General features: G+C 43.3%; 1 protein-coding gene across 1 annotated transcript; it reads right to left on the minus strand.

The window, feature by feature from the left end:
* Nucleotides 1–16486: 16486 nt before the first annotated feature.
* LOC126249354 (uncharacterized) lies at nt 16487–124366 on the minus strand. Its single transcript, XM_049951007.1, has 6 exons — nt 124319–124366; nt 106849–107014; nt 53440–53595; nt 40831–40960; nt 36089–36181; nt 16487–16675 (listed from the first exon to the last, which is right to left on the minus strand). The coding sequence occupies exons 1-5, from the start codon at nt 124364–124366 to the stop codon at nt 36097–36099; spliced, it is 585 nt and encodes a 194-aa protein (XP_049806964.1). The 3' UTR covers nt 16487–16675; nt 36089–36096.
* Between the last annotated feature and the right edge of the window lie 85038 nt (nt 124367–209404).

The following is a 209404-nucleotide window of genomic DNA, read 5'->3' on the forward strand; positions in this document are numbered from 1 at the left end:
AGCTTCTTGAGTAATCCCGCAGTGAACATTACCTAGAGATGACACTTGTAGTTTTCGAAGTAAAGGCATATGTTTAAGGATAACAAACTGTAGTCGAAGTTAAACCAGATGATACTGAAGGAATTAGGTTATGACATGCGACAGCGAGAGTGGTAGCCATTGTTTGCTATGTGGGAAGCAAGAAACCTGAGGCCTTCAGTAGTAAAATGTATGTAAAATTCAATAACAACAAATCCTTTTTGATGTGGTAAGCATGCTAATATCATATATATCTGACGCTCAGGAAACCTTATCTGAAAGTATATGACAGGCTTCCTGCTATTATGTTATGTCGCTTGCTTTCAGTAGACATATAGATAACCAATGGTACATCTTTCTCGTCATCCGAATCACATAAATGGGAATAACAGTCAGAGAATTATTACTAAATTGTAGGTGCATGGCCACACCACATATCTAAAATTTGGAGAGCATACTCTCTCTCGATAGATTGGATGTCTGGATCCTATCATGAAATATTCAGGCTACGAAAACACGTTCTTCTTGCTATCAGCGTGGCCCGGACTGCAATGTTGTAGGCATCCTTTGGCAACCCTGTTGGCATAACAATGATTTGCAGCTGTGGGACTGATTTATCCTGCTAAATTCGCCAGACATTTTCTTGTCATCTGTATGAAATAGTGTGAATATTCCCTCTGATGATATCTTATTGAGTTAGTATTATTTTGTGAGTACAAGGTCATTTCATGCAGAATCTATCCCTTGTCTCATCCTTCACATTGTGAGTTATCAGTTATCTAGTGCAGCCGCGGTTATGGCAATGAGTGAGTTTATGCAGGAATTCCTTCGCATCATAGTTGTAAAGTAGTGACTTTATAAAACGGTAGTTGCCTCCGAAAGCAGTTCCAGGTCTGCTGCAAAAGATGTGTCTTATCAATTCCTTTCGGTAAGTTTTAAATCAGGTGCTACCTGTCACATGTAAGTGTGTCCTAGCAAACTGGCAGGAGTTGCCATGATCGTAGACCTCACTAATCTTAAGTCACATCAAAATTACTGATAAAATTACTCAACAGATGAGAGGTGGCATGAGCCCCCTCTCATATTTCTATCTTACGATTCTCCTCTCTAATTGCATGCGGTGGAAAGTTGCTATTCCTTCACACGCGGACTTCCCACGCAGCGTCTCTCGTCACCCGGGTGGTCTGGTGACAGGCGGGCTCCGCTGATTTTGAAAGGGTGTGAGGGAGTCGAGTGAATGCTTTCCAGACGCCAACATTGTCAAAAGACACGCCCGGAGGGGCCTGAAGTATCGGCTGGGCTAGAGGTTCCGTTACTTCGCAGAAACTTAGCGAAAACACTTTCTGGCGGGCTACCAGCGAGGCGTGGGAATGACTTGTGTACCCAGGCAGTTGTGGAGGGAAAATTCCCGCGCTTTCTGCAAAATAGTAACTGTGATTGGCTTGCTCAGGGCATAGCTCCATGACGTAGCAAAATCAGTGCAGAAATTGACGCCAAGAATCTCCATTGGTGGAATGGTAGTGCTCCGGCAATGGAGTGGAATTTTCCGCCGGTTTTCGAGTTGCTGATTGGAACGTTTAACCACGGCCACTGTCGTGGGGGCGGGAATGTTCAGTGTTCGGCATGTACGGGTGCTCTAGGGAGTCGGCTCTCGGTTTTCGGTCGAGGACGTCGAAGCAACCAGCCATCGCCTCCGGTACGCCAGATCGTGTTCTGGCAGTTAAGAAGACAGTTTGGTAATGTATGTCCGCAGCACCGGCAGATAGGGATTTTCCTAGGTGAAAATCAGAGCTCAGCAGAGCGCGCCTGTTCGTCTTTTTCTAATTTTGTTCTGTCTTGGGTAGCAGCAATTAATGTGGGGTTAGCTATGTGTTTTCTCTTAAGATTTGAGTTGCAAGGAATTGGCTCCACATACCACTTTGTCATAATCCTCACAATCTAGTTTAGGCACAACTTCACCTTCACAGCGTTTGTTTGAGTATCCAATTTGAGCCAATTTGATGTATTATAAATGTTTCATGTGTTTTTGTTTATTATTTTGTGTTTAGTCTTAATAAATCATATTGTTATTTTGGACAGAACTTTCATTCTGTTAATCGGTAGAGCAACCCATCATTTCTCACTACGTTAATGAAACCTTCCTTTATTTAACTTATTTATCAAATTAAATTATTGCAGGTGCCAAACTCTTTTCTACTCCACTTGCAGGGTTGATTACAGTCAATTTGCGTATATTTTTTAATCCATGTGCAACAGCAAAAGTCGGAGTTAGAATAGGGGGGCTTAGAGCATCATTTACATATGTAGATTCTAGAAGAATTTAGTGTTAAATACACTGCTAGCCCCGGCACCTCGCACAGATTCGAAGCAGCTATGAGGGTCACGAATTTTACTTTGTTCATCAACTCGGTCTGAAATAAGAGGGCAAAAATTACAGGGACAATGACCAAGTTTGTTAGTATGCATTATCTGTCGTAGATCTGGAGGTTGACAACGTACGAAAATGCACAACTGCACGTTTGCGAACTTGTGTTTTATTTTTGCATCAATATTGTTGTGAACCCACCATCTGGTATCAACGCTTTACATTAGCAACCATTTTATGTAATCATTTTGATAGTACAGCTGATAATATAGATTAGTAGGACACAAGACAGAACGTAGATAATGTCCGTTTGACGTCAACAGTGTGTAACAAAAAATGGTTCAAATGGCTCTGAGCACTATGCGACTTAACTTCGGAGGTCATTAGTCGCCTAGAACTTAGAACTAATTAAACCTAACTAACCTAAGGACATCACACACATCCATGCCCGAGGCAGGATTCGAACCCGCGACCGTAGCGGTCGCTCGGCTCCAGACTGTAGCGCCCAGAACCGCACGGCCACTACGGCCGGCAGTGAATAACATTTTACTTTTTTGAATAGGACAATCATTTGAGGTTTAGTTAAAATAAGCTTACGCTGCAAGAGAATTCGCTTGTATTTTTCAATCTGTGGTCTGTTGTCGGTTTGAAGGCCTTCAATTACATCGGCAACTTAGTGCAGCTCCACCAAGGGCTGTCTAGAGTGGGGTGGAGATAGCAATGTGAAATTGGCGAGCTGCCGAAGATGATCTTCATATTATCAGCGCGATTGAGACTTCGTACATTCTTGACGACGTTTAGCACCTTTACGGACAGTCACTCAATTTCAGAATTCATCTTGAGTAATCCTCCTAAATTGTCATAATATTGTCTTTTTATATTGATGAGTCATCTGGTTAGTCATCATGTTCAAGTGCCATCTACAACGCAAATTTAATATTACGATCCTAAGAACTAACCTGCAATATGTTTTGTATTTCATAATCAGAACTATCTACATTAACCGTCATCAGAACAATGTCAGGGAGCAGAATGCAGCAGTACCTTGGTAACTACTTGGGGACCTGCTTGAGTTGTGTTCTAAGAAAAGGGTAGTCGCTGGTTCACATTATATTACACTATCGAGAAGTACCGAAATTTCCTTTTTCTCTGCGAACATCCAGAACTAAATTCAGTAACAAAGTGCTAAGAAGATATTTGCATTGTGCCAGCTCAACGATCAGCCTATTTTTATAGATTTTTATTTTCACAGCTATTCTCGTTCTCCATTGCAATAAACTTCATTCATTACTTGCTGGTTCTTGTTACGATTATTATTGTCATTCTCTCACTCGCAAGAGTTTTCACATCCCTAGTTGGTATCAATGCACATGAAGAGTGGCTACGAAAGAAGGGAATAATGAATGTTACGTCATGCAGAATACACTCATTTACTTTGGCACCTCGTGATCAACGCTTCAGGAGAAATGAGATACATGAAGATGTCAATAGGAGGACAGATACGCTGGCACAACTCTGCAACTACTCCTGTTGATTTAACAGTGTTACCAGATAAACTGGTGCTGCGGAATCAAAAATGTAGTACAGACCATGCCACAGTAACAGGGAGCTGCTAATTTCGGACCATGACCGTGAATTACTCTTGGGTCAGCTGCTGGTTAGAGTGTTGCATCTGTAAATGGAAGGATTTGTTTGATGTCTTGTGCTGATGCTGCCGGAATACATTATGCCAGTGGATAAAAAACCGTTTAGTTTCGAGACCTAAACCTCGAGGTGGTCTGCTTAATGAATTCCAAGCAAATACACAAAAAACAACTCAGGGAGGGTTCGAACAACTACTTTCATGCAGAGACAGGCATTTGGAATTTGTTCATCGTTTAGGGGCCAAACAAGAGGATAACATCACGGGAACAATGATCAGGCTACGTAGTATATAATAGAGCATACACATTTCAAGGAGGACACATGTTAAGACACAGACTTCCTCGTTATCCATATGTGCGGCATATCTTTCGTGTTAACGAAAGTAATATCCCACTTTACTTCTTCTTAAATCTCAAATGAAATGAATGCCATGTGGAGTAGAATATTTCTTGACTGCGTCTCTTCTTGCTACCATCCCTACTAAAATATTTATTAAGACTCGTGGTAATCATGACATTCTATATGTATGCTGCAAAAGATTGCACGTGGACACATTCGACATCGAGGTGCAAGGTATTCGATATCTTACATTATATTCAATTAAAATAAGCTTTCGATGTATTTTTACTTCGTTTGTATTTTGAGATGACTATGAACGTAATGGAAAATTATCTCACTTGCTTTATGCTGAATGAGAAACACCGAATCATCCGTTTTGCTTTCCCTGCGTTGTAATGATATAATGTCGGCGTCAACAGCCTTCTTCCACGCCGGAAGCTGAAACTTAATTCATTCTGCATTAATGACAATTGAATGCCTCCAATGTATACATAGCCCACAAGGCGAAGTCAGAAACTATCAGGGAAGAACGCCGCATAAAAACCAAACGTGCGCGCGCGTCTATCCTCTGAAGAACCGTATCGGAGAATCACGGCAAGCATTTCGCTAAAGAGCTGTCTCGTAAGAGAGCTGAGAATTGGCAGCGTCGTAGCAAATATTTGTCAACACTGTGAGAGTGCATTTACTTCCGGCTGTAAGCCGGCATTATGTCGCTAAATTCACTTGGAATTCGTTTTTCACATCGAAGACTCATACGATATAATCCACTGTAAGATGAGACTCTTAGAAACTATATTTAATTTCTGGACTCCCAGAACGGCATTCTTCACATAAGTAACACCTATTTGTGTGTTTAATGTTGCGTTTTGAGGCTCAGGCAATATCGCAAAGACTATAGTCCGCTTGTTGCTGCTAATGTGTCATTAGTTCAGTGATTCCCTCATGCGTTGCGATGCTATCCAGGAGCTTTGCCGCATGCGACGTCCAGAGGAGGACACTCTGCAAGAAATCTGCCGCAAAATGGTTACTGGTTTGTTATCGGTGTGATAGAAAGTGAAATAGATTGAATCTGCATTACCATTACGTTCATGTCTTCAGCATTCAGTTGGAAGAGGCTTTAAAAATTTATTGCGCTAGCTAGTTTCGATCCACAGACATTGTAGACAGAAACAACGCACGGTACCGCTATACCACGGGTCAAAACAGTGTATGGGTTCTCTTATATGGGACAGGAGTTCCTCCAGGAAGTGCCGCAGTATACAGTGTTGCCAGATTGTGCAGATTGCCGGACTTAGAGAATTAGCGAGTTGGCCAGTTTATTTATCCCACGTCGCGATCGGCGCGGACTTAGCCTCTGCAGCGGCCGGCCGCCGGTCGAGTTTTATGTCAAAGAGTGTACATGTATCACATTATAACAACCGAAGTAAAATGTTCAAACGTACCTACGATCTGTATTTTAATTTAAAAAACCTACCTGTTACCAACTGTTCGTCTGAAATTGTGAGCCATATGTTTGTGACTATCATAGCGTCATCTATCACAAAGCGAAAAAAGTGATCCAACTAAAACATTCATATTTACTTACATACTACACGAATATGTAATCAAAAATGGGGATTCCTATTTTTAAAAAACGCAGTTGATATCCGTTTGACCTATGGCAACGCCATCTAGCGAGCGAACCATAGCGCCATCTGGTTTCCCCGTATAAGATAGACAAGTTTCGTTCTTTGTAGTTTTCTCGTTTGACGCTTATTTCGTGAGATATTTCGCCCAGTCTCGATAAATGGACCACACTGTATAGAGGGTGTTACAAAAAGGTACGGCCAAACTTTCAGGAAACATTCCTCACACACAAATAAAGAAAAGATGTTATGTGGACATGTGTCTGGAATCGCTTAATTTCCATGTTAGAGCTCATTTTAGTTTCGTCAGTACGTACTGTACTTCCTCGATTCTCCGCCAGTTGGCCCAATTGAAGGAAGGTAATTTTGACTTCGGTGCTCGTGTTGACATGCGACTCATTGCTCTGCAGTACTAGCAGCAAGCACATCAGTACGTAGCATCAACAGGTTAGTCTTCATCAAACGTGGTTTTGCAGTCAGTGCAATGTTTACAAATGCGGAGTTGGCAGATGCCCATTTGATGTATGGATTAGCACAGGGCAATAGCCGTGGCGCGGTACGTTTGTATCGAGACAGGTTTCCAGAACGAAGGTGTCCCGACAGGAAGACGTTCGAAGCAATTGATCGGCGTCTTTGGGAGCACGGAACATTCCAGCCTATGACTCACGACTGGGAAAGACCTAGAACGACGAGGACACCTGCAATGGGCGAGGCAATTCTTCGTGCAGTTGACGATAACCCTAATGTCAGCGTCAGAGAAGTTGCTGCTGTACGAGGTAACGTTGACCACGTCACTGTATGGAGAGTGCTACGGGAGAACCAGTTGTTTCCGTACCATGTACAGCGTGTGCAGGCACTATCAGCGGCTGATTGGTCTCCACGGGTACACTTCTGCGAATGGTTCATCCAACAATGTGTCAATCCTCATTTCAGTGCAAATGTTCTCTTTGCGGATGAGGCTTCATTCCAACGTGTGTGGGCTGACGAGATTCAGCACGCAATTGTGCAGTCACGTCATCAACACAGATTTTCTGTGAACGTTTAGGCAGGTATTGTTGGTGATGTCTTGATTGGGTCCCATGTTCTTCCACCTACGCTCAATGGAGCACGTTATCATGATTTCATACGGGATACTCTACCTGTGCTGCTAGAACATGTGCCTTTACAAGTACGACGCAACATGTGGTTCATGCACGATGGAACTCCTGCACATTTTAGTCGAAGTGTTCGTACGCTTCTCAACAACAGATTCGGTGACCGATGGATTGGTAGAGGCAGACCAATTCCCTGGCCTCCACGCTCCCCTGACCTCAACCCTCTTGACTTTCATTTATGGGGGCATTTGAAAGCTCTTGTCTATGCACCCTGGTACCAAATGTAGAGACTCTTCGCGCTCGTATTGTGGACGGCTGTGATACAATACGCCATTCTCCAGGGCTGCATCAGCACATCAGGGATTCCATGCGACGGAGGGTGGATGCATGTATCCTCGCTAACGGAGGACAAGTGGAAGTCGCCTGGTGCAAGTTCGGGGCTGTAGGGCGGATGAGGGAAAATTTTCCATTTGGATGAATTAAGGCGTTCTTTAGTGCGGTTTGCCGTGTGAGATCGGGCACTGTCGTGCAAAAACAAAATTTTGGACGTCAGCTTTCCTTGGCGTTTGTTTTGAACTGCTCTTCCAAGGCTGTGCAAAGTTTGACAGTACCAGGCAGCATTTATGGTTGCTCCACGTTCGAGAAAATCAGTAAGAAGCACACCTTGCCTATCCCAAAACACTGTCGCCAACGGCTTCCTTGCTGACAAGGTTTGCAAACATTTTTTTGGTTTTTGGAGGGACCTTGTCTGCCCCCACTCCATGGACTGTAATTTTGTCTATCAATTGACGTATTTCACCCACGTCTCGTTACCGGTTACAATTCGATCAAGTAATGAATCACCATGTTTGTGGTAGGTCTCCAGAAATGTCAACATTGCCCCCATTTGCTGTTCTTTATGGCGTTCTGTAAGCATTTTGGGCACCCATCGTGCACAAAATTCGAGGTAGCCTAGCTTTTGAGTGACAATTTCAAACAACAAAGTCCGTGAAACTTGTGGAAAAGAAAGCGAAAGCTCCGTTATTGTGAAGCGACGGTTTTTACGAACCGTTTCATCAACTTTAGCGACAAGATCGTCGGTCACAATGCTCGGGCGTCCACTCTTCTCTTCATCATGAACGTTGGTTTGGCCATTTTAAACCGAATGCACCATTTCCGGATGGAACATTCACTCATTACTTTGTTTCCGTACACTTCGCACAGTTCACGATCAATTTCTTTAGGTTTTAGGTTTTTTTCCAACAAAAACCGTATCACAGACCGCACCTCACAACTGGCGGGATTTTCGATTGCAGCGCACATTTCAAATTCGAATATCGAAAAAACCAAACGCGCAGAGACGTTCCCGCTGTCACGGATGGATGCCGGCTGAGCTGCCGAGCACGCAATACCAAAATATACGCGATCGGCGCGCGCCTAGCGGCGTCAGACGGAAACGTTCCCTACTTTTTGAATAGCCCTCGTATTTACAGGCACACACTCAACATTTATATGTGTACACTAATGCTTAACAAAGACAACAGTTATCTGAGTGAATGGAAGACTTCATAGAATAAACGTGAACATCTGCCACATTACTTACTGCAAACTATGGTATCTGAATGTAGAGCAAATGGAAATTGGCTCAAATGGCTCTGAGCACTATGGGACTCAACTGCTGAGGTCATTAGTCCCCTAGAACTTAGAACTAGTTAAACCTAACTAACCTAAGGACATCACAAACATCCATGCCCGAGGCAGGATTCGAACCTGCGACCGTAGCGGTCTTGCGGTTCCAGACTGCAGCGCCTTTAACCGCACGGCCACTTCGGCCGGCGCATGGAAATTCATCAAGGAGAAAAGTAGTATGTCATGTTTTCTAAATTCGGTTATGAACTTTAATGTTTTTACAGTTTTCTGTCATATATCTGTTAACAGCTTACTGAATACACTTGGATCAAAGTATACAACTTCATTAAAAATAAGTAGTTTGTCAATGTATTATCAGAAGTACTAGGCGTTTGCAGGGTGTTGGGAAAGTCACTATAAAGAATTTTCTTATGGCTCATTTGCAGGCCCAACATGAGACTGGGTCCAGACAGCTGCGAAGAGACCAGATATGAATCAAGGGGTCCATTTGATGCAGCTATTAATTTTTTAAGAGTGGATGTAGGAAAGGTGAGTTTAATGAATAGTAGTTTCAGTTTATAGTGCACAGCTTTTGTTTTAGAAAGTAGTGAGAAAGTTTTAACTCCAGCCACTGGATTATGGAGTGCGGTTTTCCTTCTTGAGTGAGTCATTCCACCTTTCATATTATTGAGCTCGCAGCTGTAGCATGGAACAAAGGAAGGCGATGAAAGTAGCTTTTTTGTGCAGTGTCTGTTTCTTTTACTGTCTTCGCCGACATACAGAACTATTGTCCGTTTTGCAACTAGGGGTATCCTCACTGTTGGAGTAATCAACTTCACTGTCTCAATGTTCTCGCATAATCAACAATGACTGAGCGCAGTTCTTTTGAGGCATTTTTTTGTTTCATAGAACAGCACGTACGATACAGTATTAACGTTCTTTGCCTTAACGATCACTTTCACAGTGTTTGTCTTCTTCTTTCAGTTGCCTCTCTTTTACTTTCTGTTGTTCTAAGTTCTTTGTTAGTGATACATTATGTATAATTTAGTTCATTCGGTAATGGATGATTCTAAGGGATAAAGTAGTAACTCTTAGAGCGAAGAAGAAACACATTAAGAGGAACTCTCACTGCCGGAACGTCCGTCCACGGGCACGTAACAAGATAACAAGTATACAGGGTGTCCCAGCTATCTTGTCCACCCAAAATATCTCTGGAACAATAACAGCTATTGGAAAACGACTTTCACCGGTATCAATGTAGGGCTGGGGCCCATGAATGTACATTTTTGGAAACATTCTAAAACGAAAGCATATGTGTTTTTTAACACAAACTTATGTTTTCTTAAATGGACCTCCTATATTTTTTCTTCAGCAATCCATAGCATGACAAAGCACATACACAATGGCGTTGATTGCATCGCAATATTCCCATTACATCCCGAGATATTGAGGCGCGAAGTTGACGCTTGAAACACCCGACATGCGCTGCTAGCGCACGTCCTGAGGCTCAGGCGTGAACCCCATGCTGCCCGTAATCGCGATGTGATTGACATGTGTAATCTCACCTCCATACTTATCAAGAGGTCCGAAACGAATAATACGGTCATCGCGATTACGGGCAGCATGGGGTTCACGCCTGAGCCTCAGGACGTGCGCTAGCAGCGCATTTCGGGTGTTTCAAGCGTCAACTTCGCGTCTTAATAACTCGGGATGTAATGGGAATATTGCGATGCAATCAACGCCATTGTGTATGTGCTTTGTCATGCTATGGATTGCTGAAGAAAAAATATAGGAGGTCCATTTAAAAAAACATAAGTTTGTGTTAAAAAACACATATGCTTTCGTTTTAGAATGTTTCCAAAAATGTACATTCATGGGCCCCAGCCCTACATTGATACCGGTGAAAGTCGTTTTCCAATAGCTGTTATTGTTCCAGAGATATTTTGGGTGGACAAGATAGCTGGGACACCCTGTATATCAAAGCGCGTCCACATCAGCCATGCCTCGCTAAGGGAAGATACTCGGTGCTGTGCGGCGCATCTGGAGAGGGCGTCAAACCGCTCCGCTCTGCGCAATAACGCACAAGTTCCACTAAATGTCCGTACATCAGAGGAAATGTTTCGTTCGTGTGCACCCTGTTTGTGCGGCTTTTCTCGTTTACCATTTTTACTGACGCGCGCGCGCGCACACTGCAACATCGCTGCGCACCTGCGAACACTTAGCCCCATTCTGCGCAGTTCTGCCTTGATCTGTGCCGTTCTGTGCTGCTCTGTACAGCGCGTTTGTGTTTGATCAGGAATGAGGCAGAGTATTCATTCATAGGTGCGAAGCAATGTTCCAGTGTACGCACGCGCGCCTCAGTAAAAATGGGAAAAGAGGAAGCTGTCCAGACAGAGCATGCACAAACGAACCAAGGAAAGACTACTTACTTGTTGTTGGGTTAGGGTTGGGGTTGTTTGGGGAAGGAGACCAAACAGCGAGGTCATAGGTCTCATCGGATTAGGGAAGAATGGGGAAGGAAGTCGGCCGTGCCCTTTCAAAGGAACCATCCCGGCATTTGCCTGGAGCAATTTAGGGAAATCACGGAAAACCTAAATCAGGATGGCCGGACGCGGGATTGAACCATCGTCCTCCCGAATGCGAGTCCAGTGTCTAACCAGGCGCTCGGTGACTACTTACTGACCCACATCATTATAGGTAGGTTTCATTTTCCACAAAAGTTTATGTATTACCCACACAGTTGTTTTGAAAAAAATGGCTCTGAGCACTATGGGACTCAACTGCTGTGGTCATCAGTCCCCTAGAACTTAGAACTACTTAAACCTAACTAACCTAAGGACATCACACACATCCATGCCCGAGGCAGGATTCGAACCTGCGACCGTAGCAGGTTGTTTTGAAGGAACACATATCTTGGATATGGGGCTCTTCTGGTGTCAGCTACAGCAAACCTGTAAAACGTACCAACAGTACGCGGAACTCGTTCATTGTTGCGCAGAATGACGCAGAGCGGCGTGGTTTGACATCAACACCGGGCGCACCGCAGTGTGCGGAATGTCTTACCTGGGTGTTGCGTGATGAAGTGCGGTGCGGCCGCTGTCCACGCGGCTTACGAAATGGCAACAAAATTATGAGTTTTTCTTATTATACAAAATGTTTGAAAATAAAATATGTGAGAAAATGTGATCCATTAAGTTAATGAAGTGATGTATTAACAAAAAAATAAATTAAGGTAACAAAATACAGGGTAATTTTTTCCACCGTGTACATACTATATGGATTCATCGGTGAGAGGATACAGAACGAGAAAGGTCTCATGAATTTATGTCCGGAAATGCATGGGTTCCATAGTAGTGGCCATGTATTCAGTCATACATTGTTACAGAGACTGCGTTCTAATACCATGCAGCCACAGTTACTGTGTGTGTTGAAAATGGTTTCCATGTGTCTCAACGCATGCGTGTGCGCGCCGTAGCATGTTCTGTCTCACATGTTCACATCAGCCAGATTTCACCCGAACAGTGTCAAAGGCAGCATGAATACGCTGCTCCAGTATCTTCACATCTGGAAGGGGCTCTGTATACACGCCGACCGGAGTGGCCGAGCGGTTCTAGGCGCTACAAAATGGCTCTGAGCACTATGGGACTTAACATCTATGGTCATCAGTCCCCTCTAGGCGCTACAGTCTGGAGCCGCGCGACCGCTACGGTCGCAGGTTCGAATCCTGCCTCGGGCATGGATGTGTGTTATGTCCTTGGGTTAGTTAGGTTTAAGTAGTTCTAAGTTCTAGGGGACTGATGACCTCAGCAGTTAAGTCCCATAGTGCTCAGAGCCATTTGAACTATTTCTTTTCTGCATACACGATACTTTTGAAATGGCCCCATAATCAGAAACCGTACTGGTTGAGATCTGATAAACGAGCAGGCCATGCAGTGGACACCCTCGTCCGATCTATCGACGAGGGAAGGTGGGACAGAAATGCGTCCGGACTTCCAGCAGGGGAGGCAAAGTCACCCGCAAGAACCGCCGACAGTTCCGGCCTGTTAGGCGACATGGAAGGAAGACTGGTCCCAAAATACGGTCGCCAATAATCCCAAAAAAATTGTTCAAATGGCTCTGAGCACTATGGGACTTAACATCTATGGTCATCAGTCCCCTAGAACTTAGAACTACTTAAACCTAACTAACCTAAGGACACCACACAACACCCAGTCATCACGAGGCAGAGAAAATCCCTGACCGCTCCGGGAATCGAACCCGGGAACCCGGGCGTGGGAAGCGACAATAATCCCAGCCCACACATTCCGGCTGCTAACGATTTTCTGTAACCATACCGTGCGGGGTCTGCATACTTTCCCAAAGATGACTATCATGAAAGTTGAAGATACCACGCTGCGTAAATGTGTCCTCATCTGTGGATAGGATCGATCACACAGATCCCAGAATCGTGGTTGCCTGATGAAAAAAAAAAGGGGGTTGGACAAAACTGCTCCCAATGTGGAAAATCCGTCGCTAGTAAGACCTGCACACGTTTAAGTGACAACGGAAGTGACAATTGTTATGGAGAATGTGCCACACGGTCATCTGGCATATTTTGTACCGACGGACCAACTGCCTGGTATTGAACGGCGGTCGCCTTCCAGTGTGTTACATTTTTCTCCAAGTCTGGTGTCCGAACATTTCGGGCACGTCCTTCATGATTTCCTGCTTCCTGAAACAAACCTGTCTCAGGCAAACGGCGAAACACTGTTGCAAACATTGAATGCTGTGGTTGTTGGCGGGAACAAGTCTCCTGATACAACCTTGCTGCCTGCCACCCATTGCCATTTCCCTTTCCATAAGTAAACACCATGTCGGCAAGCCCTCGATTCGAATACGGAACCATTGTGTACGACGCTGTATCACATCCACTGCAAGGTGAGTCAGCTGGAGAATCGAATCGTACACATTACCAATTAATGTGGCAGAAGAGGGCGCTAGGGCATGACGTATGAGGAACAGTACCACCCTCTAGGAGGAAATCATGCATACCTTAACTGTGGCTGCATGGTACAGCACGTATTAGACAGAAGTCTCTGTACAAAGTATGATTGAATAAATGGTCGCTAGCATGGAATTTCCGGATATAAGTTCATTAGATCTTTTTTGTTCCGTATCCTCTCATCAATCAATCCCTAGAGTTTGTACACGGTGGAAAAAATCACCCTGTATATCTTTATTGTCATACCAAAAGCGTCGAAGAGTATTTCATGCCATTTTATATATGTTGGAAAGCGGTGTAGCTTGCATGAAGAAGCTAAGTGGGTTATTTTAATTTATTGCCTTTGTTTAATAACAAAGGACATTTCTGATCGTATCATATATTCGCATTCGAAACAAGATCCAGTGGATCTCAAGCTGCTGAAGGCTTACATAGTGGTTATTCATATATTTCAAGGGTGGCATACCCAAAGGGAAGTAGCAACTACGATGTTACATAGTGAACAATTCGTCAGAAGTCAAAGGAACACTGTAATACATTACCAGTTTCATTTTACGTACATAATCATTTAAGATGCTTGTTTGTTAAATTTAAAGATACATCAAGCGAATTCAAATAGAAGCCCCTGCAGTAGTGTATACAGGGTGAAAAGTATTTAAACCGACAAACTCTGGGAGGTTGTAGGGGACATCAAAACAAATATTTTTCCCTAATGTCATTTTTTCCTATGAGGAGTTTTAAAACCAGTAGAGGAAGATTTCTCTGGCCGCAAATTAATTAAACCAACAAACACTTTTCCATTTTTTATGACCAGGGGACAACAACTAGGTAGCAGATACGGCCCAATTAAACAGTCTCCAAAACACAGACCCACACATTAACGAAGAACCGCACTTGATGAGCGCTAATAACTGTGGCATGTGGGTTATCCTCTCTCCAAACACGCGAATCCTGCCTGTTGAAGACTCCATCACGCCCGAACGTTGCTTCAACGGTAAACAACACAGAGGATGGAAATGTAGGATGCATTTCACACTGTTCCAGGTAACACTGCGAAAACTGTGCTCTGGATGGATAATCAACTGGTTCCAGGTTGTGGACACGCTCTCGAAGGACTGTTCTTACATTCGTCTGATTCGTCCCCATGTTACGTGCAATTGCACGAGTGCTGATTAAAGGATCCCGCTCCACATGCTGCAAGACAGCTTCCTCAAATTGCAGCGTCGTTACCGTGCGACGGCATCCCTGTCCAAATAATCTGCTAAATGACCAGGTCTCACGCAGACGTTGGTACACAGCATCAAAGGTCGTATGATGCGGGATACGGCGATTAGGATATTGTTGTTGATAAATCCGCTGTGCAGCTCGTCCATTGTGGTGCGCTATGTAGTACGCACCAACCATATCAGTGTACTCACTCCAGGTGTATCGTTCCATTATTACACAGAGACAATGCACTACTACACTGGTGGACAGCAGTTGCCTACAACTGAAGATCGTAATACGGCCTCTATCAACTGAAGATCGTAATACGGCCTCCAACGGTTTAAATAATCCTCGTAGGAAAAAAATGACATTAGGGAAAAATATTTGTTTTGATGTTCCCTACAACCTTCCAGACTTTGTCGGTTTAAATACTTTTCACCCTGTATACCCACGTTTCCACCAGGTATCTTGGTATATCATTAAATGTACAAGCATAGGAAATGATGATGAACTGACGTTTTCCTGCGAATACTAAACGGCTGTTTCTTGCAGTTATTGATCAAACAAACGAAACATCGGTACCCAAACGGCAATAAAAATGTCATTGAAACGTCATTGTGAAATTTTTGCCTATCAATTAAGCTTTGCACCTAATATGCAAATGTACCTCGACCTCTCCGTACCCTCATACGTTGTGTTTAAACCAAAAGAAATGTGGAAACACTAGTGCTATCTTAACAGAATCTGACAGTGTTGCAAATACAAATAACGCTATACTCTGATTGAAGTAATGATAGATAATTCCCCTCGAAACAATAAAATAATAAAGGGTACAACCACTGGTCGTTTATAACTTTCACCAAGCGGAGATTTGGTTTGCTGTGTTTTAATCACTTAGTTAAAACTCCGCATTTGCACTCAGATGATGAATAACTGGAGGACGTACAACATCGCAACTTCTATTTTGGGAAGTATGACTCTGTAAGCACTGATAGTGCTAACATATACCGTTTCAAACAAATGTTTAGCATTCTGCCAAATAAACAGGCATTTATGACACTTGTGGATCTGGTCATGGTCTGTTCCATTTCATTGCTAGTTCATTGATTTGAGATAATGTAGTATTTAGATTCATTAATCTTCACACATCGACTGCACACTAAAAAGAGTATTCAGATAAATGGTCTTGATGGATGGTAAAACACACGTATCTTCATAGCTGAAAATAAGTATTATTCGATTGTCGATATCCGAACTACGGTACTTACCTTGCAAGAATACTTGTCCCTTGTCTGTATCAGTTACTGAAGCTGAAAGATTGTTAAGTTCATTGGGAAGAATAAAGAGTGTTCTATGATCCATACTGACGCAAAATAGATTATTTTACTAAGTGGTGATTGCTACGGACTCTACTTTAATGAATGGTGTAATTCACAAATTTGCCAACAAAAATGCAGAGGTTCGTTATTATTTTTTCTATTATATCAAATAGTTATAATTTTTAATGTTTCCATTATAATATAAAACACTGAAATATACATTTTTAAAATGCTTTAACATACAAATTAACCATCATATTCTTTAAAATATTTGTTAGAAAACACCATTACATGTTTAAAATAGTTTTTAATAAACCATATATGCGGCTACATATACCACTACGGAAAGACTACTGACCCACATCATTATAGGTAGGTATCATTTTCTACAAAAGTTTATGTATTACCCACAAAGTTGTTTTGAAGGAACACATATCTTGGATATGGGAGCTCTTCTGGTGTCAGCTACAGCAAACCTGTAAAACAGAGCAGTAACATCTCTTGAGTTTTGTTTTTCTCGGTTGGGAGCAACATACAGAAATTTAAATATTCAGGAATCTATAAGGAATACACAGTTTGTAGAAGCTGCAAGACATGAATGACTAATAACACTTGGTGTTTTATTTAGTTGCAGTGCATTTACAGACTGCTCTATTTAGCTTATCGTATTGTTTTAAAAATGAAGTAAATAGTTTTTACCACCATTAAATAACTATAACAGCTCACAAGTTTTCTGCATTGAGAAATAATGCAAAACTGTGATAAATTTCACACCATTTATACCACAAATTCCAGTTCCATGTAGAACTGCTAAATGCGTATCATACTAATTACAGTAGGATGACACATATGCTAGTTACACTATTGAAAAACGCCTATATTTTTGTGATGTTCAATGTTATGTTGTATAAGAAGTTCCTTTTAGACTTTGAAACAATCATGAAACCGCTGTCTCTAATTTAAATAATGGTAGCGTCTATTACATCACAGTTAAATGCTGAGCACCATCATCTATCAATCTGAATTTCATTTTAATGTTATCATAAAGCGATACTTTTGTGTTAATTCAATTAATGAACAAGCATAGAACTTATTTTTTATGGCATACGCTAATACTTTTCAAATATGACTATAAAATTTTTCCAGAGCACGTCCTATTTTAATTTACAGATCACTACGTTTACAGTCTGTTGCAGTAATTTGATTAGAAGTCTGAATGCCCTAAACTGAAGTTTTTTGTGATTGACATTGATAACTTCTAATTAACAGTTTGGTACCTTTATGTTGCTTAGTACTCATGTTGCATACGTGTTAAATCCAACTTTTGTTTTTTTTCTAGCGCAGGTAATTACCTAAACGTACTGTCCCTGTTTGTAGCGCTCACTTCACACCATGTGATTTCTGTGCATCACTTCTTTTTGCTTCTGCAAGCACCCAGTACGTTTCAGAATCTGACTGAAGAAAGCTGTTGATCGCAGTGACAGCATGACTTCGTAAAATAAAGGCAACTTCTGCGTATTTTTAGTAGTTTTGAACTAGAATGCGTGTATAATATGTCTTAATATGGTAATATACCCTACGCTGTAGAATAAATGATTGTTTACTTCCTCTCAACAATACTGCGATACATTTTTTACGATGTAACCGTGAGTCTACATTCGGTAACGACGTACGCTTTCACATTCATAGCCGGCCGCGGTGGTCTCGCGGTTCTAGGCGCACAGTCTGGAACCGTGCGACTGCTACGGTCGCAGGTTCGAATCCTGCCTCGGGCATGGATGTTTGTGATGTCCTTAGGTTAGTTAGGTTTAAGTAGTTCTAAGTTCTAGGGGACTAATGACCACAGCAGTTGAGTCCCATAGTGCTCAGAGCCATTTGAACCATTTTTCACATTCATAAGAGTGAATACAGGAGGAAAAAGACAGTGACGAAGAAGAAAAGGAAAGTAGTGACAAACTTGATACATTTCCAATTATTAACGCCCCAGAACACTAAAGCCTGAGCCATCACCAACAGCAAAAATGTTCCATGCCACGCATCTAACTGAGCTGATGAATAAAACCCATAAACGCTGTTTACGATGTGGGTTGCTTTGGTGAAAGGGTTTCGCATTTGTGCAGTGCGCTAATTGTGAAATATACCTTTTTCGTCCGCAGCTCGTGGTCGTGCGGTAGCGTTCTCGCTTCCCGCGCCCGGGTTCCCGGGTTCGATTCCCGGCGGGGCCAGGGATTTTCTCTGCCTCGTGATGACTGGGTGTTGTGTGATGTCCTTAGGTTAGTTAGGTTTAAGTAGTTCTAAGTTCTAGGGGACTGATGACCATAGATGTTAAGTCCCATAGTGCTCAGAGTCATTTGAACCATACCTTTGTGTCGCAGAAAAAAGTAACTAATTTCTGCAAATCAATAAAAAACAGCAGAATGGGTTACATGCGTATGGACTTCAAAAAGTTAAGTTACGCTTGTCGTCCCACGCTGAGATCACTGCGCAACAAGAGTGGCGCATTATCGGAAGATAGTACCTGCTATTACGGGTGTCCTGCAGACAGTCTGCTGCGGTACGGATGACAAGTGCTTGACAGTGTGAAAGAACTGGTGCGGCATCTGGAAATGTAGTCTGTTATGGAAGAACTCGGGGAAAGCACGATTCTTGAGGGCAAAACGTGCAACTTGCACATACACTTATCAGCTAGAATATTACGACAATCTACCTAATAGCCGGTATGTCCAGCTTTGGCTCGGATAACAGCGGCGGCGCGCCGTGGCATGGAAGCAGTGAGGCCTTCGTAGGTCGCTGTAAGGAGTTGGCACCATATCTGCACACACAAGTCACCTAATTCCCGTAAATTCCGGGGAGGGGGCGTTGAGCTCTGACGCCACGTTCAATCACATCCCAGATGTGTTCAATCGAGTACAGATCTGGCGAGTTGGGAGGCCAGCACATCAATCGGAACTCGCCACTGCGTTCCTCGAACCAATCCATCACGCTCCTGGCCTTGTGATATGACACATTGTCTTGAGAAATGCCACTGCCGTCGGGATACATTATCGTCACGAAGGAGCGTATGTGGTCTGCAACCAGTGTACGATACTCCTTGGCTGTCGTGGTGACTAGCACGAGCTCCACTGGACCTGTGGATACCCACACGAATGTTCCACAGAGAACCGTGGAGCCGCCGCTAGCTTGACTCCGTTCCGCAATACAGGTTTCAAGGAGCTGTACCCCTGGAAGATGACGGATTCACGCCTTCCCATCGACATGCTGAAGTTGCCGATGTCGTGGTGTTAACATTGGCGCATGCATGGTCGACGGCCGCGGACGCTCGTCGTCAGGAGTGTTTCGTGAAATGTGTGATCAGAGACACGTGTACTCTGTCCAGCATTAAAGTCTGATGTTAGTTCTGCCACACTTCGCCACCTGTCCTGTTTCCTCAGTCTGCCCAGCCTACGACGTCCGACATCTGTAATGAGGGGTGGCCGCCCAGCCCCACGACGTCCGGACGTGGTTTCACCTTGGTTTCTCCACGAGTTGAAGACCACAGCACTCCTCGAACACCCGACAAGTCCTGCAGTTTCCTAAATGCTCGTGCCGAGCCTCCGGGAAATCACAATATGCTCTCGGTCAGACTCAGATACATCGCGCGCCTTTCACATTTACACACGGACATCACGCTCATTAATACTACATACGCCGTGCGTGTGTCTGACTACCAGTCTTTCCTCGCCATGTGACGTTCCTATCGCCTGGATGGATTTATATCGATAGCAGGTCGGTGGTCATAATTTTCTGACTGATCAGTGCAGATTCACAGTGAAATTCTGGAGGTATATGGACCACATGCAATGTCGCGTCCAGCGGTAGTGAAATGGTGTCAACAATTTGACCAGTGCCGCACAGACGTGGGTGATGTTGATGAGAAATTCTATGTCCTGCACATGCGGTTTCCATCTTTTCGGCAAGCTGGATGAACGTCTCGGGTAGAAAGAGACTGTCCAGTGATGAGGATGCTCACACACCAGTTCTCAAATGGATCCGTGACTACGCAGTGGATTTCTATCGTCGAAGAATTGAACTATTGGTACAACATTCCGTCTGTTGTGTGCAGACACTTGGTGACCATGTTGAAAACTATAGTCGTGAATCTGTGTCACTTTGTAACATAGTGCAACATTCGATAAAAATTACCTGTCCCGCTAGAATAACGTGCAATCTGCTTTTTGAACTATCCTCGCATATAAAATTTTCTGATTGTTACAGTCTTTTTATAGATGAGACTGCCTATTACTGTAAGGTACACACAACACAGTAAAATCAAACCGACTGTTTATTTAGACAGACCTTTCAAACCTAAATGGAGAGGTTTCTATCCGTCTAGGTCTAGGGATACTTGAAATATAGTCCAGTATTTGTAGAATAAAAATCGAGTATACATTAAGAAAGAGTGTTAAGTACCATATAACGCGCAAGAAAATCTTTTACAGCGGTTTTAGTGCTTTAATGACAATGAACGCCAAACACAAAACTCTAAATAACATGCCGGACTTCCAGCTGCATCAAGTGGTTATACATCCATGAGATTTCGGCCAACTGCTTCTCAGCCATTGTTAAGTGGTAACTGACTGCTTTGTGGTTGCAGGCCTCGTCTTTACATGGCCATGGTACCGGCTGTGACGTCAGCGCTGCCCAGGCCATCGTCATATTAAAGAATTTTTATTTATTTATTTCGTCTCAGCTGTGCTCGCCTTCGCGATGACCCAGTTCCACATTGTACTCTCCTGGAAACCGGCGTGATGGTGTTATTAGATAGCCTGATCTCCGTAGCTGCAATATTAACCCGTACCAGAAACCCTAGCCTTCGTGACGATAGAGGTCTCACGATATGCAATGTCCATTTTCCAATATGTGTTCGGCTGTCGCCGTTTTCTCTGCGTAGCACAGGCGCAGACACCTCTCACGTTCAGTTCGGCGTTGTTCTATGGTGCTTTTGGTCTGCCCTGTCCGCACTCGTAAGGAATTTTATAAATGCCGAGAGCTGCAGCTACGTCATCTTTCCCAATCCACATGAGTTGGTGTATTTTATCTGGAGGCCTGAAAAGCAACATGCGTGTCTGTTTCTTCAGCAGATGCCTAATCCACCGCCACAGAATACAGTATGGGAAAAATGGAAGCCTTTTACCCTCCTCCAAGGCGTTGTTCTGCTCCGGAAAACTCCTGAAATTCCCAAGCCGATTTGTTTTCACAGCTATATGGACGATGCTTTGGTCGTCTGGCCGTATGGACGTGAAAAACTTGGGGGAGTTCATTGAACACCTCAGCAGCATGCACGAACTCATGAAGATCACGATGGAGGTTTAAAAAGACGGTACCGTGCCCTTCCTTGATTTTTTCGTCCACCGAAAACCCTACGGGCGCATCAGCCACAATGTATACAGAAAATCAAATCATACGGTCCAGAATCTGCACGGTTTCAGCCACCACCACGCTACTCAGAAGCGCACTGTTCAATGAGCCATGGTTCATCGAGAGGGATCCGATCTGTCTCCGAAATTTTGCCACAAGACCTGAACCAACTGCAAAAGGTTTTCAGTGAAAATAACTACAACAACAAACGCATATCACCCGCAGTTTTAGGAGGTAACCTCAAGATATACAAAATATATGAGACAAGCCAAATACCCTCAGACTACAAGAAAAATTCAGTAATTCCGGTTCCAAAGAAGGCAGGCGCTGACAGCTGTGGATATCAGTGTAATAAGTCATGGTTGGCCGGCCGAAGTGGCCGTGCGGTTAAAGGCGCTGCAGTCTGGAACCGCAAGACCGCTACGGTCGCAGGTTCGAATCCTGCCTCGGGCATGGATGTTTGTGATGTCCTTAGGTTAGTTAGGTTTAACTAGTTCTAAGTTCTAGGGGACTAATGACCTCAGCAGTTGAGTCCCATAGTGCTCAGAGCCATTTGAACCATTTTTTTTAAAGTCATGGTTGCAAAATGCTGAAACCAGTTACTTAAAGAAGAGTAGGAAAACTGGTAGAAGTCATCCTCGGCGAACAACAGTTTGGGTTCCAGAGAAACGTAGGAACATTAAAGGCAGTGCTGACCGCATCCACTTATCTTAGGCGATAGGTTAAAGAAAGGCAAACCTACGTTTATAGCATTAGCAGATTTAGAATAAACTTTCGACAATGTTGACTGAAATGTACTCTTTGAAATTCTGTAGATAGCAAGGACAAAATGCAGGAATGAAAAAGTTATTTAGAACTTCTACAGAAAACATGCTGCAGTTGTAAGAGTTGAAAATAGTTAAATAGGCAACCATGATAGGAGATACTACACACCGGAAGCAGCTACTAGGGTAGCAGAGTACGTGTGGCGTGCACACGGGGGTTTTTTAGGTTAGAGGGACCCCCCCTTGGGCGAAACGATAAAATACCTGACGGCTTACCAGAGAGAACATCAGCATCGTTGATAAAGAACGTCCGTCCTCAGAGACCAAAAACAGGAAAAGTTAACGTAATATTGGTAAACTGCAGGAGTATCCAGGGCAAGGTTCCTGAATCAGTATCGCTTATTGAAGGAAATAGTGCGCATATAGTATTAGGAACGGAAAGTTGGTTAAAACCGGAAGTGAACAGTAACGAAATCCTAGACACAGAATGGAATATATACCGCAAGGATAGGATAAACGCCAATGGTGGAGGAGTATTTATAGCAGTAAAGAATTCAATAATATCCAGTGAAGTTATTAGCGAATGCGAATGTGAAATAATCTGGGTTAAGTTAAGTATCAAAGGTGGGTCAGATATGATAGTCGGATGCTTCTATAGACCACCTGCATCAGCAACCGTAGTAGTTGAGCGCCTCAGAGAGAACCTGCAGAACGTCGTGAAGAAGTTTCGTGATCATACTATTGTAATAGGGGGAGACTTCAATCTACCAGGTATAGAATGGGATAGTCACACAATCAGAACTGGAGCCAGGGACAGAGACTCTTGTGACATTATCCTGACTGCCTTGTCCGAGAATTACTTCGAGCAGATAGTTAGAGAACGAACTCGTGAAGCTAACGTTTTAGACCTCATAGCAACAAATAGACCGGAACTTTTCGACTCCGTGAATGTAGAAGAGGGTATCAGTGATCATAAGTCAGTGGTTGCATCAATGACTACAAGTGTAATAAGAAATGCCAAGAAAGGAAGGAAAATATATTTGCTTAACAAGAGTGATAGGGCACAAATCGCAGAATATCTGAGTGACCACCATCAAACGTTCATTTCTGAGGAAGAGGATGTGGAACAAAAATGGAAAAAATTCAGAAACATCGTCCAGTACGCCTTAGATAAGTTCGTACCGACTAAGGTCCAAAGCGAGGGGAAAGATCCACCGTGGTATAACAATCATGTACGAAAGGTACTACGGAAACAAAGAAAGCTTCATCATAGGTTTAAGAGTAGTCGAATCATAGCTGATAAGGAAAAGCTGAACGAAGCGAAAAAGAGCGTAAAGAGAGCAATGAGAGAAGCATTCAACGAATTCGAACATAAAACATTGGCAAACAATCTAAACAAGAACCCTAAAAAGTTTTGGTCATATGTAAAATCGGTAAGCGGATCTAAATCCCCTATTCAGTCACTCGTTGACCACGATGGCACCGAAACAGAGGACGACCGAAGAAAGGCAGAAATACTGAATTCAGTGTTCCGAAACTGTTTCACTGCGGAAAATCGTAACACGGTCCCTGACTTCAGCCGTCGCACGGACGCCAAAATGGAAAATATTGAAATAAACGATATCGGAATTGAAAAACAACTGCTATCACTTAGTAGCGGAAAAGCATCCGGACCAGACGAGATACCCGTAAGATTCTACAGTGATTATGCTAAAGAACTTGCCCCCTTTCTATCAGCAATTTATCGTAGATCTCTGGAAGAACGTAAAGTACCTAGCGACTGGAAGAAAGCGCAGGTCGTTCCCATTTTCAAGAAGGGTCATAAATCAGATGCGAATAATTATAGGCCTATTTCGCTTACGTCAATCTGTTGTAGAATAATGGAACATGTTTTATGTTCTCGTATTATGACGTTCTTAGATAATACAAATCTCCTTCATCATAACCAACATGGATTCCGCAAACAGAGATCATGAGAAACTCAGCTCGCCCTATTTGTCCAAGAAATTCACAGTGCCGTAGACACTGGCGAGCAGATTGATGCCGTATTCCTGGACTTCAGGAAGGCGTTTGATACGGTTCCGCACTTACGTTTAGTGAAAAAAATACGAGCTTACGGAATATCGGACCAGGTTTGTGATTGGATTCAGGATTTCCTAGAAGAAAGAACACAACATGTCATTCTTAACGGTTCAAAATCTGCAGATGTAGAGGTAATTTCGGGAGTACCGCAAGGAAGCGTGATAGGACCTTTATTGTTTACAATATACATAAATGACTTAGTTGACAACATCGGTAGCTCCGTGAGGCTATTTGCAGATGACACGGTTGTCTACAAGAAAGTAGCAACATCAGAAGACTCGTACGTATTCCAGGAAGACCTGCAGAGGATTAATGAATGGTGCGACAGCTGGCAGCTTTCCCTAAACGTAGATAAATGTAATATAATGCGCATACATAGGGGCAGAAATCCATTCCAGTACGATTATGCCATAGGTGGTAAATCATTGGAAGCGGTAACGACCGTAAAATACTTAGGAGTTACTATCCGGAGCGATCTGAAGTGGAATGATCACATAAAACAAATAGTGGGAAAAGCAGGCGCCAGGTTGAGATTCTAGGAAGAATTCTAAGAAAATGTGACTCATCGACGAAAGAAGTAGCTTACAAAACGCTTGTTCGTCCGATTCTTGAGTATTGCTCATCAGTATGGGACCCTTACCAGGTTGGATTAATAGAAGAGATAGACATGATCCAGCGAAAAGCAGCGCGATTCGTCATGGGGACATTTAGTCAGCGCGAGAGCGTTACGGAGATGCTGAACAAGCTCCAGTGGCGGACACTTCAAGAAAGGCGTTACGCAATACGGAGAGGTTTATTATCGAAATTACGAGAGAGCACATTCCGGGAAGAGATGGGCAACATATTACTACCGCCCACATATATCTCGCGTAATGATCACAACGAAAAGATCCGAGAAATTAGAGCAAATACGGAGACTTACAAGCAGTCGTTCTTCCCACGCACAATTCGTGAATGGAACAGGGAAGGGGGGATCAGATAATGGTACAATAAGTACCCTCCGCCACACACCGTAAGGTGGCTCGCGGAGTATAGATGTAGATGTAGATGTAGACAACGTTGTAGCTTCTTCCCAACGTTATTAAAGCTGTAAATCGAGTAAGTAGTAAAGGAAACCAAACAGAAATTTGGAAAATGGATTAAGTTCAAGGAGAAGAAACAAAAGGTTTGAAGTTTGCTGATGACATTGTTTTCTCTCAGACATAGAAAAGAACTACGAAGAGCAGCTGCACAGAATGGGTCGTTTCTTGAAGACGGATTATAAGATGAACATCAACAAGAGTAAAACAAGGATAATGAACAGTAGACGCACTAAATCAGATGATGCTGAGGGCATTAGATTAGGAGATGAGACACTAAAATTAGTAGATGAGTTCAGCTGTTTACGCAAAATAACTGGTAATGGCAGAAGCAGACAGGATATGAAATGCAGACTGACAACAGAAAGAAAGCATTTCCGATAAATAGGAGTTTGTCTACATTTAATATAATTTTTTTTTCCCTAGAGGTATTTGTCTGGAGTGTAGCCTTGTACTGAAGTGAAACTTGGACGATGAGCAGTTCAGGCAAGAGGCGAATAAAAACTTTTGAATTGTACAGCAAAAGAATGTTGAAGATTTGATGAGTAGTTCGAATAGTTGATGGTGAGGTACTTAATCGAATAGGAAAAAAAAAAGAAATGTACGCCACAACTTGAGTAAAAGCAGGGCTCGATTGATAGGACACACCCTGAGGCATCTAGGCGTTGTCAGTTCGGTAATGAAGGGAAGTATAGTGGGTTTAGATAGTAAAGAGGTTCAACCGGGTGTAGGTTCCAGTGATTAAGCATTGACGAGGAGGTTTGCACAGTGTAGACTAGCGTGAAGTGCCACATCAGACCAAGGACGTGGCCGAAGGAGGTTTCCAGGAGATCCGGACTCCTCCCCTCCTCCCCCCCCCCTCCCCCCTGCTCCCTCCCACTCCAGTCACCTACATGAAATTACACACTACTGTACAGTTGCGCTGTTTGACCATTAAAACACGCAACCTTAACAAGAAAATGCACTGGCGAAACAAGAAACCAAATAAATTAAGTCAATAAAAACGTCCCACACACTGCCCCGTAATACACATAAAAATAAAGAATAACAAATTTTCCCCCCAATCTTAAGAGGAAGGAAATGCCTAACGATAAACCCTTCATTCGATAGCTGTCCTCAGCATGAAGAAGTGGAAGTAACACACTACTCATTTTCCATGTAGTGAAATTGAAACATATTTTGATTTTCAACCATACGACGAAAAAGAGATATGCACTACTGGTAGTAAACGTCGCCATCGATAGATTTGGACTATCGATATATCAATGGCACTGTCGGCCGTGGCCCATCCTTTCTTTAATCAAGCAACTGCTGTACATTGTTGGCCTTCCTTAAGCTGATTTGTTATTTTGTGAATCGGTTCAGTTCTTAGTTGCAGTTGAATTTAATGTAAGTATTGCCGTTTGTTGTTTTCGTGCTGTGTGTTGTTATGATAGTTTCTAATTCAAAAATGGTTCAAATGGCTCTGAGCTCTGTGGGACTTAACTTCTGAGGTCATCAGTCCCCTAGAACTTAGAACTACTTAAACCTAATTAACCCAAGGACATCAACACACATCCATGCCCGAGGCAGGATTCGAACCTGCGACCGTAGCGGTCGCGCGGTTCCAGACTGTAGCCCCTGGAACCGCTCGGCCACCTCGGCCGGCTAGTTTCTAATTATGTGTAAGTTTATGTATGGTAAGTTAAAAATATGTACGAACTACTATAATAGCCTAATTGCCTATGTACAGCAGTTTACGGTTAGCAATGGAGTCGTTGTTTGGAGAGTGGTAGAACTTTATGGTTGGAATATTTCACTGCTTCACAAGGCAGCGGAGCGGTAAACATCATTACAAATACCATTAAATTAAATTCACTGCATAAAAATACATCTGGATTTGCCTGTGTCGCCCAAAATCTCCTTGATTAACAGAAATATCGCCCAAACGGTGACTGTTACATTTGAGAAGCATCATTTCAAATTGTATTATGTTCGTATACCATAATTTAACAGGAAGCTAAAAAACATTCTTTTCCCAGCCAAATGTAATACTTCAAAATACTCGACTGCAGGACGTAAGTATTCAGATTATGTTCCAGAATCAGTCATGATCGAAATCACTTCCCACTGGATGAAGGGATCATTTTAGTTTTTAAATTGCACTTAATACGTTTTGAATTTTGAATCAATTCACTAAACAAAATACCTTTTGATTGAATCATGTTTTCACACAATATGATTTCAAATGCTCATTTCAATTTTTATTGATTTTATTGTTGTACACATCATATCACATAAGAAAATAAGGTTATTAACATGTTGTTGACGGCAGATCGATGTGTTACAATATTGCATTCAGTCCTTCTTCCACGTGCTAACAGTCACACTCATCACTTACATGAGTCGGCCTACCAGTTTCAGCTGATTTTGCATCGATGTTTAGTGTCGAAACATGAAATTGCAAACTATAAACCTCTTTCTAGTTGTCTCCAAATCTTGTTTCCAACAGTTTGTCGACATCCAGTTCTTAGAGTCAGGTAATTCGGTTGAAACTCGACTGCGCCTTTCTGCTAAATACTTTCCAGTTCTTCGTCATACAACTGAGTCTACAATTTTGTTACACTTTGTTCCGTACTATGTGAACTTTACTTTTTGCCTTCGCCAGGTAGAATACCGGGATGCTTCCACACTTGAATTTGTCTTGTTTGTGATTACAAGGCGGCTCAAAATTACTTAACGTGTATCTGAGATGAAGAACCTAAAACGAAATACCACTCTTCACGCGCTAACTACAGATAGTAAAGCTCAATCAAAGTATAAAAAAAAATGCCTTTATGCAATATTTCTGTCACGAATATCACATCAGTGCTCCGACATTACAAATGTCACTCAGAACGATCATTCGTAAAATACATCAGGCGTTATTACTTACTAAGCTTCTCTTTTACGCTGTCTTTTAGTTTTTGCAGCTCTAATTCTGATTCTACTTCATTTATATCACTCTTCCACGGGTAAATATCCCACCAAGATTATCGAAAGTGCACAGTCATGAAATCAACACCACACAGTGAGCTGTAAGACGAAAATAGCAGAAACAGCAAGCAAAAGAGCGGGCTAGTAACGCATGCTGGGAAACTTGCCCTGAACATAATAGGTTCTGAGCAGTCGGTTGCGATGTACATACTACGATTTGATCCGATTCATGTTTTTCACCACCAAATTACTATTGGAAAAAATATGACATAAACGATGTGAATCAACGGCCTTAAACAGCATATCACAGTTGAGGTGAAAACGCATCGAACTGTATTCTGAACTCGGCTGCATTTAATACGTTTTAAAACGATGCTCCCCATTTCTTTAAAATAATTGCTCAAGATTCTATTATTTGTGGCCCAAGTGGCAGAAAAGCCCCCTATCTGGTCACTCAGGTGCTACTCAATCATAAAAACCAGTCTGGATACGGAACGATGGGGAGAGGATTGTGGAGAGCGGAAGGGATATGTAATGACAACAGATTCCACTGTTCGTTCGTTCTTTCGTTTCTAAAAGGAGTTTTCAGCTGCTGCTACAATTCGTCCGAGGGACTGCGCCCTGCCTACCCCTCCCTCCCACTCCTTTGGCCAAAATCCTTCTACGCTCTTGTAATAGTATAATAACTGAAACTAGTAATTCCGTGCACAATTAAATCTTAAAATATGTTTGCATTCATGGACTATCAAATAACCAAACATGCAAAATTATAGGAAAATCTTGCAATATAAGAATTCCATCTTTGATGCATTATTTTGAAACAATGTGCACCGACCAGTTTTCTCCTAATTCTTCACCGATTGTGGTATCTCTGCGCATTGAAGCATTGAGTTAGCAGGCGCTGAATTTGGAGGTGGGGCGTTTCGAATCCATCCGCTGGCAATCTTGAAAATGGTTTTCTGCGGTTTCCCATTTTGAGTTACGCAAAGGACACGGTTGGTACCGTACTATAGGCCACAGATAATCCCTTCCGAATTCCTTTCTTTCCTGAAAGATTTCAGGTCCCTTAAAGATGCTTATATGAAAAGAGCTGCATCGAAGGCGAGCCAAACATCTCTTCCAAGGATGTACTGATGTATCATGTCTTCATTTTTTTCTGCAATAACGCTTCTCTACTGTGAAATGTCTTATTTGTAACATACTTGGAACAGCGAGTTTAACCATGACGACTCTAAAATATTTGCAATTAAGAGTTATGCAAACGACTAGGTATGTTGTACATCGTAGAGGGCTTTATCAACATCAAGGTTGTATAGCTTTATTACCATGGATAATACAATGTGATTTATGAGGTCACATACATTATAAGTCTAGCTGAAATCAAAGTGTGATCATTGTTAAGACCACGAAACTGTAGCGCATAGTATTTGTGTACTCCGTTTTGTTTAATACGTTAATTTGTTTGCTGTAGTTTCAGGTTGACTGTTGATAAATAATTTTTAAAAATAGTTTCTAATAACATAAGGAAATTGAAGATCAAATGAAAGATACTTTAATAAAATTTGAGACTGACTTGAGAAACCTGTGATGCTTTGATGTGCTGATGGAATTCTGACTTGGTTTCAGATAAGTCATAAATTTAAATACAAGATTGTTGTAGGACACAGATGACGATTGTCAAATGAGATTTTAGCCTGGTTAACCTCCTGAGCTATTCAGCCCAACTTTAAGATTTCTTTGCTGTGTGATAGTGAACATTATATTAGAAGACTGAATCTCTTTTTGAGCAAAGAGACAATACATTAAATAAGAATGCTAATTTGTTTGGCAGTAGAATGAAGTTATCATATTGCCAAATAAATAAATATTTAATTGAGCATTAGGGTATGTGTGTGTTATACTTTTTTAAGAAAACCTTTTCTTGCTTAGTTTTGTAGATCAAATACTATCTGTATGGAGGCGTCCCGAAAGTAAGCTATGTACATAAAATTAAAAAATAAATAAATCTGTTTTCAGAAAAATATAGGTCCTCTTCAAAAAATTGGACTTCCCCTTTGGCAAAATTCTGGCTACGTCCTTGATCAAATGAGACTTCGGACTGAAGACCGCAATAACAACATCGTCAACAAGTACACGTCTGAGAAGGAGACTAAAATGCTTGCGTTTTTGCCATTTGTGGTCCGAGCACCATCCGGTAACATGGGTATGTAAGGAGAAGGGCAAGAATTGTTGGATGTCTTCCTGAGGGATATCGTACCAAATTCTGTCCAACTGATGAGTTGGATCAAAATCCTGAACTGGTTGGATGGCTCTGTCCATAATGCTCCAAACATTCCGGCGACGTTGCTGGCCAAAGTAGATTTTGGGAAGCACGAAGACAAGGAGTAGCAACTCTCGCAGTGTGCTGGCTGCCATTATCTTGCTGCGATGTAGCCAGGATGGATTGCCGTGAAGGGAATCAAAACGGGACGTAGAATATCGTCGACGTACCGCTATACTGTAAACGTGCCGCTGATGTCAAGCAACGGGGTTCTACTATGAATTGAAATGGAACCCTAGACCATCACTCTTAGTTGTCTGGACGTATGGGAGATGACACTCAGCTTAGTATCCCATCAATGTCTGGGAAGTCTCCAGACACGTCTTCGCTAATCATGGGGACTTAGTTCGAAGCGAGATCCATGACTGAAGACAATTCTACTCCAGTAAATGAGATTCCAGTCCTAAGACGTGTCTGGACAGGCGCCGGACAGCAGTCGGGAACCAACTTGACTGTCGCCCATTATACAGCCTGACAACTGTGACTGATGGTCTGGAACCACATTTCATTTCATATATTATACATACAGCTGCAAATAGAGCATAAAAGTACATTGATATGTTTTTTGTAAGATATATATAAACTGTTGTATAATGATTAGGTATTTATGAAATTTGCCAGTCGTTTGTTGCTGATAATTAGCGTTACATTATTTCCAAAATTGCTAGGAATGAGGCGAAAATCCGCATCTGGCCTTCAGATTTAGATGTTTTGCGGCTTAATTAAGTCGCTTAGACATTTTTAAAAGGCCACAGATGACATCCAAGCCTAACATTCTGCCAACCGAGTTTGTGCTCACTAATTAAATTATCGTCAATGCGATGCTAAAACAAAATCTTCTTTAAGTATTTCTGAATTGCTAATAAAATTCTAATAATATTTTATGCAGTCTCACATTTTGTTAGTATACATAAGTACATACTAAGAAGAGTTCAGTTTGTTTCAAAGAAACAGACAGTACATAAGAAAGCGTTTTTGAAAACTGATAACAATATAGAACCAGATAAGCAACCAAAGTGTTATAAGATAAATGTAACATATTTGGTACTGTCTATAGCCATTATCCAAATAAAGAATTGTAAAACTCATATATGTATTCAAATTTAATCTGTTATTCTAACGAATTCGCAGAGTATTCAAAATCACACACCAAATGTGCAGTCACACTGTACAGAACAATAAATTAATGCGATGTGTACCTGACTGAGTAAAATAAATGGATGACCAATAAACTAAACTAAACATTTAATGGCTGTAGCTTCATCAACCAAGGTGAAATAATTATTAAGACACAACAGAAGTATTTGCCAGGAGTGCAAATTGTATCAAGCGAATTTTGAGAGAGCTCTCTGTTTTTCTCTCCAGTCTTGTCTGTTTACGTTAATTTCTATTGGTCTCAGCATTCATGGGATATTTACTTCTGTAAATTGCATTTACAATCAGCTGTCAATAATCTGCTAGATTCTATTTGTGACTGAAAAGTTCTACATAAGAATAACACGTGCCCTAGAACAGCTACTACTTTGAAAGCCGCTGTAATTCTGATTGATTAATGTTTATGTCAGGACACAGAATTGTTACAAAATAACAGTTCTATACAATGTGTATGAATAGTGGCCTGTTTGCAGTGAGCATAGTTACTTACAACCGCACAACTGGGTAATGAAATAGTGACATCCATGGGCTTCAGCTGAGGCTCTGTGAGTATTTATACTAAAATTTAAAACTTTTATCAGAGGTTTTCATCAAGCTAAATATATTTCACAAGATTGTACTGACTTTGTGTATTCAACTAGTTCTTTAAACAAGTGACATTGTATTTTCTCTACAAAAACTGTTATTTTTTACCAACATTATTATCACTAGTGTGAAATGCTACAACCCAGAGTTTTAAAAACTCCAGAAGAAATACGATCCTGAAAAAACATAAGAAAGAGAAGTGCCACCACAAAGAGAACAAATGTAAATGTTTAGTAGGAAACAGAATTAGCAAGTGTGGAAGCAGTGCAACGTTTGTGAGAACTGTGCCAAACCAAGATAAATAAATGGACTCAGGTTTGATATGTAGCAACTGAGCATTGTTCCCTATGGAACAACAGCTTCCAACTAGAGACCAATAAAGAGTACCATTTAAACCATTTCAGACCCTCTAGTTACAATTGTGTACCTTAACGTCTACTGTGTTTTAGCTGAAACAAAAGTATTTTTTTCTTAGTGGAAACCCGAGGTACGCATTTGTGAATGTTCAACCTCTTCATCATGCACAAGTGCTGCCAACTGTTGGGCATCACTATGAAAATATGGGCAAGTCAGTATAGCACCGTGCAGCAGCTCGTGACCACCAGAATACATGGATGTGGTTCGTTCTTTATATTTCACTGTTTAATTGAATATTATTGTTATTATTTTTCATGGTAATTATTGCATTATAATTTTACTATTTAATACAATAGAGAATATTTCGTAATTAGTTATTTCAGCCCATAAAATGAAGCCAAGTGTACAAAGAATGTTTTAAAACTGGGTACATATTTTTGTATAAATCTTCCATCTAAAACAATTATCACCTTAGAGCATTGCCACATAATGAAAACTTTTCATTCCTCCAGAAAAAATTCCAGTCTGAAAGGACTAATAATGTGAACTAAACTGGCTTTCTGATCTTTATTTTTCTTTGTCCATCCAATCATCTGTTTGGCATGCAACATTATTCTTTCAGCTTTTCATTGATCACGCCTTGTTTCCATGTCTTCAGTAACTTTTGAAAAAATTCAGTGTCAGATAATTAAACCTGATAGGAGAAAAATCCATGATTTTAGCAAAGTGTTCTATTATTTAAATGTATTTAATTATGTACCTGAAGCCTACTATGTTTTATTTTCGATACTTTTAGTATCTTTAGAGAATTTCCATGTACAGCAAATATAGTTACTCACTAAACACTGTTCTGAATCATTTTATTATAGTAAAGTTGTGAGTGAAAGAGAAGAAAGTCATTATGCAAGTAGTTTGAACTAACAAATAAAAGTTGCAAGATTTAGCAGTTGATTAATGACTCTGAAGGTATTAAAGAACAAATAGTAAATAATGTTAAGAAGCGAAGAGTATAGTGTTTTGCTGTCTTTGTGTAACTTAGTGCTGTTTGCATCTCAAGTGAAATCAACTTCTGATAATTTATGTAGTCAAAACTAAACATCAAAAATAAATACTCAATGGGTAGATGCTTGTCCAGATGCAAGAAAATCAGACAAAATTCCAATAATACTTATTTTTAATTTCCAGATCAGTTGTTATGGTTGTCATTCCATTTAAATTAAAATCTCATCAACTTTCTGCTGCATGTCATGTAGACTTTCATGGCTAGTATTTATATCCTTCGTGAAATATGTTTTAGGTGCATCAGGAAAGTCTCAGGCTATCAAGTCCAGATTTCAAACTTAACAAACCAAACAGTAATAGCATCTGGAACTGTCTCCCAAACAAGAAGATAAAACGTGCATTAGACTGTATCTTAATGCCCATAAAACCAGTGTCACCAAGGCTACAGTACACTTTATTTGTGTAATGTTAACGCCAACAAGAACAGTTAACAAGCTAAAATAGTCCTCGATTTGTGCATATCTTGATTATTTGTGAGATGTACGAGTCCTCTGCGTGTTTTTATCTTGATCAGTTTTACGTGGTATTAATTCAGATTGGTATGTCTGTGTCTGCACCTCAACTTTCATATGCAGTTTAAATAATATTTTGATTTCTGCTTACAAAACTAGAATTACTTCAGTCATACTCACATTCTGGTATCTACTCATTATGACTCATGTGATATCTAACAGTATCTGCATATGACTTGGTCTGTGGTTGCTGCTGCTCATAAAGTAATATTTATAAAAATTAATTTCTGTTCCTAAATCCATGCTAATTTAAAGTTCTTCCACCTTCTTGATAAACTAGTTTGACTTCTGCTTCTATTTGAGGTATTTACCCTTTAGATATTAATGGACAACTTCTTTTAATAGCGTGAAAATAATGTCTGCCACACATTCACATCACTGCTCCTACATTGCTTGTAGATCTTCCATTGCAATGAGCCGCGTGGAGTAGCCGCGCGGTCTATGGACAACTTCTTTTAATAGCGTGAAAATAATGTCTGCCATACATTCACACCACTGCTCCTACATTGTTTGTAGATCTTCCATTGCAATGAGCCGCGTGGAGTAGCCGCACGGTCTATGGACAACTTCTTTTAATAGCGTGAAAATAATGTCTGCCATACATTCACACCACTGCTCCTACATTGCTTGTAGATCTTCCATTGCAATGAGCCGCGTGGAGTAGCCGCGCGGTCTAAGGCATCTTGCCACAGTCCAGACGGCTCCCCCGTCGGAGTTTCGAGTCCTCCCTCGGACCTGGGTGTGTGTGTTGTGCTTAGCGTAAGTTAGATTAAGTTAGGTTAAGCAGTGTGTAGGCTTAGGAGCCGATGACCTCAGCACTATGGTCCCCTAAGAATTCACATACATTTGAACATTGCCATGAATCTCTGTGTGCCAGTGGAATTAGTTGAATTGCAGTTTTTTAAAATTTCCGACACGATTAAAGTACCTTACCATACACTTTAATGCTACACTTACATATTTCCTTGTATCTATGTGTACATATTGCGTAACGGGTATAAGTGCAAATATTTTTATATGTGGTACATTAATATGTACGCATATCAGTGTGTTGGTTGCTTTTTTTTGTGTGTCGAACAGTGCTCCCATAAACACGTCACAGACTTTATGACCCGGTGTTTTTCGCACAGCTGTAACTGCACCACAAAATGGACTATGCCTGTCAGTACAAGCTAACGGTTTAAACCCATTCTACAACACCTGAGCTGCTACCCGCGGGAAAATAAGCATTAAGAGTTTGCTCTTTCCACATCTATCTGGAGATACTAACCAACCTAAAAACATTTGACTTGTAATAACTATAATTATTACTCTGCAAATAATGTAAATATTGGTGTAATATCATTCAGCTATACTGTACTCAGTCATCAATAGAAGTATCTGCACCTACGTCTTGTGACCACTAAACTTGTTTACCAATTCGTTTATAGGAGAGATACAGTTTGAACCCAAATCTTCTACAGAAATATACTGTTGAATTTTCATTTATTAATTTACAATAACCTCACAGAATATATTAAATTATGATTTATGTGAAGTGCACTATGTTAATGTGTCTTCATCAAAGACAAATTTCCTAGAAACATGTATCTTTATTGCTTAAATTTACTTTTATACTTACTTGTAAAGTTAGATGTGACTGAACCACATAGCATCCCAGTTGGCGGTGAGCTGAGGTGTTGGTACCCTCTGCCCACCAAAGCCAGCAGAAGTCCTGTAAAAAGACACCCTATATTTTTTAATTTTTTTTTCTGAGGCCCACTTTACACACTGTAATAATATTCATATTTGTATTATGATGCCAGAAGACAAAACACCAGAAATATATAATAACTAATTAGACACTGAAGAAAACTCCTAACATTAAACGGAAGTCACTGGAGTGGGAAGACAAATATTGGTTCATGAGGCATTCATAACAAATTTCATATTACCCAGTCAGTGATAACTTGTTTGATGGTGTACAGTTGATTTCAGGCTTGCAACAAACATCAAAATCAGTTACAGACAAAAATTATAATTTACTCCTAGTAAAGAAATTCGTACAAATAGTTCAAAGACAAACCACTGTTTCTGCATAGCTGCGAAGAATACCATAAAATGAGGTGAATGGAAATGATGGGGTGAATAACAGCAAACTTCGAAGGAAATTCTAAAAGTTAAATTTTCAACATACTGCTGTGATTTTGCTCTTGAACTGTTTGTCCTTATGCTCTCCACTATATTTAATAAATGATTATTAAATACATTTGCTATCTGTGACTCATCTTTTGTAGGCCTTCCATTCAGTCCAATAGTGCTTTTGTGTTGTTCTGTGGCTGGTTGTCCTGTCTCTCGCTTTACTACATTGCATATTGCCGTAAGTCTGTTGCCGGAAGTACTGATTACTTACATTATATGTATGTTCTTTGATTTTCAATAACCTTTCTTAGTTATTTTGAGTATTTTTTGTATTGTGCAACTACTGAAGGATCCCTACCTATTCTTGCCAAAAGGTACTTCTACCTTTTCCTTTCACAAGATACTTTAATCCGCCTAGTGATCCATGGTTTTTTACCTAGCTGTTTAGTGTTCTTTCTGACTAGCTTATGCGGCAAGCTATTTTAAAATAATGATATGAATTTATCATAGAATAGGTTAAATTGTATGATAGCATAAGATTCATTATAAATTACATTCCATGTCCTCTCCTGGAAACTATTCTTAAAGACATTTGTCCTGGAGTCAGTAATTATTCTAACTGACGTCCACTGAGAAGTATTCATACCTTATGGCGCTATGTTATCCATAGTAACTGTGCATCATTATCAGAGAGACCATTTGTTACTGGGTAGACAGTTATTTTGTTACTATGAGTTTCATCAAAGAAAACATTATCAGTTAGGGTCTCACTGTCTTTATCCTCCTGTGTTGGAAAGTTAATTACTGAGACCAAACTGTAGGATCCAAATAAGGCTTCCATGTCATTCTCCTATCAGGATCCTTTAGCAAATCTACATTGAAATCACTACAGACTATTAATTGCTTGCTACTGTTTGAGAGATACCACAACAAAGATTCCAGATTCCCAGTGGGGATCTATATACAGTTAAAATTAAAAATCAGCTATTTTCAAGCATTAATTCACAAGCACATATCTATGTGAAAATCAATACAAATATTATTGATCTTGTATTCTGTCTTAATGTATAACTCCTCGTTTTCCTATGTTATTTCTGCGTGAGTGAGCTGCACTACTGTAATCGTTTATATGTGTGTGTACTCAGACAAGTCCAGAATGATGAAGAGCCAAGTGGCAGACCATCTCTCTGTGAAGAACCAGGATCGCAAGAGAAATGGAGGCCCTGGTGTTCCAGGACCGGCGTATCACAGTTACGGCAATGCCGCAAAAAGTGGAAATCAGTGACGGAAGAGTTTTCAGCGTTTTCCTCGACATTTTGAACATGACATAGATCACCCACCGCTGGCTACTGTGACTGCTGACACCTATTCAGGATGGCCTGCCTATATGACTTCTTTAGCCGCCTAATCACTACGGACGAGTGCTGAGTGTGCTATCATGATTTCGAAACGAAGGAGCAAAGCAAGCAGTGGGAACATGCGAATTCGCCACTGTCGAAAATGGGGCAGACGCAGCTATCGGAGGGCAAGGTGCTGCAACGACTGCCATGGCGTGATACTAAGAGATTTTGCTAGTAAGGTGCAAACCTCACAGGAACTTACCACAGAAATCTCCCGACGAGATTAGGGGGGGCTGTCAAGACTAAGCCTTGTGGGTAGCTGTCCAAGGGTGTGTTTTTGCTCCACGATAAATGTCCCAGCTTGTTCTGCACAGTCGCTCATGCTGCTTCTTTGGGTTATTAAATTTTGCCAAATTGTCTGTCTATTCTTTCACCGCTGGGGAAAATGTGCCGCTCTGAAGGCTAAATATGTAGAGAAGGACTTACACCACCACGATGTTACAGCATTGCAGCTCAGTTTTTATCATTGTAATAATTAAACTTGCTTACTCACTGCGCTCAGTTGTATTCTGGGACCTTCAGCCGACACCACTTGTTGTACAAAATATGCAGATCGGATCCAATTTCCACGTCGACACAGGGGCAGTTATAAGCGTCCCTCTACGTGATTGCTCTGGGTCGCTGAAGGTTGGATCATGCCTGTAAGTGTCAGGTACTCGAGCGAAATGTTTCACTGTCCTGCTTTCTTTCAGGGTGCTTTACAGTATCTGGATGTACTGGAATATTTCGGTCTCCTCAGCTGAGTTCGCTAACGCAAGCCTGTATACTTGCACCAGACTCAGCGGTTGCTGGTTTGGATCGCGGCGGTGGAACAAATTTTCACCGTCAGTATTTGGCCGACAATTGGAGAATAGGTAGTCTGCATCTACATCTATGTTCGGCAAGCCACCTTACGATGGATGAGTGGTGGTGGTGGAGTGTACTTTTGGTATCACTACATTCCTCCCCTTCCCTCCCCCCCACCCCCCAGTCCCTGTTCTACTCTCGAATAGGACGTTGGTAGTTCCAAACCACCACACCCGCTATTGGTAGTGATCCGTCCGTGGGATGGGAACATTAGCCATTCAGTCCACCCGGTGCTATTCGAGAGGAGTAAGCTATGTGCTGGCCGTGAATTTCAGCCTCCCCCTTCTTTCGCCATCATACAACAATAGCACGTGACCTCACTAAAAACGGATACCTATTACAGTCACCATACTTAAAAGATAAATTTGAGACACAATTGTCACACACTGGGAAGAAATGGACCATTGAGCGCGGAGGAGAATAATCCTATCCGATTAGGCAACTGAACGTACCTCTCGGGGTCTCCCAGCTACATGATACATTCTTTCACTAAGCAGTCCTATACTGGCGTGTTTTAGTGTAATCTGTGAAGTCTCACCATAAAAGCAAAGCTGTATGGCTTGATTGGCCGGGAAATCGTGAGAGACAGGTTCAGCTGCCTGATTGGAAAGGCATTTCGTATCCCTCGCACACAATGGAACCTTTCCGAAGTGTGAGATCTGTGTGTTAAGTGTATCTGTTACGTGAAAATGACTGTAATGGTGTGTGTGTAGTATGGTCTCATGTTCGCATTGTATGATAATGAGAGGAGAGAGAGGGTGAAACCTGGTACCAGCATGTAGCCTACTCCTGTCAGGTAGCACCAAGGGGGCTTCGAGCTTATCGGACAGATCACCATCAACAGGGCATATGAACTCACTGCCTGAAGCAATGCAGATAGGTTTAGAGTTTAATACAGGTCTCTTGCTCAACGTCTGGTGATCAGAAATTTTATACCATCACCCGTCCTCCCCATTCAGGAAAAGTAACAGGAAATTTGCCAACAGTGCATGACGTGCCTGTGCAGTTACCCATCTAAGTACCGGCGCAGCATAACTTCGGTGACCTGACGGGAACCGGTATATTCAGTGAAGCAAGGTCGTTGACAAGTGTGACCATCAGACAATATTTATTCAAAGATCTCGAAAAACATTAACTTATAGGCACGACTAAGTGCGCTTCATTTGTCTCCCCGTACTTTGTTGAGCCCAGTTTAACAATATTATAGGTAGTTTTCTGATTATTCTAGAATCAGTCTTGAAACAATGGATGCATTTTGTTTTTTATTTGTTCTCGATTCTGATGCGTTATTTGAACAGATAACAAAAGGAACCAATTACAAACAGAAATCAGCTTTGGAAGCGTAGAAACAATTTCCCGTATCATTGTCCCCAGTGTCTTTGTTCAAATGTATTCCCAGATAACACATACTATTCCGCTGTAAAAAATTATGGTGTAAGAATGCATAGTCTAACGGCGATATAAAAGCATTAAGATTTTGTCGAGCTTATCAAGTGGTTAAGTATTCACGAGCTTTCGGCCCTTGTCAGGTAGTGACTGAGCGGACATGTAACCACTTGACGCAGCTGTGCCTTCGAATAAACTTATAGAACACTTCCTCATTACTCGCATTTCTCACTTTTTGCTCGCTTTTGGTCGCCGTTACTGTTCCTATTTTTTTCACATGTAACAATTTTTGCATTAGCCACTCTCTGTTTAACAACACAAACAGCACCCGACTGGTTCTTTGGGAACTGATTTACTCTGTTACCTTAACAAAGATCTTTCCATTTGTTTCCAGTCGTTACATATGGAAATACAGTAATGAGTAATTGTGTCATAAACACTACCCTTATGTGCGTTTAGTAAACTACTTAGTGACGTAGTGTGATATTCACAATTAAGTTACCGATTTTTCAAACACTGTAACTGCATTTGCACACCATATTCGGGTTTGGGTTTTGTGATATATGTACTTCTTCAGTTATTTATGCTGTCGACAGTGAGCTATACTTACGTCTGCTGCTGGCTGTTGTTGATGTTTCCATCTTCAATATTTTTCAAATTGTGCACGGAATATCTGTTGTAGAAACCCCAGATACTCTTCATCAGCTTATCACTGTATTTAGTGGGCAAGTCCTCCATAACTGAAAAATGAAATTAAAATGGCACACTATAATGCATAAGAACTCAAAAGCACAGCATTTTGTTTAGTGACGTGCACTTAATATTACTTGACTGTTTCGTTTTTGGTATTAAGACAACCAAGCTATACTCCTCAGCGTGCATACATACTGGTTCAAATTAGTTGACTTTTGACGTTTAAGGTCCCAGGCATGAATCGACTGTTAAGTTCTGGGAGCCTATACTTCTCATTTCCTTCCCCTCTCGCTCCCCCTCCCCCCCCACCCCCACCCTTCCACCACAAATGTAATACGCCCATTTCTAAGGTACCACAGTTGCCTAGTGTTTAATAACAATAATAAAATACATAAAATGTTAAGATAATAATGTGGTTACATTAATGCTTACGGCATTATTTTAGCATAACTTAGAAGATTAATAATTTACACAATACAAAACCGGAGTGTGCACTAAGAATTATCTGTATTTCACTATGCACTAGGGTTGTGAACACAGGTGTCCAGACTGCGGCAATGCAAGGTGTGCATGAGAGGATGCTATATGGGAATGCAGACTTTCTCAGCGAATTTCATTGCTGAGATCTTCTCGGTTTACCAGCCGAGCCGTGACACCGTGTTTTCACAACATTTGGAAGAGTTTCCGTTGAAGCGTTGCGACAACACACTGCATGAATCGACTGATAATCCAAGAAAAGGATGATGCTGTTTCTTTCAGTTGTTCCTGCCAACGGTCTGGAAATTCAGTGTTTCTGTTATTTCCTTCCTTAGTGCAGAGCCTTCCTCTCTCTTGCCTCACTCAAATTTCTAGCAATTTCTGGTTACATCTGTGGCCTCAAGAACCATGTCATACTTGTTGGCAGCAAGTATGACCAGCCTGTGAATGGCCACCTGTACCTGCATGTACACTGAGGCGCCAAAAGTCATGGGATACATCCTAATATTATGACGGATCTCTTTTTCCCCGTCATAATTCAGCGACTCGGTGAAGTATGGATTCAACAAGAAGACCCATGCAGAAATATTGATCCATGTTGCTTCTTTAGCCGTTCATAACTGCGAAAGAGTTTCCAGTCTACGATGTTGTGCACGAACTGACTATGTTCCGTAAATGCTCGTTGGGATTCATGTCGGAAGATATGGGGGGCCAAATAATTCACTCGAACTGTTCAGAATGTTTCTCAAACCAGTCGCGTATAATTGTGGCCTGGCGACACGACACCTTTGTTTGGGAACATGACGTTCATGATGGCTGCAAATGGTCTCCAAGTAGACGAACATAACCATTTAGAGTAAATGATCGGTTCATTTGGACCAGAGGACCCAGTACATTCCATATAAACACAGTCCAAACCATATGGAGCCACGACCAGCTTGCACAGTGCCTTGTTCACAACTTGGACCCTTGGCTTTTTGAGGTTCAAAAATGGTCCAAATGGCTCTGAGCACTATGGGACTTAACTTCTGAGGTCACCAGTCTCCTAGAACTTGGAACTAGTTAAACCTAACTAACCTAAGGACATCACACACATCCATGCCCGAAGCAGGATTCGAACCTGCGACCGTAGCAGTCGCGCGGTTCCAGGCTGTTGCGCCTAGAACCGCTCGGCCACTCCGGCCGGCGGCTTTTTGAGGTCTCCACCACACTCGAACACTACCATCAACTCTTACCAACTGAAATTGAGACTCCTATGACCAGGCCACGGTTTTACAAACATCTAGGGTCCAATCGATATGGCCACGAGCCGAGGAGAGGCGCTGCAGTCAGTGTCGTGCTGTTACAAAATGCATTCGCGTCGGTCGTCTGCTACCATAGCCCATTAACGCCGTATTTCTGCCCACTGTCGTAACGGATACGTTCGTCGAACGTCCCACATTGTTTTCTGCCGTTATTTCATCCAGTGTTGCTTGTCTGTTAGCACTGACAACTCTGTAAACGCCGCTGTTCTCGGTCGTTAAGTGAAGGCCGTCGGGCACTGCGTTGTCCATGGTGAGAGTTAATGTCTGAAATGTGGTACTCTCGTCACACCCTTGACACTGTGGATTACAGAATATTGAATTCCCTAACAATTTTCGAAATGGAATGTCTCATGCCTCCAGTTCCAACTGCCATTCCGCTTTCAAAGTCCGTTAATTCCCGTCGTGCGGCCATAATCACGCCAGAAACCTATTCAAATGACTCACGTGAGTACAAATGATCGCCTCGCCAATGCACTGCCCTTTTTATACCTTCTGTACGCAAAGCTACCGCCATCAGTATATGTGGAATTCTCTATTCCATGACTTTTCCCACCTATGTGTAATGCTCTCTGCAGCCGGTCAGTCTGCAGCTCTCAAGGAAACAAGTGAAAAGTGTGCTGTGTTAAACACAGCTTGTAATTTTCTAGAATCTCTTGCCACTCTTAAAATGTTTTCGTATTAGTTTATTTTCCGAAAATCATCTATCGTCCTACTCGTCAATTCGTTTTCTCTTACTGAGGCGTGCAGGATTGTAAAGTTGTATAAGGCACGACCTTTCTTTTAGAAAGTAATACTGACAGGACGAAAATGACCAACTCTCCAGATCGGATGGCCTCTAATGAAGCTTCATTTTCACAGACTGTCGATGCTGTAAGACGAAAATTAAGTGATGTAGTGTATACAACTACAAACGTGTCCCATAAAAGGAAGAGTGATGTCTGAAAAAAGTTCGATTCGATAATCTACACTTCAGACGAAGTACATACAAATTTCCTCGAATGCAAACAAAATGGTTGTGTTCTCATTTATTCCACCTCCACCGTGAGAAAACATACGTGCTCCGTCGAACGAAAGCTGGGCATAGAACAACGCCACTGTTATGCCACTGCGGTTATTTGTGTATTCCTTTGGTCAGGACAACTTGTGGTTTTGAACGAACAGTGAGTCGTGTAGCTTATCATTCATTTCTACGTCTTTATAGATCACTGCTGCAAATTTATTTTAATAATGAATCAGCCTTTAGAGAATACTCTTTATCACAACGTCTTGCTTTCTTGGACTGTTGTCACAGAAACTGTGTGTATATCTCTGAACATAGATAAAATTTTAAAATAAATCTACAGCAGACTTTGAAATTTTTTTTAAATATGACATCGCCGGAGGGCACCTTCGGCGAGTCATAGCGCCAACGGCCCAGGAGAAAGCCGACCAGATCCCATGCGGCGAGCGCCCGAGATGCGGACAATGGAGACATTCTGCAACCGCACAGGGGATAGCCGGGCAGATGCCCTCGTCTCGCTTAAGAATGGACATCTTGCAAAGAGCTTGGCGGACAATGAGCAGCGTGTCGAAAACTGATACACCCCTATAGCTATGGGGACGGAGCGTCAAGAATGCGCACTTGGAGACATGTGAATCCTTCTGTCCTGACAGCAGCCGTTTTATCTGCCTCAAAAAGCAAGAATGTTTGGCAATTCCAGGACTCCTGCAGACACAAAAGCACCAAGAATCCGCACAGATAGGCATGTGAGACTAAAGTACTACGTAAGAAATCGTCCTGCTCAGAAATATGTTTTCTGGACATTAAGGACGTCCCTTATAAATCACGAACACCAGCAGATTCTGGGACGAAGCACAAACATGATACTGTCCAAGCCTCACACACAGAGAGCCGTTGCAAAGAAGTGTTATGTGGCTGTTTTCACAACAGCTTAGGAATACAGAAGAACATTGAAACAATGGGCGACCAACGCTGTTGACGTCCTTCACCGTAAAATCGCGAGAAAGACTCCAATTCTCGAGTCACATACCAGCCCACGCAAGATAGGTATTTCTGCCCTTCACGGAGCGGCCTGGTCATGAAACGGCGATCAGTCATTGGATGGCATTGAGAATGTAGTCCGCCAATGGCAGTGTTGAGAGGGGATATACACTCCTGGAAATTGAAATAAGAACACCGTGAATTCATTGTCCCAGGAAGGGGAAACTTTATTGACACATTCCTGGGGTCAGATACATCACATGATCACACTGACAGAACCACAGGCACATAGACACAGGCAACAGAGCATGCACAATGTCGGCACTAGTACAGTGTACATCCACCTTTCGCAGCAATGCAGGCTGCTATTCTCCCATGGAGACGATCGTAGAGATGCTGGATGTAGTCCTGTGGAACGGCTTGCCATGCCATTTCCACCTGGCGCCTCAGTTGGACCAGCGTTCGTGCTGGACGTGCAGACCGCGTGAGACGACGCTTCATCCAGTCCCAAACATGCTCAATGGGGGACAGATCCGGAGATCTTGCTGGCCAGGGTAGTTGACTTACACCTTCTAGAGCACGTTGGGTGGCACGGGATACATGCGGACGTGCATTGTCCTGTTGGAACAGCAAGTTCCCGTGCCGGTCTAGGAATGGTAGAACGATGGGTTCGATGACGGTTTGGATGTACCGTGCACTATTCAGTGTCCCCTCGACGATCACCAGTGGTGTACGGCCAGAGTAGGAGATCGCTCCCCACACCATGATGCCGGGTGTTGGCCCTGTGTGCCTCGGTCGTATGCAGTCCTGATTGTGGCGCTCACCTGCACGGCGCCAAACACGCATAAGACTATCATTGGCACCAAGGCAGAAGCGACTCTCATCGCTGAAGACGACACGTCTCCATTCGTCCCTCCATTCACGCCTGTCGCGACACCACTGGAGGCGGGCTGCACGATGTTGGGGCGTGAGCGGAAGACGGCCTAACGGTGTGCGGGACCGTAGCCCAGCTTCATGGAGACGGTTGCGAATGGTCCTCGCCGATACCCCAGGAGCAACAGTGACCCTAATTTGCTGGGAAGTGGCGGTGCGGTCCCCTACGGCACTGCGTAGGATCCTACGGTCTTGGCGTGCATCCTTGCGTCGCTGCGGTCCGGTCCCAGGTCGACGGGCACGTGCACCTTCCGCCGACCACTGGCGACAACATCGATGTACTGTGGAGACCTCACGCCCCACGTGTTGAGCAATTCGGCGGTACGTCCCCCCGGCCTCCCGCATGCCCACTATACGCCCTCGCTCAAAGTCCGTCAACTGCACATACGGTTCACGTCCACGCTGTCGCGGCATGCTACCAGTGTTAAAGACTGCGATGGAGCTCCGTATGCCACGGCAAACTGGCTGACACTGACGGCGGCGGTGCACAAATGCTGCGCAGCTAGCGCCATTCGACGGCCAACACCGCGGTTCCTGGTGTGTCCGCTGTGCCGTGCGTGTGATCATTGCTTGTACAGCCCTCTCGCAGTGTCCGGAGCAAGTATGGTGGGTCTGACACACCGGTGTCAATGTGTTCTTTTTTCCATTTCCAGGAGTGTATTTCGCGGAGTCCTTGACCAGAAGATGGATGAGGAGTGAAGAGGGGAGTCGGTGGGACAGCGCGGAAGCAAGAGGGCAGGGGGCTCTTCCAACCATCGCCAACATCCGCCTTCCGACACCGTGATAATGCTGCTTTAGCCACGCAACCCTCACCGAGCAGACAACGCGGAGACCATACCTGAGCCTCGCCGCAAAGCTGCAGGTCTCACAGCTCCGCGGCGACCTGCCATACCGACGCCGACAGCACTACGCGACGAATGATTACGAATAATGGTGAGATGGTTCATTCCCCCCTCCCCTCTCCCTTAATAACTGATTCGTGTCCACGCCCAGTCAAATCGATCCTGAGATGTGTAATTTTTTGTTTTGTTTTGTGTGCAAAAGTTACTGAAATAAATGCAGCCATTTCATATTTTATTTCTGTAAAAAGTCTGTTCCATTCGTTTAGCAATCCCCTAATCTCTTTGATTTCGTCCAGTTACTGATGTCACTTAATTTTGGCTCCCGATGTGGGACAGTTTCATTAGTCATCTACATGTCATTCTGGCTGAGAGGAGAATTTTCAATTCACGAAATTTCTGACGCCGAACGTGGGGCGATCTCATTAGTAATTTGCGTACTATGCGATGTCACAAACAATTTCCCGATTCACTATATTTTTTGCGCCCAGCGTGGAGCAATCTCATTAGTCATCTACATGACATTTCATATCAGAGAGCAGAGAAGAATTCTCTATTCATTACATTTTTGGCACCCACGTGGGACGATTTCATCGGTAATTTGCATGCTGCGTTACATCACAATTAGTCGATTCACTACAATACATACATACAAACATATATACATGCACACACATACACACACACACACACACACACACACACACACACACACACACACACACACACTTGAACAATATTCACTGCCAATCAGTCAGTCATACTGGTATTACGCTCAGTGGTTGTGTAATGGGTCCTAGGTTACACTTGCGTACTGGTGTATTCGCTCTTCGTTCTATGCTGGTACAGTCCACTAGTACCCGACGACAGACTCAAGTGCCGAGCTTTCAGTCAAATGGGCAGCGGCGGACATTCGCGAGTCCAGTCTCCGAGCATACGAAGGAGATAAGTTCGGAGATGAAGTCTAGTACCGGCTGGAGAGTATAATGCGAGTATACGAAGCTCATTCGTGACCTCTACTGTCTGCAGGCAGGAGCCACAGCCCTCCTCCCTCCGCAGAGATAGGAATCACTTTCAAGTCTGTAGCTTCTTATTCGACTTACCCCGTTCATCTACATCTACATCTACATGGTTACTCTGCAATTCACACTTAGGTGCCTGGCAGAGGGTTCATCGAACCATTTTCATACTACTTCTCTACCATTCCACTCTCGAATGGCGCGTGTTTAAAGGGAACACCTAAATCTTTCCGTTCGAGCTCTGATTTCTCTTATTTTATTATGATGATCATTTCTCCCTACGTATGTGGGTGTCAACAAAATATTTTCGCATTCGGAAGAGAAAGTTGGTGATTGAAATTTCGTAAATACATCTCGCCGCAAAGAAAACCGCCTTTGTTTCAGTGACTGCCACCCCAACTCGCGTATCATATCAGTGACACTCTCACCCCTATTGCGCGATAACACGAAACGGGCTGCCCTTCTTTGCACTTTTTCGATGTCCTCCGTCAATCCTACCCGGTAAGGATCCCATACCGCGCAGCAGAGAACGGACAAGTGTAATGTAGTCTGTCTCTTTAGTGGGTTTGTCGCATCTTCTTTTCTACGTGTTCTGCCAACAAAGCGCAGTCTTTGTTTCGCCTTCCCCACAATATTATCTATGTGCTCTCTCCAATTTAAGTTGCTCGTAATTGTAAACCCCAGGTACTTAGTCGAACTGACAGCCCGTAGATTTGTGCAATTTATCGTATACCCAAAATTTATCGGATTTCTTTTAGTACCCATGTGGATGACCTTGCACTTTTCTTTGTTTAGTGCCAATTGCCACTTTTCGCACGATACAGATATTCTCTGTAGATCATTTTGTAGCTGGAATCGAAGGTCTGATGATTTTACTAGATAGTAAATTATAGCTTCATCATCAAACAATCTAAGCGGACTGCTCAGATTATCACCTAGACCATTTATGTAAATCAGGAACAGCAGAGGGCCTATGACACTACCTTGCGGAATGCCAGATATCACTTCTGTTCCACTCGATGATTTACCGTCTATCACCACGAACTGTGACGTCTCTGAGAGGAAATCACGAATCCAGTCACACAACTGAGACGATATTCCATATGCAAGCAATTTGATTAATAGTCGCTTGTGAGGAACGGTATCAAAAGCCTTCTGGAAATCTATGAATATGGAATCGATCTGAGATCCCTTGTCGACAGCACTCATTACTTCATGGGAATAAAGAGCTAGCTGTGGTGCACAAGAACGATATTTTCTGAATCCGTGTTGGTTATGTATCAATAAGTCATTTTCTTCAAGGTGATTCATAATGTTCGAGTACAGTATATGCACCAAAATCCTTCTGCAAACTGAGGTCAGTGATACGGGTCTGTAATTCAATGGGTTACTCCTATTTCCTTTCTTGAATATTGGTGTTACCTGTGCTACTTTCCAGTCTTTAGGAACAGACCTTTCGTCAAGTGAGCGGTTGTATATCATTGCTAAGAAGGGCGCTATTGTGTCTGCATACTCTGAAAGGAACCTGATTGGTATACCATCTGGACCGGAAGACTTGCCTTTCTTAAGTGATTTGAGTTGTTTTGCAACACCTAACATATCTATTTTTATGTCACTCATGCTAACAGCTGTTGTGGTTTCGAATTCTGGAATATTTACTTCATATTCTTTCGTGAATGAATTAGGAAAACTGTATTTAGTAACCCCTCTTTAGTGGCACCATCATCGGTAACATTTCCATCGCTATCGCTCAGTGACGGTATTGACTGTTTTTTGCCACTGGTGTACTTTACATACGACAAGAATCTCTTTGGGTTTTCTGCCTTATTTTGAGACAATGTTTTATTGTGGAAACTATTAAAAGCATCTCGCACTGATGTCCGCACTAAATTTCGAGATTCCACAAAACTTAGCCAGTCTTGTGGATGTTAGGTTCTTCAGAATTTGGCATGGTTTTTTCGTTGCTTCTCCAACACTGTTCTGACGTGTTTTGTGTACCATGGTGGATCAGTCGCGTCTCTTATTAACTTATGCTGTATGAATCTATCTATTGCTGTCGATACTGTATCTTTGAATTTGAGCCATATCTGTTCTACACTTACATAATTAGCTTGGAAGGAATGGAGACTCTCTCTTAGGAAGGCATCAAGCAAATTTTTATCTGCTGTTTTAAATAGATATATTTTGCTTTTATTGTTAGTGGTTTTGGTTGATATGGTTTTGAGCCTCGCTACAATGACCTTGTGTTCACTAATCCCTGCATCCGTCATGACGCTCTCTGTTAGATCAGAATTATTTGTGGCTAACAGGTCAAGCGTGTTTTCGCAGCCATTTACAATTCGTGTGGGCTCATGAACTAATTGTTCTAAGCAATCCTCAGAGAAAGCATTTAGTACAATTTCGGAAACTTTTCTGTCTACCACCGGCTTTGAACATGTATTTGCGCCAACAAATCGAGGGTAGATTGAAGTCTCCACCAATTGTAACTGTATGAGTGGGGTACTTATTTGTAATGAGATTCAAGTTTTCTTTGAACCGTTCAGCTATTATATCATCTGAGTCGGGGGGTCGGTGGAAGGAGCCAATTATTATTTTGGTACGGCTGTTGAGTATAACCTCTACCCATAGCAATTCGCAGGAACTATCTATTTCAGCTTCACGACAAGATAAACCACTACCAACAGACACAAACACACCACCACCTACTTTATTTAATCTGTTCTTTCTGAACACGGTTTGCGCCTCTGTAAAAATTTCGGCCGACCCCCTCTAAGGGGTCGGCATTGTTGTACGGGTTTTGGCGATGTTAGTGACCGCTGGGAGCCGGATCTCGTATCTACCATATGTTAAAATGTGGAAACGTTTTCTAAATGTTCGCGTTGCGTGTATCTGAGGAGGGGATGTCGTTACCAGATCGGTATTTATTAGATCATTCAAAAATAAACTAGTCGGAGGCTGTAAAATGAATGTCGCTGAAGGGATGGTAATGCCATTGCCTGCGGAAGAAGATTTGATCCCCATAAGACCGCCGAGGCAACAAACTCGTCCCTAGAGAGTCACAGACGCACACCCACGTGACAAGAGAGCGAGCACGTGCAACGGTCGGAGAGCAGGGAACGGAAATTCACAGAAGAATTTCGCAAATTGTCCTTTTGAACTGCGATCCTCGATCCGGCCTCTGGGTCAGTGGCTGTCACCGTAACTCGTCCATCTGCTGGACAATGTTATCGGAAATGCGTTGTGTCGTTCCACATCGTGCGTCATCGGCCAACGACATCCGTCCTTTCTCGAATCGCTCGTGACACTGACATGAAGTGCCCCTTGGTTATTTACGCCGCTTTTTGACGAATTTCCGCCTCCCGCACTCCTTCCTCTGTCAACAAACAGACTACACGCCTTTACTCTTCTTTTAAAACTTTCGTTGCTCTATGCAGTGGATAGTCGGTGCGTACACGTGCGCGCTGTGTCGTCACGTGGGTGTGCGCATGTGTCCCTCTACCGGCAAGTTTGGGGTTCCAGCGCTCTTATAGGGGTGACACCTTCTTCCGTAGACAATGGCATTACGATTCCTTTGGGGGTTTTCATTTTACAGCCAACGGCTAGTTTCTTTTTGAATGATCTTAATACCTTGCTGGATGTGGAAAACGTGCTAAAACCACATCAAGGCTTGTCGGGTGTAGGAAACCTTTGCTCTTGGGGGCCTAGAGGCGCCAATCTCAACTTGGCGCCCCAAATAGGCGCTTGTGTTGCTTGGGCCTTACACTAGTCATGCTTGCTTGCAACAGTATATGTTAAAACACGAAATACTTACAGAGCCACATTTCCCAAAACCGAGGTTGCTGTATTATTGTACATTCTTTCCTTATTTGTCATTGACCTCTGAGATGTTTATTGAATTTTAAGCAAGCAAAAACTTTCCTTATGTTAAAGCTCTTAACAATTATTGACCGCACGACGAGACCGCATTACGAAATCTTGTTATACCTACCTCACGATGGATTTAAAAAAAACTGACACTGCTAATGGTAAAATGAGAACAAACTCTTTATATAATACTTGTGGCCGATTGGTGCTCGTATTCGAGTTACAATCCTTGTAAGTCTACTACAGATATATTTCTGAAAAATGTCTGTTTCCGAAAAGACAGACTTTGTTTATGTACAAAAGTCATGAAAAATCTAGATTATTGCTTGAAAGGGTAGTTTTTCCGTGTTCTGGTGTTGTTTTTTTATTAAAGCCGTATAGATCGATTTGCATATTTCTTTATTAATAACTTAGTTTCGGCTACTGCCATTATCGTATCTGGAATTAAGACTAAAGCACCATAAGATTGACTACAAAAGATGAAAAACTTCAAAGTTAAAAAGTTTTAAAAAATCACTCACCAAAACAGAGAACTTGTAAAAAATGCTCAGTGTCAGTTTTTCGAGCCGAATTAGAAGATAATTTATTGCTAAGACTTAGGTTTTATTGTAACTGGCACTGAACGTTGTCTTACAAGTTCTAGGTTTTAAGTTGACAAGTTTTAAGTTTAAAAAGATTAAGTTTTCAATTTTCCATCTTTTTTAGGCTGATAAAACAAACACCTCTCATTCTTACGTTCCTTTAAACTTAATTACAAATCTTATAATGGCATTAGAAGAAATGACGTTATACATAAAGAACTATTTAATAGATCTAGACTCCTTTATTCACGAAGTATCCAGAATGACTTTATTTACTTTGTTATAAGTCCTGATGTCGGCTGTCGTATCTGCTTTTGGGACAATACAAGTGGAGGCACTATTAGTCATACTAGGCGTCTGTCCAGTAGATATTATTGTTAGGTACAAAGGTTCTCTTTACAGGCTTCGTAAAGGGAATATTCCCAAGGTGAGAGGAAGTACTGTTCAGGAACGGTAACCAAACTAGAGGTAGAATTATGGAAGGGGCGTGAGTGGCAAAATGGTCGAGGCAGTATCACGACAGATTGCAGAGCATACATATGGCATGTTTCCAAAGATAAAGGAGAGGATGCTTAAAAGCTGCGAAAATTCATCTAGGGGTATGCTTCATTGCCTGGCACACCGTGGACCACACCTTGAATATTTACAAAAGACATACATTATTAGAGACTTGCTGTTGATCGAAGTGGCAAATAAGGTATCCGGGAGCAAACTTAGAAAATATTTAGTAAACAAAGGTACTGTAAGAGGAACCTGATGGTAAATAATGGCGTTGAAGTGAGTACTGTGAAAGCAGTGAATATCACCGACCCTGGAATTAACACCTACAAAGAGGACGACCAGAAGCAATAGAAACGTGGCGAACAGCGTTAGTGCTATGACGTAACAAGCATAATGAATGAGAACTTTTAGATGTTTTATGTGGGTCTACCAGCAAGTGCTTGATACAGGGAGAGGAGAGGGACGTTAAGTCTCACTCGTTAGCTCCAATGTGGCTCCGTCTCAGGGCTGACGCGTACTGGGTTTAGGATTATTCGCGGACGGTATGGGTTCCCTAGATAACCGGTTCTAGAGATTTAGCATATTTTCCCCACCAATCGGCGACTCGCGCCCATTCACGTGAGTAATTTTAGCACAGATCACAGATATAGAATTCCGCAACAGGGGCTTCCTGGAGCATAAAACTTTCTTAACCATGAGTTGTATTAGGACCTGCCAGTAAACCATCTGCTGTAATGATAGTGTAGATGATCAACAAATGTAAGACTATAGTTGAAGAGTTTTGAGTGCTTTCTACTTTTTGTTTTAAATTTAATTGTACCAGTTATTGTAAACGCTTAACTTACATCACAAATGTGGAGGCGAATGTTGAATCACTGTTGTATACGACTTCCTGTAGTTACGTGTAAATATGACCCGCATTAGATTCTGGGTAGTGAGTGTCAAGATCGTAACTAGTAATAAGTAAATGTACTTTGTGTTTTTATGATGAAAACTTAGTAAATAAGAAATGCAAGAGGAGACTCACACTTGTTTCCCAGGCGCGGGAAGCCACCGCGGCCGGCGCTGCCTGTCCCAGCTGCCTCTGGATCTTCTCGGCTTTGTGCATCTTGGCGCTGCATATTGGAGCGCACTTTGTACACGGCGTGCATGCTTGGCGGGAATGCCGACATCTTGCGGCACCCTGCAACAAGGCAACTGCTGCGTCACACACTTCTCCTCTCCCGCGATGTACAATTGGCAGAATGCTAGAAACGTGTGTAATGGCACACACTAGGGAGATTTTATGTCAAATCATACATATCATGTCAACCCGTGGTCAGGAATTTCTTTGAAAAAAATATATTAAACATCTATATTATAAGTGTTAAGAACTAAAGTATTTTCGCTTTTTCTTCATTTTTGTAAATAGTACGGCCCTTTGAAAGATGTATAGTTTGTAAATAACTCTAAAAACAGTAGAGAAAAAAATAACTAATAAACCAAAAGTACTGGAGACCTGGCAGACGTTTTTCGTTAAAGGCTTGGCTCTGAGCACTATGGGACTCAACATCTGTGTTCATAAGTCCCCTAGAACTTGGAACTACTTAAACCTAACCAACCTAAGGACATCACACACATCCATGCCCGAGGCAGGATTCGAACCTGCGACCGTAGCAGTCGCGCGGCTCCTGACTGAGCGCCTAGAACCGCTAGACCACCGCGGCCGGCTTTTCGTTAGAGCTCCGTCTTAGTGTGTTGAAATTTAGTTGACACCCGCATCCGTATGGGCTTCCTTTAACTTACAAATTTAAGACGAAGATACGAAATATAAGTTAATTTATTCACTTAAATTTTTTTTTTTTTTCTGATTTGGAAAGTCATAGGAGGCTATCTTTTCTGTCATATTACCAGATACTGCAGATGCAATTATAAACAGTATCTTCTCTGTTACAGTTATCTCTATTATTTAAATATTTATTACTAAAAATTCAAAAAATTGCATTTTTGTGAGTGTTTACGAACTATTTACTCGAAAACCCCCAATCCGAAAACTTCTGAGAATTAAACAAAATACTGTTTGGTTAGTATGTTAGTAGTCTTTGTAAACAGAGTGGGCAATATTTTTCTGTGTAAAATGTTATAAATTTTTCAACATTCTGCATATTTCGCATGACTGAGTTTCTAGTGTAAAATATGCATGCGGGCAACACTATTTCCAGCGCTCTTCTGATTATAACAAACGAGTGAGTACTTGTACATAAACCATTTTGCATCGACTTTTGTGTTTAGTTTGAACTTTTTTTGAGATACAATGTCAGTGAGGAAATACAGTAGTGAAAGAGTGAGGCGTGTGGACTATGAAAAAAGACACAAGGAGGTGGTGTTTAAGAAAAGTGAAAAACACTTCACAGTTGTTGGAAATCTGTCAGAGGTATTGCAGAAACATCTTGGTCCTCAAGTAACGGTATTAGTATCACATCCATTGTATAGAAATTGGTACACTGACTACAAGAAGAAATTTAGTGACAACCCAGCTGAACGGTCACCATTACCCGAGTTTGAAACTGAAGAAGACAGTGCAGATGTTTATATTCCTAGGTGTGAAGTTGTTGATGTATTTAATGCTAGCATTTCTACTGCGGCCCCTACTATATCCTGCCTTAAACGTCCAGGGAAGGTAAGAAGTACAAGAAGAAAATAGTATGTAAAAAGAAAAGTGGAAGAAATTGAAACAAATCTTACACAAACAACATCTTCAAAATTTTGTGAAGTGTGTAATGTATATGCACTTGGTGCAGAACCTGAAGATAGTGATATGTGCACGAAATGTGGTGTGTGGTTTCAAAACCTCTATACTGCTGTCTCAGCAGTCACATATACTGAGGAGATACACTTACTGACACTAATACCTTGTAGCTACCCTAAGCAGCAGATACAGAAATACACTCCTGGAAATTGAAATAAGAACACCGTGAATTCATTGTCCCAGGAAGGGGAAACTTTATTGACACATTCCTGGGGTCATATACATCACATGATCACACTGACAGAACCACAGGCACATAGACACAGGCAACAGAGCATGCACAATGTCGGTACTAGTACAGTGTATATCCACCTTTCGCAGCAATGCAGGCTGCTATTCTCCCATGGAGACGATCGTAGAGATGCTGGATGTAGTCCTGTGGAACGGCTTGCCATGCCATTTCCACCTGGCGCCTCAGTTGGACCAGCGTTCGTGCTGGACGTGCAGACCGCGTGAGACGACGCTTCATCCAGTCCCAAACATGCTCAATGGGGGACAGATCCGGAGATCTTGCTGGCCAGGGTAGTTGACTTACACCTTCTAGAGCACGTTGGGTGGCACGGGATACATGCGGACGTGCATTGTCCTGTTGGAACAGCAAGTTCCCTTGCCGGTCTAGGAATGGTAGAACGATGGGTTCGATGACGGTTTGGATGTACCGTGCACTATTCAGTGTCCCCTCGACGATCACCAGTGGTGTACGGCCAGAGTAGGAGATCGCTCCCCACACCATGATGCCGGGTGTTGGCCCTGTGTGCCTCGGTCGTATGCAGTCCTGATTGTGGCGCTCACCTGCACGGCGCCAAACACGCATACGACCATCATTGGCACCAAGGCAGAAGCGACTCTCATCGCTGAAGACGACACGTCTCCATTCGTCCCTCCATTCACGCCTGTCGCGACACCACTGGAGGCGGGCTGCACGATGTTGGAGCGTGAGCGGAAGACGGCCTAACGGTGTGCGGGACCGTAGCCCAGCTTCATGGAGACGGTTGCGAATGGTCCTCGCCGATACCCCAGGAGCAACAGTGTCCCTAATTTGCTGGGAAGTGGCGGTGCGGTCCCATACGGCACTGCGTAGGATCCTACGGTCTTGGCGTGCATCCGTGCGTCGCTGCGGTCCGGTCCCAGGTCGACGGGCACGTGCACCTTCAGCCGACCACTGGCGACAACATCGATGTACTGTGGAGACCTCACGCCCCACGTGTTGAGCAATTCGGCGGTACGTCCACCCGGCCTCCCGCATGCCCACTATACGCCCTCGCTCAAAGTCCGTCAACTGCACATACGGTTCACGTCCACGCTGTCGCGGCATGCTACCAGTGTTAAAGACTGCGATGGAGCTCCGTATGCCACGGCAAACTGGCTGACACTGACGGCGGCGGTGCACAAATGCTGCGCAGCTAGCGCCATTCGACGGCCAACACCGCGGTTCCTGGTGTGTCCGCTGTGCCGTGCGTGTGATCATTGCTTGTACAGCGCTCTCGCAGTGTCCGGAGCAAGTATGGTGGGTCTGACACACCGGTGTCAATGTGTTCTTTTTTCCATTTCCAGGAGTGTACATACCCACTTCCTCACATTATTTAATTTCAAAGGCTCGTAAAATAAAAAATGAAAAAGGTATTTGGCCACTCCCAGATTCTTACTGAGGGCATACGTTGCAAGATGATACGCTTACTGCTACTCTGGAATATTACCTTAGTGATGAAAAAGATTGCAGCAGGCTGATGTCATCTCTGTTAGTGAAAATGGTGAAAAAGTTAAAAAGGTAAAAAGATACAACACAAGGTCAATAAGAGAAGCATATCTCCCAATGAAAAAGGAGAATGCGTATTTAAAAATTGGTCGCACAAAATTCTAGTCCTTACGACCAAAATGGGTAAAATGCCCGTCAGTGAAACAAGTATGCACATGTATTTACAGCAATAATTTGAAACTTGTATGTTTCACCATAAGCAGTGTCACAGGAAAGAAGTATACGAAATGGACCTGAAGCTTTTGTGTGCATCTCAAGAGCCGCAAGATAAATGTTGGTTGCAGGAGTGTGCAATGTGTCCTGATGTTGAAGTGATGACTGTTGAGGAATTACACTTTCAGGATACTGACAATGACGTAACCTATGAACTGTGGAAGAGAGAAGAGTTGATGAAGAAGACAGTAGAGCCAACAGTAGAGCCAGAGAAGTTTGTTACAGAGGTTAGGCATTGGATCATGAAAGAAATAGCTTACAATCATATCTAGATGATTCAGAGACAGGCCATAGCAGAAGTAATATGAGCCACACCCCAGAATACTGACACATTAGTTCTTCATTTCGACTTTGCTTAGAGCTGGTCTGTTGCTTTGCAGAACGAAATTCAATGTTACCACTAGCACTCGTCAAAGGTATCAATATTCACATGTGTTGCTTACGTCCTTGGAGCATCACACTGTTTCGCTATTGTCAGTGGTGATCTCATTCATGACAGTGCACATGCGTGCCACGATGTCAGCATGATAATTGATGACATAGCATCCAGAGGCCATGCATTTCCTAAACATGTGTATATGACTGTTGGTATAGCATCTCATTTTAAAAACCGCTTTCAGATTTATGAGCCTGGTCAACCCTATGGTACAGGAATTAAGACAAAAAAGGATATCTTCAGCAACAGGTCGTGGAAAATATGCATGCGATGGGGTAGGTCTCTGTAAACATCTTGCAACAAGATTTAATATCCAGCATGAAGCTATTGATGCTACAGGAGAGGCTACTGGATTTGTACCCACCATATCAACATTCGTAACAAACATGAAACTCTTAATTATAAATGAAAGTACATTAAGGGAATTCCGTTTAAAAAAGGGAGAACAGTGGTCTGCTATGAAGTCAGCAGTAGGAATTCAATCTACTCACTGCTGGGCTGCATTTTGGTGTGGCACATACATTGCAAGAACGGTTCTCCACGAAATACAGCTTGTTACTGTGTGTGAAATACAGAGACGACAGTTTACATTAGAAGACTTTGTGGTGAACCACTTCAATTCTTGCGCGTATGACAATCAATGGTGGGTGGGACAGATAATAAATGTCTCTCAAGAGGTGCAAGATACAACCATCTCCTTTATGACACCTCATAGTCCTGCTAACGCTTTCAAATGGCCATTATCAAAAGATCAGTGTGCAGTTACCATTTTCAAAGCACTGCCCTTGTTGGATCATCCTCGTCCATGTGCAAATTCAGCTCGGCTAAGTTCAGCTAGAAGCAGATGAAAAAGACGAATGAAATCTTTTCAACAGTTCAGTGTGTACAGAGTTGATTGTTACGTTGTAGGCACTTTTAATTCATGGAAAGTCATGAAGAAGTAAAATCATGACAGAAGACGATAATGATTTGTGAATAATATCATAAAAGGAAAGATGGATGTAAATATTCTGTATCTCATTTTTGTTATAAAAGATTTCGAACAAAGTTATAAATTGTTTTTCGATTCATTTATAATGTTGTAAAATAATTATTTTGTTTGAGAAATATCAGTTTTGCATGACATTTACTTAAAATTAGCAATCAATTTTAATATTTAAGTGACCATGATTTTTTGACTTTGATAAAGAAGTATTGGCCACTCTAATTGTACATTCTCTACGTACAGTGATCAACGAACGTACCACGAAATTTGTAAAACATTTAGGATGGGGGTTTTGGAGAAAATAATTTCTAAATAACCAAAAATTTCAGATTCTTTCATCTTTATGTACAAACATTTTGACAGTTTAAGAATTTCATGCATTAATGTCATAGCTGACAATTATCTGTCCTTCCACTTTATCATTTCTCAAGACAGTTAACGTCCTATGGCTATTTGTACTTTTAAACCATAATTTTTAAATTCGAAAAAAGTTACAAATTTTCATATTTCATTTTTCCAAACAAACAAACAAAAAAATGAAAAAAGGTCAGACGTGTGTATGTATTAATCATGTCTCGTAGCATTGTGAACAAAGTATTTATTGATAATAAATTCCGATCTCTATCACTTTTGGTTTATTTATTACAATTTTTTCAATTTTCCCGTTCGTTACAACATTTCCGCAAATACTCTCATGTGGGCACCATGTGAAACTTCAACATATATATTTTTAAGCAGATGTCATATTTCCTTATATATGTGTCGTACAATAGTATAATTTAGCTGGTATATTCAGCGGTATATGTGCGTCCTGTTATTAAAATGTCTCCCAAGTACAGGTAGTGGTAAAAAAGTAATAAATTAAAAGATCATGATTCATGCGGCAGCTTTAACTGAATGAACAGCGAAAATGTAGTAAACGATTAACTTTTTTCCTTTCGTCGTTTTTTGGGGGTTTCAGCGGAAAAAATTTCGTAAGGTTTTATATTACTTGAAAAGTTTGTTGCAAGTCTCTGAGTACTTTCATTCTCAAAGACTCAATAAATAGAAAACGGGTATTCGTGTGTCGTGAGCTGCACTGCTTTTTCACCCCTAACCCTCTGACAACAGGTGGTTCTTACCCCCACAGTGGTTCATTCCAGACAGCAAGTGATATGCGTACCAAGTTTGGTTGAAATCGGCCAAGTGGTTTAGCAATAGATGTCAAATATACATACGTGCATCCATTTTTATTATATGCATAGATCAATTATGTTACTAATAGTTATTGTTCATTTCTGTAAGAAGTTTATCGTAAAATAGTATTTGTTCATAGCAAACCGCTTTCAGATTCCTGTTACGTTTCGTAATAAGAAAATCCGCAGCGATCCAAGGCTATATTTAAAAGAAATTATTCTATATATACTGTCTGATAATAAAAGTAAAACAGTCAGGAAACGTAGTCAGATGTTAATGTGATTTCATACGCATCATTTGCGGATATGTAAAAGTGTTAGCAGTGACAGACCACACACCTACAAGGAACTGCACAACGGCGGTATTCAGATCGGATCCCACTTGCAGAAATTACACTGGCTGTCAAAAAAAGTGAAGAGCCCACTAGGGGGGACGAAACTAAGTTAAACTTTCTAGGTTAAGCAGGTATGTCATGTTATGTCTACGCCCTGTAAGTATAAAGTCACTATACTAAGTGCTACTATATTCAGATGTTTCTTACTATTGTTCCGCCCTTGACTCTACCTCACGACCCCAAGTGCCTTTTCCAAGTATGAAATTCGAGGAATGACACAGAGCAGATTTCCTGGTGTGGTTTTAGACGTTGCGGGTCCCGTGTTGAGTGTCAGCAAGGCCGGCCGCTGGTGGCCGAGCGGTTCTGGCGCTACAGTCTGGAACCGCGCGACCGCTACGGTCGCAGGTTCGAATCCTGCCTCGGGCATGGATGTGTGTGTTGTCCTTAGGTTAGTTAGGTTTAAGTAGTTCTAAGTTCTATGGGACTTATGACCTCAGCAGTTGAGTCCCATAGTGCTCAGAGCCATTTGAACCAGCTAGTGTCAGCAAGACGTAACTCTCTGGGTTACACCTGATATAACAAATGCCCTTTTATGTGCATTACTGCCCAGACTGTAAATTGAGTGATTCATGCTAATTAGGCTAGGAAGTTCAAGTTTCAGCTGCCGCTACTTTTTGTGCTGTCAAGTGTACCTAGCAGATGAATTCAAGATGATTAACATCACCGTTGGTATAAAACAGTATAAGAAAGCTACATAAGAAACAGCACCTAGAGCATGACAGGTAGAAATCGAAGCATAAGTACACACGTAGGCAGATGTTCATTTAAATGCACTCAGCTGCTGGCCGGTGTGGCCGAGCGGTTCTAGGCGCTTCAGTCTGGAACCGCGTGACTGCTACGGCCGCAGGTTCGAATCCTGCCTCGGGCATGGATGTGTGTGATGTCCTTAGGTTAGTTAGGTTTAAGTAGTTCTAAGTTCTAGGGGACTGATGACCTCAGATGTTGAGTCCCATAGTGCCGAGAGCCATTTGAACCATCATTTTGCACTCAGCTACCAGACGGGCAGAGCGTGGAGCCGTCAATAACTAGTGTAGAGAAATACTATCGCAGGACGTAACTCAAAATTCCTCGAAATTAAGAGTACACTTTAAGGGTGTCAGTGGCACAAATATCATTCTCCAGACACTTCTTAGCGAGATAGAAACGGAAACAGAAAATAGAACAATAAGAGCCGGAATGCAAAATTAAGTGTCGACTGTTTCTTCAGAAGAGAAAAATCAAGGAATATTGTCATCACCGAATATCCGTACCGTACCAAGTTGAATGACATAATAACACGTACTAGTGGTGTTGAAAAGGATCTCAAATCGTTGAAATTCAATAAGGACCCTACGCCCGATAGAGTTTCTGTTAAGTTTTATACGCAACTTGGTAGTGAATTAGTTGCACTCTTGCCCACACATTAGCGAAGATCTTTTGAGCAATGAAGTGTTCTCAGTGAATGGAAGAGAGGAAATGGCACACCCATCAATAAAAAAGGCAGTATAACCAAGCCACACAACTACATCACTAACAACTATTTGTCGGAAAATACTTGAGCATATTCTGAGTTCAAACGTAATGACCTAGGAAGAATAAAATAGTGTTCTCCCTTGAAATCAGCGTGGTTTCCGAACCATCGATCCCCTTGGGATCTCTGTCCAGGTAGTCGAGTGGATCGAAAATTGCTTGACTGGCAGGAAAGAGCACGATACCGTGGAAAGATAGTCATCTACAGACACTGGAATGATATCTGGTGTGCTCCAGTGGAACGTACTAGTACCGTTACTGTGTTATTCATTAATAACTACGGCAAGCTGTATCCATTTGAACCTGCTTACTGTATTCATGCCTTGTTCTCCCTCTACAAATCCACCCCACCCCTCGTCTCTTTCTTGCATCCTATCACCGCATCCCGTCTTTTAGTCAAGTTGTACCATAAATTTTTTTTCTTCCCCAATTAGAGTCAGTACATCCTTCTTAGTTACTCAATCTACCCATGTAATCTTCTACTGCGCCAACACGTTTTAAAAGCTTCTATTGTCCTACTGCTTATCTTCCACACTTCACTTCCCTACAAGACTATACTCCTCACAACTACCTTCAGAACAGAGTTTCTAGCGCTTACATTTATGTTAGATGTTAGCAGATTCCTCTTTTTTCAGAAATGTTTTTCTTGCTATAGGCTGTCAGCGTTTTACATTCTCCCTGCTTTGGCCAACATCAGTTATTTTGCTGCCTAAATAATAAAACTCGTATGACACTTTTCGTGTCTTATTTTCTAATCTAGTTTCTTCAGCATCGTCTGATTTAATGCTTCTACATTCGACCACTCTCATTTTACTTTTGCTGATGTTCAGCTTAGAAAGTCTTTCTAAGACACTGTCCATTTCGTCCGACTGCTCTGCGAAGTGCCCTCTGTGACAGAACGCTGTCAGTGACAACCCGTAAACTTTTTACATCTTCTCCCTGAACTTCAATACTCTCACCAAATTTCTCCTAGGTTTCTTTACTGCTTGCTCAATAAGCAGATTAAATAACATGGAGGGAAGTTACAACCCTCTCTTATCTCTTTCACAATTATTGCATCCCTTTCATATCCTTCAACTCTAATAGCTGCAGTGTGTGTTTCTGTATAAGTAGTAAATAAGTTTTTGAACTCTGTATTTTATCTCTACTATCTTAGACTTTCAAAGAGTGTACCGCAGTCAATGTTCTCGTAAGCTTTCTCTGAATCCACAAATGCTGTAAACGTAGGATTGTCTCTCTTTAGTCTCTCATCTAAGATAAGTCGTAGGGTCAATATAGTCTCGGGTGTTAGTACACTTCTTCGGTGGTCTCACTGGTGTTCCCCGTGGTCGGCTCCTACTTTCTATCTATGAGGAAAGTCTGTCCGGGAAAAGTTATAGTAATAACAATTTAGCGCCGGCCGCGGTGGTCTAGCGGTTCTGGCGCTGCAGTTCGGAACCGCGGGACTGCTACGGTCGCAGGTTCGAATCCTGCCTCGGGCATGGGTGTGTGTGATGTCCTTAGGTTAGTTAGGTTTAAGTAGTTCTAAGTTCTAGGGGACTTATGACCTAAGATGTTGAGTCCCATAGTGCTCAGAGCCATTTTTTTTAACAATTTAGCTCTCGCGAGAATGTTATCTTGAGGCAAACATTTTCCAATAGCTTTTAATGTACAAAACTACAATACTTCGTACCTCACGAATCATAAATAGTGTGGCATTGTTTGACTACAAGATTAGTGAGTCACAACTAGGGTCAATAATGTCATACAATTATTGTGCAGAGATAGGAATTGGAACGACTACATATGCTCAGTAGTATGTAAAGCAAATGACAGGCTTCAATTCTATGGTAGGACACAGGTAAACTGCAGTCTGTCTACAAATAGAGATTGCAAACGAAAGAACTGTACCACCCTTACTTGAATATCGGTTGCGTCTATGGAATCCATATCACGTCGAAGAAGCAGGGCCCATCGAGAGTTTTAAAGAAAATAAAAAGAAGTGAATAGTCACAGGCTTCTTTACTGTAGACAGAGTGTAAGAAAAATGTTGAAAAATGTTAAGTGGCGGACACTCAAAGAAAAACACCGTACGTCTCACACGTACTTGCTTATAAAGTTTTAAACACTGTTTTTCAGGGCGGAAACTACGAATATTCAGCAGCCCTCTGGATATCTAACAAAGACTCCGTTTCCTTGGAAGAACACTTGGAAGATGCAGCATACTGTATCTACTAAACAGATTGCCTACACTGTGCTTGTCAGACATCTACAACACTATTTCTGTGCTGTAAGGGGATTCTTACGAGATACAACTGACAGTGGACATCGAAAAAGTTCAAAGAAGAGCAGCGCGTTTGTATTATAGCAAAACAGAGGACAGAGTGTTACGCATATAATACACGATTGGATTGACAAGGATTAAAACAAAGGTGTTTTTATTTACACTGAGATCTTTGTACGAAATATCAATCTAAAACTTTCTCAAACGAATGCTCAAAATTTTGTTGACTCCCACCTACAAAGAGTGAAACGACCATCGTAATGAGAAATAAGAGCTCACACGGAAAGATATAGGTATTCCTTATTCCCGCGTGCTATTCTAGAGTGGTAGGTTAGAGAAGTGGTCTGATTGGTTGGTTGGTTGATTTGGGGGAGGGGACCAAACAGCGAGGTCATCGGTCCCATTGGATTAAGGAAGAATGGGGAAGGAAGTCGGCGTGCCCCTTCAAAGGAACCATCGCGGCATTTGCCTGAAGCGATTTACGGAAATCACGGAAAACCTGAATCTGGATGACCGGACGTGGGTTTGAACCGTCGTCCTTCCGAACGCTAGTCCAGCGTGCTAACCACTGCACCACCTCGCTCGGTGGAAGTGGTGTGAAAGGAGTTCGATGAGCCCTCCGCCAAGCACTTAAATTTGAATTGCAATGTGATAATACAGATGTAGATGTAGAGGGAGTGCAGATTATATTCAGCAACTAACAGGTTGCTGAGAGGCATAACGGCAGTCATTCTCCAAAAACTTCATGCGTATATGGAACGGGGAGAAACAATATAATTATGCTATGATAAAAAGTTCTCGTCTCGTACTTCGTAGTAAAGCGCTCAGAGCAAATGTAAATATAGATGAACCACTGCGTTTTATCGCTTGGGTTATTCTGTGGGAGTCTTTTTTTGAATTTTAATCAAAGTTGTCCTCTCTATTTTCAGACAAGATATCTGCAGAAGCTGTGTCAAAACAAGGGCAGATCAAGTGTGCTGCACTTTTGCCTCGATGATGAAATAGTGCCAGCACACGCGCTGCTGTCTGTGTGTGAGATAACAGAACAGTATCTGTGACGCTCCAAGTCAGGGTTTGGTACTGTCAGAGGCCACCGACGGGTCATGGCGAGACTAGAATAGAGGCACAGAACTGCACATTGTGTCCTAGCAAAACTGTCTGCCTTGGGAAGTATAAAGAAAAATGCAAAATACAGTGAATATTTAGGGGTTACGAGTGAGGTTGTCCTGAGGAAATGTTGCCTCTAGAAGAAAATCTGTAATCTAAAATGGCTAACAGTGAACTGCTACGTCGTTTTTAAGTACGATCCGCAAATTTTTAGAAAAATATCAATACCCGTTACCTCTTCTTGAAACTGCCATACATAAAGTATAGCAGTTTCAAGGTTTAGTTCTTCCTCTTTCCACTTTTATTTGCTTTTGTACTTTCACAGCTTCTCTTTGCTAACATAATTACATATTAAACCACTTCCGTGCAGGGCTCTTAATAGCCAAAACGATTTACAGACTGATGCAGCTCACTGGTCTTACAGTGACTGCAAGCAGTAGCTTTTGGTCATGAAGAAGGAAAAGTTCTGAGGGAAAGATTAACACTTTTCGTCATAAAGTGGATAACAACTTATACATCGCCATACACGTGCAAAAATTATACGCACAGGTTGACAGATCCACATTTGGTAATACTTGTCTGCGGGACCATTAATGAAGTTACATATCCCCAAGGGGTAGTGTCAAAAGGCGGTCTTTAACGATGTAATTTGTTCAATATTTTAGTTATGGTACATTTTTAAACCTGCTTTCTACTACTAAACAAAACTCTCCTTGATGATGCCATGGAAAAGGGTAATGATGCTTTACATCTGTTTCTTATGTCTGTCTATCTTTCAACCAAAGACATGCCAAAAGTATTGCAGGAGTCAGAGAGAATAAAAGCGTTTTATATAGTATCGGAAGTAGAAGGAGAAATATATTACCTGACAAAAAAGTATAGCACCCAGTAGGGGAGGAGGAAACGAAATGAAACTTCAGAAAGAACTTGGCAGTATGAGCCCACTTAAAGGTATGACTTTGCATCGCCTCTGGCCTGGCTGCACGCACTAATTCGATTATGAAGGGTGTCATAAATTCATTGTATCCTCTCCTGAGGCAAGAAGACACACAACTTTTGTACCTGGTCCCTAAAATCCTTGATATTGGCAATGGGACAGAGTTGATGCCCGTGTTGGTCCCACACCTTTTCTATCGGGGACAGATCTGGGGGTTTTACTGCACACGGGAGTACTTAAAAATCAAATACACATTTCATAGAGAAACATACCACGTATGGAAGACCAGTGTCCTGTTGAAAAATGGCACCCATGAGGATGTAGAATGTCCATGATGGACTGTTGTGCCGTCAAAATCGCCTCAACACAATCAGCCATGACCTGAGGTAATATCCCATAGCTCCTCACACCATGACACCAGGAGTAACACCGCTGTGCCTCTCCAAAAGCACCTGGATGAATGGGACCTCTCCAGAGCGCCACCGTACTCGCCAGCTACAGTCATCTCGGGCAGTGCAGAACTGCGATTCATTGCTGAACACATTGCGACGCCATTCATCACCAATTCTTGCTTTCCAGTCATGCCATCACTACAAACGCAGCCATTTGTATTGTTGCGATAATGGTAGTCTATGTGTGGGAGATAATTCCTTAGCATGGCTGCTGCTAGTCTCTGACCACTGGTGCAGGATGACGCAGAATGTTGCTGCGAGTTCATTACTTGTGCAGATGTGAAACGGTTCCCGTGCTGTCCATCATCGGGCCACTGCCACATCCAAATTACCTACAAACCTGCATATTACACTATTAGATCAACCGCCCAAAGGGAAACCCACAATGAGTGGTTGCTGATAACACCATCTCAAATGAGTACATGGCATCTCAATGTCCTTTTACATCTACATCTATACTCTGCAAACCATTGTGAAAGGCATGGCAAAGGATATGTCCCACTGTACCAATTATTAGGATTTTTTCCTTCCATTCACGTACAGGGCGCAGGGAATCTGACTGTTTAAATGTCTCCCATTGTACCAGTTGTTAGGGTTTTTCCCAATCCATTCATGTAGAAAGCATGGGAAGAATGACTGTTTAAGTGTCTCCATGCATGCTGTAATCAATCTAATCTTATCCTCCCGATCCCTATGGGAGCAATAATTATGATAAATAGAGGGTTGTAGTGCATTCGTAGAGACATCATTTAGAGCATGTTCTTGAAAATTTAGAATAAGGCTTTCTCGGGATAGCTTACATCTATCTCAAAGAGTCTGCTAGTTCGGTTTCAACAGAATCTCTGTAAGACTCTCATGGATCAAACAGACCGGTGACCATTCCTGCTGCCCTTCTCTGTATACATTCAATATCCCCTGTTAGTACTATTTCCCCAGCATTCTACAAATAAACCGAAGTCTACCACCTGCTTTACCCACGACTGAGCCCATATGATCATTTCATTTCATATCCCTACAAAGTGTTACACACAGTTATATGTATTAGTTGACAGATACCAATTGCGACTTATTGATATTATAGTAATAGGATACTACGTCTTTTCGTTTTGTGAAGTGCACAGTTTTATATTTATGAACACTAAAAGCAAGTTGCCAATTTTTCCACGACTTTGAAATCTTATCAAGAGCAAACAGAATATTTATGTAGCTTCATTTCAGACAGTACTTCATTATAGATGACTGCATCATCTGCAAAACGTCTGAGTTTACTATTAATACAGTCCGTAGGGGTCATTAATATACAACATGGACAGCAAGGGTCCCACACATTTTCGTAGGGTATACCCGAAATAACATCTATCGTTGACTCCCCATCCAAATAACTTGCTGTGTCCATCCTACCAAAAAAACCTCAATGCAGTCACAAATTTCTCTTGATACGCCATACGGCCTTACTTTTGATAGTAAGCATACATTAGCTACTGAGTCAAATGCTTTTCGGATATCAAGAAATACTGCATCTACCTGACTGCCTCGATCCAAAGCTTTCAGTACGTCATGTGATAAAAGTGCTAGTTTCACACCATCGATGTTTTTGGAATCCGTGGGAGCTGTGGTTACGCAACATCTGACACTGTGCATGCCGCTTATATACCCAACCAGGCACAAAGAACACTAATGCACTCTGGTGGCTATTATATCTGTCGCAGAGAATTGCAACTGTAATCATGTACATACTCGTTGATGGTGTGTATGTGTGTGTGTGCGAAGTTACACTGATATACGACCATGTCTTCTGTGTTTTTTTTTTTTAGTTTTTATCTCAGGCAGTTTACTATGTCGATCAATGATAGATACCATACTGAAATGCGGCCTCCAAATGTGCATGCTTTTTTCATTAATTTTGATACTGGATTAATATTTTAGAGAATTTATTAGGTGGTTGCATTAAGAATATCTATTAAAACGATATTGAACCACAGTGACTGATAGTATAGTGCCTTACGTAATTTCCCTTCTTTAACGTGGTGAACGACCCTTTGGTTTTTGAACGCTTTTGCTTGCATGGGAAGACACAGTGCTGGAGCTGAGATGGGACGAGCAGAAATGTTACGGAGAAACGGCACTTTGCGCGGCGACCAGGAGGCCCAGGCACTGAGTTTTTGAAGCTAGACAGCCGACGTGTCCCAGCGGGGTGCTAAGCCATTGTCCAGTTTACAATGCCATGCTACCTAGCAGGATTCCAGGGGGCGGAGAGGTGCCATGAGCTGTGAGTGAAGGTGGTTTTCTCATGTTTTGAGGTCGGCTTTGAAGATAGCAGCCAGCTGTTTTCGAAAACACGACGTTGGTTAGCCTCGCGAGCAGTATCTCCTAAATTCTGAGGCCCTCTGGTGTGAAGCAACCACATTGGTGGGAAGACATACGGTTGGTTTGCTAAACTCTGAAGTCATGAGCACAGAGCTGGGGTGGGCGTTTTTTAGCAGTGAGACAGCCTTAGCAGTGAGGCAGCCTTTTTTTGACGAGTTTGGCGTCTGAAAGTGATAGGCTGTCCTGGTGGGACTTTGCATTAGGGAGAAAAACCTTGCTATTGGGCCGCAATGTTTTCCAACTTTGCTATTGGCAACAGACACTGTTCGGCGGCCGGCCGGAGTGGCCCAGCGGTTCTAGGCGCTACAGTCTGGAGCCGCGCGACCGCTACAGTCGCAGGTTCGAATCCTGCCTCGGACATGGATGTGTGTGATGTCCTTAGGTTAGTTAGGCTTATGTAGTTCTAAGTTCTAGGGGACTGATGATCACAGAAGTTAAGTCCCATAGTGCTCAGAGCCATTTGAACCGTTTTGAACTGTTCGGCGGAAAAACAACACAGGAGCGCAAAGAAAAGGAAAAGTCTAGAGATTTGCTTTGTGACCCCAGTCGAGCGCCGTCCAATTTTGAGATACATTCCAGGCACATGATATTTATTATGCAAATCTCCACTTTAGGATCTACTCCCAGGGACTAGTATGGCGTTATCCACCTCAAATTGCACATATGTAAATTCATAGGTTAGGTTTTAGAGAAGTCGTCTGCCCACATTAGTTTTCTGGGTTGGTAGATAAAACGACGAATATGGGACTTTGCAATATTAGTCAGACACATCATCGCTCTCTGAGGAGTCCTCTATTTACAGATCACACAACACTGGATTTTGCAATAGTCCTTCTGCATCTGCCACATAAACGTCGGTATCCTTTTGTACTGATATGCGTTGCACCACATTCAAGATCAAATACTTCTTTTTAAGGTGTGCAGTATTTCTTTGAATTCTTAAATTACTTTTAAAACTGCTTTCACTGAAATGTAATTGGGAGACAAAACACAGTTTGTTTTAATCATATACCTTCAATATATTGCTGATTTTCTTTAGTGCGTATGGGCTCTCTCAAGTTGCTTACTTTTCCTCCCACAGCTTCTCCAGCAATGTGTGAATCTAAAATCTGTTTAGTCGGAAGCTTTCCACGAATACTTCATCACGAACGTCCGTAGGCAACACTTATCCGCCGTGTATTCTTGGATTTTGCGTGTGCTTGATTTTCCACAAAGACCTATCACCACTTTTATACACACTATAGAACGAAACAACATCTCTGGGTTCCGAATCACACTCAGAATCTAAATGTAACTACATCGAGAGATTTGCTTTGCATATTGCAAGGCGCACTGCGCTACTGAATACTGCCCACTGAAACTGGACAGCGTAAGATTCGTTGCGCTGCCGTGCCCCTCCTGCTCTTCTGCTAGGTTCTGTGTGCACCAAGTATTTCGGCTCCCACACTGGTGACTTGGCTGCGCATGATACCACCTCTACACCAGAACGAATGAAAGCGAACACAGGCGAATATGCATTCGTATGTATTTCCCCAGTTTTTGTTATCATTCGCTTGTATCTGTGAACAAGCGTTCACACTTGAGGGAGCCGAAGAGAACAAGAAATAACGAACGTAGCGTATGAACACTACGTAGTTGTGTTTTGGTACTAATAATCGGCATACTCAATAGAACTCTACATAGTCAGAGTGAGGATGAAAATCTTTGGTATTCAGAGAGGATTATTTTGCACTGTTAGCGCAATGTTTTCGATGAAGTAAGCAAAGTAGAGTAAGAAAAGATGACTTTAAGTGTCTCACTTTGTACGTAAACGTGAAGTGAGTGGAAGTAGGGGACTTAACACTCATATGCAGCTCCAGCTTTCTTTAACATTATTCCCAAACACTGAACATACATCGGTTGATGCTCTTTTTGTGCTTTTGTAGAGTTGAGGAGGGTTAGCATTTACACTCTGGTTATTAGCAACCGTAGACATTTGTGTTATTGAGTGTTTCGCATTTTAGAAAGTGCTGTGTATCAGATAGTTTCTGATGTCTGAAGTGATACATGTGAAGGACTTTGAGAATATATAGAGGCACGTGTAAGGAAGATAATGTCTATAAAATATGACTAATGAAACATTAAATATGCATACGATGTGTAACATACGCTGCTTGATAAAATTTGCTGTATCGTCTGTTAGAGGCCAGATGGCGTGACCCTGAGTAAACCACTTTTATTTATCTTCAGAAATCTGTAACATAACAATGGTATAGCAGCCATGTAATGTTGCACGGTTGCTTGTGACTGTTTCGTTATGAAGAAAGCTTTATAGGACATGCATTTTAGGGTAAGCTTATGCTAACCCACTGAGCCTGCCGGTGCATTTAACCTGCACCATTGCTACTCGTATTGCTGCTCACTAGAATTCTAGTCAGTCGACGATATCAAGCTGATTTATTGAAGAAAAGACATTTTAAATGTTTAACACCAAAGCTGCTGTTTATTTGCTAGTTTTACGGAGAACAAAACCTGTTGTGACTAGATGTGTCGAATGTGGATAACAAAGGTATCAGCGATAAAATGGTTCATGTGGTAATTAGTTACGTATTTGATTTTGGATGTTGTTGGTGGGGACACTTCTATTTATGTTACCATACTTAAATGTACCTCATATCTACGTTAAAAGATATCAACGTTGTAGTTGCATCTTACAGTATTATGTTAATATATGTACATAATATTTATTTTGGTTAATTGTTATACCTCCGTTATCCATCAACTTGTGATCCACGTGGGAACGATATTTTATATGTGATAGAAAATGTGTTCTTATTGGGTTACAATGTGTGTCACGCTGACATATTTATTGTAGGTGTTATCGTAATTTTGTCATGCTAATGCAAATAATTTTATTATAAAGTCTTATATAATTTCTGATATATTCAATTTATTTGAAGCTTGTATTAATATCAGTGAGTACATTCATTGCGACACGTGCTGTCCCGCAACATCACACACGGGAGCAGAGTGTGCAGCCCACCCCGGGCCTCCAGATTTCGAGGGCCTCGAGATTTGGAGCCCCTCACAGGACCATACGTATCCAAAGTACAAACATAGGTATCTATATACCTATCATCAGACCGTGGCAGCTGTCAATGGGAGTTTCAAGAATTCTCAGAATTTTTGTAAAACGTTGCATGAAACTTAGAAACTGTAGAATGATAACCAGATGTCTACTAGACGTAAATAGTCAACATGAAACGTTTCCTGTCACCAATGCCATCAACAGAGGTGTGGTATAAGTATAGTTAAACATACCCACAAACACAGATCAGCCACAACATTATGAACCCCTACCTAATAGCTAGTATGTCCAACTTTGGCATGGATAAAAGCGCAACGCATCGTGACACGAAAGCAATGAGGCCATGGAAGGTCGCTGGAGGGATCTGTCACCACATCTGCACACAAAAGTCACCTAATTCCCATAAATTCCGTACAGGGGGGTTATGAGCTCTGACGCCATGTTCAATCACATCCCAGATGTGTTCGATCGGGTTCAGATCTGACGAGATGGGGAGGGGAGGCAGCACATCAATAGGAACTCGCCACTGTGTTCCTCGAACCTCTCCGTCACACTTCCAGCCTTGTGACATGGCGCATTATCTTGTTGAAAAATGCCACTGCCATCGGGAAACATGATCGTCATTAAGAAGTGAACGAGGTCTGTAACCAGTGTACGATACTCCTTGACCGTCAAGGTGCCTAGCGCGAGCTCCACTGGACCGTATTGCTCCTTTGAACGCTGAAAATGATTCGCCACTGTGGGAAATGTTGTTACACTGTGCTCTGGACTCCGTGTGAAGGCGTGCGTATCCCTGTATTTCCTGGGTAAGTCGGTTCGTTCCTCAGAGTGAAACATGTATACAAGACGTTCGTAAACTCCCGTTGCAAACTGCCACCAGCTTGTCTCAGTCCTGCAGTAGAGGTGTCAAGGAACTGTTCCTCCGGAAGACGACGGATTTGCGTCCTCCCATCGGCGTGACGAATCAGGTGTGGGGATTCATCAGACCATAAAGCGATCTGTCAATGTCGATGGTAACGTACCCATTTTAGTCGTTGTTGACAATCTCGTGGTGTTAACATTGGCACATGCATGGGTCGTCGGCTGTGGAGGCCCATCGTTAGCAGTGCTCGGTGCACTGTGTGTTCAGACACACTAGTACTTTACCCAGCATTAAAGTATGATGTTAGTTTCACCTCAGTTCGCCACCTGCCCTGTTTTACTAGTCTGCCCAACCTACGAGTCCCACATATGTAATGAGGGGTGGCCGCCCAACCCCAAGATGTCTGGATGTAGTTTCACCTTCGTTTCGCCAAGTGTTGAAGACAATCAACACAGCATTTCTCGAACGTCAGACATGTCGTACAGTTTACGAAATTCTCGTGCCGAGTCTCTGGACCCCCATAATATGCCCTCGGTCAAACTCAGATAGATCACTCACCTTCCCCATTCGACACATTGACAGCACGCTCACTGATACTACACGCATTGTGCGTGTGTCTGACTAGCAGTTATTCCTTGCCAGGTGACGCTGCTATCGCCAGGACGGGTTTATATCAATATTAGGTGGGTGGTCATAATCTTCTGGAAGATCAGTGTAAGTGCAATGAAGAGCTTACCAGCGATTTATTAATTTTTTAACTAGAGCATTAAGACTACGTTTTAAAAATCATTTTTTCAAAGGTTAAAAATAATAATTATAAAGATTATGTTATGAATAAGAAAATGGGACTAAATTAACTAGAGTAGAGTCATCTAGATTTAAGTAACTGTTTTTACCAACGCTACATCGAGATCAACACTAGCCAGACTTTATACGCCGAAACTAAATGTAGAAGAACGTTTTGTAACTTTTTTCTGTTGAACACACCCAATATCGCTTAAATTTTTGTTTAGTTATAGTCATTGTCTTAAAATGGTGCATCCAGCTCGCACTATGATGACTCTGACGCGGAACATAAATGATAGATTCGAATTACGTTATGATTTAACTCGTGAAAGGAACAACATACTTGTTAAATAATAGTAAAGGGGACAGTCAATTTGAAACTTATTGTCGTAAAATTACGTTATAACTTGCAACTTGTTAAGAGACCAAGTGACGGTAGTAGCCCCTGAGGAATTTCCCTTCGACTTGCTTCTGAAACTCTCCGGGAATACCCGTCAGAAAGGGGAAACACAAACAGTCCTCTCGTGCATGCACTCTAAAATACCTTGATATTGGTGTTACCTTCTTTTCATTTCATTCATTTCACGCTTCTTTAGAAAGAACAGATACCATCTTCATATCTATGGCTTACCGGCCATTTCACCATCTTCTTCTGTGCGGATGCACAAACAGTGCCCGAACTCTCACGGGAATCGGCAAACAGCCGCGAGTAATGAGTACAATGGACAGGGGCACTAAGAATATACTGCGGGACAATAAGTTGGGAAAGTGGGTCTCACGGGAGGTGTGCCAGAGATAAATCTCTGGAGTCGCACTATCCTATGTTTACTCGATGGCTCAGATGAATAGAGCGTGTATCAGGTAAGCAAGAGATCCCGGTTTCGAGTCACAGTCGGGGCACACATTTTCAACTGTACCTGTTGAGTTATATCAAGCCAGTATGCAGTTAGGGGTATTCATTTCATTGTAATATACTCATTCTTCTCATCTTCTACATGGAGATGGGAGTTATTTGCAGAAAAACAAGAAAAAGGTTGTAACTATTGCGTGATTCTCCATTACAATTTAGCTAAAGTCATAAAATAAACGTACAAACAACTGTGAGCACATTGGAAGATATACAAGATTCATCCAAGGGAGACTTCGATACTATATATGCAGTATTTGTGATTTTACCTTTTTGGCATACATGAACTTTTAGCACACGATACCTGAGGAAATGAATTTAGCCCAGCAATATATTCTTAATTATCTACAGTCTCCAAAAATGACTTCGGATATAGGAATTGTCAAATTAAAAACCCTGAATGAAAAAAATGGCTCTGAGCACTATGGGACTCAACTGCTGAGGTCATTAGTCCCATAGAACTTAGAACTAGTTAAACCGAACTAACCTAAGGACATCACAAACATCCATGCCCGAGGCAGGACTCGAACCTGCGACCGTAGCGGTCTTGCGGTTCCAGATTGCAGCGCCTTTAACCGCACGGCCACTTCGGCCGGCAAACCCTGAATGAGTTTTTAGTGACGGAACTAACTACAATTATAGACAACGCTATTACTTTTGGCATTAAAAAATGCAGTGGTACGGATATTAACATAGACCGACGAAGAAGAAGGAAGGCAAGTAAAACAATGCAGGGTGAACGAGCTCATTACGCTGGATTATCGATTCAAATGGCTCTGAGCACTATGGGACTTAACTTCTGAGGTCGTCAGTCCCCTATAATTTAGAACTACTTAAACCTAACTAACTTAAGGACGTCACACACATCCATGCCCGAGGCAGGATTCGAACCTGCGACCGTAGCGGTCGCGCGGTTCCAGACTGTGGTGTCTAGAACCGCTCGGCCACTCCGGCCGGCGATTATCGATTCACCAAATAGTTCGTCGGTCAGTGTTTGAATGCATAGTTCGATTTATACAGGAACTGTGACAACGATACATGGCTAAGAAAGAAATCACCAAAATTTTCAAAACTGTAGAAACAAAATTTATGCTTGAAGCTTCCGATAACGCTCTGGATGTAGCGCTGAAGGATCTGACAGAAATTTACGATGAGTTTCTATTCTTACATAAATAATTTGAGTCAATATTTTGTCACCATGACATAATAAACTGATGATTTTGTAATATTCACACCAGTCAAAACCTGCCTTTTTGGAATTTGACTTATTACATACTTCTTGAAGTAGCTCATATGAGATTAAGGGCCAGTGAAATAAAACGAGTCATATGCAGAAAAAGTAAGTGAACATTTTGTTATTTCAAAAGTAATAGCCATAACTGTTAATACATTTATCCCACTGTGAGACAAGGCGTTCAGCGCCTTTGTAAAAATGTTTCAGTTGCCTACGGAGCCATGATTGTACCCAGGCTTGCACCTCTTCGTCCGAAGCAAATGAACGGGCGAATCGCATGGGGAGAGATCGGGATTGTGTGGATGATGCATAAGTGCATCTTCCCAGCACAATATTCGCAGGGCACCATAGACAACGTGTGGACGGAGCGTCATGGGAGGCTGATAAGAAAAGGAGGGTGGTATACAAATTGGCTCTGAGCACTATAGGACTTAACATCTGAGGTCATCAACCCCCTAGACTCAGAACTACTTAAACCTAACTAACGTAAGGACGTCACACACATCCATGTCCGAGGCAGGATTCGAACCTGCGACCGTAGCATCAGCGCGGTTCAGGACTGAAGCGCCTAGAACCGCTCGGCCACACCGGCCAGCGGTGGTATACAATGATGTGCTGATATTCACGTAGAACACTCTCATAATACATGTTCTTTTACGTTGCAGTGTACATTGCCACGTGATACACAGCGCTATCACCAGGTTTTACGCCAGATGCCGCCCAGTTGCGACCTGCCACCACATAGATGGCACTCAAACTGGAACCATTTTCTGCTTCCGCCACGAAAATTCAGAGAGCCAGACACATTTAGTGCTAGTTCCGTCAGCCGCCACTGGGAGCGCTGATAGAGGATCCACTATAGTGGTCATACACTCCTGGAAATTGAAATAAGAACACCGTGAATTCATTGTCCCAGGAAGGGGAAACTTTATTGACACATTCCTGGGGTCAGATACATCACATGATCACACTGACAGAACCACAGGCACATAGACACAGGCAACAGAGCATGCACAATGTCGGCACTAGTACAGTGTATATCCACCTTTCGCAGCAATGCAGGCTGCTATTCTCCCATGGAGACGATCGTAGAGATGCTGGATGTAGTCCTGTGGAACGGCTTGCCATGCCATTTCCACCTGGCGCCTCAGTTGGACCAGCGTTCGTGCTGGACGTGCAGACCGCGTGAGACGACGCTTCATCCAGTCCCAAACAAGCTCAATGGGGGACAGATCCGGAGATCTTGCTGGCCAGGGTAGTTGACTTACACCTTCTAGAGCACGTTGGGTGGCACGGGATACATGCGGACGTGCATTGTCCTGTTGGAACAGCAAGTTCCCTTGCCGGTCTAGGAATGGTAGAACGATGGGTTCGATGACGGTTTGGATGTACCGTGCACTATTCAGTGTCCCCTCGACGATCACCAGTGGTGTACGGCCAGTGTAGGAGATCGCTCCCCACACCATGATGCCGGGTGTTGGCCCTGTGTGCCTCGGTCGTATGCAGTCCTGATTGTGGCGCTCACCTGCACGGCGCCAAACACGCATACGACCATCATTGGTACCAAGGCAGAAGCGACTCTCATCGCTGAAGACGACACGTCTCCATTCGTCCCTCCATTCACGCCTGTCGCGACACCACTGGAGGCGGGCTGCACGATGTTGGGGCGTGAGCGGAAGACGGCCTAACGGTGTGCGGGACCGTAGCCCAGCTTCATGGAGACGGTTGCGAATGGTCCTCGCCGATACCCCAGGGGCAACAGTGTCCCTAATTTGCTGGGAAGTGGCGGTGCGGTCCCCTACGGCACTGCGTAGGATCCTACGGTCTTGGCGTGCATCCGTGCGTCGCTGCGGTCCGGTCCCAGGTCGACGGGCACGTGCACCTTCCGCCGACCACTGGCGACAACATCGATGTACTGTGGAGACCTCACGCCCCACGTGTTGAGCAATTCGGCGGTACGTCCACCCGGCCTCCCGCATGCCCACTATACGCCCTCGCTCAAAGTCCGTCAACTGCACATACGGTTCACGTCCACGCTGTCGCGGCATGCTACCAGTGTTAAAGACTGCGATGGAGCTCCGTATGCCACGGCAAACTGGCTGACACTGACGGCGGCGGTGCACAAATGCTGCGCAGCTAGCGCCATTCGACGGCCAACACCGCGGTTCCTGGTGTGTCCGCTGTGCCGTGCGTGTGATCATTGCTTGTACAGCCCTCTCGCAGTGTCCGGAGCAAGTATGGTGGGTCTGACACACCGGTGTCAATGTGTTCTTTTTTCCATTTCCAGGAGTGTAGATGCAACATTATTCCGGCGGCTGTAGATACATGTGAGCGCGCCACCGTGCTAGACCTGTTCCTGTAGTTCCATTGTTGCGGATCCAGAAGCGGTTCATCAATTCTTCCGTGCTACAGTTCCAGCCGATGCTGAGGATGCTTTGACGCTGTAATAGCCAGTCGCTATTTACAAGTGATTGTCTGACAGTTAAACACCGTGTGTCTGGTGAAATTCAGACTTCAAAGTCTGAACTTAATAACTGTCACAGGCAGCAAATCAAACATAACTCTGTAGATTAGATAGCTTTCTATACGTTAGGTTACTTAAAGGATAGGCTTCAAACTCCAATGCCACGCACCTATCAAGACTACAAATTGAAAATTATATTATTAACATTTTAATACATTTTTATTTCAGGTTTCATATTGTGTGGCCAATATTAATTGCTTCGGAGATTATGCGCAGTCATCACATACATTGTAAAGTGAGGAAGCCAGCTACCTTGTAGAGCAACTAACGTTCTGTGTCATGAATTGGCTTTGTGCCATCTTTTATGTTGAGCGCAATAGTTGCTTTAGTGAATACAAAAATATGCAGCACCAATACGGATTTCGAACAAAAGAAACATGTAATCAAGTCATGCATCTCGAGCAACGAAAGAAAATCACCTTGCCTTGCACAGTCAAATCGCTCGAATCGAGGTCGGACAACGACTTAGAATATCATCGCACGCAGCCTATGCGATAAAACAGCGCTAGTTACATCTTACAGCAAAAATTATAGCTAATAATAAAATAAATTAAACTTTGTGCAATTTAAATGCGTCTATCCTCCAAGAATCATTAAACAAAGTACAAACATTATGAAAGAGAACGTAACCAACAGTAATAATAACCGAAGAGGACTATTCAGTCATTTAACAGATGAACCAAAAGATGAAACAGTGACAGAATTAAAGAACAAAGGCTGGGACACAACCAACTAAACACACTGTACGACGATAATTCCTGATATTTCTCTCAGGGCAAACTCCGGATCAGTTTGTACCAATTCAAGAAGGAAACAAAGGAAAACATAGGAATAAGTAGATATATCACTTCGATATGATGTAAATGAAACGAGCAAAAGCAGCACAGCGGAAGATAAGCTGAAGCACCAAAGGGCATTAGAGGACTCTCCATGTGCACCCCTTTCTCCCCCCCCCCCTTCCTCCGGTGGAGGAAACAGAAAGCTGAAAAGAGAAAGGAAAAAGGTTTATCAGCATCAGAACATCTGACGATGGAACATGGCCGCTTCCGAAAATATTGTGCACGCTGGACACAGACATCCGGCTGTACACCTGAGAATTATTCGCCCTATTCGGTAATTCCGAGGAACTGCAAGTGACAATCAATATTAGGATATTATACATAGCATAATTATCATTGGAACAGAGATGATGCCGAGTTTTAAAAAAATGGAAACTTACAGTGCTTTAAAAGAGAGCTGTTACAGAATACTTGCATGCAAATCGTTCTAAAATAAAAAGTAGTGCGTACTATAGGAACACACTACAATCTTATAGAAAATTCTAACACACATATTTGAAAAATAAATAACAAACAATAAAATTTAAGTTTCTTTTCATGAATATTCATAACTCAGATACAAATTTTCTCTGAGCGGTTCTAGGCGCTATAGCCTGGATCCGCGCGATCTCTACGGTCGCAGGTTCGAATCCTGCCTCGGGCATGGATGTGTGTGTTGTCCTTAGGTTAGTTAGGTTTAAGTAGTTCTAAGTTCTAGGGGCCTCATGACCGCAGCAGTTAAGTCCCATAGTGCTCAGAGCCATTTGAACCATTTTCTCTGAGCGCTTTAGTGCGTCCTCCAGACAGTCACTAGTAACACACGTTCTGAAAGAATGGGCCGATGTCGCTTTTGTTATAATATTAAAAATTTAATTGATGTATTTCAACCTATGTGCTGCCTCGTTACTGGTTCAAAAAAATGGCTCTGAGCACTATGGGACTCAACTGCTGAGGTCATTAGTCCCCTAGAACTTAGAACTAGTTAAACCTAACTAACCTAAGGACATCACAAACATCCATGCCCGAGGCAGGATTCGAACCTGCGACCGTAGCGGTCTTGCGGTTCCAGACTGCAGCGCCTTTAACCGCACGGCCACTTCGGCCGGCCGCCTCGTTACTGCCACATATGCTTTACCTCAAAGCTGTGTTACTTCTCCTATCTCTGTTGTATCATTGTTATGACATGCTGGTCTGGTTTTCGCATTTCATTAACATAAACACTCTTCCTTAGCATTAGTCAATTCGGAAAAAAAATCAGTTCTAGTTGAAAAAGTTGCCATGTATAACAGGCAGTCTAATTCGGTATATTATCGACAAACAAATCTTTATTTTCCGTACAATCTTTGAATGAATTCATGCCACTGACATCTTTCTCAACGGTTCTTAAATTTTATTTACACATTGTTAGTTGCATTAATATAGTCTTCTATTACAGTAGGGAAATCTGAAAATACTAGACATTGTCAGTATCACTAGCACGTCGTTAACCGTTTTCTGAAATTTATGATTAATATGGAGTGGAACACAAAATCCTCGTCATTTCTGTCGACAGAGGGACTTGGCACATATCCACTGTCAGACAGGCTACATATCGAGGATTCTTTTTTCTCACTGTTATGTCAATATAATTCTTTATAATCATTTGCACGCACAGCTTTGTCATTGCTATTTAATTCTGTGTCATTACCGTCTTATATCCCATCGACTACTGAATTTTTCATATCCACTGTAGTACCACAGGAAAACATTTGGCATAACTCGCACTTTCCTCATATGACACCTGAACGCCGTGGATCAAGACATACCAAATAAGATTAACTTGGGGGATTGAATGTGAACGAAGAAAGCTGCACAAAACCTCACAGGTTTGTTGACTCACGGAAGAGCATCACAGAAATGCTAAAAACATGAATTGCCGGAGGTATATTAAACAGAATGAACTCAATGCCAACCAGCAAGGATTCCGGAAACGTCGATCATGTGAAACTCAACTCACACTTTTCTCACCTAACATACTGAATGCTTTGGATCAAGGCAGTCAGGTAGATGCAGTATTTCTTGATTTACGAAAAGCATTTGGCTTATGCTTTTTGTCAAAAATACGATCATATGGAGTATCAAGTGAAATCTGTGACTGGATTGAGGACTTTTGGGTAGGAAGGATGCAGCATGTTATCTTCGATGAAGAGTCATCACCAGTAGTAGAAGTAACTTCACATGTGCTCTAGGGAAGTGTGTTGGTACCCTTGCTGTTCATCTGGTATATTAATGACCTTACAGACAATATCAATAGTAACCTCAGACTTTTTGCAGATGATGCGGATATCTATAATGAGGTACTATGTGAAAGAAGCTGCATAAATAATCTGTCAGATCTTGATAAGATTTCAAAGTGGTGCAAAGATTGGTAACGCACTTCATAAAACAAAAAAAAAACGTAATATCCTTTGACAGTAATATCACTGAGTCACTGTTGGAATCGGCAAACTCATAGAAATACCTGGGTGTAGCAGTTTGTATGGATATGAAATGGAACGACCACATAGGCTCAGCCGTGGGTAAAGCGCGTGGTGGAATACCGCGGAAGTGCAATAAAAAAAAGTTCAAATGTGTGTGAAATCTTATGGGACTTAACTGCTAAGGTCATCAGTCCCTAAGTTTACACACTACTTAACCTAAATCATCCTAAGGACAAACACACTCACCCCTGCCCGAGGAAGGACTCGAACCTCCGCCGGGACCAGCCGCGCAGTCCAGGGTTGGGTTTGGTCGTTGCGGACGACACACGACATCCGTTAAAGTTAGTTTGTTGATCATTCCACTCAGTTTTTTATTACAGAGGCCAACCGGCTCTCTGACCGAACACGCTGAGCTACCATGCTAGACTAATTACAGCACGCACTGGGGCATGTAAGCAGCAGTTTTTCAGATTATGTACATAGACGCAGACCTAAAGATATCTGACAGTCAATGCTTTTCATTTCAGTGACATTGCTTTACTTCTGTTGTTGTCACTAACTGACTTTTCCGTACTAAGAAATCGATGAAAATATGGATCACAGATCTAAAGCAAATTGCTAAATAAATTCGGTCGAAAATTTCGTTTCATTTCACTTAATCTCACTTACTTTCACCCCAATAAACGGTTAAGTCATTACAAAGTCGTCGCGACTGGTGCTACGTTGTCGCGTTGAATCAAAAGCCGCTGCTACAAATATTGGCACTAACTGAACACAAAGAATGACAGACAACAACTGCCACTAAAATGTAGGCACATACATGTAAACTTTCTGCAATGCAGTAATTCTCTCATGGAGTGACTTTTGTGAATGATCTTGACATCCGCTCCAAAACGACATGCTGAGACCACAATAAAACGTCTAAAACAGTATTTATCGCTAATAAGATATTTTACACATACAAATTCTCCAATAATACATGTTGAGGAGAACGGATTTAAATGTTGAAACAGGACAAAATTGGAATGAAATTGACTAGTGGACTGGAAACCAAAATATCGAAACTTATTAGGGGCGATCAAAATGTTTCCGGTTTGGTGCGGTACTGCAGCGTATAAGCAACGTAGAACGACTCCACTGCGGGTATATACGCACCGACATATAGGCAAGGGATTAGTGTGGCATTCGTGTCTTTCGGACGTGCGTGTTGAAAATGCGGAAACGTGAACCAGAGGACCAACGGGCTGTTAGTCTTTTTTTGGCTGACGAAGAACAAACATCGCTAGACATCCATCGGAGAATCAAGAATGCCGGCCGCAGCGGCCGTGCGGTTCTAGGCGCTACAGTCTGGAGCCGAGCGACCGCTACGGTCGCAGGTTCGAATCCTGCCTCGGGCATGGATGTGTGTGATGTCCTTAGGTTAGTTAGGTTTAATTAGTTCTAAGTTCTAGGCGACTGATGACCTCAGAAGTTAAGTCGCATAGTGCTCAGAGCCATTTGAATCAAGAATGTGCATAGGGCAGCATGTCTATTGAAAACCACCGTTGTGGAATGCTGCGTCAAGATCACGAAACTGCCCGCCCCAGGTAGCTGAGTGGCCAGCGCGACAGAATGTCAATCCTAAGGGCCCGGGTTCGATTCCCGGCTGGGTCGGAGATTTTCTCCTCTCAGGGACTGGGTGTTGTGTTGTCCTAATCATCATTATTTCATCTCCATCGACGCGCAAGTCGCCGAAGTGGCGTCAAATCGAAAGACTTGCACCCGGCGAATGGTCTACCCGATGGGAGGCCCTAGTCACACGACATTTACATCACGAAAATTTCTGGACTCGACCTATTCCCATGCTATTATTACGCCTTCAGTCCCTTAAAACAGACTTGAAGGGTGAAGGGTAGACAATTACTGTCGGTCAAGGATGAGCAGCTAGCAGTTACGGACTTCTTCAGGTAGAAGATTCAAAATGGTTCAAATCGCTCTAAGCACTATGGGACTTAACTTCTGAGGTCATCAGTCCCCTAGAATTTAGAACTACTTAAACCTAACTAACCTAAGGACATCACACACATCCATGCCCGAGGTAGGATTCGAACCTGCGACCGGAGCGGTCGCGCAGTTCCAGACTGTAGCGCCTAGAACCGCTCGGCCACCTCGGCCGGCAGGCAGAAGGACACCGTGTTTTATCAAACAGGTATCTTTAACCTGGTGCGTCGGTGGTATAACTGCATTAATGCTCACGGCGATTTTGTCTGCTTGGTATACCAATTCTGGATTGTACGGCCTTCGAACGGAATGTTTTTGATCGCCCCTCATATTTATGTGCTTGCTTTCACAACGCAACAGGTATCCCAGAAGTCTTTCCCTGATTATAAACATTCATAAGGCATAAAATACGACACGTAACCAAATACTTTTTATCTTGAATTGCATGTGACATATTCAAGTTTTTGTGTACCTCCATGCTGACTGTTACTTCGTTTAGTATAGGGCCCAGTGACTTAAGAATAGCGGAATCGGACACCATTTGCAGACAGCATGTACTCAGACCAGGACAAAGCCCATTGCGTCATCTGGTATCATGAGACAGAGTCACCAAAAACAGTTCAAGTTCAGGACATTCGGACCTAATTTTCCAACAAGATGGTGAACCACAACATTGAGGGTTAGATTTTCGTGCCTGTTTGGATACAACATTTTCAGGAAGATGGATCAGCCGTTGTGGACCAAGCAACTGGCCTCTGTGATCACCGGACGCAACACTACTGGATATCTTACTTTGCAGTTATGTCTAGTACCGGGTTTACCAAATACTAGTGAACGACATAACAGCATTACGGCGAAGCATTACTGACGTCATGACATTCATCCTTCACGAAATTTTGACAAACACATGGGTGGAATTGGAATATGCTTGGATATCCTTCGGGCAACGAAAGGAGCTCACGTCGAAATTTATTAATTTTGTGTGTGTGTGTGTGTGTATACAACAACATGAATATGTTATCTGCACTTCAAAATAAAAGATGTGTGTCCGTGTATCATATTTTATGCTTTATGCATGTTTGTAATCAGGGGAAAATTTCTGGGATACCATATGTTTGTAATAATGTCTACAGTTACGGTGATGAATATTTAAGGGAAGCATAAGTTGAGATGGGAAAGAGACAGGGTTGAAACTTATCCTCTATGTTATCAATCGGTGCATTCGGCACGCAGTTAAGGAACCCAAGGAGGAATTTGGATAGTGAATTAGAGCTTAGGGATAAAAGACCAGTTGAACAAAATGGATACTGTTGTGAAAAGGGGTTAAAACATAAACAAAAGTCAAACAAGAGTAATAGTGTGTAATCGAATTAAGTCATATGCTGCTGAAAGAATTAGATCAGAAATGTGACACTACATGTAGTGGAAGAGACTTGGAATTTAGGCATCAAAATAACTCATGACTGCCGAAAGAAACAGAAAAACAAAAGGAGGATTGAAACAGCAAGAAAGGCGTTTCTAAGAAAAGGAATTTGTCAACGTCGAACATAAACTTAAGTGTTAGGGAGTATTTTCTGATTGTATGGGTCACGAGTGTAGCCTTGTACGGGAGTGAGATGTTGATGACAAACGCTTTAGACAAGAAGAGAAGCTTTTGAAATGTGGTGATACAGAAGAACACTGAAAATTTGGTGGATACATCATACAACTAATGAAGAGGGACTGAATCGAATCGGGGAGAAAATAAATTACTGGCCAGGGATTGAAGCATTAATGGGATCGTCAATTTAGAAATGGAGGGAAGTGTGGAGAGGGGAGGGGGGGGGGCGGGGGGGCGGAGGAAGTGAAATTGCAGAGATACACAAAGTTTTGACTATAGTAAGCAGATTAAAATGGATGTAAGATGTAGTAAAGAGACTTGCACACGATGCACAAGCATGGAGAGCTGCATGAAATCAGCATTCGGACCGAGGGCCGCAACACGACAACTAGGAGCTATTGAAGTTAAAATTTGTTGCATACAATAGTACGTTACATGCACGTCATAAAAGGCAAAAATCGTACTAAATAAATTAATCCAGAGTAAAACACTTGCACTATACGCCGATCAGCAAAAACATTATATGGCCCTGCTTAATAGCGTGTTTCTCGACATTTGCAACGCAAAACTGTGGCGATTCTGCGTGGCTTGGATTCGACAAGTCTTTGCTAGGTTTCTGGAGGTAAGTGGCTCAGGATGTCTACGCCCAAGTAAGCAGTTCCTATAAATTACGGGTCGGTGGTTTTCTGGCATGGAACTGGTTTCCCGATAGCGTCATAAAAGTGTTCCATTGGGTTCAAATCAGGCAAATCTGATGGACAAGACATTAACGTGAGTTCCCTATCATGCTCTCCCCAAACCTCAGTAGTAAGAAGAGTAATCCTGTTGAAATACGCCATCGTCACTGGAGAAGACATCGAGCATGAAGTGATGCAGATGGCGCGCAATGCTCTTCATGTAGTCCCCATATGCCATGGTGCCTTCGATTATTACCACAGGTTCCACTGATACTCTGATGTCGTTTGATCAACATGGAACCAAGTAGGGGTCGTCTCTTGCAGCACGTAGGAGTCGTCTATTGCAGCGCTCCGTGTACAAAATATGCACTGAATGATACGCTCCGAAACACTTATACCTCCACCAGCATTGTATTTTGTCCTCAAATCTGCCACAGATCACCGCCTATCCTGCTTTACAGAGAAGGCAGCCCTCCATCCTTTACGTCCTGTGAAGAGGCTCGGACGTCCAGCAGATAGTCACCTACTCGTTATTTCACCGTCCTTCAATAACTTTCCACAGATGCTCACGACAGTAGCACACCAAAAGCTGACCAGCTCGTTCGAAGACACCGGGCCAAATTAATCTTCGCTCTGTCAAATGGTTCAAATGGCTCTGAGCCCTATGGGACTTAACATCTGAGGTCATCAGTCCCCTAGAACTTAGAACTACTTAAACCTAACTAACCTAAGAATATCACACACATCCATGCCCGAGGCAGGATTCGAACCTGCGACCGTAGCGGTCACGCGGTTCCGGACTGAAGCGCCTAGAAGCGCTCGGCCACACCTGCCGGCAATCTTCGCTCTGTCACAGTAGTTTATGTACGTAAGTGTATTTCGCCATTTTTGGCACGTATTGTCGCTATAATGGTTCTCCATTCTTTCTTCTCCACTTAAATTCTTTCCTTACCGAGTCACGTGCTCGCTACACCACCAGGTGGCGTTTAGTCTCACAGTGGACAGTGATCATAGAGTGATCTTGCAGTTGAAATGTGTGAGTACGTCCTTTGAGTACTCGTTGCAAATCCACATGGGTTTTTCTCACGAAGTTAACGTCTATATGGAACACAGTGTTTGAAAGATCGTAACAGCGTCTTATTAACGGAGAAAACTCATTTCCTTTCTTAGGTTCATTCAGGTTTACGGCATCTGAGCTACATTTTAAGCAGAATTAATGTGACCACACAATTAAGGTTTCCATGACCGGTTGTTTTGGATGCTGTTGGATCCTCTGAACCGTATGGTGGTGATCCGTGGAACTTACTCGTTCCTGACGGTTCATCATGCGCTGCATTGGACACCTTCAGAGGTGCTACTAGTTCCTCTGAGCGTTACCGACTGTAGGGTCAAACGTCGAAGACTGATGTAAATACTGTGACAAGGCGGTCTAGTAGAAGTTTATACGTGAGCAATAAAGATAATCCTTGCCGAAGATACAACTTAACTATAGAATTATTATCTTTCAAAGATAAAATTTACCTATCAAATCTGTAGTGCTACTGTCCACGTTACTTGACGTCTTCTTTTCTAAAATTAGGCTCATGTTTATGAATTTCGATGACTTTTATATAAAACCGTTGATAATAAATAGTTCGTTGTAGTAGATAAAATGTTGGTTTTGTAAAATTTCACTTCATGTTTTCCTGACTTAAGTGCTTTTTCTGCTACAGCCGATTTTTCTACTTTCCCTAATTGGCAAACACTTTTTTGTTCCTTCGAACGTGAATTCACACTTTTCTTAACAGTTCCAATGACTTTATTACACAAATATGCAATCTCGTACGCTCCAGAAGCAGGAATGCAATAAGCATCTCGGATCAAATTTGATCTTTGCACTTTTACCTTGAAATTCTCCCCCTCGCTTCCTCATCCCATACCCTCCACTCACATCCCCCCTTCCCCTCTCTTCTTTCCCATCGAATCCTCTCCTCCACCTCTGGCCTCCTCCCTAACCCCATTCCTAATCCCTGCCCCTTCCACACAATGTAGACATTATGCAGCTCCCAACATCACTGGATGGGAATGATGTCATGATCCCCCTATCCTTGATACAGAATGGCCTCTTACTGGCTTATTTCCAAGAAATAATATAGAAAAAGGGGGCAGGGGTTTGTCTTAAGAAGGAGTTGGGAATTGTGGTTGGAGAACCTGATATGGCAGTTAAATGTTGAGCTGTGATTGTGAGAGCTAAATATGTGTAACACAACTGCCTTAGAAGCTATCTGATTGGTCTGTTTCCAAGAAATGGGTGGGGCTTAGGAAAGAATGGGGGAGGGGGAGAGGGCTGGAAGGGAATGGAGAGTGGGAGGGGGGAGGAAGGAAAGGAGGAAGTCGTGGCTTAGGAAGGGGATGCAGCTCAGGAGAAGGGAAGGGAATGATGACATCATGCCTTTGCCCCTGAATGTAGCCAGCCCATAGGTCAAAGGAGAAATTGTATTCTAAGAGTACATCGCTCTTCTACTCCGTCACACCATCAGAAGAGGGCATTTATCTCACACAGATATGAGGATTGGATATATTTTTTTCTGTTAGTCTAAAAACCGGTTTCACGTTATGTTTTCGTAGAATGTTGTCAATCTGATCAAAAACTGTGTTTTTTCGTCTTTGTTTTTTCTTCCTCTTTCTTCAGTCTATAGTTATTTAGCCACAAAATTTTATTTACCTCTTTGTCAGAATAGCCATTTTCCTGGAAATCCTGCTTATATGTTTTAATTGAATGTGTAGGTCCTTAACGATGGAAAATTTCCAAAAGTCAAGTAAGTTTCGTAGAGAAACCAACAATTTAGAGTTCGGAGGCCACTGTCTGAACGCAGATTCTTACGAGTAACAATGCGCTACACCACTTAGTAGAGTTGTTTTAAGACCTAATGGAGTATAAACTTCATCAGAAATAGCGAAAGAGGTGGTGAAATGGTGCAGTGGTATTCTGGAGGGCAGAGTTTCATCCTACCATCCAGGTTTAAGTTTTCTGCAATTTGTTTTAATCGCATAAGCGAATGCCAGGATGGCCCTTTGAAAGGACAGGATCGATTTTCCTCTCGACCCTTCCCCAATCCTAGCTTATGCTCCGTCTCTAATGACCTAGTCGTGGACGGGACATTAACTCTTATTTCCTTCTTTCATAAAATTCTGAAAATTCGTAAAAGTGGATTATCCGTTCAGTGTAAAAAATAGGTTGCTGTTGGTTATCGCTTAAGCAGTTACAGCCGGAATATCCAATTGACATCTTCAGAGAACTTATTAAAAGAATCAGCTTTGATTATCGCCGACGTTGATTTATTATCGTGAACCCATGGCACTGGTGTTATCGGAATGAGGTCATAATAGCCGCCTAGTTTGATACTGTGCTGTTTACAGGCACATGTTACGACCTGTGCTCCAACAATCATGGTTTATTCATCATTCGAAATCGCAGTTTCGTCACCCTAGCTGTTGCACACATGGATAGTTCACAGCCACTTCTTAGCTGTAAAAAATAATTAATGAAGGCAGATCAGCTTCTAATATTACAACACACGTATTTCGAGGCCTCTGTGCGGTTACTCTTCTGACGGAAGAAACCAATTTCTGCGATGTCATTTATCTTCCTCTTTCGGTGTCGTCTTTTACCTTCATTAACAGCGCTAGAATTTTACATAAGTACAGTACCTGCAACCCTTACTATGTTTGATTAATAAAAGAGACAGCTAAGATAAAATGAAAAACCGCGCAATTTGCCACGGCATTATTTACAACCGCGAGAGCGTTACGGAAATACTCAACGAACTTCCATGGCAGACGCTGCAAGAGCGGTGTTGTGCATCACAGAGGAGTTTACGGGTAAACTTCCTAGTGCGTACGTTTCAGGAAGAATCAGGCAACATATTACTTTCTCGCAAATACGTCTCGCGAAATAACCACGACAAGCAAATCAGAAAAGTTAGAGCTCATACAGAGGTTTATCGACAGTCGTTCTCCCAATGCAAAATTCAAGTGAGGAGCAGGAAAGGAGAGTAATTACAATCGTACCAGAAGTACACTCCACCATGCAACGTAAAATGGCTCTGAGCACTATGGGACTTAACATCCATGGTCATCAGTCACCTAGAACTTAGAACTACTTAAACCTAACTAACCTAAGGACAGCACACTACACCCAGCCATCACGAGGCAGAGAAAATCCCTGACCCCGCCTGGAATCGAACCCGGGAACCCGGGCGTGGGAAGCGAGAACGCTACCGCACGACCACGAGATGCGGGCACCATGCAACGTAGGACGGCTTATTGAGTATAGATGCAGATGCAGATGTCGAAGCACTGCGCTATCTCGAAGGTGAGTGATTTGAATTCGTCAAAGCACTGTCCCTATACATCGAACGAGATTTACTTACCACCTCGGATTCCGTTGTACAATATATGGGATTTCGTCTGACACTTCAGTCTCTCAACCTATCACCATAGCAGCTGTTTAAGTATCACTGCCAGTTTCGTAATCGTTTGTTCTGTGCGACAGTTTGTTGCATGAACGTTATTTGTTACAAACAAAAACAAAAATTAAATATATGTCTGTTGGGTCTGCTCTCGAATAATCTGTTGCGTATCTCACAATATTTCGTTGTGGCAATTGCTCGACATCTTCAGAAGGTGGCTATTTCTTAACGCTGACAAGTAGCAGTGTGACAAAAGCAAAAATGATTGAACCCTAACAATTTCAGTGTCCACTGTCGCCAAATCTTACAATTTCTTCTTAGCATCATGTTCATTCTCTACTGCAATAACGAATGCTGTCATCTTCACTATAAGAGTTATCCCAACTCTCTCTGTCACTGAGACTACTTATTTTCACTCCATTATCTTCTATGATATCATATTCTGGAGCAACTCAGTGCTCTCACCAAAAATATTTGAAGCCCAAAAAGGGGAGGTCTGGCAGATCTGCGGCGTCAGTTCCTGAACGTCTTCAGGTGTTTCAAAATTATGACTGTACCATCCCTTTGCATATCCTCCATCATGGGATTTGGACACCCTCAAAAATATACGTTTTTCATATTAGATGCATTGTGCTGCCACCTACTGCCAGGTACTCCATATCAGCGACCTCAGCAGCAATTAGACATCGAGACAGAGCAGAATGGGACGCTTCGCGGAATTCACGGACTTCGAACGTTGTCAGGTGATTGGGTGTCACTTATGTCATACGTCTATACGCGAGATTTCCACACTCCTAAACATCCCTAGGTCCAAGCTGTCATCAAGGCTAAGGGTGGGCCAACACTGTATTGAATTCTAGCATTACCGATGGAGAGCGCCACGAACTTGTAAGTCATTTTCAGCTAGGTGTCCGGACACTTTTGATCACATGGTGTACCCACAGGAGACTGTAACATTCGTTCAGTGAACACAACTCGGAGAAAAGGTTTGCACTTGGACAACACTTCCTTAAGCATTGTACGCTGTTGTGCACTATTCAAAAGGTTTCCTCTTTAATAGGTTTCCAGCAGAACTTAAAAAACTGAATGATAAACCACAAGTATTCAAACCCAAGTAAAAAAGTTTTTCTTGCCGCACAGTTCTTTTATTCTGTACAAGAATTTCTCTCAGTAGTTGAGGAACTTTCTCGCTGCAGTGTCTCTCTCACACAAAGATTCTCATATTGTATGAATTAGTTCTTTTTTTAATTTTCTTATCAGCATCCCGTAAATTGTGTAGGTTAGGTTAGGTTAGTGTTGTTTAACGTCCCGTCGACAACGAGGTCATTAGAGACGGAGTGCAAGCTCGGGTTAGGGAAGGATGGGGAAGGAAATCGGCCGTGCCCTTTCAAAGGAACCATCCCGGCATTCGCCTGAAACGATTTAGGGAAATCGCGGAAAACCTAAACCAGGATGGCTGGAGACGGGATTGAACCGTCGTCCTCCCGAATGCGAGTCCAGTGTGCTAACCACTGCGCCACCTCGCTCCGTATAAATTGTGTACTGCCTCGTTCCATACCCAAGTAGCTTTGGCTCCACGGAATCATAAATAAAAATGAAGACACGCTCAAGTCGGAGGCAGCTGATTTTAATCTAAATGGTGTGATGGGCTTCCTGAGTCAACATTTGTCTTCAAGAGCTGATGACGCACTGTTCATTATACGTGTTCGTCGAAGCCCCAAGCAAGTTCCTATTTAACGATTCAAATCTCTTGCTTGTTTCAGGGAAAGTTGGGCTTTGGCGACTTCAATGCTTCTTTGGGGATGCCGACTGTGTGTAGGTATGGTTACAAATTTAAATTTCCCTTATCTCTATGATGGCAAAAATTTAAACGAAGCGAGATACCTTAGCTACTCTGTTTTCACAAATCTGTTCCATAACTAATCAATAGCCAGAGAAGTATGAAAAATGACGAAATGGAATACAAGAGAAGGTGCCTTAGACATAGGACATAGGAATTAAGTGATCTGATATAAGGCTGATTGATTTTGCAAGTGACTGAATTTTTATCAATGGTGTATACAGTGCGAACGATTTAGTTCGCAGCCGTAGCTCGTGGGAACGGGTGGCATACCACTAGAACAAGAAGAGTTCTTTCTGGGAAATATCAGTTGGCTGTTGTGGGGCCAACCTCTCTGCCCCTAACCATACTGTTCGACACAAGAAACGTCTGTTAATGGCAGGGTGGAAGAACTAAGCCAAAGACTCGAGCTAATGGGTACCTGCCCATGGAAGAAGTAACTTCCTCCACGATCAGAAACATGTGGCAGCCAAACAAATGAATTCCGATTGCAAGCCTCGAAGAAGAAGACCAAGGGCAGGAGAACACTTTGCGGAAGAGTCAGTCAGGCGGGCATCCTGGGTTCGGTTCTAGGGAGAGGTAAGGGGAAAAATTTATTAATTACAGTCAAGAGCGGCGAACACTAAAACTGGAGCTTAAATTTCACGAATCATTCAAATTATGAGGAACCGAAATTACGAGGGCGTCTTAAAAAGTAATGCCATCGATTTTTTTATGTAACAACTCTTAAGGCTTTTTAAATAAAACGAATGATATTAACATTGTAAATCTCTGTTAATCATGGCCGTATATTTGTATCTGCATCTACAAGATTACTCTGCAATTCACAATTAAGTACCTGACAGAGGGTTCAACGAACCACCTTTAAGCTATTTCTCTATCGTTCCAATCTCGAGCGGCGCTCGGGAAAAACCAGTATTAAAATATTTCTGTGGGAGCTCTGATTTCTCTTATTTTCTCATGATGACCATTTATCCCCATGTAAGTGGGCGTCAACAGAATATTTTCACAAACAGAGGAGAAAATAGGTGATTGAAGTTTCACGAGAAGATCCTGCCGGAGCTAAAAATTTGTTTAATGATTGCCACCCCAGCTCACACATCATGTCCGTAGCACTCTCACCCCCTATTTCATGATAATACAAAACTAGCTGTCTTCCTTTGAACTTTTTCGATGTCCTCCGTCAGTCTCATCTGACACTGCTCCCACACCGCACAGCAACACTCCAAAACAGGGCGGACAAGGAACAAGATCAGGAACAGCAGATTGGCTGTAAGACTTCCTTGGGGAACGCCAGATATCACTTCTGTTTTCTCGATGACTTTTCGTCAGTTACTACAAACTATGACCTTTTTGACAGGAACCTATGAATGCAGGTACACAACAGATGCGATATTCCATAGGCACGCAATTAATTATAAGACGCTTGTGAGAAACAAAGTCAAAAGCCTCCTGGAAATCTAAAAATATGGAATCAATGTGACATTCCCTGTCGATATCACTCATTACTTCGTCAGAACAAAGAGCAAGTTGTGTTTAGCAGACTGCCATTGCAGCCGAGCAGTTCTAGGCGCTTCAGTCTGGAACCGCGCGACCGCTACGGTCGCGGGTTCGAATACTGCCTTGGGCATGGATGTGTGTGATGTCCTTATAACTACTTAAGTTATAAGTTCTAGGGGACTGATGACCTCAGATGTTAAGTCCCATAGTGCTCAGAGCCATTTGAACCACTTGCGTTTAACAAGAGCGGTATCTTCTGAATCCGTGCTGACCATTTGTCAATAAACCGTTTCCTTCTAGATAATTCATGATGTCCAAACGCAATATGTGTTCCAAACTCCTACCGCAGATCAACGTTAGTACTTCAGTGGATTACTCCTATTCCCTTTCTTGGTTATTGGCATGACTTGTGGAACTTTCCAGTCTTTCGCTGTGGATCTTTCGACGAGAGAGTGATTGTTTATGATTTCTGAGTATGGAGCTATTGTATCAAATGCTCTGAAAGAAACCTGACTGGTAGTCAAGCAGCACCAGAAGACTTATATTTATTAAGTGATTTTAACAGCTTCGCTACACCGAGGGTATTTACTGCTAAGTTATTCGTGTTAGCAGTTGTTCTACATTCTAATTCTGGAATATTTACTTCGTCTTCCGGAAAACTGCGTTTAGTAACTCTGCTCTAGTTTCACTGTCATCACTGACATCACCATTGTTACTGCACAGTGAAGGTACTAAAAAAAATGGTTCAAATGGCTCTGAGCAATATGCGACTTAACTTCTGAGGTCATCAGTCACCTAGAACTTAGAACTAATTAAACCTAACTAACCTAAGGACATCACACACATCCATGCCCGAGGCAGTATTCGAACCTGCGACCGTAGCGGTCGCTCGGTTCCAGACAGTAGCGCCTAGAGCTGCACGGCCACTCCGGCCGGCAGTGAAGGTACTGACTGCGTCTTGCCAGTGGTGTACTTTACATATGATCAGAATCTCTTTGGGTTTTCTGCCAGATTTAGAGACAGAGTTTCGCTGTGGAAATTATTAAAAACAGTTAGGATTGAAGTTCGCTCTAAATTTCGAGCTTCTGTAAAACTTCGCCAATATTGGGGATTTTGCATTCTTTTAAATTTGGCATGCGTTTTGCGTTGCTTCTGCAACAATGTTCAGACCCGTGTTACAGCCCTCTGCTACCAGAGGGCTCGGAATTGTGGAATGTAACACGGCGATGTGTAAGATAACTGTATGTCGGTGCGTGAGAGACCCGCGGAAAACTGAAAGCACGAATTGGAAGAATTCGTCCACACATCGAGCTCCCTCTCCTTCAGCACGACAATGCCAGGCCACACGAGAGAGCTGCGACATCTGCAACAATACGACGCCTTGAGTTCACTGTCATCGATCATCCTCCAAACAGCCCTGACTTGGCACCATCTGATTTTCATCTGTTTCCAAAACTTAAAGATCACCTTCGAGGAGTTCGCTTTGATAGTGATGAAGCGGTGCAAGTAGAGGTGAGGTATCTCTGTCAACAAAGTCAAACTTTTACAGTGGCGGTATCAACAAATTGATGTATGGTTGGGAGAAATGTGTTCGTCGCCAGGATGTCTGTGTTGAGAAATAAATATGTAGACATGAAGGATAAAGATGTAGAATGTTAATAACTTTTTTTAAAAAAAGCCTTAAGAGTTTTCAGATAAAAAATTCGGAGGCATTACTTTTCAGTATGCCCTGGTAGAATAGGGTGCTTAACATTTGCAGACGACTTGGATATTCTATGCCAGGCCCTCTGAACAGCGGAAAAACAAACAGAAATTACTAAAGAAACGGTGGAAAGAGTAGGTCTCCTGCACCTTTGTTGTTGATGCTTTGCTGGCTCGAGAACATCCCAAGACGCTCTTTGACTTCATGAAGCGACTGTTAGGGGGTCTGACTGTAGCAACTAGGGACTCAGAGTCAGAGATGAGATACAATTCTGTAATCCTAATCACGTATCTATTGTTGTGTGTCCAACCTGCGGCAGAAAGTTCATTTCCGTCACATGTATCGAAGTTTGTGTCGCAATATCGACACGTGGTGGAGCATGTTACACAAACAGGATGGCCAAAATAAAACTGACCGTCAAATATTTTCTGGTATTCCGTGACAACGTAATCTAAGAAGCAAAAAGAAAATTAGAAAGTTTTCAAAAACGAATAAGGAAAATGGAAAACTTTGTTCAAGTGGTAGATAGTCTGCAGAAAACTCACACTAAATCGTAATTTAGAATTAAAAGATATTTGTGTTACAGGGGAACTTTTATGCTCTTGTCCACAATACTGAAGGCAAAATACTTGTGCGAAACAGAGAAAGTGAAAGAGAAAGAGAGAGAGAGAGAGAGAGGGGGGGGATAGGGCACAGACCATTCTGCACTGTAATCTATTCATAAGGTTTATAATGCTCCATGTATGCATTTATACATGACTAGGATGCAGCCATGTATTGTGTAATCACTTTGTATAGTTCTTCTATAACTTACATGTTTGATATTAATAGAATCTTCCGTCGGTTCTTGGTAGAACAACATTATAATAATAAATTAAAAGCAAACTGGTGCTTTTCATTTATTATTACATGTTTGATGTTGAACAGCAACAGGAAGTGGGTTTAATGAACAGTTGATTAACTGACTAGTTAAATAACTTGCTGTTGTACTGAAACGCACTACGTACTTTCATCTTGACACAGATGTATGTATGTTCTCCTTACTGCTGTAGTCACTCTTTTCTTCCTTCTTCCTGAAACGTTTCTGCATATTCAGGTCGTTCTTAGGGCCTCTTCCAAGATTCTGTTTTCCCCCACAGTTTATCGTTTAACGTCTCCTCCCATTTCAGTCCTCTACGGTCAATATCGTCCTTCACCTGGTCTCTTCATCTTTACGTGGTCTTCCAGTTGGTCTTCGTCCAGGTTCTGTCCATTCTAGGGTTCTTCTCGGAAGTGTTTTTAGTCCCATTCTTTTAATGTGACCAAACAATTTAATTCTATTACTCTGCATTGTTTCTTTTAGCGGCTTGATCTGAAGGGTGTTTTGTATTACTTCATTCCTTATCCAGTCTCCTCTCGTCTTACCGAGGATCCCCCACAGAAAGTGCATCTCTGTTGCTCATGTTCCGCTCAGATCTTTCTTTGTCAAAGTCCAACATTCTGATCCATACGACAAAATTGTCAGATAATATGACTTGTACATCATGATCTTTGCTTTGGCACTTATTTCCAATTTCTAATTATGTTCGTAACACAGAAATTAAATTTCGAACAATTTTCTATTCTCTCCGAAATTTCATTCTTGATGTTTCCTTTATTCCTACATAATTGAAAGCATCTACTTTTAAAATAATTTTTCTCTTTTATATTACATCCTTAATTTTTTCTAATTTTCCCTGCTTATTTTCATTACTCTTTGTCAAGTGTTAAGTTGTTCTTCCAATTTCAGCTCATTTTCTTCACAAAGCATCACATCATCTGCGTATGCTACGATTTTCATATCGTCTGCTGTTGAACCTTGGTGAAGGTTTATTATGATGTTGTTCATGGCTATATTAAAAAGCTCTAGTAAAGCACACTTCCTTCCCGCACCCCTCTGTCTGTTATAACTCATTCTTATTTTTTGCCGTGTACAATAATACAATTCTGCCATTTTCTGTACATGTCTCTAATTCTCAGTTGCGTTCCTTTTGACTCTTCCAGTCTATTCATACCTTGCCATATTCGACCTTACACTGATCAGCCAGAGCATTATAATCACCAACTTTATACGAACATAAACCCGTCCAGGATATAGCAGCGTCACCTTGCGAGGAATGACTGCAGTCAGACAAACTCACGGTCCATACAGTATCAGTGAGCGTGCTGTCCATGTGTAGAATGGGGAAGGTGCGCGATCTGTCTGATTTGACCGACGGCAGAATGTGGTGGACCGGAGGCTCGGCACGAGCATTTCGGAAACTACACGACTTGACGGACGTTCGAGGAGTGCTGTTGCGAGTGTCTTCAACACGCGAAGAAACCAAGGTGAAAACACGCCCAGACGTCAAGGGGTTGGGCGTTCACCCCTTATTACAGATGTCAGACATCGTAGGCTGGGCAGTCTGTTAAAACAGCACAGGCAGTGAACTGTTCCCCGCCAGGGTGACCGAGCGGTTCTAGGCGCTACAGTCTGGAACCGCGCGACCGCTACGGTCGCAGGCTCGAATCCTGCCTGGGGCATGGATGTGTGTAATGTCCTTAGGTTAGTTAGGTTTAAGTAGTTCTAAGTTCTAGGGACTGATGACCTCAGTTGCTAAGTCCCATAGTGCTCAGAGCCATTTGAACCATTTGGAACACTCCCCGAACACTCCCACAAGATGGGCCTCCGCAGCCGACAACCCGTGCATGTGACAATGTTAAATCTACGGTATCGACAACTAGGACTAAATGGGCATGTGACCATCGTCACTGGACGTTGACGCAGCGGCAGAGCGTTGCATTGTCTGACGAATCCCGATATCTTCTTCATCATACCGACGGAAGGGCGCTAATCCGTCGTCTTCCAGGGGAACAACTCCTTGACACCTGTACCGTGGGACGGAGACAAGCTGGTGGCGGCTCCATTATGCTCTGGAGAACATTCACTTAGGCATCCACGGGTTCAGTGGAACTCGTACAAAGCACCGTGAGGGCCAAGGAGTGTCGTACACTGGTTGCAGACCATGACGATCATGTTTCCCGACGGCAGTGACATTTTTCAGCAAGATAATGCGCCATGTCACAAGGCCAGGAGTGTGATGCAGTGGTTCGCCTAGAACCACTTGGCCATACTGGCCGGCTCACCGGCAGGTAACATAGGTCGATGAAAGTTGGACCATACATAAAAAGACCTGCTAAACTATAGTACCTATGGCTACTGAAAGAAAAACGCAATAACACGAACAGATATGACAATTTTAGCTGAACAAAATAATTTCAGTGGTGTCACTGCGATTTATAATGGTCTCTGGAATATTACAAAACACGTGAAATAGTTCTTAACAACGTCACGTCCATGCCCGAGGCAGGATTCGAACATGCGACCGTAGCGGTCACGTGGTTCCAGACTGAAGCGCCTAGAACCGCTCGGCCACACTGGACGGCCAACGTGCTCTCATGCTGACCACAAGCTTGGTTGGGATTTCTTGTTGTAAGGCGTTCCATTACTCCACCAGTGCGGTTGACAACTGTTGGATGGTCTTGCTGCGTGAGGACATTCTGGAATACGTCTGTACAACGCATCCTTCGCGTGATAGATGGGATTTAAGTCGGGGCAACTGGCATGACATTCCATACGCCGAATATCCTCCCGTTTCAAGGGCTCCTCCACCTGCCCTTTTCGATGTTGTTGCGCATTATCATCCATAAAAATTAAGTCAGTGAAATACACTCATTGAAAGACACATTTGGTGTCACAGCAACATTGACCAACGAGCGTAGTATATTCAAAGATTTTAAGGTCAGTACACCAATGCAAATTGTGCCTCCTCACACGATAACACCTGCACCTCCAAACTAATCCTGTTTGACAATGTTCCAGGGTGCATTACGTATTGCCACCTCTCGCCAGATGAGAGTATGAGCAGAATCACTGATCACAGAATCCGATCTCATCCGATAAGATCACGCAACCCCAATCTTATGGTGTTGGTACTATCGCAAGCGGTGCCTCCGATCTGTAGGTGCCAACGGAACACAACGTACTGATCGTGGGGCAAAGAGACCACTACCATACCGTCACTGTGCCACTGTGAAGCGTGAGATTGCATTCCTTGCAGTGCTGTTAAATGTGGTTGCAATTATAACCACTGTTTGTCGTGGGTCCTTTCTTGCCCGTTGCACAATGTAACTGTCATCTGCTGTTGCAGTTGACCATGGTCGACCACATCCGCTCCTTTCGGCGGCAGAGCCCGTGATTCAGAACGGTCTCGATGCACATGAAACAATGCTGTGAGCAATACCAAACTCCCCGGCTACACTCGTTACGCTTCATCCTTCCTCCAGTTTCCCGATGATTCTTCTCCCTGTGAAGTCATCCAAATGTTGTCTCCGGATCATGTTGTAATGAAGAACACCAACACAGTGCACCGTAACTGCTCGCTGATTGCCGCACACTGTTTGTTCTGTCCCTAACTGCCTCGTGTTACTGGGCCAACCATACTTGCCGCCTTGCCGCTATAGTTATGCTGATCTCATGCCATGTGATGTCCAAATTCCTGTGCATGACTGGGAGACTTTTGGATTCTCCGTCACTTTCATTCATTTTCCTAATGTAGTTAATGTGTCATGTTACTTTATCCAGCTCGTTGTTTAGTTTTGCAGAGTAGTGTATCTAGGTTCTCATCACGTAGACCAGAACACAGACGTCTCGTTTTCAGGATGGTACGGATTTCTATAGCCCGTAAAAGAGTGTAAAAGAGATATTTACAAAATCGTTGTCACGAAATCGTGGTGGGTATGTGTAGGGTATGCTGCAATTAACAATGAGAGCGGATATGGGTGAAGCAGCCTATGGGATAGTACTACGGGCAGTCAAAATAAACGAGACAGATAGAAAAAGGCATGTAAACTCTTTATTATTTCTAAAGTAATCGCTATAACTGTTAACACATTTATAGCTCTGTGAGATAAGACGATCAATGCCTTAATGGGAAAACGTTTGTGGCTTCTTACGGAACCATGATTGTATCCCGGAGTGCACCTCTGTTTCAGAAGGAACTCGACGGCGACAAATGTCTTTCGTCAGGGCTCCAAAAATATGGAAATTCCAGGGGGCCGTCCGCTGTGGCCGAGCGGTTCTAGGCGCTTCAGTCTGGAACCGCGTGACTGCTACGGTCGCAGGATCGAATCTTGCCTCGGGCATGGATGTGTATGATGTCCTTAGGTTAGTTAGGTTTAAGTAGTTCTAAGTTCTAGGGGACTGAGACCTCATTTGTTAAGTCCCATAGTGCTCAGAGCCATTTGAACCATTTGAAATTCCATGGGGAGAGGTCGGGACCGTATGGAGGATGTGTGAGGATGTGTAAAACTTCTGCGGCGTACTCGAAACAATCTTGACCATAAGTGGACGTTGTCTTGCAACAGAATGATGCCGTCTGTCAACATTCCAATGCGTTTGGACTTGAAGGCGCGGTTTGATTTGTGCAAAATGTCCATGAATCGCGAGTTAATTGTGGCGCTGGGTTTCAGAAAGTGAATGAGCAGCGGGCCCTTGTCCCGCAGTTGGAGTGCCTGTTGTTTCAGCTTCGCTACAGAAGTTCCGCTAGGAGGGCCTTACTCATCCTCCATTCAGTCCCGATCCCTCCCCAACAATTTTCATACTTTTGGAGCCCTGAAGAAAGACATTTCTAGCTGCCGATTGCTTCGGACGAAGAGATGCGGGCTTGGGTACAACGATGTTTCCGTAGGCAACCGCAAACATTTTTTCATGACAGCACTGACATCTTGCGCCACAGTAGGATAAATGTGCTAAGAAAACAGTTTACTTATTGCTTGTCCTTCTGTCTTGTCTTCATTTGACTGCCCCTTATAGAAGCAAGAAGGTTACATGAAACGTGGGTGCACAAACGAACCGTATGTGAAATAACTGTAGATACGAAGTTAGGAGTTCGCCTCCTTAGCTGAATGGTCTAGGTGTATGACTGCCCTGCGGAGGCCCCACATTCAGTTCCTCGGTACTGCCATGGATATTTCCTTGGTCGTGTCCACTCAGCCTCATGATGCCAACTGAGGAGGTTACTTGAATGATAAATAACGACTCTAATGTCTAGAACGCTGACAACAGCGCCGAGAGTGGTACGGTATCCTCACTTTCCTTCATATGGCAACCAAATGATGCTATTGGTTGAAGATTACACGACCGTTGGACGGTCCCGATTTGCGTCAGAGCGGCGGAGCTTCCCATGCGGTTACGAACTGTCACTGGCTTCAGTATCAAATATCATCATAGTTAGTATAAATGTACTTGAAATATAAACTTTTCGATTAAGTCCCCATCTCATTGAACTCAAAGTTCACTCATGTCCCATAGATGAGGAACGCGGTAAATTTACGATTGTGCACCAGCAAAGTTTGCTGTTGGTGTAAGACGACGTCTAAGGCACCTCTATTTAATCAAATGAAACTATATAGTTCTAGAGACATTCTCAGGTCTCAAACATCTGTGATGTGTATATGAAGACTGAAGAGACGAATGTAAATCTATACTAGCTCACAACTACATGGACTACCCTTGCACGCCTCCCTCCTCAATCCGAATTCCCATTCACACATCAGACCACTTGGTATTCCCCCAAACTAGCGTTTCAGAGGGGGAATACCAATTGGTATGTGCAACCCATTGTGCCTGGCTGACGTAGTGGCTACCACATCTGCCTGCTGCGCAGGAGACGCCTTTTCGGATACTAGCCTTTGTCCAAATTTTCATTCGTCGCTTCAGTCTACATACATACGAACCAATGTTGCCTTTGGTGGAGAGGTCCACGGTCCGTCCCCACGGTTCCAACATCACCTGACCTCAATCATCTGACTTTTCTGTCTGGGATCATCTCATAAGAGAGAGGTACGGTACTCTCGTTCATACAGTTGAATTATTGGAAGAGCGTATAAATCCCTCAAGGCGACAGCAGCGTCACTTGGCAACGACTGACTGCTAGTCAGACAAACGCACAGTGCATGTAGTATCAGTGAGGGTGCTGTCCGTTTGTACAAAGGGGAAGGCGCGCGATCTGTCTGAGTTCGGCCGAGGGCAGATTGTGATGGCGCGGAGGTTCGATACGAGCATTTCGGAAACTACACGACTTGTCAGGTTTATAAGGAGTGCTGTGGTGAGTGTCTTCAACACGTGGCGAAACCAAGGGGAAACCAAGTCCAGACGTCGTGGGGTTGGGCGGCAAACCTTCATTCCAGATGTCGGACGTCGTAGATTAGGCATGCTGTTAAAAGAGGACAGGTGGCGATCTGTGGCGGAACTAACCTCAGACTATAATGCTGAACAGAGTACAAGTTTGTCACTCCTAACTATGGGCCTCCACAGTCGAAGAAACATGAATGCGCCAATGTTTAACATCACGGCAACGGCAACTACGGCTGAAATGGGCACGTGACCATCGGCACTGGACGCTGGCGCAGTGGCAGAGAGTTGGATGGAATCATTAATCCCGACACGTTCTTCATCAAGCCGATGGAGGGCGCGCATCCGTCGTCTTCCAGAGAACGGCTCCTTGACTCCTGTACTGTGGGACGGAGACAAGCTGGTGGCGGCTCCATTATGCTCTGGAGGACACTCGCGTGAGCATCTATGGGTCCAGTGGAGCTCGTACAAGGGCCAAGGTGTATTGTAGATTGGTTGCAAACCACGCACACCCCTTCATGATTCATGACGATCATGTTTCTCAACAAGGTAATGCGTCATGTCAGAAGGCCAAGAGTGTGGTTCGAATAACACAGTGGCAAATTACAATTGATGTGCTGGCCCGACAACTCGCCAGATCTGAACCAGATCGAGCACATGTGAGATGTGGTTGAATGTGGTGTCGGAGCTCATCGACCTTCCCCCTCCCCGTAATTTACTCGAATTAGGTGACTTGTGTGTGCAAATGTGGTGCTACCGCACTCCAGCGACCTAACAAGATCTGATTGCTTCCATGCTACGACTCGTTGCCGCTGTTAGCCTTGCCGAAGGTGGACATTCCGGCTACTAGGTAGGTGGTCATAATGTTCTGGCTAATCAGTGTACAAGACGATCCGGCGGTGTTTGAAAGAGTTCGTACCTCACTGCATAGGCGAGTGCAGTATTCAGTCAGAATGCGAGGACGACACGAGGAACACTTCCTTCAACAGATACGAGTAACATGTAACATGCTAAAGCTCTATTGGATGGTGGCAAAACGAAAAGTTTATATTTGAAATACGATTGTATAAGGGTCTGTCAAAAAGTCGTCGTTTGAGGGCGTTGCTGCAGTGCATATGCAACATAGCGAGACTCTGATGAGGGTGCATAAGAACTAAAATTTAGGCAAGGGATTAGTGTGACATTCGTGACTTTCCGAAGTGCGTGCGGTAAATGTGGCAACGTGAACTATGGAGGCGTTATTACCAAATGCGTCCAAACGGGACCAACTGGCTGTTATTTTTTTGTTGGCTGGCGTGGGGCAAACACTGGTAGACATTCATAGGAGAATGAAGAATGTATATGAGGCAGTGTGTGTGTCGAAAACTACCCCTGTGAAATTGTCCGCCAAGTTCGTTACTGGTCGCGATTCGACGCAAGACGCTAGTCGATCTCGAAGGCCAGCTTTACATGAAGACTCAAATGGGAGGCGCTCGAGCACCGACCCTATAGATCTGATTTCTCCCCATGCGAACAACACACCTGCGGTCCCTTAAAAAGGCCTTGGAGAGTCGAGGATTCCTGTCGAAAGAAAATGCGCAGCTGGCAGTTACTGACTTCTTCACTCAGCAGGACACAATGTTTTACCAAACGGCTATCATCAACTTGGTGCGTCGGTGGAAGGATTGCCTCAATGGTCAAGATGAATTTGCCTGATTGGCATACAGATTCAAACGGAAACGTTTTGATCACCCCTTATCCTAACTAGGACAATATTTCATTTTCAACTCAGTGACGGCTCGTAACCACATATTCGCAATTATCTCGCAAACGGCAGTTTGTGGACCCTTGTGTATATGACTGCTTCTGCTTCTATATCGTATGTTTTTATTTATGTCATTTTCCGCTATTAATAATGACACTAAACTATCTTTATGGGCTATTGGTTTTCGACACTGCTTCCATCGTACGTTTCGAATGGGGATAGTGAGAATGAGATAAGAGATAAGGGGGCATTCGAGGGTATCAGGGGCACGCACTTTTTCTTTTTTTTTTTTTTTTTTTTTTGCTCCATTACTTATGAAATACGACAGTAGCGAAGATTGTAATACGTGTCTTGTGGTATTGTGGCATGAGACGTACAATGGCTTCCAGAATATATATGATGATTGATGATGCGAAAACGCACTAAAACACTGTCGCTCGATATTTCATTTTATAGTGTTGACCCTACGACCTTTCTTCGAGGATAGACTGAAGACGGGCAAAACTACGTTTACAGAATTGCTATATTCAGAGTAAGTATTTCCCAATGTTGGCCTGAATACACTCTTTGAAATTCTGAAGACAGCGGGCACAAAAAACAGGGAGAAAAAGATTATCTGCAATTTGTACAAAAACTAGACTGCAGTGATGAGAGTCGAAGAACATACAGTATAAGGGAAGCAGTAGTTAAGAAGGGAAAGGGGCAAGTTTTGTAGGTTATCTCCTATGTTACTCAATCTGTACACTGAGTAAGCAGTAAAGGAAATCCAGGAGAAATTTGGGAAGAGAATTAATGTTCGAGAAGAATAAATAGAAACTTTGCGGATGGCGATACCATTGCAATTTTGTCAAAGATGACCAAGGACTTGGAAAGAGTAATTTAACGGAATTTTTAGTGTCTCGAAAAGAGGTTATAAGATACACATCATCAAAAGAGAAATAAGGATAATGGAATGTTGTCGAATTGGCGAAGCTGAGGGAATTAGCGTAGGAAATGAGACACTGAAAATAGGCAACAAAATAACTGACTATGGCTGGAACAGAGAGCCGGCCGCGGTGGCCGAGCGGTTCTAGGCGCCACAGTCTGGAGCCGCGCGACCGCTACGGTTGCAGGTTCGAATCCTGCCTCGAGCATGGATGTGTGTGATGTCCTTAGGTTAGTTAGGTTTAAGTAGTTCTAAGTTCTAGGGGACTTGAAATGGTTCAAATGGCTCAGAGCACTATGGGACTTAACTTCTAAGGTCATCAGTCCCCTAGAACATAGAACTACTTAAACCTAACTAACCTAAAGACATCATATACATCCATGCCCGAGGCAGGATTCGAACCTGCGACCGTAGCGGTCGCGCGGTTCAAGACAGAAGCGCCTAGAACCTCTCGGCCACAACGGCCGGCAGGGACTGTTGACCTCAGAAGTTAAGTCCCATACTGCTCAGAGCCATTTGAACCATTTTTGCTGGAAGAGAGAGGATATAAAGTGTAGACTGGAAATAGAGAGAAAATTGTTTCTGAAGAAGAGAAATTTACTAATACTCAACAAAAATTTAATTGCTCGGAAGCCTTTTGTAAAAGTAATAGTTTGGAGTGTAACATTCTACGGAAGTGAAACATGGACGACAAACAATCCAGACAAGAAGAGAATAGAGGTGTCCGAAGTATAGTCCTACAGAAAAATACTAAAGAGAAATGGATAGGTCGGATTAATAATGAAGAGGTACCGAATAGAAATAGAGACAAAAGAAATAAACGGCACAGTTTGACTATAAGACGGAAACGGTTGATAGGATACACACTGAGCCGGCCGGGGTGGGCGAGCGGTTCTAGGCGCTTCAGTCTGGAACCGCGCGACCGCTACGCTCGCAGGTTCGAATCCTGCCTCGGGCATGGATGTGTGATGTCCTTAGGTTAGTTAGGTTTAAGTAGTTCTAAGTTCTAGAGGACTGATGACCTCAGATGTTAAGTCCCATGGTGCACAGAGCCATTTGAACCATTTTTTATACATACTGAGCCATCAAGGAATGGCCAATTTGGTGATGGAGAAATGAGAGAGGGAGACGGGAAGCTTGACTGCAGTCAGCAGGTGCAAATAGGTGCAGGTTGCAGTGATCAGTTGCCACGATAGAATAGAACCGCAATAAACCGGTATTCGTACTGAAGACCACAACAACGAGAACGTTACATTCAGAAAATATTTCACAGAAATTACTTTCCATTTCGAATGATGCGCTATCGTGTCCCTGAAAGTATACGAGTAGCTCGATTGAAGAAAAACGCGGTAACGTTAAGAGACAAGATACGAGATTGCAGTGCCTGTGTTCTCAAGAAAAACGATGCATTGTTCCTTCTTAAGTTCTTCTTAACAACACACACACTGCAGTCTCATATTTACCAGCCGATACCAGGCGCTCGACTCTCAATAAATATGTCCTTCCTGGACTGTAATATACGTTAACGTATGAGTGCAGGTTGTGACACATGAATGATTACGTTTGAAAGTTTGGGTCTTGCCGCGATTCGTACACGGAAATCCGAAGGGTTAAGGCGGAAAACCGGGCTCGAGTCCTGCCAGGCACAAATTTTCACGCACCATTCCGTTATGCAGCGGTCGTTCGTGTTCGCAATTGCGAATATATTTCCTGTTTATAGAAACGCCGAAATGTCGTCGGGGCTGACGTGAACAACCGCCGGCCGCGTGTCATTCACATACTCACCGGCGCAAAAGTCGAAAATCAGCAAATGGACGGGGTCGACGTGGGCTATGGCGGTGCGAGGGATCATACAGCAGCTGCTGAGGCGGCGGGAGCGGCGGTCTTCCGTAGCGGCGGCGGTGGAGCCTGCGGACAGACTGGAGCGGCGGCGGCCGTGGGCCGTGGCGCTCTTATAGCCGCGCCGCGTCACCAAGGCAGATAAACCGCCACGCAGATAGCCCCCCCTCAGCGCAACGCCCCGACTCCGCAGCCAACGTTCTCCTCAACGGCGTCACACAGACCGGATTAAAGGTACGATTATTTTCACTTCTCTTGTGTCCGCAGTATTTTCGAGAAGAGAACATTTCCCGCCTGCACTGGTATTGAGAAAGCATATGACACCCTCAAAAAAGAATATAATAATTCTAGTTCCAAAGAAAGCAGGTGTTGAGAGATGTGAAAGTTACCGAACTATCAGTTTAATAAGTCACAGCTGCAAAATACTAACGCGAATTCTTTACAGACGAATGGAAAAACTGGTAGAAGCCGACCTTGGGGAAGATCAGTTTGGATTCCGTAGGGATGTTGGAACACATGAGGCTATACTGACCCTACGACTTATCTTAGAAAATAGATTAAGGAAAGGCAAACTTACGTATTTAGCATTTGTAGACTTAGAGAAAGCTTTTGACAATCTTGACTGGAATACTCTCTTTCAAATTCTAAAGGTGTCAGGGGTAAAATACAGGGAGCGAAAGGCTATTTACAATTTGTACAGAAACCAGATGGCATTTATAAGAGTCGAGGGGCATGAAAGGGAAGCAGCGGTTGGGAAGGGAGTGAGACAGGGTTATAGCGTCTCCCCGATGTTATTCAATCTGTATAATGAGAAAGCAGTAAAGGAAACAAAAGAAAAATTCGGAATAGGTATTAAAATCCATGGAGAAGAAATAAAAACTTTGAGGTTCGCCGATGACATTGTAGTTCTGTCAGAGACAGCAAAGGACTTGGAAGAGCAGTTGAACGGAATGGACAGTGTCTTGAAAGGAGGATGTAAGATGAACGTCAACAAAAGCAAAACGAAGATAATGGAACGTAGTCGAATTAAGTCGGGTGATGCTGAGGGAATTAGATTAGGAAATGAGACACTTTAAGTAGTAAAGGATTTTTGCTATTTGGGGAGCAAAATAACTGATGATGGTCGAAGTAGAGAGGATATAAAATGTAGACTGGCAATGGCAAGGAAAGCGTTTCTGAAGAAGAGAAATTTGTTAACATCGAGTATAGATTTAAGTGTCAGGAAGTCGTTTCTGAAAGTATTTGAATGGAGTGTAGCCATGTATGGAAGTGAAACATGGACGATAAATAGTTTGGACAAGAAGAGAATAGAAGCTTTCTAAATGTGGTGCTACAGAAGAATGCTGAAGATTAGATGGGTAGATCACATAACTAATGAGGAGGTATTGAATATAATTGGGGAGAAGAGGAGTTTGTGGCACAACTTGACTAGAAGAAGGGATCGGTTGGTAGGACATGTTCTGAGGCATCAAGGGATCACAAATTTAGCACTAGAGGGCAGCGTGGAGAGTAAAAATCGTAGAGGGAGACCAAGAGATGAATACACTAAGCAGATTCAGAAGGATGTAGGTTGCAGTAAGTACTGGGATATGAAGAAGCTTGCACAGGATAGAGTAGCATGGAGAGCTGCATCAAACCGGTCTCAGGACTGAAGACCACAACAACAACAACAACACAACATGACACAGTACCACTAAAGCTATTGTTCGAGGTGCTGTGGTCAGGGAAATGCCAAAACATTATGTAAGAAGTATCGTAAACCTCTATAAGTCGGCGGAATGTGTCATTAAAGTAGGGAAAGAAATTTATTAAGAGACCTTCAGAATAACTAAAGGACTGAAGCAAGGATGCTGTCTGTCTTCCACACTCTTCAAGATGTATGTGCAGGAGGAACTGAATCTGTGGTGTAGAAAGTTCATGGGCATGGGGTTTGAAGTAGGGAACCAGAGAAAGTACACACTTTTCTATGCTGATGATAAGGCTGTTGCAGCAAACGACGAAGAGGATACATCTTAGATGCTCAGGAAGTTATTGGAAGAGTAGAAAAAGTGGAGTTTGAAAATTAATTTTTAGGAGACGGAATATCTATGTCGCTGAGAAGAGGGAACTTAACTGGACATTGACGAACATCTGATTAAAGTGTGTAAAGAGTTGAAGTACGTGGGTAGTATGCTATCACGTGATGGAAGACGTGACAGACATATCCAATAACGAATCAGGCAGGGAAGGGCAGTTATCCAAAAATTAAACCCTGTTCTTCAGAAAGGCGTTTAAAGGTCAAAATTCGTTTCTACAAATCCAGCATGGAACCAGTAACAACCCATGGGAGTGAATGCTAGGAACTCACAGAAAGAAAGAAAGAAAGGTACTAAGAGCTTTAGAAATGGGCCACTTGAGAAGAGCCCGTAGAATTTCCCGCCTTGACCACGTAAGAAATGAGAAAATAAGAGAAAGGACACAGGCTCATAGTATTACGGATAAGATAGAAGAAAGATAGATAGGATCATTTGGGCATATCAAAAGAGTCGATGAAGACAGATGGCCCAGGACAGTAATTTCATGGCTACCTCCTGGAAGAGAAAGAAGAGAAAGACCTCAGAAAGTGTAGCTAAGTGGAATCCAAGAGGCGAGGGAGAGAAGAGAAATAAAAGAGGATGAGGGAGAATGGCGAGGTCGAGGCATTCGGCAACAGAGATGCGGGATGCGGCAACAGCTATAGGACACCCGCAACAAGGAAGCAAGGAAGGGAAATAGAAAACGTTCTAAGTACCATTGTTTCACAAAACTCATTTTCATTGCTACTGAACGGTAATCTGTTTCACGTCCTTAGAGCTGACAGAGGTTCCTAAGCATGTAGGAAATCTTTCAAACGTCCGTTAATAGTCTGTGTGCTACGTTGTGCTACCCTCTGGAGCTCCATAATTTAAAAGATATGAGAAGTCGTTTTTGTTGAAGACAGTTCTAATAATTAAAAACAGAATGCCTTTATTTCTGTACTTGTATTACTAAAAATTCAGGGTCTTTCACATATTGCGCAATTTTTAAATTTGGTGGCAAAATTTTGTTTCCAAGTTTACAGCATTGTATTTATTACTTTTAATATCGATTGTCATTCCGATTACTTGATTAAACGTTGTTTGTGTATTTCAGAATCTCAGTTGCCATGGAACGGTTCACAAAGTAGGAACGTGTCATCTTTCTGAAAACCCATTACAGAACCGGCGGGGTCTTCGTACGTAATAATGATCCTACAGCACAACAGTTCTGCTGTTGATAAAGAAATTCGAGGAAACCGGGTTAGTTGCGACGATGAAATCGCCTGGGGGAAACCGTACGGTTCGTATGGAACAAAGCGCCGGCCGCGGTGGCCGTGCGGTTCTGGCGCTGCAGTCCGAAACCGCGGGACTGCTACGGTCGCAGGTTCGAATCCTGCCTCGGGCATGGGTGTGTGTGATGTCCTTAGGTTAGTTAGGTTTAAGTAGTTCTAAGTTCTAGGGGACTTATGACCTAAGATGTTGAGTCCCATAGTGCTCAGAGCCATTTGAACCATTTTTTTGGAACAAAGCACTGCATTGGTTCAGATGGCTCTGAGCACTATGGGACTTAACTGCTGAGGTCATCAGTCCCCTAGACTTAGAACTACTTAAACGTAACTAAGCTAAAGACGTCACACACATCCATGTCCGAGGCAGGATTCGAACCTGCGACCGTAGTGGTCGCGCGGTTCCAGACTGTAGCGCCTAGAACCGCTCGGCCACCCCGGCCGTCACACTGCATTGGTGCGGGGTAGTGTGGCTGCGAGCCCTCAAATGTCGCTGCAACGTCGTTCTCAGCAACTGGGGATTTCGACAGCCTCTATGCAACGAATTTCGAAGAAGAATCTTCATCTGAACCCATACAAGATTCAATTGGCGCAATATCTTAAACACGCTGGTCAGCTGAAACGGAGAAATTTCGCCAGATGTAATCCCACAAAACAAAAAGAGGACAATAATTCTGGAAGAAGAATAATCTCAAGCGGGACACATTTTCGTCTGTGTGGGTTCTGTAACCGAATATTGCCGTATTTGGGGTCAAGAAAACCCTAGGGTGGTCCAAGAGAGCCACATGCATCCACTGCGAACCACAGTTTGGTGGTGTTTATGGGCAGGTGGTGTGATCGGCCCTTTCTTTTTTAAGATTTTGACGAAAATGCAGTAACAGTTAACGGTGAGCGTAATCGTGAAATGGTCAAAAACAATTTCTGGCCTGTTCTGGATGAAATGGATACAGGCAATATGTGGCGGCCCAGATTTTGTGACTTAAAGCCAAGTGACTTCTTTTTCTGGGTGTTGTGAAGTCCAAGATCTACGTGAACAAACCACAAACTTTTCTCCAACTAAAGGAAGAAATTCAACATTTCATCAGGGACATCAACAGAGAAGTTGGTGAAAGAGTCATCACGAACGTCATATACCGAATAACAGCCTGCCGAGAGACTGGAGGTGGATATATGCCTGATATAATTTTCCACACTTAATTGGGAGTGTATGTAGATTTGGATGCATTTTTGACATAATTATTTCATTTTTAACAATTGTATATCTGAAAGATCCTATGAAACCTAATGCCTTATTATTTATGGCACTTGGAATAAAAACTTTGTTCCTACCATGTTCTCGAAAACTTAAATTTTTCAGACCGAGCCTGTGTACAAAATACATGTTGATTTTTGCATAGAAGAATCCAGCAATTATCCTCTGTTAATAAAGCTAATTATATACCGGCTTCGAACCGACAGGTTCATCTTCAGACGATTGTTCACTTTTATTTTACATTTTGTTCTTTTTCACGTTATTTGTTGAAAAAACAACAGCCAACAACCAATGTAAGCAGCGACAAATGTAATATACATGTGACCAGCTGCCTAGCTATCGACCTGTTCATCCAAAACCGGTAACCGTGCTATGTGTGTAAATAAACAGCATGAACATTAGCTGGTTGCTGTTTTCTTCTTTGCAAGAATAGACGTATAAAAGCTTTCGTAATGGCTCTTGGAATCAGTTGCTTTAATGGTGTGGCCCTGAGAACGCTCTTAATAAGGTATTTATTTTCCACTTTATTTGTCTCATTATTTATTGCGGTGATGAGATGAGCAGCATAATTTTGCGGTATCAGAACAGTTTCTCAATTTTTTTGATACAGAAAAGAATTATGTACAAACAGAGATACATTATTTAGTCCATTCTCTTAACTTATGTCAGATTTAGCTCTTAAGACGTTTTCCATTTTTCATTTGTGTATATTCCACACGATCGTGATTATACCATTTTCAAGTGATAGCTGTAGCAAAATAAAATGCTTAAAGACCGTTTCAAATTTAAGAATACATTCTGTTCCTAAGGTATTTCATAAAAATTTATTTTTTTTAAGTTCAGCTTTCGCAACCTCACGCTGAAGTGTTCAATGCTTCGTGACTTTTAAGATAACACTGTCCTCATGTCAACAGTTTTTATATTCCAAGTGAGTAATAAGACAGTTTTTAATTTTATTTTTATTTCAGTTCCTCACGAAGGGGCAGACTGGCAGCGATAAAACGGCTAATTAGTCATAGGTTACACAACTTGGAATGATGTTTTAAAACACATAAAAGCAGATAGCAATAAATGATTGTTTTAAAAATACATTGGTGAACAATATTAGTGATTTTACATCAATCAGATAACAATAAATGTAGGAGCACACACTAGTTGCCAAAGTTGTTTCGCGTACGCTGCAGAAGTTGCGCTCGGAAGCCCTTATACATCCTTCATACAGTCCCGTTCTCTCCCCGCCCGAAGTCCATGTTTTTGGTGCACTGAAAAAAGACATACGTGTCCGTTGATTTGCTTCGAACGAAGAGATGCACACCTGAGTACAATCATGGTTCGTAGGCAACCGCAAACATAAATGGGATACGTGTACTAATAGTTATGGCGATTACTTTTGAAATCATAAATAGTTTACTTTCTCCATCTACCTCGTTTTCACTTGATTGGTCCTTATTCAGTTAAAATATAATCACTGATGATAATATAAATGATGCTATATTGATGCTGGTGATGCATGAAAATGATCATGGTCATAACGGAGGTATAATGATGGCTATAACAATGGGGTGCTGTGGAACAAAACGACAGAGTGGGAGTTGGTTGAAATTCCAGTGCTAGGGATGGATAAGGCAGCAAGGCACGTGGAAGGTAGAATATGGATGTAGTGGCGCACCAGGATATGTGGATTGGTGACTAATGGGTTGAATAATGGGTACCGGTACTAGGTTTTACGATTAATGTATTGTATCCAAAGGTGACCAATGAAGAGAAAAAGGTATGCAGATGAGTTGGGGTAGTTTGCATGTTTGGGAAGTTAGGTGTATGTGGATGGCGAGGAGGTGTGGGATTCCACGCAGGATTTCAAAGGACTTGTAGAATTTACGGGAGGCAGAGATTTAAGCAACGTTGGCGCATGTGAGGAGAGGGTGTATGAGACATTTATGGGTGAAGATAATGATATAAGGATGTAGATCCCAGGTGCAGCCTGTTACTAGTTTTAGACTGGTTTAATCGGTTCCGGGCTTTGCATTGGATGATAAGGAAATGTGCATCCTGTTAGTTTTCCGTCGAGCGGTGGTGCAAATACTTTACTGTGTTAGACATAGGGATCTGTTGATTGTAGATTAAGAGATGGGAATCTGGTAGATGGGAACGTAAAGTGGTGTGACCAAAGATGGTGGCTTGGATTTTTTGTGGATTTACTTGAAGTTTCCACGTATTACACAACCCGATAAAGAGATTCAAGTGGCGTTTGAGGCAGACATGGGAGAGTTGATGGGTGTGGTGAGTGACTAGGTAGGTAGAGTCGTCAGAATATTGTAGCATACTAGGGTTGGTGGTTTGGGGATGTTTGCAGTGTACAGGATATAAATGAGGTGAAATACGATAGAGTCTTTTTGTAGGCTGCAGATACCTCGACTTGCAGCATAGGGTGGTTGGGTTTCGGATTTCGCAGAATAGGTCAGGAGTCCACTAGACGAAAGAGCCGGCTACACGGGTAGCACGGGCTGTGTCGCCTGAACTGCGCAATTTTTTAGCTTAGAGGGTCCCGAGGAAACGCAAAAGGGTTTCAGTCTCAAAGGCTACAGGTCGATCTCAGGAAGAAAGTATATCCACAAACATCGGTATAGCAGTTGTAAATTGTCGTAGGTGTGTTGAGAAAGTACCAGAGCTGCAAGCGCTAATAGAAAGCATTGATGCTCAAATCGTTATAGGTACTGAACACTGGCTGCAACCGGAGATAAGTTCTGCCGAAATTTTTGCGAAGGACCTAACAGTGTTCAGAAAGGATAGGCTAAACACAATTGGTGGTGGTGTGTTTGTTACCATTAGAAATAGTTTATCTTATAGCGAAATTGAAGTTGATAGTTCCTGTGAGTTATTCGGGATTGAGGTCATTCTTGGCAACAGGAATAAAATAATAACTGGATCCTTTCCGACCTTCCAACTCAGAGGATACAATTTGCTGAAAGGTTCAAAGAAAACTTGAGTCAATATTCAAACACGTACCATTACAGCTGGTGGTGACTTCAATTTACACTCGACATTTTGGCGAAAATACACGTTTAAATCCTGAGGTACGCATAAAACATCATCCGAAATTATGCTAAACGCATTCTCTGAAAAAATTTTCTAGCAGTTACATTCATGAGACCACTCGAATAGTAAAAGGTTGTGAAAACACTCTTGACCTCTTAGCAGCAAATAATCCAGAGCTAATAACGGACGTCGAAATGGGTACAGGGATTAGTGAACCCAGGGTAGTAGTAGCGAGAATGAATATTGTAAATCCCAAATTTTCCAAAAAGAAACGAAAAATATAACTATTCAAAAAAGAAGATAAAAATTTACTCGACGCCTTCCTGAAAGAAAATATCTACTCCTTCCAAATTAACAACGTACCAGTAAGTGTAGGCCAGATGTGGTTTGAATTCAATGAAATAGAATAGGCAATTGAGAGATTTGTACCAAATAAATTAATAAACCATGGAGCTGATCCCCCTTGGTACACAAAACGGGTCAGAACACTGTTGTAGAAACAACGAAAAAAGTATGCCAAATTTAAAGGAAGGCAAAATATCCAAGATTGGCTATCGTTTACAGAAGCTCGAAATTTAGCGCGGACTTCAATGCGATATGCTGACAATAATTTTCAAAACGAAACTTTGACTCGAAACTTGGTAGAAAATTCAAAGAGATTATGGTCATATGCAAAGTTTGCTAGCGGAAAGACTCAATCAGTGCTTTCTCTGAGCGATGGCAATGGAGATACTATCGAAGACAGTGCTGCCAAAACAGAGTTACTAAATACAGCCTTCCGTATTTCCCTCCCCAAATAAGATGGAGTAAATATTCCAGATTTCGGATCACGAACAACTGTCATTATGAGTAACTTAGAAGTAGATATCCTCAGAGTAGTGAAGCAACTTAGCCGGCCACTGTGGCCGAGTAGTTCTAGGCACTTCAGTTCGGAACCGCGCTGCTGCTACGGTCGCAGGTTCGAATCCGGCCGCGGGCGTGGATGTGTGTGATGTCCTTAGGTTAGTTAGGTTTAAGTAGTTCTAAGTGTAGGGGACTGATGACCACACATGTTAAGTCCCATAGCGCCATTTGAACCATTTTAGCAAAGCAACTTAAATCACTTAATAAAAGCAAGTCTCTCGTTCCAGACCCTATACCAATTAGGCTCCTTTCAAATAGTGGCTCAAATGGCTCTGAACACTATGGGACTTAACTTCTGAGGTCATCAGTCCCCTAGGCTTAGAATTATTTACGCCTAACTAACCTAAGGACATCACACACATTCATGCCCGATTCGAACCTGCGACCATAGCGGTCGCGCGGTCCCAGACTGAAGCGCCTAGAACCGCTCGGACACTCCGGCCGGCAAAACTGGAGATACTGACAGGTTTCAGATAGATTATATAATGGTAAGACAGAGATTTAGGAACCAGGTTTTAAATTATAAGACATTTACAATGGCGGATGTGGACACTGACCACAATCTATTGGGTATGAAATGTAGATTAAAACTGAAGAAACTGCAAAAAGGTGGCAATTTAAGGAGATGGGACCTGGATAAACTGACTAAACCCAGGGAGAGCATAAGGGAACAATTCACAAGAATGGGGGAAAGAAATACAGTAGAAGAAGAATGGGTAGCTTTGAGGGATGAAGTAGTGAAGGCAGCAGAGGGTCAAATAGGTAAAAAGACGAGGGCTAGTAGAAATCCTTGGGTAACAGAAGAAATATTGAATTTAATTGATAAAAGGAGAAAATATAAAAATGCAGTAAATGAAGCAGGCAAAAAGGAATACAAACGTCTCAAAAATGACATCGACAGGAAGTGCAAAATGGCTAAGCAGGGATGGCTAGAGGACAAATGTAAGGATGTAGATGCTTATCTCACTAGGGGTAAGATAGATACTGCATACAGGAAAATTAAAGAGACCTTTGGAGAAAAGAGAACCACTTGTATGAATATCAAGAGCTCAGATGGAAACCCAATTCTAAGCAAAGAAGGGAAAGCAGATTGGTGGAAGGAGTATACAAAGAGTCTATACAAGGACGATGTACTTGTGGGCAATATTATGGAAATGGAAGAGGATGTAGATGAAGATGAAATGGGAGATATGATATTGCGCGAAGAGTTTGACAGAGCACTGAAAGAACTGAGACGAAACAAGGCCCCCGGAGTAGACAACATTCCATTAGAACTACTGACAGCCTTGGGAGAGCCAGTCGTGACAAATCTCTACCATCTGGTGAGCAAAATGTATGAGACAGGCGAAACAGCCTCAGACTTCAAGAAGAGTATAATAATTTCAATCCCAAAGAAAGCAGGTGTTGACAGATGTGAAAATTACCGAACTATCAGTTTAATAAGTCACGGCTGCAAAATACTAATGCGAATTCTTTACAGACGAATGGAAAAACTGGTAGAAGCGGACCTCGGGGCAGATCAGTTTGGATTCCGTAGGAATGTTGGAACACGTGAGGCTATACTGACCCTACGACTTATCTTAGAAAATAGATTAAGGAAAGGCAAACCTACGTTTCTAGCATTTGTAGACTTGGAGAAAGCTTTTTACAATGTTGACTGGAATACTCTCTTTCAAATTCTGAAGGTGGCAGAAGTAAAATACAGGGAGCGAAAGGCTATTTACAATTTGTACAGAAACCAGATGGCAGGTATAAGAGTCGAGGGACATGAAAGAGAAGCAGTGGTTGGGAAGGGAGTGAGACAGGGGTGTAGCCTCTCCCCGATGTTATTCAGTCTGAATATTGAGCAAGCAGTAAACGAAACAAAAGAAAAATTCGGAATAGGTATTAAAATCCATGAAGAAGAAATAAAACTTTGAGGTTCGCCGATGACATTGTAATTCTGTCAGACACAGCAAAGGACTTGGAAGAGCAGTTGAACGGAATGGACAGTGTCTTGAAAGGAGGATATAAGATGAACATCAACAAAAGCAAAACGAGGATAATGGAATGTAGTCGAGTTAACACGGGTGATGCTGAGGGAATCAGATTAGGAAATGAGACACTTAAAGTAGTAAAGGAGTTTTGCTATTTGGGGAGCAAAATAACTGATGATGGTCGAAGTAGAGATGATATAAAACGTAGACTGGCAATGGCAAGGAAAGCGTTTCTGAAGAAGAGGAATTTGTTAACATCGAGTATAGATTTAAGTGTCAGGAAGTCGTTTCTGAAAGTATTTGTATAGAGTGTAGCCATGTATGGAAGTGAAACATGGACGATAAATAGTTTGGGCAAGAAGAGAATAGAAGCTTTTGAAATGTGGTGCTACAGAAGAACGTTGAAGATTAGATGGGTAGATCACATAACTAATGAGGATGTATTGAATAGGATTGGGGAGAAGAGGACTTTGTGGCACAACTTGACTAGAAGAAGGGATCGGTTGGTAAGACATGTTCTGAGGCATCAAGGGATCACCAATTTAGTATTGTAAGGCAGCGTGGAGAGTAAAAATCGCAGAGGGAGACCAAGAGATGAATACACTAAGCAGATTCAGAAGGATGTAGGCTGCAGTACGTACTGGGAAATGAAGCAGCTTGCACAGGATACAGTAGCATGGAGAGCTGCATCAAACCAGTCTCAGGACTGAAGACCACAACAACAACCTAAGAAGCGGCATATAGTGAAATTATGTGCTTATTGAACATCGTCTCAGTTATGTTACTGGATTCGTGATTTGCTGTCACAGAGGTCACAGTTCGTAGTAACTGACGGAAAGTCATCGAGTAAAACAGAAGTGATTTCTTGCATTCACCAAGGTAGTGTTATAGGACCTCTGCTGTTCCTTATCTATACACACTATTTAGGAGACAATCTGAGCAACCGCCTTGTTTGCAGATGACTCTGTGTTTTATCGTCTATTAAAGTCATCAGAATATCAAAAGAAAATTGCAAAATGAGTTAGACAAGATATCAGTTTGATGCGAAAATCAGTTCAAATTCAAATGCCTCTGAGCACTATGGGACTCAACATCTGAGGTCATCTGTCCCATAGAACTTAGAACTACTTAAACCTAACTAACCTAAGGACATCACACATATCCATGCCCGAAGCAGGATTCGAACCTGCGACCGTAGTGGTCGCGCGGTTCCAGACTGATGTACCTAGAACCGCTCCGGCACAGCGGCCGGAGCGAAAACTGGCAGTTGACCCTAAATAATGAAATGTGTGAGGTCATCCACATGAGTGCTAAAAGGAATCCGTTAGACTTCGTTTACACAATAAATCAATCAAATCTAAAGGCCGTCAAGTCAACTAAATACCTAGGAATTACAGTTAAGAACAACTTAAATTGGAAAGAACACATAGAAAATGTTGTGGGGAAGGCGAACCAAAGACTGCGTTTTATTGGCAGAACACTTAGCAGATGTAACAGATCTACTGAAGAGACTGCCTGCACTACGCTTGTCCGTCCTCGTCTGGAGTACTGGTGCGCGGTGCGGGATCCTTACCGAATAGGATTAACGGAGTACATCGAGAAAGTTTAAAGAAGAGCAGCACGTTTGGTATTATCGAGAAAAAGTCAAGATAGTGTCACTGTCGTGATACGGGATGTGGGCGTTTTTCGTTGCGGCGGAATCTTCTCACGATATTTCAATCACCAGCTCTCTCCTCCGAAAACGAAAGCGTTTTGTTGACGTCCACCTACACAGGGAGAAACGATCATCATAATAAAATAAGGGAAATCAGAGCTCGCGCGGAAAGATGTAGGTGTTCGTTTTTTCCGCGCACTGTTCGATATTAAAATAATACAGTATTATTGTGAAGCTGGTTCGATGAATCCTCTCCCAGGACTTAAGTGAGATTTGCAGAGTATCCCTGTAGATATAGATGTAGATTTAGATTTACAGAGGGTGATTCAGAATTCCTATTACAGGGTTCTGAGGGCTATAGAGCGGACATACTAAATAAGTTTCAAGATCTGACCACTTTCAATCTCCCGCTTCAGTGTACGCTCACAAGTTGAGAAGATGGCACCGTCGTCAGTCCCTGTTGTAATTATGACATCACGTAACACCTTCTTCGGACTACAACGGCTGTGAGAAACTTGTGAGTCCGAAACTGCGAGGGATGGCTGAGGTGTTCCACGGACGTGCTGCACTCTCGACTATGATGAGGACGTCCTTTGTCACGCAGAAGAGAATCCGAGGGCGGGTAGTCGAAACATTGCCCATGCTGTGTGCTCCAACAGCACACATTTCAGAGCTCATGGTCCCCGCTGGTCCCCGCTGAAAGCGATTCGCTGCTCAAATTGATTTTACATCCAAACGGAACATTTCCGGATATGGGTTCGCTATCAAAATTTCATGTATTAAGTCCCCTCTACAACCTCTAGATGCCTGTAATGGGTATTTTGAATCACCCTGTACAAAATAATATAGCACTTCTCTAAAACGAGAATATTACATCACGTGTTATCACGGTCCACGCGGCTCACCCCGTCGGAGGTTCGAGTCCTCCCTCGGGCATGGGTGTGTGTGTTGTCCATAGTCCATAGCGTAAGTTAGTTTAAGTTAGATTAAGTAGTGTGTGAGCTTAGGGATCGATGACCTAAGCAGTTTGGTCCCATAAGATCTTACCACAAATTTACAAAAAAATATTACGTCAAACCGGCTGTCTAAGCAAGAATTTACTCAACATCTTGTAAACCCATTATTTACTGTAATAATTGCTATCGAATCCATGTCATCTGTACACATAATTTCCGCTGTGCGTCCATCAAGTTTGACCAACATTCTCGTTTTAGTGAAATACGAAGTTCTATACAAATTGTAGTATCATTGCCACAGATACTACTACAATGCCGCGCCAACACAAGGTTGGCAGCCCGTCGTCTGCTGAGCACAGCGCACTCTAGCGGGCTGTGCAGCTCGACGAAACTGGAGTGTGCCTCGTTCTCTTCTTACAAGGGAACCTCCCCATCGCACCCCCCTCAGATTCAGTTATAAGTTGGCACAGTGGATAGGTCTTGAAAAACTGAACACAGATCAATCGAGAAAACAGGAATAAGTTGTGTGGAACTATGAAAAAATAAGCAAAATATGCAAACTGAGTAGTCCATGTGCAAGATATGCAACATCAGGGAGAGTGTGCGCTCAGGAGCGCTGCGGTCCCGTGGTTAGCGTGAGCGGCTGAGAAACGAGAGGTCCTTGGTTCAAGTCTTCCCTCGAGTGAAAAGTTTACTTTCTTTATTTTCGTAAAGTTATGGTCTGTCCGTTCGTTCATTGACGTCTCTGTTCACTATAATAAGTTTAGTGCCTGTGTTTTGGGACCGCACCGCAAAACCGTGCGATTAGTAGACGAAAGGACGTGCCTCTCCAACGGGAACCGAAAACATTTGATCCCTAGGTCATAGGTCGACCGATTCCTCCACAGAAAAACACGTCTGATATGTTCTATACGACACTGGTGACGGCATGTGCGTCACATGACAGGAATATATTGTCCACCCACCTAACTTGCACACTTGGCGAATGGGTAAAAAGATTCTTCTACCTTGCCCGATTTAGGTTTCCCAAAAAGTGATGAAAACATAAGAGTTTGTCATATAAACTGAATATAAAAAATTAAACTTTTCACTCGAGGGAAGACTTGAACCAAGGACCTCTCCTTACGCAGCTGCTCACGCTAACCACGGGACCACGGCGCTCGGGAGCTTATACTATCCTTGATGTTGCCTATCTTGCGCATGGTCTACTCAGTTTGTATATTTTGCTTATTTTTTTCATAGTTCCACACAACTTCTTCCTGTTTTCTCGATTGATCTGTGTTCAGTTTTTCAAGGCCTATCCACTGTGCCAACTTATAACTAAATCTGAAGGGGAGTGCGATGGGGAGGTTCCCTTGTTAGCTAGATTTCAACATAGGCAGACGCACTTCCATAATCGGCCCTCAGCCAGTTCTGTAATGTTTGCATTGATTGTCTGAGGCGGGCGCATCAGGCTTAGTTCCTGAGAATATGTTGTATTAGTTCATGGTATTCCATGTTACGAGATTGTCAGTTCATAGCCGCAGCTGCACTCCTACAAACTACTGAAGATAAGTAATTTCATTGTACTATGTGTTTCTTGAATAATAATCCTTCTCTCTAACAGTGTGCCGTACCGCATATTATTGCAACCTGGACTCCTTCAGCTCCTATCAACTCGACCTCCTACTTATTTGCATTTAGTAACGAGCTGAAAACACCCACGCGTTTTGTGCCTCTAAACAGTGAGACACAATACAAATGATGAAGACTGTTGTGTTATTACACACACGGGATATATAAACATGATGTACGTGAGGACAGGGTCCTCTTAAGGACTTACCAAGAACGATGTGCAGTATAAACGCACTAGTGATGCAGCAAGAGCTAGAATTGGTTTAAAAAACAAGTTTATATTTATGAAGTGTTGTGAGAACAAAATGTACTCTTAAAGCTTAACTGGTCTTCACGTAGTTTATGTTGTTGCAGCTATCACCTGAAAATGGCACAACAGGCTGAAATCGTAATCGTCCTGAATAAAAATATTTAATAAGAGTCCGTCGGGAAACAGCATCCTTTCTGAAACAGCTGTAAATGTTATTTCGGGAAGAGTACAAGAGAGTGTGTTCAGCGTTTATGACCGCTGTGCGAAGGACCCAGAATCAGTTCCCGATATTGTCAGAGATTTTTCCTTGGTGGGAGGACTAGGACGCTGTGTATTCAGCCGTGTGATACCAATTGAGGAGAAAAGCTTCTCTCATAGAATCAATACTGTTTCAGAACAAAACTCTCGTGCGAAGCAGCCAGCTTCATTCAGACACACATTGCATACAACAGATGCAGATGAACAAGAGTACTGCGTCTTCAAAGATTTCCCCAAGGCGTTCCACACCGTAAAACATCGTCGATTACTGTGGGGGGGATTAAAGGGACCAGACTGCTACGGTCATCGGTCGTCGATTACTGACCAAGATACGATCATACGGAGAATCTTCGCAAACACGTGACTGGCTTCAGTAATATTTAACTAATAGAAGCCATCAAGTTGTATTGGACAGCGAATTTCAACACAAACGAAATTAACGGAGGGTGTGCTACACGAAAGAGTAATGGGATCTCTAATGTTTTCAATATACATAAAAGATTTATGAGACTGGGTCAGCAACACGTAAGACTGTTAGCTGACGATGCAGTTGTGTACAAGGAAGTATCGTAGTTGGACGATCGTAAGGAATTACAGAAAGGTTTGGACAAAATTTCGCCTTGGTTTAATGAATGGCAGCTCTTCTCGTATGTGGATAAATGTAAGATAAGGCCTATAAGAAAGAGAAGGAACGGTATAGTATCTGATTACAAGATTAGTGGTGAACATCACATGGGACAAATATTTAGTAGTGACGCGAAGAAATGATGTGAAATGGGACGATATAGTTTAATGAGTGTTATGGAAGCCGAATGGCAGACTTAGATTTTCTGGAAGGGTTCTGGCAAAGTGCTGTGCATCTGCAAAGATAATCACGTACAAGACTCCAGTGTCACCAATTCTACAATATGTTCCAGTGATTAGAGTAGCGTGGAAGGCTTAAACCAGAAGTGTGGGTTTGAGGGAAGGTTTAGGAGGGGGTTGTTCAACGATCATTCTTTATGTTTTCTTGAATAACTTGAAAACCTCAGCTTCTGTCGAAAATATGTACCGGTACAAAATAGCATTAAGTTTCCTACAGAGAAAGGTCTTGACTTTTTCCCTCTAGAACTGATAATTTCCGTGTTGCATGGGATGGAAAAACTACGGTACAATGAAAATAGTGCTTTAATGGTATACAGTTTATGTTTATTGTCAAATGAAGTTGGTTAAGAACAAATACTAAATATGTGTACCATATCTTAGTGCAATAGAACTGCATCACGGAATAAATTGTGTTCTGGAAGTGTAACAGGGTGGAAAAGGATGGAGGGGGGAATGGAGGTTAGCGGCATGAAAGAAGGCAGGTCGCCAGGTTGTGGTCATGCACTTCACTTCTTTATAGGTTTGTAAACTTACGAGACAGCAGGCGATTTCCCGTTCTCTCTACCGCAATACGTCACAAAAAGCAACTACGTGGTGTTTCACAAATTTAAACCGACACTTCCGCAGCTCGCCTTATGATTCATTGGTGGCGCAGTCTGCAGACATAACCAGGGCGTTTATTTTCCACAAACTGCGTTAACACACCAGAGAATACGGATGTTAGTTATTAACAATACTAGGGCAAGAATGGTCATGGACGGAATCTAACTAAATCTCTGCACCCTGTTCTACACTGCTAGAGGCAAACTGATTTTTAGTTGCGACTTAGCCTGCGCAAGGGCTTCGAGCGCTGAAATCATGGAAAATGAGTTCAGGAAATCGACCTTACGTTTCAACTTTTGTGTCGGACGCTCTGGCGGCCCTTCAGTCCAGAACCGCGCTGCTGCTACGGTCCTAGGTTCGAATCCTGCCTCGGGCATGGTTGTGTGTGATGTCCTTAGGTTAGTTAGGTTTAAGTAGTTCTACGTCTAGGGGTCTGATGACCTCTTATGTTAAGTCCCATAGTGCTTAGAGACGTTTGAACCAGTTTCAACTTTTGTCTGAAATATACACGACCGAAAGCCTTAGATGTGGAACGTTTCCTGTCTGACGAGGCGAAGATCCCGCCATAGGAGCTTCTGGGCATCCACCTCTCGATTCTCAGTTTACGTTAAAATGATCAATGACGTTGCATGCTTATGCGTTTTAAATACATGCTACCAAACAGGGACTCCTACTTCGGCGCTGTTCATGATCATAAGACAGAACGCTTGGCCCACTTCCGCACATACCCTGTTCTTAACGGGGTGCGTCAGGTCACAACTGATCTGCGTAACCATGTTCCGACTTACGGTATAGCAGTGCCGGTGTTATACTGATGACGATGTACTGCGGCGACCACAGCCGTTACTAAACACATCAGATGGGTTCGCAATTGCGAATAATGACTACCTTCAGCTGTAGAACGAAATGACGCCAATGAAAATTTCTGCCGGACTGGGACTCGAACCCGGATTTCCCGCTTATCGCGAGCGGTCGCCTTACCATTTGACTATTCGTGCACGACTCACTGCCAGACCCGAACTTCCATATGTTCAAATGGTTCAAATGGCTCTGAGCACTATGGGACTTAACGTCTATGATCATCAGTCCCCTAGAACTTAGAACTACTTAAACCTAACTAACCTAAGGACATCACAAACATCCATGCCCGAGGCAGGATTCGAACCTGCGACCGTAGCAGTCACGCGGTTCCAGACTGAAGAGCCTAGAACCGCACGGCCACACCGGCCGGCAACTTCCATATGTCGTCAACCCTACTCCTACCTTTTCTGATCTGTAAGGGAATACACATAGTGGTTGTGCAAAGGCAGATCTTAGACGTATGGTTGACGACAGATGGAAGTTTGGGTCTGGCTGTGAGTCGCTGACGGATAGCCAAATGGTAAGGCGACCGCTCGCGATAAGCGGGAAATCCGGGTTCGAGTCCTGGTCCGACACAAATTTTCATCGTCGTCATTCCGTTCTACAGCTGATGGTAGTCATTATTCGCAACTGCGAATTCATCTGATATGTTCTGTCTTATCTGACCGTCAGCGGATGTCGAGCCCTAATCATGTACGACGGACAGCCGCGTACTAGTTGTGGTTGCGGAAAAGAGGACCACATCAGATCTGAATGTCTGCAGCCATTGATAACGCCGTTACCAACTGTAGGAGTGGTACTTCCCTCGTCGTATACGATACTTTCGGTCACATTTGCGACGGAGCTCAAGTCGCCGCGGCCGCCCGGCTGTTCTCGGTTCAAATGGCTCCGATCACTATGGGACTTAACATCTATGCTCATCAGTCCCCTATAACTCAGAACTACTTAAACCTAACTAACCTAAGGACATCACACAACACCCAGTCATCACGAGGCAGAGAAAATCCCTGACCCCGCCGGGAATCGAACCCGGTAACCAGGGCGCGGGAAGCGAGAACGCTACCGCACGACCACGAGCTGCGGACGCTGTTCTCGGAATTACGTGAACAGTTTGATGGATAGTGTTCCGATCCTCCCTGAACCGGTTATGGATGAGGTGACTGACGATGTGACTTTAGCCATATCCTCAGTTCCAGTGGTTGCTCCAGCTGCGTCTGTGGCCGACGCTGATGTCGAGCGTGACTCCTGGGTCAACTCTCTAGTTGTCCCGACGGCGACCTTTATGCCTGACCTGCGCTGACCTGCGCGACTCCCTCCCGTCTTCTGACACGGAAGGACCAGTGCGAAAATAACGATCCCCTGAATGACGCAAAAGGAGGCGTACGACGTCGGAACGGAACTCTCCTCCCTGTCGAGGTGATACACTAGCTATTGAGCGAATCAACGTTTCAGTGTCTGAGACCCGGGACGACGGCGTCGTCAGTGCGTCTCTGAACCGGCGGGCCACAGTGGCTCTCACATTGACGGACGGAATGACCCTCTCTACCGAAGAAAGAACGAAGTCAGCCTATCTGGCGGTGTCGGAATGCATTGAAAATATTGATACCACGGCGACGGAGTCACCGCTGGTTTGGGGGGAGGATCTTGGAGAAACAGCAGGTCCCGTATAGGAGTCTCCGCCATTCACAAGGAGGCTACTTGCTGAAGTCGACTTCTGCGCCGGGCAAGGGGCAAACAAATGATATAGGCTTTGGAACCAGACATTGCCCTGTTACAGGAGGTGCATTTATCAGCGCTACCACGGATAGCGGGATACGACTTCTATGCCTCTTATGGCGATCACCTTAGGCGTGGAGTGGCGGTGTATGTTCGCAAAGGCATCCTGATTAACGACGTCATGTATCTCCTGTTTGCCAGTGGTATAGCTTTTAAGATTCACTCCACGGGTCACTAATGTTGTGAGGTGGCTATAATTTCGCACCTTACAAGCACTCATCTACATACTTTGCCGTAACCTACAACCACAATTAGGTATCATTTGATAGGTTGTACATCGTATATATGAATATTTAAAGAAGACTGACATCGTCACGTACGCCTTGTAAGTAATTGTTAACCCTTTTGCGCGAAAGGTGACGCAGTGTCATTATTATCAAAATGCCATAATGAATGATTGCATATACCAGTACAGGTTGGAACGCCAGTGGAGATGAAACGGCAGATGAAACTCAAGCCTTGGGTAGAAGGCCCATACAGGTGTGTTGGTCCTGCTTAAACACAGGAAGTAACAAGACGGACGTTGGGGCACCTGAGCGCTGGAGAACAATAGAGTCGCAACCGGCCGGTCTTGTAGCTGGATCGGAAGGAAACCGGGAAGTCTGCAAATCTTGGACACAGCTGAAAGGAACAAGGTAGCGTCACCTCGGAAATCACGCAAGCTGGGTTATTTCCAAGGATTTTTACTCAGAAGCATACCATTGTATTCCGTAGTTTCGTGAAGATGATTTGCCTTCTGCAGTTACGAGGGAGGGGAGCCGAGTCTTGCTGGGAAGCCAGTGGTGAAGAGGAAGAAGTAATCCGTTTTGAGCGCCTGTGTGTGATGGTCGCTCAGTATCAGCTTTGTTGGAACAGGCGGACTTGCTGTCTTTGCTCTCAGGAGAGTTACAGTAAGACCGGTTAGGCACTGTACTGTTGCGAACTTACACGATTCTGGACTTCGTCTCTGGGCTGGAAGTCGTCGTTGAGTACGCAGCGTTCAGTGATTGAGAGCACTTCATCTGCCTATACTTACGTTGAGACGTTATTTGAACTCTGTTCTTGTGGCTGGGAGTTCGCGTTTCTCGTCTGTAGAACACAGAGAGGGGAAGACAGTATTAGAGTATATTAGTCAGAGGACCGCCTTCTGCCGTCCTAGTGTTTGAAAGAGTTTTATGTTGTGGCTGGAGTTTTTCCATCGTCGCAGACGTGTACGAGAACCATCACTCCGACGAACCGGACGCAGTACATACGGTGATATTGCTAATTGCTTCGGCTTATTAGGGCTATAAAGCTAAACAGCTGTGATCACGCTAGTTTATTTCCGCTGAGGTTCCACACCACCATAGGTCATCTTTGAAAGTAGTATCTTCTAGTGTTTGGTACGTAGATGATGTCAGTCATTTCGCGTTATTTAGATTGCGTGGCCATAAAAAGGGCAGAGTTGGGAAATTGATCAGAAATTTTAGCTAGAAAATATAGACATTTGTAATAAAGGGTTATTTTATAATCTACAATAAATGTATAACAAGAAACAACGTTTATAATTTAGTAGTATTAGTTGCCTTACTAATTCATTTAAGTTGAGGTCATAATTTATTTGTGAAAGAGCATTAAGAGATCCTAAGATCTGCTTCAGGGGGTAGTCAGATAGGTCCAATTCATCATTTTAGCGTACAATATTTTTCCGTTGCGCACATGCATTTTACACGCACCTGGAGTAGCATCTTGGATATGGCTTACCCTACCAGGATTCTACTTAGAGTCTTCTAATAGTAGTCATAAAGTGGTTTGAAACATAGGAAATTTTCAAAAACAATTATTTCCATTTAATTTTTAGGTGTTATTGATAGTGATCACCAGCTTGCGTGTATAGTTTGCAGTGATAAAGTCACGCGATAACATTAAAAATAATATCCGTTTATTTTAATGTATTTCTTTTCAGAGGCGTTGCGCTTTAGGCCGCTGGCCGCAATTTATTGATATTTATGTTACGTCGTGTGTCATTGTATTTTGCTTGTATTGTAACGACACTGCTCGTTCACGACATTGCAATTAGTTTAACCTCTTTGTTGTAGATATTTTATGTTACATGCCCGTTACATAATAAATGTGGGTAGTGTAGATTGTGTACCTTTAAGGGAGAACTGTTATCAGGGATCAGTCCATGTTAACTAGGCTGAAAGCGCGCTTAGTAGCACAACAGAGCACTAGTTGTAACAATATAGAAATGGCAGATACACGGTGTAGTCAAGAAAGCCTATGGGATGAGAAAGGGATAGCTATGTTAGAAACACAAGGCACTGGTGAGTAGAATAACGATCCAAGGGAATTTTGTGAGGATGATAGACACAGTCAAGCATATGGTGGGCAATCTGATAGCGAAGATGAGGGACAGAGACACACTGAGGCAATCATTAAGATGCGGGACTATAATGTAGGGAGTCCAAGTGATCGCAGAACAACTAAGAGTTGTGGTAGATCGCCGTCAATGACATCGTCACTACGCAGCACACCAGGGGCGCGTGATGATGACTTTCTTGAATACCAAGAAATGGACAGGGAAAGGGGGAGAAAATCACCTAAGAGTAGAGGAAGAGAAAGTCACAATAGGAGAGAAGATTTAGATAACACAGGTGTGTTGGACATCCTTGCATACCTAAAAGCAATGGGTAGTGATACGGGAAGTAAAATTCAGAAGGTCAGCTCAGAAATGGGAAATTAAATTCAAAACGTTAGTGCTGAAATGGAAAATAAAATTCAAAACATAAGTGTCGAGATTCAGTCGATAAAACATGAAACGAGGGAAGTGAAAGATGAGGTAGTGACACTCCGAACAAAACTAGAACGAGAGGTTGCGGAGGTCAGAAGAACTGCGAATGAGGCGCGATTACTAGCGACGGGCGCAAAGTGGATTGCTCTTGAAACATTAGAGAAGACAGAAAACACGACAAGGGTAGGTAGAGGTGCATTAACGAAGTTGCAGAGGCGCGTGAAACAAGTAGAAATTGCCAAATAAGGCATTGGCTGCGGAGCTCTCCCAATTTAAACAGAACATAGAAAGCGAAATTAAACAATTATCTCAGGAAGTCAGGTCGCAACCAAGGCAAAAATCACCTCTCAGAAAAGAAGTAGTAGGCGATTTGAAAACAACAGAAACCGAAAGAGCCAGTTCAAACTCTACACGCTTATTTCCAAGCTCAGACGATATTAGATTGTGCTCGAATGTAAGAGTTGCCCGTCAACTAGACTGAAACCATATCTGCAAAGCAACGAAATATCGCTAGACATATGGCCCCCGCGTCTATACAGGGCACGACTGGGTCGCAAATTGTGAATACGGAGAACAGCAATGAGATATGTCATATGCATAACTGTTACCCGATAATGCGCACCATGGGACAGTTTTCCAGTGATGAAAACGTGACAGGGAGTAGAAGAGAGGACGCCCAAAGTCACGGTAGACAGGAAACGTTAGCGCTAAGTGAGAATGTGGTAGGCCAAGCGGGAAGAAATTCTAATGAAATCTTCGATTTTAAGCATTCCCAATAACTTTTATTGGACTGTTTGATTTATCATTACCTTCTCACTGGCCTCTGATGTAAAAAATGGAATTCGTCTGTTCACATATCGAGGGAACATCGGCCGAATGCATGCGGAACATTGCAAAGACGTGCACGTCATACAAAGAGTTTCGTGACTCATTTTTAAACAGATACTGGTCCAAGGAGATACAGGACAGGATCAAACAGGAAATAATGATGAGCAGAGATTTGGAGAGTTCAGGATTCCACATTCCGGTGAAGTATTTCGAAAACTTGACCAAGAAAAATCAATATTTGTACGACCCATGCACACCGACTGAGATCATAAGATTGTGTTACATGAAGTTACCAGTTTCCTACCAGCGAACGCTCGTCGGCCGATTTGGAAGTGATGTAGAGGGATTCAAGGGTATCCTAAGAGAGTTGGAGTTCGCTTTCAACGAGCATCAGGCGCGAGAAAAACGTAGGCAGAAGGATGTGCAAAGTGAAAGAAGGGAGAACAACAGAGAGAATAATAGAGGCCATAATTGGCAAAACAAAGTAAATCGGCCGCCTCACCAAAACATGGACCATAGATATCGTAGTGGGACCAATGTACAGTGGAACAACTATGGCAGAGAATATAGGCAACAAAATGAACACAGATGGGAGCCACAAAGTAATGGCGCATCATGGGGCGACAATAGAGAAACGTGTCAACGGTCTGACCAAGGATGGGGTTGAATGAATAACAACAGGAATCGGGAACAGTCAACTGAAATTAGACTACAAAACGATGGGAGAGTACGGCAAAATGACACAGAATAAGTAGGAAGAATTAAAGTGAGCTCGTATGGCGAAAGTAAAGTGTATTGTATACAATTAGCAATTAAGTTAAATTATTACACTGAAAGGATATGTAGATTTATCAATATTTTCTGTGCTATTATCATGTTAAAAGAGGAGTCCGGAACCGCGCGGCTGCTATGGTCGCCGGTTCGAATCCTGCCTCGGGCATGGATGTGTGTGATGTCCTTAGGTTAGTTGGGTTTAAGTAGTTCTAAGTTCTAGGGGACTGATGACCACAGATGTTAAGTCCCATAGTGCTCAGAGCCATTTGAACCATTTTTTTTGTTAAAAGAGGTAGATAAATGGGCAGGATGTCGAGGGTGAGAAAATTATGGTATGTTTGTGTAGACTATAACTATGTGCACAGCAAGCTGAGCTTACAATTTTAGAAGGTGTTTAGAGTTTAAGATATCCTATCTGTCCATGATGGAATAAAGTAAAAATGAGAAACGTGTGGTACTGCAAAATGTTGTAAAGTTGTGTGAATAGGTAAGTTTGTTAACCAATTGACATGCAACGTATTAGCAGAGAACGTCAGAATTTTGAAAAAGAAATTTTTGAACTACTTCATGAAATGAGTGTCTATTTTACATGTTTAGCAATGGGATCACAAATGAGTGACTCGCTAGTAGGGGTTTGCGGCGACATGCAGCTGTGTCGTCCAAGTGTGATTGATCTCCATTCAGAGAAACGAGAGTTCAATAGGTGGCCTGCTCCACGTGGCTACGCGAGAGCGCACCGTTATTGGTATATGGAAATGTTGTATTTATGCTGGTCAGACAGGCGGAATAATTGTGTATATGGTCGCCAGTTCTGCGGAATACCGTACGAGCGCACCGAAATATTGTTTGAGTGTTATAGCGACATGAAATGGAAGTGTAATAAGGGGATATAGAAACATAAAATTTAATAAAGGAAAATAAGAATGCTGCACATTCATAGCACATGACATAGTGGGTAATACATATGGGCATGGCAGTCGTGTTGATGAGCAGTGATTTTATATAATGTACTTAAAACGTTTACTTTTCCAGGTACCACTATTGAAAATAAAATATAACTTTATTAACATGAGAAGAAGAGAACACAAGATAAAGGTAATAGTAGCAGCTCCAGAAAAAGGGGACAGTGACAGAGAAAGTATTAATGAGTAAAACCATGAGAAAAAGTATGTGAAGTATGATTAAAGAAAGAATCAGTAATTTTGTACTAAACTTGCTATGTAGTTTATGATTATCCACAGGAAGCATGCCAAACCACGAAATCAAGAAGAGGCCCACCTAACCATTCATTTGTGTATGTTTGTGCAGATGTGCACTTTATTGTTCACAGATATTCACGAAGACATCCATTACGAAACCAAGAGCCATGAGATCGGACGATCTTGGGATACCCAATGACAGTAGTACTTTGAACAGGGTGGTAGCTAGACTAGTATAAACATCCTACTGGCCAGTAGTTTAACAGTAGTTTAAGAAAGAGTTTAACAAGTAGTATTTGCAACTATTGACATTGATAGGGATCTCGTGAGGATTATAATGCTATTGTTGTATGGACAACTAATGAAAAGAGTATACAGGTGCCGACAGATATTTAATAATTAAAAACGACAAAGGTTTAGAAATGTTCTTTTATAATTAACATTAACTTATATATGAGATTTTGATCAAAATAACAATAGTAAATAAGTGAGTATCTTGGCTGATTGTATAAATAGAACAATAATAAATGTAAAAATAAATAACCTCACTAGTGACAACATCTTAAAGTTTTATATTTCGTAGTGGAGAAATGTCAATGATTTTGTGTTATGTATTGTATAGTGTTTGTGTAAATTGGGAACTAATTGTGGATAACAGTGGGCACAGGATACACGAAAAAATTCTTGCGAGGCACACTGGAAGCAACAACGTGATGTGCAGATGGAACGGACTGGAAGCAAGGGACGCCATCGGCTATGTCGCGGACGTGGGCAAACAGCTGGCCTATTCCTGCGGCTACCAGCAAGTCCTCGGGCAGCAGACAATGGAGGAGCAGGTAACAGGCGGCAGCCGAAGCAGCCCTGCTGGGTCCACAGAGCATAGAAGGGGCAAGATGGGTTAAACACTAATGACTTGTCTCCACTGTTGTACTACACGATGGAGACGATATAAACCAATTGCACACATAATACTGTCGGTTAAGCCCACAGCGCAACTGCTAATAACTGTACAGAACTGAGAACTGTATCTGCATTTCTTCTGTGGTCCTCTGCCAGACAGAGGCTGATAAACATCATAATCTGTAGCAGTCAGTCACCTGGCACTGATTTCTGAGGAATCTGAGTCACACACAATGACTCAAGTTCCATTTATAGAGTCAACAAACAGATGACCTACCTGTCCACAGTTACCAATATCCTTATCCAAAACACAATATTTATATCAAGAGAAAGAAGCGACATGAAGAACAGAAGAGTAGGAACACAAACGCAGTAAAAAGAAGAAACACAAATAATGGAAGAATGGATTCAATTACACTTCTCTTAGCCAATGCAAAAGAATTTTAGGTGACATATAAAGATCATACCTGACTGTACCTACCTCATACTGTGTGCAAATTCGATGAAAACGTGGCTGTTTCAAAACATACACCCACTTACCTTGCTGTATATTCTGAGGATACTTCCACATCATCAACTCTGCGAGAGACTGGTAACCTGACGGGATCAACTATGGGCTGAGGGTCCAAACACTTACTTGCAAGCCACCATGACCGATCTCAAACAATCATCACTTCCTAAATTTCACAAAAAAAAAAAAAAAAAAAAAAAAAAAAAAACCTGTAGCTTCCATCCCCACACACAAATGAGGATGAAAGTGTTGTGAAATCTGAATCAGTGTGTGACTCTTGATAAAAAAAGGTGCATAAGTTAGTGAACATTAAACAGTTACACCCACAAACTAACAATTTCCGATATTTATCAGTTTGTAAACGTCTTGTACTTATTTTTCAGGGTAGTCTTAAGAAAATATTTGTGTATTTATGCATGTAAAATTATTGTACATCATTCTCTTGGATAATGATGCCATGTCCTTCACTGTTTTATATATTTGTGTATTTCCAGTATTTTATTTGTGTATGTATTTATGTAAAATTTTTGTTTGTCGTTTTCTTTGTTAGTGATGCTGTGGGTTTTGATGTTTTTATGCCTTACATTTTATACACTGTGAAAAAGAACATTAGTTAAAATTTATGTATTTATATAGATATGGTGTCTGTTGTTTCGGACATGTCCAAAAGGACAGACACCACTGATGACCTGCAGCCATCTAGAACGAAATTGGAATTATATTAATACCTTCAGCTGTTGACGGGCGTTGATATATATCAATGGGGACAGATGAAAATGTGTCCCCGACTGGGTCTCGAACCCGGGATCTCCTGCTTACATGGCAGAGGCTCTAGCTATCTGCGCCACCGAGGGCACGGAGGATAATGCGGCTGCAGGGACTATGACTCCCGTGAGACCCACATTCTCCCCTTGTATGTCCACACACTACATTGGCAGTGTCCCACCGCAACACACTCATTACTCGTGGAAGACATACTTACCAAATCCCGTAAGAGTTCGGGGAATATGTCTACATCCGCACAGAAGAAGAAGGTCATGGCCAGTATTTCCAGAACTATATACTTATTGGATATGGTGTCTGTTCTTTCGGACATGTTCGAACATTATTGCCGAGTCTACCATGCCGATGATGGGCCGTCCTGGACTTCGATCCCATAGTGTGAATGTTCCACGCGCCCTCACAATTGAGGAGGGCGTTACGTTATTGAAACCTTTCACCTCCGAGGTGGTCACTACGGCTATATTCAGGGATGCGCTGTGCAAATAGCCCACAACGGCTATCTTCAGGGGTGCATCGCCCGATGCCCTACTGAATATTATTGTAAGTTTTGTGGTCTCATGTCTGCACGATGGAAGTATATATATAATAAACTGATAACTTCTGCAGCTGCGATTCCGCAAGCTTTTGTAGAGGGTGTTATTGTTCTCGTTTATAAACCGACACCTGGAATTACTTCCGCCCGTTACCACCCTCTCACCTTATTAAATACTGATTACAAGATTTTTGCGCGGTTATTGTTGGCGCGCTGCAGACTTCTATTACTGTGTGTCCTCTCCACCGAGCAAGCTACGCTGGGTGGCATAGTTAACGTCCAGACAGCCACCAGAGACTGCCGTGACGTGACTGCGCTGGCAGCGGCGTGCATACTTCGTGCGACGATCGTAGCTATAGTTTTTGACAGCGCGTTTGACATGGTGCGCCGTATTTCTATATTCTGTCTTAGAACGGATGGGCTTTCCTGACCGGTTCATCAGCGTCCTCCGGTGGCTCTTTAGCAGTGCGTTCACTGATCCAGGTCAATGGGCGTGTGGCGACTTCGATACCGATCCAACGATCGCTCCGGCAAAGCTGCCTCTATTCATGTACCTTTACGCATTGGCGCTGGAGCTGCTGATACACCTGCTGACGCCGCAGTTGTCCGGAATATCCTTATGCTGTTACACCTTTCGATGTCGCTCATACTCAGATGACCTCCTGCTGCTGGTTCGCTCTCGGGAGAAGGTCGCACAGGTCCTCAACACCACTACGGCTCATGACAGGGCAGTTGGAGGTGGTGACGGAAATGGAAATGAGCGTTTGGCGTCATTGGCCGGGAGGTCCCTCGCGGGTAGGTCCGGCCGCCTTGGTGCGGGTCTTATTACATTCGCCGCCACATTGGGCGACCTACGCCCCGGATGGGGATGAAATGATGATGAAGACAGCACAACACTCAGTCCCTGAGCGGAGAAAATCCCCTACCCAGCCGAGCATCGAACTTGGGCCCGTAGGACGGCAATCCGTCACACTGACCACTCAGGTATCGGGGCGGATGGACGTGATGATGAATGTGCGCAAATCCATAGCGCTATCTCTTGGTCGCCGGCTTCCCCCTGAAGATCTGGTGCCACTACCCTGCTTCCAACGTATCCGCTATTTGGGATAACCTTTACGTCGTCAGCATGTCGTACAGTGGCGGTCAACCATCGTTAAGTTCTGAGAATTACCCGTATGATTATCAGTCACAAATCCCTACACCCCGTCGATCCTTTGCAGTGTGTTGCCTACCTGAATGCCTAGGTGGCATCTAGAATGGTTCATATTGCGCAGTTTCTACCGATGCCAATTACGATAGGACGTTGCATTCAAGCGGCATTAGGATATTTTCCGACGGCTGGGTTCGTCTTCGAAGTACGCTGTGATACACTTACTCGCCCCCCACGTGTAGGAGGGCCTGGTATTACGAATGTGCGCTATCGTGCGCCAGCACTTTACATGGCCACAATGCGTTCATTCTTCGCTCCGAACGCGTCTGCCGCGCACAAAAGGTTTCTGTGTCCTGAGTAGTATCGTAGAACGCAAGACCCCATAGTTGCGGTGGGCTTTGATTTGGCGGCACATTCATCTAAGTTTCTTTCTGACGCATATCAGATCGACTTGGTATTATGCGACCTGTGGGAGTGTCCAACCAAGCAGCGGCTCCATCCCGTAGGAGTGGCGGACTCTCCCCTCCGAGCAGTTTTTCGTAGTGTCGACGATGACCATCACCGATTCAAGTGTGTAGCCGTTGCGGATGGCTAGTTTCATCTGCTACTTATGTTTCAAATGTAGCGGATCCCATTTGCAACAGTAGCCTGCAGTTCCACTCCCAACCAACAAAATGTTACCAACACTGCTACCCTGGCAACTGTCACAAATCAGCAGTCTCCCAATTTCCACAAACGTACAGAAAGTGGACCATGGGTTGTTTTTATGGACATCACCCCGTCCCTGCCCCCTTTATCCTTCCTTATTGCGTGCATTCCACATTTGTCAGCCTGACATAGGCCTGTTATGCAAAATATTGTTCTAGTTTCAGCACACTGTTTGCTTCAAAAAAATTGTTTCGTCAGGGTGGGGGGCGTCTCGATGGGTAGTGACGTTACTGTATTGGTAAAACGTTCGCTGCCGCATAAACAATATCCGCTCAGTGTAAGAAAAAACCATATCCAGTTACTTGCTGTGCGGAGATATAATCTGCTCGCAGATCCTTTACAATTGTCTCGGTGTATGAGGCTCCCCACCATAGTGACGTGGAAGACGACTCGAGACAGTCAGTAGGCCATCTTCGGCTTCCCTTGGCAGACAAAAACGGCAGGGTTTTGATGAATGTTATTGAAGGAAACAAGTTAATAACTTAGTGATTGTCGACAACTGAGCTCCTAACTAGTATATTCACCTTCTGCTAATAGATGTAACACATTGTACCCCCTGTTTAAGTGAACTTTCTAATTGGTACGTTATTTTCCATGGGATCCGATGACTTCCCAATAGAGTGACACATTAATATAAACGTAGATACTACACAAATATGTTACGCTAATAGCAAGTGGAAAATTGCGGAAGCCAATTGGAACAAACGTAATGACACAGTTCGAAAGACATTCGAAAACATGTCACGTGACTCACGGGAAGAAGACGCCTAACAAGCATTAACAAACGCTATGGAATTCGTAGTGGAGGTTAGAATTCCTAAGAAAAAAAAGAGTTTACTGTTATGGAGCAACATTCTCCTCTTTGGTGGATCCCGAATGCTCTCAAGAAGTTGCAAACGCCGACTTCCTTTGAAAACCTGCTATCAGAAATCCATGTTGTTTAATTTCTTGAAAGTGCAAAGTCAATGCTCGAGTTAACAAATTCCTGAAAAAATAAAGGGCACTTGGATTAAATTTTGCCTGTCACGTAATAAAGCAACAACTATGACAAGCTTTTGGTAGAAAACAAAGGCTTTTAGAAATAGCCGACTGCCTTCCCCTCCTCCTCCTACTATCACTGCCTGGTTAGAGGAATTTATCGATATGCTCGCTCCTTTCACGGTTTCTTTTCTAAGCCATCCGTCTTCTGTTGAAGATGACCGTCATTATAGACTACCTCGTCCTTTCTCTCAAGAAGAACTGACGAACCTTTAAAGTCTTAGTGTCAACTGTCCTGGTACTAAGACAAAGGAATTAAAGACATTAGTCGCCAGCGCGCACTGACTTATATTAATGGCGCAAGTTGAAAATTTGAGCCAAATCTGGATTCTAACCCGGGTCTCTTGCTTACTAGGCAGATGCGCTGACCACTGCGCCATCCGGACACAGTCGTCACCACAACCGCACAGTCTACCCTAGCGCATCTCCCGTCAGACTCAAATTCTCTACTTACTAGTATACCACACCCTACCGATGTAGTGTACCTGCTCATTAGTCTCATTACTCGAGTCATCTCGTCGGTTCCCATAAGAGTTCGAGCTTGGTGTGCATGTTTCCTAGTACTGATTTTATTCATTACTCTACGCTTGTGAAACTGCCCACAGAAGCGAAAGATTTGCTCTTATACATTTTTAATCGCTATTGGATACAACAGGACCTCATGGACGACGCAAGTTATAATTCCGGTTCTGAAAAATGGGAAAGATCCAAATACACCCTCTAAATATCGATCCGTAGCGTTACTGTCATGTGTTGCAAAAAAACTAAAGAGGTATGGTAAAAAGGAGACTGCAATGGTGGCTTGAAAACTGTAATTTGATGCCTCGGAGTCAATACGGATTCAGAAAAGGCAAAGGGAATATGATCAATTTGTACTCGCTTGCTATGGATATCACGTCAGCCTTTCAAACGAAACAAACGGCCATAACCCATTTTCTTGACGTTAAGGGAACTTACGATCACGTGCATGTGCTGATTCTCTTAGAAAACTGTGGTAGAATTCGGAATTCCTTCAAGGCTAATATATTGTATCAGTATCCTGCTGGATCAAAGAACAACTTAGGTCAGATTCAATGGTATGCTCGGACATTTTCTTGTCCTCCAGGACCTACCACAGGGTACAATTTTAAGCCCACTCTTGTATAGTCTGTATACTCCTAGTTTAGAACGCACGAGCCTATTAAAATATTGCAGCACGCAGATGATGTACACTGAAGAGACAAAAATCTGGTACACCTGCCTAATATCGTTTAGGACCCCGTGAGCACGCAGAAGTGCCACAGCACGACTTGGCATGGACTCGGCTAATGTCTGAAGTAGTGTGGAGAGAACTGAAATCATGAACCCTGCAGGGCTGTCCATAAATCCGTAAGAGTACGAGGGGGTGGAGATCTCTTCTGAGCAGCACGTTGTAAGGCATCCCAGGTATGCTCAATAATGCTCATGTCTCGGGAGTTTGGTGGCCAGCGGAAGTGTTTAATCTCAAAAGAGTGTTCCTGGAGCCACTCTGTAGCAATTAAGGACGTGTGGAGTGTCGCATTGTCCTTCTGGAATTGTCCAAGTCCATCAGAATGCACAATAGACATGAGTGGATGCAGGTGATCAAACAGGATGCTTACGTACGTGTCAGATGTCAGAGCCGTATCTATACGTATCATGGGTCCCATATCACTCAAACTGCACACGCACCACACCATTACAGAGCCTCTACCAGCTTGAACAGTCCCCTGCTGACATGCAGAGTCCAATCATGAGGTTGCCTCATAGCCATAGACATCTATACGCTCGACACAATTTGAAACGAGACTCGTCCGATTAGGCAACATGTTTCCAATCATCTACAGTTCAATGTCGATGTTGACGTGCCCAGGTGAGGCGTAAAGCTTTGTATCGTGCAGTCATCAAGGGTACACGAGTGTTTCTTCGGCTCCGAAAGCCCATATCGATGAGGTTTCGTTGAATGGTTCGCACGCTGACTCTTGTTATTGGCCCAGTACTGAAATCTGCGACAATTTGCGTAAGGGTTGCACTTCTGTCACTTTGAACGATTGTCTTCAGTCGTCGTTAGTCCCGTTCTTGCAGGATCTTTTATCGGCCGCAGCTACGTCGGAGAGTTGATGTTTTACCGGATTCCTGATATTCACGGTACACTCGTGAAATGGTCGTATGGGAAAATCCCCATTTCATCGCTACCTCGGACGTGCTGTGTCCCATCGCTCGTTCAGACTCACTTAAATCTTGATAACCTGCCATTGTAGTAGCAGTAACCGATCTAACAACTGCGCCAGACACATGTTTCTCATATAGGCGTTGCCGATCGCAGCGCCGTAGTAGGCCTATTTACATATTTCTGTATTTGAATTCACATGCCTATACCAGTTTCTTTGGCGCTTCAGTGTACGTGTTTATTCGATTGCTGAGGCGTACATTCAAGCCAAAACAGCATTACTCAACACCATAGCAAACGTCGATTAATGGCTGTCTACTAACGAGCTGGAGGTTTCTGCTGAGAAATCAGTGGTCGTCCCTTTTTACAAATCGAAAGCTGTTTACAATGGAAGTCATGCCACGAGTGTACAGTACACTTTCCAGGTCAAATATCATGCTCGATTCGTAGGAATGGTATTTGATTCTCGGCTCAGCTGAGCACCGCATATTCGAATTACTAAGTGTGGAGAGTGTTTAAATGTAAATCTCTTACTCGTGGGGTGCACATCAGAGTACCATACTCACCATGTAGCGAGGCATTATTCGATCTCGACTAGATTATGGCTGTCCACTGTAACACAGTGCACTTAAGTTTACCTAATTTTATACCTCCAAATTAGATAATCCTCAATACAGAGCTCTTCGTACCTGTCTTGGACCCATGCGTTCGACGCGCATATTGCCCTTTAAGTGGAGACAGGGGATGACTTTTAGCATTAGACGAAAAATGTTGTCAGATAAATTTTACGTTCAAGGCGTGACCTACATTGCCAGTTCTGTCTATACAAGTCGAGACTGCATTTGCCGATTGTGGACTGCCTCCTACAGAAAAAGTAAACTTCCGGCCGTCTGTAGCAGCTGTGACATTCGGTCTCCTATCACACGTTGATGTTAGTTATTATTTGAATATAGTATCTATACAGTCAGCTGCCAGATTCCAGTCTATAACCAACTCAGTGTTGAAGTCAACTGTTGTGTTAGTAGTCTCGCTGCAGCTTACCGGCCTGATTATTTTTATATTTATTGTAAGAATACATAGCGTTCCACGAGAACGTATTTATTAGTCTTCTATTAGTCCATGTCCTTCTTCCCCTCTTTCTGTCCATCTCCTCCTTCCCCCTCTCCCTTTCCATATCGTGCCCCATCCCTCACCCTTTGTCCATCCCCATCTCCTCGTCCATCTCCATCTCCTTGTCCATCTCCTACCCTCTCTCCCCTTGTCCATCTTCTCCACTCACTCCCCTTGTCCATGTCCACCACCTTCCACTGTCTGCCCATCTCATCCTGCCCCTCTCTCTGTCGATATTTTCCCCCCTCGCTCCAGCTCCTCCACCCCGTCCATATGTCTATTTCCTCCTCCACATGTCCGTACCAATCTTCTCCCTCTCCTTCTCTGACTGTCTATCTCCTCCTGCCCCCCCCCTCTCTCTCTCCATATTATCACCCCTACCGCAATAAAAGATTACTGTTCTTATCACATAGTGTTCCTTTCCAGATAGTAAGTAATATGTGTACCAAGTTCGGTTGATCGATCCAGGGGTTTAGGAGGCGCTTTTTACCCGCGGCTTTGCCCGCATACGCAATTGACAAACACACATATGTAACGCATTTCGGTTGTTTACTCATATTTCACCTGTTTATCTAGTGAATTTCGTCCTGCAGTTTCCTTTTTACGAACCTCAATGTTTATGACATCACACTCCTGGACTATTTCTCGTAAAATGATACAATTTTTCAGGTACATTCAGTAGTATATTCATATACTGTCTGCGATATTTGTTGCAAATAGAGATATAGTAAAGAAGTAATAAATTAAAACGTCATTCATGATGCGGCAGTTCTTCACGCATCTCTGTGGTTATGTCATGTCTCCTGAACTAGGTGCCGTACAATCGTACATTTTGCAGGTAGATTCAGTAGTATATTTGAATATTGTCTGCAAATTGTGTTGCGAATAGGGTTAGTAGTAAAGAAATAATGCCTTAAAACGTCAAGCCCGATGCGGCAGTTCTACTGTATGAACAGTAAAAATACTTCTTTCCTTTCATCATTTGTGGGGAGACAAAGTCTCTTAAAAGTATGTAATTATGTTGTTAAGTTTGTTGCAGGTAAATAAGTGCCTCCGTCTCAACTACTGGATTTATATATTCTGGGCATTTGTGCATCGTGAGTTAAGACACTTTTTCAAAAAAATGGTTCAAATGGCTCTGAGCACTATGGGACTCAACTTCTGAGGTCATTAGTCCCCTAGAACTTAGAACTAGTTAAACCTAACTAACCTAAGGACATCACAAACATCCATGCCCGAGGCAGGATTCGAACCTGCGACCGTAGCGGTCCTGCGGTTCCAGACTGCAGCGCCTTTAACCGCACGGCCACTTCGGCCGGCCAGACACTTTTTCACCCCAATCCTTTGAGAGGGAGGTGGTTCTTACCTGCAAAGTCTTTCTTTGCAGATAGCAAGTCATATGTCTACCAATTATGGTTGAAATCGATCGTGTGGTTTAGTAGGAGATGTGGAACATACGTCCACTTTTATTCTATTTATGCTTACCGATGGATCCAAAATTTCATAAGATGAGTATCCTGGATGTGCCTTTCCATTCCCTCAGTTTCAAGTCCCTAAAGTCCTCAAACTGCTTGAAAGCAATACTGATTTCACGGCGGAGATAGTGACAGTTTTGGAAGAACTCAAGTTTGTATCTTTAATTCCATTCTCAGCCGGCCGCAGTGGCCGAGCGGTTCTAGGCGCTTCAGTCTGGAACCGCGCGACCGCTACGGTCGCAGGTTCGAATCTTGCCTCGGACATGGATGTGTGTGATGTCCTTAGGTTAGTTAGGTTTAAGCAGTTCTAAGTTCTAGGGGACTGATGACCTCCGATGCTAAGTCCCATAGTGCTCAGAGCCATTATATTTAACCAGGCCATTCTCAAAAGATATTAATCGTTTGTGACTCCCAGAACAAAGCTGCGGGTGAAAAGCACCTACATCTACATCTACATCTACATTTATACTCCGCAAGCCACCCAACGGTGTGTGGCGGAGGGCACTTTACGTGCCACTGTCATTACCTCCCTTTCCTGTTCCAGTCGCGTATGGTTCGCGGGAAGAACGACTGTCTGAAAGCCTCCATGCGCGCTCTAATCTCTCTAATTTTACATTCGTGATCTCCTCGGGAGGTATAAGTAGGGGGAAGCAATATATTCGATACCTCATCCAGAAACGCACCCTCTCGAAACCTGGCGAGCAAGCTACACCGCGATGCAGAGCGCCTCTCTTGCAGAGTCTGCCACTTGAGTGTATTAAACATCTCCGTAACGCCATCACGGTTACCAAATAACCCTGTGACGAAACGCGCCGCTCTTCTTTGGATCTTCTCTATATCCTCCGTCAACCCGATCTGGTACGGATCCCACACTGATGAGCAATACTCAAGTATAGGTCGAACGAGTGTTTTGTAAGCCACCTCCTTTGTTGATGGACTACATTTTCTAAGCACTCTCCCAATCAATCTCAACCTGGTACCCGCCTTACCAACAATTAATTTTATATGATCATTCCACTTCAAATCGTTCCGCACGCATACTCCCAGATATTTTACAGAAGTAACTGCTACCAGTGTTTGTTCCGCTATCATATAATCATACAATAAAGGATCCTTCTTTCTATGTATTCGCAATACATTACATTTGTCTATGTTAAGGGACAGTTGCCACTCCCTGCACCAAGTGCCTATCCGCTGCAGATCTTCCTGCATTTCGCTACAATTTTCTAATGCTGCAACTTCTCTGTATACTACAGCATCATCCGCGAAAAGCCGCATGGAACTTCCGACACTATCTACTAGGTCATTTATATATATTGTGAAAAGCAATGGTCCCATAACACTCCCCTGTGGCACGCCAGAGGTTACTTTAACGTCTGTAGACGTCTCTCCATTGATAACAACATGCTGTGTTCTGTTTGCTAAAAACTCTTCAATCCAGCCACACAGCTGGTCTGATATTCCGTAGGCTCTCACTTCGTTTATCAGGCGACAGTGCGGAACTGTATCGAACGCCTTCCGGAAGTCAAGAAAAATAGCATCTACCTGGGAGCCTGTATCTAATATTTTCTGGTTCTCATGAACAAATAACGCGAGTTGGGTCTCACACGATCGCTGTTTCCGGAATCCATGTTGATTCCTACATAGTAGATTCTGGGTTTCCAAAAACGACATGATACTCGAGCAAAAAACATGTTCTAAAATTCTACAACAGATCGACGTCAGAGATATAGGTCTATAGTTTTGCGCATCTGCTCGACGACCCTTCTTGAAGACTGGGACTACCTGTGCTCTTTTCCAATCATTTGGAACCCTCCGTTCCTCTAGAGACTTGCGGTACACGGCTGTTAGAAGGGGGGCAAGTTCTTTCGCGTACTCTGCGTAGAATCGAATTGGTATCCCGTCAGGTCCAGTGGACTTTCCTCTGTTGAGTGATTCCAGTTGCTTTTCTATTCCTTGGACACTTATTTCGACGTCAGCCAATTTTTCGTTTGTGCGAGGATTTAGAGAAGGAACTGCAGTGCTGTCTTCCTCTGTGAAACAGCTTTGGAAAAAGATGTTTAGTATTTCAGCTTTACGCGTGTCATCCTCTGTTTCAATGCCATCATCATCCCGGAGTGTCTGGATATGCTGTTTCGAGCCACTTACTGATTTAACGTAAGACCAGAACTTCCTAGGATTTTCTGTCAAGTCGGTACATAGAATTTTACTTTCGAATTCACTGAACGCTTCACGCATAGCCCTCCTTACGCTAACTTTGACATCGTTTAGCTTCTGTTTGTCTGAGAGGTTTTGGCTGTGTTTAAACTTGGAGTGAAGCTCTCTTTGCTTTCGCAGTAGTTTTCTAACTTTGTTGTTGTACCACGGTGGGTTTTTCCCGTCCCTCACAGTTTTACTCGGCACATACCTGTCTAAAACGCATTTTACGATTGCCTTGAACTTTTTCCATAAACACTCGACATTGTCAGTGTCGGAACAGAAATTTTCGTTTTGATCTGTTAGGTAGTCTGAAATCTGCCTTCTATTACTCTTGCTAAACAGATAAACCTTCCTCCCTTTTTTTGTATTCCTATTAACTTCCATATTCAGGGATGCTGAAATGGCCTTATGATCACTGATTCCCTGTTCTGCACATACAGAGTCGAAAAGTTCGGGTCTGTTTGTTATCAGTAGGTCCAAGATGTTATCTCCACAAGTCGGTTCTCTGTTTAATTGCTCGAGGTAATTTTCGGATAGTGCACTCAGTATAATGTTACTCGATGCTCTGTCCCTACCACCCGTCCTAAACATCTGAGTGTCCCAGTCTATATCTGGTAAATTGAAATCTCCACCTAAGACTATAACATGCTGAGAAAATTTATGTGAAATGTATTCCAAATTTTCTCTCAGTTGTTCTGCCACTAATGCTGCTGACTCGGGAGGTCGGTAAAAGGAGCCAATTATGAACCTAGATCGGTTGTTGAGTGTAACCTCCACCCATAATAATTCACAGGAACTATCCACTTCTACTTCACTACAGGATAAACTACTACTAACAGCGACGAACACCCCACCACCGGTTGCATACAATCTATCCTTTCTAAACACCGTCTGTACCTTTGTAAAAATTTCGGCAGAATTTATCTCTGGCTTCAGCCAGCTTTCTGTACCTATAACGATTTCAGCTTCGGTGCTTTCTATCAGCGCTTGAAGTTCCGGTACTTTACCAACGCAGCTTCGACAGTTGACAATTACAATACCGATTGCTGCTTGGTCCCCGCATGTCCTGACTTTGCCCCGGACCCATTGAGGCTGTTGCCCTTTCTGTACTTGCCCAAGGCCATCTAACCTAAAAAACCGCCCAGCCCACGCCACACAACCCCTGCTACCCGTGTAGCCGCTTGTTGCGTGTAGTGGACTCCTGACCTATCCAGCGGAACCCGAAACCCCACCCCACCACCCTATGGCGCAAGTCGAGGAATCTGCAGCCCACATGGTCGCAGAACCGTCTTAGCCTCTGATTCAGACCCTCCACTCGGCTCTGTACCAAAGGTCCGCAGTCAGTCCTGTCGACGATGCTGCAGATGGTGAGCTCTGCTTTCATCCCGGTAGCGAGACTGGCAGTCTTCACCAAATCAGATAGCCGCCAGAAGCCCCTGGATCGATTTCAGCCAAACGTGGTATATATATTACTTACTATCTGGAAGGAAATACTACGGGAGTAAATACTCCTATCGGGGTGGGGCTGATACTGTGAAGAGAGAGGAGGAGGGGAGGAGAAGATAGACAGAGAAAAAGGAAAGGGTGAAATGGACAGACAAAGGGGGAAGAAGATGTAGACAGGGAGAGGTGGAGGAGGAGATAGAGAGTAGGGGTTGGAGGAGATGGACAGGGAGTGAGGGTTGGAGAATGTGGATAGAGATGGGTGTGGAGGAGATTTACAGAGAGATGGGGAGGAGGAGATCGACTTAAAGGATGTGAGTGGGAGATACAGAGAGGAGGAGGAGATCGTCTTAGAGGAAAAGAATGAGGTGGACAGAAGCGGAAGGAGTAGATGGACTCAAGAGGGAGAGGAGCAGATTGCATGAAATAGGGGGAGGAGCAGTTATAGGGAAGGAGCAGATGGACAGAGAGAGGGACAGGAGGAGATGGACAGAGAGAGATGAAGTAATGGCTGAAGTGATGGGGAAGGAGGAGATTGTAATGAACACATACCTGGACAACGCCGGGTACTCAGGTAGTACGTAATATATCTGGAACTATGGTTAGTGATACAGTCAAACACACGGACTTACGCAAATTAAAATCTGTTTAACTTGAATGTTAGGGGGACTCTGTCAATTTCGTAACAGAAAAGAAAACGTTCGGACACATGCGTTCAATCAAACATTGAAATTAATGGCTTGCCTGTGCAGTGGAGGATATTGTTCTTGTGGTATTATTTTATAAAAGTGTTGTAAATTCCTGAAGTGTACAAACAAATTGTTGAGTGTGGAGCTACACTGTACGTCTATCAGTCGAAGCTGGAAGTAATGCGATACATCAGCAGCCGAAAGTGAGACTGGTCTGACAAATAAATCGAAATCAGTCTTCAATCATGCTAAGTCTCGGAATCTCTTTGAGGACTAGTTATGACATGTTCCACTCATAAACTTCAGGCTGATTTTTCCATTGGAGTATCTTTTGTTCGATATTTTCAGTTGTGGCTACTACACCTGTTATCAAATATTACCCTCCTTGCAGTAAGAGACTTAATGAATTCAGTTAATTGGTCATGTTACTACTCTCCTTATCGGTAACGCAATTTTGTCCATAATTGTCGTATGCAGTTCACAAGACGCAGTGCTTGCTCGAGTGGATGAGGAGCCTGCAATCAGCACTCAATCAGTTGCACCTGACATGAATATTCCGCAGAGTAATGTGTAGTGAGTATTACGAGAAATTGAGCTACACCCTTACCATCCACAGGAAGTGTATGCTTTGACACCTGCTGACTTCAGACCTCGGGGCATGTTCACCCGATGGTTCTTGCAGCTCCTTAGAGTCGTCCTCTAGCATGTGCTTTCGACGGATGATGCCTGTTTCACCAGAGACGGAATGCTAAATAGTCGCTACAGTCAAATTTGGGTCAGTGAGAATCCCCAAGCTACAGCTGTGAAAAGACAGCAGCACAGATTACCCGTCAACGTGCGGGCAGGCAGAATCAATGATTAGAGACTAGGCCCGTTTTATCTTCCTCCCCGCTTAAATGCACCAGTGTACACCGTGCTGATCAGAGACATACTGCCCAGATTCCTGGATCATATCCCACTCGTAATTCGTCAACGGATGTAGTTCCATCATGATGGAGTACCACCCCACATTGGATTCAGAGTTCGTGAACAAACGAATCAGACATTCCCTGAAAAATACGAGTAGACAGGCAGCATGAGATCCTGTTTCGTGGCCAGTACTTTCACCTGATCTCGTCACGCTCGATTTGTTCTTGTGGGGCCATGTGGAAAGTCTTGTGTATTATAAGCCTGTCGAGAATTAAGAGGATCTCCTGACAATACTTCTCGCTTCTTGCGTCATGTTCAAACGACACCGGATATATTAGACAAGGTACGACAGAATTTTGTGCACAGAGACCATGATTGTACTGACGCTGCGTGACGCCAGTCTGAACAGCTGCTGTAAATGTCGCAGCTTGTGTAACTTATGCAAGTGAACGGGACTCATTATTACTGTACCGTCGACTTACAATTTTCGGCCTCGTTTACTAGTCCATCAAAAGGATTATTTATCTGAGGGTATCTTGGTGTATTCAGAGGGAATTCAGTACGTAATGATCAGGCTTCAGAAGTTCGGGTCCTTGGTTTGAGCCTGCGATAGGGTAAGGCGAGAGTTGAGTAGATTTTGGCTTATAAATTTCAACTCGATCGTTTCCATACCACGGTCCGTTACCTCAAATTGATACTACACTCTCCTCCATCATCACCGACAGTTTATAACATCATTACGGAGTCGCCCTGTATATAAACTGACGGAGAAAGAATCGCAACACGAAGGAGAAGTTGTGGGACTTAAATGAAAGTTGGTAGGCCTCTTCCTACATCTGAAAGACAATGTCTGTTCGTATTTCGCGCCAGACCCATAAGACTGGCGCTAGTAGCGCCACTATGAGAATACAAATCAGGTATGGTTTAAATACACGCTGTAACGGTCATGAGCGATAGTTACTTTTGATATCGGACGTAGTGAGTTGATGTTGTCGGAAAAAGACGCCATTATCAACACCTCACAGAGCTTGAACGAGGTCGTGTAATGGTGCTACGTGAAGCTGGATGTTAATCCTGCGATCCTGCAGAAAGACTTCGCAAGAACATAGCCACCGTACATGATTACTGGCAACGGTGGTCACGAGAATGTACGGTCGCAAGAAGACAGTGTTTCAGACGGTCACGTAGCACTGCTAAGAGGGAAGATCATCATGATCGGCGTATGACTCTGGCGCAGTTTATTCGGTAGTTGGCACCACAGTGACACAACGAATCATTACAAACCAGTTATTTCATTGACAGCTCCGAGTCGGACGCCCTGTAGCGTGCTTTTCACTGGCCCCAAACCATCGCCATTTGTGACTTCAGTGGTGTAAAATGGTTCAAATGGCTCTGAGTACTATGGGACTTAACTTCTGAGGTCATCAGCCCCCTAGAACTTAGAACTACTTAAACCTAACTAACCTAAGGACATCACACACATCCATGCCCGAGGCAGGATTCGAACCTGAAACCGTAGCAGTCGCTCGGTTCCGGAATGAAGCGCCTAGAACCGCTCGCCTACCGCGGCCGGCTCAGTGGTGTCAAACGAGAGCTCATTGGAGGGCAGGGTGGAGGTCTGTTGTGTTTTCTGATGAAAGCTGGTTCAGCCACGGTGTCGGTGATGGCTGTGTGTTGGTTAGGAGGAGGTCAGTTGAATGCCTGCATCCAACCTGTTTGCGAGCTAAAGTAACTGGACCTACACCTGGAGTTGTGGCCGGGGGTGTGACTTCGTATGACAGCAGGAGCACTCTTGTTGTTATCCCATGCACCCCGACTCCAAATTTGTACGTCAGTCCGTTGGCTGTGCTGCCATTCATGAACATCATTCCACTGGGGGTTTTCCAGCAGGATAACCCTCGCCCACATACCGCCGTTTCAACCCAACATGCTCTACAGAGTGTCGACATGCTGCCCTCGCATGCTCGATCACCGTATGTGTCCAATCGAGCACATATGGGACGTCATCGAACGACAACTCCAGAGTCATCCACTAACAGCATTGACCGCCCCACTGTTGACCGGTTATGTTCAACAGGCATGGAACTCGATTCCACAAACTGACATCCGGTGCCTGTACGACAAAATGAATGCACGTTTGCATGCTTGCATTCAACATCCTGGATGTTACACCGATTATCAGTGTACCAGCATTTCAGATTTAGAATGGCTTATCTCGTGCATACATTAACCTGTTATCTTGCAATGTTAATCACTTAAATACGAGGGCAGTTCAATAAGTAATGCAACACATTTTTTTTCTCGGCCAATTTTGGTTGAAAAAACCGGAAATTTCTTGTGGAATATTTTCAAACATTCCCGCTTCGTCTTGTGTAGTTTCATTGAGTTCCGACAGGTGGCAGCGCTGTACGGAGCTGTTAAAATGGCGTCTGTAACGGATGTGCGTTGCAAACAATGGGCAGTGATCGAGTTTCTTTTGGCGGAAAACCAGGGCATCTCAGATATTCATAGGCGCTTGCAGAATGTCTACGGTGATCTGGCAGTGGACAAAAGCACGGTGAGTCGTTGGGCAAAGCGTGTGTCATCATCGCCGCAAGGTCAAGCAAGACTGTCTGATCTCCCGCGTGCGGGCCGGCCGTGCACAGCTGTGACTCCTGCAATGGCGGAGCGTGCGAACACACTCGTTCGAGATGATCGACGGATCACCATCAAACAACTCAGTGCTCAACTTGAAATCTCTGTTGGTAGTGCTGTCACAATTGTTCACCAGTTGGGATATTCAAAGGTTTGTTCCCGCTGGGTCCCTCGTTGTCTAACCGAACACTATAAAGAGCAAAGGAGAACCATCTGTGCGGAATTGCTTGCTCGTCATGTGGCTGAGGGTGACAATTTCTTGTCAAAGATTGTTACAGGCGATGAAACATGGGTTCATCACTTCGAACCTGAAACAAAACGGCAATCAATGGAGTGGCGCCACACCCACTCCCCTACCAAGAAAAAGTTTAAAGCCATACCCTCAGCCGGTAAAGTCATGGTTACAGTCTTCTGGGACGCTAAAGGGGCTATTCTGTTCGATGTCCTTCCCCATGGTCAAACGATCAACTCTGAAGTGTTTTGTGCTACTCTTCAGAAATTGAAGAAACGACTTCAGCGTGTTCGTAGGCACAAAAATCTGAACGAACTTCTCCTTCTTCATGACAACGCAAGACCTCACACAAGTCTTCGCACCCGAGAGGAGCTCACAAAACTTCAGTGGACTGTTCTTCCTCATGCACCCTACAGCCCCGATCTCGCACCGTCGGATTTCCATATGTTTGGCCCAATGAAGGACGCAATCCGTGGGAGGCACTACGCGGATGATGAAGAAGTTATTGATGCAGTACGACGTTGGCTCCGACATCGACCAGTGGAATGGTACCGTGCAGGCATACAGGCCCTCATTTCAAGGTGGCGTAAGGCCGTAGCATTGAATGGAGATTACGTTGAAAAATAGTGTTGTGTAGCTAAAAGATTGGGGAATAACCTGGTGTATTTCAATGCTGAATAAAACAACCCCTGTTTCAGAAAAAAAATGTGTTGCATTACTTATTGAACTGCCCTCGTATGTTACCTAGACAAATGTCTCCCCAAAATTTCATTACTCTACCATAATTATTTTTTGGTGTTTAGATTTTTTCCGTCAGTGTAATTTACTATCTCTATACCAGACAAGTCGCCCAGCTATACAAACAGGTTGGTCATAAATAAACTTTCGCTATAGTAATAATGTTCAGGCTGTACGCTGCAGGATTTGCGTTGTTAGTATTGGTAGTGTCATGACTTGCCGTTATGCACCGGCACTGGTTCGGCGACGTAGGACTGAAACACAAGCATCAGTCTGTATTACACACTGCAACTGCAGTCAGTCAACATGGATCTGGTCAAGCTGTTTTATCGCTACAACACCATTAGTGATGCTGCTCTTCGTGAGTATCGACGCATTAAAGGAATACGCAGAGGTCCTCTTTCCGCACCAAGGTTGAAAACGATGTTCAGAAGTTCGAATTAACTGGCGATTCGAGAACTGCTCCTGGGAGAGGCCGACGGCCAATTGCGCCACAACTTTTTGAAAAAGTTACTGTTACCGTAGCTGAGAATGATGGACGCAGTGTGATAACTGCAAGCAGTGCACAAGCTGTTAGCCAACATCCCACCTGAGATGTTTCGAGCAGCAGTAGAGCAATCTCTAATGCCGTTCCAGGCTGTCGTGGATGCAGATTGTCGTCAGATTGAGCAAAGTTTGTAGCCTGGACTGTAAACATCTTACGCAGTTAACAAATGTTACCCTCTCACGTGAAAATTAAGTCTTTCTTCCAATATTTATACGTTATTTTCCTCCCTAATGTCCGTACCAATGTTTCCAAAAAGTGTCATTGTGCTACGATCATTCATTTCTCATGGGGGCCCTCTCCAGTAGCAAAAGTTAAGTTACAACCACACTGTACTTACTACTATCCGAGTGAAGCAGGGAAAGCTTGCTACTTAATACAAAAGGCTAGTTTTGGTTACTGACCGCCAGTTCTAGCATATTCTTAGAACTTTTCTTCGCAAGCACGACGCTAATGTTCACGAAGAGGATAAGACAAAGGAGCCTATCTCAGTTAATATGAAATAGTCATTTCATAATACCTTACAGAGGCGCACGTATTTATAATGGTAAATGGAGGCGATGTGATGCTGTTTCGATTGTTCACCCCGTCCGTTCAGCCTGTTTCCACATAATGCCTCACACGTTGCTTTCCAGTATTCCAGTACAACAACTGATAACGTGCTGTGGAACCTTTTATGTCACTCTATGCGTTTTGCTCACAAATAACTATCATCTGTGTTGATGCCATATTTCCAGATTTCCAGAAAGCTTCTAACACCGCTCCTCGTAAGCAGTTTCTTAAAAAAGTTACGGGTCTATGAAATACTGTCTCAGCTGTGGATTGGTGGTTTCCTGCCAGAAAGATCAGATACTAGTAACTGACGGGAAGTCATGCAGTGAAATCTAAGTTATATCTGGGGTTCCCAACGGAAGTGTTGAAATCCTCTGCTGTTCTTAATCTACATAAACGATTTAGAGGACAATCTGAGCAGCAACCTTAGATTGTTTGCAGATGATGCTACCGTTTACCGTCAGGAGAAGATCAAAATGTGTTACAGAATGATTTAGACAAGTTATTTGCAAGGCGCGAAAAGTGGAAATCATCCCTAAACAGTGAGAAGTATGAGGTCCTCATAGAAACTTAATTTACAGTTTCGGTCAACTTGAATTGGAAAAATCACAAATATCAATTTATGGGGAAGGTGAACCAAAGACTGTTTTACTGGCAGAACACTTAGAACACGCAACAAATCAACTAAAGAGACCTCATATATACCGTGGTGACAATTCATGGGATACCTCATAAAATGGTGACGGACGTCCTTCTTCCAGGAACCAAGAGAGGTGGCCCAGCGGTTAACACTCTTGAGTCGCATCCTGGAGAACGACGGTTCAAACCCACGTACGGCCATCCTGGTTTAGGTGTTCCGCGATTTCCCTAACTCACTTCAGGCAAATGCCGAGACGCTTTCTTTGAAAGGGACGTTAAACACTAATCTGATACTCCTTTTTCCCAGGGCAGTGCAGCAGTTCGACGTAGCATGGACTCAACAAGTCGTTAGAAGTCCCCTGCAGAAACATTGAGCCATGCTGCGTCTATAGACGTCATAATTGCGGATGTGTTGCCGTTGCAGGATTTTGTGCACGAATTGACCACTCGATTATGACCCGTAAACGTTCAGTGGGATTCATTTCGGGCGATCTGGGTGATCAAGTCATTCGTTCGTAGTGTCCAGAATGTTCTCCAAACCAATCGCGAACAGTTGTGGCCCTGTGACATTGCACATAGTCATTCACAAAAATTCCATCGTTGTTTGCTACAAATGGTCTCCATGTAGCCGAACATAATAATTTGCTAGCAATGATCTGTTTAGTTGGACCAGGGGATCCAGTCCATTCCATGCAAACACAGCCCACACTATTATGGAGCCACCACCAGCATGCACAGTACCTGGTTGACAACTTGGGTCCATGGCTTCGTGGGGCCTGCGCCAAACTAAAACCCTACCATCAGTTCTTATTGACTGAAATCAGGTCTCAAATGACCAGGCCACGGTTTTCCAGTCGTCTGGGTTCAAACTGATATCGTCACGAGCTCAGGAGGGGCGCTACAGGCGATGTCGTACTATTAGCAAAGGCACTCGCATCGGTCCTTTAGTGCCATAGTCCAATAACGCCATATTTTGCCATAATGTCCTAACGGATACTTTCGCCATACGTCCCACGTTGATTTCTGCGGCTATTTCATGCAGTGTTGGTTGTCTGTAGCACTGACAACTTTACGCCAACGCCGCTGCTCTCGGTCGCTAAGTGAAGGCCGTTGGCTAATTCGTTGTGCGTGGTGAGAGGTAATACTGAAATTTCGTATTCTTGGCACACTCTTGACGCAGCTGATCTCGGAATATTGGATTCCCTGACCATTTCCGAAATGCGCATAGCTCCAACTACCATTTCGCGTTCAAAGTTTGTCGATCCCAGACGTGAGACCAAAATCAGGTCGGAAACCTTTTGACATGGATCACCTGACTACAGGTGACAGCTCCGTCAATGCACTGCCCTTTTATACCTTGTGTTCGCGATTCTACCGCCATCTGTATGTGTGCATATCGCTGTCTCATGACTTTGTCACGTCAGTGTGCTACGCTTGTCCGTGTTGCGTTCGGGTGTTGTTGCGCGATATTGGATCCATACCGTATAGGACTGACGGAGGACATCGAAAAAATTCAAACAGTTCGTTTCGCATTGTCACAAATTAGGGGAGAGAGTGTCACGGGTGTGGTAAATGAACTGGGTGGCAATCGTTAAAACAAAGGAGTTTTTATTAGCGGCTAAATCTTCTCACGAAATTTCAATTACCTACTTTCTCCTCCGAATGCGACATTTTATTGAGCCCTAGCTACATGGGGAGAAATGGCTATCCTGATAAAATAAGAGAATCAAAACTTGCACGAAAAGATTTAGTTGGTCATTTTTCCAACGTTCTATTCTAGAGTGGAACAGTAGAGAAATAATCTGAAAGTGGTTCTGTGAGATCTGTCAGACATTGAAGTGTGAAACGCAGAGTAATTTTGTAGATGTAGACGTAGCACTGCTTAATCGAACCTTGCCATTGTTAATATGTGCTATTTTCACGCTAGCCTCCTTCCGACCGGGTGGTTCTTGGTTTTGGCCAGGAAGGCCATGTCCGTTCGGAATGTCTCCGACGCAGTCTGGTGCAGACCCCTATTGGAGACGTCGCTCTCCCTACAGCCTCCATTCCGTTACCTCTATCGCACACGTCTGCGGAAGGGCTGCCTGCTGCGCCCACTCTGAATCGGCTGGCACGTGTGTCGACTTCTTCAACGACGCGATAGACGGTTTGCCAGTCTCTCCTACACCGTCGCCGGCGGAAGTAGCGGCGGACGATGGCCTTCAGCAGCAACAAGACATCTGTCCTGACCCTATGCTCGTTCATCATGGAGCTGTACCGACTTCCGCTTTTCTGCCGTCTGGCCACATGTCGGGCGACAGCCGTCCGCCATCCGACATGGAACAGTACGTTAGGAAGCAATGGTCGCCAAGGAAACGGAAGAGAGAGCGTCGTAGCCCTTCTGATGACTGCCTTCATCGCATGTGTGCACGGGATGATGAGTTTCAAACTAAACGTACTATGTCCTCCAACGCCCTGGTACCGGACGATGCAACATCTCTCCTCGCCAACATCTCCATTCAGCATCCACTTTCGGACACCAACCTTCCCGTGCCTGTGTCTGATGAAGTTGCCACCCTTTCTGTGTCTGACGCTCGCTACCTGCGGGCACACCTCTGAAATTGTTACACAGAACCGAGGTGACACGTCTTCCTCCTGAGTGGATTACGTCGATTCTGTGGATGGACATTCTGATGGTGTACAGGGCGATGGAACACCCTTGGTGGGGTCGACTCCCCTTTGTGATGTGCCGTTCCATGGTGGCCTAACGGGGAGCTCCACGTGCTTCCTCCGTGTTTACATCGCCTCCCAACCCCACCTCCCCCGCCCCCCGCCCACCACACGGCGATGGCAGCTTTTCAAAGTTATCACATAGCCATGGTCAATGTCAATACCATTTGCGTGCGCCATAAACTGGCACTACTCCATGAAATGCTACACGCTGTGGACGTTGACGTTGCCCTCCTTCAGGAGATGCACGTTGTAGCTTTTTGTTCTCACTATAGCTTTACGGCACACGTCCCCCACGCTTCCCCTACTGGAAGTGGGATGGTGATCCTCTTACGTGACGAACGTCTCGTTGATGCAGTTGCCTATCCCCCAGATTCCTGAAGTATGACTTTCACTTTTGGTGGCGTAAGAATCATCAACATCTATGTGCCATCTGGTTCAGGTCGTTACCGCAAATGCTTCACTTTCTTCTCAGACAATCACGCCCCTCTTCATGGATTGGCGGGATGCATTGGTCGCGGGAGGCGACTTCAGCTCCACCCAGGCGTCCAAAAACCAACTGCCACGTCACTCTTCATGTGCAACACTAGCGGCAATTGTCCAGAGCCTCAAACCGATGGAGGCTTGGTAGCATATTTATGGTGATCGTCCAGGGTTTACCGCGCTATTGTCGATGGGATGCACGCTGATGAAGTCTGGCCCTTTGCGTTCTCTGACCATGCCACCTACACCTGAGCTGTCAATCTCTGCTGCCAAAAAGTGTGGCACAACCGGTGACCATGGACACAACACGGTCCATCTTACTTCATATGTGTGCCAGCTGCTCATTGAGACCACGGGGACACGACGCTGTGGTACATGTCAGTCTGCCCTGCCATGTTGGGTCTTCTGTGGCAAGCGTGCCCCATGAAGCGCCTTGATTGGTTGTGGAATGGAGCATGCGGCGGACTCGGTTTTCGGCCCTTGAGGAAGAATGGGCTGCCAATCATCCACAGACGTTCAAACAGTTCACTGAAAGTGTCCCCAGCAGAGCTGAAGTCATATAAAGGCGAAGGGTGGTCAAACCCTGTATGAGTGTCCGCTAATAGGTGTTCGTGTACTTTTAATCAGATAGTGTATATAAGCGTATCAGAGACAAACAGAAATCATTCTAGAATGATACTGGCGACAAATAGGGAAATACACTGACATAACAGATTTTCAAGCAGAGAAGAACGTTATGGTCTGGTGCCTTGGAATGAATATCTCGGAAAAGACGAATTTGGTCACTGTTTGCGTGCTAATGTGTGTCAATGGAAATATGGTGAAACCACGAGTAGGTAACAACGTATTGGACGTCCACACCTAATCACCAAACGTAGAGGTCGGACGCTTGCCCACTCTTTGACGATCAGTGACAGATCTCAAGACAGTGAACAGTATTGGTGCAGGCGCAACTGTTTCGCATCACCCTATTCAGTGAACATTGTTGGAAGTGAGGTTTTGCAGTAGATGACCTCTATTAGGTCTCATGTTGTCACAACAACATCGTCAGTTACGATTGTAGTGGACACATGATTATCGCGAATGGACCTTGGATCGATGGAAACGAGTCTCCTGGTCGGAGGAATCACGTTTTTGTTTCATTAGTTCGCAAGTTGTCCGAATACGCCATTATCCAGGTGAGCGACTGTTCTAAATACATGGGTTGGGCAAAAATATGGAAACATCGCGAGAAATGGATGCTTGAACATAAATGTAGATGATAGTCAATCCTGCAGGTGGCATTGTTGCATATAACCACGAACGTAAGTTGTGCAATGCCGACAATACGTTGGAAGTGTCAGTCGTGGTCAGAACAATCTTTTGTTAAGTTGTGAGAGGATTACGTCAGATCTAAGTGAATCATACATACATACAATGGTGAGTCAAATGAAAACTTTAAATATTTTTTAAAAAATATTATTTATTGTGCAGACGTGGTACAAAGCTGTATCACTTTTCAACACAATCTCCCCCACGCTCAACGCAAGTCCTCCAGCGTTTATAAAGTGCATAAATTCCTTTAGAAAAAAATTCCTTTGGTAGTCCGTGCAACCACTCATGAACCACGTGGCGTACCTCTTCTTCAGAACGGAACTTACTTTATCCGGATGCGTCTTTGAGTGGTCCAAACATATGGAAATCACCTCAGGCAAGGTCTGGTGAGTATGGTGGATGAGGAAGTGGTTGGTGGAAGTGAACCCAGGTTTCATCCCCAGTAACGATTCTTGCAACGAATCCATCACCTTCTCACTAAAAGTGCCGAAGAAGATCTTCACAAGCATCAACAGGTCGTTCTCTCTTTTCAGGAGTCAGCTGCCATGGCATCCATCTTGCAGACACTTAGTGGTGTGCTGACCCATGACTAATGTGTAAACATGCCGCAATGTCATTCAGTGTCACTTAGTGGTTTTCCTTCGCTATGGCTTCAACTGCTCCAATGTTCTGTGGAGTCACAACTCGTTGTGCCTGACCTGGACGGGGAGCATCTTCCACTGAAGTCACACCATTTTCGAACTTCCTACTCCATTCGTAGACTTGCTGCTGTGACAAACATGCCTCACCGCACTGAACCTTCATTAGTCGATGAATTTCAATATGTTTCACATCTTCACTACGCAAAAACCAAATAACAGAACGTTTTTCTTCCCTGGTGCAAGTCGCAAGTGGGGCGGCCATCTTTATACTGATACTGCGACGGTATGTGTGCATCTGCACTATGCTGCCACCTACAGGCCATTCCTGCACGCTGTTTGTAGCACGCTTACCAACATACAGGATAACGGCGCGAAATTTCGATTTGGTATTACAAATTTAAGGTTCTTATTTGACTCACCCTCGTACATACATACATTAATCCTTGTTCCATAGATCATGAATACGACATTTCGTAATGATGTGGAACGTGTCAATTTAACGTAAGTTTTATTTATTTATTTATTTATTTATTTATTTATTTATTTACAATTACTACTTCATATCTAAGAATCCATCTGTTGAGTAGAAGAAGTTGTCATTCAGAAATTCTTTTAATTTGCTTTTAAATGTTGGTTGGCTATCTGTCAGACTTTTAATACTATTTGGCAAACGACCAAAGATTTTTGTGGCAGCATAATTCACCGTCCGAATGTCGGCAAATTGTTGGCGTTGGTATGGTGGGTGCGTCCATACCTAGGGTAGCAGAAGTGTTTAGTGCTTCAAAAGGCAACGTATAAAAGATTCATACCGCATACGGGGAACGCAGATGTAAGTGTAGAATGATCGTAACTGACAGCCATTGAACAGGACTGTGACGAAAAGTAAGAGACCAACGGCTACAAAGGTCACTGCAGACACTCGTGAACCCGGTCAGCGCTGAAGGAAGGGAGCTCCATAAGCAGATAATTGCAGGCTGAGCTGGAATTCCAAAACCACTCACCACTGACGAAAGCGCCCGTAACAGGGAAGCACGGTACCAAAGTCATAAAACCTAGACTATGAACCATGGAGGAAAGTTATTTGGTCGAGTGAGCCTTTTTTCCCACTGTTTCCCACTTGTGGCCGAGTTTACGTCCCAGATGTGAAACATGACGCTATTTCGGTGATGATGTGGGCGGCCATATCGTGATATTTCATGGACCCTATGTTTACTGTGCAAGGTTGCATCGCTGTTAAGGACTACGTGACCATTTTCGCTGATCAAGTCCATCTCATGGCACAATGTTTGTTCCCCAGTGGTGATGCTCTGTTCCAAGACGACAGTATCCCTGTTCACTTCGCTCGCATCGTCCAGGACTGATTTTGTGAGCACTAGGATGAATTGTCGCTTCTTCCCTGACTATCAGTCATAAGATCTCAATATTATTGAGCGTTTGTGGTCTAAAGTGGATAAAAAGGGCGCATGATCACTATCCACCTCCTTCATAGTTTCCACTGTTTCGGAGGAAGACTGAGATAAAATTCCCTTGAAAACCATACAGGACCTGTATTTTTGTACGTTCCAATACGGCTGGAAGCTGTTTTGAATGCCAACGGTTTTCCTACAGCATACTAAGCATGGTATATAGTATGTTTTATGTATTGTGTGTTTCCATATTTTTTCTAACCCCTGTATACACTGCGTTAAGGATACAGCCCAGTGGGTGTAATATTATAGTACACTACTGGCCATTAAAATTGCTACACCACACGTGCTACTGACGCGAAATTTAACCGACAAGAAGAAGATGCCGTGATATGCAAATGATTAGCTTTACAGAGCATTCACACAAGATTGACGCCAGTGGCGACACCTACAACATGCTGACATGAGGAAAGTTTCCAACCGATTTCTCATACACAAACAGCAGTTGACCGGCGTTGCCTGGTGAAACGTTGTTGTGATGCGTCGTGTAAGGAGGAGAAATGCGTACCATCACGTTTCCGGCTTTGATAAAGGGCGGATTGTAGCCTATAGCGATTGCGGTTTATCGTAACGCAACATTGCTGCTCGCGTTGGTCGAGATACAATGACTGTTAGCAGAATATGGAATTGGTGGGTTCAGGAGTATAATACGGAACGCAGTGCTGGATCCCAACGGCCTGGTATCACTAGCAGATCGAGATGACCGGCATCTTATCCGCATGGCTGTAACGGATCGTGCAGCCACGTCTCGATCCCTGAGTCAACAGATGGGGACATTTGCAACACAACAACCATCTGCACGAACAGTTCGACGACGTTTGCAGCAGCATGGACTATCAGCTCGGAGACCATGGCTGCGGTTACCCTTGACGCTGCATCACAAAAAATAGTTCAAATGGCTCTGAGCACTATGGGACTTAACTGCTGAGGTCATCAGTCCCCTAGAACTTAGAACTACTTAAACCTAACTAACCTAAGGACATCACACACATCCATGCTCGAGGCAGGATACGAACCTGCGACCGTAGTGGTCGCACGGTTCCAGACTGAAGCGCCTAGAACCGCTCGGTCACACTGACCGGCTGCTCCATCACAGACAGGACCGCCTGCGATGGTGTACTCAGTGACAAACCTGGGTGCACGAATGGCAAAACGTCATTTTTTCGGATAAATCCAGGTTCTGTTTACAGCATCATGATGGTCGCATCCGTGTTTGGCGACATCGTGGTGAACGCACATTGGAAGCGTGTATTCGTCATCGCCATACTGGCGTATCACCGGACGTGATGGTATGGGGTGCCATTGGTTACACGTCTCGGTCACCTCTTGTTCGCATTGACGGCACTTTGAAAAGTGGACGTTACATTTCAGATGTGTTACGACCCGTGGCTCTACCCTTCATTCGATCCCTGCGAAACCCTACATTTCAGCAGGATAATGCACGACCGCATGTTGCAGGTCCTGTACGGGCCTCTCTGGATACAGAAAATATTCGACTGCTGCCCTGGCCAGCACATTCTCCAGCTCTCTCACCAACTGAAAACTTCTGGTCAATGGTGGCCGAGCAACTGGCTCTTCACAATACCCCAGTCACTACTCTTGATGAACCGTGGTATCACGTTGAAGCTGCATGGGCAGCTGTACCTGTACACGCCATCCAAGCTCTGGTTGACTCAATGCCCAGGCGTATGAAGGCCGTTATTACGGCCAGAGGTGGTTGTTCTCAGTACTGATTTCGCAGGATCTATGCACCCACATGGCGTGAAAATGTAATCACATGTCAGTTATAGTATAATACAGTGTGATTCAAAAAGAATACCACAACTTTAGGAATTTAAAACTCTGCAACGACAAAAGGCAGAGCTAAGCACTATCTGTCGGCGAATTAAGGGAGCTATAAAGTTTCATTTAGTTGTACATTTGTTCGCTTGAGTCGCTGTTGTCTAGGCGTCAGCGTCAGTTCATGCTAAGATGGCGACCGCTCAAAAGAAAGCTTTTTGTGTTATTGAGTACGGCAGACGTGAATCGACGACAGTTGTTCAGCGTGCATTTCGAACGAAGTATGGTGTTAAACCTCCTGATAGGTGGTGTATTAAACGTTGGTATAAACAGTTTACAGAGAATGGGTGTTTGTGCAAAGGGAAAAGTTCTGGACGGCCGAGAACGAGTGATGAAAATGTAGCACGCATCCAGCAAGCATTTGTTCGCAGCCCAGGAAAATCGACTCGCAGAGCTAGCAGAGAGCTGCAAATTCCACAATCAACTGTATGGAGAGTCCTACGAAAAAGGTTAGTTATCAAACCTTATCGTCTGAAATTGGTTCAAGGCAGGCAGCCCGTGACAGAGCACTTCATCACTGGCCTCCAAGAAGCCCTGATCTTACCCCCTGCGATTTTTTCTTATGGGGGTATGTTAAGGATATGGTGTTTCGGCCACCTCTCCCAGCCACCATTGATGATTTGAAACGAGAAATAACAGCAGCTATCCAAACTGTTACGCCTGATATGCTACAGAGAGTGTGGAACGAGTTGGAGTATCGGGTTGATATTGCTCGAGTGTCTGGAGGAGGCCATATTGAACATCTCTGAACTTGTTTTTGAGTGAAAAAAAACCTTTTTAAATACTCTTTGTAATGATGTATAACAGAAGGTTATATTATGTTTCTTTCATTAAATACACATTTTTAAAGTTATGGTATTCTTTTTGAATCACCCTGTATATTTGTCCAATGAATACCTGTTTATCATCTGCATTTTTTCTTGGTGTAGCAATTTTAATGGCCAGTTGTGTATGTGGGACATTCACCTGGACTTCCGTAGAACCTTTGGTAGTAACCGAAGGCACAGTGACGGTTGTGGACTAGGTGATCATTATTTTCGGACCATCTGCACCCCTTCATGCGTAAATGTCTTCCACGACGGCGATGGCATCTTCCAGCAGGATATCTGTCCATGTCGCAATACCAGAAACGTTCTGCAGTAGTTTGAGCGGCATCATAATGAGCTCACATTTATGTCTCGATCACCACATTCGCCTTTTGTGAACCTGATTCAACACATCTGGGACGTAATCTATCGCCATCTCTCCAGCAAAACCACCGGCCTGTAATTGATGGGATTGGGTGACACGTGCGTAGACATCTTGTGCCACATATCTGCTTAAACCTATCAAGTCGAATCCACGCCACACAGAATCGCTGCAAAATTGCGTTCCAGTTGTGGACTAACGAGCTATTAGTAGGCAGTCACGAAATAGTACATCTACATCTACATCTATACTCCGCGAGCCACCTTACGGTGTGTGGCGGAGGGTACTTATTGTACCACTATCTGATCCCCCCTTCCCTGTTCCATTCACGAATTGTGCGTGGGAAGAACGACTGCTTGTAAGTCTCCGTATTTGCTCTAATTTCTCGGATCTTTTCGTTGTGATCATTACGCGAGATATATGTGGGCGGTAGTAATATGTTGCCCATCTCTTCCCGGAATGTGCTCTCTCGTAATTTCGATAATAAACCTCTCCGTATTGCGTAACGCCTTTCTTGAAGTGTCCGCCACTGGAGCTTGTTCAGCATCTCCGTAACGCTCTCGCGCTGACTAAATGTCCCCATGACGAATCGCGCTGCTTTTCGCTGGATCATGTCTATCTCTTCTATTAATCCAACCTGGTAAGGGTCCCATACTGATGAGCAATACTCAAGAATCGGACGAACAAGCGTTTTGTAAGCTACTTCTTTCGTCGATGAGTCACATTTTCTTAGAATTCTTCCTATGAATCTCAACCTGGCGCCTGCTTTTCCCACTATTTGTTTTATGTGATCATTCCACTTCAGATCGCTCCGGATAGTAACTCCTAAGTATTTTACGGTCGTTACCGCTTCCAATGATTTACCACCTATGGCATAATCGTACTGGAATGGATTTCTGCCCCTATGTATGCGCATTATATTACATTTATCTACGTTTAGGGAAAGCTGCCAGCTGTCGCACCATTCATTAATCCTCTGCAGGTCTTCCTGGAGTACGTACGAGTCTTCTGATGTTGCTACTTTCTTGTAGACAACCGTGTCATCTGCAAATAGCCTCACGGAGCTACCGATGTTGTCAACTAAGTCATTTATGTATATTGTAAACAATAAAGGTCCTATCACGCTTCCTTGCGGTACTCCCGAAATTACCTCTACATCTGCAGATTTTGAACCGTTAAGAATGACATGTTGTGTTCTTTCTTCTAGGAAATCCTGAATCCAATCACAAACCTGGTCCGATATTCCGTAAGCTCGTATTTTTTTTCACTAAACGTAAGTGCGGAACCGTATCAAATGCCTTCCTGAAGTCCAGGAATACGGCATCAATCTGCTCGCCAGTGTCTACGGCACTGTGAATTTCTTGGACAAATAGGGCGAGCTGAGTTTCACATGATCTCTGTTTGCGGAATCCATGTTGGTTATGATGACGGAGATTTGTATTATCTAAGAACGTCATAATACGAGCTCATCATAGCATATGCACGTGTTTTCATGTCACAGTATATCTGCAGTTGCAACTAGTGTCAAGTTACTTAATTCCGTTTTAGATTCTCGACTGTAGAGATATGCTGTAAGTTTTAATTCAGAACGCTGGCGATTCTGTAGTTGGGAGCGTTTCTGCGCTGCGGCGAGGTGTGCATTCTACTGACGCTGGCCTCTCGCTGTAGGGTCAGCCGCGGAGGTCTCGCGGTTATCGAAGCGCTTACGAAACGGTTGCCAGCCGCTCGCTGAAACCAAAGCGCGGCTTCCTGGAATGCCTTTTGTCACGTACTCGCTCCATTCCACTATCTGCAGCTACATAACACATTGCATGACACTGTGCGATGGCCACAAATGACCATTAAAAGGCGCGCTATTGAGATGTTCCATTACTATTTTTTTTAATCTGCCATTTGCGATTGTGAAAACAATGGTAACTCAGGCAGTGTTGTTCATTAGTTTATTTACAGTAAACGTCTAAAGTAACAAAGTTGTGAAAAAATAGAAATTGCATGTAAAGGTTTTTGTTTGATTAACTAAACGAAACACTTTTATGCCTTGGTCCATAGAATTTTGGTATTTTTGTACGACCTGGGTTTCGGGTTGTACACCCATTTTCTAGCACCCTTCTGATTCCAAAGATGGCAACCAAGCGAAGATAAATCTATTAGTTCTCAGTTTAAACTGTCATAGTTACCTCTCTTGACTATTTTAACACAGTTAAATTTGAATTTTAAATTTATGACATTCGTTAGGACAGCATTCACATATGAATAAACCTTCGCCATGTGCACAGGAGCAGGGTAGCCGCGCGGTCTGAGGCGTCTAGTCACGGTCCGCGCGGCTCCCTCCGTCGGAGGTTCGAGTCCTCCTTCGGGCATGGATGTGTGTGTGTGTTGCCCTTAGTGTAAGTTAGTTTAAGTTAGATTAAGTAGTGTGTAGACTTAGGGACCGATGTCCTCCGCAGATTGGTCCCATAATATCTTACCACAAATTTGCAATTTGTGCACAGGAACTGGCATTTGTGTGTTTACCTGTTTATGAGTGGAGACACAAAGATTCTTCTCCTACGTGTAAGTTATAATATTACCTAAAAGGGGTGAATGATTAAACTGAGTCTGCTAATTCAGTAGTAAACGCGGGGATACACACATCTGTAATTTAATTTCTATTATTTCTCACTGAGTGAGCCTTGTACCCTTCACCCTCTCCCTCTATGTGTAGCACTTTCGCCTTGTGGTTTTGGTTTAAGCAACGTTAGGCAAAGGATGAATCTGACTTCTTTAATCACGAGCTCTATAGTGTTCTGTCAGCCTAGTACAGACTGATCTCCTAATCTGTCCTGTACAGTAGGTCTGACACTCTTGGCAGATGATCCTGTAAACCCCGCTTTTCACTACGGTCAGTTGTGTATCCTTTGAACTGAAGAAACATCTGCCTGACGTCTGTGGGACATAGAAAAACACAGAGCAAACCTATCCCTTTAAAATTTTGCTCCTATTAGATATTTACCTGTGAAAGGTAAACTATATCATTTCTTTTTGAACGAGCTGACTCAGTTCAATTATTCCCACCTTTTAGTTAACGTCACAACTTCTGAATAGAAGAAGAACCTTTGTGCCTTCATTCATGAATAGATAATCACACAAATTCCCATTCTTGTGCACATAGCTCTACTCCAGTGTACGTCTATTCATATAGTTATTGACAGTGTTGTCCTAAGGTTGTACAGTAAGAATGTAACTGTGTCAAAATAGTCAACAGAGATAACTTTTATGGCTAAAGTCGAGAATTAATATATTGTTGTTGTTGTTGTGGTCTTCAGTCCTGAGACTGGTTTGATGCAGCTCTCCATGCTACTCTATCCTGTGCAAGCTTCTTCATCTCCCAGTACCTACTGCAACCTACATCCTTCTGAATCTGCTTAGTGTATTCATCTCTTGGTCTCCCTCTACGATTTTTACCCTCCACGCTGCCCTCCAATGCTAAATTTGTGATCCCTTGATGCCTCAAAACATGTCCTACCAACCGATCCCTTCTTCTAGTCAAGTTGTGCCACAAACTTCTCTTCTCCCCAATCCTATTCAATACCTCCTCATTAGTTACGTGATCTACCCATCTTATCTTCAGCATTCTTCTGTAGCACCACATTTCGAAAGCTTCTATTCTCTTCTTGTCCAAACTAGTTATCGTCCATGTCTCACTTCCATACATGGCTACACTCCATACAAATGCTTTCAGAAACGACTTCCTGACACCTAAATCTATACTCGATGTTAACAAATTTCTCTTCTTGAGAAACGCTTTCCTTGCCATTGCCAGTCTACATTTTATATCCTCTCTACTTCGACCATCATCGGTTATTTTACTCCCTAAATAGCAAAACTCCTTTACTACTTTAAGTGTCTCATTTCCTAATCTAATTCCCTCAGCATCACCCGACTTAATTCGACCACATTCCATTATCCTTGTTTTGCTTTTGTTGATGTTCATCTTATATCCTCCTTTCAAGACACTGTCCATTCCGTTCAACTGCTCTTCCAAGTCCTTTGCTGTCTCTGACAGAATTACAATGTCATCGGCGAACCTCAAAGTTTTTACTTCTTCTCCATGAATTTTAATACCTACTCCGAATTTTTCTTTTGTTTCCTTTACTGCTTGCTCAATATACAGATTGAATAACATCGGGGAGAGGCTACAACCCTGTCTCACTCCTTTCCCAACCACTGCTTCCCTTTCATGCCCCTCGACTCTTATAACTGCCATCTGGTTTCTGTACAAATTGTAAATAGCCTTTCGCTCCCTGTATTTTACCCCTGCCACCTTCAGAATTTGAAAGAGAGTATTCCAGTCAACATTGTCAAAAGCTTTCTCTAAGTCTACAAATGCTAGAAACGTAGGTTTGCCTTTTCTTAATCTTTCTTCCAAGATAAGTCGTAAGGTCAGTATTGCCTCACGTGTTCCAACATTTCTACGGAATCCAAACTGATCTTCCCCGAGGTCCGCTTCTACCAGTTTTTCCATTCGTCTGTAAAGAATTCGCGTTAGTATTTTGCAGCTGTGACTTATTAAACTGATAGTTCGGTAATTTTCACATCTGTCAACACCTGCTTTCTTTGGGATTGGAATTATTATATTCTTCTTGAAGTCTGAGGGTATTTCGCCTGTCTCATGCATCGTGCTCACCAGATGGTAGAGTTTTGTCATGACTGGCTCTCCCGAGGCTATCAGTAGTTCTAATGGAATGTTGTCTACTCCCGGGGCCTTGTTTCGACTCAGGTCTTTCAGTGCTCTGTCAAACTCTTCACGCAGTATCTTATCTCCCATTTCGTCTTCATCTACATCTTCTTCCATTTCCATAATATTGTCCTCAAGTACATCGCCCTTGTATAAACCCTCTATATACTCCTTCCACCTTTCTGCCTTCCCTTCTTTGCTTAGAACTGGGTTGCCATCTGAGCTCTTGATATTCATACAAGTGGTTCTCTTCTCTCCAAAGGTCTCTTTAATTTTCCTGTAGGCAGTATCTATCTTACCCCTAGTGAGACAAGCCTCTACATCCTTACATTTGTCCTCTAGCCATCCCTGCTTAGCCATTTTACACTTCCTGTCGATTTCATTTTTGAGACGTTTGTATTCCTTTTTGCCTGCTTCATTTACTGCATTTTTATATTTTCTCCTTTCATCAATTAAATTCAATATTTCTTCTGTTACCCAAGGATTTCTATTAGCCCTCGTCTTTTTACCTACTTGATCATCTGCTGCCTTCACCACTTCATCCCTCAGAGCTACCCATTCTTCTTCTACTGTATTTCTTTCCCCCATTCCTGTCAATTGTTCCCTTATGCTCTCCCTGAAACTCTCTACAACCTCTGGTTCTTTCAGTTTATCCAGGTCCCATCTCCTTAAATTCCCACCTTTTAGCAGTTTCTTCAGTTTCAATCTGCAGTTCATAACCAATAGATTGTGGTCAGAATCCACATCTGCCCCAGGAAATGTCTTACAATTTAAAACCTGGTTCCTAAATCTCTGTCTTACCATTATATAATCTATCTGAAACCTGTCAGTATCTCCAGGCTTCTTCCATGTATACAGCCTCCTTTCATGATTCTTGAACCAAGTGTTAGCTATGATTAAGCTATGCTCTGTGCAAAATTCTACAAGGCGGCTTCCTCTTTCATTCCTTCCCCCCAATCCATATTCACCTACTATGTTTCCTTCTCTCCCTTTTCCTACTGATGAATTCCAGTCACCCATGACTATTAAATTTTCGTCTCCCTTCACTACCTGAATAATTTCTTTTATCTCGTCATACATTTCATCAATTTCTTCATCATCTGCAGAGCTAGTTGGCATATAAACTTGTACTACTGTAGTAGGCATGGGCTTTGTGTCTATCTTGGCCACGATAATGCGTTCACTATGCTGTTTGTAGTAGCTAACCCGCACTCCTATTTTTTTATTCATTATTAAACCTACTCCTGCATTACCCCTATTTGATTTTGTATTTATAACCCTGTAATCACCAGACCAAAAGTCTTGTTCCTCCTGCCACCGAACTTCACTAATTCCCACTATATCTAACTTTAACCTATCCATTTCCCTTTTCAAATTTTCTAACCTACCTGCCCGATTAAGTGATCTGACATTCCACGCTCCGATCCGTAGAACGCCAGTTTTCTTTCTCCTGATAACGACGTCCTCTTGAGTAGTCCCCGCCCGGAGATCCGAATGGGGGACTATTTTACCTCCGGAATATTTTACCCAAGAGGACGCCATCATCATTTAATCATACAGTAGAGCTGCATGTCCTCGGGAAAAATTACGGCTGTAGTTTCCCCTTGCTTTCAGCCGTTCGCAGTACCAGCACAGCAAGGCCGTTTTGGTTAATGTTACAAGGCCAGATCAGTCAATCATCCAGACTGTTGCCCCTGCAACTACTGAAAAGGCTGCTGCCCCTCTTCAGGAACCACATGTTTGTCTGGCCTCTCAACAGATACCCCTCCGTTGTGGTTGCACCTACGGTACGGCCATCTGTATCGCTGAGGCACGCAAGCCTCCCCACCAACGGCAAGGTCCATGGTTCATGGGGGGATTAATATATTAAGAAGCTGATATGTGCTTGTCTTTTCTTGGTTGCCATCTTTCGAATCAGTTGTTTACTAGGCCTATAAAAATGATAAAGCACTATGAAAGCAGGTAAAAATGTTTCGTCTAGTTAATACAATTTAAAATGTTTCATCAAGAACCCACAGTTGTAACAATTAAAATGCTTCCTTTCGATGCTCCAGTGTGATTTTCGTGAAAGCCTAAAGGCCTAACTTAACACGACCTCGAATATCTCGGTTCAGCTTATTGTAATCAATCATATTCAGAAAGGGTCGTATGTAATTGGCTTGCAGAATTTAATCATGATCGTTCTTCCGTCAGCGATGAACTTGGCGGAGGTCTAAAAAAACCTGTTGTTCAAAAAAGAAAAAAAATCGGCTGCATGACCAACAAGTTCAGCGTGTCACGTAAGTGGCCGTGGTAATCAGGCGGGAAGAGCACTAGTCTCCGGTTCCGGAGGTTTCGGGCTAAGTCCTGGATAGAAGTGGGGATTTTTCCTCGTTCTAGTTCATCCAGAACGGCCCCAGACCCACTCTGCCTGCTTTCAGAAAATGTACCAGTAGGGTTGCCATCGTCTCGATGTATCGGGACCGTCACTGTTATGGACCTTCTTCTAATGGTTCTAATGGCTCTGAGCACTATGGGACTCAACTGCTGAGGTCATAAGTCCCCTAGAACTTAGAACTACTTAAACCTAACTAACCTAAGGACAACACACACATCCATGCCCGAGGCAGGATTCGAACCTGCGACCGTAGCGGTCGCGCGGTTCCAGACTGTAGCGCCAGAACCGCTCGGCCACCAGCGGCCGGCCATGGACCTTCTTGTCCCGACATCCCGACAAGACCCAGTTTTGTCCTAATTTCGCAATACACTGTTACGAGCTTGGCTCAAGTACTGAAGTAACGCCATCTTTCAACACAACATGTAAACGAAGCCTCAATTAGTTTTATTCACCGTCAACAAGTTTATGTTGATAAGGTCGTCTCACAGACACAATTGCAAATTGCGTATCCTGTATCGACGATGCGAGCACCTTCTAGATCTAGCGCCATCATTCGAGAAAATATCTGACGTCTTTAGTAGTACGGGGCTAGAACTATTTAAGCAGCGCCACGCGGAAAAATCGGGCAGTTCCCATTTGAATAGCGATCTGATAAGACGATTCTTTCTAAGCGTGATACGAACAACGAGTGGAAATTAATAATGTCTGAAGCATTTGCTGCAGGTATATAGGGAGTGAAGTCTACAGTGACGTGTACTTCGATGACAAAAGTGTTATTGTCGACTGTTTACTGTCTAATAAACTTACTATAGCTTGCGAAAATGCCTAAGGATGGAAAGAGAAAGTGTCACCTTTCGGATGATTATACAACAGAGTGATCTTTTGTCAAGAAAGGACGTACAGATTAGGAAACGTTGTTGAGATTTGTAGCAGTTTAATCTCAGTAACTCACGGAGGTGAGACTGATGTGAGGTATCACACTTCTACGAAGAATCATACAGATAGATTCGCGGTAGCATCAATATCAAAGAATGTAGATTGGCGGTAGCATCGTTATCAAAGACTATTTCTACATTCCTGATTAAAGAAGATATCCACGATGAATTGCTCGTTGCTGCTGCAGAACTAACAATAGCTTATAAAATTGTCAAGCATCATAAATCCTTTAGTTCTCTTGACTGTTCGGTAAAACTGAATACCGCAATGTATCCTGTAAATACGAGACTGGAATAGAAGGGAGAACCGATAGAGGTACTCAAAGTACCCTCCGCCACACACCGACAGGTGGTTCAAATGGTTCAAATGGCTCTGAGCACTATAGGACTCAACTGCTGAGGTCATAAGTCCCCTAGAACTTAGAACTACGTAAACCTAACTAACCTAAGGACAACACACACATCCATGCCCGAGGCAGGATTAGTACCTGCGACCGTAGCGGTCGCGCGGTTCCAGACTGTAGCGCCAGAACCGCTCGGCCACCAGCGGCCGGCCCGACAGGTGGCTTGCGGAGTATGGATGTAGATGTAGATGTAGACTCCAAAGTCACCGCAAAGCAGTATACAGCCAGTACCAGAGCTACAGCCATTACTAAATATACTCTTGCACAACACTCCGTGCCCGAATGCACTAAACATTTACAAGAAGTTTCATTTTACACCATAGGCACCAGCGCATCGAACTAAAAGGTCGAAAAGATGTTTCCTTTAATTATTCAATACTTTACTGAAACTGACTGAATCCATAGGAAGCTGTTGAAGTTTGATTCGCTGAACAACGAAACATCGGAGAGAATTGCAAAGTTCTATCTCCAAACTTTAAGACAACTGCAAATTCCATTAGATAAATTGATTGCTTTTTGTAGAGACAATACCAGTACCAACTTCGGAAGGCTTGATCGACGCTGCCAGCAGAATGTGTTTCAACAAATTAAAGAACAACTAGGAAACAATGTAGAAGGAACTGGATGCTCTTACCATATTCTCCACAATACTGTATGAAGCGCTGCTGCATTCTTAACTGTCGACATTGAAATAATCATTATGAAAATATTTATTTTTCAATATACACGGCAAGGACAGAGAAGCTGAAGGAGTTCTGCTTATATTTTGATGTCAATTATCGGAATCTTCTGATAGAATTCTTAAGTTTTGGATTCCATTAAAACAATGTTCGGAAGCCGAAGACAGACCACCTAAAATAATTTCAGATTTTTTCGATGGTTCGATCAGTGAAATTCTCTTCGTTTTCCTGCAATCAAACTTGGGGCTCTGTTTGAAAAAAATTTAAAAAGCGTGGGGAAGTATAAAGTCTCGATAACTGAAATAAGAAATATATTAATCGACATTCAAAGATGTGTGAATAAAGGAAAACTGCCAATTTTATTGGCATGCAGACCAAGATGAATTTGAACAAATTAAAGAACGAGAAACCTAATCAAGCAATAATTAATTTGACTTCGATATCTGAGGGGGAAATAGTGGCTTTCCATACCACAGCATTTGATTACTCAGAGAAAACTGCAATTTCTTTTAATGAATGTCAAGTATTTGATTGGATGACACTATCTGAAACCGAAGATTGGGTGATGATTGAAAACACTGTTATATACCTAACAACTGCGTGAAGATTTCAGGCGACAATTGTTTTCAGGAATATATGTATCCGAACAACTTTTTAGAAACCAAGCGTGACTCGGAAGAACGGAACTCTGTGGAAGAAAGGTGGATTTACTTTCTTAAGTGAGACGAAAATCCTGAACACAAATGCAGACTGCTGAAATTATGCGAGTATTTGTTTTCTATTCCCGAACACAACGCCACTGTGGAAAGAGATTTGCTCTGATGTAGCCCCAGCGAACTGTTGAAAGAAATCGACTGCTGCCATGGAGTGTGGAATCAATCTTACAGAGACACTTTAACTACAACCTGACATGCATGGAGTTTTATAAATACGTAAAATGGAAAAAAGACTTGCTGAAAAAGGTGAAATAGTCCGAGAAATGTGGTGTACCAACTACTTCTGCCACAGTAAGTTCCATGTAATTGTGTCCTAAATAAAAATTAATTTTTACTTCGTTTCCACACCCCCATTCAGAGTGTCCCGACCAGGTCCCAGTTCGATATGGTATCCTTAAGTACCAGGGATCCCTCACGGGGGTAAAAGGCGGTCGTGGCGAGGAACCGGCCGCCTCCCCCTTCCAATGCCACGTCGAACAGAAAGAATGAGCTTTATTTGCAGTTAGGGCGATAGTCCGGTCACGGGGTTGCGCCACATGGTTTATGTTTACTTACCGACATGTATAGGCATATCAAAGAGTACTGTGCATTGGGGTAAGCATGAGCATTTTTCCCTTAACGAGATCTATTCCCGACGGATACTGCACTCTTTGACTGACGTTCAGAAACAGATTCGTGTCGATTGAATGCGCAGAAACTTCGACCTACTAAATGCAAAACCCATGTAAAACATCGAAACAGAAGACGAAAATTAGATGTATTCGTACGAGCCAGAAACCAGGCATCAGTTAACTGTTAGGGTATTCCGTATACCGGAACCAACAAAAGGCTTTCGTTCGCGGGCTACTCAGAGAAAATTGCCTCGTGTTTCTTTGGTTACGCTACTCTTGACTTGAAGGATTCAAGAACATTCAGTAGAAAATAGATACTTTTGCCAGAAGTCATCGATGGCCTCAGGAAAGACAACGGAAGCCTCGTACCACTCCGCATCTATACAGTGTCAGCTGTAACACAACACTTCAACAAATGACTATATCACGGAGAAAGCCGTTGAAATTTTCACAGCATATAATCATTTGAATTATCGCCAAAAGACTTCTTTTGTCCCCTTATGTCAGACAAAAAAAAAATTCCATCGCCTCAGGAAGTTTTTCAATAGCTCCAAGACCATGATTTTGAAGTATTGTCATTATAGTCGAAGTCATGTTTGCGGAACGGATTCTAACGCATGCAAAAGTGTGTAAATTTTAAAAACAAACGTATGGCAATGCAGGATTTTTTGTCGAATTTCATTCATGAAATCTTCTCGTAGTATCAGCCGAATAGCGTTATCGTGTTGTCGCAACGTTTCGAAGACTTTCCTACTCGTGATCTTCATGCGAAGTCTGATTCTTAAAAAACAGTAGTGAAGGTTACTTAAGAGCGGTTTTCTGTCGTACACGAATCACGCACTGAGCGAGGGAAGGTGGTTGCCTGTTGTTCCCTTTATTTTCTGAGATCATTCAACAAACTTTTCAGACACACATCGTAAGGTGGTGGCAGCAGAACTGTTGCATGATCTTCGTCTAATACGGATTCTCTAAACGTCGCCAATCAGGTTTAATTCATTTGTATGAATGCATTCAACATCGTATTTCTTTCTAACATTAATGTTTAAGTTCCCTGAGCACTTCGGTTACGCTTTAGTGTGGTTACGAACCTGACAACACGTATTTGAAATCTTTTTACGATTTCTGTCCTATTCACTTGATAACAACTCCAAACTCTGCAACAATACTCTTGCATTGGTAGAGAACTAGCGTCTTGTACCCTATTTTCTTTACGACTGCACTGCAGGTTCGCAGAACCCTACCAATAAATCTGAGTCTTCCTCTCACCTTACCTATTTCAGATTTAACGTGTCCTTCTCATTCGTATACAGAAGCTTCTTACTACTAGATCATAATATTTAAGCGATGTGACGTTGTTTACATTTTTCACCATTAACCTTGTAATCTTATACTGTTGAGTTATTTCAGTCTGTTATTAGCATTGTCTTGCTTTTATCCACATTTGAAGAGAGCTATCATTCATTACACCAAATGAAAAAAAAAAACTTTCTCAAGTCTTTCTGCATTTACTTATGATGCTCCGACAATGATACTTTCCTGTACATAAAAGCCTCATCAGCCAACAATTTTGTAGCGTTGCTGATGTTATCAGATAAATCGTTTATGTATACTGAAAACGCAAACCGAATGAGGTGGCGCATTGGACTCGCATTCGGGAGGACGAGGGTCAAACACGCACTTGGCCATCCAGATTTTGGCTTTCCGTGATTTCCCTAAATCGCTTCTGGCAAAAACCGGGATGGTTCCTTTGAAAGGGCACCGCCGATTTCCTTTCCCATCCTTCCCTAATCCGATCTTGTTGCGCTCCGTCTCTAATGACCTCATTGCCGACGGGACGTTAAACACTAATCTCCTCCTCGTCCTTGAAAACACAAGGCGTGCTATTACGCTTTCGTGGGGCACGTAGAATGGTTTTTACGCTTCTGTTGAACATTCGCCGTGCAGTGCACCATACAGACTTCTGTCAGTTAATAAAATAATTGAACCCATCGCATACCTACGGAGACACTTCGTATGACCTTTTCTTGGTTAATAGTGAACGGTATAGTTCAGTGTCAATAGCCATTTGGAATCTAGGAAGACGGAAAGTACCTGTTCACCTACCGGGTGATCAAAAAGTCACTATAAATTTGAAAACTGAATAAATCACGGAATAATGTAGATAGATAGGTACAAACTGACACACATGCTTGGAATGACGTGGGGTTTTATTAGAACCAAAAAAATACAAAAGTTCAAAAAATTTCCGACAGATGGCGCTTCATCTGATGAGAATAGCAATAATTAGCATAACAAAGTAAGACAAAGCAAAGATGATGTTCTTTACAAGAAATGCTCAAAATGTCCACCATCATTCCTCAACAATAGCTGTAGTCGAGGAATAATGTTGTGAAAAGCACTGTAAAGCAGGTCCGGAGTTATGGTGAGGCTTTGGCGTCGGATGTTGTCTTTCAGCACCCCTAGATATGTCGGTCGATCACGATACACTTGCGACTTCAGGTAACCCCAAAGCCAATAATAAGACGGACTGAGGTCTCGGTACCTGGGAGGCCAAGCATGACGAAAGTGGCGGCTGAGCACACGATCTTTCATGTGTCTAGCAAGTTTTTTTTTGTTCTAATAAAGCCCCATGTCATTCAAAGCATGTGTGTCAATTTTTACCTCTCTATCTACATTATTCCGTGGTTTATTAAGTTTTCAAATTTATACTGACTTTTTGATCACCCGGTAAATCTACTGCTTGCAAGATATCGTGTGTGAATAAAGCAGCCTGCGCATCAGAGTGGCGGTTTCCCAGAAACAGAGTTGGTTCTTCGTCAGGGTTTCCCTATCGGCCACAACTGACTTCTGGCACACCGTAAACCCTTCACATCTGCGCTTGCCATCCGAGAACAATAATGGACCCCGTGCAACATCCTGTGTCATCCCACATTATAGGTCAGAGACTAGCAGCAGCCGGACTGTGGAATTACCACCCCAACACAGTCGATTGTGTTTGGAGTGGTGCCGTAGCTGGGAAGCATGAACTGCTGATCAATTGCGTCGCATTGTGTTCAGCGATGAATCGTGGTTCTGAACTACCCAATATCAGTACGGTGGCATTTCGCTACTGGCCTCACTCTTCCAACGTTTTGGAGAGGCGCAGCGGTGTTACTCCTAGCGTCATAGTGTGGGGAGTAGTTATGACTGAGGATTCAAATGGTTCAAATGGCTCTGAGCACTATGGGACTTAACATCTATGGTCATCAGTCCCCTATAACTTAGAACTACTTAAACCTATCTAACCTAAGGACATCACACAACACCCAGCCATCACGAGGCAGAGAAAATCCCTGACCCCGCCGGGAATCGAACCCGGGAACCCGGGCGTGGGAAGCGAGAACGCTACCGCACGACCACGAGATGCGGGCTATGACTGAGGGAACTCTTATGGCTCAACAGTATGTCACAAACATCCAGCGTCCATAAGTGTTACAGCAAATGCGACAGTATCGTGGTGCCATTTTGCAACAGCACAATGCTCGTCCACACAAGGCACTTGTCTTCACGAACTGTCTGCTTGATGCTGATATACTGCTGTGGTGAGTAATATCCCTGGTCTGTCCCCGATAGAGCGCGTGTGGGACCAGCTCGGACGTCAACCCCACCCCAATGTCGGTATCCAGAATATCAAGAACCAGTTACTACAGTTGCAGGGCAGCTTACCTCAGCAGAGGATGGAATGGTTTTATGACATAGTTCCCCACAGAATCAGTCCGTGCATCCATGTCAGAAAGGGTGCAACGTTGTACTGATAAGTGGTTGCATACCACCAAGACCTTTGTAAATCTGACACGATTTTGTAATCATTGAAATAACATAAAATACCCTCTCAACCCGTGAAGTTTTATTTCGTTTCCTTCTCCCCTTCAGGGTGCTTCACTTTGCAGTGAATATTCGTTCTTTAACCCATTTTGTAAACAGGAGCGACCTGCGCGCTTCTCCAGTCACGCGGGTCTATTCGCTGTGCAAGATATTCTCGATAAATGTGATCTAGCAAAGGAGCCAATTCTGCCGCGTATTCAATGGAAAATCTAACAGGAATTCTGTCAAGGTCTGATGCCTTGTTCGGTTTCAGTAGTCTGAACTGCCTTTCAATACCTGGAGTGATTATATTAATATATCTCATTTATGAATCCGTCTCGCAGTTAAACATTGATATGGTAGTAGCCTCACACACGAATGTATTTTTAAATGGTGAATTTTATTATTTTTGATTTATATCTGTTGTATTCAGTTTCAACACCTGACTGATCCGGGAGAGACTGAATGGAAGGTTTGGATTTATTCATTGACCTCTTATATGCCCAGGACTTCCCAGAATTTTCTGGTAGATCTTTCGTCAGGCTCTAACTGTGGAAAATATTGATTACATGGATATCCGTTCTTATATATGGATGAATTGTCATTATATTATCTCTGTCAGTTACCCTGCATTCTCCTTTGTAGCGATAGTATAGCAATCGGCTTTCGCAAAATTCTCCTAATAATACGAAACCACATTTAGGTTTGTTAGAGTTAGTACTAACCACAGTTGTTCTGAATTTGTTTGATTTGAACTAAGTGTTCTCAGCTCGTCTTTTAACTGGGTTATTAGTGACTGTCTATCAGTTCTGCCAGACACAAATACTCTCTTAGGTTTCTTGATAACCTTAACGCCTTTGGAGACCAAAGTTCCTATAACACCAGTATATTTGCTAATCCCTCTCTCACTGGTGACACGCTAGAAAACATCGTGCATATGTCCTGTTCAACAAACTGTGTAGCAAAAGAGCTCCACATAACTAAACACGTTTTCAGCTTGAAACACAGGAAGCGTGATACATAAGTATGCTTGAAATCCCCTTTATGATAGTCAAATATGCTAACATACGTAAACATTTTTTTTTTCTTCTGTTAATAAAGAGACTCGAAATTTTAATCCCCGCTCACATTCAGTTACTGATCAGAATCAGTACGATAATCTGACCTTCAGCTTTATAAGTCATTTGGGAATTCTTGATGCCTATAAGAAAGAGAGGACGCTAATTATAAGAGAAAATTTGTGCAAAGATCGCAGAATTCACACACATATGCTGAAGGAGAAGGTGAAGTTTTATTGGACTCTAGAAGGCGAAGAAGCCTTTTGTGTGAATAATTGATTTGACGACCACTGGTTCATTTCTTGCTTTCCCAGATGATCAGAAACAATTCATATTATCATTTGATGCGTGTAATCATGCCTTGCGGTCATACAGAGTCAGGAAATCTGTGAAGCAGAGTGCCTGATAGCTTATGCTTCTAGGCAGCTACATAAGGTGGAGAAAATTTACACTGCTAGTGAAAAATAGGTGCTCGACGTGATCTATGTAATTACTTTTTTCCATTGTACTTGTACAGTCAATGTTTCAAAGTCATAACAGATCATGAAGCACTGATATAGCCCTTAAGGATCCATCCAGCCACTTGACTCCTTGGGCTTTACAATCTTGTGGTTCGATTTTGAAATCATTCATATTCCAGGAAGATTCGTGGTAATGCAAACGCGTTGAGTCGCAAGATACATTCTGTGGAAAATATTGATATATCTGCAGACGAGTGGCGAAAGGCTCAGAACACTGACAGAGATCCTCAACAATTCGCAATGCGTTCTTAACTCAGTGCTGCCAACGTAGTAGTGTACAAACGAGGTGTGGTGAGTTTACACGATGAAGGGTTGAGGCTAGCTCATGATTCCACATTGGCAGGACACGGAATCCAACGAGCTACAGAACATCGTGTTACGGAAGGTTATTGATGGAAGACGCAGAAGCAGGATATGGTACACTACATCAAAAACAGTGTGCTGTGTGCACAAAGGGCCGAGCTTAGTCGTAAACAGATTCCACTGCAAATGCTAGCTGAGACCAGGATACGATTCCAAATGATCTGCATGAAAATTCTTGGTCCCATTGCACAGACACCGGCGGGGAATCAGTATATTTTGACTATAATTGACGACTTTTACGGATATCTATCCATGTTTGCTGTGCCAAATCAGTGGGCAGAAACACTAGCTCAGGCAGTGGTTAACCACTGGTTATTAAAGTTTGAGATGCTAGAAACCATAACAACAGATCAGGGCACTAGCTTTATGTCCGAACTCATGAAGCAATTGTGCCGACTTTTGCGAATCAGTGCTGTGCGTCTGCAAACCAATTGGTGGGAGGAGGGGAGGGAAGGGGGGCAGAGAGGATGCACCAAACATTCGGAAAAATAAGAAACTATTATGAAAATAGTCACCATAGTGACTGGGATGCTTTACTACCATAATTAATGACAGTCGATAATTCAAAGGTACTGTCGGTGACAGAATTCTCGAGACCCCTCGCCTATTCGTTACGCTCAACTGCAAAGCTTTGCTCTCCGGTTCAGAGCATAATGGGCTGGGAGACTCAACGCTATCAATACTGTCACTTACATGTTTACCTAGGGTATGTTTCACGAAACAAAAGCTGAGAGGAAAACACTTATCTTAGAGACTCACAGTCAGTAGTCGTAATACGCGCGCTTTTTACTGCGACATGAATTAGGTTCCGCAAATGGATTTTAAAAGCTGCACTGCATTTTTTCCCCAAAATGTTTTAAGCTATTCACGACCGACACATTCTTTTATCCATTCCTTTTATCATAGCTTCAGAGAACGAATGCAGCAATAAGAAGTGAGACGTCACAGTTTGCGGCACGTTATTCGGATTCAAATGGTTCAAATGGCTCTGAGCACTATCTGACTTAACATCTGAGATCATCAGTCCCCTAGAACTTAGAACTACTTAAACCTGACTAACTTAAGGACATCACACACATCCATTTCCGAGGCAGGATCCGAACCTACGACCGTAGCAGTCGCTCGTTTCCAGACTGAAGTGCCTAGAACCGCTCGGCCACCGCGGCAGGTTTATTCAGGAATATCTTACACATTAGAATGGAAAAGATGCTTACATAACATGGTGCACACGTAATACGGATGACAGGAAGCAAATTATCGACAGTAGCTAGTAGTTAAAGTAACCTTGATCACAAAAGATCTAGTCGACAGTCGGTCAGTGGGTGCTTCACCGGCACACTTGCTGGACCCACGCTGACAATACTTATTTGTTGGCGGCTCAAAAAAAATGGATACCGTTCTACACCCTTAGTTCCACTATAAAAATTCTAGAAGGAAAACACTTATCTTAGTATATGCTATCAATACTGTCTCTACAAGTAAAAATTAAGAGGTTTCTTAAGTAATTTGTAATTATATCATTAAAGTTTATGGTCCCCAGAAAGCGGTCGTTCGGAGGCTTCACAGCTCTGCAGATAACTGTAGACAAGAAATGTTCCCTCTGCCATCCGCTCCGGCACCTATATAAATACAGCCCGAGAGGCAGTAGTAAGGTTCACTTCGTACTCAGCTACTGTAAGATCCACGTCTGTCAAACGTCGAATCGCGCTCTGCCTCGGATGACGTCAGAGCCGGACTGTGTCAAAGAGCGTATTTTGCGGTAAAAACGGATAGTGAACTCGCGAGGACTGTACACCGTCCTGGATAGCGTAGAATTCGCCAGAGTAACCGTTAGTGTGCAGTCCGTGTGAAATACAATTCCGCTTGGCAAGTGGTGATTTTATTTCCACTTTTATGGTGAGCATTAATTTTGAACATTTATTACAAACTTCCATTGAGTAATTTTTGTCAGGGCGAAAGTACCGTAGAGGTCGCCTCCGAACTGCTAAACGTGCTGTTAGAATAGAAAGATTTGCTTTCAATTGAAAATGTTGTATGGGAGAAAGTTTATGCAATATAATTTTGATTGGAACTTTAAACTTTTATTTAAAATCAAAGCCCTGATCCCGCAAAGAAATAGGAGGATAGAAACTTTTCTTTCAGTGGGCTGGACCAGAACGTGGCCGTGCAGACTGGAAACTAAGGTCGCTTTCTGGCTGACCACTAAATTAGTTGTTGCCGGCCGAAGTGGCCGTGCGGTTCTAGGCGCTGCAGTCTGGAACCGCGAGACCGCTACGGTCGCAGGTTCGAATCCTGCCTCGGGCATGGATGTGTGTGATGTCCTTAGGTTAGTTAGGTTTAACTAGTTCTAAGTTCTAGGGGACTAATGACCTCAGAAGTTGAGTCCCATAGTGCTCAGAGCCATTTTGAACTAAATTAGTTGCCAGGCTCGCGTGAGAAAAACGGCGAACAAACAAATGATTAACTTTTACCCGCCGCCCCACAACTTGTCACCATCATATCGATTGACAAAGCTGGCAGACGGAAACCGTGAACGGTCACAAGGCCTGTCGAATATCGTGATGCAGTGTGGCCACTAGCGATGCGTAACAACGAATAACTGTCGTTAGCGTGGCTCCAGATGCGTGCCCGTGTTGCTCCCACTAAATGTCTTTCGACCCAATCTGGTGTAATCAAGGCTACTTTAAGTGATCCATAATTTCTTCCCGTCTTCTAAAACACGGGATAGCGTGTTATGTAAGTACCTTTTCCATTTTAATGTGTCAGGGAAGACAGAATAATGTTGCTCGAAGTGTAGCATCTTAATTGATATTGCTGTCTTCATTCACTGAAACTACGACAAAAGGGATGGATAAAAGAATGTGTCATTCGTGAATAGCTTAGTGTATAACACCGTGGGGAAACGTGCATAGCAGTTTGAAAAGCCCTTAGCGATGTCCACTACGGAAAATATGCCTGAATTGTTTTTCTGGCTGAGATCGTTGTAGATAATTGTTTTCCTCTTAGCTTTAGTTTCGTGTAAGATTTACTAGTTGCACATGTGCCTGTATGCTGGTAGCATTGTGTCTCCTATGTTATGTACCAGCAAAGCTCCACAGTTGAGCAAAACGGATAGGCGAGGGGCCTCGCGAATTCTCTCACCGATTGTAGATGAGAGTACATTGTTATCACCACACAAGGTTGTTTATGGGCAAAAGATGTCCCAGTTTGAATTCTGTAAACCATTCACTGTGTTAGATATACTTTCTGTCGGGAATTTTACTCAGAGATTAAAAGGTACATGGTGTCTGGTTCTGAAGTTGAATACACAAGCCCTGAAGAGGCAAGAGGACGTACAAAAAGGAAAGGCCAAGCTACCCAAGTGTCACATCAGACAGTGGGCTATGTTGACTAACCCCTACATTCAAACAGAGAAACAAAGAAGTTTGTTATGTAGTATCAACTAATTGTAATGACATTTCCATTTTATGTAAAACTGTAGCTCGCAACTCGCACCCAGTTGTACATGTAGGGCGAGTCTCTCTGTGTAAGGGCACCCCTGAAGCACCGTCTGAGTTGCTGGCAGCTCTTTTGAAAGTTGTCATGAAGCGGTAGGGAAGAAATGTAAGGCAGTAAGGTCAGGGGAAAGGAACAAGATACCCATGTGGTTCCTGCGACAGATTCACATGCCCTAAGGTCATGGGTTAGTCTTGCAAGCTAACAGAGGGTTCTCTTCTTCTCTTAGAATAATGTCTGAACCCACACTCGGATGACTAGCTGCACCAGCTTCTGGTCACCGAGTGTTGGGCGAAGGGAATTGGGAAATTGAGGGGCATGGTCTTGAGCCTCGGCCGCGCGGGATTAGCCGAGCGGTCTAGGGCGCTTCAGTCATGGACTGTGCGGCTGGTCCCGGCGGAGGTTCGAGTCCTCCCTCGGGCATGGGTGTGTGTGTTTGTCCTTAGGATAATTTGGGTTAAGTAGTGTGTAAGCTTAGGGACTGATGACTTTAGCAGTTAAGTCCCATAAGATTTCATACACAATTTTTCTTGAGCCTTTTTCGTAGTTATAGAATGGCAGAGGGTCTTAAGGTATGTCTCTTGACAGGCGGCATACGATTAACAACAATCAGAAGCAGTACTGTCAGACCATCAGTAGACACTAAGAATGGACTCCAATGTATGTGCAGTAGAAAACTAAATTCAACGACCAGAGGAAATCTTTGGGGAACTGAAAGTCATAATCCAGGATAAAAAGGTGTTGAACTACACTCAAGTCGTGTATCAGCTGTTATAGCCCTCCTTCACATGGTTACAAGGGTAGCTATTCAGACTATGGACCTGATTTCGGGAGTCCGACACAAGAGAGGGTGGAGACACAGGAGGTCGGATTTTAAACACAATATTCGATACTACTGATGCGAAAGACCTAGAAAAAGTAGATTTCGGTATTGAATCAGGTGCAGGCAGATGTGGAGTATATCCAAGGAATCATCGAGCTCCACACTACATATGTGGCAAGTCTCAGGAAAGATGTGGTAAATGGTACCCGACACCGTCATTCCATGGCTGCCACGCTTATGAACCACATTTATGAGTCAGCAGCCATGATAAACTATGACTTACGCGTTGTTCAGGATCACTTGGATAATGCTGACACCCAGATTATCATCGTGAGGCGGCTCCTTTGACCTCTCGCCAGAAGTTCCACCAATGCACTCATTGAGACCTTGGAGCTACAGGCAGAGCTCATCCATACTACTCATGGTTATCTGACCATGACGCGCTTACAACTGGGGCAGTTTCTTAAAGGATTTTGAAAGGATAAGGAAGAATTACCAACACCCTAGAAACGCTAATAGCATTAGTGGACGAATCGTTACCACTGTTTTGCAGTATGGCCAACGTAGCTATCGGCCAAAGGAGAACTAGGTTGCATGTTAGATTGCAGATACAACTGACATATAAGAATTGTCTAGTCGAATGTTTCGTAATTGATTCTTACCGAGTGGAGTGGGGAGCTTAAATGGTTCAAATGGCTCTAAGCACTATGGGACTTAACATCTGAGGTCATCAGTCCCCTAGAACTTAGAACTACTTAAACCCAGGTAACCTAAAGACGTCACACACATCCATGCTCGGGGCAGGATTCGAACCTACGAGCGTGGCGGTAGCGCGGTTCCAGACTGAAGCGCCTAGAACCGCTCGGCCACACCGGCCGGATAGAGGGAAGCCATGGGAAAATTCGTGCAGTTGAGAGTACAGGACATTCTACTGGTAGCACCAGACAGGAAGCCCCATGCACAGCTCTCCACCTCAGAGATAGCGCAGTGGCTTACCATGCGGCCCACAAGACTAATAATTACGGTACTAGGATCAACCTACTCCACACCAAGAAACCTGCATTCGAGTGCAAAATGGAGGTAATTGCAGATAAATATGAGCTGCGAAATTCTCGTGTCACATGGACTCTTTTCAGTAGTAGATCCTGCAATCATCATCCGTATCTCCTTCGACCAAGGACGCCTCGATATCAGACAGCTTTGGGAACTGCAGGGGCAAGAGCTGCTGGTAATGGAACCAGTTTCGATATTTCTGGCCCTACCTTCCAAATAATCGCCATCACCTCCGCAACCACAACACCGCACTTGACTTACTCGCATCTACTGAGCCTTCCCTTCAAAATTGTGCCTAGAAAAACCTAACCTATCTGAATTCCACCATAGACCTGCTCCTTTTAGCCTCACTGGACAGGATACTGGCCAGCCAAAATGATCGCATTTCATTGGAACATCTACTTGGACACGTGAAGAACATCAGCACTAGCTGACTACAGAAGGAACCACCACATCAGTCTCATTCACCATCTCGGTCATAATAGGCATTGTTTATTGGTGCGTCAAGCGTGGAATTGCCCAGATTCCAGCTTTAGCATCTTTTGACCTGTAGGTCCATACTGATGGTGTTGACATGAGTGAAGAATTGTCCAAGTCATGGAGAACTGAATTGACGTAGAGCAGTAATCAGGAATCAGAGACTCTGTGACTGAATTTATGAATGTGAGATGGTGTAAGAAGTGTAAATGTAAAGCTCGGAATAAAGAGTATAGGAGTATAGTTACACAGCAGCTAATCTAGAATTTATACTCTGGACCCGTGTCTTGATTGGGAGTTTGAAAACTGTAAACTATAGCCGGCTGCTGTGGCCGAGCGGTTCTAGGCGTTTCAGTCGGGAACCGCGCTGCTGCTACTGTCGCAGATTCGAATACTGCTTCGGGCGTGGATGCCTGTGCTGTCTTTAGTTTAGTTAGGTTTAAGTAATTCTAAGTCTAGGGGACTGATGAGCTCCGATGTGAAGTCCCGTAGTGCTTAGAGCCATTTGAACTATTTTATAAACTATAATGTAACAGCACCTCTGTTTCAGTTAGATTATCCAATCAGAAATTGAATGGCCCGAATAACTCCAAGAGAGGAAAAGCGTAGTGATGCGGGCACAATCCAGGTGCTTGCTGACACCCAGTATCGCCGTCCTGGCCTGACCGCTGCTGCCGCCCGCCTGCTGTGGGCGCTGTGTCTACTCCTGTCCTACTTACAAGGGAACCTCCCCATCGCACCCCCCTCAGATTTAGTTATAAGTTGGCACAGTGGATAGGCCTTGAAAAACTGAACACATACCAATCGAGAAAATAGGAAGAAGTTGTGTGGAACAGTGAAAAAAATTAGTAAAATATACAAACTGAGTAGTCCATGCGCAAGATATACAATATCAAGGAGAATCTGAACTCAGGAGCGCCATGGTCCTGTGGTTAGCGTGAGTAGCTGCGGAACGACAGGTCCTTGGTTCAAGTCTTCCCTCGAGTGATAATTTTACTTTCTTTATTTTCCCAAAGTTATGATCTGTCCGTTCGTTCACTGACGTCTCTATTCACTGCAATAAGTTTAGTGTCTGTGTTTTGCGACCGCACCGCAAAACCGTGCTATTAGTAGACGAAAGGACGTGCCTCTCCAATGGGAACCGAAAACATTTGATCGCAAGGTCATAGGTCAACCGATTCCTCCACGGGAAAACACGTCTGATATATTCTATACGACACTGGTGACGGCATGTGCGTCACATGACAGGAATATGTTGTCGACCCACCTAACTTGTACAGTTGGCGAATGGGTATAAAGATTCTTCTTTCCACCTTGCCCGATTTAGGTTTTATTGTGGATGTGATAATCACACCCAAAAAAGTGATGAAAACATAAGAGTTTGTCACATAAACTGAAAATAAAGAATTAAAGTTTACACGCAAGGGAAGACTTGAACCTAGGACGTCTCGTTCCGTATCTGCTCTCGCTAACCACGGGTCCACGGCGCTCCTTGACTCCCAGTGTCCTAGATGTTGCCTATCCTCGCATGGACTACTCAGTTTGTATATTTTACTAATTTTTTTCATAGTTCCACACAACTTCTTCCTGTTTTCTCGATTGATCTGTGTTCAGTTTTTCAAGGCCTATCCACTGTGCCAACTTATAACTAAATCTGAGGGGGGTGCGATGGGGAGTTTCCCTTGTTATAAGTCAGTAAATCATTTTTCTCCATTGACAACCTTCATCTTAAAAACGTCACGGATGCATGCGCCGGTTTTCATACTTTTTATTTATAGAAAAGTGCATTTTAAATGCCTTACATTAAATCCAGAGTTATGTAAATTTACTGTGTTACTGGTATGAGTAGTCAATGAATGTGCATGCATTTTCTCCCTCTTATTCTCCTTATACTATGATTTAATAACTTCCTTTCTACTTCTTATGACAACTGTAGTTCAGCTTTTAGTTGCAATTAGTTTGCTTCGCAGCAGAGCAGACTTCATCAGGGCTTAGCGAGAAGGCAGATTTTATATGGAGCGGCCACCAGCGGCAGGCCCTCAGCTTCCAGATAAATTTCTTAAAAACGGCTGGCGAGGCAAGATGCCGCAAGGGGTTTCCACACACTGAGACAGACACTATGGTTTCGCAGAAAGGCATCGCCCATACGCGGCCGGTGGTATAAAGTCGTTTTTGCCTCTGAAGTTAACAGAAGGCCTCAGGCCTGGCAAATACTCAGAACAAGCTTTCTCGTCACAGTTTTACTGCACTGCAGGGTGAAAAGAGCATTCTTCACGCCACGCTGGGGAAGCGGCTCTCTTGGAACTCAAAATCTGAGAATTTCAGCCGAGCGACAGTGGAATTCCTCCCCCGACTACTGCTGTTTAGTTTTACCTTTTTTAGAGAAACTCCAAATCGAGTTTGAGAATGCTGTGACTTTAGCAATGTGTAGAGAGAGAAATGTTGATTGTCTTAAGCGTCACGACATCAGAGGGGCAGTAGGAGACATTTCTCTGGCAAGCATAAAATGTAACAAAACCCTGGAAAGGACAAAATAATTTTCGTTTTGTAATACATACTCTTTACGCTATACTCTGGCCTATGAATGACAGAGGCATGCAAGAATTTATATATTACTGGCCATTAAAATTGCTGCACCAAGAAGAAATGCAGATGATAAACGGGTATTCATTGGACAAATATATTATACTATAACATACATGTGATTACATATTCACGCAGTTTGGGTGCATAGAAGTTGAGAAATCAGTACCCAGAACAACCAACTCTGGCAGTAATAACGGCCTTCATACGCCTGGGCATTGAGTCAAACAGAGCTTGGATGGCGTGTACAGGTACAGCTGCCCATGCAGCTTCAACACGATACCACAGTTCATCAAGAGTAGTGACTGGTGTATTGTGACGAGCCAGTTGTTCGGCCACCACTGACCAGACGTTTTCAATTGGTGAGAGATCTGGAGAATGTGTTGGCCAGAGCAGCAGTCGAACATTTTCTGTATCCAGAAAGGCCCGTACAGGACCTGCGACATGCGGTCGTGCATTATCCTGCTGAAATGTAGGGTTTAGCAGGGATCGAGTGAAAGGTAGAGCCACGGGTCGTAACACATCTGAAATGTAACGTCCACTGTTCAAAGTGCCGTCAAAGCGAACAAGAGGTGACCGAGACGTGTAACCAATGGCACCCCATACCATCACACCGGGTGTTACACCAGTATAGCGATGACAAATACACGCTTCCAATGTGGGTTCACCGCGATGTCGCCAAACACGGATGCTACCATCATGATGCTGTAAACAGAACCTGGATTCATCCGAAAAATGACGTTTTGCCATTCGTGCACCCAGGTTCGCCGTTAAGTATACCATCGCAGGCGTTCCTGTCTGTGATGCAGCGTCAAGGGTAACCGCAGCCATGGTCTCCGAGCTGATAGTCCATGCTGCTGCAAACGTAGAACTTTTCGTGCAGGTGATTGTTGTCTTGCAAACGTCCCCATCTATTGACTCAAGGATCGAGTCGTGGCTGCACGATCCGTTACAGCCATGCGGATAAGATGCCTGTCATAACGACTGCTAGTGATACGAGGCCGTTCGGATCCAGCACGGCGTTCCGTATTACCCTCCTGAACCCACCGATTCCATATTCTGCTAACAGTCATTGGCTCTCGACCAACGCGAGCAGCAATGTCTCGATACGATAAACCGCAATCAAAGTCGGAAACGTGATGGTACGCATTTCTCCTCCTTACACGAGGCATCACAACAACTTTTCACCAGGCATCGCCGGTGAACTGCTGTTTGTGTATGAGAAATCGGTTGGAAACTTTCCTCACATCAGCACGTTGTAGGTGTCGCCACCGGCGCCAACCGTGTGTGAATGCTCTGAAAAGCTAATCATTTGCATATCACAGCATCTTCTTCCTGTCGGTTAAATTTTGCGTCTGTAGCACGTCATCTTCGTGGTGTAGAAATTTTAATGGCCAGTAGTGTAGTTATAGGGGGAACGTGAAGCTCATAATTTCCAATGCGAGACTCTGGCATTACTTCTTCTTTCTAATTTTCTGAGTCAGGCTGACTGCTTTAAGAGATTAACAAGGATTTCCTGACAACGGACAGGAGGCACCTCTACTTGTCAATCAGCAAGTGTAGACCAGCCCTCTGCCTTAGTAAACAGTCGAGTGGACAGTTTCCTGTTTGATCTTCGGTTATGACAGACTAAACTGTGTTAATAACTGCAAGATTTAACAGACTTCTGGTTATGATCACAGAAAGTGGAAAAAACTTACAACAATTTTCGTCTGCTGATCCATGTTAGGGGAAGTTTGCCTCTAAGTGCGGGTTTATTAGGGAGCCTCACTCAGGCTCATATCTTTTACACTTCTGTTACAATTTCTTTCCTTCACTTTGTTTTGAATTTTCACAAGTCTAAAGACAAGTTACGCTATTGCGTTGGAAGCGTACCGTCGTCCTCTTTAACTTAAATTTGGATAGCATTCTTCGGAAAATTATTTCCGCGTATGGCAGGATGGCAGGTTTGCTCATGACTCAACCGCCTCCAGACGAGTCTGTAGGCATAGACTTGATCTACAGAACGCATGCCGATCAGCACCAGTCGTCGCGACCATGACGCCACAGTACAGTCACTCGCTGTTGTGTCGTAGCACTCAGCCGCAGCATGGTAGGGAAGTCAAGTGGCAAGATTCACGATAATTTCTTTCTGTTGAAGAGTTTTTATTTCCTTTTTAACGTATTCACATTTTTACGTTATCATCTGCAATGCACATTCATTCTAGAAGGACAATTTGTCTCTTGAACGAGAGGTAGCAATCTGTTGGTTTCTGTTGACCCTTTTTCAGTATGCAAACAAACTCAAACTAATTCAATTTGTGTTCTTCTGATGGAGCTTATGGTTCGTGTTTAATGTGATCAACAGTTGCTGAAATCATGTTCAATGTCGTTTCTTTACGCAGTGAAAATAAATGGAATTCTGTGAACGCAACAACTTTGTTTCAAGTAGTAGCGCCATTCATCCTAGAAATTTGTATGTTATGAATGCAGAGTCAAAGAAGTACTAAATTTAAATTCATGTAAGTCATATGCATGATTAAGAACTACTGAATTCAATTCATGTAATCCAGATGCGTTATTAAAAAAAAATATTAGGATCAGGAGTAATTTTTGCTTAATGCCGGCCCTTTAGTTTAATGTCACAGGGTCACCTTTATTCCTTTAGATGCAGTTTTCAGATCCTTGTGCGGATTTGTCAGACATTCAGCTTGAGGGGAGTAGTGTGGCATTTCACATATTCACACACGAGACACAGGACAGTTGATAAAACAATAACTCCAATCGGTATTTTGCACATCTGCTGCATCTACTCTTCACCTCCGCCAGGGAACCACTCTCTCACATCCGGTACACGCTCTTTACAAGTAGTGTCAGAAGTGGGAGTAAGATCTATCGCTTAGCTGCAACTTTACCAGTGCTCAAAGATATTCTCAAACGGCATATTTACCTTTACCAGCTGGTACCTGTGGTAGGAAAATATTTTCGCAAAAGCTGCCGCTCTGACAAGGTGGAATATTCCTTAATCATATCTAATAAAAACGCAATAGATTAACCTTTCCACAATCGTTAACTGTATAGTTAATAACTTTATATTATTCATCGCCTAATTAACTAAATGGATTTTTTGTACACTGAGTGTTGTAAAATGTTATATAAAAAACATGCATTTTTGTCATTGTCTCTTAAAGAGCTATTGTGACTTGGGGTGAGTGGGGCCGCTATGGTGTAGAGGTGATGGGGTGGCGGCCAGGAAAACTCCGCTCTAAGATATAACAGCTTTTATTTAGTCTTGAGCTACAACGCTGATACGCTGATGTGCTGCGACATCCCTGGATATACTTTCTGCAGGCGCATGGTCTACCGTTGATACGGTCGACACCAGAAGGTCACGGTGGAGAATGGCAACTTGGCGTCCACGTCTTGCTTTGCTGACACTGTTTACCCTACTCGGCACCGTGTGCCTGAGTTAGCACTATATGGCCGTGATTGATCAGTGTTGCGAACGTCCAATGAATCCTCATGGTCGTCCACTGCTACCAGATTACAAGCTCGCCCTGCTGACGATGGATGGCGACAATTCCACCCTGATTGTGAGCCGCTGACCTCCACGCAGGAGTTCAATTCCTACCATGGAGCCTGGAAATGGCTCATCCGTCAGGTCGTTCTAGGTCCACAGGTGCAGACTTAAAAGGAACCCCTTCAGTGCAAGGTCACAAAAGGCCAATGAAGTTTACGGCATTCGACGCCCCACATGTTGTCTAACATTCAATCACAATATTGGCTTCTAATGGTAACACGGGGCGGAACGGGTGGTATCTAACGGTGGGTACAGCATGAGGCTACGGTGCGAAGTTGAAATGCTATAGTCGACGAGTAACTCACAACAGTGCTACAGTGCTAGTGGCGTTGATGCAAAGCAGAGTAATAGCAACGATTTGTCAGAAAGGTACCCAAGGAATTTTGCAGAGTGAGAAAGAAGTGGCAGATGAAATATTAGCGTTTCTGCAAGATGAGTCAGTGGAACGTGCGGTGTTGTATACGCTAGACTGTGCGGATAATATACGAGGGGCGTTCAGAAAGTAAGCTCCGATCGGTCGCGAAATGGAAACGACTATGAAAATCCGATAAAGCTTTGCACAGGTGTGTTGGGTAGTGTCTCTAGTATAACCCCAGTTAGCATCACGTCGCTCTTCTCATTTCTGAGCTCGCAGTGAGTGCGTAAAGATGTCTAGAAAATAGTGTCTGCCGCCAAGTACGAGGGCCTGGTGAGAAATTTCGCCTGAAGCTATGCAGCTAACATTACATAACTGTCGTGCTGTTTCTTCTTCAAGACAATTCTCAGCCGCATTCTGCAGGGGCAATGAAGATGCTCTTGCATCGTTTTCAAATGGAAATGTGAGATTACCCACAATACAGTCCGCAATTGTCTCCCCCTGAGTTTCATCTCTGGTCACATGAACCGCTGTCTTTGAAGACAACATTTTGACACAGACAACGAGGTGTAGGCCAGCGTGGAGAATTGGCGGAAAGCACTGGCGGCTGCCTTCTATGATGAGGCTATTGAAAAGTTGGTACAACGCTATGACAAAAGTCTAAGTCAGAACGGCGACTACGTAGAGAAGTAGCTGAAAGGTGTAGCTAATTATTACAAGTAAAACATTTCTGATGTTCACTGTGGTTTCAATTTGGCAATCAATCGGAGCTTACTTTCTGAACAGGCCTCGTATATGAGGAATACAATGATGCAGGAGGATCTGCAACGAATTTACGCATGATCCAGGGAATGGCAATTGAATCTCAATGTAGACAAGTGTAATGTGCTGCGAATACATAGAAAGAAAGATCCTTTTTCATTTAGCTACAATATAGCAGGTCAGCAGTTAATTCCATAAATTATCTGGGAGTACGCAATAGGAGTGATTTATAATGGAATGATCATATAAAGTTGATCGTTGGTAAAGCAGATGCCAGACTGAGATTCATTAGAAGAATTCTAAGGAAATGCAATCCGAAAACAAAGGAAGTAGGTTACAGTACACTTGTTCGCCCACTGCTTGAATACTGCTCAGCAGTGTGGGATCCGTACCAGATAGGGTTGATAGAAGATATAGAGAAGATCCTACGGAGAGCAGCGCGCTTCGTTACAGGATCATTTAGTAATCGCGAAAGCGTTACGGAGATGATAAACTTCAGTGGAAGACTGCAGGAGAGACGCTCAGTAGCTCGGTACGGGCTTTTGTTGAAGTTTCGAGAACATATCTTCACCGAGGAGTCAAGCAGTATATTGCTCCCTCCTACGTATATCTCGCGAAGAGACCATGAGGATAAAATCAGAGAGATTAGAGCCCACACAGAGGCATACCGACAATCTTTCCTTCCACGAACAATACGAGATTGGAATAGAAGGGAGAACCGATAGAGGTACTCAAGGTACCCTCTGCCACACACCGTCAGGTGGCTTGCAGAGTATAGATGTAGATGTAGATGTAGATGACGATACGTGCTTAACAAGTGACAGCGATATCGAAACAACTATCAAGCCATGTGGTTCACCATCCTTGTCGGGCAGGGAGCCGCAAATCCCGTCTCCAGTGAAGCGTAGTAAAGGACAATTATTGTCTAAGGAGCGAACGCTAAACATAATCACGTACATAGAAGTTCATCCGAAATATAGTAAAAAAACTATTAAGAACAGATTTCTAATAAGTCCGCAGCAATATGATCGTGTAGTTCATAAGAGAAACTGAATATTCCAGGGAGGACAACACGCACTTGTTACAGAAACCGGTGTTTGCGAGTTTCAAGGATGTGCACAATAGTGGCCTACTACGTTGTGCACAACAAAATGCACGCGACATAGATTACAGTGATTTTAAGGGAAGCAGTGGATAGTTCAATTACTTCAAACAGTACTACAGAATTGGAAAACGTAAGATAACAGAATTTAAAAAAAAAGCGTCAACTTGACGGTGCACAACAGACTGCGGAATCAACCAGAAAATTTGTAGATGAGATAAACAAATTTATTCCATCGTTCGGTGAGGGGCGTGGAAAGTGCTACCTGACTGCACATCACTGTGCTAGAATCAGAGGGTATTATAGAACACTTGTTGTGCCGATACATTGCATCAAGGCATTTTTGATCAAATACACCACAAACAGTTAGTAGTTGCATGGCCTTCCTGCAGTCCCACCACGACTGCGCAGCTCGGCCCAGTCGCCTTGTGGTATACAAACAGACTCGCTTATAAAATTACCTGCTTGCCCTATATATTGCTGAAATGGAGCTGCTTTTCACCCAGTAAGGTCCAAAATTAGTGACGGGGTTACAGTACGTTGCATTACTGGTCATCTCGTTACCAACTGGCGGACAACCATTTCTGCAGTGTACATTCCTCTGCCCCTGTTTCTTCTAGGAGCTGGCTACTAGCCATTACTAATTTATCCATTACAGCTACCTTTCACCTACTTGAAAGTCATTAGTTGGTTCGCATTCTTTCTATTGGCTGTCTGTAAGAAGACATGAGCTATTTCATTTAAGACGCCAAATGTAAGGACATTTCATGCAACCTCGTAGACAGGAATTCCTTCAAGCTGCTATGTCCTTCTGTTAACAAGAAAACTGGGGATTCCAGTAAGGCGTGTTCATATGTACCTATGACTCCGCAATCACAGCTCAGTTACTCTTTTCTCTGAAATTCCTGTAAATAATCTGGATAGTGATCCCGGCGTGACATTTGCGAAGAAGCAATACGTCCGCCTTCTAGTGGCAGAAGAGTGAGTCTCGAGTATTTCCTTTACAATAAGTGGTCTGCCTTTCTTCATCCAATAGATAGCAGCTCTTTCACTGACACATACATAACAGGCATGACCCCCAACTTGCAATACATCAGCTGATGTATCAAATGTACACAGATAAACAATACAGGCTGTTTACTTCACCAGCCTCATTCTATACATCATATGTTCACACCATAACCCACTATGGCCATTAGTATCGCCCCATGCTATAGACAAAAACAGTTTTGAGGAACATCGAATCTACGTTGTGTAATATTAACATTTTGTCCACAATTATTAAACCTGTTGAACACGCCACATCTATATGCAAATGAAAATTTGATTTACCATCCAGATGCGGTTAGAGATACTTACAGGTAGGCATTCTGCGTTAGGGCACGTCATTAATATTGATCATCCTTAACCGAATCAAAAAGCACTCTAATTTTAGATGGAGGTCTTGGTTTGCGTAAGGCGGGTGTATATCGCATTACGTGTAGCTGTGGCATGGCATATATTTATTGGCCTGACTATCAGGACCATGGAGGAGCGATGTACTGAACATAAACGGCACACACGATTACAGCAACCAAGTAGATCTTCTATTGCCGAACATTGCTTGGATACTGGTCACGCGATGTTATATCACAATACTGAGATAGTGACATGCACGTTGTCCACAGCTCTTGGTCGTGCGGTAGCGTTCTCGCTTCCCACGCCCGCGTACCCGGGTTCGATTCCCGGCGGGGCCAGGGATTGTCTCTGCCTCGTGATGACTGGGTGTTTTGTGATGTCCTTAGGTTAGTTAGGTTTAAGGAGTTCTGAGTTCTAGGGGACTGATGACCATAGATGTTAAGTCCCATAGTGCTCAGAGCCATTTGAATTTGAACATGCACGTCCGGCTATTGGGACAGTGTTATTAAGGAGGCAGTTGAGATTAAATTAGCGAGTAATCTTGTAAACAGGGATGGAAGATTTTGCTTAAACTCTACCTGGAATCCTGGTCTCTCCCTTGTCAGAAAACAGAGGGACAGAGTTAATGTTACCTCACCTGCTAGTTCGTAGTCTCACTATCGATATATCTCACGTTGGTCATCTTTGGTGGCACTAGTGTTCAGTGTGTATGTGTTATCTTTCCTGAATTACTCCGAGAACCGAGGTTTTAAATTTGCCTGTACATCGCCTGTCCGTTGCTGCTTGCGCCTTGAAAATGGTGGGGTGTACTCCCGCCGAAATATCGGCGGTCGCTGTAAATTTTACCTGGCTGAATTCCCGTAAGTTGTTTGAAAATTGTATACGCCACGAGAAGCTCAGGTCTCACGATTTCAATAGTTGTGATACAATTGCAAATTGTGGAGAAATGCACTAGTGTCTGGGAAACAGAAAGAAAGGCACGAATGAATCCAAATGCAAAGAACATGTAGCAAAAGACTATTTAACTTCTAGAACTGCCGTCTGCTTCACGTCTGCTGTGCAGCGAGCTACCTTAATTTAAGTATTAACTGTATTTTTCTTACTTGTCACTTCTTCTTCCGTGTGTTTTTGCTTTTAGGAAGCTTTAATTGTCGAGTGCTAGTAATAGTGTTCCATAGATTTCGTGTTTGTGTTGAATACAGTCAGAGAGAGTCCCTTTAGTCAGCCATAGTGCCAGTAGTGCTAGTGTTTGTTTTCAGTACAGTCCAGAGACAGGTAGCGCTATTTTCATTGTTTTCTACAAGAAGTGGCTAGCAATCACAGTTTAGTCAACAATCAGCCAGCCGCCTTTAGTGAATTAGCAGTCTAGTTAAAAGTTGATTCACTCTCTACAGTAAATTGATTTCTTAGAATGGATAGGATGTGTGACTGCTGTGTACGGACGCAGGAGGAGCTGGCCACTGTTCGCGAACAGCTGAGCGTGTTGATGGCCGCGGTCAGCCGTCTTCAGGCTGCTGCCTCGGAGTGTAGCGGCAGTGGGGAGCCTGGTGCGTCGCATGGTACACCCCAGGTGTTACATGCTTCACCCACTGTCCCTTCTGTCGAGACATCTTCACGGGTACCGGGCACGATTGGGCCACCCTCTCCCCAAGGGGAGTGGCGGGTTCAGCGGCGTTCGCGGCGCACGAGGCAGAGGGTAAATGTGGAGGCTGGCCGTGTGGCATCGCCCGCTCTGCCTGTGAATGGACATGTGGCTGCTCCTTCAGCAAGGTTTGAGCAGGCACACGGGGGGAGGGGTTTATTAGTTATTGGGAGCTCCAACGTTAGGCGGGTGATGGAGCCCCTTAGGGAAATAGCGGAAAGGTTGGGGAAGAAGGCCAGTGTCTGCTTGCCGGGGGGTCTCATCCGAGATGTGGAGGAGACCCTGCCGGCGGCGATAGAGAGCACTGGGTGCACCCGACTGCAAATTGTTGCTCATGTTGGCACCAATGACTCCTGCCGTCTGGGTTCAGAGGTCATCCTCAGTTCATACAGGTGGCTGGCGAAATTGGTGAAGGCGGAAAGCCTCGCTCGCGGGGTGGAATCAGAGCTAACAATTTGTAGTATCGTTCCCAGAACAGATCGCGGTCCTCTGGTTTGGAGCCGAGTGGAAGGCTTAAACCAGAGGCTCAGACGATTCTGCGGAGATCTGGGGTGCAAATTTCTCGATCTCCGCTATCGGGTGGAGAAATGTAGGGTCCCCCTGAATAGGTCAGGCGTGCACTACACGCCGGAAGCGGCTACAAGGGTAGCGGAGTACGTGTAGAGTGCACATGGGGGTTTTTTAGGTTAGAGAATTCCCTCCCTAGGCCCGACAAGACGCCTCCTGAGACGCGGCAAGGTAGGAGTAGGCAAAATGCAACGGGGAATAACATCATTAATGTGCTAATAGTAAACTGCAGGAGCGTCTATAGAAAGGTCCCAGAACTGCTCTCATTAATAAACGGTCACAACGCCCATATAGTACTAGGGACAGAAAGTTGGCTGAAACCAGACGTAAACAGTAATGAAATCCTAAACTCAGATTGGAATGTATACTGCAGAGACAGGCTGGACAGTGAAGGGGGAGGCGTGTTTATAGCGATAAGAAGTGCAATAGTATCGAAGGAAATTGACGGAGATCAGAAATGTGAAATAATTTGGGTGAAGGTCACGGTTAAAGCAGGCTCAGACATGGTAATTGCATGTCTCTATAGGCCCCCTGGCTCAGCAGCTGTTGTGGCTGAGCACCTGAAGGATAATTTGGAAAATATTTCGAGTAGATTTCCCCACCATGTTATAGTTCTGGGTGGAGATTTTAATTTGCCGGATATAGACTGGGAGACTCAAATGTTCATAACGTGTAGCAGGGACAAAGAATCCAGTGAAATTTTTTTAAGTGCTTTATCTGAAAACTACCTTGAGCATTTAAACAGAGAACCGACTCGTGGCGATAACATATTACACCTTCTGGTGACAAACAGACCCGAACTATTTGAAACAGTTAACGCAGAACATGGAATCAGCGATCATTAAGCGGTTACTGCATCGATGATTTCAGCCGTAAATAGAAATATTAAAAAAGGTAGGAAGATTTTTCTGATTAGCAAAAGTGACAAAAAGCAGATTACAGAGTACCTGACGGCTCAACACAAAAGTTTTGTCTCAAGTACAGATAGTGTTGAGGATCAGTGGACGAAGTTCAAAACCATCGTACAATATGCGTTAGATGAGTATGTGCCAAGCAAGATCGTAAGAGATGGAAAAGAGCCACCGTGGTACAACAACCCAGTTAGGAAACTGCTGCGGAAGCAAAGGGAACTTCACAGAAAAGATAAACATAGCCAAAGCCTTGCAGACAAACAAAAATTACGCGAAGCGAAATGTAGTGTGAGGAGGGCTATGCGAGAGGCGTTCAATGAATTCGAAAGTAAAGTTCTATGTACTGACTTGGCAGAAAATCCTAAGAAATTTTGGTCTTATGTGAAAGCGGTAGGTGGATCAAAACAAAATGTCCAGACACTCTGTGACCAAAATGGTACTGAAACAGAAGATGACAGACTAAAGGCCGAAATACTATATGTCTTTTTCCAAAGCTGTTTCACAGAGGAAGACTGCACTGTAGTTCCTTCTCTAGATTGTCGCACAGATGACAAAATTGTAGATATCGAAATAGACGACAGAGGGATAGAAAAACAATTAAAATCGCTCTAAAGAGGAAAGGCCGCTGGACCTGATGGGATACCAGTTCGATTTTACACAGAGTACGTGAAGGAACTTGCCCCCCTTCTTGCAGCTGTGTACCGTAGGTCTCTAGAAGAGCGTAGCGTTCCAAAGGATTGGAAAAGGGCACATGTCATCCCCGATTTCAAGAAGGGACGTCGAACAGATGTGCAGAACTATAGACCTATATCTCTAACGTCGATCAGTTGTAGAATTTTGGAACACGTATTATGTTCGAGTATAATGACTTTTCTGGAGGCTAGAAATCTACTCTGTAGGAATCAGCATGAGTTTCGAAAAAGACGATCGTGTGAAACCCAGCTCGCGCTATTCGTCCACGAGACTCAGAGGGCCATAGACACGGGTTCACAGGTAGATGCCGTGTTTCTTGACTTCCGCAAGGCGTTCGATACAGTTCCCCACAGTCGCTTAATGAACAAAGTAAGAGCATATGGACTATCAGACCAATTGTGTGATTGGATTGAAGAGTTCCTAGATAACAGAATGCAGCATGTCATTCTCAATGGAGAGAAGTCTTCTGAAGTAAGAGTGATTTCAGGTGTGCCGCAGTGGAGTGTCATAGGACCGTTGCTATTCACAATATAAATAAATGACCTTGTGGATGACATCGAAAGTTCACTGAGGCTTTTTGCAGATGATGCTGTGGTGTATCGAGAGGTTGTAACAATGGAAAACTGTACTGAAATGCAGGAGGATCTGCAGCGAATTGTCGCATGGTGCAGGGAATGGCAATTGAATCTCAATGTAGACAAGTGTAATGTGCTGCGTATACATAGAAAGATAGATCCCTTATCATTTAGCTACAAAATAGCAGGTCAGCAACTGGAAGCAGTTAATTCCATAAATTATCTGGAAGTACGCATTAGGAGTGATTTAAAATCATATAAAGTTGATCGTCGGTAAAGCAGATGCCAGACTGAGATTCTTTGGAAGAATCCTAAGAAAATGCAATCTGAAAACAAAGGAAGTAGGTTACAGTACCAGATAGGGTTGATAGAAGAGATAGAGAAGATCCAACGGAGAGCAGCGCGCTTCGTTACAGGATCATTTAGTAATCGCGAAGCGTTACGGAGATGATAAACTCCAGTGGAAGACTCTGCAGGAGAGACACTCAGTAGCTCGGTACGGGCTTTTGTTAAAGTTTAGAGAACATACCTTCACCAAAGAGTCAAGCGGTATATTGCTCCCTTCTACGTATATCTCGCGAAGAGACCATGAGGATTAAATCAGTGAGATTAGAGCCCACACAGAAGCATACCGACAATCCTTCTTTCCACGAACAATACGAGACTGGAATAGAAGGGAGAACCGATAGAGGTACTCAGGGTACCCTCCGCCACACACCGTCAGGTGGCTTGCGGAGTATGGATGTAGATGTAGATGTAGAGCTATGAAGCCCAACTCGCATTCTGTTCGATTGGAAAGGGTCATGTTAACTCTTTCAAGAACTAATTAACTTCTACACTTTTGAACCAAAACATTATGATATTCGCGAGGTTGAATACCACCTGGTGGCATTGCCGGTGTATGACGCGATAAGAGAGTATGTAAGCGGATCAGGGACAGACGGCGAATCATTCTAGTGACGATACGGGAGACAAATGGAAAAATACACTGACATAGGCGATTTTGACAAGGAGTAGATTGTTATTGTCCAGTGCCTGTAATCTAGCATCTTGCAAATGGCGAAGCTGGTAAGGTGTTTATGTGCTACTGTCGTGAGTATCTACGGAAAGTGGTTAAAGGACAGTGAACTATGAGTAGCCGATAGGTGTTGGATATATTATCAATGGGCACTCAGATTGTAAAGGGGCGCCTATCTCAGTGTCACTGATAAGGACTTGTAGTGCAGGCTACTCATTTTTAATAGCTATATTCAACGTCACCCTCCACTCCCCTCTCCCTGGGGAATCACCGGCAGTTGATCAAGGTCATCCAGGGAAACCCTGTCCTACTCACACACCTTAGGCAAGTGGACTAGGGCACAGTGAAGCTCGATACTGGTCACATAGTACAAAATTGGCGGGAAACCCCTGCATGAATTGGAGCACATCAAAATGATAGGAAACCCTCCCCCTCCCCCTTAGACGAATACTATTAGATCTCTCCCTCCCACTTATCAGCCACTATAACTGCCTCTTCATTCGAGGTCTGTACACCATGGGGAGAGGTTCAGGTTTCTTATAAACAAATTATTATCATTAACAATAATTATAATGTATATTCCAAGGGTTTGGATATTATAACAATGATATAACAAATTAACCAGTGGTTTATTATAAACAATTTCTTTTGCAATACAATTTTTTGCAAGAATTTTTAGTGTGTTTACAACAATTTTTATAATTTTATTTACAAATACAATGTACAATAAATATTTTTAAAGATGACTTATGTACATTGGTTTATTCAAAAATCTGTATTTTACAAATTTTTCCTTTTTTATGACTTGCAACTATCAGGTAGAGAGAGAAGATATTAAATACTATGTTCTCCATTATTGTATGTTTCTATATACAATAGTTACTCTTTTATACAATATTTACATTTTTAAACATTTTTCTTTCTGATCATTCTATATAAAATATATAAGTTTTTTTCCTTTCAGATCGTTTTCTATTTACAATATCTATGGGAAACGAGGACTATCAGTAGCAGGCGAAGAAAAACCACACGTACAAACAAACATATACATTATTTAGATGCAAACATAGTGTCTACACAATTTCCACGCATAAATGGTGTGCAGTTCTTTGTACTTACTCGTACACACAATTATGACAAGTGGTTCATCCAACTATTCTACACAGACATCGACTATTTACAAATAAAGTAACCAGCCACATGCTAAATCACTCTATGAACAGCGTGAGTATTGGAAGGTTCTGATCCTATCCCCACAGATCGTTTGTCGTCAATATGCGACAGCCTGACTTTTGAGCTGCAAGATAGTATGTACCTTATGGGCTTTTGACAGAAAAACTACTTGGCGCACCATATGCGGAGCAGTGACAGCGCCCTCGAATGAGCTTCTCTTGAAATCCCAGCCGGCCGGTGTGGCCGTGCGGTTCTAGGCGCTTCAGTCTGGAACCGCGTGACCGCTACGGTCGCAGGTTCGAATCCTGCCTCGGGCATGGATGTGTGTGATGTCCTTAGGTTAGTTAGGTTTAAGTAGTTCTAAGTTCTAGGGGACTGATGATCTCAGATGTTAAGTCCCATAGTGCTCAGAGCCATTTGAACCATTGTTTGTAATCCCATATCGAGATCTGAGGCCGCATGGTGTATGTCTGGGTGCCACTTGCATCTATGCAGTATGCGTACATCTTTGACTTGAGCCCTACAAACTCCATAACCTGCGAACCATTCGCCTCGTGTTTCATCAGCCCTGTAACCTTCTTGTTTCCAGGTGTTGTTACAAAAGGTTTATATGTGTCGAATTCTTCGTGGTTGTACCTAATTACTTCATTTGAAATGCAGCCTGTCACCCAACAGTAGAAACTGTCTGCATCCATATAAAGTAATTAGGGGTCAGAGTAGTCCTGGTTTGCAAACTCATAGTGGAATCGGTACATGTGGAGTGTAGAGAGGTTCAGAACACACGTACCGGTATAGATAGGCTTCGTGAACTGCACTGTAACCTTAGACAACTCCACAGCGATTATTCCTTGATTAAAGGTAGTGACCCATTTGAAATATGACCTAACGATGTAATCTCTTGCGCCATAATGCCAATTCTATCGATAAACTAAATGAATTTCACAGTATTCCATAACGTTTTTCATTGTTTTCCCGAAAACTGAAGTGTTCATTAATTTGTAAAAATCCTTTTCATATTCAAATGTCGCAGGAGTCCTCTGCTTGGTGATTAAACCAATATACTCCTTTGAATTCTGCGCCTGATACTAATAAGTTTCATCTCAAACCTGAGACACTACTGGATATTTCTGTAGTGTAGAATATATCGTTACTTGTTGCCATCGTTGTCATGACCTTGGCGACAGAACCTTTGCGTGGGAAGAGGCACTACAGACACAGCGGCAAGTCGCTCTTTGTGTGTCATGCAAATGAGTGGGATTTTCCAGGTATGCTTCCAGGACATATCCGTCACTATAATCCTCATCCGCATCATGGATCTTTTCCCCAATCTGGCGATTTCCCTTTCGAACATCCATGGCAACCCTCTAGTCGACAGAGATAGCTGCATGTCCCACGAAAGCCCTGGTGCAGTGAAATGGAAGACAGGATCCAGAAAGTATGTGTCCAGGCATACAGTCCGGAACTTCTCATAGATGTCAGCAGCCGTACATCACTGTTCATGTATAATCTTACATATTCTAAATCAGGGATCTCGACCTTCTGCCAAACATTCACAGTGTGCTCATACTCCACATCCGTGACAGCAGTGCCTGTCATTTTTCTGGAGAATGTGGTTATGTTGGGCAATGTGGTTTCATTGAGTCTCTCCATCTAATCCAGGTATTCCTAAAAAAACAAAAACACTTCCTTCTGTCACAAATTGAAACTTTGAATCTTTGTGATATGCAGCTCTGGTGATATGCTTGCGCTCACGACGCATCACCTCAGCAAGTTTCTGAAGAGATGCGCGCGTGAAACATAGCGAATCCAGGAAACGGTGTAATATTTGTGGAGGGATTCTCTTGGAAAATGGACTGTCAGGAATGTCAGTCACCTTATCTCCCTTCAAACCTAAATCTGAACAGGGAATTGTGCGTCATACCGTCCCAAATTATGGAAGAAGATGTATATGTGTCATGGCAGTTGGTATTTCAACTTGCAAGCATTGAGTGCTACGCCCCGAAATTTCCCCGTTAGATGATGATGGTCGCTACTCGGAGGTCCCGCTTCTCTATCCAACGGCGGCTCACAAATATGGCAATTCGCCGCGCGGGATTAGCCGAGCGGTCTCAGGCGCTGCAGTCATAGACTGTGCGGCTGGTCCCGGCGGAGGTTCGAGTCCTCCCTCGGGCTTGGGTGTGTGTGTGTGTATGTGTGTTTGTCCTTAGGCTAATATAGGTTAAGTAGTGTGTAAGCTTAGGGACTGATGACCTTAGCAGTTAAGTCCCATAAGATTTCACACACATTTGAAGACATATGGCAATTAACTTCCCCCATGAACCATGGACCTTGCCGTTGGTGGGGAGGCTTGCGTGCCTCAGCGATACAGATGGCCGTACCGTAGGTGCAACCACAACGGAGGGGTTTCTGTTGAGAGGCCAGACAAACATGTGGTTCCTGAAGAGGGGCAGCAGCCTTTTCAGTAGTTGCAGGGGCAACAGTCTGGATGATTGACTGATCTGGCCTTGTAACATTAACCAAAACGGCCTTGCTGTGCTGGTACTGCGAACGGCTGAAAGCAAGGGGAAACTACAGCCGTAATTTTTCCCGAGGACATGCAGCTTTACTGTATGATTAAATGATGATGGCGTCCTCTTGGGTAAAATATTCCGGAGATAAAATAGTCCCCCATTCGGATCTCCGGGCGGGGACTACTCAAGAGGACGTCGTTATCAGGAGAAAGAAAACTGGCATTCTACGGATCGGAGCGTGGAATGTCAGATCCCTTAATCGGGCAGGTAGGTTAGAAAATTTAAAAAGGGAAATGGATAGGTTAAAGTTAGATATAGTGGGAATTAGTGAAGTTCGGTGGCAGGAGGAACAACACTTTTGGTCAGGTGATTACAGGGTTATAAATACAAAATCAAATAGGGGTAATGCAGGAGTAGGTTTAACAATGAATAAAAAATAGGAGTGCGGGTTAGCTACTACAAACAGCATAGTGAACGCATTATTGTGGCCAAGATAGACACAAAGCCCATGCCTACTACAGTAGTACAAGTTTATATGCCAACTAGCTCTGCAGATGATGAAGAAATTGATGAAATGTATGACGAGATAAAAGAAATTATTCAGGTAGTGAAGGGAGACGAAAATTTAATAGTCATGGGTGACTGGAATTCGTCAGTAGGAAAAGGGAGAGAAGGAAACATAGTAGGTGAATATGGATTGGGGGAAAGAAATGAAAGAGGAAGCCGCCTTGTAGAATTTTGCACAGAGCATAACTTAATCATAGCTAACACTTGGTTCAAGAATCATAAAAGAAGGTTGTATACCTGGAAGAATCCTGGAGATACTAAAAGGTATCAGATAGATCATATAATGGTAAGACAGAGATTTAGGAACCAGGTTTTAAATTGTAAGACATTTCCAGGGGCAGATGTGGATTCTGACCACAATCTATTGGTTATGAACTGCAGATTGAAACTGAAGAAACTGCAAAAAGGTGGGAATTTAAGGAGATGGGACCTGGATAAACTGACTAAACCAGAGGTTGTAGAGAGTTTCGGGGAGAGCATAAGGGAACAATTGACAGGAATGGGGGAAAGAAATACAGTAGAAGAAGAATGGGTAGCTCTGAGGGATGAAGTAGTGAGGGCAGCAGAGGATCAAGTAGGTAAAAAGACGAGGGCTAATAGAAATCCTTGGGTAACAGAAGAAATATTGAATTTAATTGATGAAAGGAGAAAATATAAAAATGCAGTAAATGAAGCAGGCAAAAAGGAATACAAACGTCTCAAAAATGAGATCGACAGGAAGTGCAAAATGGCTAAGCAGGGATGGCTAGAGGACAAATGTAAGGATGTAGAGGCTTGTCTCACTAGGGGTAAGATAGATACTGCCTACAGGAAAATTAAAGAGACCTTTGGAGAGAAGAGAACCACTTGTATGAATATCAAGAGCTCAGATGGCAACCCAGTTCTAAGCAAAGAAGGGAAGGCAGAAAGGTGGAAGGAGTATATAGAGGGTTTATGCAAGGGCGATGTACTTGAGGACAATGTTATGGAAATGGGAGAGGATGTAGATGAAGATGAAATGGGAGATAAGATACTGCGTGAAGAGTTTGACAGAGCACTGAAAGACCTGCGTCGAAACAAGGCCCCGGGAGTAGACAACATTCCATTAGAACTACTGATGGCCTTGGGAGAGCCAGTCGTGACAAAACTCTACCATCTGGTGAGCAAGATGTATGAGACAGGCGAAATACCCACAGACTTCAAGAAGAATATAATAATTCCAATCCCAAAGAAAGCAGGTGTTGACAGATGTGAAAATTACCGAACTATCAGTTTAATAAGTCACAGCTGCAAAATACTAACGCGAATTCTGTACAGACGATTGGAAAAACTGGTAGAAGCCGACCTCGGGGAAGATCAGTTTGGATTCCGTAGAAATGTTGGAACACGTGAGGCAATACTAACCATACGACTTATCTTAGAAAAAAGATTAAGAAAAGGCAAACCTACGTTTCTAGCATTTGTAGACTTAGAGAAAGCTTTTGACAACGTTAACTGGAATACTCTCTTTCAGATTCTGAAGGTGGCAGGGGTAAAATACAGGGAGCGAAAGGCTATTTACAATTTGTACAGAAACCAGATGGCAGTTATAAGAGTCGAGGGGCATGAAAGGGAAGCAGTGGTTGGGAAAGGAGTGAGACAGGGTTGTAGCCTCTCCCCGATGTTATTCAATCTGTATATTGAGCAAGCAGTAAAGGAAACAAAAGAAAAATTCGGAGTAGGTATTAAAATTCATGGAGAAGAAGTAAAAACTTTGAGGTTCGCCGATGACATTGTAATTCTGTCAGAGACAGCAAAGGACTTGGAAGAGCAGTTGAACGGAATGGACAGTGTCTTGAAAGGAGGATATAAGATGAACATCAACAAAAGCAAAACGAGGATAATGGAATGTAGTCAAATTAAATCGGGTGATGCTGAGGGGATTAGATTAGGAGATGAGACACTTGAAGTAGTAAAGGAGTTTTTCTATTTAGGGAGTAAAATAACTGATGATGGTCGAAGTAGAGAGGATATAAAATGTAGACTGGCAATGGCAAGGAAATCGTTTCTGAAGAAGAGAAATTTGTTAACATCGAGTATAGATTTAAGTGTCAGGAAGTCGTTTCTGAAAGTATTTGTATGGAGTGTAGCCATGTATGGAAGTGAAACATGGACGATAACCAGTTTGGACAAGAAGAGAATAGAGGCTTTCGAAATGTGGTGCTACAGAAGAATGCTGAAGATAAGGTGGGTAGATCACGTAACTAATGAGGAGGTATTGAATAGGATTGGGGAGAAGAGAAGTTTGTGGCACAACTTGACTAGAAGAAGGGATCGGTTGGTAGGACATGTTTTGAGGCATCAAGGGATCACAAATTTAGCATTGGAGGGCAGCGTGGAGGGTAAAAATCGTAGAGGGAGACCAAGAGATCAATACACTAAGCAGATTCAGAAGGATGTAGGTTGCAGTAGGTACTGGGAGATGAAGAAGCTTGTACAGGATAGAGTAGCATGGAGAGCTGCATCAAACCAGTCTCAGGACTGAAGACCACAACAACAACAACAACAGCAACAACAACATGGCAATTAACTGCCTGCACATGCAAGACATCATTCTCCTGTGAATCAATCATGGGAACGTTGTTGCGCTAAACTCCATCAACTTCCCACGCAAGATCCTCGAGCTCAGAGAGCAGACATCTGCAGCTGGAGTCATAAAAGCATACAGACAGATACGATGTCACATACGATACACGTTGTTCTGTGAAGGTAGTATGAGAGTGCCTCTCACCTTCAAAAATGTGCTACAGTAGCTAGAAGGCACTCAAAGTCAGTGTATACAATGACAGGACATCGTTCCTGGTGGTGAGCATTCTTAAACTTGAAAAACTTTTTATCCTGGGTGGGCATTTCCGGCTCCTAGCTCGAGCAGTGAATGAGGTGTGTTTTAAGATACTCTTTGTAAAGGAGTTGAGGCATCTACGGCAAAAATATATTGCATCTTTTTTTTTGCTCAGTTGGGAAGCAAGCAGGTGAGATATGCTTTTGATGCAAATGCCCTCAGAGAGTAGCAACGAATCTACGTATTTGGAGCGCTGACCGGCTAATTTTGAAAAGCACAGGAATCCTATTATTTTATCGTTGACTTCTTTGTTCTGCACAGTGTCCTCATAGTCATCTTTTTCTTCTGGCTTGCTGACATCAACATCCAGGCTGTAAACACGAACAGAAATATCAGGGTTCTGCCTCTAAAATTTTGGTAGATCCTAGAGTTTCACAGGGAATGAGATGGCTTTCAAAGTGTAGTGCCTGCATGCTTCACATGTTTCCTATTTCCCAGTACGCTGAGTATGTTTCGGAAAATTTCTATCACAAGCCAGAAGTGGCCGTTAGAAGCAATATTCATTCCTTTCATCTAGATTCTGGACATTAATACCTGCCTCTTTAGCAGCAAGGCCTTACGGAAGAGGGGTGTAACTGGACCACCCCCCACTGAGTGGATCAAAAACATGAGTATATATCAAGGTCAGCATCTTACTCGACCCGCTTTCCTGCTTTTCAGAGAAACGGCCCATTGTGACACTCTTGGCAAAAGTTGCAAACCACTCTGCAGTTTAAACATCTTATTGTATAATGCTAGTTCTCTCCCAAATTTGAACGATGCTGTTTTCCTCAACAGGATCATTGCCTTCTTTCGGTGGGGGATGAAGGGAGGGGGGGGGGGGGACGTTAGCTCAAAGTATAGCGCTCTGTTACACTTAATGGTGGGCTGTCGCAGGTCGTTGACAGTTTTGGGAGCATCCTTTCCAAAATGCCTTGGCAGGCATCGAGAAAAGTTGCAGGCTCTCAGTAGCCCAAATTAGTGTTTTCAATACGGGCTTGTGAGATCTTGCCCCAGAAGTGCCAGCAACCACAGAGTAGTCCAGTGCAGCTGCAGGACTTAACAGGTGATCCGTAAAAGAGTGGGCAGGGCCGGCCAAGAGTAATGACAACGCATTGTACAGTGGTGACCATTACGAGGCGGTCCATGGCGCAGAGTGCGTGGGTACATTAGCAAATGAGCTGGTGTCGTCAGCCCATACAACATTGATGATGACGGATCCGCGTGTTGTGGTGTTTCCGGGCGCGTCTATTACACCGCCGATGAAACGAGCTGGGACGTGGAATGAATCATCATTGTGGCTGGTATAGGAGCTGTTGTTGCAGGCACAACCCCACGTCCACACACATCCATCACATCTGTAACAGAAGGAAAAGAAGAAGAAGAAATTAATCGTCTGACTGTAGCTATAACGAACACACTCGAAAATATGGAAAAAATCGTCTTAAATACTTTCCTGTAACATCAATAGTGTCAACTTGGGGTCGCTTTTAGCCCCTGATAAACCATCGTCATAACCATTTCCATTATGATGTTTCAACTCTGCTGCTTCTGTTGGCGCTGTAAATGTTGCTGCTAGCAAGTCTCAAACTGGAATGTCTTCTCCCACCAAAACAACTCATATTTATAGCTGAAAACGACATTCCTTTGTTTATTTTAACCAATACGAACGGAGTATTCTTATATCTAATCACACGGTTTTAGGTATGGTGGCACCGGCTCACCGCTGTTCATAAGCAACAATATCTTACTCCTCTTCCACTATTGTTCTTAAATATAGGATCATTTTTCAGTGCAGGTGCGCGATAGTCCATCAAGTAGACAGTGCCTCTGCAGATGAAGAACAATGATTCTCCTATGCTTTGAGATTTGCTGTGTGCTGTGACTGGTATCTGCGGAGTCCTGCCCACACCTCAGACACCGCTGTCGGGCCTGTTCAAAGAATACCATACATATTTTAGTAATGTGCCTTTTGCAGATGCCCACTAGCGCGAAAGCCTCGGTGTCATGTGTAAGTATCACGCTACTCACCGCTCCCGCAATAGTAGTAACAGAAGGTAGTGAAAATACTGTTTTACTCCACCAGCGGAGGGCATTAGCTATCACAGAGAGCCTGCCCACGGCCCTGCGTGGAATAATTTTACCAGTAGCACTCTGCGAGGAGTGTTTATAAATCTTTCTTTAATATTTCATACGAGTATACCAACAGCACGAGTCTGCGTATCCGATTTCCTCGTTAAATAATTATAATTTTAGACAGATAGATAAAATGTGGCTCTGCCCACATGTTGCCTAAGTTGTTTCGACTACGCTGCAGAAGTTTCTGGGAAATCCTTACTCATTCTCCATACAGTCCCAGTCTCTCTCCGTGCGATTTCCATATTTTTGGAGCCCTGAAGAAATGCATCAGTGGCCGTCGGTTTGCTTCGGATGAAGAGGTGCACGCCTAGGAACAATCATGGTTCTGTAGGCAACCGCAAACATTTCCCCATGAAGGCACTCACCGTCTTGTCTCACAGTGAGATGAATGCATTAACACTTATGGTGACTACTTTTGAATTAATAAAAAATTAACTTCCATTTTCGGCATCTGTCTCTTTTTCATTTGACTGTCCTGTCAGTGGCTGGCCACGGAATGGTTCAAATGGCTCTGAGCACTATGGGACTTAACATCTGAGGTCATCAGTCCCCTAGAACTTAGAAT

This window comes from Schistocerca nitens, chromosome 3 (assembly GCF_023898315.1).
Source record: "Schistocerca nitens isolate TAMUIC-IGC-003100 chromosome 3, iqSchNite1.1, whole genome shotgun sequence".
Classification (NCBI taxonomy): Eukaryota; Metazoa; Arthropoda; class Insecta; order Orthoptera; family Acrididae; genus Schistocerca; species Schistocerca nitens.

What these genes read in the sequence shown, in the direction of transcription:
- LOC126249354 (XM_049951007.1), bottom strand. Translation starts at nt 124,366, where the DNA reads ATGGTTACGCAGATCAGTTGTGACCTGACGCACCCCGTTAAGAACAGG. An exon ending in GATTTTCGACTTTTGCGCCG is followed by an intron (nt 53,596 to 106,848) that starts GTGAGTATGTGA and finishes GCCTTGTTGCAG; the next exon opens with GGTGCCGCAAGATGTCGGCA. An exon ending in CCCGCGCCTGGGAAACAAGT is followed by an intron (nt 40,961 to 53,439) that starts GTGAGTCTCCTC and finishes TTCATTTTTCAG; the next exon opens with TTATGGAGGACTTGCCCACT.